The sequence below is a fragment of the Silurus meridionalis genome, chromosome 5 (genome assembly GCF_014805685.1).
Source record: "Silurus meridionalis isolate SWU-2019-XX chromosome 5, ASM1480568v1, whole genome shotgun sequence".
NCBI classification, from domain to species: domain Eukaryota; kingdom Metazoa; phylum Chordata; class Actinopteri; order Siluriformes; family Siluridae; genus Silurus; species Silurus meridionalis.
This window is the reverse complement of record NC_060888.1, coordinates 20,606,896-20,884,824: the sequence shown is the minus strand read 5'-3', so window position 1 is coordinate 20,884,824 and position 277,929 is coordinate 20,606,896. Positions and strand designations below refer to the sequence as shown.

Sequence of the window (277,929 nt, the reverse complement as noted above, 5' to 3'; positions counted from 1 at the left end):
CAGTATAAAATGTAACTAAAAATGAATAATCTTTATTAATAATAATAATAATAATAATAATAAATTAGCTATTAACTGGGTTCAGAGGAATAAATCTCTTAGCCAATAACTCACATCTAAAGGAAAAGAAATGCCTTGGTGTTGTAACATCATAGAATAGATTTACCATTCAAATGACCTTAAAATCTGCATGCTGCCAGGAAAACGTTTTACACACTGAACACATCTCAGCCTGGACCAGTGTGTGAGATTTTCTCTTGGTTCTATTCATTTTGCTCTGGTCGCAGTGCTTCTGTTTACAGTAAATGCAATTATAATCAAATGCTAAAGCACTTGCTAGTGTGGCACAGACTGTTGTGTTAATTCAGATCTTTCTCAGCACTGTATAGAGTTTGAGGGGTATATTATTGCTTTTGACTCACTAATTAAGGCCAAGTCATTGCTAACTGTAATATAAAGTCTGTGAGCTGACTTTTGTCATTCCAAAATCGGTTCAGTACATGAACGTCAGGTAGAGACACTGTGAACGAGGAAAACGTGCAAAAAAAAATCTCAAGTCTCTAGTTCAGTCTGCATCGAAAGCCACTAGGTGGCATTGGATTAAGAGAGCAAAACCGTGGGCAATACCTACTGGGACACAGGCTGGACGTCTGATGCTGAAAGACCCGGAAATGCCCAATGACCCCAGGATACATCACTGATGATGTGTCCCAGTGCATCTGCATGATTAATCTTTCACTTTCACTGTCCTGCCAAAATCGGTTCATGAACACGTCAGGTAGAAAAATCTCATAAATATGTGTCTGTAGTTCAGTCTGTCCTGCAAGGCATCTCTCATGCTCACACCTGCACTAGTACAAAGTTTACAGTTCATTATTCTACAGTTAGTAAAACAAGTGTTTTGTGTAACACTGAAGTGCAGGAGCTGAATTACTGCACTGTATCAAAAAATACAGGTGAAGCGTCAGCGGGTAGCAGCGGAAGACTAACCACACACACACACACACTGGCTAGGCCTCTTTTAGTGACATGCACTCTGCTCCCTTTCTCTGTTACTGCGTTTCAGGTCCCTGTACACACCTTATTTCTATGATGATCGCAAATGTTGTGCTATTTTATGAGTTGCTCAGTAGCTTCTAGTTTTATTACCACAAATGACTGTAAAAGACTGTAGAAAGAACATTACTAATAATCTTACATTATAGTGCTCATGTTAGTTCTCTCTCTCCAGTGTTCTGTATTGTTTAAAGATTTATAATCACACTCTTGATATCACCCAAATGAGGATGGGTTCCCCTTTTGAGTCTGGTTCCTCTCAAGGTTTCTTCCCCATGACATCTAAGTGGAGTTTTTCCTTGCACAGTTGCCATGGCTGTTCATCAGGGATAAATGCACACCATTCACCTTAACTCTTAAAATCTGTAAAGCTGCTTTGAGACGATGTCTGTTGTGAAAAGCGCTATAGAAATAAAATTGACTTGACTTATTTATTCGGTTCAGGTTGATTTTTCTATGGAACTCACAGAATTTCTTCCAGGCACATAAAAAAGAAGAAAAAGCAAGTATCTCCTTTTTTAGGCATGATGTCTCACAAGCCATTTATTGGAAATGCACACACTGGATGCAGACGTCGTCCTCTCGTTCCACAAAGACCTCAATGCCTCGTTATTGCTTCTTTTTCATGGCACAAAAATAGAAATACAAACAGTTGCCATGCAAACTTTCTACTGACACGTGTGAGTGTGTATATATATATATATATATATATATATATATATATATATATATATATATATATATATATATATATATATATATATATATATTCTTTTTACAAAACAAGCAGACGTTTAGTTAATACAGAGTTCTACACGGTAAAGATGGATCGATGAAAGTGAAGGTTAAAAAATGAGTACAAAATAATGCAAAAAAAAAAAAGAGAGAATCAGCATGTAAATCACTGCAAAGAGACAGAGGGGTTTAACATGCATTAAAAAAGGAACAACCTTCAGATACAATTAGTGCTTCAATATATAAGCAAGTTTGTACAAGCAAGTTTGAACAAACAGTGGGCTGCATTCTCAGAATGCTGTGCAAATAACATTCACCAGCTCCTACACCCTTCAGAAAAAAACCTTTTTGTTTTTTTATTAACCTACTTTCACCAACGAGGAGCAACTCAAAACAAAGCCGAGTGCATCCACCGAGCTGTTTCGCATTTAGAGCTTCTCTGAAGCAAGTTCACTTCCTACGACTGCACGCACACACGCACACACACACACATTCACAGGCTCGACGTTCCAAGTGCTCACTGTTCCTGCACTTAATGCCCACAGTTGAATCCAACAACAGTTCCTTTTTTTTTCTTTTTTTACTTTTCGTGCTGCTTGATCAAGCATGAGAAGAAAATACAAGTTAGACGTTTATAAATGTGTGATCTATGATAATTGTCATGGTTTCAGTGCAGCAGTGGTTACTGCACTGAGCTACAGTGTTCTCCAGGAGGAACATCTCTTTTCAACGAGTCCACGATAACGCAGGAAATTACACACGTGTCCATGACGACACGCTACAGTCTTTTTTCCGTAGCATGTACAGCTTGACATATTCTGCAAGACAGAATGATGCCAGTGTTGAGCTGGTGATCGGTTCCAACTGTACTCGACCAATCAGGATTTCAGTAACGCTGCACTGCTCCAAAGGACACACACCACTGCTTCGTGGCGTGACCTTCCGCCGGCCAGGCTCATTAACTAACCTCGGGTTGAACGATAACGTCCCGAGTGTGAGACGCGAGTGAGCACGGAACGACCCTATGAGTGAGGAACTAATCTTTTTAACGTCGGCTTTAGATATTTTTGCCTCGTCGAGTCTGTGATCCATTATTTGTACGTGAATCCAAGAGGAAGAGTGAAGAAACGTTAGAAATAAATATACATCTAGTTCCATAGTACACAAACACGGAGCCAAAAAAAACCCGAGAAGGAACAACTACACAGTATCAATCTTCAGTTCATTGTTAAATTCTCTGATCAGTCTGATCTGCTCCGTCACTGAGAAGAAGTCATGTTTGTTAAAACAAACAAACAAAAAAAAAAAAAAAAAAAAGAGCACCAAGTTCCGTTTCTCTTGTTAGAGATTAGCTACGAAAAAAACACAGTAACATTTAGAGTATATCAGTAACTTCGCTTAGATGAAACCTACTGTAACACACACATCTTGTGGATACACAGAGTATGATTCTTGCACAGAATTCTGTCCGGAAAAAACAATATTAGTGTATCACGTCCCCGGGATTTCGGAGATGTTGCGTGAATAAATGGCGCAAGTCTGAGAAAGACGCTGACTGTGGATGTGGTTGGAAGTTCTGTTCTTGTTGTCCACACACACTTCTGATGAATCAGTTCCAACGCAGAGTGCGTCCCTCTTCATGCTGAGGGCTCCTGACTATGATCAAACAAAACCACGCAGGCAAAACGAAACAAAACCAAAAACGTTCGGGACAGAGAGAACATCCTTCTGTTGATTCTTTGAGAGCGTTCACTTGCTAGGTGATGGAATATAGACATGGATGTTGATGCTGCATGCTGGACTTTAGATGGACTTGGAAGAGTCCTGCTTGCTGATGAGGACCTCGAGCAGGCGCAGTTTGGCTTTGATGCGTTTGTACTCCTTGTACTCGTCCAGCATGGGCACGCGGTCCTCCTTCTGTACGTTCCTAGTGAAAGAGCAGCGACTTGGTCAGTGAAGCGGCCACATGCTCGTTTCCTAGCTGTTAAATGTAAAAAGTGTGCAGCAAAACATTTTCTCAAAGCAACATTAAGATCAGATCCCTCAGTCTCTTAATAATCTACTCCTGATGTCGGCCTGCACTGGAGCTCAGACCTCACAGCAGATTGTATTTTCCGTGTTTCTCTACAAATCTGTAAGTGTGAGAAACTAGAGCCGTAATTTAGTTCGGTACATGACAGAAGAGCATCTTACCTTCCATTCTGCTTGTAGAACTCCTCCTCAAAGTCACGAATGGTCCTCCTCAGCTTCTTCTTCTCTGCTCTGGCTTTCCACAGCTGCTCCAGGAGCTCAGGCCTGTGGGATGCAGGAGTGCTCGGTTTAGCTCTAATTTGATTAGACTAGCAGCTGTTTGTAAGAGGACCCAAAATGTTTTAACACAAACAATTCATCATGGAACCAGAGGTGCGTGAGGTGTTTTGAGTGGCACTGCAAAAGCGGAAGAACATCACTGGAAGACATCACTGGAAGACGATGAAACATCAGGAAGACCTTCAACAAGTGCAATCGTCGAAAACGTAGAAACCTCTGGTACAAATCGCAGAACACGACTTCCAGGACATATTCCAGAAGTGGATATTGCTGTGCAAGGGGACTATTTTGCAGGTGACTGTTTGTAAGCGTACATAAATAAAGTACTTTCTTGTAAACAGTGCCAGTCTCCAAACATTTCCATACCACTTCATATTTAGTATAACAGCACAGGTACATTTCACTGTTTTCACTCTGATTGTCTGTGTTCCTGACTTCCAGTTTGTTAATTCAAAATCTTGTTTTTACATAAATATCTACATACACGCCCTTAACATGAGAAGAAATCTCCACAAGCGAATCATCTTTCCAAAAAGATTGGAGGTTATTTTAACAACAGACCAAATGTGGAACAGTATATTCAGAATGCACATTACAGTCAGGTGTCCGGGATCTTTATGTCTGTCGGGAGTCTTGTGTATGTAGTACTTTTAATAGTAAATAAGAAGCACTGAATGTGGTGTGTGTGCTTTTTTTTTTTTCTTTCTTTCTTTTTTTTTTTTTAAACACCGAAAGCATGGGCAGAAGAGCTCAACATGCTGCTCATTCTTCTCTAAAAAGATTGCTGCCTTATATAGTTTGAGGTTTTGAGGTCAGTGACTCTAAAGACGCTGTAAATAGGTTCTCATGATGTGTGTGAGAGGCGTAAGAATGACAGCTTGAGCTACATGCATACAGAAGTGACTGTGCTGTTGTTGAACAGAGTGCAGGTGATTACACTTACATGGAGGAGGCGTTAGAGCTGGACAGACGCAGGTCAAGGTTCAACTTGCCCGAGCTTTCTCCCATCTTAGGCCTCAGAATGTTGTCAGGCACAGGCTGCAGGTTGGTGGGCTGGGCTGCAGGGTCCAATGCGATAATGACCGCTGACTCCTCACTCTCCATCTCTCCACTTTCCTGCTCATCCTCTTCCACCTCTTCCTCCTCTTCCTCTTTGATCTCATCACAGAAATGTGCAGTCTCGCCCTCGATGATGGGCTGCAGGGTCTGATTGCGTCTCTTGCTTGAGGGCGAGGCCTAAAGGAAAGAAAAAAAAGAAAAGGCAGATGTGATTGGGAAAAATATATGGAAGGATAGGGAACGAATGAAGGGTAGATAATAGCGTTCATATAATAATTAGATGTCGTATAAGTGTTAAATCACATAAATTGACTATATTGACTGGTACAGACCAGAATTTCATCACTTTTACCTCCTCACTCATTCAAACAACTCTAATGTACATACACACATGTCAAACAATACATGTGTTTTAGGATTAGAAATAAAGAAGTAAACCTTACAATAATGGGAGTGATGCTGGCACGGGTTAGCATCTGTTTCACCAGCCGGTATCGGTCATACAGTGGTTTTACAATCAATCGTTCTTCACGCGTGACCTAGGGGGAAAAAATATAAATAAATATAAATACATATATATACACACACATACACACATACTGTATACACACACACACATCAGCAGTAGTCTGGAGAGCACCTACTGCTTAAATACTAACGGAAATGTACATATGCAAATATCTTGAATAGCAATAAAAATGTCTTAATTAAATATTACAAATATTTATATCAAAATGTGCTCACATTTAAGTCACCGAAAGCGTTCTGTTGCTGAACGACAAACATTATTCTATTGATTATACAAAGCACTATATAATGGAAGTCCTAAGAGGCCATGCACTATGATACATTTTTTTGGATAATTTCTTTCTCGATCTTACGACTTCATTTTCTCTCCATAACAAAAGTTGTTTGCTCGATGTCACAAATTAATTTTCTCGTGATCTTGTCAACACGCCCACTGCCACAAATGGTCATTTCTTGTGATGCTGTGAGGATGCTGCCACTACAACATGCTCTTATGCCAAATACACAGGAAAATTAAGTCGTGATCGTGAGAAAACAAGACAGACAAAAAAATCATATAAACCATTGCCTCTTAAAACGTCCGTACTATACAGGCTCTAGTACCCCTCTATGTTATACACACATGTACTAAACATTTATGGAGAAGACATTCGAGATTTCCTGTTCAGGGAATTGCACATAACCCTGTATATAAGAGAATAAGTGTGATAGAGCTGAGACTTACAGGACGACCATGCAGTCCCTCGTAATACAATAAGTTCTTTTGCAGCACTGTCTTCTCACAGGCGAGCTGCTCCTTGGTCATTTTCTGTTTAAAGCAACAAATTTGTTTTAGCTTTCTACCCTGCATGCGTCGATAGAGATGCCAGATTTCTTAATGTTTTATATCTGTTTTGTACAAAATATTTTCTAAACAATATCAAGTGTTAGTCACTGCAGTATAAGAAATACAAGAGAGAAAAAGGCTGCTGCTGTCTGTATCTAGCAGAGGAACATTAGCAGTTGTAAAATATATGCTAAACTAACCTTTTAGAATTTATGAGCTCTTAACCTTACTGGTAAAAATGCAGTTAAAAGTGTTAGAGGACTGAGGGAAACAAAACATATAAGCAGAATCCCAAGAGCTGTACTGACTCTGATGTCCTCGGGCCAGCCGTCCTCCTCTCGCTTGGTTCGTAGATGTTGCTCAATGAGCTGCAGCGTCTCTTCATGGGTGGGCCGGCATCCCCGTCCCTCACCATCTCTCTCAGCAAGGCCTCTAGAACTTGAGTGTTCTAATGTAGAGCCAAAGCTCTTAGGCAGTGTGTTGCTGCGTGGGCGCGTCTGTGGGGTCAGTTCACTCTCTGCCTTGTGTTTGGCATCTGGGCAAACACACACACACAAAAAAGATATAGAAAGAGCTGAAATAGAAAGTCCACTTAAGATCAGCTCAGACTTTTTGATGTTAAACGTTTGCTTCTTTTGCTTGCATTGAATTTAATAGGCGAAAAGGCTGAAACTTTACTGGGAATATTTATTTACAAATATACATTTATAACCGCATCCTGTATGAATATTTGTCCAGGATTCACACATGTATTAAAGGAGATTTTGAGTAAAGATAGATTTTACACACTTTAATAAACTACATTATAGCTCCAACACAACAAAAAAAGAAGCAAAGCCAAATACTAAAACATGTCTTGGATGATAAACTACCTGGGGAGAAAGAAACTATCTGTGTAAAAAGGAAAGACTGTGTTTTTTTTTTTTTTTGCTATTTAACCTTTTAGAATGTCCACATAATGAGGTAAAATTTTATCCACCATAAACTAGAGGATCAGCACAGAGAAACAAGCTGCTTATAGAATATCACTGAGGTGAAGAGACAATAACCCCCATTAAAAAATAACAACAAAAACACACTGGACTAAAAACCTGACATATGGCTGAGAGTCCACCCTTGGGGAAAAGGCCGCAGTCAGACAAAAAACCAAGGAAAGAGGACAGGAGAGAGGACCACAAATAGCTCTTTTGTCTACTTACTGCTGTTTGAAAGTACTTACAGAAGTGGGGTGTCTGTCTAGAGACAGTGAGGGGGCGTGACTGTGTAAAATAAGGTGTGTTCAGAGCGGACGAGTGGCGTCTGTGAAAGTGAAGCACTGCCTGGTGCCTCAAGGAAGCTTTGGGTAAGAGGTGCTGTCGTCCTGCTGATCAGGCCATCCAGGGAAGTTTAATTAAAGAGAGAGAAAAACTTATTCGGCAATGCACCTCTGAGGGGGCGTCACATGGTAATGGAGAATGAAAAGGGTGGCGGCCAATCAGAATCGACCAACATGTGAGAGTGGGTGAGGGTACCGTGTGACATGGAGCAGTGATGGGGAGACCCCTCTGTATTGAGAGTCACACTGTCCATTACTAAACTACTGTTAATCACAGAGGACCAACTCAAGACCCAGGCACCCCCGCTGCTCACTCAATTAGGACTTACCTTTAAGCTGTTTACGGATCCTGGTGAGGTCGGTCATCCACTTCAGGACTTTGGGATTAGCTGCCTTGTCAGCATGAGATGGCTGAAAATGAAAGACAAAAGTTTTTAGTGATCCCTGAGCTTACAAAGAAATATGTACTCCATCTGTAGTTTATTTTTTTACCTTCCCATGATACAAAAAAATAAGGAGAAAAAAAAAGCTCACTGCTGAGGTAGTTAACATTTGTGTGAAAGACATTTTTAATTGCACTGTAAATTGTTTATCTAGAACTATATCAATCAACCTGCCTTTAAAAAAAAAAAAAAAAAAGAGGTTTAAAGGTTTATTAGTTAAAAGTATGGCTGCTTTATCAAAAGTGTCTCAGTGCCTTCTGACCAAATACACACAAGTAATCCAAATATCAACCTGCGTATTACGATTGCATTTTTAAAGTCGGACAGAGTTTTACATCTTAGTTTTCCACTGTAGGTTTCAAATGAACATACTGTATTTTTCGGACTATAAGCCGCTACTTTTTTCCGACGTTTTGAACCCCGTGGCTTAAACAAAGAAGCGGCTTATTTATGAATTTTTCCTGGGTTTTTCCCGGTTTCACAAACTTCAAGCCAAAAAACTGAACCCCATAACATTAGACCAATGAAATTTCCGAACGGAAAAGAAAAAAAAAAAAGCACTTCACCTATGTTCTGAGCTGCACGGCATTGGGAGAAAAAACGTTTTTTTTTTTTTTTTTTAAACGCACGACGATGCCAAAAGAAAAACTCCCGAGAGATATAGTTGTGAAAGGAAGGAGGAAGACAGTGAACAATGATTTTCTTGGTAGGCTACTGTTTAGATACAAGCCGGTGTAACGCGTTGAGTCTGAGTCATGGGACAGCTCGCTAACTCCAGTTGCAACAGAAATCATATAAGCACAGACAGCTTTCCAAAACTCGTGCTTCTTTATTTTTTTTGGCAACAGCGTTACGGGTTAGTCAAAGAAACTTAGAAATGAGCATCAGAAAATAATAAGGACATATTCCTCGCTCTTGCACACACGCAGTAATACCCAGAAAATGCTGTGCCGGTCTTTTCCCAAAATACCGCTATGCTCCTAAAGGAAGCGCAACATATTTCACCTGTTACACCGTGTGTAACGTGTCTTTCGTTAAAGCCTGTATAAAGTACATTAGTTTCAGTGTAGACAGGCTTATAGACAGGTGCGGCTTATTTATGTTCAAAATAAAAATATTTGTAAAATTCAGTGGGTGCGGCTTATATATGGGTGTGCTTAATAGTCCGGAAATTACGGCATGTTTCATTCTTTTACTAGTAAATTCTTTCTTTTACTGGGTCACAATTATCCAACCATGGTAATCGCAAACACGTACGCTTATATAGTTAAATAAACCATTAAGATTATATAGAATTTAAGATAGCAGTGCCAACCGTGTAGTTCTTGTCTTTTTCAAACTGTTCTTCAAACTGCTTAATTTTTTTCTTGATGTTCTGGAGTTTCTTGGTGAGCTGCTGACAGACACTGTCCCCCTTTGTACTTTCCTTGGAGCTGAAGGAGGCCCGGCGGGACCTAGAAAGAACGGACAAAGAGACAGATAAGCCACATTTGCAACAAATCTACACTTGTGTAAAAACAATGATTGTCATCCAAAGTTATTTTACCTTCCACAGGACAGTGCTTTATTTGAAGACGTGGCATCGGAATCCTGCTGCAGGAAGCGCTGACTGTGACCGAAATCCAGGAAGTGACGTGCCAGTAAGGGCTGTGCATCTTCCCCTAGAGGCAGTGGCAACATGCGTCCTGCCAGTGGAGACAACTGTGCTTCTCCAGATTCACTCTCCTCCTGCCATGACATGAACACTGGAATGGGATCTAAAACACACACACACACACACACACACATACACACACGGTCACCTAAAATGAAACAGCACGCTTAAAAACAATACAGAGGATATAGTATAGCATTTAAAATTAACACCCCCCAAACCCTGGGTCACGTGAGGGTTTGGGGATGTGCAGCAGGGCCATAATGAAGCATTTAGTAAAGCATAGGGACAGTGCAGCACGCTAAGGACCAGGGGGAATCAGCTGGAAAACTGATGACTCACTGATTGCACTGTGCACTGGATACCCAAAGACATTGAAAGACACAGTTTGGGGCAGGAGGGGCTTATAATACAAATTTTCACACTTTGAAAGACATTTGTTTGAATTGTGTATTTGCTGCATCCTGAGGTGCATGAAACCTTTGCAACAATAGAGAGGGGTACTACACTGTCACCTATTGCAACATACTTATTATTGTTATTATTGTCCGTTTATTTTTGCTCATTAGTTTAGCTTTTGTAAAGTTTTTGGTAAAGCTAAGTCTGTTAGTTTATTTACAAAAGTAACTGATTTTTATGAATAAACTTGGGTGGGTACATTCTCCATATATGCAGATGCAGCATTTTCAGTTGAAAGAAAACGCAATAAATCTATTACATCTTCTGTCACTTTGTTGGATTTAAAAGCACGAAAGTATGGCAACAAACTGAAATAACATGACTCATCGAGTTATTCAATACTTGCCCTCCACGGTGGATTACCTTCACACAGTGCACAATACACACAAGTTAATTACCCAAGTTTTAAGTGTTGGTTGAACAATGCCCAAGTACAAAAATAACTTTCACACTTGGATCTCGAACAAAATAAAAAATGAACAAATATGAAAATGCCTTTAAAAAGCACAAAAACTGAAGTCAGCCGAAGGACAATTTTGAGGCAGCTCAGTGCAACTTAACCAGTTGCAGTACGGGGCTTCACTACTGCTGGGTAGCACATAGGATGCAGCGAAGCATGTTAACACGGTCAAATTGGCCTGCAGGGTCTTGAGTGAGATTCCATCTCCTTGAGCCAATAAGGCCCCTAGCATTTATGAATAAAGAGAATGTACTGAAGCACGGCCCACTGCTATGGAAAATTAGCCAGTCCACACAACATTTTCCAAGTTTGAGTCAAATGATTCATTAGTTTGAACCTTGTGTTTGCGAAGGCTAGAACAGGACCAGCGGGAGATAGCATACTAATTGGGTGTGGGGACAGCAGAGGAGAGCGGGGTCACGTTCTCAAAAGGGGAGTTAGAAGAGATGCTGTTATAAAGTGACACACAAAAACCATCAAGCTGATACTTACCATGCCCTTCAGTCTGCAAGTGCATACATGTGAAGTCTATGCAGGGGAAATTGTAGGGGCATGAGGCTGAACATAGGCAGAGGCATGGGTGAAAGGCAGAGTAGAGAGAGAGAGAGAGAGAGAGAGAGAGAGAGAGAGAGTGAGAAAGAAAGAAACAGATAGCAAAGAAGATGGTAGTGAGCATTACGTCTTGCCATCCATCACCACTGGATCATACAATGAAATGGAACAATGGCTGAGGTAAAATAATCAGATTATGGCTTTGAAAATTTTCAGTAGAAGTACTCTATCCCTGAGCCCGACTAATACAGTAAAAAAAAGGGCTACTTTTGAAGGGTAGTTAATAATAAGGTGTCTAAAGGCAAACTGTTTTATGTGGCAGAAATGGGCTTCCATATGAATTTTCCCCTTGCTCCCCCCACCCCTCGCTGTGTCCTCCCCCTTCCTCCATTTTTTCCTTCTGCAGCATCTTCAGTGTTTACCTGTCAAGAGCGCTCCAGAGTTTAGCGGGTGGTGCGTCAGTAATAATAGACCGTATGTGGTTAAATGGACTAAACGAAGCAACAAAAATAAACTTACCTTCTTGTTCTCGGTCATGGAGGACAGAGTAGGCTTGAACTTGATGAGAATTCAGGTTGGGCTGCTCTCTGCTTTCTGTGTTGGCATTCAGATCACACACATCTGCAGCAGAATCCTAAAAAAAAAAAAAAAAAAAATTCAAATGTGTTAATGTGTTGCATCAGGTTAGCTTCTGGGCCAAGCATCAGCACTATTGGTAGTTTAAGCTCTCTCACTTTACTTACAGAGGTGGCAACATCAGTCTCTTCCATGAGCTCGCATTCAAGGTACATTTGTATCCTGTGGGAGGAAAGAAAACATGGTTGGAAACATATATTTTGTAGGCATTTATTAATAATATGCCAGCATTAAATATTTTCTAGTAAAAGTAAAAAGCCCGAGCATAATATATTTAACACTTTGAAACTAACCTTGGAGTTGTGTTAATATTGTTCTCGGCATCTACGAGAGCCTCGTTGTCAAGGTCCATTTTGAGATTCTGCTCTGGCACAAGGCCACTAAGTGGGGAACCTTGAAATGCCTGGAGGGAAAAGGAAATGTGATTCTGTTTTATGTATGAACATGAAAAAAAAAAAACATTAATGTGAAGACTTTAGTAGCTAAAGCAGGAACAGGATTGAAACTTTTGCTTGACTTTATGTGGGTGTACACAAACAGAAGTTGAAGCAAAGTGTTTAAGTACTTTAAACACAAAACTAGAGTGCAAAACTGAGCAAAAGAAAGGAAACCTCATAAAGACAACTAGTGATAAGAAAAAAAGCTTAATGGCATTTCTGTGTGTGTGTGTGTGTGTGTGTGTGTGTGTGTGTGTGTGTGTGTAGCTAGAGGAAGGCCAGTGTTTTGATGTGAATAAAGGAAGAAGAAACACAGAAAGAAGCTGTAGTGCTGACTGGGCCCTGGTGGGAACAGTACACACTTTGTTTATTCGACAAAATGGCTCATGTTCTCCGTACTGGAGGTCAGCATGTGAATCAACAACTTTGTTGTGTACAGAAAGAAATCAAACTTCTTAAAAACTAGGAGGACATTTTGTACTGGTGAGATCGAGGCCACAGTACTGAGTACACAGAGTAATATCTAGAGCTGTTATAACACAGACCCAGGTTCTCAACTATTGTGTTGCTGTAAGAAAGGCCTTTGGCTTGACAAAAGAGCAAAGAAAAGACACAAAATCTCACACACGCACAAAATAATGCTGACAAACCTCTTCATCTTCTGCATGTTGGTCGGGATCTGCACCAGAGGTCGATCCAGCATCAGCCCTCTCTTCTCTTCCACGAGACTCTGCACCTACAGTCTTCTCACTTGTATGGTCCCTGTGGGGGCCAAACACACATCAGAACCCAGATACACTCAAGAAAAAAACGTGTTTGCTAGAGTGTGTTATAATTGCACATGATGTATGCATTTACCCCAGGCCAGCTTGGCAGGATGACTCTTGGCTTTCATAGCTGCTGAGATCTTGGTCTATGGAGCTTTGTAGGTCCAGAAATTGCTGGATGGATCTCCGGAGGATACTACAGAGACACAAAAAAACATTTTATTCATGTAAAACATTTATTATTAAAATTTATATCACAGCATTATTTAATGCAAGAATCTGGTTGGTCAGAAGGTGTTGATTATATTCTATAAGACTTTAACAACTTGAAAAAAATAAAAATAAAAACTTCTGTTTAGCCAAAAGCCCACAACAACAAAATCTGAATATGAATTGAGGTTTCATTCTTTAATGAATTAAAAATCTAAGGTACATTTTTCAACTAGTAAACAAAGAAAACTCTAGCACCCTTTATTCTGAAAAAAGTTATGAAACTATTTTTACTCTTTATTGTGAAAAAGAGTAATGACAGCACACAATCTACTTGATTATATTTTGGATATAACACAGTGTTTCACTCATATCGTACCACAATAAATTCCCAAGGACGTATATCATATTTGTATAGTCTAAAGCACAGATATAAATCAGAAACCACAATAAGTAATAGCATGCACATATTTAACCCTCCTGACCTTTTGTGAAAACAGAAAATGTGTCTTTTAATAGACTAGCAGAATATGATGACAATTAAAACACAGTTCGTCTAGTGACACAGAGACTAGAAATTTACCATAACCCTAAGAAGCATAGCTTTAAATGTAGGCATGTACATTCAGTTTCTGAGCAGTCTGATCTCATGTGACTCATATTTAAGTTTCGGGATGATTCTCTCCGTGTAAGTCCTGAAAAATAACCGACCATCTTAAGCACCTCAACCCACTGAGGTCTATATTGAGGGTATTTTGGGCTCGGTACACTTTGGGTACAAAAGCTTTTTGGTTAAGTATCTGAAAGCCATGTTGCCATGTAGGGCTTTAGCTGGCACAGCTGTGGCACTAAGTTTGGAACGGGATGTTGAATGCTTATGATTCCCGTCTGTACAACTGGTCCACGTGCAGCTGCTGGGTCCCTCTTCCAAACACCACACACAATCAATCCTTACTCACTGTACACACTTAGTGCTTAGCAAGCACTAAGACCTGGGCTCTGGCTAATGCATCCTGAAATATGCGTTAAGGATGATATGCATCAAATTTAATAAGAGTATATAATAAGGCTATATCACCGAGCAATAGCCAATAAATTAACAGCACAGTTTAGTGCAATCCAGGGACATTTCCTGTTAATGCCAGATCTTTAAACTATTCTCTGTTGCAAGTCACACACACTACTAAGTTAGCTTACAAAAAAAAAACATCTCGACCGACAAAAAAAAATAAAAAAGCATCTGCGAGGTTGTACTCCTTAACTATTTTTCACCTCGCAGACCTAATACTACTGAAATGGACACATTGTTCTGACTTGCTGTGTTCTGACTTGAACCTGTTAATGGTAAGCAAGACTACTGTGAGACAATAAAACACCAGGCATAATCACTAAACAATGGTCATAATTTGGAAGTGTGGGGCTCCTGTTTTCCATCACTGATCTGACAGATTCTCTGTTCTCTTTCAAATTTTTTGAAGTCTGTTTGTAATCCTGAGCCTATAATCAGATTTGTTCAGCTTCATCTTGCTTCCCATCTACTTTGCAGGAATGATTATGACATCACTATGACAGTACAGTCAGGTTTACGCTATTACGTAAATAAAACCTGTGGTTAAAAAAGTGCAACGCTTATCGAATGCTTTTTGCTTCATGTTAATATGGAATTATATGAACAAGCAGATTCGCATGAGTAGCGGAAGTGGAAGTATGAGCACTTACCCTGCAGTTCTTGGAAGAATGCTGATAGAAGTGATATGCAAGCTGGAACAGAAAAATGGAAAGGTAACATTAGGACCTCTGACCTAATTGTAACACATTACAACTTTTGTCACAATTTTTGTCACCAGTCTCTTTGTTTAATCAACTCAATTTATGTGAAAAGACTCTAATGTTACTCTCAGCACACTGATCTATTAACAGAATTATATTTAGTCAAACACTGATATCTATTGAAATTATCATGAGCACAAAAACCTTCTTTTCAACTACTTCAAATGTTCTGCTTGCTGTTGAACTGATGCTAAACTGTATGTTGGTGCTACAGTGAGTAAATATCATCGAGCGGCAAACAAAACAAAGCGCACTCTTCCCTGTTTGGTGGCTGGCTGAGAGCTTGACCAGTTCCGTTTTTATCCACTCAAACATAAAAAAAGAATGACTGATTTTGTAAAATGTAGTTAAGTAAAAATATATTTGACTTTGAATTGTAGTGAATTATGATTAAGCAAAGTCTAATAATCAATTAAGGTAGATGTGTATCTATTGCTCCATTAGGTCCATCGGTGGTCACTCCATCAATAAAAAACAAAAACTTTCTTTCGGCTTCTCCCATTAGGGGTCGCCACAGCGGATCATCCGCATGTTTGATTTGGCACATGTTTTTACGCTGGATGCCCTTCCTAACGCAACCCTCTTCAATTATTAGGGCTTGGGACCGGCACAAAGAGTGGCTGGGGTTGGTTCCCTGACCGGGGATCGAACCCGGGCCGCAGCGGTGAGAGCGCCGCATCCTAACCACTAGACCACCAGGGGACTAGGTCACTCCATCAATAGTCAGGTTTTAATAAAAGTTTGCATTCATGCAAAATATTTCACAGTAACCATTGCAAATAAATATTGCAAATAAATATTCAATAAATACTTTAAACATTTGTAAAAAATGCCTTGGGTCTGGGTCTTGTGTTATAGCCTACCCATACACTATATCAATAAACACACTAAATACATGTATTTGCTATGATTTTTATTGATCACAATCTTACAATATTCGTCAACCATAACCCTGACACGCTGCACCAGACGCATCGACAACGGCCTGAACACCCTGTCCTTCCAATGCCACCAGGGGCAGGGTATGCAGTAAATTTTGTCCTTGCTTGGAAGTGACGGGTTTACACTGAACAGATCAAGAAGACAGTGTCTGACAGGAAGTGTGGGGGTGGGGGTTATTCAGCAGTCTGCTCAGTCCTATAAACAATCTTTGGCATGGAGGGAATGCTGCTTACATGACATACCGAGTGCCAGCTTTTGTTGAATGCCAGATTAATGACCTGAGCAGAGGAAAGCGTGACACTGACACAACAGGTGCTTGAAGAACCAGTCATGACATTGTGGTTCGGTGTAACGAGCAACGGAGACACAAATAAACATGTACACGCTCTGTATGTACAGAACGTAAATGTACATTCCATGTCGGTTAGCTATTCAGGGGCTATGGCGCAGTCTGAATCACTGGCAGCATCTACGCTGAACCCTGCTGCTGGGCAAACATTTTACAGAGCTGTGCTGTGCTCAGATTCCTAACCACAGACCAGAGAATGTGCCTTGAAAGTAAAAGTGCATGTTCTACTTCAGCGTATAGAAAGGGGAAAAATTCTAAATAAAAGAAACTAAACTAAAGATCATGTAACAAAATGTATAAAAAAAAAAAATAAATGAAGTATCTGGAATACTGTGACCCTGACTTCCTAAAACACGAGTATTGACAAATATAATTCAAACACTCAACTACTCAACAGCTCGAGAATTATTGTTATTCTGTACATGTGACAGATGAGACAAAGAGTAAGCACTCAGTGTGCTTCCTCTTCTGTTTTCACCCTGGATAAAGCAAATAACAAATGTATTCAAACAAATCAAACAAGAAGTTTACAAGAAATGACTTAAGAGTAAAAGCAAAGCTCATAAGGATTGGCCTAAACAAAATCTCTGATGAGCATACATCTGTTTGGAATCCTCAAGGATAAAATGATCTGATGTTACTTACGGTAATCTATTTGCATGTTGTTTTAGCCATGTACGGAAGGAGAAATGTGCTGTATAATTAGAAGTAAAAGCGGATCAACAACACCATCACACTTCCTCTGACTTAGCATTATAGCCTGCCAACAGCTCTCACACACATACTGTGTGTAAAGCAGAAAGCTGTCAAACACAGGAGCTGGTCATGATTCAGCAACTTTACAGTTTTGACAGAATTCGCTATAATATTTCAACTAAAAAATAAATAAATAAAAAAAGACCATGAACTCCCGAGATACACACAAAAAACAACACTGTCAAAAATAGGGTCTAGAATGGCATTTGCTGTGAAGCTAGACTACTTGGTAACTAGCATTTAATATGATCCAAATGTCATATGAAACCCTGTCCAGAGAAAAAACATCAGTAAGACCTGGCCTAGAGATCCAAAGGGATAAAAGTACTAAAAATCGTACTACAATGAACAGAGCTCTGAATTAGCAGCACACCTTCAATTTCCACAACCTTTCCAAAGTAATTCAGCCCCATTATAAAAGAAAGTATGTCCCTAGAGAGCCCCCCTCTCTCTCTCTTTCTCTCTCCATCACCTGTGCAGGAGGACTTCACAAGCCATTTTCGGCAGCCGGGGTTGCGTGAGTGAGCCGTTTTCCCTGCGTTTCCAGTTACTGTCACGTTGTTATCCGGACTGGGCGCTTTGAGGAGCTAAAGTCTGTATGAGCAGGTCAAAGAGCAAGCACAGGCTGCCGACGTTCATCATGCGGCCTATGGTCTGCGCTGTGTGTGTGAGTGTGTGTGCACGGCCTCGCCACTCTGCTGGAAAGTGCTGCAGTAAACAAGCTGGCCCCTCGCTCAAATACAGGGCTGTGTGATGCACTGTAAACAGCAGCCCTCTGAACCAATTAAAAACCTGCAGAGGAGGGACTTATCCCAACACTGTCCTATCAGCTCGGTGTATAAAGTCAGACACACAACCACCCCAACACTGCAGATCTCAGACAGACACACAGACAGTCCGGCACCTGTCATAATCCTTTTTCTATAACTTGCTCATTGGCTACGGTTCTCCTTGGCATCCTGGTTCACTCATCTTTACTCTCTTACTGGATTGTGCTTGTGTAGAGAGAATGATTCAACACCTGATCCTCTGAGGCAAACTCATGCAGATGTACCCACACACTGACAAGACAGTTCATTCCTTTCCCACCAGACATTTACTTCCTTATTCAGATTTTTCTAAACCTAAGCTTGTTCTGAGAATAGGATTTTGTATAATTGTAAAAACAAAAAAAAAAAACAAAAAAATACAAAACAAACAATTACAACATGTAGAAAGATAAAATAAACAGATATGGATGTAGTTTTTAAATAAAATCATTCACTCTCTAAAAGCATAAGCTGTTATGTCAAAATGATGATTTTTAGTGGTCTGGGAAAACCTTTTTAGATTTCCACAACGTCTGCGGAAGAATTCTGTCACTCGCACAAACCAAGACGTCGCTGTGCACGCAGAAGGTTGTTGAAGTGACTCGAACTTTTCTCTTAAAAAGACGAAAAGGATAAAAGACCAGGTTTTGATTAATAAAACACACGGTTTTGTGTTATTGCAGTATATTTGACCTATTTCAATTAATGTTTTTCACTGAAATTACATGTAAATCTTAAAGACCATGTTGGGTTAAGATCTAGCTTAACAAAAGCTTTGAGATGTCAGCAAGCTGCAAAGCCACATCAGATGTCACACTTTTAAGCGGAGGGACAGTTACATGGATGTAGCACAAATGATATAAAGCCAGATCAATTTAATTTGTATTCAGACACCACTGTCAAAATGTCATGTCTCTTGTAGCCACAGTGGGGGAAAAAACATTGTTTTACTTCTGGGCCTGTAGCTTTCACAACTATATTATGTAATGCAGAACATTTCCCCACGTGAAGGGAATTCACAGACCACCACACAAATACTATATTTTTGTACATTTAACATCCACACCCATATGTGCTGAACAGCGTGGGTGATCAGGTGACCACAGACTTTTCTTATATAGTGCTTATGATTTGATTGTGTCATGAAGCCTGACCATCCAAATTACACACCAATGAGCAGAAATGTAAGTACTTATCTTCTTAATGCTTATGCCAAGGTCAGAGACATAAATGATGAGTCATTTGCATTTGATTCATTAAGACATGATCATGTGGTTACACGGCGATGCACCAGGGCTGTGAAGAGGGGAGTAGGAAGGAAGTCAGGTGAAACTTTTTTGTGTTTTTATTTTATTAATTTTTTAAATGCCATGCCAGCTTCTATGTCTAGGTTCATGGCAAAAGCTAGGTTCAGTCAGGTTAGACTGACATGCTAGTTGATGAGATGTATTTATAATAGGTCTTTCTGTCCTCCAGTGTAGAGACGAATCTCTACACATAAAAGCTGAAAGAACAGCGCCAATGAATCCTTTCTGTTATCTCGAATTCTCCTCTGTAAAGATCAAGGTCGAAAACTAGAGGAGCTGTAGTGTTGTTAGAGGGTGAGGTGAGGATGACTTCTCCACCTCCCCCTGACTACAAGCTGTTCACACACTCAGTGCCTGAACACTGGCAACAAAGCTCAAGAACACCAGAGTATATCGCTCTGTTTATTTCAGGGGCAAATGAAAAATACTTTCCACAGCTGGCGAAAGGGATATATGTCGGGGTTTAAATTTAGCTTTTTGAAGTGTGTCGGCCTGTCAGAGTTAAAATGGAAGATCTGCTGGACTACAACACAAACAACTCGGGACTGCCCTGCTATTTATTTCCCAAAGCATGACGGTAACAAAGTTGTATTGGCTGCTTCATGAGTTTTTCTAAAGACCTTTAGTAATGCAAGTAACAAATCAGAGGACTTGTTTTTTTTATGCAAGCCAAATGAGCTCTGACTAATCATCTTCAGAATAACTAAACGAATTGACAAATATGAACTATACACAATACACATGCCTGCAATATGACGTGACCTGTTGGCTAGAGATGATAATGTAAACCATGGTGCTGGCACTAAAATGTTTAATTAGTAATGATTTTCTGTGAAAATGGGTTGTAATGAAAGTCCATGGGGTAAATAATGGACAAAATCAGTTATCTTAAAAATCCAAGCCATCCTAATTATAAATTAATATTTAAGCAAAGATTAAAATATAAAGACATTTTGATAAAACTTTTCTCCTCTCACTTGTGTATGTTAACAAATGCCAATCCCTTAAATTTTTGTGGACTTTCAAAGGGGGGGTGGATTTAATCAGTCATACAAGTATATTTGTTCAGATTGAGCTTTAATGCACTTAAAAATGTTCAGTTATTAAAAGTATTTGGAAATTTTGTTTACAACCGCGTGTCAATCAATATTTTCTAAACTTATAACAGTGTCCTGCACAGTTTTGTTTGTTGCTGTGTTTATATATTTTTTAATGTCTGGTAGAATGATTTTTTTTCTCTATGCATTTTTACTGCAGACAACTAAAGTGTGCACCATGTTGCCATCCAGTAAGTGAATATTCATTTCAAAGAGAGTTTTGTTCACACAGCGTAGCCACACTTATATCAAATATGACACCTGCTTACACTGTTTCATTTCAAAATTATTATTTTATCTTTAGGAGAAACTCTGCACTGTATTAGATATAACACAGCAACTGGTTGTATGTATCTGTACCGATGTTATGTGCTAAGCCACTTGTGATGCTAAGAATGCCATCTATTGATTGGAAATTCAGAAAAGAAGCTTATAAGCCAGTGAGCAAATGATAAGTTTTTCAGACCTGATTTGCTTTCTGATTTTAGTGGCAAAATTGTGGCTAAAATTGCATTTTTGTACTAAAATAGAGAGAGGGGAAAAAAGAATAAAAAAAATAATAAATGTCTGTAACAGAGACTACTCAGCTTTTTATCCAATAATATCCAATTTCCCTACTCCTGCCCACCCAACACTTTCTCTCACCTCAACCTGTGATTTGATATATTACATTATTGTGCAAGATGCTTTTGTTCATAGCAGCAGAAAAAATTCAGTCAGCCTTGGTTTTTTTATTTATTTTTATTTATTTCTTTTTTTTAAAGCACTAAATATGACAACAGCCTTGCACCTTGCTGTTTATCTGGATTAGCTACATTCATGCTGTCTGGTCTAGATTGAGATTTAGGACAGAGTGATATGAATAGAATGAGACATTCATTCCAATCATTTCTCCCATTTCACCAAGGATGCGTTCGGGTTATGTTACGATGATTGCTTCATCAAGTCAGGTTCATGAACATTTTCGAGTAATCATTAAGAAATAAAAAAGTACATTTTTTAAAGCCATGCTCAAATAGATAGAAAAAAACCCCCAAAATGTAGGTTTTTTAAAAGGCTAATAATGAGATGCTCCTACCTAGAAGAAGGGGTGACGTTTGAATGTTTGGCGGAAAGGGAAGAAGGACCGTCCTCGCCATCCTGCAGGAGCTCCTCACACGCTTCTATCTTCTCGTCCTCCAGGAGCTCAGTGATCTAAAGTTTGAAGTGAAACATTTCAGACATTTCATGTGCTATAGAGGACATCTCATAGCAATGTCAGTTTTTTTTGTTCTTCTGCGTTGATCATGTGAGACAAAGTCTCTAAATTTTTCGACCTTCGTTGTAGAACATGTTTATCATGCGTCTTTTTGCTTGCAGTACATTTTGATCTCCTTCATTCAACTGATAAACTATCTGAGATTAGAGTTACTCTCAAGGTAACACTAGGCCTTTGTTTGGACATGATATACAGAGTTACACAACATTTAAAAGCACAGTATTACTGATAAAGCCTTCAAGCTGAAAACAATGAGAAACTAATACAAAAAGCAGCCATGATAGTAATGTAAAAAGCCTTTTTGTACATTTAACCTAAAGCCTTGTGGCCTACACAATCGCCTGCAGCACTGCTTTGAATCCCGAACGTCCTCTACATCTGCTGCAGTGTTACTGCCATATTGCCATGGCAACCACACCGGCAGTGTCCGATTGGCTGCTTGCGGTTGCTACTCATCGTGTATGCAGATATGAGTCATATGCGGCGGGAGTAACGGCTGTGTTGCGAGCTCCGGATCTTCACACATCTCTATAGGCTTAGAGCCATTATTCCATCAGTGTAGTGGTGATAACGTTTAGCACTTGCAGTGTCTATTGTCTATGTGAAGACTCCATGTCCTAGAGATTCCTCACGTCACTCTCGTTTCGATTTAGCTCAACATGAAAATTGGTGCATTCTTGTCTGCCCATGGTGCACCGTCGTTTAGCAAATGTAAATGCTCCTGCAGTGTCACAATTAGATCATTTACACCCTCTAACACACGTCAACATGGTTATGGCGTAAATGCAAATGCACAGGCTACAAATGCAAATAGATGTTACAAGGGCTGCCACTGTGCTGTTCACAGGCTTTTATTAAATACCATGTATGGTAAGAAAGAAGCAGGCCTGTGCAAACTGTCTGACTTACTCCTTTTCATCGTAAATGATTATCAGTCTTCCCTATAGCGAACTTAGATGTATGTGGTGCAAGACTGGAAGACGCTGGATCTAAATAGTAAGTCAGGGCAAAATAGGCAGTCAGTGACTCTCAAAAGTACAGACAAATATCAACACAATACATTTTGCATATAGACGGACTATTTAAGACAATGCAGATTCAATAAGACCACAATATACAGAGTATAGAACAGATCAGTAAGGTACGTGAAGTGTAAGTGTGGCATGGAAGAAACTAGAGAAAGTGTTACTGAGAACCTTGACCTTATACCAGCCATGCTATCATTGACTAACACTTCTTGATTCTTTAACTGGCTTTCTTAGCTGATTACAATAATCTCCTATCCACCTTTACTAGACTTGAAGTCAGTGGTGTATCATCATGTGGATTGTTTCTCCCTGGAGGAACATCAGGATCAGGATCATGGGTCAACTGGCTTCATGGAAAGACTCTTTATTGGAGTCCCACAATCCCCAACACTTTTCCCTCTTGATTTGTACAGTCATATCCTTATATATCACTATTATACTAATAACACACATCTTATCTCCCTCCCATGATATGTGGACACTGGACAACCAGCTACCATTGTATCTATCCTATACAGCTCTATACGCTATACAGCTAACATCCATGCCATTCAGAATCCCCCAGCAACAAAACAGGATAACTTTGAAACAGTTCCAGGAAACAATTCCTGAGAATTTCCATGAGAATTAACAGGAATATATGGGAATAAACTGGGAAAAAAATTGCAGGCTATCCTATCACAGAGAACATAAATGAGGTTTCAAAATAAAATCTTGCAGGATAATCATTTCTTAAGTCCTGCACACAAATTATTGTGTACAAAATATTCACAGAATGTTAAATTAGATTTAAGTGTAAAACTTACTTGCGCTGTGTGAAAGATACTGTGCAACAAAATTATACTAACAATTAATATGATACTGTTTATATAAATGTCTAATTAATTACCATAAATTCCAGGTAATTTTCCAACTTGGAATATTTCTTAAATTCCCAAAATGAAGTTCCTATTTAAAGTTTCGGGGAAATTTACTCATATTGTCACAGACTTATGAGCTCAGCTTTCAGAAATGGGGTGAAATTAAGCCCCCCCCCAAAAACATCATTTAGCATAAAAAACAATCGTCTGTTTGTTCTTTATCAGAATAAAAATTAAAGACCCACTAAGACAATACCAAATGTCACTTCCATGGAAGTTTTAGCCAAGATAAACACTCTGCGGTGATATTTAGAAAAGTGTCAGTGCCTGTATGGTCCAGCAGCCCTGAGGGAAGAACGATGCTTCTGCCAAAATGCTGAAGAAAAGCATTCGGGAACATTTTGTTAAAGAAAACCACAGTACTACAACAGTCAGACAATACAAGTCTTCTAATACTGTTATAACCATGTGGCAACCATCAAAAACTATTATAGCACATAAATGAAACACCTTTAGACCTTCTATTTTCAGGCAACTAAAAGGCTGGTTTAATTAAAGGTGAAAAAATATCAAAGAAGGACACAAGGTAAAACAACCGTAGTAAGAAAAGAGCTTGAGAACAAAGCCTTAATCAACACAAATAGCATTACACACGTCTAATCACAGCCGCTTGAGTAACTTCAGCCAAATCACTTTTGTTAATCATTAGATAAGTTTCATTCTCATTGCTGCAGATCTCATAGGGTCAACATTCTCTATGCTTTGTGCCTTGCTGCCTGGCAACAGTAAGCACACTGCAGTCTTTGCTATCAGAATGGGGGTAGTGGATGATAAGGCATTAAAGGTTTTGATTGTTGTAGTTCAAAAAGCACATACAATTATTATATATATAATTTATTAAAATCACTGAAATGCAATCAGCGACTGCGGCTATACAAATTATGCCCCAAACTTAAAAGTATTTAATAATGAGAATTTATGTTCAAGTGGTCATTTTAATTACATATAATGACCGAGTCACTAATGTGTGTGATCTCTAAACCAAAGGCAAAAATAATAAATAAGTTTAGGATTGGTTTATCCATCCCTGTAACCGGGTGAGGTTCACGTGCAAGCAGCTGAAGTATGCAGAGATCACATTTTTGCTTTACCCCAGTAGGCGGTGTTGATATGCAGACCGTTCCGATTTTGCAACAGATGCATTAAAAAGTGCAGAGAATCTAATTACTGGTTGTGATGATTAATTAGAGGCTATTAAGTGTGCACGTGCAAAAAGACACACAAGAAACGTGTGCGTGCTCACACTAAGGAATAGATAAGCACACTCTGCTGTCTGTGCACATAGGTGGAAAGTTTTAGCTGCGCTGACAAATGAGCGCTCTGTGTGCTGGCACAGTTGGTTTGCCCACACTAGACAAGTGGGAAGTATTAGGAATGGGGGGGAACAAAAGGACTTGGCCTTTGGCAGTTCTTTCAGCTTGAAAGAGCACTTGGATGAGAAAAACACTGAGTAGGAATACTGGATACTTATCCTTAGAAACACTCAATACATCCATCCAAGTCCAGACATGAGATTAGAGCCTCAAAGAAGACAAGACACAACAAAGATATTCCTCCATTATTATAAGAAGAACCTTCTGAAGTTTTTTTTTTGTTTGTTTTTTTTTAAATAGAGTGACTATTCAGTCCTTTTAAAACATCAAAAACATGCAAGGCAACATCCAAAACAGCAATAGAGCCAATCACCTGCTCACAGTCTTATTTGCACAACAATCTTAACTCAGACCAACCCTAAAGCCCCAAAATACATTTATTTTACACAAGTATTCAACTGTTTTGTTATCTCAATAAAGGAGCTAGGGGCTAAACTGGTGAGACAGTTTTCTCCACTATCACACCTCTTTTCAAAACCACAGGAAGTGCAGGAATCAATTCTATTCTTTCAAACGAAGGCCATTTAAGCATGCATGCAGTAATGGCAAGGACTTGAATCGTGCTGCTCTTAAAAGCTTTTGTGAACCGAATTTTCATAATAAATGTAGTATCCAGGCAATTGGTTTCCCCAAACAGGAAGCGACAGAGCCGGCAGATTCATATCTATTTTAGTTTTCATTTGAAAACTGACGCAGCTCTGGCATCAAGCCACAAAGCTCAACCCACACTGTCTACATGTCTTCTCTATTTCCATGTGACATTTTCACAGGGTTAGGTCAAGTTCTGATAGAATGGTGTTCATGGCCTTGCTGAGGAGGAATCCCAGTTCACTGACTCACTCAGGCATTTGTGCTCTTCACACGCAGAGCAGTAAGCCTGTAAACTGATTTCCTTTTTGCCTCGACCAGGTTCCCAGAACGTCACAAGCAGTTTGCATGGGCATGGCATAAGTCAAGTCACTCAAATCAAGGTTCTTTATGAAAACAAGCCATGTTTGCATGTTTAGGTCTCAATGTATGAGAAGGTAATTGGCAGACTAAAAAAAGTTCCATTGGACATGTGAAAGAATGTGATGACTGCAGGATTTAGATATTTCAGACATCTATGGTTTACTTCATAAATAAGAAATAAGTGAAGTTTACATTCTAACATTGTGCTATTGTACCCAAGTGTGGACTGAACAAAAACTTTCATAAACCATTTAAACAAACACCAGCAATCAGCCCATAACTGCTTTTCAGCCTCAGCGATTCTCTTGAATCTAATAAACTCTTAAGCCCTATTTGGTTGGCATTATTGTTTTTGAATAAAGTCATCACTTTTACATGTCTACTCTGTTATAAATCTCTTGTATCTCTTGGTCTGCGATTAAAATAATGCAAGAAGAGCGAGTCTCTGGAGTTATTACTCCTTAAAGCCTGGATACAGCAGGGCATATATAGTTTTACATACATTTGAATATATGAAAAAAAAAAAAATTCCCAATTAAAGTTTTGTATACCTGCAGTCTTTAAAATTATATTATTATTCTCACAGTGATGTAGCTGCTCATTCTTTTATTTCTAGGAAATTAACATTACATGATATTGTGGTATATGTGTATGAATGTCTAAACTGGATTTATACCTGTAGCTATATTAGTAATCATATATTAGTAATCAGTCAAACAGTAAGAATATTGTAACGATCATTTAATAACATTGTCACTACAAAAAATTGGTGTGAATACCGATATGAAGATTAAACTGTCATTTAAAGTTAATTTGTTGATACAGTAGCTATGCATTTGTACCTGTTCGTTAATGGAGCTGTAGTCATTACTAGTGGAAAGATCATCCTCGGTGTCAAAAAAGTCCTCCCAGTTCTCAAGCAGCTCAGCCAGAATGCGGCTGACTGACTCCTGCTCCCTCAGCTCCTCCACATCTGTATCTAAGCTGCAGAGCAGAGAGAAGAAGCATTCGGGAAAACAGTAAACACGGAAATTAGAACAAGCAAAATACAAAGACTCAAAAACAACCCAGACTAATTATTGAAGGTAAGAACTCATTTTTATTGGACTATTAGGACCCATGCAGTGTCTTACTGAAAGATGTCGGGACCAAAGACGGCAGCGAGGGCGCCGATGCTCCAGCTCTCCACCTGAAGAGAAGCCACGTTAGCGAGGAAGCGGCAGAGAAAGCGCAGCAAGCTGTAGTTCACCTGGGGGAGCTGCTGCAAGACATATTTCATGTTTCCCACCAACTCGTTTTCGCCGCTGTCTTCTAAAAAAAAATAAGGGAAAACACAGTTTGTTCACTCAGGGTGAAAATATGCCAAATCAAACAGATATGAGATGTCAAAGGTGAATGAGATAAACAAGACTGCAGACGTGAGCGTATGAAGGAAAAGGGTGTTGCTTCTGCATGCAAGACTGGCACCACAAAAAGATATGGCAAACAAACACATATACAGATAGAAGGCGAGAATGTTCATAGATAAAGTTGACTTTTTACATTTGGAATGAAGGCCACATGATTGTGTAGAAGGTTAAGGTTTGGGAGGTCCCAGCCATGTTTAGACTAAAAATCTCATGACATCACTTGATTAATTTACCCTCCTTTTTTGCTAGTGTTTTTATTTTAAAGCTATAATCAAATATAAAGTTGGTCAACCGTATAAAGGCCACATAATTTTCAGTTAAAAACCAGACTTTTATATTGCCCCTTTATGTGCTGTGTAATAAATAAAATCTCATTATGACCATATATAATGCCATTATTTAAACAATACAACCCACACTAAACATATAAACACCACCCGATTGATTCATCAATGTAAAAAATTCAGCTATTCTGTAAAGAAGGTCTATTCCCAACAGGAAATTTTTTAAAAGTTAATTCATAAACTTAAAAATAAGTTTTTAAAAATAGTTTCCCACCCACTTCCTGTTATCAATAGTCACACAGTCATCCCTTCAGTCCATGTTAATATGCCTCGGCCGCCAAACAATTTTCAGATGCTTGCCACAAAACCGATCTGTTTTGAATTATCCGTTGAGAGAAACAATTGAGCAGAAGTGGAATATGCAATGCTTGTTCACTGAACATTCTAGCCCAAAATCACACCGGCAAACATCATGCTTTCTTAGTCCTAGGCAGCAGAAGTGGAAAGTAACCAAGTACATATATTTTGTTACAGTACTTAAGTAGATTTGTCTGGTATCAGTACTTTACTTCACTATTTATGTTTCAGACAACTTTTTACTTTCACTCATTACTTTTTGACACAAATATCTGTACTTTCTACTTCTTACATTTTCAAACCAGACTTCGGTTTTAATCTATATGGTGAAATGTCAATATTTTTTCTTCTCATTGAGCGCCGTTTTCAGCACATCAACCTGTTTCCTGCCATTGCGCGACTTTTCAATCTACCACTGGTGTATCATTTCCTGGCTCTCATACACCACAGACGTAGAATAATTTACGAAGATAATGAGCAGGGCAGAAGGCAACAAGAAGTATGGGGCTTACGTGGATGAGACAGAGGGAGTCAGTGATGTAAACAGAGACATTCCTGATCACATGATCATCATCATCATATTTTCTCTGTATGTGATCTATATAGTGGATTGATATTCAGCCTGGATACATTTATTGGATAACAACATTTGAAATTCATTTTTTGTATTATATATTAATTAGGGCTGTCAAAAATATCACGCTAATGCAAATGCACTAATTTTATCAATGCGCGATTAATGCAGTGCGCATTTCTGTTTGACCTTTTTTTTTTATTAAAACTATAAATAAATATAAAAGAGGCAAAATTAAAACCTTCAGTGCAGATAAGAGCAATTCACCATTCGAATCCATAAAAGGTCTAATTTTATTTGTATACACTCATAACAACAAAACGCTGTGCTTTTTTAAAATAAAGAAACCAAACATATATTAATATGATGTGACGTCCAGTTACCAGTGTGAAGCTAAAAGAGGTAGTAGTAATGGCAATTATTTATTTTATTTTATTATTTTTTTTTTTTTAACTTAAGAACATGTCAGAGCCCAAACTTCTTTACTTTAACTTGAGTAAAAAAGTATAGTCAGTACTTCAACTTTTACTGGAGTCTTTTGAAACATGAGAATCTTTACTTCTACTTAAGTGAAGGATGTGTGTGCTTTTGTCATGTCTGCTCGGCATTTCCACTACAATGTGCGGTGTTTAACAGAAACAAGGGAGCAAGTGTAAGGGGGCTGACACGATTATGCAGCAGGTATGATTATGGGTGTAATTATGCGTAATACACACCTGTCTCAATGGCAAAAGTATCATTTATCTGATTGTACAGAATAATCCAAGAATTGGAGTAATGAAAAGGGTTAGAAGACAATGTTAGCAAAAAGTTAATGTAAAAATGAATGAGAACAAGCATTCACCTTGATAAAGGTGCAGTATGTGTGTTTGTAGGTCTGCAGGAATGATGGGCTCTGGAAGCTCCTGCAGGAAGAGGCGCAGTAGGCTGACGGCTGAGGCCAGATCTGCCTCCTTTGCCAAATTCACCTCCTCACCACTGTCATAGCGCTGCCGCAGCCATTCAACATGCTCTGCATTTCCGTTCACCAGGAACAGACCTTCAAGTCCCAAGCCCCCTGTGAACACACGCACGTGAAAACACACTTTTATTTTGGTAGGGCTGTTTACAGCTTCTCTGCGATGTTGTAATGCTTGGAATTTTTAAACATGCAATCTAAAGCATGAAGAGTCTCAACTCATCATGTGACAAATAACATCATTCTCTTTAATGGAAATTCTCCACAGGCAAGCGCATACAATCCACACATAGAATACTGTTTTACTGTTTCTCTACATTTTGTGAATAATTGCAACTAATCTGCTTAATGTCATAATTTAAAATTAATTAACATTATTTTAAGAAATACAGTTTCACAACAGCCATGACTATGTCCTGATATTAGCAAAAATCTCAAGGCATAAAGTGATAAGTTTTTTTAGTTGGTTTATAAAAAACAAAAACAAACAAAAAGGCACAGGAAGTGCTCATGCCCCAGTTCATATTCCACTCCAGAGATTCTAAAATAAACTGTGGTTCATGACTGACAGCTCACAGCACATGATTGTTGCACTAAATACTGAACAGCTGAACAGTACATGTTTAAAAACAAAACCTGTCATACTTGTGCTGAAAATCAATATCAAATCAGCCCCTATTTTCAGACTTAGCTTTTGGCTTACACACTTGGCTGTCAAAAGTCTACAACTATTTGGATGTTGAACTAATTTGCAATTCTAGCTCGATAAATGTTGCTGGAAAATAACAAAAGCAGCTTTCACTGCTGAGTCCTTGGGGGTCTGGGCTGTGCTGGTTTATACATCACCAGAACTATAATTAGCATGCAGAAAGAGCTTTGCCAGGGCAAAAGCTGCTTCTATAAATCCAAGATGTCACTAGAAGATAAACACTTACTTGACGGGTGGTCTCACTAACTGCCTTATAAACATATAACTGAGCTGCTGCTGCCTGTTGCATTTAATTATGCTTCCTCCTACACTGTGTTCTAATGAACTGAAGGGAGATGCCAATGGGCTGAAATTACAGGGGTAGACTGCTAAGTGGGGAAAAAAATACACAGGTCACAACCAAACCCGCAATCCACCTTAACCGAAATTATTATTAGACTATTAAAAAAAGGCAACCGGAAAACACTGACCTGAAGTATAATTTGAGTAGAAAAGCCAGGATGTTACTGTCAAGTTTAAATTAGAATACTTCATAAGTATTATAATGATATATAAACACAATGTTTAATGTTCGCTCTATAAATGTTATGACCAAATTCAAGAGCTACAAGACCCTCACATATTTAGGTATTTGTAATGAGTATATAGTTGTGTACTCAAACTGTACTCATAAAGGAAGCCCAAAGAGCTGATGACTGTTGTTGCAGCAAGCTACGCCTTAACAGGAAGCCCAGTGAACAAGGGGCAATAACGCACACTGTCTTTTTTTAAGGATGCCTTGTGCTGTACTATTACACTTCAAAAAGTGACAAAGACATGACTTTAAGAAGAACATCAATGTAAAGAAAGCAAACAACCCTATTCACATAAATCCAATGAGTGTCAGGTTACCAATCACATGAAATATTTACAAATAAAGTAGGAAAACATTACACTAACTGCTACAACTGCAAAATGTACACTATATTCTGCAAAGGTTTGTGGACACCTGGTCATAGGTGTGGTATGTGCTTTTTTTAATCTGCTCTTATAATTCCCTTCACTCTTCTGGGAAGATGTTTAACTAGATGTTTGGAGTGTGCTTGTGGATATTTGTGTTCATCAGCCACAAAGGTGTTAGGTAAAGTCAGGTGGTGATGTAGGTGAGGAGGTATGGGGTGCAGTTAGTGTTCTGATTCATCCCAAAAGTGTTCAGTAGGGTTGAGATGAGAGCTCTATAGCAGGCCACTCAAGATTGTCTACTCCAAACCATATCGTCATGAAGCGCACTTTGTATACCACATCTAAGGATTTTCTATACAGTTGTGTGCCTCAAGCTTTGTGGTAACAGTTTGGAAAAGAACCACATATGGCAGGAAAGATCACGTGTCCCAATACTTTTGGCCATAGTGTACATCATTATTGATACACCTCCCAACATTGCGGTTTCTTTATTTAAGTCTATAGACTCAATGCAAGCAGCAGCAGCTTCAATTCAAACTTCTTGAGTTTGAGTCGATCCTGGTCCAATTTGCAAATGAAGACTGGTGGAAGGAACAAGGCAAATTGGGCTGGAGGTGCTTGTTTTTTGCATTTTCAGTGAACCTGGTATTATCTGCAGGCTTTTTGCAGGACCACATTTTTTTTCTGTGGAATTAAAACGAGATGCCGGCTTCCACTCACCATGCTCTTCAATGTATTCCACGATGGTCCTAACTAACAGGGGAACCTCCTGACCCGGCTGCCCGCTCTGCTGCACCTCCTCCAGAGGAATACCGAACACCCTGGCTGTGTTTAGGGACTCACTCAGGGTACGAGAGAGGCTCTTCCTCATCGCTTCCACAGCCGCACCACTTCAGTTGCTCTGCATGACCAAAGAACACAGAGCAGAGTCAATGGAAATGCTACAAATATAACAACAAAAACAAAACAGGCTGAGCAGAAAGGGGCCACTCCCAAACCAGAAGCTACGCTTATCTCGCTCAGACTTCTGAGCTGAGGAGCCGGGTTATGTAAGGGACATGACAAGGTCGTGTAAAACGATCTGACAAACTGCAAATGTGGTATGCAGACCACACTGATGGAAGCAGGTGGCTAAGCTGTAAGATCACATCATATAATTATCAATACACAGACACAGGCTAATTTTTATTTTTATTCCAAAATTGCTATGATTTCCAAGTATTTTAATTTATTTGTATTGAAAGCATTGTTTTTTATATTTAAAAAAATATATACAAAATATTGTTTATAGATAGACAGAAATATAGAAAGATAGAAAGATAGACAGACAGACAGACAGACAGACAGATAAGAATAATAAGCTGTATGGATATTACTCACCAGGTTTTAATTTTAAAATCCAGATGTTTATTGTATCCTCTGCTCTACTCACTAGCAGTAAATTGATAGACCATCTATGGCTGCTTCAGGTTATGGCAAAAGATGAGCCTGTAGTTCCTCATTGACGGACCGCAAATCCTGTTCAGGACGTCAGTAGTTAAACTAAAAAAAAGAGAGAGAACAGCAAAGATGCAATGAGAAAAACTAGTCCTCTATTAACTTGGGGAATAATGTATTAAAACACTGTGTGACACACGGTTATGTTATGAAGTTGTGTTAACTACAGCTGTGTTCCATCTCCATAAAACTGTTTTTGAGTTCAAAGCATTCGAATACAAAATTGATATTAAATGAATGTAATCTGTTTGCATGCATGACATAAGAAAGGTTGTTAATACATGCACCTGGAGAGAATATAACATTTAAAAACATTAAAAAAAATAAGAATACTTTCAAATAAAACAATGATTTTTCTGTACAGAAACTGTATGCAGAGCTGCGCATAAAAACCGAAACAAAAATGATCAAAAGAAAAATATCAAACTTATACTATATATGAACAAAAGTATTGGGACACATGACTGCAGCAAAAAGTAGCTCTTTACCAAATGATGGTGGAGGCACACAATTGTCTAAGATGTCTTTGGATGTGGGAGTTTCACTTCACTTGAGCTAGGAGACCCAAACCTGTTCCAGTATGACAATACCCCTGTGCACAAAGCCAACTCAATGAAGAAATCATTCACATGGGTTGAAGCGGAAGATCTTAAGCAGCCTTTATTTATAAAGATTGCCCTCTGGAATATTCCTCTTAATCTCCTTGTGAAACATGGCATCACTCTTTCAGTTACTGAACTACCTCAATCATCGCTCACACAAAGCTCTTTCGAGATGGGTGAAGCAGCCCACTTCAGATCATCTACCTAGCTGTGTAATTACACACCCTTGTGCACTTAGTGAATGATCTTTTATATGTTTATATATTTAGTATATAATAAGCGCTATCTTGTATCACCTGCATGAAATGGGGTCAAACTGCTAATCAAACTGAGTGCGAGGTGACACGCATGTACAAACATCTTGGCTTTTGCGCATCAGAGAAGAGTTCAGCTATTAATCCCACACATTCGAAAGCGATGACCTTTCAGCACACAAAGTCTGCCATTGTTGGAGAAGCTCATGAAACCGGCAGAGTGCCAGCAGTCCGGTGCATTCAATTTTTCTTTTTTGTCTGACGTACCACATGTTCCTCATTGTTTACCTTTCGATTGTTCTGTAACTGGTCCCATTTGAGTAGTAGTGCTAGAGTCAGAAACAACTTAAATCATCTAAGCCCACTAACTTGTGTACATGCTGGCTTCAGGGGCGAGCGCTCGCATGCAATTAATTAGTAATGATGGATCTATTTAGGAGGCAGCCGAACGACAGCCATGTTGATGACATGGGAGCGGGTCATACCGAGAGCAGCACTATGGCTACAGCAAAACAACCATTCTGTTGTAAATGCGGCGATCTCAGTGTATCTACCGGACGAAAAGAAAGCTTTCTTTGTGGCAAATGGAAATTTCCACTCTGACGCACACACGGTACGAAACACTTAGACTACTCTGCAAAGTGGCAACACAGAATTACGCGCTAATGATTAGCACCCATGGAAGAGAATCCAGCAAAATGTTCATGCCGTTCACAAAGGGACCACAAGGAGTAAAGAGACAGGACAACACCAAATCGCACATGCTCTTTGGGGAATTTTACTGCTCCATTTCTCTGAAGTGTACAGTGAACAACTTCTTAGGAAACATGAGCTCAATCAAAATTCCCCAAATACTCCGCAAAAAACAGTAGACTAATAAATAGAACAACAATAGACTAATAAATCAAGTACTGCAGATTGTTTCCTACAAATCACAGGGTTTTTTTGGCAAGTCAACAACCATCTGTTTATGTTACGTTGCATGTTCTTAGTCCCCCTCCACACACACACACACACACACACACACACTGATGGATGCTGAAAGGAACATGCTATAATTTTATAAAATAATATTTTCAAAAAATAAAAACAGATAGTCAATTGTGGAACATTAGTTTTATGTTTCTATAGATAAAAATATATTTAATAATAATAAAAAGGTAAAAGATTCAACTCACAAATAAATTGTACAATAGTAATAATACATTTACACAACTATTTATATTTTAGAATCTAAAAAAAAAAAAAAAAAAAAAAGGATCCTTCTCTTAGAAAAATTGTAAATATATTTTTACTCTGAAGTCAAATATTTGCATATATTAATATCAATGTGATAATTTTGGCTTTTGTCTGATTGCTTTCGGTTTATTCAGATCTGTTCTCTTGACCGGGCCTCTATGTTATGCCCTGAGATGACAAACCACACTCTCCTCGAGCATAACAGGAAGTATGATCGCATTTTAGTTTCATTACTGGGGAAAAAAAAGATTTCTACTAAATCTCATGTGACAGTTAACACCCTAAGCAATAAAAAAAAAAAAACATGGTTTATTGTTTTTGGCACTAACTGACCAAGAATACTATCACCGTCTAAATAGCATTATCCCAGATAACTGCTACTGCTTATCTAGTGCACACACATACACATACACGCATATGGTACTCCAACTGTTTTCCCGACTCGCTGCGGGATGAGTCTGAAAAGAAGCTGTCGCTTGGCACAGAGGCCTTCATCTGGGCCAAGTAAGAGAGGGAGAGAAATCTCCTGGAGGACAGCTGGCTTTAGCTGTAATCTGTATGACACACATTCAGCATGTTTTAAAGTGCAAGCCACCTTTGCGCAGCAATACAGCAAACAGATCCTGCAAGAAGTTTATCTAGCATCCGCTTTTCTGTTTTGGGAAGCGAGTCGGTTTCACGCTGGTGTGAACTTGTGGGTTTGTCTCGTTTTTCAGACATTCTGTCCTTGCCTCATCAGGGAACCTTGATTTTGTTTGGCCACAGAGTGTTAGAAAATAAATGACAAGCAGTGTGTGTGAGAATATGGATAAAGGGGAAAAAAAAGCACAAAATGTTGCAATGGTGTTTAACTATCACTTAATACCCTTGACTCATGTGTCAAAAGACGATAAAGGTGATAATTACTCAAAGACGGAAAAACTATCAACGAACAAATAATTAACTGCCACACGTCACTTCCTATTGTCCAGTGATATGTGAATGAGGTGGATGACAAGCTCCACAAATATCCTGTTACAATACCTAAAGGCATTTAGGTATGTTGGTCTACAACATAGAGCCTTTTGACTTATATAGAACCACCAGTTTATAAACATTTTTAAAAAAGCTTGTTTTTATGTAATACGATGTTTAAGAGGTGTTCAACATGGTCACTGCATAAACTGATCATATATTCGACATCTTATTAAAGCAAATAGTGATTTAGGGCTGTATGATACGGCAATACATATCGCAGGACAATAGAAAAAAATTTATTAGCAATATCGCCAATATGGCCAATCGTTGACTATACTGCCAACGCGTCCAGAAAGTGTGCTGTAAGACAAACAGGCATGGACAAGTTTGAGACGTAGTGAAACTCCCCACGACACTCCGACACAAAACAGACATTGACCTGACTAAAACATGCACCTAAAAAAGGAAGAAAATTCTGTTGTTTTGAAGTGTGGTTTGAAAGTCAGACACTGACCAGAAAATGGTCATTTGCAAAATATCCCGCAGATCAGTCCCAGCCTCAGAATCGAACGCGACAAACCTCTTCTATCTTGGAGATTCCTGCAACTGGAAGTTGAATAGAGTGTTTAAATTCATATCGTTCTCGCTAGTGTTTTTTACATTTTTTTCTTCTTATTATTCTCATCTGTTGTTTGTTAAAATAAAAAGGAAAAATGTCTTTTACTGCCGTTTCATTCACAAAATTATCATTATTATTATAATTGCATGCAATCATTTAAAATATATATATATAGTGATCAATCATAGTCATCACCATTGTGGTTGATTATCTCAGATCACCCAGGCGTGCAAGTTGATAAAGGGTGTGGGGCAACATGTATGCATAACTGATAAGATCTGAGTTGATTAGACCAGAAGTTTTCAATTGGTATTTAAATGAAAGTAGTTTTTTAGCACAGTAAAGATTTCTGAAATTATTAATGTTCGTAACTGAGGGAATGTTAAATAAACAACAAGCACCAAAACTATTTTGCTCTGGCATGCCAATTTGACTGGGATTTCGTTATCAAACATAAAAAATGATGTTTTTTGCTGTATTTATCACCTAGATCCGAATCCACAACAGTACTGAATGTACTTGGATGGAGTTTTTCTGCTTCACTGCGTCTCAGTCATTTGGAAAAGGCACACTGCTGATTTAGATGGAAGCTGCAAAATATGCAAAGAACAAGAGCTCTATCTCTTTGCTTTATTTGCCTTGGCTGAAACTTAAACACAAACTTTTATACCTCATGTACAATACAGTTACATAAGTGCAGTTTAGGCTTGTGGATGTCCAGAGAAACTGAGATAGAGTCAGCCATTTTGATGCTGGAAATCCTGATTATTAAAATAATCACGTTTAGGATGGTAATAATAATTACAATTTTATAATAGTCCATTCAGGGGGTCAGTGCAATTTAATTGAGTTAAAAATTATCTCAAAGGGGGTAATTACTTTTTTCTTTGTTTATTTATTTAATTATTTATTTTTAGACATAAGACTTGAGAATTTATAATGTGTGAAAAGCAGAAAATCCTTTTGACTAAAACCAAAACGAATCTGGCAGAAAGCAGGAGATTATATATCCACATCATTGCCAAATCAGACAAACGCATTCCTCAGTAAAAAAAAAAAAAAGATGGCAAATTCTAAAAGATAATCATTTGTGCAATAAATATTACTGGGCAAATGAAAAATAAACCAAATAGTTAAATTATACTTAGAAAATAGATGTCAATTCATGGAGTTTGTACAATTAAGTCAGATAAAAAGGAGCTCTAGGGCTCATTTTATTATTATTTTTGAGATTTTTTGTTTACACATGAGCCTTGAGAAGTTGTGTGAGAAAAGCAGAAAATCCCTTTGACCAAACTCGAAACTTAATGAAAATGGAAAACAAATAAAGTAAAAAAAGGCAGGAGATCATATATAAACATCATGGCCAAATCAGAAAAACTCATACTTCAGTGAGAAAGGTGGAACGTTCTAGATGCTAGTAATTGATGCAATAAATAATACCGAGCAAATGAGAAATAAAACAAATAGCCAGATTACACTTATACAATAGTATCAGTTTAAAAAGGAGCTTTTTGTTCGGTTTTTATTTCAGATTTTAAAGACTTTAGCTTTGACGTGAATCTTGAGGAGGTATAATGTGTGAAAAGCAGAAAATCATTTTGACCATTCATGAAAAAGGAAAATAATCAGGCAGAAGGCAGGAGATTATATATATCCACATCATGGCCAAATCAGACTGTAAATAATACTGAATAAATGAAAAACTCATTGGATTATACTAAACTAGATGTCCATTGAGAGGGTCAGTACAATTTCATTATGTCTGTTTCAAGACAAAATTTGTTTTTTTGTTTAGACAAAAAAAGAAAGTATTCTGTGTGAAAGAAAGGGAAAATCCCTTCGACTAAAACGAAACTTCATTTCATAAATAGAAAATGAGGCAGAAGGCAATAGATTATAAATCCATATTATGGCCAAATCAAAGCTCATTCATCAGCCAAACTGAACTCCAACTAGACATCATTAACAGCTCATGGTCGGGAGAAAACAGCTGAATTTGACAGGTCAGAATGAGTTAGCATAAATTTAATCTTCCTTCAGCAGATACACTAGTTGCACAGACGAATAGCAAAAGGAATATCGAATTGTGTAAATATTTGCGTGAATAGCAATAAGAAACCTAGCTGAAATAATAGTAATAATAGGCGTAAAGTAAATAAAAATGAATGAAAAAAGCAAAGCTAATATAAATGATAACGGTATTCTCAAAGAGCCACTACGTGCTCTGATGAGCGCAGGAATGTCAGTCTTATTGGTGCAGATGCCAGAGACAAAGATATTTTTAACACAAATATATTATTTACAATACGACCTTTGTTTCAAACGTTACATTAAGGGAGGGAGGGGGGTAACGTATTCAACAGAACAATGCCAAAATGATATAAGTATTCAGGTCGCAAGCTAGCAAGCTAATACAGCTAGCAAAAGCTCGAAGCTAAGTCTCTTTAGCGACATAGAGGAAGCCGAGCCCCGTCTCACTCCCTCCCTCTCTCTCTATCTCTCTATCTCTCTCTCTCTCTCTCTCTCTCTCTATCTCTTTCTCTTTCTCTCTCACTCACCAGGTCAAATCCGACGACAGCCGAAAGCAACAAACTGCTTCTTTTTGCAATATATGGTCCGCAGGGCTCCTGTAGACAACGCAGACGAGCACAAAACTAGCTAAACTATGTAACTAGGCATGCTCGAGTCTTCTAGCTCATTTCTTTTTTCGCTTAAAATGGAGTAAAACAAGCCTTTGGAACCGCCGCTGCTGCCGCGGTAGAGCTGGAGGAGTCGTTTACAGTACACTGACCAGAGCTACACACCCACAACGCACTAAGACTGACATGCCAAAAGTCTGGCCCCGCCCCTCACATTTGCGCATGCGCACCCCACTTCACACCCTCTAAGTTCACAGCGGCGGCGATGCTTCTAGAATTTTCTGTCTCTCGTGCTTAACGTTTCAGTGTTCATGGTGAGACGAGGAAAAAGAAAACAAACCAATTACTTTTGTTTTCTCTTCACCCGAGTGCTCTTTGATCATTTACATCTATGGAATTTTTAGACAGATAGATAGATAGATAGATAGATAGATAGATAGATAGATAGATAGATAGATAGATAGATAGATAGACAGACAGACAGACAGACAGACAGACAGACAGACAGACAGACAGACCAGAAACACTATATGGACAAACGTATTGGGACACCTGGTCTTTCTTGCCATATGTGATCACAAATGTCCACAAGCACACTCCAAAATCTAGTGGAACCTCTTCCCAAAAGAGTGGAGAAATTTATAAGAGCAAACAGAGACAACAGTATTTGTAAGAGGTGATGCTAAAAAAAGCACATACCACACTTATGACTAGGTGTCTTACAGTGTGTGAACACCATATTGAGGACCTGTGTGGCATCCACAAGCGGAAGTTGGAGAAGCGCCATGTGTCTAACATCCAACAGCTCTGATGTCATTATGGTGGTGTGGAGGCAGAACCCAGCAACAACCTGTGCAGCTTTGTTTAATTCTGCACACAAAAAATTATTGACAATTTGGACACAGTTTTGACATGTTCACTTGACCTTTGTTGCCAGCTATTTAGACATGAATAGCTGTATGTTGAGTTATTTTCAGAGGAAAAACAAAACAAAAACAAAACAAAAAAACAAAATATATATCTATACACACATATGCATCTCCATAACTAAGATACAGTAAAGACACATGTGAGGCAGCTACTGTAGCAATGCGATACAGTTGACCCCTATTACATTGTAGTGCGATCCAATTTCGATTTGTTTCAACTGAGAAAATATGATGCTATGCAATGAAATATGGTTCAGATAGTTAACTTTAAAATCTTTGGTTCACACAGAAGGCAAATCAGAAATTTACTGACTTCTAAGTAGTTTCGAGATATGTCATATTTACGTAGCAACAGTGGTGCTGGAGAAACTGTTTAGCAAGTAGAAATCAATCTACATATCAAATATTGGTCACAATTTATTGGTCACTCTGTAAATAATAAAAGTATAGGACATCTCTTAATAATTATATATGAGTAAACTGTTTTTTACCGATGCGAATATTGTATCGCAATAATTCAAATGCCAACTTGTATCCGATGCACACTTTTTAAATGGATGCATCAAGTTGTTAACTTTTATGCCGATGCACCAAAACGGTCAATCTTACCATCTAATGTATGTATGTATATATATATATATATATATATATATATATATATATATATATATATATATATATATATATATATATACATACATACATACATATATAACCCTAAACACTATCAGAAGCACTGACCTACATTACAACTTAAATTCTAATATTTGTTCCATGAAATTGTATGAATTTATTCCCAATAGTTTATTCTCTTCATCTCGTAGCGTTTCTCTTGGCTGCACTGCTTCCAGTACGTGTATGTGGATGTTAGATTTTTTTGTCCAATCAGATTTCAGCCTCTATGTGCTGCATGTCAATCTAATCTGCCCAGGGCCTTCAGAATCAGTAGTGCTGGTCGATGTACCTTAGACTATATTATCAACGGGTCTGTTTCTTTAACCAATCAGATTTCATTTTCGCCTCACAGAATATCGTCGGCATTTTCCATCCTCTGATTGGTTGGTCAGAGCGAAACTGTTACAGCCAAGTTCAACTGGCAAAACACGTCTATAGCGCTCATACACATTAATACATTAAAATTACACTTTTTTATACCTAAGGAGGAAAATAAATTGTTTTGGACATAATTTAAAAAATTCATTGTCCAGAAAAGCTAGACTTTTGAGCTAGACTTTTGAGCCAACCAAAAAGCTAGCTAGCGTGTCTCAGCCTGGGAAGGGGTTTGTTCACCACTTACAGACCAGTGAATACGAGGGGTACCACTGGATTACAGCCTCTGAGGAGCGGTGCAAATTATGAGTCTGCATCTCTGGCGAGTAGGTTGGATTTTATTTAGATTTTTAATGTTTTTGTCATATTATTAGACAAATATTGATTCTGAACTGCTCCAGATGATGTAGGAGACTAACAGGTCTTGAGGGTCAGAATTCTAGCTGATAGACAGGTGTTCAAATACTTATTTGCAGCTGTATCATACAAATAAATAGTTTAAAAATCATACATTGTGATTTCTGGATTTTTTTTTTTTTAGATTATGTCTCTCACAGTGGACATGCACCTACGATGACAATTTTAGACCCCTCCATGATTTCTAAGTGGGAGAACTTGCAAAATAGCAGGGTGTTCAAATACTTATCTTCGAAGATCTTATCTTATCTTTGTACATGTGACATAGAAATAAGTAAATCTATCTATTGCTTATACCCTAAATAGCTGTATTGACCTCTGTTGTTCTATAAACGAGATTGTTTATGCTTCCATTGTAATAAAAAATGCATCAGTTAAGCAGATTATGGAGTGTTGTTTTCTATATATATATTTTTTTAATATTGTAAAATCATAAATAAGGGTAATTATGGTGACTTTTATTGTACTTAACTACAGTTTAGTAGAATGCAACATTTACTTTCAGCCCACAGTCTTCAATCAAGTTAAAGGAAATGTTTCTTCACCTCTGGATTATTCAGAGCAACTTACAATAATCATATTTACTGAACAACTTTCATAATAATCTTTAAATACTGTATGTGATATGTCCAATATGTGTTTTGTTTTTTTGAAACTTGACTCCGTCCACATCTCCACACAGCAATGTCATGCGGCTACTTGCTGATGGTGTAGTCGGATGTAATATTAAACTCTTGCTGTAACTGATGCAGCAGTGTTTCAGTATTTTAGTTAGTTTTACGTTTATGTTCATGCTAATATCACTGTCACTATTGTGATGATTGTCAATACTTTGTCAGTTTCTTCAATTTGGAGAAATTTAAATAACATTATTGTATTATAAGAACTTGTTTAAATCATTGTAATGTTAGCCTCTGAAATGAATTTTCAGAGTGTTGAATATTTAATAGCCAAATTGTTTTGCTCATGCTACACAAGGATGTTGAGTTTATTTATTGCTGGTTTCATGGCAATGCATGCTATCCATATAACAAAAGAAAGCTGAGAAAAGGAACATTTTTTAAATCATCAGTGCTGTGCACCTGAACTTCCCCAAATTCAACAAGGAGATCCAAAGAGGACTCTTGAAGATTATATCACAAAACAAATATTTACCAGGTTACAAATTTATTTTTCATTACAACATTATACAGAAAACTCTATTAGTAGCATAAGGTTTCACAAGTTTAACCCAGATCATCAGCTGACCGCCCGAGAGAACTTTATAGGTCGTATTTGCATTACAATTTGGATCTGAAGAAGGATGACACAAATCTCTAAAGGGATGGTAGTTTGACACTGCTGATAAAGTTAAACCTTACACCTTTGTTGACCTTATTTTCAAGATCTCTACATATATAATCTTACGTATGTTTTTTTTCTTTATTTTTAATTTTTTACCATCCTTAATGACAATCATGGCCTACGCTAAACAAGAGCACCACCCAATGTTAAATGACCATCAGTGCACATAAACTGGATTTCCATTCTTCTCTTTTTCCTCATCTTGAAATACCTAGTTTAGTTAGATATTTGAGAAACATGTTGCCATTTGGAGTCCGAAGGTGACAAATCAAACTGTGCATGAGCTTTTTTTCCCCAAGCAAAATCTGGGAAAGAGCAGTTATTCATAACATGAATTAATATAATGCATCATTCACATACTGCACTACTGCCACCTGCTGTTTATATGCAGGTATAACACCATGACGCTGTGGTCAGGATTCATTGGATCAGGAGTCTATCCCAGGAAAACTGGGCACAAGGTGGAAATAAATCTTGGAAAAATTGCCATTCAGGCACATACACACAAACATTAATTTTGAGATGCCAATTAATTGATCACTGTGTTTTTGGGAGATGGAAGGAAATCCAGACCATTTAATTTGACTGTCATGTATGATCATGCCATCCTGATATACCTATTATAATAATCCAATATGAGCAGGTTTAGAATTAGAGTCAGAATCCGAGTCGTTTAAATAATTTTATTGCTGTGCTTGTACAGTACACTCCTTGGAATGCGACTGGATCAGTGTTTGGTCGATAAACCCAAACACGAAGGCTGAAATATTTCTGATTCTGTATATTTAAATAGTGAAACAGCTTTATAATACAGCATATATAATTCTACCATGAAATCTGAAACAAATCTACTAGGCCAAAGGTTCAATATTTACAAGATACACACTTCTCATACATATGATTTACATAATGTTCCATTTGGTGAAAAAAAAAACCTACCAGATTCGTCATACAGAATAAGCCTGAGTAATAAAACAACCTTATACAAGTGGCCCATGTAGACATTTTAATGGTGTTGGGAAGCTACGCTATGATTGAATACAAAGGTTAGGGTAAACAAAATGACTTACTGTAGGCCTCGAATTTTACATGCTTATATTTAAGACGTGTATGGAGAGGTAAAACCTTAATAGGGCTTGGAGTAAGAAATTGAGTGGCAGATATTGTAGGTAAAATATATAAAGTTTCTCTTTAGTAAATAATTGCGCATGTATGAAAGTAAATGAAAGGTTTAGCAAAGAACAGCACTCTTTCGGCAGTCCTAATTGAAAATATTCTCTTTGCTTACAACATACTAATTTTACCTGCTGTACGGTGGTTTGGCACACAGTATACAATTACAAGATATTTATTCACAGACTTTCTTTTTAAATATGGTTGTACTCTAAATCAACACATATGAAACTAGCTTTACTGAGATATCAAAATATAAAGGTCTGGATTCACGTATGGACAAATCACTGGGAAATCGTAACCCTCTGTTTAGATCTTTATGTTGTTTAAACCCTCTGGACAGCACACTACTGTACACTATTGTATGGCTTCTCTCAGGTAGTTAAGTAACATTTGTAGCAGAACCATTTTACATTCCACAAAACAATGAATCGGACCGAAAATAAACGAGAAGCCCGCATCAGGGGAGCAAAAATATTCCACCTGAAAGGGTAGTGATCGCTTGCATCTAAATCGCACTCACACAGACTTTCTTACACAGATTTTTTTTTTCTTCTAACACTTGGAATAAATACTTAGAGCTTGTTTTGGATCACAATTACATTTGAAATGTGAGTAAGATTTTATATATATATTTTTTACTGTTTTTTTTATTTTATTTATTTATTTTTTTTTTACAAGTGTTTTCTTAAACATAGTTCCTGAAGAAAGATCTTGTGCTTGGTAAGCTTGTCGGAGCAAATGCCTCACGTTTCTTGGAAAAAAGGTCCTTCACCGGTCCACAGATGCACTGGTTGTTTTGTACATTCCATAGAAATTTCAGCCTCTGTAGCATTTTAAACTACGGCATTTTAAGCTTCGTACACCCTGTAAAATAAAAGGAATTTTTGTAAAAAAAAAAATGTGAGCAAAACATCAGAGACATCAGAGAAAACTAATGTAAAAATTATTTTTGAATTCTTCTGTGTAGTGGCTTTAAGATCGGTGTTAGTTCATGTTTGTCAATTATGCACAATTGCAAATACAAATACTAATAAGAAGCATGAGGGATAAGACATGCTTCACATATCGTCAGAGAGCCACATTACAATTGTACAATTATGTATTGTATATGTATTTCTATTACATGTATATTTATCATTGAGCATCCTTGTTTTTTCATGTTTTTAGCATATTATATGTTTCCTATAACTATATTACATTTTCTTGATAAAAGTTTTGAGTCACTATAACTGTACTAGTACTTAATTTCTTTTTACAAAGAAATTGACTCATTAAGTAGTTTCTATCACACACTGATTTAGCCAAAATCTATTACTGTCAAAGAAAGTATTTTTCAATACTGTGTAGTTGCACAATACAAAAATTGTGTAACAGAAAGTATTTCGCTGTCTAGTGCAAGGCAAGTGTGGTGTGTATTTGATATTGTTATGTTGTTGTTTGCAATTTACTTGTGCTTGTCCTTCATGATCTTAAACCATTTGACCAGGTTCTTGGTGCTCTGAAGTCTGGGGTGCAGGCAGTATTCCTGACCTTTGAAACGGGACACATTCTCCATGGTGACACTAAGAAACAAAGAGAGCAAAAAGAAAAAAAGAGAGAGAGAGAGAGAGAGAGAGAGAGAGAGAGAGAGAGAGAGAGAAAACAGACATGCATTGAGTCATAATCTGCAAACAGAAGACTATTTATACATTGTTTTGTTATTAGGTTCTCATATGGCCAGTGGCCAGTCCTGTTCTGTCACTCTGAAGTGTGAGATTATTATGATATGCAGTAATAACACTGTAATAACTTTGTTAAGGCGCCAAAAAAGGACAGAATGTAGTTAATTCTACCTTTGTCCTCTAAGTAGGGCAAACTACTTTGTCCTCAGTGATATCCTTTTAACATTTCCTAGCCAGCATCAAGAAATCCAATTAGCAAAGACCACAATCATACAGTATCAAACTGACCATAATAATAATCTTGCTAACCAATTACATAGCTTCAGAAACTGCTGAAATATGCTGACTAAGACTTCGTTAAGTTCGTTTGCTACTTAATCATTCAGCACTTTAGCCAATAGAGCCTTCTCTTGACACCTAACTCTTGACTACATTTGGAGAACAGAGAGTGAGAACTAATATGGGGCTTTAGAGGCTTCCTGAATGTTAAACTGTGAGAGTGAGCCTGATGCCAGACTCCAGGAATGAGAGAGAAAGAGAGCGCGAGAGAGAGAGTGAGAGTGAGTCTTTCTGTGCTCAGCAAGATTGTTTTGCACATAAACTTGGACGTACAATTTGATACAAATAGACCTTTTAGTGTAGGAGTACACTGAGCTTTTCTGGCACTGGAACAGATAGAGTATGAATATAGAGATTATAAAAATCTAAAAATTTTATAAATAGATGTGCATAACATGCTATTATTTAATCATGAAAAATACCTCAAATTCTATAATATATTACCATGTTCACAATATGCTTTTCTAAATTTCATTAATGCCTTGTATTAAAACTGGTGAAACATAAAGACCTGAAAATCCCCTCTCTGTATGAAACGATTAAAATGTTGTGAAATGTTTCTGTTTAAGATTCTAGTTTTCTCACAAACGAACCTTTAATTAATTCCCAAATGTTTATCCACTTACTAAATAAACTACAGAAAGAAATTCTAGGTTTTTCCTTTTCTCTTGAATATTATAATGTTTTTCACGCCTTGTACAGCAGGTGGCAGCAGTGTATACTCTTTTTTTTTTTTTTTTTTTAAAGCCGTGCTTTCCAGCTGATATCCTTCTATGTATATCCAGGCTTTTAACTTGAATACAGAATAAACAGGCAGAACAGCATACTGGTTTGTATTAACAAGGTGAATATCGCCATTTGTTATTTCACAGAGCTGCACTAAATCAGACCCCTAAATATACTATAATTTTTTTTGTTTGTTTTTCACAGTTTATAGTTGATGCAAAATTTACTGCAATGTTTAAATATTTATATTGTCTACTAGAAGAAAATAAAGGCACAACACAATTTTTTCACTTCAGTGTGAAACATAAGATAACAGTTGCACTGATAACTGGAAATACATAAGAGATGAGATGCCATTTGGAGTCTCTTTGATTCTAATGTAACACAACTTCAATAATAAATGAGCAGTAAGCAGCTCCGCCGCAGAGCTTCCAGCTGTCGTTGATGGACATGGCCATCAGGTTACCATCAGCAAACACACATTTTTTTCTCTACCCAGCTGTTGTTTCCTAAATTTTATTACTTTCCCATACTCATAGATTTTCCTGTATGCTGAAAAAAGCCGGATGCAGCACCAGAAAAAGGAAGACAGATGATTTAAAACTTACAATATCATCTTCTCCTGGCAGAAAGGATGCCTTGGTTTAATTTCAAGTTTTTGCACGTCCTTGTATCGTATCTTGGGGCCTTTCCTTGTGCATCTGCATTTGTACGCTGAAAGAAAAAATACAAGCTGTTTGAATACAGATTTTTTACAGAAAGACATAAAAAAAATTATATATGAAGAGAAAACCTACTCAATATAATTAATACCGAGCGCAGCAGTAGAACATTAAGTGACTGTACAATTCTCAAAAATAAAGATATTTTTCCTTCTCGCTAGATGAATAACATCAAGGAGAAATGCTTCATACCTAAAGTACCATTACCTGGGTACCTTGCAGAATTGAAGATATATTTTTTAAAAGAATGGAAGTTAAATTATAAAGGTGCAAAATGTTATCCAAAATAAGTATTTTTCATAACTGAGCTCATAATCCTAGCCGTAACTGTAACCATGTGTAAATCCTTAAATTTGCTTACAATAATGAAACCTGTTATCTGTTAGTCAAACCGTGAAACTGTCATCTGGGTTGTTTCCAGAACTTTCCACCACACCATAGACCAGTAGAAGGTGTATGCGTGTTTAGATTTCTAGCTTTAAAAGGACGTGTGACCTACATCTTCTGCTCCATCAATCTTCTCCTGTTCCACTCAGCATCCTCCCGGGCCAGGGGCCAAAACTAAATCATCCAACACAAAGAGCCGCTATACACCACTGCTGTGCCAAGTTTGCTCGAAGAATTGTTTTTACTCGGAGCAAGAAAAAAAAAATTCAAGACTGACAGTTTTGCTGCGTTAAGCCAGGACAGTTTAACATTATATTAAGCAATAGCCTGGAATACGTTCCTGTGCCACAATCAAGAACATGCAGGAATTCAAACAGTAGGCAAGTATGAAAGTGACTTTCATGCATGATATCTAAAAATAACTAGTATGCCTGCTGTGATGCACTGTCAGTCCTCCAAGGTCTTTCTATTTTTTTTGGACCTTCATTTGTTGGTTTACTCTCGAGGAGCAGGAAGTTGACCTTTCTAGCAAACACAAAACATTCCCCTAATGCTTGCATTTGGTTCTCTTTTGATTTTTTTTTTCCGGTGCAAATCCCATAACTCCCATAACTTTCTAGGAATTTTGGTTAATATGGTCACTGCTGTTCCTGAACAATTTGAGAACTCCTCCAAACCATCAGTTCGCACAAGTTTCCAGAGAAGTTAGTTATTTGAAGGTTGCCAAAATGTTGTGGGAATGTTCTCCACAAGATTCCCACAAGGATCCAAAATGGTTCAAATTATTGAAGTGTGATCAGAACATTAAGGAGGAACATTGCTGCTTACCACCAGGCTTGGGAGCGTTTGATAACCTCGAAATCATTTGAACATCTGGTAAAACGTTTGGTAATATGTGATGGAACTGAGAACATTACCTTAATGCTTGGGGAACTTTACAGCACAACACAAGGTTCTTCTGGGGTGCAGATTATGCAATGTTGGGGGAATGTTCTCAGAACCATCACGAAGGTATTTTTTTTTTTATTTTTTTTTTTTAAGTGATGGAAATTATCTGTAAATTCTAACGCACAAAATAATTATTAATTTGTATGTATCGCTAATAAAAATTGTCCAGAAACTAAAAAAAAGCTTGTTTCCATTACATTGTGGGAATGTTACACAAACGTTTCCAGAACGTTCTGCCAACCAGTCATCATCTTTACTCCAAAACCAAATTAAACTGTATTCTGGGAAAAAAAATCCTTAAGGTTTTTTTCTCCAATAATTAACCTGTAATGTTTTAAAATGACAAAATAGCATTAGTATGTAACAAAGCACAAGACCTTTACCTCAGTGACAGAAAAATACAGTTTATGTTTTTGTTTGTTTTTAATGTGGCACATTTGAGCTGGCAAAACGTGTAATATATTTTACTTTATCTTATTTTCTCTCTTGTATTACAACCCCCCACAAATAAAAATAACGCAAACTACCTTCTGTGTTGAGGGAATAAACTGCGATGACCAACAGAAGGAACGCGGCTGTGCAGCGGTTCATCCCAGCGGCAGGTTGAGGAGATCCGGCCGCCTCTTTACCAAAAGTCACACGCTCGGAAATGCTAATATCCTGGCTCTCCGAAGTCAAGATCTTCTTTCACGAACGTGTACCAAACGGTCTTCTTGGTCCTCCCGTGTGTGTGTGTGTGTATATATGTCAAGAGGTTACAGCAGTAAGCTGGTTGAAGTGACTCCAGCACACACCGTCCACAGATCTGACTGAGCGCTCGAGCGGCAGCTTTTAAAAAGCACGCTCGCGCCTCATTAATATGCACAGCTGAGGAGCGCGAGGGTTTTTATTTTTTTCCTTTTCTCTTTTTTTACCAAAAAAATGAATAAAAATAAGGAAAGGAAAAAGGCCAAATCTAATTCGAAAGTTTTTGTTGAAAAAGTTCATCCCTCGTTTGTTAGGGGTGACAATGAAATAAGGATTTTACGCCTTTTTTGATCTTGGACTCATTCATTCAATCGTTATTCAAACATGATTATGCATGATTTATTAGCACTATATACTAGCCTATACTTTATTCAGACTAATGCTGAAAATAGATTTTGGGGGGAAAATCTGATGATGATGATGATGATGATGATGATGAAGTCGTACATTTTACATGGCTTTAATGATTTCTAATACAAACTTAGTGCTAGCTGATTGGATGAAGGCCGGTTTTTATTGTCTTCGCCTTGCTTTGTTCAAGTTTAATATACAAAAGTGTCAAACACGAGGTGGAAAGTTGGCATGTTTGGTTGCTCACATTTTGTTAAATCATTTAACTACATTTGCTTCCACTTTCTTATTATACATTTTTATCTGTATTTTCTGTGAGCATTTTCTTTTCATTTTTTCATCCATCCATTCTGCCATCCATCAATTCATTCATCCATTTATTGAACTGGTTTTATGTGGTCAGGTTTGTAGATGACCTCAATTTCAATGTATAAATGTAATTATTGAAATTTGTCTGAGCATATGCACTTTGGAACATTTTTTAACCATCCATCCATCCATCCATCCATCCATCCATCCATCCAACCAACCAACTGCTTTTTTGTGGTCAGGTTTGTAGATGATCTCAATTGAACTTCTTATAGTTTGTCAGGGCACAAGAAATTTTGAATCCATCCATGCATCCATCCATGCATCCATCCATCCATCCATCCATCCATCCATCCATCCATCCATCCATCCATCCATCCATCCATCCATCCATTTATCCATCTTTGGTAATCAGTTTAGTTAAGTCAGGGTTGTAGGTGATCTCAATTTAACTAAATCTTTAGTTAACTAAATTAACTTTAACTAACCACATTTTTAAACAAAATTTATATTATTGCTTTATGACAGGGCACATGTACTGTAGGCATGTTTAAATACATTTCCACCAATTCATTCATTCATTCATTTATTCATTCATTCATTTATCAAACTTTAGTAAATGATTTATTCTGATTGGATTCTGGCATGTTTTTGGGAGCTGGGGGGAACCAGACAACCCAGAGCAAATCCACACTGACATCAAGTCAAACAGAAGATGTAGATGTTTTAATAATTAGTGATAATTGCTCGCCATTTCTGTTAGCTTTTTGTCTCAGATTAAACACATGAATGCCTACTATGGTGACATTTGTACATAGCTTGAATTTTTCATTTTGGGTCTCACCCTGTCACATTTCCCCTCATTATTACACCCATGGTGATGCAGTCCTCACATGAATGACATACATTAACTGTAATTTTTCTTTATTATTTACGTAATAGACAAAAGTGCTTTTTGCAACAATTTTAGCAGTACATTCAAAGCGTGACTTTTGAGTCCGCTGATTTGTCTGTACATAACAAACAGAGCATTTAAATTACGCAAATGCAGAGCTGTCAGCCTACATGTTCGCCCTGTGATGACTATTGTGCAGGGTCGAGACTAATCTCTCCAGCATTTCTTCTGAGTCATCACTGACATTTCTTATAAAGTATGTTTGAATGGCCCTCATGATTAAGTGACAGTAAGAGGAATTAGTACATAGTTTTGTTGATAGCCTTGTAAATGTGGTATGTGTCACCTATTTGTTAATAGCTTAATGCTATAGTACAAGCTTACCTAAAAAGCATATTTCATTGTAACTATTAGAGCCTTATTTGATTTTATTTAAATATGGATTTTCCATTTCATAAGATAAAAAAATCAATTAAAATGGGAATATATGATGTGAAATTTGTTTATGTGAGTGGACTGATTGTAAATAAATAAATTATAGGATTCATTTAAAAAGTACCAATTAAAAAAAAAAATGGTTTCCAACTCTGAGAAAGCTAATACATGCTTAGATGTCAGATCCTTTTCTTTGCTTCAATGCCTAAGCACTGCAGGTTTACAGTGATCCAATCCCTTACATCACCTCTATTCTTTTCCTGTCTATTTTGTGAACAGTATACGTATTTGTTTGTGAACTTTTGTAATTCATGGGAGTGCATGCACATATTGTGTTCCTCAGCAGCACCATGCAGGGATTAAATCTTTCTGTAAAAGATAACCCTGAGAAGAAATGTGCCCATGACTCAATAGTGGGACGAACAAGAATGAATGTTTAAAAACCGTGCCCGGTTTGGAGCCAAAGCACTCAATCCCTGCTCTCCACAGCCATGCCATGGTCCATCAAATGCCCATCTGCAGTCCATCATCTGCTTGGGGGAAAAATCAAAAGCATGACAATTAAATGTGAAGTCGTCTGCCACTCATCATCATGACAGGTGCCTTTTTGGGCAGGAATATTACTGATGATGTAATGGCATCAGACAGTAAGAGTGATGAAGCCAAATTCAAATCAGCCATAACTGTCAGCTTTAATCAGTTTTTATCTGTTTCTTTTTTTCAAAGCAGATAGAAGATTCACAAAGGTGGGAGAGATTACAAAAAAACAAGCTATTGCACATCAAAAGTAAAAAAAAAAAAAAAAAAAAGATATTTTGGATTTACAACATACAGAGACACATATGGTACTTAAGTTTGGAAAAAATGTTCTGACTACCCACATTGCTGCTAGCTGTCCCTGCTCTCTGATACTCTTTCCTCATGTCATAAGACCCGTGTATGACCCCCTCGCTTTGCCAAACAACGGCCCAGGAAATGCCACAAACTCCCACTCTGTCCAATGACATGCAAATAAACTCAACTCAGCCTGTAAGTATGACACTACCTGCAAGTCATAAGGAATCAAAGCAAGATATTATTAAAAAGGCCTTGATTGAGCATCACTTTGGCATGCATTCACAGTAAACCAGTACTCCAAGGTATTGTCCTAATCAGTTTGTGGGCTTCACTGGTGTTGATATTGGCAGGAAAGTAAAGCAATTTCCAAAGGCTTTATAATTGAGCTGAGCAAAGGGGCCATAGATCATTCTGAGCCGTAATTAGAGAGTTGAATTTCCAGTATGGAACAGTGGTGTTTCTCATCAACCATGTTGGGATGGTGGATTTAACACCAAATCTGACGTGCTGATGGTGTCACAACCCAATAAACAGTATTAACCATCTGGACAGCCAAGGACATTCTGATCAGCCATTTCAGCCAGCCTGGACAAAGCTTCTCAGCTCCAGTTCTCCACAATGCCATGCATGTTCTGTAGCAACTTCTAAATGCCTTTATTTTTTTCTACTGTCAGGACATTGTAGTGTATTTTTTTCTGCAGTTATATGAGTGAATAATCATTTTTTTAAATTTTTATAAGTACCAGCAATGCAGTACATTTTCAACCACCATGTCCTAGTCCATTTTACAGGCTATTTTCTGGTTAAAAATGGGATTAAAATAAAGAATTTAAAGATGCATTCATACAGGTCAGGTAACGTGTAAAAAACAGGAACTAACAACAATTTATAATTACCTTTTTGCTACTAGCTCTCCAGTAATTACTGACACACATCTGGGTCATTCAAGAATGCTCATTCATTTTAACCCTAAAATAAATATAAAATAATGGAATCGTTGCAAAATTAGATTTTGTCTTTTAGGATTGTATATAATGATTTAAGTCTAAAACCAGTTTTGTTACCATTTTGTTAGCATATATTGTTTACATAAAGTACACTGAAGTAATATGTTATGTGAGATTAGTTTAATGTTTTTTTTTGTTTTGTTTTTTAACGCAGCCTAGAGACCAGATTAGAGGAGGACACACTGCTTTAAACCTGTATTAAGCCTGTCTGTACAAAGCTCTAAGACAGGCATGTGTTAAATCTGGGTTAAATGCACATAATTGTTTTAGCTTTGCTAAGGAAATGGCCTGCAGCATATGATATTCTTTGTGCTTACTCATATGTGCTTTGTAACATCTGCCAGAAAGGAATTTCAGTGACAGCGTTTCATTATCACCTGAAAGTGCAAGAGATTAATCTCGGCACTCTCTTCCTCGTGCAGAATGCAAACAAACGCATAATTCGTCGCAAACTCGACGTACCAGCAGGAGACTGGTATTGGATATATCAAAGACCTTAAATGGCACCACGTTTATCACAGTATGTCTTCAGTATATACAGGAAGTCTTCATAACGACTTTTTCTATACTTCATGATTTAGGTTTTAATCTTAATCGAATTTTTCCTACAAACCTTCTGAGACGTAAACAGGTTGAGCATTAGCGCATACCTGAAAGCCAAAGATCTAATATTTGCTGCACCCTATTTTTCCAGAGCACAACAAAACCAGACCAAAGTTTTCATGTGCCTTTTTCTTTTTACTTTTTATGAAGAAACTTGCAGTATCATGTATCTGTTATACTAATCATATTTCAGTGTGTGGATAAGATTTTTTTCCATGTTTTACCCTTCGGCTAATGTTACAGAAAGCACATTAGAAATGGATGCAATGAGTATGTGTTTTTTATATAATCAATTATTATTATTATTATTATTATTATTATTATTATTATTATTATTATTATTTTATTATTATTATTATTATTATTATTATTTGAGACAAGAGTTAAATAAGGAATTGGATGCATGAATATTGTTTGCAGGTTTGTATCTTTGTAAAGCACCCAACGAATATGGACACAAAAGCAACACAAAGTCACCGACGTCTTTGAAGTCCTGTTAATTATGCAACAGATACATAAAGGCAACAATGGAAGCTTTCATGCTGGTCCTGCATTGGAGAATTCCACTCGTGACAACTCAGCCTTCAAGTTTCCACTAGTTAGATCATATTTCTGTCATTCTCTCGGCAGTTACTTATCTACAATAAGTTTCAGGAGGCTGTTGGGCTGCTGGACGTCAGACATTTTACTTGTGCCACATTAATAGAATAAACAAAGTGTGTCATTGTTCATACTTTGAAGTCTTCAGTGGGGAATTTTTTTTTTAAAGCATTTTAGAAGGAGTCATCATTGTCAGCAGTTATCAGTCATTGGGGAATCTATAACTTAAAGATCAAAAGTATATAAAATAAGTTAAAGGAGTCTCCAGTATCAGCAGGTAAAACTGTACAGAGGACAGGGGGCTCTATGGTTTCTCAGCAACATGTCTTTTTATGTTCAAAAGAGGAAAAAAAAGGGGTTGTTGCAGGTGGTAAAAATGATAACAGGTGCTAATTTCAAAGCTCTAGAAAAATAAATGCAACTGTAAATGGATAATAGTGCAATGCCTTGTCCATTGACTAATAGAAAGGTTTTGTGTTGGGCTGCTTCACATTACGCCACTGTTGTAGCATGCATGGTTGTGTTTTATTCCCCATTTAAGGTGTCTATACTAAAGGGAGACTTTATGTGCTATAGGAAAAAATTTAAATTTGGATTTAAAACGCATGTAGTCACGTAGGCAGCTGTAATAACTTGCAGGAGACTACTTAGGTCTGGGTTCTATGATTGGCCTCAGCTGAAGCTGTGGAAACATGTTCCAGGATGTGCATGCCATAACACACTACTAATGTATGCAAAACCTTGCGCAGATGGTTTTATAAGCTATGAGCAGAACAGAAATAATAAAAAAAAGCTTTTTTATAAATCTAGTTTGCCACAACAACAAAACGTACATGAGAACCTGGCTGATATTTCTTGAAATAAATTAATTGCATTTGAGCACTTGCTTAATTCATTGGCATGCTCTGATAAACCAAGCTGTTTTAAAAACCTGCCATCAATACGTCGTGATGTCCAAAACTCCAAAGTAAAATAATAGCGCACTTGTGTCTTGGCCAGTGACAGGCCCAGAGGCAGAGTGCCCCATGCGGACTTGCGCTTTATTGGAAAGGGGCCCACAACAATCCAGCTTGCATGCGTCATGAGCATAGTGAGACTCATGGGAAAAATAGAAAGCCCTGCAGGTTTTAGCTGTCAGGATGGCAAGCCAAGCCTTCATCTCAGTAAAGCATAAATAAATTGCAGTTAAATAACCTGATTAATCCTACTGGACCCAGTGCCCCGTCCTCTCAAAATGAGAAGATCTGGTTTTAATTTGGTGAGTGCTTAATTTGTGACAGAATGTTCACCGAGTCACATCAACATCAAACACCTTTCTTCAATCATTTACAAAGTCTCTTAATGGCCCTGAATTTCGTGCATTATTTCACCATTCGACACCAGCTGCATCAACAATCTTCTCAGAGAACTAAAGGTTTTAAATCTAATGTTACATCAAGTCACAATTCAGATTGCGTTACGAACATTAATGTTTGAATGGGATATGAATCAGTATGACATGTTCGTTTAAGAGTGACAAGACGACACAAAGTTTTAAATACTTAACGTGACGTGTAAAAGGATACCTTTAAAAAGTTTGGAACTGTACTGGGATTGTCTACGTACGATATACAATCAGAAGAGAATGTGCTACCATCCAAATAAACTGCTCTTGGCTGTGCATTCAGCTTGTTCAGCTCATTGGCTATTCATGAGAACTGTGAATTTTTTAAGTCTTTTTGCTTTGGCCAGTCTCCCTCGCCAGGAGCTATTTTTGAAAACAGTGCTTTCTGAAAGACAGCTCCTTTATGATCTCTTGTTACTTGACTCGGCTATAGCGTTACCAGCTTGGTGTGATGCAACACATTCTTTCAGTGTCTGTCCACATGCTTCTCAGATTCCCATTCAAGCCATGTTGTTATCAGGTAATTATACACGTCTTCTACGCTAGCATGTCATGAGTGCAGGTAGAATTTGCAGCAAAAGTGTGGGTTTCTGCTGTGGTATAAAAAGCATGCACCTCTCTCTGAGCTCCGAGCGTGACCTTGGCTGAGCCGCAGCACCGCTAATGGGCAGTGCGGGCAGCATCTTAGCAACTGCCATTGACCTGCTGCGGAAACTATTTGTGAATGAGACACAAGTCCAAAGGCAATTTTGCGCCCAGGGCGGATCGCCATTTCTTCATTGGCCATAATGGCGGCTTTGTACACTTATTATTTAGATGCTTGCTGATGCCTACTTGGAATGGGTGGCACGGAGAGAAAGCAGATGCCCGTTGGGGTAATCGCACCAACAACACTGTGCCACTCTTCCAACTATTGTATAAGGTAAGTATAGGAATTTTTTCCCTTCTTTGAGCTGCTTAATTTTATGCCACTCAAAGCAAAAAAAAATTAAGCAAAAAACTTACAAATAAAATTAATATCCTGGAAATATGACTCTTCTCGTCGCTTATTGCACAATCTGATTATGACTCATGAGGCGTTAATCCAGATGTTCAGAGACGCATCCCCTCCAACATGTAATCACTGCAATGTTATGACACAGAAATGATTGGAAACCAATAAGACAAAAGCCACTTTGATTGTTTTTTGAGGGGGAGAGTTTGACGTCCATCACAGAAATTTTTTATTATTATGCAGTGCTACATGGCACGACATATTTAGATTACAAATTCCAAATGAATAGGACAATACGCTGCATGATGACTGACACAAAAAAGTACTTGTATATGGGCACTCTCACTTGCACCATGTTATGTAGTTATGTCTGGCTGCATGTTTGGTTTAACAGTCAATCATTCTGGTAAATTTGGTTTTGAAAATGACTTTTTCTTGAATTAGTACTATGTGATATAGTTGTAGGAGTTTAGCCTGAAATTACTATTACCAGCTATAATTCTCTTGTTAATCACACAGTTAATTTACACAGCCTTGATAACACCCAAATGAGGATGGGTTCTGCTTTTGCATCTGGTTCCTCTTAAGATTTCTTCCTCATAACATCTAAAGGAGTTTTTCCTTGACACAGTTGCCATGGCTGCTCATAAGGGATAAATACACATCGTTCACTTTAACTCTTAAATTCTGTAAAGCTGCTTTGAGACAATGTTTGTTGTGAAAAGTGCTATAGAAATAAACTTGACTTGACTTGTTGAATAAATCAGAATTAATTTCCTGGAGATTACTAAAGGCACTTTCAACTGAATTGTTGATTTCGCATGCTTTGGATCAAGAAGGCAATGAGGGAAAGAAACCAGCGCCCTGGTGCAATTAGATAACTCTGAGGTAGACATCTGAAGCTCCTCGTAGCCGGGGGAAAAAGGAACAATGCAAAGACAATGGAGATTTATTCTGGTCTGAAAAGCTGCATATAATCTGTTGTTTTTTCCCTACTTCTTCTTAAAGAACAATACAGTGCTGAGAAGCTGCATGCCATGAGTCACTGCGAACGGCTTTGTTTCAGTGACCGAGTGCGTCACGGCTTGTCTAATGCACTACCAAAGATAAACTTCAAAGCTGAGTGAATGTCGAGTCAATGGGAGAGCTAAATTACCTCACGTGCTCGGGATCACAGCAGGGAAAACATATTCCTCTTATATATAACAGAAGAATACTTGATCTCAGATAAGTGTCATGAATGATTGGGATAGAAGTATGGGCATGTATTTGCTTAGTCATCTCATGCGTTTAATTGTAATTTAGATGAGGTCAGCGTTCATTTTCAATATAAAAGGTGCAGCTTGTATTAACAAAATAAAAAAATGTCTTGTGAAAACAGGGGGTGTGATGTAATATAACCCCACCCTTTGCACAGGTGATCGGAATGGTGAACTCTTTTTCTCACAGCCAGAATACTGCATACTCCAGCATAACGTCAAGGCACACATCATCAAGATCTTGTTATAGCAGCTAGTAAAGGATATTTTTCCAGCACTGCTGGGAGAGAGTGAGAATCACATGGAGAATCATAGGTGGAAGTGTGACAGGCGAAGGTGTGAACAGTTTAATTCACAGAGTGGATTTTTCTCAGCAACAACCAGACAGGAGAGAAACATCATCACATTTCAGTTGACTTAAAAAAAAAAAATTATTTAAAGCTCCCATGCTATTTAATTTCGCAACATCAAAAGTTAGCTCAGTGAGGGATCGCCCATGCTGCTGTGAAACATCATCCTTTACTTCTGGATCTAAATGGTTCTTCCAAAATGACTAGGAACAAAAACCGGATGGCAATTACACTAACCTTTCACCTTCAATGCACAAGCTTGAGTTTTGATTGTGAATTGTCAGCAGTAAAAGACAATACAGATAATTTAGAGTAATCAGAGACTCCATTTCCTGCTATAAATGTTCTTACAGAAAAAGAGACAATGCGATGTGGGCCAGCCAGCAGGGGACTGATGCAGTGGAACCGCAGTCCCGTCTCAGTGTGGATAGCAAGATGTTCATACATTCCTCACAAGCAGCAGGGGACGTTCCCTTAAAGCCACCATCCTCAGCAGGAAGCTAATTACTCTTTCGGTGCATGGAATTATGGGGTGTGTGAGAACACCTGACACTGCTCTAGAGGCACTAAGGAAAGTAGAGCAACAGCCAAAGATCTGTGTAGATACCTAACCGCATATTGTCCATTCCAATCCATTAAAGTTCAGATTATTAAGAGAAATTAATGATGAAACTCTCTATATTTAAATTTTTAATTTTTTGGTTTGACTAAAAATAGGACAGTTGTGTTATATAACCTTAATGGTCAAATGTTTTTGGACATGTGTGCTTTTTGGTTCTCTTTTTGCTGTTATGATAACCCCAATATTCTGGGAAGGCTGTCCACTAGATCATTTTGTACCTGTGTGTAACATTAAGGTTTTGGCAGCGAAAAGGGGACCAACAAAATATGAGGCAGGTAGTAATAATCTTCTCCCTGATAAGTGTATTTCAGCTGTTTATAGTTAAACTGGCATATACTTGACTTTGTACAAGGAAACCTTCCTCAAATTTCTTTCTTTGCTTACAATAATTTAACAAATCTTCTGCTGTTGTAGCCCACCTCCTCAAGATTTTATATACTTTGCATTTTAAGATCACTGCTCACGGCTGTTCTAAAGAGCGCTTATTTACATTTCTGGAGCCTTCCTGACAAAATGAATCAGTTTGGCCAAAAGTATTTTGATACCAATTGCAAACTACTTGTAATTAAATAATGGTATTTTGTGTCTGAAATATAAATGTTCCAAGCAGTTGAAGGTCTTTGCTAATAAAATTTGAACTCAATGAGGCTGGGATAGTTTGGAGGGAGACTTTGGAGAGTTGTTAAGAGGCAAGAGAGAAAGAGAGCTTACGTAACATACCGTGCGAGTGAAGTGTCGAGAAAAACAAATCATTAGGAAAGTAGTGTTTGAGTGCCAGGCGTGAAATTGCTGATGGTTTGGGAGTGGACAGGTTAATTCAGAGTTAAAAGAAAGATTAAGACTAGCATGTTAGAGAGCTTTTTATAAGGCCGATGGCAGTGCTCCCATTCCTGGAGCAAAGAGGAATATGCAACTAGTTTCCAGAGAGTATAAGAGTTCAGATTGCTTAGTACATTGTGAAACATAGACAAAAATATTTAATTTTTTTTTCTTTTTTCAAAAGTCTGAAGTCTTCTTAGTTAGCTTGAAGAGAATTTCCTTTGGAAATAAATTTTAAGCATGGTGTTTAAACCATGAGAATGTGAGCTTAAATTAGAGAGTGTGCATGCCATGGATAGTCTATAGACAATAGACATTTGGATAGTATGAATCTTGTGTTTTTCTTATTACTTTTTCACATTTCTTCTGATCACTAACTTTATTTAAAAGAATTTACTTAACCTCAGGAGTTTGAGCATTTGTTTTGCCAAATGAGAACATTTTTCATTCATTTAGAAAGTATTCAGCACATTCCAAGTTAGTAAAACTCAGTGATAGACAATAATAAAGTACAGTACTATTTTGTTACTGTACTTAATTACATTTTTCTAATATGTGCACTTTATAATTTTGCTTATACTGCAATACATTTCAGAAAAACATGCCGTTCTTCGCTACATTGAACACATAAACTGTGTTAAATAAGAATCTGTCACCAGGCCACAACCGTGAGAGTTTGTGTAAAGTACAGGTTCACTTACTGAATACCTGTAACAATGAAAAGCTCTCTTTTTATGTATGGAATGGAATGGTGAATAGAATAAATTGTTCAAATATGTTAGATCTGTACATCTGCTAGATTAAGTTTAGATAATTAGATTGAATCATTTGAATAATAGTCTGATAGATTAAATACATTTAAAAGCATGTACTTTTGTACTTTTATTTAAGTAGAAATGTAAAAAAAAAAAGTACTTTTCTATTACTAGAGTAATATTGAAGTGGGGGATTTGTACTTTTACTCATACAGGAATGTGTACTTTATACACTACTGGTTAAGATAGAACTAAATGCTCTGCAATGTTCTAAAATCATTCTACTATAAGTATTTGTTTAAAAATGTTTATCTCAGACCAAATATTGTTATTGTCATAATTTACTTTCCCTATGACTGGGGTTGAGGTGACAAATTTCAGCATTTACTATATATTCTCACATAGGCCAAGAAACTTGACAGTTTGAATATTCTTTAAGCCAAAGCAGCTAAAACTGAGACATTTAAAAGCTAAAATAATTAGCTGGGTTGGTAATTGTGTCTCCAAAGTTCATTAACTGCCCTGTGCTGTCCAGCTGGAGCAAAGAAGAAAAAGGTCAGAATTTCTAGACCCCCTCCCGAAATAAAACCACTTCCAGCTCATTAAATGCTGTACCAAGCCTTTATAAGGTAATACTGACATTTGCCACAATACCCTGGTCTTCACACTATCACATTCCAACCAAATTTACTCTGCACATACTGTAGGAAACTTTAGATTTTCTGATCGAGGAACATTTAAATGTATTAGGTAAAATATATATATGATTTGAAGAAAAAACAAAACAGAGCTACACAAAAGACAACTTGCTTGTCACAAACACCCATATCCATCAATAACTCGATACATAATAATAATCTGACAAAGCAATTTGACTCATTTCTTAGGCCTTTTCAAAGACAAACATGAGTCAGCCAAAATAACTCATTTTGGAGCAGAGACATGAAATGTGGACGTTCATGTCTTTCAACAGAGCCCCCATTATAACCCAGGAACAGGATTTTCTTTCTTTTTTTTCATCAGAAAGCATGAAAGATCTGAGGGTGAGTAAAAGCCTTATGTAATAATAAAGTGAAGAAAAAGAGGCAACCTAGTTCTTTCACACAGACACACACACACATGCACGCACGTATGCACAGACATGCATGCATGCACACAACAGTTCCATTTCTTCATCCTTGTATACAAACCTTTGCCTTCGTTACACAGCCAGAGTAGACACTCATACACATTCAGATTACATAATGCATGACATCTGATTAAAAGAACGTTGTTTATTTTTTTACTTGATCCCCGATTAGATAATTGATTATTCATAACACTGCATAGTAAAATACCTGCAAGAGTGGTGAGTGGGACGTGACATTGTGGTCTGAGAGCCGGGGAGGTGAAAAAAACTGTAATGCGTTTACACTCTGATAAATATCCTCCAGATACGTGCCATCTGGTAAGAGAGAAACAGAGAAAAAAATGGGACAAAAGGAAGAAAAGGAGCTCGGCATTGGCTACAAGCAGGTCCTCATCTGCTTCTTTAGATCAACCACTTAGATCAACGAATGACGAGGCAGATGGTATAGATGGGAAAAAACAACCAGAGACAAAATTATATGGGTGAAAGATGAAAGAAAAGGAATATAATTTCATATGTGTGTCCTTCTTCTTTGCTGATTTTTTTCCAACATCCAATGAGCTACTTTTGTGGAAAAACATCCAATGCTGCTTCTTTACCATTCGTCTTTTCTCATTTGGAGTTCTTTTCATGCTGATTGTTTTCTGTTTCAGTGTTTATCAAGTGCTTTGTACATTGAGCATCTGATGAGAAATGCGTTGAACTGGGGTTCTGGACCAGATGGCTAAGTCTGCAGGGTTATGTGGTTCTGGGCATCTCTCATTCCAGATTGTTTTTGAAACAAACAGCAACAACCATGCACACACACACACACAAACACACACACATAATATAATACATAACCTCAATGGCCTAGGAGAAGCGAGGTGGTCATGAGTTTGTATGATTGAAATAATTGTCTCTCTGGATAAGGGCATCTCCCAAATGCCATAAAAATGGCATGAAAATATAATAATAATAAAAAAAGATATACACAAAAAACCATGGGGTTATTTCCAGTAACATAATTAATAATATAGCTAATTAATACAGTATCTAAACCTAACTCTTAACCTTATTAAACAAGGAAAACATTTGTCTATTAGATTTATTTTTCAATAAAAGATAAAGGTGAAAACTTACTTGACATTCCTATCCTTGTAGGCACATCAAAAAGAAAATGCCCCTAAACATGCACATCAGACGACAGATCAGTTGCTCTCCCTTCAGCACCTGTGAAAGGCCTTGGTGTCTGATTTCAAACATTAACAAACATTACATAAATGTGACTGGGATTCCGTGATGACGTGCTTGTATAAATGGCAATGTATTGAACCTGTCTGGAAATGTTTAAAGCCCGTGGCTAATCAGTAGGTCTTTGTGTGAGACAAAACGTTTCTAAATTCCTTCTGACCAAACAGACCAAGTGCACCTGATGGGAAAGAGAATAAAGTACAATAGACAAACAACTTAATGAGCTGACAGTATGAGTAAACATGAAACGCTAAAACGTTTTGAACATGATTGAACACAAACAGCACCATGTGAACCAGAGCCAGTGAACTGCCAGTCATTGTTAGCATATTAGAAAGCCTGAAGCTTAACAGAATGCCCCATAAATCAGGTATATTAGCAACAGGTAGTGAAAGTTGGCATAAGCTTTGTCATGCAATCCAGCAGGTGCAGAATGTCAGACACATGGCACAGCAGACATCCAACTCTTCTCACTATAACTAATAAAACACAAACGTAACTTCGAAGCAACACACTAAACAAAAGCCACATCAGAGATGATACATCATTTGGGGATGGAATGTTCCAGTCATCCACCCTTTATTTTTTGGAATTTAATGACTATGTGATCTAAGGCTAGGCTTCATAGGAATAAACTGTTAAAAACAAAACAAAAAACAAGTCTTGTGTTGCCAATGACGAGTACACACATTTTTTAACATTACAGATTTATCATGGACAATTACAGCTCCACCTCATGTCCATCTATTCTTAAATCCTGAGTTTGTTTACACAACACTGTGTAAAAATAACCCAGGGCCAAATTATATGTGAAAAACAGATGGTACATTTTTAGATTTTATTTGCTGTACCTAAATAAATGACAACCCACAAACAGATTGTGGAAGTCGTAAAAAAAAAAAAAAAAAAAAGAAAAGAAAAAGAAAAAAACAACCAATATGGGCTAAAGCAATAGACAAGTTAAATCTTGCCACGTCAATTTTCTTGTAGTCTTCAGTCTATAATCACTGCGGTTGTGAATGTTTGCCTGTGACTGTTTAGAGAAGCAGGACTGGGATATCTTAGGGCAAGTGTTCGCTTTAGGGCAGGTGGTAGCTCTGTTTACTAATGGAGGGCTTTGCCAGGTCAGTGGATTTAGTCTGCTTTACAAGTGCTCCTACAAACAAAGGTAAATGAGATAAGCAGGACTTGAATATTTGCAATATAAGAAAAGTTTAGAACCTGTTGCATATCTTACACTCAGTGTTTGAAAACTTTTTTTGTGGTTTACACTTTACAGCATAAGCAAAGACAGGATACTGACATCTATGATATAAACAGGTTATACACAAACATCTCAAAGTAAACACGGGAACTCTTTCACACACAGACACACGCACACACACACTCAAAGAAAAAGTCAACAACATCTGCAAGATGCAAGATCCAAAAAAATTTCTGTAAAATTTAGTGAAATTCATCTCACATTTTGGCTGCCGTCAACTAAATATCTACTATCTCTTCTGTTATGTACTCGCGTGTAAGAACAGCTCGTTGTCAGAGTGTGCATGTGGTCAGATTAGCACCAGTTGCATGGCTCCTGATGTACATAGGATGGTGTCTTTTGGCACACGGACTTATGAAGGTTGTTGCTCCCTCTGACTGTGTGTGCAGCTTTGTGCTGCTGCTATCTGTTGGTGTGTTATAAAACTAGTCTCGAAACCTTTTGATACCACCTTGTACATCTCATACTTATGTAAATCATTTAGAGTTATAGATAAAGTGTAATAACTTGTAACAATGATTGGACTGACAGGTGTCCAGTCCACAAAAGTTGAGAATTGTGCTCATCTCCTCAACCTAGCAAAAACCCCAATGAAACTCATGTGCCATCTCATAGGGATGAGCCAGCCTCTCCTATTTTGCAGTGGTAGTTATAATGGCTTTGGCTTTCAACACTGTTTGCTTTATACCTATCAACTTGCACGTAGGCTTTTGTTTCCACTTGGCTGGTAGCCTTTTTTTCTCCACAATGAGTTGGTTTTGTCCTTGAGGTAGGTAATCCACATACTGTACTCTAACTGGTGTTGGTGTAGCTCTGTACTTCTAAACTAAACAATTCAAGGGAACCGGCACTATCTAGCTAGTCACGGCAATGTGGCTTGTCTACCTGTCTCTCTATAACATCGCTAGTCAAATCAGCCATTCTTTCCTATTCAACGTTAATTGGAAATAACCTAAAGGAATCTGCTTGAATTGTGAGTTACAAAACAGATATCATGAGCCATCTTTACTGATTATGCCTTTAAATAGTAAAGAAGCTGGACAACCCACAGATAAGAGTCATCTCCAGCTGCTATCCTCTGGGAGATTCCTATTTGTCTCTGTTATGACATTTGTTCTATAAATTCCTTTAAAGATATTCTTTACTCGTAAGGATCTACTGTAGCCATACACCTTGGTTTTACTGCACATGAGTATTTTATTGTAAAGTCAAAATCTATCATTGCTGACTTCTCAATGGAAAATCTAATTCCTAATTTTGAGATGATTGGCAGTAAACATATTTTCTCAAGCTTGGGATATAAACTGTAGAGATCGTCAGACTTGATTAGACTGGTTTCTTTCTCTTCCTTATTGCCACTGTTAAGAACAACACCATGCCTTTAGGTGTTCAAATGACTCCAATTATTGAAGCTTGGAAATGATGAAAGAAAATAGTCACAGTAGCTCTGATGTTGACTGACAGCGTGTAAAACGATTATAGATCCACAGTTATGCTCTACGTTTTTAGTTTTCACACTGTATTTTTCACTAGCTGCTGAAATGAGGTGGTTTAAAAGAAGTGTCCTTGTTGCAGCAAATAACTCTTTATAGTAAAATGGTATAGGTAATTTATGAATATACAGTTAGAGGTTCATTTCTTTGCTAGGGAAAAAAAAACTTGACATGAAGAAACAGGATCTATTCCACTGTTCTACTTAGAAATGTATTAAATCTAGAAACACTTTCGAAACATTAAAAAATGCACCCCTGTATGTCACTTCTATTTCAGAATTCATATTTTCTGTACATGACCCTGCAGGGCCAGTTCTTAAGATGTAAGAGGATGCTGTGAGAAGTTATGAGCTTGTCATTGTATTCCATGAAGCTCTCCTTCATGTGCCTGTTCCTTCAATAACCACTTTGACTGACTGCCTGTCTCTTAGATCTATTAACAACTGGCAAGAAGGCCAGAGGGAGATTGAGGGATAAATCAATGACAGACAGAGAGAACTGATGATCTACCAAGGACCATGTTAAGGGGGCACTTGTTTACAGACAGCACCATGTCCTTCAATGAGGGTTAAATTGTTGTACTTGATATATCAGGTTCACATTGCACAGTGAGAGAGCGAGATAATATGTTTCATGTCTCAGTGTGTTTGAAACAAACACCGTGCACAGATATTGGATGCAATGTTCATAACAGGACCCAAACCTTGTACCCTGTGCAATTAATTACTGTTCCAAGGTTGCTAAGTAGGCCAAGCTTCGTAAAAATGGGGCCAGACTCAGGAAGTTAAGCCACATACAGTCATAATGAAATGTAAAATATGTCATAAATTAGGTTATGTATTCAAATACAAATTAGTATCAAGGCTTTTTGTACAAGAGAACATACATTACATTTCATTTCATTAACAAACATTTCAGTTAAACAGAAAACAATACCTGAAGCTAATAGCTGCTATACTCAGCTTTAACTTTCTACTTATTAAGATACAACTTAAAAGCAGTTAGTGATAAAAGTTAGTTTTATATAATTAGTCAACAAAATCAATGCTCCTTTATGACATAAAAAGAATTTTTGTTCGAAAACAAAAACCAAACTATCTAGCTTAATTTTAGCATCGTAGCTAAAAAATATATGCCTCTTTTAGGTGTGTTATAGCTACCGTACTTCTTTTGGCAGGAGGATTATGACCAAATCAAGTTTATACAGCCAACAAAAGACCTTTAATTTAAAAATTGTTTCAAAAAATAGACTCATATCAAATGTAAGTTTGGAAACATTTTATTGTGGTGCAAATATACAAAAAAGAAAAAAAAATTAAAGAACATGAAGCTTTAATATAAAAAAACTTAATCTGAACATAATGCATAACAAAGGGAATGAAGAGCAATCCTAGATAGACAAATAAAAGACAAAGACTGAATGGTGGGGTATATATATATACACAAGTGCTAATTATCAAAAAATTAGGATCAGAATTAAATGCAAAAAACAACAAGTGACTTGGTGCATTGGCAAATGGGAAGTGAAGCCTACAGGCCATATAATTGACGTATCATTTACCAAACCAAACCAAACCAAACCAAACCAAACCAAACCAAACCACTAATACACTTTTCTGATATTCGCGAGTGGTTTACTTTGAACACAGAGTATGATTTCCAACCAATTGCGCCTCAGTAATTTCAATTCCTCCATTTTATTAAGCTGTACACTATTATTAGGTAATAAAATTGGGCAGAACTGCTATGGCAAGCCACACAGATAATTCTTATTTCTAACCCAATTAACTAAATTTGTTTAATGTACAAAATAAATAATAGATGTGTATTGAATGGTATTGCACTATGGTTAGTGATTTGACGGATGATTAGACAGCTGAAAAACAAAGAGATGCCAAGTTATTAACAATTATATCAAAACATGTACATATTAAATAAAGATGACAGGTATCGGAAGGACAGGTGTTTTGTCTGTTGTTGGAAAAAGAATGATGGAATGAGAGGAATGAGAAAGAGCAATCAAGCAACTCTTAATCACTGAAAAAGTCATTAAATAAACAATGACAGCCAGCTGATGTCCTTACTGAGAGAGCTGTTCCAGTTTTTTCCCCATGAACTGCAGTTAATTAAATGACAGAGAAAACAATAAATCATCACACCTGGACCTTTACAGCATGGCTTGAATCATGAAGGATTTGAAAGGATGTAGCATCTATTGCTGAAGATTATTAGTCCTACTGCACCTCTACCATTCATAATCGAGTTCCCTCATGACAGGTTGCATTGAAAGCTGTACAGTAATGTCTTTCATCCCACTCTTTTAGGATGTAAAACAAATACAAGCAGGCATTGTGAGAAGTGCAGTGACGTGCCTAACTACCGGATGCCTGGCCGCTGTGGTGATGGATTGATGATGTTAAATAGCCTGCTCAAAAACTGACCATTTCTTAATGCTCCCACAGGGCTCCTCCCAGTAATGTGGGTGTCTTAAGGTCTTGAGCTTTAATTTATTGTAATTTATTAGATGTTTCTTGACACTATTAACATGTAGCATTTTAGCCTTCAAAACAGATTAATGTGTGTTTTATTTTAATGGAGATCCTCTTAACCAGAATGAAATCGTAATCTAAAACACCAAAACAAAATAAGGCAAAATATATAGCAGGGGACACAATTAGAAAAGGCGATATCTCAAAATGAAGATGTTATAAAGAATTATATGGGTGTAGAGGCAAAACTAAAAGAGGGATTGTGTAAGTGTAATGTATAAGAACAATGGCAACATGGGTTGTTAGTTTCTGATTTATGATAGGCAACTGAGTCATAAAACAACTCTAAAATGTATGTCTCGAGGTTTTCTGATGTCCTGAATGTTTGTCCGAAAAAAAAACTGTAGCATGCCTGGTGAAATCTGGAAGCCCTTAGAAAACACATAATAAGATTACATGAAAGAGCTGCAAAAGGAAATTAAATTTTTGCTTGGAATTTGTGTTTAAGCTTGTTTGAGGAGCTGGAAATCAGAGATGGCTCTGTTGAAATGCCAAGGTTCTGACACGACAGGAAAAAATCTTATAAAGGGTTTTCGATGTAGGGTGTCATTATTTCCCATTAAGGCAATTGTTAAATGATTAAATTGGATGAGTCTGCTTCTTCTTCTTCTTCTTTCTGCTGCTCCCAATAGGGGTCACCACAGCGGATCATCCGTCTTCATACTACTCTGCCCTCTACATCTGCCTCTTTCAAATCAACTACCTGCATATCTCCCCTCAGCACATCCATAAACCATTGGATTAGTCTGGTTATTTACACCATTTAAAGAGCTCTTACTTTTAAAGGTTGACTTCAGAGTCAAATGCTGTTCTGGTGCTAAAAGTTATTCATCGCATGGTTCACTATTGATTCCTGAGGTAATTGGGGAGGACCTTCTTTGCATATATGTTTAGATTCATGGGAGCAAAAAAAAAGAGAACTGAAAGGTAGTTAGCTGGAGTTTTTTTTTTGTTTTCTTTTCTTGTCTTTTCGTGTACCTGAAACACATCTGAAATGTATTTGGGGGCATTATAACATTATATATAAGAGAAAACATAAGTGCTCAAAGTGCACTGCAGGAGGAAATTTCATCTGAGGAAGAAGGAAATGAAAAGAATGAGCACAAAATATCTATTTCAACTGAATTACATGGTTACATTTATTTTGGCAATCCAATATCATTCACAGAATACACACTTTTCCATTCTCTGTGATAATGAACGAATTTCTGTAAACGTGTAAACAAAACGTATTGAGATTGTTGTAAAAAAAATCCGAAACCTGAAACCAGCCAGCTGTTCTATAAAAGCATTTGTAAGTGCTGTATCATTTGTGTGGATGGAGAACTTTTTCATGCTGTAGATCATTTCAGGTTGAAAGCGGAATTGGTTTCCTACAATGACATCAAAAGGCTCCTTGTGGGCCTTCGGTGTTCATATTGTCTATTATGTCACTGTAGGATTTCCTTCCGAAACAAAGCGCTTGCCTATGACCTCGTTCTGTCTTTGAACATCGACTTATGAACGAGAGCTGTGAATGAATGATAAATTGCCGCTGAAACAGTGTTGCCTCGCCCAAACACTATTCCAAGGCGCTCCAAAAGTACTTCCTTCCGCCATGTTTTCTTTTCCTGTTGCCAAGGACGTTGCTTTTTTCAGGCCAGGGTCTTCGGGATTAATGAGGCATTCAGTGGCAGAAATGCTGCAGCGTTTGTGTGTTAGACCGTGAGATTGGCTGGCTGTGTGCGGATGAGAAGTGGGATTCGAACAGATGGTGGCTCTCAGAGGTGTGATTAGCTACCATCACGCTGGACCACGTACAAGCAGGTGAGAGCGACCCTTGCTGAGGCACCATCGCATATGTTCAGCTTTTGCAGTATGAAACTTTTAGCTTCAAGACATTTCCGTTAGAGGTGTTTGCTGATTTCTACTAAAGGTTCCATATGCTTTCAAATCTCAAAGGTTTTTAGTTATTTAAAATTTGAGTTGGCCCTATACTTAACTGTAACAGAAGCATCATATTTTGTTCTATCCTTCAATTGAAAGGACTATCAATTCAGTAGAAATGAAAAAAATACAAATAATAATAAGTCCTAAGCCAGAAAAAAAAAAAAATATATAAACCCACATTCCACTCGAAAAACTAGAATTTAAATAAACAAACAAACAGATGTAGAAGTTTTAGCATTGTCAGCAGAATCTGTGAATTCCCACCCTGACAGTTTCTCTAAAGTTCCTAACTGGTTTCAGCCCGAGAGACAGGAATTGTTGATTTAATCCAGTTGATATAATCCACTGCCTCTCTCCAATCAGTGCAAACACACATTAACTTCTTATCCTGATACAATACTCTACACACCGCACACTGAATACGTGCACATTTTGTATATTTGTAATTTAACCCTTGTGTTGCTTTTTCCTTGTCCTTATAATTTTTCATAGGCATAACATTATGACCACCTGGCTAGTATTGTGTTGGTCCCCCTTTTGCTGCCAAAACAGTCCTGAACTATCGAACATTAACAGCAGTAACTTCTTCAGCAATTTGTGCTACAGGAGCTTGTCTCTTGGATCGGACCACACGGACCAGCCTTCACTCCCCACGTGCATCAATAAGTCTTGGCTTGTCTAGGCTTGTCTATGACCCTGTCACCGGTTCATCTAGCCATCACAATTTATAGTCCACCCATTAACAGCTGCCATGATGAAGAGATAATCAGTGTTATTCACTTCACCAGTCATATTGTGTTGCCTGGATGGTGTATACAAGCTATATAGAGAATTGAGAATCAATACTCTTTTGCATTGACTTGACTAGATTTATTGCAAATAATATGTTCAGATTTAGTGAGATCATAACAAGACAGAATTCTTAATCTAGTGGTGGTAGTTCAGTGGTTAAGGCATTGGGCTCTGGCTCTTGAAAGGTCATGAATTTAAATTCCAGCACCGTCAAACTGCCACTGCTGGGCCCTTGAGCAAGGCCCTTAACCCTGCTCTGTGATTTGTCAAACTGGCACATGTGCTCTCTGTGCAGCTATGTTTTAGGTCTATGTATGTTTCAGTTATTACTGTGTTGCCTTGTGCAAATCTATGTTGTCTTATATAGCACCTTGGTACTGTGTATTGTTCCATTGTTGACTTGTGATCTACCTCATTGAAACGGATGTGGTAGCTCAGTGGTTAATACACTGAACATTTGTTTTTTTATCTAAAAGTTGTGAGATCGAATCCCAACACCATTAATGTTAAGCCATTGAGAATGGCCCTTAACCTGCTCAGTTGTATAAGTGACATAATAATAAGTCACTCTGGATAAGAGTGTCTGCCAAGTAATGTAAAATAAAGTCTTTGTTTGAGAGCTAACATCACGTTTTCCAAGTGTGAGGATCAAGGCTCTATACTGATGTCAGCACCTAAAACAGAGTGTTCAGGTTCAGCAGTGATGTGGCAAACCTGTGGAGAGCAGATGAACAAACCTCCTGTTCATGAAACGAATGACTGCCCAACTGGAAAGTGCACAACTGTCAACAAGATAAAAAAACAACAGTGATACCGACCCTGCTGCTCCAAATGTTTGATTTTTTTTCCAAAATGCCTGTTACACATCACTGACATATTTCAAGTGCCAAATACCTGCACAGAGGTTTCCTGCGTGCTACACAAACCCACGCATCCTCATTGATGCAGCTCCTTAATGTAGCCATGAGTTATATCTCCTCATTCTGCCCTTATTTACTGTGCTTTTTTTTGTCATTTGGCATCAGGAACTCACGCTGGAGTACTTTGTTATCTTGTTTCCTTCTAAATCTTGTGTTGTTGCTCAAGAACACAGGGCTCAAAAAGTAGCTACGGGAAAACAGCTTGAGACAATTTAGGATGGTAAACTCACAGAACAAAATAAAGTGCATAATCCTTACTTTGTAAACCGGCAAAACACACGCACTCGCTTGTTCTTGCAAAAGAACATTGGAGAAGCTAGGCGAAGATTGGAAAAAAGCAGTGTTTAAAAAACAAATCTCAAGCAGAAACTTTATAATGGCTGTGTTTTTGAAACACAGATATTAAATAAACTGAATATTCTTTTAATGATAAAAAAATTAGATTCAATTCAGGAAATACAATAAAATGTGGGTTTTATTACACAGTATATTCAGTATGAAGCGTCCATTTCAGATTTGAGAAATCGGCAACACACTCAGTTGGACTTGAATGCAATGTGCTTGGCATATTGCGGTTGTTCTGCGCGGGTGACCGCTATGGCAGTTGAGTGCCATCTGCCATCCGCTTTTCTCTGTCTGTCTGCAACCAGCTGTGTGGTGGGAATTTGATTTCACACACAGTCATGCTGTTTGTCTTGGCCATAATTTACCATCCAATCTTGACTAGTTGCCCTCTGCCCCAGGCTCTCATTGATGGCTCCTCTGAGAAATTATACACACAATCACACACACACAAACATAGTGTTGTTTACATGTCGTTTATGAGGACCTCCTATTGACATTATTATTATTGTTAGTATTACTTTTATAGCTAATTAATGCCTACATCAAAAGATAATCTGACATTTACCTCTAGTAACCCAAAGGAAAATGAAAATCCATGTAAAAGCTGTAAAACATCATTATTAATTTTTATTATTTAGGAATTTTTTGTAGGAACATTTTTTAAGTATTTTATCATGTCATTAATTGCTAAAAAATCTTACTTCACCTGCCAATATACTATACAAGCTGAGCTGGTCAATCTGGCAACCTTTCTACCAGCTGGCAACGAGGGTCTATCAGTATGACCAGCTTACACTGTATTTTGGAAGTTGCATAACAAAATAAAATATTAATAAATACTAATTTCATTAATGTTAGGATTAGGTTTAGATACAGGCATAGCTTTTAAATCTTTTCGAACCTGAAAGACATTGTGGTGCCTGGGTTGTTATGCTGCCTGACAGCTTCAGGGTCCTTGGTTTGATGTGTTTTCCCCCTCTTTATGTACACCTGCCACATTTCACCTTTCACATGTCCTCAAAGGACTGGTGTTGCTTCCAGGGTGCAATCTGGCCTTGCACTCAGTGTTCCTAGAAAAGGCTCTGAATCAACTATGATGTCTTATCACCTGCAAACTTTTTTTCTTTCTGCTGCTGAGGATGGCTCCAAATGGAGAATCCAAAGATCCATGAGAATTCTGTGAATAGTCCCTCTTAAATCCACTAACATGAGATTGGACTGCAATTGCCATGAGCTGATTTGCACTAAAGTCTCCGGTAAGCAGCTGACAGCATCGACAAAATACACTTACTGTTAAAACCACAGTGTATTTCCTGAATACACACTTGCACTGTCATGTGAACAGTTATAAATTATTTATTATAATGCTATCCAGTATTACCCAGAAAAGGATAAGCTCCCTTTCTTCAACGTTTCTTCCTTGTGTCATCTCGGGAAGTTTTTCCTCAATTTTCTTGTTAATTAAGAATAAATTTATTCAAGTAAATTGTATTCCCTGAATTAATGTTTTTAATCCTCACAAAAGGTCTAAATCTAAGTACAGACACACTCATGTGTGTCTTGCTCTCCTTGTAAGGACATAATCTTTAAAAGCAATCGATTAATCAACATGTCAGCTAGAAAGACTATTTTGAGAGTTTTGTAAAAAAAAAAAAAAAAAAAAAAAAAACAGAAAGGTTTTTGAGGACCATCCAAATGTCCCCACAATCAAAACTGCCACATATACCCTTTCTACGGTGGCCGAGAAGTGCAAAACACATTAACAAATCTGAAAACAAAACAACAAATGCAAAACCAAAATACCAAATCCAAAAACAAATTAACAAATTCAAAAACAAAACAACAAATCCAAAAACAAATGAACAAATCCGAAAACACAACGACAAAATTCAGACAAACCGGAAAAGGTAGGAATAGTTGGTAAATGGAAACTTACCGATCATTGGACGAGACACCTGTCATTCACCTGTATATCTTGAATGACAGGTGTCTCGTCTAATGATCTGTAAGTTTCTATTCACAAACAATACCTACTTTTTTTCGGTTTGTCTGAATCGTTGCACGAAACACATTAACAAATGCAAAAACACAACGACAATTCAAACGACAACCGGAAAAGGTAGGTATAGTGTGTGAATGGAAACTTACAGACCATTGGACGAGACACCTGTCATTCAAGATATACAGGTGAATGACAGGTGTCTCGTCCAATGATTGGTAAGTTTCCATTTACCAACTACCTACCTTTTCCGGATTGTCTAAATTTTGTCGTTGTGTTTTCGGATTTGTTCATGTGTTTTCTGATTTGGTAATTTGTTTTCGGATTTGTTGTTTTGTTTATGAATTTGTTTTCAAATTTGTTGTTTTGTTTTTGCATTTGTTATTTTGTTTTTAGATTTGTTAATGTGTTTTGCACTTCTCGGCCACCGTACCTTCCTTATGAGGACAGTTGGACACAAACACACCCCTACATCTTTTAAATCTATGTAAACACATCTCTCAGCTTTTCTCAAGTGTTTCTGTTGCACCCTTCTAAACTGCTTGCTTTTTTTTCGTGCAACATTCAAGAGTACACTGAAGTACCATGAATGACTGTAATGAAAAATGACCGCTGAAGAATTAGCAGCAATGTTTCTTTAATAACCTGTTGTGCCCTGACAATGCTGGGCTTTATTTCCTCCCTGCAGGGTGAAACGATGTATCGGAGGGAATGCCAGGGTTCACAGGCAAGCCACTAAACATAATGAGAGACAACTTGAAAGGATTTGAGAGGCATGAATAGGAGCTAGATCTTTTCCCCCGTAGTAAACACGCATTTCTCTGTGGGACCGGCCTCGTGCAAAAAATCTGCCCTCTAACTGAACAAATGCAGGCTTCACTGCTGAAATCCTCTGTTATACTCATATTATTTAATATAAATGGAATTAATATTCCCAAGGATTAGGTAAAAAAATAGCCGAGTTGGTGAAATCACAGTGACCTTTGTGTAAGCTGGTATTGATGTTTTTGTTCTGTTTGTAATGCTACATACTGTAAGCTGTTCCTGTTTTGAGTTCATGAAAGCTAAAATTAATTACTTATGCATCATTGTTTAGCATCCAGCAACTGAACAACCTCACTGTAATGTAATGATGCATTACAGCAAGTGGAGTTCTCCCTCTAGTGGATGGAAGGCAGCATGACAGTAGATTTTGCAGGAGATTCTATATCGAATGGTGTCTCTGAGATGACATAGTAAAATATATTCTTATAAACAATGTTAAGGAAATTAAGTTACTAACCACAGTATGATCATAACAGTAATAAAGCAGTTACTAAAGTAACCACGTTTGGTTTTAAAATACTACATTCGCTGTCTGCCACTTAATATGTTGCAGAAACCACGCTCTGTATTAACAACAAATTACATTTATTGCATGTGGCCTGATAGGGATGGGCAGATCGATCCTAAAGTATCGATATTTTCTATACTGCCATTGTATCAAAAGGATTGCTTCTCGAAGAGAAGTTTAGATCCTATTTGGGGTTTTTAAACAAGTGAGTTTGGAATATTTTAATAATAGTAATATGCCATATAGTATATAAATATTTATAATACTGTGCACCTTGATACTTGCAGGGGTTACATTCTATGAACCCTTGCGAGTAACAAAAAATCGTGAGGTTTTGACTCTACTTATGATGGTTCCTTTTACAAGGGGAATTTTACATGTACTGTACTGTAAACTCAACATAAATTGTGAATTACTTGTCGTAAATGTTTTATTTACTACTTTAAATGAATAATTCAATAATGAAATAGTTTTTCAAACATTTTTATGAAATGTATTAGTACAAACTTTGTTTTGAAATGTAACTCCGAACTATTGAGCCACTTGCGGCTTCTCGCAAACTATCCGATTTTTCGCGAGTTACTCTTAGTCCGGTTCCCAATGAAAAGTCGCGATCGAGGTCGCGAGTGTCAAGGTCACGAGTGTGGAGGTTCCACTGTACTTAAATAGGAATGTCAATAGGAACTATATCTTTTTTCACTGTACCGCTGCTTTTCATGAGAGCGTTCGCTTTGGGTTGCTGTCTGAGAGATACCAAACTATATTGTGTTGTTTTGTGTACATTGACAGTATTGATAAATTTGCAAGTATGTATTCATACATCAAATAAATGCCTGCCAGCATAACCTTTTTTACACACTTTTAAGATGGTGTTATCTTATATATAGCATAAATCCCTTGTAATGTTCTTCATTACTACTTTTCCTTAAATTAAATTAAATTAAATTAAATTTTTAATTTAATTTAATTTAATTTAAGGAAAAGTAGTAATGAAGAACATTACATTTAAATTAAATTAAATTAAATTAAATTAAATTAAATTAAATTAAATTAAATTAAATTAAATTAAATTAAATTAAATTAAATTAAATTAAATTAAATGCATTATTTCTACCATTACCTGCTTGCTGTTATTAATTGCTTACTATGACTGTTTTTCTCTTTTTGCTTTTTAATTGTTGGGTGTAATTCACTTCACCTCTCTGTGAATATTTGTATTTTTTTTATTAGTTACATAGTTAATAGTATTTTTGATCATGTCTCTAACCAATCAAATCAGAATATGGTAGAAGTGTAATGTACACGTATTCATACGAAAAAAACCCCAGACATAGTTCCCTCAGGAATGTATCTAAGTTCCCTCGGGCATGTATTATGTGGCAGACCGCAAGTTTATTTAATCTCTGCTTTTCACTTTGAGGGCAATTTTTTTATTTAGTATTATTAGACTTGAAAAAACGAAATTAGAGTTCACTCTGGCTACTTGCTTCGTTCCAGTAATAAGACTTGTTCTTCAAATTCTTCAAATTCTTGAAGTCCAGCTTCAAGAATTTTTCTTAAAAGGAGAAAATCATGACAAGTTCGCATATCAAGGGAGTGAATGAATTAAGACAATTGGTAAAGTATGCTGAAATAACTAGAACAGTTATGTAGAACATATCTTCAGAAAATTCAATATTAATGCAAAACACAAACACACATACACACACACACACACACACACTTACAAACATTGTTTTACCCAAATGGTGTCTAATATCCATAATTGATACGTATATCAGACCCCAATCGGGGTCTCCACAGCGGATCATCCGTCTCCATACCCCCCCCGTCCTCTACATCTGCCTCTTTCAAACCAACTACCTGCATGTCTTCCCTCACCACATCCATAAACCTCCTCCTTGGCCTTCCTCTTTTCCTCCTACCTGGTGGCTCCATCCTCAGCAGTCTCCTACCAATGTACCCCATGTCCCTCCTCTGCATGTGTCCAAACCATCTTAATTGTGCCTTGCTCACCTTGTCTATAAAAAAAAAAATTGCTGTCCCTTTAATAAACTTGTTTCTAATCCTTTCCATCCTCGTCACTCCCAACGAAAACCTCAAAATCTTCAGTTCTGCTACCTCCAGCTCCACCTCCTGTCTTTTACTCAATGCCACTGTCTCTAAACCATACAACATCGCAGGTCTCACAACAGTCCTATAAACTTTCCCTTTCAATCTTGCAGATACTCTTCTATCACAAATCACTCCTGCCATTCTTCTCCACCCACTCCACCCTGCCTGCACTCTTTTCTTCACTTCTCAACACTTTCCATTACTTTGCACTGTTGACCCCAGGTACCTGAACTCCTCCACCTTTAACTCCCCACACTTCTCCCTGCAACTACACCACTCCACTGTCCTCTCTCTAATTCACACACATGTACTCTGTCTTACTCCTACTGACTTTCATTCCCCTTCTCTCTAGGACGCAATTTGCTTTTTTACTTTTTCTTTTTTCAAAGACCTGTTTGGCCTACATACTCTACATTTTACTCGTCATACTGGAATTGATGATTTAAACTTGTTATGGAGTAAGTTTTGCTGTAAGGTATCAATACTTGTCACACAAGTAGGATTGTCAGGAAGTATTTGCACCAAAGGTTGTGGTGAAGTTGGTTCCACTTAGCCACAGTCCAGACAGAATTATATGGTGTTAAAGTATGGCAAAGAAGCCATGCTGGTGGGTAAGGTGTCGTTTTACTAAACAGCAGGTACCCACACAGTTGTGAGTTCAAGCCCTGGCATCGCCAAGGTAATATTTTTATTTCTCTTTTGAAATCTAATAGTTTGTCTACTTTGTGACATTAAACTGTAAATCTATTTGTTAATTCAAGAGAACTGTTTGAAAGATTGCTTTATTTCTTTGTATTTTTTGAAAGACTTGTTTAGCCTACATTTAATATGAGTTACATGGTGTTGAAGTTTTGAAAAGAAGCCATGTTGGTTCATTAGGCTTATTGACTGCTTGTACATCTCAGAAGTGATAGCTCAGTGGCTAAGGTGTTAGTTTACTGATCAGCAGGTCCCCACAAGGTTGAGTGTTCAAGCCCCGACATTGCCAATGTAAAGTTTTTATTTCTATTTTGAAATCTAATAGTTTGTCTACTTTCTGACATTAAACTGTAAATCTATTTGCTAATTAAAGAGACATGTTTAAAAGATTGCTTTCTTTCTTTCTCTTTTTTGAAAGACTTGTTTGGCCTACTTTTAATACGAGTTACATGGTGTTGAAGTATGGAAAAGAAGCCATATTGTTTCATAAGGCTAATTAACTGCTTGCACAAGGGGGAACTGTTAGCTCAGTGGGTAAGGTGTTGGTTTACCGAACAGGATTTACCCACAAGGTTGTGTATCACCAACGTAAAAAAGAAATTCTCTTTTGAAATCTAATTGTTTGTCTACTTTGTGACATTTAACTGTACATTTATGTTTAATTAAAGAAACATTTTTAAATGATTGCTTTATTTCTTTGTCTTTTTTTTAAAATACTTGTCTGGCCTACGTTTAATATGAGTTAAATACTTAAGTACTGTTCAAATCAAATACTCTACATTTTACTCAAGTCATAATGGAAATGGTAACCTAATGTGTAATGGAGTTAGTTTTGCAGTAAGGTTTTAATAGTTTTACACAAGTAGGATTGTCAGGAAGTCTTTACAGCGCAGGTTGTGGTGAAGTTGGTTCCAATTAGCCACAGTCCAGACAGAATTACATGGTGTTGTAGTATGGAAAAGAAGCCATGTTGGTTCATTAGGTCCATTGACTGTTTGCAAAAGCCGAGTGTGTTAGCTCAGTGTTTAAGGTGTTGGTTTGCCGATCAGCAAGTCCCCACAAGGTTGGGGGTTCAAGCCCCACCATCACCAAGATAGAATTTTTTTTTTTTTCAAATCTAATATTTTGTCTACTTTGTGAAATTAAACTGTAAATCTATTTGTTATTATAGAGACCTGTTTAAAAGCTTGCTTTATTTTTTTTCTAGTTATCAAAGATTTGTTTGGCCTACATTAAATATGAGTTAAATACTCAACTACTGTTCAAATCACATACTCTACATTTTACTCAAGTCATACTGCAATTAGTGACTTATAACCTGTAATAGAGTAAGTTTTGCGATAAGGTTTTAATAGTTTTGAACAAGTAGGACTGTCAGGAAGTCTTCACAGCACAGGTTTTGGTGAAGGTGGTTCAAATTATTTGCAGTCCAGACAGAATTACGTGGTGTTAAAGTATGGAAAAGAAGCCATGTTGGTTCATTAGGTCCATTGACTGCTTGCACAGGGGTGGTTTGGTAGCCGATCCTTGATGCAGTCCAACCTCCATCTTAAACCAGTCTGTCGTTCCTATTGCACACTTCACTGCTGTCACACTGTCCTTATACATGTCCTGCATCACCCTCACATACTTCTCTGCCACATCTGACTTCCTCATACAATACCATAACTCCTGTCTCGGCACCCTGTCATACGTTTTCCCTAAATTCAACAATCAACTATTGTAACATTATGTAAACTATTGAATTAAAATTTTCAATTTATAACATTTCTATTTAATCCATTTAATTAGTGCCAATTTGATTGATTAGCCAATTTAATAATAAATTCAATTCAATTAAATATATAAAAACATGTTTTGGTTTAATTTTATTTATTATATAAAATTTTTATAAAATATCATAAAATATTATTTTATATAATTAACCATGCAGGCACTTCATTTAAAATTGTTTAAAAAATTTTAACTGATGATGTCCACAAATGTTCATAATAATAAATCAGTTATAATATAAAACAACAAGCACTTTTATGTTTTGCATTACTTTCCCCTAACCGTACCGGCATTAAACCGAACTGTGACAATCAAGGTCACAGTTCGTACCGAGGTACGTACCGAAGTGCATTTTGTGCAATGTTATACCCCTAATATATCCACAACACTATGACTACATGACTATAACCATTAGCTGTAGTATATCTAAAGTCACAGTAATTACAGGTTTATACATGTTATTTGGAATACAGTTAAATAATGAATGTAATTGATTTTATAAGTTTGTAATTAGTAGTATGGTTTTTACACTGGAACACAGTCAGGCTTTTTTTCGGTGCATGTGCACAGGGTAAATACTGCTCAAGGTCAGGATAGTAACCATGTCTGAACATGTCAGTTTTAATGAAAAGATAATTATGGCCAATGAAAGAACTGTTTGCATAAAAAATAGAAACGTGGGTGTTGAGTGAGAGATAGAAAGGGGTAAATCTTGCACAGCGTCTGAGCATTTCCATGAAATTACATGGCTTTTTAAAAATATTAATTTTTTTATTTATTATATATTTTTGTATAAAAGTCCCACAACTCTGGACTTTGAACTTATTTAACCACTTTGCTCTACTTTATGGGTAATCAGCCATGGCAGTATTTTGTAACAGTACAATACTGTCTTATGGCAAATCCTGACCTTCTTACAAAAGTTAGTTGGCAAATTACATCCGCTTTAGAAGCAAAAGGTCTGCTTGTCGGTGCTCAGACCATACACTGCTGTCATCCCAGAAGGAAGCCTTGTCTGTAACTGGCTCACAAGAAAACCTGCATACAGTTTGCTGAGGACCACCTGTCCAAAAGCATGAATTACCTGAACCTGTGTCCTGTAGTCTAAAATAGACTTGAGACTAAAATAAACTTGTTGGTCTCAGATGGTGTCCAGCATATTGGGTGATGCCCTGGTGAGGAGTACCAAGAAAATGGTCAAGCATGGTGGTGGTAGCATCATGGTCTGGGGCTGCATGAGTGATGCTTGTACTGGGGAGCTGTGGTTAATTGGGGAAAACACAGATTTCAACATATACTGTGACATTCTGTAAAACGTGATGTCCATCCTTAGGAAACTGGGCCGAACGGCAGTTTTCCAACATAATAACAACCCCAAACAGATCACCAAGATGAAAACTGCCTAGCTGAGGAAGCTGAAAGTTAAGTTAATGAAGTGGCCAAGTATGACCTGAACCCTATTGAGCAACCTGTGGTGCATCCACAAGCTGAAGGTGGAGAAGCGTCATGTGTCTAACAATCAGCAGCTCTTTGATGTCATGTCATTATTGAGGAGTGAAAGAGGATCCCAGTAACAACCTGTGCAGCTCTGGTGAATTCAATGTCCAGGTAGGCAGTGCAAGATAACAATAGTGCTCACACAAAATGTTAAAACTTAGGAAACAGATCTGACATGTTCACCTTTTTTGCCAGCTATATAGACAATATTGTCTGTATGCTGAGTTATTTTTAGAAGACAGTAAATCTGTACTGCTATACAAGCTGCACTACTCTAAAATATGTCCAAGTTTAATTTTTAAATTATTGTTTTTTGAGAACATAATAAAATGGTTGCTGAAATGTGTGTGGTGTACTCACTTTTGCGAGAAACTGTATATAAATAAATACAAGCTTCTTAATGAAACCCTTATATCTCATCCCAAAAACCACACTATTTCCTTTGTGTAACCATTATAAAATAAATAACCCAGAAAAACCCTGTTCAAGGTTTCATTAGAAGTTTTAATTCAACATTCATAGTACATTGTCACTCTCTAGTTCATATTTAACCAGAAATGATCTATTAGTTACACCATCTTTACAGTCGTTAATATAATTCATCATACATCACCTTATTTAAGTTTTACAATAGAAAATGTACTTATAATAACCTAAGGCTTGATTCTTGAGGATACACCTACTGACTAGTAAGTGTGTTTGGGTTGAACACTGATTGGTTTACATTTTTTGGGGGTGAAAAAATATGGCTATATGATACAAAATACAGTAGTAATGGGCGTAACATATTGGTGTTTATATATTAGTAAGGTTATGACAGAATACTGCGTCGACATGGAGAGCTTTCCAACAGAGTTGGGACATGGTCATGTTTTTGTGAATATGTAGTACAGAAAAAAAAAAAAAAATTTCAGAGCAAGACACCAGGCAACTGCTGGACCTCTGCATGAGTTCACATTCAGTCCGATATGCTTCCTTGTGTGTGTTGTGCAAATCCGGGGAGATCATTTAACTTTGTGATCCGTCCTGCTTGAAATTCTGTCCTTCTCTCAGACTTATGATAAACAACAATAACCAAACAAAACAAAAAGAAAACCCAATCCGAAATATCTGCATGTATCATGACTATTTCAGAGCTCTAGAGATAAACAGTTCCAATCCTTCAGCTCTGAGATTTAAGTAATGAGTCTTTTAGTTTATCACAATGCAGGCTGGGTACAAGGGACAGTTCCTGTTTCACCAGCTGAGCGGTCCTCTTTACATCGGGGAGAGTTCAACGTTCCTCATGCGCTTCTTCACTGCAATTACGGGGTCCTTTTAATTCTTTTTTAACATTACACCTTCTCAGTGTCCTAAAAATACCTTTCCCACTCACTCAGACATGCAATACACATGGTATTAATGAAACCTCAGGTTAGGTTGTACATTTATATAGATTCATATGGGCCAAACACACTCATATATATTTTAATTTATATAAAATTCATATACTTTCAGGAATGTTAATCTGCTGTGTATCTGTGTGTCTGTGTGTGTTTTTTTTTTTTCACGGATACAAAACTTTTATATCACACATATAAGAAACATCATAAAACCAGTCTCTTTGAAAAAAATTCCCTTAATAAAAATAAGTTCTATTTGTTTTTTCTTTAAATGTACAATATATTTTTTTCTTTCCCTCAGGCTCCATGTGAGGTGAAGAGAAACAGGGAAGGCGATTATTATGAATGGCATTTCGAGCAGCCACACTCCAAGGTCGTCTCTATCTCTTCGGCGAAGGAGGAGCCGTCCGAGCACTTGAAGTTAACTTTCCGTCTGCGGCTCTTGGTGGGGGCACAGCAGAGTCCCGGGCGACACGAGCGCGGACACTCCACCCGGGGGACCTTACTGATAGACGTGCATGTCTTCTGGCCTATGTGACGCCTGAGCAGCTCACGCACCATCTCGCCCTGACATGCCAGTTCTGAAAGAAGGAGGAGGAAGAGGAGTAGAGGAGACACGTTAGAACTCAGTGTTAACCTGCACTGTTGGTCCCTCAAGCAAAGAGTTTAACCCTGATCAGAGTTTCAGAGTCATCACCTGCCTCTGCTCTAAACGCTGGTGCCTAGTTGGGACATGTACAGACATGCCCTTTGAGAGAGTAATTGAAATAGTGATTCAAATAAGGACCTTTTTTCTGTTTAAGTGGAAAATTACTCTCCCAATTACTTTCACAAAAATGTTCAACAATACTAAAATGATTTGTACGACACTTTTATTACAAAAAATAAATTCAGCATAATTTTGAACTAAGGTTAATGTACCTTTTATAACCTTCTGTTGAGAATCAATTCTTAAAATCTGATCGTCTAATGCTGTTTATTCCACAGTGCTGCTGCATTTTCTTAATCCTGACTGATTACAGGGGAATTAAAATATTAATGAATTCATTTTAACATGCTGTAATTACAATAAAAGTCTGTTCACGAGGATATTTACCTTACGTTTATGGCATTTGACATACGCTTTTATTCAGAAGGATATACAATTCCTCATTTATACACTGAGCAGTTGAGGGTTAAGGGTTTTGCTCAAGGAAACAGCATTTGCAGAATGGTAGGGCTGGGATTTAAACTCATGCCCTTCTGATCCAACAATCCAGCAACACTAAGCACCATTTCCACTTCACCCCTTCTCACATAATCATGACAAAAGTAAAAAAAAAACCTATAGTATTTGTTATAATTATTTAACAAACTAAATAATTGTTGATAGAGTGATTTTTTTCTATAAGTATGTCTATTTTTAAGGCTCTGTATGAAGAGGCCAAGCACAAGCTGCATGTTTTGAAGAAAATAGACACTGGTTGAGAAATAAATGTAAGTGATAGCAGTACTGACAAATTCATTATGATTTCATTTATTTAAAAAAACGTCCGTAGGTACTACAATATTTCTGGTTGGAAATGACCCAGTTATTGTTTATTTAACACCATTATTTGTACGTCTGGTGCTGCAGACTAATGTACAAAAAAAAGGAGCTTGATTTAGATACATGTTTATTTGTAAAAGTGAAAGATCAGGATAGAATCTGGTATGAAAGCACTGTGTGTCTGGATGTGTCATACCAGTGTCACAGGTGCTGCCTGTGTATCCAGGCTGGCAGTGGCATGCAGGATCTCCACTCTCATCCACTCTGCATTCCCCGTGTACACAGTAATGCCCCCTGCAGGCGGCTGGCTCCTCTCTCCTCTCACAGTACTGCCCCACGTAACCCTGCGCGCACTTACAGCTGTACGAAGAACCCTGAGGCACACACAGGCCATGCACACACCTGCACCCAGTTGAGAGAGCGAAGACAGAGACAGGAATCAAACATTTTATTCTGTTCTAAATGTACCTTAAATTCATATTTTTCAAGTTTTTAATACTCTTATTAACACGGGCATGGACAAATCTGGGTGCTTTATGCAAATGTATGTTTATTATTTGTGAAACCATATTACTAAATTACTAAAACTAGTGCCGTTGAAATAAATTTGCATTAACGCGTTACTTGTGACTAATATATATAAACATACAGTACCTGCTGGACTGACAGGGGTTGGCGTAGCTCTGTTGCTCACACAGCGGGCCACTGCTGCTGGCAGGACAATCACAGGTCACACCTGCCTCACCCCTTTGCTTGCATGGCCCCTGTGCACACACAGTGCACGAGTGGCATCCAGGCAGAATGCCCTCTGTGCCCGTTAGCCCGGTGTTTAGCTCCTGCAGCTCCCCGTTGATGCGGACATTATGGACACAGCCATTGAATGACTGGGATGTTCGCTCAGCTCCTGTACGCAGACCAGTGGAGCTGATCGCTGAGGGCACGCCTAAGAGACAAATCATCACCTGGTCATTTTACATTTCTAGTCAAGTTGCTTATGTTTGACGGCATTTTAGTGCCACGATCCCAAAAAAATCCCCCAAAATCTAAGATTACGAGATGAAGGTTGTAGTAATACAAGAATGAATCTTTGAGAAAAAAATGTGCATGCCAGTGTTCAACTCCTTCCGTCGATTTTTCCGATGATCCTCTTTGTAGTCTCTTGAGAAACAACATATCCTCTTGGAATAACATGCAGATATAACTATTGATATCCTTGAAGTTTCACCATTTCAGACTGCACAAAAGAGGCAATTTCCTCAATTTCTTCTGAATAAATAAAGTTTCCTACATAAACGATGCAGTGTCCATTTTCAATTATATCTGCACCAAAAGGCAAAGAATTTATCTGTATATCGCATTCCCATAAAAAAAAATAAAAAAAGAATTGTCTGTCTGATGCACTTTAAAATCGCATTTAAGGAATGATATAGGATAGAAAAGAGTGAGTGGTTCACCTCCGATGTAAAGATGGGTGCTGGGCTCCACTGAAGGTGGCCGTGTCAGTTTGCCCAGACTCTTATGGGCTCCTTTATCCACCACCAGGCTCAAAGTTTGATTCTGGATCAGTAATTCCACAGTGTGGAAGAGTCCATCATTCACCGATTCCACACTAATATATAGACAGATAGACAGTTTGGTTAATGCTTTTATATGCCATTTCTTCCTGGAATAGGGGTCACAATTCTTAGTAACTTTTAAATCAAACTTAAAAATGCTTTACTGGATGAAAATGACACGAGTAAGTATATTCAAGTATCGAAATGAGTACAAAGTGACGTAAACTTGTACAAAACTGCCAGGAAATACTGCATGCTGTAAAAGCTAAATGGACTGAAAGGATTTATGTATTTTGGCACAGATGAGGACGAAGACTGTAACACTGTACTTTCAAAAAGAACCAAGGGATAGGATATTGCTGTTCTACCACTCAATCACTCAGCTAAGAGCACTTTTCCTGACCAAATCATTTAATTCTTAAATGGCATTCAGTGTCAACCTGCCGTAAGCAGACACCGTAATGCATAGTGATCGCAGCACGAGCAAACCCTAATGCACAGGATGAAATATGCGTCCATGCTTCAGCCAAGCAAACGTGATGGCTGTGCCAGGTGTGTTCTTTGCTTTGGCACTGATGAGGCTAAAAGCACTGCTGGCTGAGAACTCTTTCGAACACAATAAGCTGATCCGACACTTTCTTTTTTTCTTTACACTCATCCACAAAACACACTGAATCGGTGTGAGGCCGAGCGAGTGTGATGTGAAGTGAGGGCTTGGTGGGTTGAAGCTTTTCTTTTTTTTCATCTTGTTAAACATTTAGAGAGAGCTGAGAGCTTCTCAAAACCTTGGAGAGCAAAAGCACGAAGCGTGAGAACATACTCTCGCTCAGCTGGATGATTCTGGCAAAGACTTCTTGCTGTGCGCACGCACCCACAAACACACACACGAACGTGGTATTTTAGTGGACTGGGTTATGACCCCAGTAACCCCCTGCAAACTGACATCAGAGCTTGAGAAAGCAGGTTAATTTTGGCTACGCAAACTCATCTTAGAGCAGTTATTCCTGGAAAGAACATAGGCCGCTTCAGACAGCTAGAGACAGTGGTTTGGCAAAGAGTAAGACAGCGAAAGTGAGAGAGAAATGGAGCAGGAGTCAAATTGTGGCTACAGAAGTGTGGCTTGTTCTCCTTCAGTACCCAATACACGCTCTTCCTCTCTTCGCACCGTGTTTCTCTTGTCAGAAAAAAAAACACGCATACAAAAACAGCGCATTGGAGAAACGTGTCGAAACCATCTCTCTCTCCATGGCGAGAATCCGACACTTTCTCCAGCTGCACCACAGGTCAGGTTGCATTTCACAACCTACGAATTAGCAGCTTAGAATAATGGGGTGTAAGATATGGAAAAAGGATCTACGCCTTAACCATAGGTGGTCCTGCTCTGCCTCCTTGTTACCCGTGATTGGTGACAGCTGCCTCTTTCAAGGAAAAGAAAGGCAGAGCGAAATCAATTAACTAATTCAAACAAACAATTAAATTCGGTTTACTTTGCCTTGCAGTGCTTGGATTTGAGCTTGGAGAACATTTTTTTTTTTTTTCCTCGCTGAAAAAGTACACGATGTATATGTACATGATTTGATTTCGAATCTAGGGGCATGATGCATCATTTTCCCCTCGTTATTAGAGCTGTAGTTGAATCCCTAAATCTGTTTGGTTTTTAATTTAGTTTATATGAGCTCTGACTGTAAATCAAAATCACAGGTTTCTACCAATGCACTCATCCTAAAATGTTATGGCAGAAACACAATACAATCTAACAATAATAATTAACAAATATGTGCAAACAGATAAAATGAAGCATCATGCTTTAATAAACAAAAATGCCAATCATGTTAAATTTGCTGTGTGTGTGCTGGAAATGATTCAAATTTGGGGTGGTAAGAGTTTTGGGCCATATTTACAGTTACAGCATTTGGCAGACAACCTTATTCAGAGCGATTTATATTAATCTCAATCATACATCTGAGCAGCTATGGGGTTAAGGGCCTTGCTCAGGGACTCAGGAGGTGCAGCTTGATGTGGCTGGAATTTGAACTCATGAGCTTCAGATCCAAAGTCCAATGTCTTATACACTAACACTAAACACCACCCTTCCACATCACATATCACATCATTAATCGTAGTCCTATAACCAGCCCACCTTGAAAGGTTTTATTCCCAAAATATTATCATGTCCATGCATAATAATGTACTTTCAAAACACTTGAGATTTAGTTCGAAATATTTGGATCTGTTGACATTCTTTTGATAATAAAAATAATTTCCTCGTCCCCACAGAGATCAGCATACCTCAGGAACTCAGTTTAACTCCTGGCTTGCTTTACTATGCCTCGGCTTAACCACAGACACCTGTGTGGTTTATATTACACCCTCATAATTCAATTCCTTGTTTGCAAACCTTCTCATTGTGAATAACACACGAGTCCATTTGCAAGACCCCCCCAAAATCTTTCCTTACGGTTTACAGACAGCACCTTTGACAACAGTCTGTAATTAACGGTAGCCCCAGGAAAAGGTGGATTTTTGTATCAGGAAATAAAGCTGAGATTAAATACACATAAACAGACATAATCCATTAATTTCAGCCTGGAAGCTGTATCCGACATAAAGCAGTGACATCATACCATTGTAGCTTTAAATCAAGTGCCTTACCACTAGATGGCACCAGACACTAAACCAGGATCATGACACACTTGGCACAAAATTGGCCACTTTGACCAATACTGGGCAGCTTTATTACTTTCCCAAAGGTCATAATATTTGTAAAAGGGGATCGCTCTGGCTTTGATGTGTGCCCAGCATGCGTTTAAGCTTCAAGTGCCCCATTATTTGGCTCTATAAAAACAAACAGAACGCCGTTAGAGATTTAACCGGCCTTGTGTCCTTCTCTCAAGCAGCGAGAAGTCAATTTCCTGTCAGCTGAACCCCCGCCGGCAAAACCGCATTATAAACAACGCACAAAGTTAGACTCAATTACCGGCGCCTTCATCTGGGAAAGTTATCGAAATCAGTGAACCTTCGGACGTATTTACGTTCTTCAAATTCAATTACCCGGTACTATCATTTGCTTACAGTAGAGTCACACCAGACTGGCTAAAGTCAATGCTACACAGGCAGCCAATGCAGTTATAGATTGCAGCTGTAACCTGAAATAGGCCTCTTTTGGAGCTAAGCTAGAGGCTTATTTAGTGAACAGAAACTCAAGGGTGGGGAGACCCTTTTTTCAACAACCTTCTTCTGTGTGAACGCCTATCTGCACAAGTAGGAGACTTATACCAGGAACAGGAAGTCTAATGTTAACATTGGGTCGTGGGGGCGATGTTCTCTTGTGTGTTTGAGTGGCACAGTGGTATTTTCCAATGACCTCTCAATAGCACTGTAGTCAGTCAGGCCCAGAGGAGCTCAGTGCTCTGAGTTCGTGGCCTAACCTTATTTGATCCAAATGAAAACAATCACACTCCAGATCCAAAACTGGTCTCTTAGTCCCAGTCCAAGATACACTGTGTGTTCCAGCAGGCCAGCCCTGCTTACCTCCATCCCTGCTTGGCTTCTCTTTTAAAAAGGCTCCTGTTTTCCTAGCACTTCAGTCACATAGGAACCAAGCGCTACTTCCAGATGGAGGAAAGAAAACAGCCAATAAAAACACACTCTGACCCCCTGTCACCCCACTGCGTTAAGCTTAAGATCCAGTTGACGCAGAATACATTAGCCTCATTCTGTGAAGCTGGGTTAGGCGTGGTGCACGCCGGCCTGAAGCCATAGCGCCTGGGACAAGGTAGAAAGAGCTGCAATTCTAGCCTTCTCCTCCAATTTCTTATGATGGATCCATGAAGACTGGTGCTCCCTGTTGAACAAGTGCCTACACTGATTCTTAAACTAATGGAGAAAAATGCTGTGAGTTTTCTGATAAAAAGAGAGCATTAGCAAACAGTGCATTTGGGAATTCATCTAAACCTAATGATGCTTTAGTGCTAGTTAAGATCCACTTTTCTGTGCAACTCGATACACATATCAACTTTCTTCTACTAAATCCCAGGTATGCCAAAATAAGATCACTACAGAATAAGCGTCCTTCACCCTCCACCAGCATTCGAAATACATAATTCTCTCCAGAGTCTATTGTCTTCCCTCAGTTCCTCTTCACAGAACTTTCTCACTTCTTTACTCTTCATTATTGTCTCCTTTGGCTCACTTCAAACATGGATAAGGTAAAAAAGCTTTGGCCTCTCCTCTGATTCTCGCCTCACAGATACTTCGTGACTCTGTGAGACATTCACTGAGACATTGAAAAGTCAATCAACCTCAGAGAAGTCCTTGAATCAGAGTTCCATGATGCTCGATCTTAGCCAAGGAAGCTTTACCTCAGCGTTACCTCATGGCCTGGAGTTCTGGGTTGGAACAGAGTTACAAATGTGAGCAGCTGCTGCATGTATCTCCCTAGCTTAACCATGACATGGAAAGCTCAGAAACATGCTGGACTGACTAGTGAACTTATTGGTTGTGGCTCATATCAGGCTAATCAAGGTAGACAGGGGCAATTCTGGCTGAAAACAGCCTCTCCATTTCATGTTACACAGCTCAGCACTATCACCCCACAAGCCGGGAGACAATGGCCTTCAGGCACGCCAAAACCACAGAGCGTCACGTCATCAGGGGAAAAACAGCCTAATGAGAGGGTAAGCATGTAAAATAAGGCCATGACGCATCTCAAACTAGAGCCGCAGAAATCAGCATCCAGAACACAGCTGCACTAAGGAGAAGTGCACTGAGTTCAACAATTCTTACTACAAATCCACTGAGATTCTATTTATACTAAACCGGTCAATAATCTGTAAAGTGCACATTTGAGTATATAATAATTGAATAATTGCACAGCTTTGTGCTTTTTGAGTAATAACAGATTTTATATGGCACACAGGTAAGACTTTTGAAGAGTTGAAGATGAAGAGTTATTTTTACATGCTGTAACACTCCTGACAGCGCTATCGATTGAGCCCTAGGCTGTGGCACAAGTTAAGAGAGGCCTGTTTTTTTTTTTCCAGAGCTAGTGAGAGATACGGTCTGGATCGATAATATGCTATATGGTGTGCTGAGACAGGGAGGGCTGGCTCAGATCAAAACCAGTCACAACTCCCACCTCTCAGTATGCACTGATCCGCTGTGTGAAAGGAAAAGGGTTTTAAGGCATTCTCGCCATGCGAACGGACCAGCTTTAAATTCCCTCTCGGCATCAAGAAGAAAAGTTGAAGAGATACGGTCAAACAATTTGAACATGGCACCTTGTATATTTATGAAGAAAGCACTTTTGCTTGCCTTTAGGTGTCAGCTTGACTGCATTTTGAGACAACAGAAAGACAGTGAACAATAAGCAAGAGAAAGAAATACTGGTAAAAATTAACACAGAGCTTAGCACTAAAATTAAAAAAAAAGTACATACAAGACCCAAACCTATACCAGCATAAGCAGCAAAGTCCATGTGCACGATGAATAGATTTTTTAAATGGGCTTGAGTGGAAGATCTCGAGTGGCCTGGTCTAGAGCTCTGACCCCAATCCTATTGAACACCTTTGGGATGAAGTGGAACACTGACTGCACTCCAGGCCTCCTCACCTCACCTACATTAGTACCTGACTTTACCTGAACACAAATTTCCACAAGCACACTCTAAAAAGTGAAGATTGAGGGTTATTATAACCACAAATGGGGACTAAATGTGGTATTTGATGTTCAGGAAGCAAATATGAATTGTATAGTCAGCTGCACACAAACCTTTGTCCATATATTACAATAAGTACCAGAACTAGCGAAGCAAAGAAAGATATGTGAGACGCTTATAAACGAACTGAGTAAAGCGGTTGATGAACTGCTTGAAAACAGACTAAATGTCATTAGATTTTTTTTGTTCAAGCTAAATAAGGTTTCTAAATTACAACCAACAATTCCAGCAGTTAAACACAAGCCCATGGGGAGCCATTAGGGCCAAATAATCCGAGCTTATTTGTGAGGCTCCAGTGAACAGAGCAGTCACAGTGGAATGTAAGACACACAAATCCAAACTGGATTCTCATGTTTAGACAGAAACTGTGTGTGTGTACTGTATATACACAGTATATATGTCTGTGTGTCTGTGTCTCTGACCCTCAATCAAACGTGTTTTGCCGAGAGCCATTGTCTCGGACATTAGGCCTCTGTGTATGCTGTGTCTGTTTCATATCAGTCAACATCTTCAGGGTAGACAAATAAGTCCTAAGTCAAATAGGTTAAGATGTAGCGTGTGTGTTTAGGTTTAGTATACTATTGTATTACCTTACAGTGGCCTGGAAATGTAAAACAAATTGACAAAATCTACAACGGCAAATCAGGAGACAAAACAATTTTAAGAAAATGCAACTGGAATGCGGCAACAAATAATTGAAATAATTGAGAAAATTGAAAACAACACGCACACAAAAAAACCCATGAAAGTGCAATAGCACATTTGGAAACACGTCAACAATGACTCAAAGCGGACGGGTCCTTATTCAACGCAAACTTGTCTACTGATGTTTTTACCTGTGCTTACTGTTTTATGATGTACATGAACGCTGAAAACCTTTTTCCTGTTTTTCTTTGGGTTTGCTGTCATGTTGCTAATTCACTTTTGGGTTTTGCTGCTTTTGTTGTTGTGTTTTTGTACATTATGTTTTTTTTCTTTTGTTGTCTTTTGAATTTATGTATTTAGTTTGTAGTTATATTTTTGGATTTGCTGCTGTGTTTTGGATTTTTGTTTTGGATTGCTGCTGTGTTTTGGATTTGTGCTTCTGGATTTGCTATTGTGTTTTGGATTTTCTGTTTTAATTTTAGATTTACTTTTAAGTTTTCTGATTTGTGTTTAGGTTCTAATGATGCATATGTGTTTATTCAGGGTCTAGTGTATGCTTACCTGTACACAGTTGTAGGAGGGTACTTGGCAATGTCGTACATCAGTCGAATGTGGCCTTGATACAGCTCTACAGCCAAAGGGTCGTGATCATCCTTATAAAACAGCATGCCATTGTCCTTATCAGTAGCCACCTATATATAGACAGAAACAAGACAAACATACAGTACTTTGACACCCAACTAGAACTGAGAGCATCAATGGAACAGCTGGACTTGGCACTTGGAGTTTGATTGGTCACATCAACCAGAACACTTGAAAAAAAATCCTTAAACAGGTAGCAGGCAGTGCTCAAATCACATACGAGGCTGGAGCGATTTATGGTCCATGAAGTGTAACAGCCTGACTCTGTATGAAATAAACCCCAGTGGAGCTTTCACACTCTTGCCCAATAGCCTGGAGCCATGCAAGTCAAGCAGCATGACTACATGATGAGTGCTAGTGCTGAATCTCAACTAAAAGACGTTTCACAAAAAAACAATTTTCAAATGAAGAATGCAGATGGAGCCACCAGGACGGAGGAAAAAATAAATATATTAAATAAATAAATAAAAATAAATAAATATTTTTCATTTGCATGTTTGTCATGCAATATTTCAGATCATTAAACTAATTTAAATATTAGTAAAAGATAACACAAGTGAACAACATGCAGTTTTTAAATAAAGGTTTTTTTTTATTGAGGTTAAAGAAAATCCAAAACTACATGGCCTTGTGTGAAAAAGTGTTTGCCCCTAAACCTAATAACTAGGCCACCCTTAGCAGCAACAACTGCAATCAAGCTTTTGCGATAACATGCAGTCTGTTACAGCGCTGTGGAGGAGTTTTGATCCACTTGTCTATGTAAAATTGTTGTAATTAACCCACATTAGAGATTTTTTGAGCATGAACCGCCTTTTTAAGGTCATGCCACAGCATCTCAATAGGATTCAGGTCAGGACTAGGCCACTCCAAAGTCTTCATTTCGTTTTTCTTCAGCCATTCAGAGGTGGACTTGCTGGTGTGTTTTGGATCATTGTCCTGCTGCAGAACCCAAGTTTGCTTTAGCTTGAAGTCACGAACAGACGGCCGGACATCCTCCTTCAGGATTTTTTGGTAAACAGCAGAAAACATGGTTCCATTTATCAAAGCAAGTCATCCAGGTCCTGAAGCAGCAAAACAGCCCCAGACCATCACACTACCACCACCATATTTTACTCTTGGTATGATGTTCTTTTTCTGAAATGCGGTGCTACTTTTACGCCAGACGTAATGGGACACAAACCTTCCAAAAAGTTTGACTTTTGTCTTGTCAATCCAAGAGTATTTTTCCAAAAGTCTTGGGGACCAACAAGATGTTTTCTGGCAAAACTGAGATGAGCCTTCATGTTCTTTTTGCTCAGCAGCGGTTTTCGTCTAGGAACTTGAAGACCATTTTTGCCCAGTGTCTTTCTTATGGTGGAGTCATGAACATTTAAAAACTGCATATTGTGTTTACTTGTGTTATCTTTTACTAATATTAAAATTTGTTTTGATGATCTGAAACATTAAAGTGATCTAGTTGTATTCTTAAGCAGAAACCACATTTTTACTGCTGCAGATGTTGCAATCTCAAAGTCACCGGCTCACCTCTGCAGGCAGATGAAGAATACGGCAGCTATTTTTATCTTCTCTCGCTTTAATTAACATTAGGCTGCCCTGTCGGCAGCGAGGCGAAAGGCTCATTTGTAGCGCAGATGCGATCCAGCCATGACGAGGGGGCTCATGATTGCTGCCGATAACAGAGCCGGCTCAACTTCCATTACCATAATATATGTCCTCCAGGGAGGTATTATTCATGCTAGTGGACAAAAGGTGACATTCTAATAATGTCAACGGGGCTGAACCAAGAGCTGCGACCGATAAAAGCCTCAGAACAGATGTAAAGAGGGTAGATCGCTTTATATGGCTATAGGTTTGGGCAGCTTAGCAAGGCCTACTAAGGAGCAGACTGATAGTTATGGCTGCCCAGGGCAGGGTGATGATAAGTTCTGAGGGGAATATGGGACGGATGTTGTGTGTAGACCTCAATGTTGAATGTTTGACTTTTTGTCTGTCCACAAGAGACTTGGGACTGACCTTTTGTGGTGATGTATTATGTCTACAGCAATGTAGCCTACTCCTAATACTGAACACCTCAAACACCTAATTCAATTCAATTTCCAAAACACTGGAGACTTGAATCAGGGTACAAAAATAAGACTTTATAACTAAAATATGCAGCTTGAAGGGAACATTTTCTTTACAGTTTTTATCAGTTGCTTTGGAGCATTTCTTGAATCATTCTTTATATTTGCAAACCAATAAGTATATTTCTCAAAACAATTTATACAAACAGCACCACACATTTATGCAAAAGCCTGTACTTTTCTCAAAATCCTTAGTTCATCTCTTCAAAGTAAGCACTTGTGTCAATAAACATATTCCTGTCATCAGAGTAACAAGTCCTTTGGTCACTGTTAACAAACAAGATTGTCAAAATGTTTAGTCATGTCAGTATGTGCACGGTTTCAGTATTTCCTCATATAAACTGCGGTTTGGATTACAGTGATTCAAAATGCACACTGCTAAATTTCTTCTAAATGGCATATATACATTTTAACAGCACACATTTATTTATTTGAATTTATGTTTGACTTATATTGTTTGCAGGAGACCAGACAGGATTCATACATTCACTGTACTGTAATAGTGTCTGCTAGTTTCTTCATCCACTTGAAGTAATTGTGATTCTATGTTTTGCTTTGTTTTTAATTGAAGATTCACAAGATTCACCTTTTTGACCAATTTTAGAGAACTAGCTGATTACTAGTTGATCTTGATGCTGTATGCTCCCATTCATTAGTGAAATTCAGGACTCGTCTGCACAATTTAACAATTTAAGTCACAAAATAATTTAGAAATTTAAGCTTTACAGATTTTGACAACTGGTTTAACCATTTTATATTAAATGTGCTATCAACTGATGCCTAGATGTTTTGGGGGTTAAAACTATTCAGGCTTAACTATAATGTAAAGTATAATATATTTTGATGAACATGGCATAAATAACTGATGTAGGAAACAGCAGACAACTGTACACAATCAATAAAATGAATGTACTAAAGTGTTCGCAATTTGATTAAAGCAATGAGACATTGCTTTTGTGATGTGCACAAGTGACTACATGATGTGGAGGTTGAACAAGTAGTTTTGAGAATTTCATTGCTCAGAAACGCTCCAAAGCAACTGAGAAAAACTATAATATAATGTTAATTTAAATAAGAATGACATCCAAGGCATCCCACAATAATATTAGATTATCAACTAGTAAAAAAAATTCTATCCACGAACCAAGGTAGATTAGTAAATGTCAGAGAAAATTGTCACTGGGATATGATCTATCAACTACTTGCTATGATGAGCATTAAGAGAAAGGCCGCTTTATGACAGCAAGTCATTTATTGCTGTGTTTTTGTGCTGAAATATTAGTTCTTTCCGCTCGATGCAGTCACCGAGAACAGTCTTCAAAATGAGCGATGTCAGTAGAAACCGTTGAAATCACACATTATGACAAAACATAATCAGTCAGTTATGAAGAGCGATGTCTTGTATACATGAACTAAAAGTGCTAAGCCTGCTTGATTTTTAAAGATACATTCAACAACAATATAATTTTTTCTTCATCACAGACACATCAGATTATTTGTCATAAGGCTTATTTTGTATTTTTGTGGTAACAATCACAGCACTGATAGCTGTAAGAAAATATATAAAGAATACAGTATTATGAAGAAGCAATTGATTTTATTTCTTTGCAAATGTGCAGCTGCCTTTCAGTCTTTAAATGAGAGTGTGTCATACTCTGCCTCACATCATTCTTATCATGCCATCAATGAGACCTAATTTAAAGCATTGCTCAAGCCTAATATTTTCATTGCTTAGTTAGTGGTAGCTGTTACATCCGCATAAAAAAAAAAAACAAGAATTGTGCTTTTTCACTGGCCACCATACCAAGTGCAAGTTGCTTAAAATGGATTTTTAGGGCATTACTAGTTTTGCTTTGGCAAATTGTTTCATTGATGGATTGAAATAACACCACAATCAGTACTAGTCTACACTATTAACACCAAATGGGCCAGGGCAAAAAAATAAAAAAATTAAGCTTTAAAGATCTGGACAACCAATCATTTGGCATTTTTTGGCTTGGCCCATTTTTTTTTGCAGAGGAGAGTTCATTTATTATTTTTATTATTAATACTGATGACAAAAACCCTCTAACATCAAGTCTTATGCACATGATATGGTTGTGGATCATGTGTACAGTGGTAGCACAGTGGTTGCACAGTAGTGTTGGAAAACTGATTAGAAGACTGCAATGCTCCAAAGCTGTCACTGCTGGGCCCTTGAACAAGGCCCTTAACCTTCAGCTGCTCAGTTGGGTAAATACAAATGTAAGTTGCTCTGGAAAAGGGTGTCTACCAAATGTTTTCAAAGAAAAAAAAGAGCAGAAACTCTCACAGATGAATTTTTTTTCTTTTGATTGAATGCACAGAAAAAGACCGTAAACTATTACAGACTATATACTGGAAGAGGAAGTTCTGGGAAAACAGCTGCCGGTAGCTGCTTTGGAATATTTACTGCCCTGCATGTCTAATCCAACACACCTGCTTTAAATGAAGATTAGATTAGATATAGAAGATACCGGAGCAAGTTTAGTGTACAGCAACGAAATACAAACAAGCTGCTCTGATATACACTATATGGACAAAAGTATTGGGACACCTGATCTTTCTTGCCAAATGTGGTTCTTCTCAAAACTGTTGTCCCCAAGCACAAAGCTGGAGGCACACAAGTGTTTTGGATGTCTTTGGATGCAGTAAAATAGAATTTTGTGTTCACTTGAACTTGGAAATCCAAACCTGTTCCAGCACGACAATGCCCCTGTGCACAAAGCAAGCTTCATGAAGGTATAGTTCACATGGTTTGGAGAGGACGATCTTAAGTGGCAGGCTATATAGCTCTCATCTCACCCCTACCGAACACCTCTGGGATGAATGTTAACACTGACTGCACCCCATACCTCCTCACCCGACCTACATCAGTACCTGACTTTACTAACTTCCTTGTGGCTGATGAGCAACATCTTCCCAGAAGAGTGGAGGGAATTATAAGAGCAAATAAATGTGGAATGCAATGCTCATAAAAGCAAATACTGTACATTACTTATGTCTAGTAGAGGTGTAACATTTCACAAAATTCACAGTTCAGTACGTACCTGGGTTTTTAAGTCACGGTTTAATTAATGCAGTTTATCATTATTTACATTTGTGATCTTCACCATTTACGGTTTTACATTTTTAAAACAATTTTGAATAAAATGCCTGCTCTGATAAATAATATCTAAAATAATATTGTATATTGTTTATGAAAAATAAAATAGATATATCAAATTAATGCAATAAATAGCCACAGTGACAATTTTTTCTGTTTTTATACCCTTGGCATATTTTTGTATGTTTTAAAGTTTAAATATTTTCTCAGTTGCTTTGGAGCGTTTCTCAGATCAGAAATAAAATTCTCAAAATTATTTGATTAACCTCCATGTCATTTAGCCACTTGTGCACATCATAAAAACAATCCTGGTTGCTTTGATCAAATTGCGAATGCTTTAGTACATTCATTTAATCAATTGTGTACAATTTGCTGTTTCCTACATTATCAGTTGTTTATGTCTGTTTAAACTTGTTTTTAGAATCTGTCAAGCTTAAATTTCTATTAAAATGTTTTTTGTAAATGTGACTTGATTTGATGAATTGTGCAGATAAATCTTGAATTTTACTACTGAAGGTGAGTGAATGGCATCAGATCAACATATTAATCAACTAGTTTTCTAAAACAGGTCAAAGGTGAATCTCATGAACCTTCAATTGGTGAGTATATGCAGACAGAGTTAAACACAGAATTACAATTTCTGAAAATGGATGAACAACCAAAAAATAAACGAACATTATTGCAGTATAGTAAAAGTGTGAATCGTGTTCGGTCTCTTGCAATCAATATAAATCAAACATCCAATCAAATAAATACATTTGTGCTGTTGATATTCATATACTTCAACTTTGTGCGTTTTTAATCACCGTAATTCAAATAATGATTGAAAATGGTAGTTTATATCAAGAAATACTGAAACTGTGCGCCGTCATAATGACATCAGGATCGAACATTTTCACTAAACTGGTTTGTGAACAATGACTAAAGGATTTTTTATTCTGATGGCAGTGAGATGTTCATGAACACAAACACTTACTTTTCAGAGATAAACTAAAGATTTTGATCAAACATTTACAGGCTTTTGCAAGAAATCCAATTGGTTGTGATGATTGTACAAATTGTTTAGAGAATGCACTTACTGAAATGCAAATATGAAGAACGATGCGAGAAATGCTCCAAAGCATTAAAACTGTAATAATAATAATAATTAAAGAATTTGCTGAAAGTGCGAGGCGGAGACCAACCAAATTTGCAGTCCGTCACTTAGTACATTCCTGAGGGATTTTAACTATGTTCCGCACGTAAAAAGGATTGCAATCTGAACTGAAAAGCCCTGTACATAAAAATAACTAAATGAATACATGTACCTTTACACCCCTAATGTCAAGATAAAGAGTTTTCGAGATGTGGGTCGTACCTGCAGTGATATATGAGTGGAAGGACGGATAGTAGACCCGGGTAACTCTATATATGCGTCCTTCCCGAGGAACTGTACAGTAAGCGTCTTCTCGCACTTGTTGCCGAAGAAGCTGGGCAGACAGCGGCACACAGGTTCACCTTCAATCAGCAGACACTGGGCACCGTTCTGACAGTCTGACTGATCGCATGGGCTCGTCTTCTGGAGCAGGATCATTGGAGGAGGGTTTTCACAGAACAGCCCGCTTAACACAGAGAAAAATACAGAATGCAAAATAAGATTTCGTGTTTTATTCTAATTTAACAAAATGACAAGGCGTCTAATCTCTTTCATAGAAAAACCAGACATTTTTTTTTGTTACTAGGATGAAAATCAGGTGATAATATTGATAGAGTGCCAGGGTGGGTGGTAAGCCGAATTAATGCAGCGCTCAAGCTGCTAACACTTAATTACCAGCCGCTGCAGAAAAAGAGCTATTGTTCATCTGGCTGCCGCAGTAACAACTCTACGCTCCCTGAGACACAGAGACTTTCTGACACTGTTGAGATATGCCATCCTGCTCCTTGCTGCTAATCACAGCTGCAACACGAACATGTTTAGCACATACGAACGTAAAAAAACCACACATACACTCAGATCTACAAAGCAGTCCCACACTTAGAGCACTATAATTAGCCACATGTAGATCTGCCTTGTGCCACATAATAAAGCACCATCTGTAGCTTAGGAGCCTGGGGTGTGTTTGTGTGTGCAAATGCATATGTACTTAAGCATATATCCGTGTATTCTGGCGTGTGTGTTAGGGCTGTCAGAACTTTTTCTAACTTTCATAATATTTAGTTATTGCAAAAAAAGGTATTTATTTATCATTTTTGTTACCCAGTTTAAGATTTGGTGTTCTCCTTTTAGCCGCCTAAACATGTCTAAATCTGTTTGGTCCTTGTGGCTAGAGAAATTTGTAAATAAATCTTCAGTAACCACTTTATCCTTGTAATATTGCAGAGTTTCTGCCAGGAACGCTGGACAGGAGGCAGGAATACACCTGGAATAGAATGCCAGTGCACATGCACACACACTTACCTTTACAGTTACACCTTAGGCCTATTTATCCACCAACATGCATATTTTGGAAAGTACACATAGAAAACAATAAAAAAAAAGAAAAAGAAACTAATTGCTGATTGAATTTATAATACTGGTGCCGAATTGCCACTCTTAGGCCCTAGATTTACCCAAACGCAAGGGCTACTGTCTGTGTTCTGTAGTTCTGCATATTCCCTTTGTGTATGTGTGTGTTACAGGAATACGGTCTGGTTTAGCTAATAACCCGATCGTGTGTCAAGTGGTTATTGGAAATGAATGAAGTAATGCATTTTATACAAAATTCTTGACACCCTAGTGCATATGGTTATTCTCATTAATTTATATACATGTAGTCTCTGACTCATGATAGAGATGCATTAAGATGACCCCATCGTAACTTAAAAATATTGCAAGTCGAGACATGGCCTAGCCAGGAGGCTCCCCAGGATTCTTAAAGAAAGGAGATCAGTATGGAGTAGTGTTTCTTCAATTATTACCAAATTTGCAAAACAGAGCAATTGACAGTAGTGTGCTGCATAAACTATACAGTATGTATCTAGTAGCGAGCTCTGGTTTGTGAGTGTAGGGCAGAGCATACATGTTTGCCTCTATTGCCATAGTAAGATCCAAAATTCAATATACACACACACACACACACACACACACACACACACACACACACACACACACATATATATATATGTTACATTAAGAATTGATACTCTGTCTTACCTGAAGCCGTCCTTACAGACACATGTGTAGCCATTAATGGCGTCCACACACTCTGCCCCATGCTGACACTTGTTCTCCAGACAGTCATTGTAGTCCTGCTCACAGTGCTGCCCCACATAACCTGGCAAACACTCACACCTGCAACACATACACACCACATGTACAAGTTTCTGTACACTCCATGTACTGCACATCATCTGGTGTCAGAGCTACTCTCCTCTCTTTAACCCTCTGATCTGAAGTCATGTTGATGGTGCTCTTACCTGTAGCCCTTACTGAGAGGCAAACACTTGGAATCGTGCTCGCAGGGGTCAAACCCAGGCATGCAGGGGTCCACCACTTCTTCACACAGATCTCCTAATGCACATACAGAGAGAGATATAACCTTTATAACACCTGCCTACGCAGCTGTCATAGCTGTATCCCATGCTGAACCGCTCAAACTGCTGTAGTAAAGATTTAGCTAAAGCAGTTGCGTGGAGAATGGTTTCATCCTAGTGTTTGATGACTCCCTGGAGGTCTATTGATTTTTTTTTATACTCATTGGAGCACTTTGAATATGTGTGTGTGTGTGTGTGTGTGTGTGTGTGAGCTGGCAAATTACAATGATCCTTCTGAGAGCACTAAATCATTCCTTCTAGAGGCTTTAGTCCACCTGCTGCTGGACATCCTCTCTCTCTCTCTCTCTCTTTCTCTCTCTCTCTCACTTTCCCCTTTGTCTCTCTCACACACACACACACACACACACACACACACACACACACACACACACACACACACACACACACACACACTAAACCTTTGTTTTACCTCTATCTACTTGAGATTCTCACTGTTTCAGTGTGTAGAACTACAAATCGAACAGATGATGCCTCCTGGCCTCTGGATGAGCTTGCCAGGCCTGCTTCCTCAACTCTTCCCCTGATCTGACTCTGGGGCTTTGACTAGATGTTGAATTGGAGATGCAGTTAAGCATGTGCAGCTCTTTGTGGCCCACTGTTTCCTCAACCGAACTCAGCATCTGCGCCCGCAGCCTGGCGAACGGCTGTGGCTTTTTAATCAAATCGACATGGTAAAACTGAACTTAAGATCCAATAGGATGTGGAAAAATCACTATAGTGCTAAACTAAACAGAAGCAACACAGAAACAGAGAGTGGCAGAAAGGGTTGAATGACATCACAATACTGTATTGTTATTTTAGCACACATTAAAACCCTACATTTGGATAACTTTTGCCTAAAACTATTAGCATTTGTTAAATTGCATTGCAATTATTATACGTTTATGTGGAGGGTTTTCTTTGCAATTTGCAGCCCTCTGCAATATTTATAGTAGTAGTTTTAATTAAAAGAGAACTATATAAGAACAGTATGTATGACATCAGCTCATGTCTGTCCTATACCCAAAGCCTTCACTGTTGGACTGTAACTTCATTCGAGTATAACTATAATGAATATTTGAAAATCTTTTTGAATAGAATCCAATGTTCTTAGATCATAAAATTGAGTTTAGTGTAGACAGGATTTCAGTTATTTTTTCCTCAGCAAAAGAAAACACATTGAAATTTAATCAAGATGTGCTTATTGATTATACACTACTGAGAGAGATTATTATCTTCTTTTTTAGTGTCCTGTACCTTATCTTTATTACCTTGATTGTCTCTGTGGAATAGAAAAACTACGGATGTTTCTTCACTCTGTTGTCCCGGATTTCCTGAGCTCTTTTTTTTTTATTTTTTTTTATTGAATGTGTTACTTTAATTTCACTTTAATTCACTTCATGTCTAGTAGCATAGCAGCAATGTTTACAGTGCTTACACAAAACATGATACAGCACTGCCACATTATATTCTCACTGTATCTTTATATACTTATAAACGTCTCTATATACTGTATATCTATATATTTATTCTCTTGTCATCTTTCATCTATAATGGAAATTACATATATTATACTTTCTATTGTCTGTGCTACTATAATGCATGAATTTCCATCTGGGAGGTATAAAGTGACCTACCTACCTACCTACCTACCTACCTACCTACCTACCTACGATTCATCTATCTATCTATCATCTATCTATCTATCTATCTATCTATCTATCTATCTATCTATCTATCTATCTATCTATCTATCTATCTATCTATCTATCTATCTATCTATCTATCGAACTAGGCACACTAGATGCTTTTACATTGATTTGGTTTATGTCGAGTTTTATATTATGTTGGTTTGGTGTCACAATGATTACAAACCAATATATATATATATATATATTAGATTAGATTAGATTCCGCTTTATTGTTATTGGCAGAGTACAATTACCGGGCCAATAAAATGCAGTTAGCATTAACCAAAAGAGCAAATAGCATTAAATATAAACAAATCTAATATAAATATACAAATATATGATAAATGTATGATGGGAGTGCAAAAGTACAATATATATTACAATAAAACTGTATAAGGTGCAAATGTGAAGATAAATACAGAAGGGTATTATTTGAAAGTGACCATAACAGTTCAAAAAGACATTATGAGGTACAATGTTGTAATTTGTGTGACAGTAAGTAAATAAGAAACACCAATCAGGCATTACATCATGACCACCTGCCAAATATTAGGTTGGTCCACCATTTGCTGCCAAAACAGTTCTGATCTGTTGAGCATTAACAGCAGTAACTTCTTCAGCAGTTTAAGCTACAGTAGCTTGTCTGTTGGATTGGACCACACCCACATGCATTAATGAGCCTTGGCCGCCCATGACACTGTCGCTGGTTCACCACTGTTCCTTTCTTGGACCACTTTTGATAGATACTTACCACTGCAGACCGGGAACATCCCACAAGAGCTGCAGTTTTCGAGATGCTCTTTAAAGTGGACAAAAGTTTTACTTGCTGCTTCCACTCACTGACAAGTGAAATGAAGAACACTGATTATCTCTTCATCATGGCACCTGTTAGTGAGTGGGATATATTAGGCAGCAAGTGAACATTTTGTCCTAAATGTTGATGTGTTATCAGCAGAAAAAATGGGCAAGAGTAAGGATTTGAGTGAGTTTGACAAGGGCCAAATTGTGATGTCTAGACGAGAGGGTCAGAGCATCTCCAAAACTGCAGCTCTACAACTCGAACTACATAATATCATTCTCTGTAATGCATCCAGTGTTTTCTCTTTGTTTCTTTATCTGAACAAAACATTTCTAGTTCAACAACATCAGCCAACTCAAACTACAAAGCATGTTTTGTTTACTTACTGCAGGTGGTGTTGATTCGGGGTTATAATTATTTCCTTACATTCAAGTTTATTCAGACACTCAGATACTCCTGTTTTAAATGTCATAGAATAAACCACACCAAGGGTTTGACTCAAATGGACCAAAAGCTTTATATGGCAAAGCAGATGAAAGTATAGCAAAAAAAAAAGAAAAAGCTAAAGAGTGTGTGATTAGAAGGAAAGAGCACACTACTCTACAGAAAAAAGGAAGAAGAAAGCTGTTTAACTGGAATTCTAATTGTGGATCTGAATTGGGGCTTCCCTTCTCGTTAACCGCTCGCAGCAGCTGAGTGTAGGGCAAGCCTATGGTTTTAGCTTCCAGTCCAAAGCTGGTACTACAGTAGGCATGCACTCCCACACACACACACACACACACACACACACACACACACACACACACTGTCTACCCGCTCCCAGAGGAGGATACTATTAGACTTCCTGTGAGTAATAACAGGGCTTGCTAAACACAGCTGCCTCTTTCCTTTCAGTCATGCAGTACGCAAGCAACAGCTTTTACTGTAACAACGTCAGGGCATCCGTCACACTCTCAATTTTTTTGTTCCGAACACATTACCCTCGTACAGTTTTTATATAACAGTCACTATATAAGGTGCCGGAGAATAAACAAGGACCTGGTTATAGCCTTGTTGCAGTGTAACTGAAAAATGGATAACAAAGCAATAACGTTGGAAGGAAATGTACTCTTACAATGTAATAGGATTTGAACTTAGTGTAGCTCCTGGTCTCTTATAGCTAAACCCTGTGTCTGTGTGTACAGTATGTGTGTGTGTGTGTGTGTGCTGACTCTAATAACTGTAATCCCTCACACTGTTGCTGCACTAAAGCAGCTTTCAGACAGTACCTCTGTAGTTAGAAGGGCAGACGCAGGTGTAGTTGTTGATGCCGTCTACGCAGGTGGAGTTATTCTCGCAGTCGTTGTCTTCGCAATCATCGGGGTTCACCTCACACCGTTCGCCCTCGAAACCAGGCAGACACGCGCAGCTGGAGTGGGACAGAAGCAAAGACAGACGTCAGTTATCGTCGGTTGTATTGTGTTTGAGAAACTCATAAACACAATCTTTAATACTGTCCTCAACCTAAAGGAAAAGGAGCCTGCAGATGATCCTAAAGCACAGAGCTATATGTTGATCAATTGATTAACACATATTTACTTATTATTATTATTATTATTTTATAATTACTAATTCTGAGTAAATTCAACTGCAATATTTTACATCTAAAATGGTCCTTTGATAATTGTTCATTACTTGAACTAGTTTAAACCAATCTGTCATGCTTGGATATGTTGTTCATGAGAATGGTGTTGAGGTCAAATCTTTTTAAACAGAACAGACATTGTGTTTGATCTTTTAGATGATGGAGGACCATAATTCTATTGTATAATACTACAGATTACTTTTAATAGTTTCAAATTACACATTCAGGAGCACTTCAAGGTTTCCCTTTTGAGCCGTACTCTGTGTTGTGGGTTGGCACCGCTGGTGACTGAGGCGTCAGAGTAATCGCAGTGTATGATAAAACCCTGTCTCCATGGAAACTTGGCAGAAAAGCCCAGCGACACTTATCTCACCCAGTAACCAGCTTGTACGCTCGCCGGTGCCACCCTGGCACCTCCGCCCAGACCCTCTTCACCGCACGCCACTCAGACATCCAGATTTCAGAGACGGCTCAAGCTCAAAGGGCAGCGGGTAGGCTGGAGCCGATATATCATACTCACTCCCCCGCCATTGACATCGCCCCACGCCACAAACACGCACCCCGACCCCGCGCCATCCAAACGCCTCGCCGCAGCAGCTTCATTGCTCTTTTTGTAATGTCAACTGGAACCTGACGCTCGCCTTATTTGTTGCTTGTCTAGAAGCGGAGGCCGAGGCTGCTCGGTAATTGAATGCAAAGGGCAGAGCTGTGTGCATTTAAAATGTTACAAGGTGATCGAAGAAGCAGAGAAAGAGCACAAAGGCTGGACGTTTACTGGGACATAAACTTGGTTTTGAAAGTGCACCTAGAAAACTGAGTTCAATCATAATGTGTTTATGAGCAATGCTGTCACTGTGGAGTTTATATACACAAAGATTTCCAGAACAGACATGATGTCCTAGCCACAATAAAACAACACTGAGCATTGAGTGTGCAGTGTGTACCTATAGTGACCATCCTGACCGGCCGAGAGATGACATGTGCCCCCGTTGACACAGGGTTGGCTCAGGCAGGCATTCATGGGGATCTCACAGTTGCGTCCCTGCGATAGAACAGAAAAACACAAACACAATTTTATAGTGGCAATACAGCTCAAATTAATTTATGTCTAGAAAGCAGCATCGGCTTCAATGTAAAGTAAATGCTTGGACCTGATAAAAAAACTAATGTTAAACAACTGAAGATTTCAACCAGTTTTCAACCAGATTTCAACCAGTTTAGAGTGTAGTTGTGAAGATACCACCACAAGCATGTTAGTAAAGTCAAGTACTGATGTCAGGTGGGGGGGCAATTCATCACAAAGGAGTTTAGTAGGGTTGAGGTCATATCTCTATAGAAGGCAGCACAAGACCTTCTATTCCAATTGTAATGCTGGAACAGGTTTGTGTCTCATAAATCAAGTGAAGGGAAAATATAATACATGCATTCAAATACAATTGTGTCCCTCCAACTTTGGGGAAAAACCACATACAGGTGAAAAAGTTAAATGTATGAGGCTTCCCAATACTTTTGTTATAGTGTAGATACGGCCATCTCTCCAATCCTCATTTGACAAGTAAAGAAGTAACTCTCTATCTTATAATGAATGCTATATGGTTTTGATGCATCAGCCACATTTTCCGTAAAGAAGAATCGCCAATCAAGCAATGACCTGATTGTGTCAGAAATCAATCTGGCTAACCAGCGACTCATTTGTCAAGAGGGTGAGCTATTAGGGAAATAAAAATCTTATGAATACGACATCTAAGCGTACACGAAGTCCCAATCAGAAACTTCAGTGCACACTTAACTCAGCTCTGTGACTGCAATGAGCAGTATAAGCGATGATGTGGTGTCTGGATTGTGGCAGAATTACAAGTAAATGTCAGTGGTTCAGATTCTGCACAAGCTCGTCCGTTCAGACCCAGAGGTCAGAAAGAGACAGTAAGACTAACCTGCCAGCGGACGCAAAACATTTCACATTTCTCTGGAGGAATTATTAGCAGCTGGAACATTGCTTTATTGCATTAGACACTTCTGAAATGGGTGTAACAGGAGCTCTTATACTGTCAGTACAAATGTCTGGTTTGGGTTTCTCCTTCCCACATCCTGGCCCAAACAGAAGAAAAAAACCCAGAATAATGTGTTCAGATCCGTTTAGCACTCCATGGCTGTCGCCTATTTCCAATTTCAGACCAGAAAATGTCTGCTTTGTTTATTTTCCTCTCTAGCCACTCAGAGCTACTGTGTTTGGCCGTTTTTGTTTTTGCTACCTTTATACTGCTTCTGTTTGATTCCATCCTGCATTTTAATCGATCTCGGCTCAACAGAGAGAAAGAAAAGAAGGTTGGGAAGGCTGTCAAAGTAGTGGAATGGGAGCCCGCAAAAGGGAACACACACACACACACACACACACACACACACACACACACACACACACACACACACACACACACACCTGTTTTAACCTTGGGTGCAGGGATTTTAATTAAAGAAGGCATTGTTTTTTGTTATAGAGGGCAAGAAGTGAAACTCTTATCTGTTCAACTGCAGACAGACACTGACAGGAATCCCATAACCAATCAAAAGACGCCATGTAGACACACTCACACACTCACACAAACACACACACACACACACACACACACACACACAGCGCCAAACTAATTGTCTTTTCATTGTGATCACGATTCTTGGCTTTCTCATTCACAGGGTCCCTAGTGGCTCTCTAGCAATATACTGGAAATTTTCCGTTGTCTAGGGAATACTAGGGATATAACATGAAACAGGAATACACCAGAGATAGTACACCAGTTCATCACTGGGCAACATTGTACACACTTTTGCACTTAAGGGTACTTTAGTGTATCCAATGAATCAATACATTTTTGGAAGATGGGAGGAGACCAGTGAACCCTAAGGAAACTTATACAAACAAAGCATGAACATGGAAAATTCATGCATAGACAGTAAACCGAGCTCCAAATCAAACCAGAGACTCCAGAAGTGTGAGATGCTGATCATATCTTCAAATCAGGAGCATTCTATTTTGTTTTAGCAGCTATAGCTATGTGTAGGCATTTATACTAGGTATATTATATGGAAAATTGTTTTTACTTGTTCTATATATATTCAGTATGCCATAACTGATCACAAACACAAAAGTTATCAGGCGCAATAGTTCGATTTTTTAACCTATCGCAGGTTTTGTCTTTATCCTGCAACTGATCTCATACTTCATCATTTTAATGACGTCTGAACGATATTCATAATCACACCGAGCAGCCTGATGTGTAATCTAGATCTATGCACATCCTGACTTGGCCTCTAAATCTGCATTCTTGGACGTCCTAGCGCTTCTCCATCCATTGATCACTCGCTGAGCATTGTGCATGCATGAGCAGAGGAGATTCCAATATATTGAGCAAGCTCAGGAAGATTGATGATATAAGCTTCTTTCGTGCCCCCCCTGTAATGATATGCATAATTCAAACCGGCTAGGTACAATATAGTAGGAAAGGCGCATATTGCCTGAGTAGGATCAAAGCTACTGCTCAGGTATTTGCGCTGTGTTAAGGCAAAAAATTGAAATTGAAATATATTTTTCACCTTGTAGCCAAAGGGGCAGGTGCAGTGGTAGGAGCCTGTGACATCACTAACGCAAGTGCCGTTGTTCTGGCACGGGTTTGCCAGACAGGGGGCGCACTTGGACATCATATTCAGATCAACAGGACCTGTTAAGAGGTAGATGAAAAAATGATTAGTGGAGGAATGAAACACTTGGCATCGAGAGCAAAGATACATGAACGGACTGCTAGTGAAATAAATTCTGGCGCCCCGTATTGCCGGTATTTCGATCCAACCCCAGCGAAGTCGACACACTAATGCCATTATCAGAGGTGGAAAGAGTTATAAAATATTCTACTCAAGTGAAAAGTACTATTATTTAAATTAAATTTAACTAAAAAAAAAAGCTCCTTCAAAATTTACATAATGTAAAATTTACCGAGCTACTTTTTTAACAGCGGAGGTGGGGTGCGGGACTCTAGTCCGGTTAAAAGAGGGGGTGGAAGGGGCTAAACAAGGGGATATAAATCTTAAAGTAGTTGTTTTTAATTGAAAGAGCACCAACGCATTATTTTTATTTATACATTTTTTACTCAGTAACAGATATGATTTGAAATGTAGTTAAATACAACACTTCAAACAAAACATACTCAAGTAAAAATAAAATGACATTTTAAAACAATACTTAAAAAAAAAAGTAGGAAGCAGAAAAAACTTTACATCCCACCTCTGACCTTTATAATGCAAGTCATTTTTCCACCTCTTAGCACAGGTTTGAGACTGTCAGCTTTACACTATATGATATAATTCTAGTATTCTTGTCTGAAATTACCTCAGATAAATAAAAAGCATAAATATTAGAAAAACTGTAAAAAATAAAAATGGAGAAACATTCTGTTCCTTAAGCAATAAGCATAATTGTTCTGTTTCTTTGTTCACTTTATGTTTCACCATTATTGCTACGATATCTGTCTCATGAGTTGTGTGCAGTCCTGCACCAAATGTGTTTTTTTTTGTTTGTTTTTTGTATTCAAGCAACACTGCCTGAACTTTGGTCTTTGGTTGCAGTGGCACAAAATCACATTATGCATTAAATCACCACTGATCTCAACAATGCCCTATGAATTCTCTTGAGGTGTGTAATTTCTCTGTGCCTGACAGCCAAATCAGTTTGAAAATCACACACAGTGAGCCCAGCTTTAGTGTGTTTCTGTCCAAAAAAATAAAAAATACACCACAGGCACAATGATGACGCATGAGACACTGAATCAGAGATGGTGAGATTAAAGATTTGGACACAAAGAGCATATCACAGAGGGACGTCGCTAAATCCTGCACTATCCAAATATATATATAAAAAAAAACTTTAATCTCTTGCTTAATCGCAAATCGGTTTGCTTGATCCCTCTAACACTTCTACCTGTTTTTTAAGGGCTTAGGGTCTAAAACATAGGATGTCTTTGTGTGATTAGAGATGGCATGGAAGGAAAACAAAGAAAAAAAGGCAAACCATAAACAAAAGAATATGTCACCATTGCACTGGAAGCGATTGAGGGGTGTAGTCAGAAGCAGACGGTCAGCCATGTCAGGTGGTCCAGTACAACGAGCGATGCCAGGCTCCTTAAAACCAGCTTTAACCCACTGAGAGAGCCAGCGAAGCTCACAATCACAATATAGTGGATTTGCTCCCAGAGCCCTGTAATACACACACACACGCAAATTAATATATATAATATAATATATACATGATATATTAGTCAGCAATTTAAACATGTTGCCCTCAAAGTTGATGTGTTAGAAGCAGGAAAAAAAGCTAAGCGTTAGGAGTTTAACGAGGACCATATTGTGAAGTCTAGACAACTGGGGCAGAACATCTCCAAAACTGCAGCTCTTGTGGGATGTTTTCTGTCTGCAGTGGTCAGTATCTATCAAAAGTGGTCTAAGGAGGGAACAATGGTAAACCGGCGACAGGGTCATGGGCGAACAAGGCTCAGTGATACACGTGGAAAGAGAAGGCTGGTCCGTGTGGTCTGAACCAACAGACGATCTACTGCAGCTCAAACTGCTGAAGAAGTTACTGCTGTTAATGCTCGACGGCTATGGACTATTTTAGCAGCAAAAGGAGACCAACACAAAGTAGGCAGGTGCTCATAAAGTTATAAAGTAATGCCTGATCACTGTATGCATTCAAAATCCTGAACATGTGAAAGCTCGAAAAAAATGTGTCTTAAACAGTCACTTTTTTTTATTAAACTTCAATCTGTTAAACAGGTGCCACTGACAACAAGAAAACAGGATCAGCCATGCAGAGCAAAAAAAAGGAGCTTATCAAAAAGCATGCATGAAACTTTTGTCTTATGCGCACACACAGAGACACTCACACACACACACACACACACACACACACACAGACACACGCACACTTGAACATCCTGCTCAAGTACACAAAGGCAGTCTCTTCTTGCACTAAAGCACCACTTCCTTCCATTCTGTCTTTAATGAATCAGAGGACCCTTCTTCTAAAAGAGGAACCTTTTGTGACAGTTCTTTTCACAGCAGCACTAAAGCAAGCTCAATTTTCAAGCGGCAGCAGGAACTGCAGCCTGAGAAGGAAAAAGATGAAGAGGGAGAAGAAGAAGAAGAAAAAGAAGAAGAAGAAGAAAAAGAAGAATACGAAGGAGAATGGGAAAAAGGAGCATGAAAACTCATTCATGGATGCCTTTAATTTTTTTTTTTTTTTAAGATTTTCTAGAAGGCCCAGGCACTACTACAGAGTACCCCAACCCCCCCCTTCGCTTTCGCACCTGGTAATAAAGTCAATCCTCTATAGATCATAAATAGGTGCGTGATTGTGAGTGATGCCTGGAGTCTGTCATTAATAGCAAGGGACAGAGAGGGATGAGAGAAATAGTTAGAGAGAGAGAGAGAGAGAGAGAGAGAGAGAGAGAGAGAGAGCTCTAACACAGGATCACATGCACTCACAGATGAGACAGAGACGTCAAGTGGTTGAAGGCTCCCTCTGGAATAGTTGAAAGGTCGTTTCCGTGGAGAGTCCTGAAAGAGAAGAAAGGAGAAATTGAAGACAAATGCATGAGGGTCTCGTTGTTTAAGCAGAGAGGAAGGAGAACAAGGAGGATGTTGCAGCAGCAATTAGTTCAAACTGAGGCCATTCTGTCTGTATTAACAAAGTAAGTACTGACAATTCATGGCATTTATAGTATTCTGGGTCAATTCTCAGAACACACACACACACACACACACACACACACACACACACACACACACACACACACACAAACAAAACCACACGCAGGGGTCTGGTGTCAGTCTAACAGCAATCAGACCAAGTGACTGGACAGCACTGCACCAGTGAGTGCAGTGGTTCCCCTTAGGGGCATTGTGGAAAATTAACAAGTGAGAGTGACGGCTGGCTGGCAGACCAAGCTGACCCGATTTTGAGTACAAGGCCGGTTTTATGTCAGCCCAGTATAACAGAGGACAAGGGTTTGAAAGAATCGGGCGTTGTGTTTCAGTCAAATGCTACACTATATAGACAAAGTTTGTGGACATCTGACTATAGTATTTGTATGAACATCCTAATCCATATTTAATCCTCATTTGCTGTTATAATAACCTTCACTAGTTTGGAAAGATGTTTCACTAGATTTCTGAGTGTGGTTGTGGTGATTTGTGCTCATTTAGCCACAAGGTCGTGATTAAAGTCAGGGTGAAAAGTCCTAGGGTGCAGCCAGTTCCATTTTTCACTTTAAGGTGTAAATTAGGGTTAAGTTCTAATTCAAGCCACTTCAGATCTTTCATTTCAGCCCATGTAAACCGTATCTTCATGGAGCTTTCTTTGTGCATGTCATGATGGAACAGGTTTGAGTCTTTGAGTTCAAGCGAAGGGAAAATTTTATGCTACTGCATCCAAAGACACCCTGTACAATTGTGTGCTTTAAACTAACATTTTGGGGGAAGAACCACATATGACTGAGAAAGTCAGGTGTCCCAATAACTTTGTATTTAATGTATCTCTAGTTTTCTAAAAACAATGGCAAAAAATGGATGCAATAAGATTTTCTTTTCTGAAAAGTGTGCTTTAGTAAGCAAACACACTTTCAGTACAGGAAATAAAACCCCTTATTCAGGTTCATCACCGAAATACTACAGACATGGTGAGAGATCAAGTGTAATTTCATTAACACTTGACTATTTCTTTAATGATCGCTGATAACCTCTAAAGTGCAGCGGTTGAGAGGTGAGCATGAAAAAGAAGAAAAAGGCAACTGCTCTCTTCTTCCACATACAAAGCAGAGAACCTGCTGAGGCCAGAAACTCAATTTACTTCTAAAACCTGCTCTGTTTCGCAGCCACCTCCTAAAGTGGAGTTAATAAAGCCTGCTGTGGTGCAGGGACTGGTCTTGAGTGTGTGTGTGTGTGTGTGTGTGTGTGTGTGTGTGTGTGTGTGTGTGTGTGCTAGTGTATGTTTTTGACAGTACCGCTGTAGTACTAAAAAAAGCATAGCATTAATTTACTACAGAAATATTTATGTCAATGGAAGGTCTGAACAAGGACATACTGTACAGGCATGTATTTGTGTGTGTGTATTTGTGTGTGTCTGCCTCAGGTACCACCAGATGAGAGACTTACAGAAGACGTAAGGCACGCAGTCCATCGAACGCCTGCACCGGTACACAGCGGATCTGGTTGTAACTCAGGATGCTGCAGAGATTTTGCAAGAGAGTAACGTGTTACACAAAGTCATTCACGGGCTCACACACTCACACTGACTCACGCACAAACTGGCGTGCTTGTTGTTAGCGGCGTGTGGCAGATGGCACACTCACAGTGTGGAGAGCTGAGTCATATTGGTGAAGATGAAAGGAGTCAGAGAGCTGATGCTGTTGTTACTCAGGTCTCTGTTGGCGCACACACACACACACACACACACACACACACACACACACACACACACACACACACACACACACACACAATTGAAATAACAATACCCATTTCTGCTATGTTAAAAAGTCAGAAAATGATATTGAGTTCATATGAAAGAAAACAGGAATACATACACAAGCAGAAGTTGTTTCAGGTTGCTCAGCTCCTTAGGCACTGAGGTGAGCAGGTTTCCTTCCAGATACCTGAAATATACAAAACAAGCATGATTTTTATACTATGCTAATGTCTATGCTATGCTATGTCTACACCTTTTGTTCTATGACATTAGAAAGTCTTGGTTTTCCTGTTCAAGATTATAATGAACCTAATATAAGATGACTAAACCTAGTTTAAGTCATTTTGTCCTGAGTCATGCTCTTGTTCTCTTCTTTCTATCAATCTATTTTGCTCTTTGACTCTTTATGAGAAGAGGGATGGAAAATGCCTCATGGCTTCTAAAGCAGCACATTGTCATTGTCTCTACAAGGGCCAAGAGCTTGGCAGGGCAAGACTGGACATCGTTTGTATCTGATTGTGATTGGTAAAGCTTCATGGGAAAAAAGGAAAATTGCAGTGGTTGAGGCATGTCAGTGTAGCGAATGCGGCCTATAAGGCATCCTGAGACTCAGAATTTTAAAGGAGTATATATCAAAAGGCAATAAAAAAAATTACCAAATGACAGGCGTAAAAAAAACAATCAGGGGAATAGAGAGACCGAGACTCACAGCTCTGTGGTGTCCTTAGGGATGCCCTTGGGTAGAGAGCGCAGTCCGCGGTTGCTGCAGCGCACCACTGTGTCTGAGCATGTGCAAGGATCTGGACAGCGAGGGACCGATGGCAAACAGATGTTCTCCTCTATACCTGGACAGAAAACCGATAGAAAGAGTTGAAACAGGAAAACAGAACAGAACGCTGACACACTGGCTTTGGCTTGCTTAGAAATCAGCTGCAGTTGCTTACATTTCCATCTTGCATATTACAGGTGAGTGTATGTAGGGCAACTACCCCGGTAATAATACCCCACCCTCCTGAATTGATTACCTTGAGTTCTGCTAAACTTTAAATAATAATTTCTTGATCTTAATGTGGGGTGGTGGTAGCTTAGTGATTAAGGCATTGGATTTTGGATCCGAAGGTGATGAGTTTAAATCCCAGCCACATCATACTGCCACTCCTGGGCCTGTGAGCAAGGCCCTTAACCCCATAGCTGTTCAGTTGTTTGAATAAGATACATTAAAATTACTCCAGATAAGGGTGTCTGACAAATGCCATAAATGTCTAAAAAAAAGCCAAGATCTATTGCTTCAATTTCTGTTCCTGTATTGTACACACTGATTCATGGACTATAAAAGTGCATTGCACACATATACATGTAAAAGTCTTGCCTCTATATCCAGTATGGAATTTTGATCCTTGATCCTATTTGTTGCCTGAGTTAACTCCATGATATCTGTCTGGTTTTGCTTTTTGATGACCATGCGGACTATGTTTCAAAGATCGGATATTGCAAATGAGATCTTAATGCTTCTCCTGGATCCAATATCGTTCTGCAGAGAAGCCGAAAGTTCCTGCACATGCGGAATTACAGTAATTACAAACCTTCAACTTGTAAAAAAATAAAAATAAAAATAAAAAAACATTCATGTCTTTGCCGGACTCATAATTACCAGTTGGGAACTTTTGAATGTTCAGAATGCTCCAACTAGCCATATGTGACTTCATGATCTAAACACACACCGCTGGGGGAAAAAAAAATTACAGCGGTGTCTGCAGTTCAAGTAGCTACAGTAGGAGTGTTATACCAGAATTGAAGACTAACCCATTGATCAAATGTTTCTCAGTGGTCCATACATAATAAATTCTAGAGTTGAGCGTTCCCATAGAAATGAAAAAGAGGAGACCAACAGCGCCAAGCAGAACCGCAGAGCTGCCATTTTATAATTACATTAATACATTTTGTCATTAAAAAAAACACAATTTTAGCTGGTTATGCAAGTAGCCAACATGGAAATTCACGCTCTACATGATGAATTTAATATTTAACATAAATGTCCAATCGTAACTGTGACTACACAGTACCGTGGAGCCAGTTTAGTTAAACAGCAACGAAAAGCAAGCAGAGTTTCCTTTTTTTAATACAGGAAACAGACCACCACTTTGTAACTTAGTTATTCACTTCCCCTGACCTGCTTTTAAGTTTTAATCCTAGTGGCAAATTTCCAACACTAAAAAGAGCAAATGACAGGGGAACAAATAATAAAAACCCTACAAAATCCGACTCAACCCAGTCATATGTCCGTCAAGTGTCCATTTCCTTGAACAATTGTGACTTGATAGGATAAAACTTTGATTTCATGTGTTTTCTTGGCAGTCGTATGACAGAAAATCTTTCCTCCTAGCATCACGTATGCCAACAAAATTGTGAGCTGCCTGTCTGAACATATCCGCAGAGACGCTTTAATTTTTAATGCTTCTTTTACCAAGATATCTCACTTGCACGAGAAAAAATGAGCCAGCATTGCTAGGTTTAATATAGACATTCATAAATACTTTACAAAGGAGAGAAAGGGGCACTAAAAGAGGACAGAGACAAAGAACAGAATAGCAGCGAAACCACAGGTATGACGGTGTGTAAGTGTATGTGCGCATGTGTGTTTGTCATGTAAACGTGCCCAAAACTGATTTTAAATGGTGCTCTGGCCAAGACAGACCACTCCTACAGATATCTGACAATCAGCACGAGAAACACTTAAAAGCGTGCATAAAAAGCGACACAGCGTACAGAAGTTAAAGATCATCCACTAAATATTGTTCTTGGCAACCATTTTATGCTTTTCCTCGCCTGGGCCTCACAGCTCCCCGATCCGCCTGATTTCATTCCCGGCCTGAGAGATGCTATCTGCAAAGGAACTGTGTGGCTCTCCCGATTAGAAAAGAAACGAGGAATTAAGACATTAATGAGAGGTAATGAAAACTCAGGCCTGCTCCAAAAATAACAGGCTGAGTGAGGACAGAAGAGAAGAGAAGAGAAGAGAAGAGAAGAGAAGAAATAGAGGGAGATAATTTTACTCTTCTGATTGGGCTTCCCTGAACTGCAAGTCTATTTAGCTTCTGTGCAGTTTTAGCCGTCTGGAAATAGTGTGATATTGTGGAATTGAATTTCTTTGCAAAAGCAGGAACAAAGCAAAAAACTCTATGACCCTCGTAATCACCTCTCTTTTGCTCAGCAAGAAAAAAAGAGCAGCAGTCTTTTTAGTAAATTTGGTTTTGGAGGGTAGAGTGGGGGTGATATGGCCGGAGATCAGCCAAACACTCGAAACCAGGCTGGAACACATGCGTTGTGCTAACTAATTACCCTCTTACTTTCTTCGTGAGCTCTCTTCCTTTGAACCCCTTCCTTTCAAAGTGTTCTGCTGCCTGCATCTGTGCTGTCTATTCCCTGAAGCTCTTAAGCAGCAAAAGAGCTGCTTTCCCCAGAACACTTGGGCTTTGGCGGCAAGGCTTGACTCTCGCTGCGATTCTGGCCAGACAGAAGCCAAACCACATTTCCTTTTTCTCTGTTAAAATTTACAGCGGCGCAGTGGGACAGCGGTTCTCCCTTAGCGTCTGTAGGAAAATGGCTGCCGATTGGCTCTAAAAGCTGGCTGAAGCCTGATAATGAGAGGGGTCTTGCGGTCTGATTTGCACTCCTCATGCCCTCTCTATGCTGGGAAGGGGTCGTGTGTGATTTATGCCCATCCTGAATAACATATAGGCCATTTTAGATTTGAAGAAACCACTCCGAGATGGGTTGTGGAGTAATCCACGGCCCCGGGGAGTGACCAGAAGCACGGCTTGTTCAGATCAAACTAGCATGACTCGATTGGAAGATGCATGTAATCATAAGCGAAGTGTAAATGACTCATAATAACTGAGCTCCGCTGAGCTGGAGAAAGTTCACCGAGCACCGGATTCTTTAACTGCTGCCATGTGGTTGGCGTTTCTGACATCCGAAGACCTGTGTGCTGGAGTCGCAATTGTGCGCATGAAGGAGTATTCTGATGTATGAGTACGCATATGGAATGAATGCTGATGAATGAGTAAACAGGCCTATGAATTAGGCATAACGAGTGAGTTAAGAAGCTGTACAGCTATGTGTACCATCACAGGTGAAGTCAGGCGTTGCCACGTCCTGAATGGGGATTTCCTTCAGGAAGGCTGGCTTCTGGCATCTGGGATTTCCACTCACCACCCTGGTTTTCTTCAGCCACTGGCCTAGCCATGCCAAGTGACAATCACACACATATGGGTTGGACAGCAGGTTGCTGTAGAAAAGAGGACAAAAAACAGACATTCATAGTATAAACCCTCCTTCAGATAGAAATTGTACAATGTGGTACCATGGCCACTTTTTTTCTAAATGCCAAACTCAAAATAAAGACAATGATTTTGTCCGAAATAAATGCCTAGGCTCCGACAACCTTGAGAATATGCAGGCAGCATGAATGACAGGCAATCAGAGACGCCCCCTTGCTCAGATTGGTTGAATATTGAGTGCCCACATCATCAGATATTTTTTCTTCTAATTTACAGTAGTTCAGAAATCAATAAAAAGGAATTGTATTTTATTGGCTGTTGTTGGAATATGAGATGGAACTGACCATCACTAAGATTTTTCTTCACTATTTTATCCTGTTCAACTGAATCCAGTTTATATTCCAGGAACGCTGGTTGTGAAGCAAAAAATATTCCCTTTGACAGAATTCCGATTGCAAGGCAATTTACTGCAATGTTTTTGAAGAAAACCAGAGGAAACCAACCCATGCAGAGATAAAGTGAACATGCAAACGTCCAGCAATAGCTCAATTGCAGAATCACACTGAACATTTTACCCGATTTCAATTTTTCACTGTTTAAACAAAACAATAAAAATGATACAAAAGCTATTATTTCAGTGACAATTGTAGCAACAAACAATTTCACTGCAGCGCTGCAAGACATTTCTCTTTCTCAAAAATACGGCCGAAACATAATTTAAAGACACATTTTTATCACATCTGAGCTGAGCCAGGCTCTAACCTCCATCTCCGAGTCTGTTAAATGGACCACAGGAGTGGAGCTTTCAGGACCAAGATACTGACCCATTTTTCAAAGGTCCTCTCAGAGCTCCAGAAGCTTGTCTATTGGAGCAAGACCCTAAATCATAAAAGTTTAGCCTCCAGCTGAAGGCATCACTGGCCATGAGTCAGCGCAGCTATAAGCGAGAGGCCTGTCTGACTGATGCGGTGTTTTAGCGTCCCCATCTTCAGCTGCAGCCGACTCACTAGTGCTGCTGTGGAGCCACTTTAATCGCAAGCAGCAAATGGTGCATCCGAGAGCTGTTGTTCTGCACCACCCTACAGCACGGATTAATTAAGTGAGCTGACCTTCCAATGCACTGCCAACATACGCGTGAGGGCTTGCAGGCAGCAGCGCACGTTAATACCCGAGCAGGCCTGCCATGTGCTTGCCTTTAATTATTCACATGGTGCTCTGTGAACAACAAAGCATCGAATGGGCTCATTATCTTCATAAAAAGCATGAATAAAAGACATATCAAACACAAGAAGAGCAGCTTTAGTTGTCGCTTTTTTTCTGCTAATTTTTGGTAACCAGTTCACAGTTCTTTTGGTTAACAAACGTTGTTTTGCTTGAGGAATATAAAAGCAACATACTATAATGGGTTAATGCAAGCACTACGAAATGGTTACCAGAACAATAGGGAAAGATTTTCGGAACCATAGCGGGTTACTGCAAGGCCATATAAAATTCATGCCAATGCTCTCTAAACCATAATATAACCAAAACCAAACATTTTAAAAATGTTCTGGGGGGGGGCAGTGATATTTCGTTGGCTAAACGCCTTCTGAATAAAGGTAAATCCACATTACTGCAGAGTGAAATTCTTCTTTTGCATATACCAGCAATGTTAGGAAGCTGGGGTCAGCCATGGTACTATGCCCCTGGAGCACAGAAGGTTAAGGGCCTTGCACAAGAGTGGCAGCTTGGCGATACTCTGGCTTGAAACACCAACCTTCTGATCAGTAACCAAGAAATCTTTTTGTTTGGAGGAACTGTAGAAACCCGCTCCTCTTTTTCTGAGCAAGAGATAAATATGACCCAACATAACTGAATACGCATAGAAATATTCTAGATTATTCTAATCTTTTCCATTCGATTCTAGCACAAGGTAAGTGTTTTCCCTATGCACTGTATCTTCCCCAAGCTCCTTTTCATCATTCCTTTAAATGTTAAAAAGCTATTTTCACCTGGAAATACCAAAATATCTTGACGCTTCTAACCAACAACCAACAAAAAGTATATCAGTCACATTTCAGTCAGTGTAATCATAGTAATTAATAATGCAGGCATGTTATAGTTTATTAATACTTTGATCTTATAATTTTATACACATAAACTGTAGGCCTGAAATATTTCGGACGCCATCGAAACACAACGTTTGAATGCGTTTTCTAGTAGAAAAAAAAAAAAAATTTGTCGTTCGTGTTGTTCGTCATGCCTGAAGGAAGCCAAACCCAAAGACTGACATCAGATGTTGGATTGAAAGTGGTGAGTGACCAAGAAAACAACCTCAGAATTCAGAAAGGCATCTGCAAACAATAATGTGAAAAGAAAAGCATGCGTTCTCTGATTGCACCATATGCAATGCGATTATAATAGCAGTGTGATTGGGGTTGCGTTTTTTTGTGTTTTTTTAACTTCCTGTCTAAGAACAGTCCAGGTCTTAACTCTGAGCTACACGACACCAACCGCAATTTTTGATTTCCAGATCGAATGAACACAGATTGACTGATACATGTGTCAATGAATCATAACAGCAGTAAAATCTGAAGAGCATGTTCTATTACATATCTTAACCAGTAATTGGGTAATAAATTACCTTATACGATCTTATGATTCCAACTAAATTCAAATTGTTATAGGTTCATATGACTTCTGGCTTTGTATCACTACATTTTTGTGTTTTTGTGTACCAATGAGAACTCACATGGTTGACAGGGAGTGCAGGGTGAAGAAGGCTCCTGGGACGATAGTGGAGATGCGATTGTCGTAGAGAGACAGAAGACGTACTGAGCTGAGGCCTGTAAAAGTGGTGTTGTCCACACAGGTGATCTGATTGCTCCTCAGCATCCTACAGGAATACACATACACGCAAACACACACACATGAGGGTTAGACAATGGTTAAAGTCACCTAATGCTTGTTAAAAAAAATCATAAAATTCGTTAAACTTTTGATGCGCTCTTTCCCTGGCAAGGGCATTATCCCCGACCTTCATCTGCATACAGGAACATGACTGGCACTTATATTTTATGATGTAATAGCTCATCTTGAACATGTTGCGTACTGGCTTTACATTGCTCATGAGATTTTCACCTCTGCTGTGTTGGCAGTAAAAAGTGCTGCAGTTGCCATATTCACACTCTGAGCAGACTACTTAAGTAATTTCTCAATGAAAGCTCACTTTGATTATTACATTACAAAGACATTAATGTTCTGTCACAAGGACATAGAGATTTTTATTACAGAATCTGAGGACCATTGCTGAAGTATCCAGCAAATGAAATGCAAGTGAAAACCTTAAAAGATTTGGTAGACATATAAGGAAATTTATAAAACATGTATATGTGTGTGTGTGTGTATGTGCATTGAAAAAGACACAGGCTGAAATAATCAGGGCCTCTAAAAGAAGCCCAGCTGCACAAATGGGATAAATGCAAACCAGAGGCTGTTGGGACGCAAATGTGAAAGCAGCAAATTCCGCATTAGATCCTGACAAACAGGGACCTGAGACAGGCAAACTCAATTTAGGCATCATGTTCCTGGGATTTAAAAGCCACGAAATTCAATACTGCTGAACCATGATTCCATTCATTTGCTTTTAAGCACTGCTCTCTCTCCAATTTGGCTAATTAGGTGAACAGCAGAGCATAGCAAGGCCATTCTGAACTCCCAGGCTCCACACGCTGCTTTACTGTAGCATCTTTGATGTCGCAGCATTCTGCTTGTGACAGGGAGTCCAGGATCTTCTCTGCGTAGTTAAAATCCTCCTCAGATCTGATGAGTGAAATTTGGTTTGCTGATCCTTGAACTATTCTAGGGAGAAAAATCGGCTAGATTCTATATTTTAGCAACAATTTTTCAAAATAATCTGTTTCCATAGCTTGGGAATTTGACACAATAGTGAACTTTAATGTGATTTTGTGGCTCCTTGTGTGTTTACACTGAAACTAAAGCCCCTGCCCGTGGTCGGGAAGGGATAATAGGACTTGACTCACAGGGTTTTAAGGCCACTCAGTCCTCTGAACATGCGCCCTTGGACGGCCGGTAGCTTGTTTCCAGTGAGTAGGAGCTCAAGGACGCCTCCAGCGCCATCAAACACACCCTCCCGAATCTCCCGCAGCTTATTGTTACTCAGGTTTCTGGAATGAAACAACAAACAGAGATCGTCATGCATCAAGCTTCTTCGTTGGAAAAAATCAACATAAACCTGTCAACCAGTTTTATCTGCTCTGGCTTCAAAATCTCCCACATTTCCATTTGGACTTGTAAAACACAGACTGCTTTGGGATTATACGACTACATGTTAAGTATATTATTTTTTAAACGTTCGAAAACGTTTAATACGTTCTTTATTCATAATCACCAGTTAGAATCGAATTTAATGGGTTCTTAAGCGCACATTTATGACATCTGGCAACATGCTATCTCAGCCGTGTTCTAGTGATTCACTGGCTGATTGCAATCTGTGCTTCGGTAAAACGAGAGGAGGGGAACTTTAAGGACGCCTCCTATTCGTAATGAGTTCGACAGCACCATAACGTAAGCAATTTCATGCCTGATAAATCACCGGCCTTCTTTCCAAAAGACCACCGCTTTTCCCATCTCCAGAGTGGGTGGCGAATATTGCCAGACAATAAATCCCACTGCGCTTTCGCCCATTTCGGCCCAATATTCTGCTGCCTTTTCTATCCACGCCGCCTACATGGCTCATCACGCATAAAGTTATTGACATTAAATGCACAGTCGGATGTCCCAAATGGCAGCCAACAAGCCCTCCTTCCTGCTTGAAAGTGAAAATGGATGAAAATGAACAGCAACGTACATCTTCCTAAGGTTTGGGAGCTTCTTAAAGGCCCCCATGGTGTCCAGAGATGAGATTTCATTGTCGTTTAGGCGCCTGGAGAAGACAAAAAAGAGACAGAGTGAGTGGTGGGGAGGTGGAGAGAGAGAGGTTAATGAGTCACCGGTGAGTCATAACATGGAGCAACATGGAGATAAAGTATATTAAATGTAGGAGATATAATCAAACATACATATATGTATGTATGTATGTATTTATGTATGTATGCATGTATGTATGTATGTATGTATGTATGTATGTTTCGTTACAGAGTAGTTCCTATACATTTAAATGATTCATATTATATTCTAAATTGACTTATTCAACAGAAAGTAATTCTGATATTGCAGAAATGCTGTGTCTGATTCTCAGTCCTTTGCATATAAAGTAATATTCCAGAAATATAAATAAATATATATTTAAATATGAATAAATATTTAAACAAATAAAAAAAAACTGTTATTTAGTCTACCTTATTTGTAACACAAAATATGCAAATAGGTATAGATAGAAACTAGGTTAATAAAAAGGTTATGAGTATTATTTCGAACAAAATTATATTGCTGTGATTCAGAAAGCAAACCTCACAGTGAGATGACATGGCAGAGCCGAGCTCAGAGTTACAAAACAACCGTTCACAGTGACAGAAACCAAAAGAAACTTTGTCAAAACACCTCCAAGAGTGAAAGTAATTGACGGAATGAATGAGAAGAGGACGGAATATGTGAGTCACAATCTGATCTCACATAAGCGGAAAGATGTGGATACCAAGAAGGACATTGAAAAAAAATAATAAAATACAGCTAACGTTCCTGTAAGCTAAATTTCACTTGCACTATGAAGAAACAGAGACAGAGTAGGAGACAGATAGAGCAGGTGTAGGAGGCCTAGGGTGTGATTGATGAGTGAAGTTGATGGTACTGGAGAGGGGAAAAAAACAGCCGTGTCCTCTACACATGAGCAGAAGGGCGAGAGGCATCGAGGGAACAGCTCGAGTACTGCATAAACCTAACAGTCCAGGAAAAGCCTGTGGCAGTCGTTCACCATCGACCGGCATGAGATATGAGATAGAGAATGCAAGAAGATAGGGAATGGACAAGCAGGACAGAGAGAGGTGCAGTGAAGTGCAGGAACAGCCACTACCTAGATGGACTCTACACCGTGTTCAGTCAGCAATGTGAGTTTGGGAAAGAGATTAATTGTGTGTATGTGCATGTGGAGCCACTCACTTTATAAAATTGTGGACAAAATGTATACCCTTTATGCTTCTGTAATATTACAGATTACTGCAGTTATGAAATGGCCAAAGCCAGAACATTTATATATCTCAATGGATGACAAAGCAAAATCAATGTAATACCTGTCAATCAGTTCTTTAATTGGACTGATAACCACATTAACCACATAATAAACACATTTTGTGTAAAGAATGTTTGTCATTTGTAGTATTGTAAAACACTTTAGTTTTTTAGGTGGAGCATAAAAGCAAAAGCAAAAAGCTAAATTATTTGTGTGTGTTGTGTGACTGCTTACAGATCAGTGGTGTGTTCAGGAAGGTGGGGAGGGATGCTGGTGAGTTTAAGGTTGGAACAATCCACCACGGTTCCCTCACAGCGACAGCGTTCAGGGCAAACCAGGTCCTGGAAACACTCGCCTGTTAGACGACTCCGGTAGTCCTCTGAACCTGACACACACAGGATAGAGAAAAAGAAGATAGATAGATTGATAGAGAGAGAGAGAGAGAGAGAGAGAGAGAGAGAGAGAGAGAGAGAGAGAGAGAGAGAGAATCAGAAAACAGCCATTAATTTACCCAAATACATGTTTGCACGAATAAACACTCATATCTGAGGAAACACATACCACAACCGTGCATCACAGTATCTTATTGCAGATCTTCTTTTACTCCATCACACTCAGACATCCCTACGCTCATGCACAAACATGAACTCCCCATACATGCCTTAGTTCTATACAAACATTCATCTTCTTGTGGGGAACGGCTGTGTGTGCTGATAAAGTGGGCCGAACAGCGCGAGGTCACTTGTTGGAGGTCCGCTCCTGAGATGTTTGACAGAACAAAAACTGTGGAGGTTTCTGGAGCGCAGGAGAAGCTGGCATTTTTGATTTTTGATTTTTTTTTCATTGTGCTACATCTTGGTCACATGACCCATGTCTTTCCACAAGTACTGTTTAGATTATTCCTCCTCTCCTCCTTCTTACTGTCTTTCACTGTCTTTTCCTGTCTTGTGCAAGGGACTTTTTGTACAACAAGGTTGTGCAAAATTTACCATTTGCAAACCTTATCATATGACATCACCACAATACAGTTTTATATATAAAAAAAAAAAATTATAATAATAATAATTATATATATATATATATATATATATATATATATATATATATATATATATATATATATATATAAAGTATGTTATTAAGCTTGCTAAAGTAAGATAATGTTTTTAACTGGACTTACACAACAAAATATTTCAGATGACCTAGCTTGCTAGCACCAGGACTAATGTTAGGGTAAAGGTTTATACAACATTAGCTACCTTGCTAGCAAACTGGGCTAATATTTTAGGTTACACAGTGAATTATATTACCTAAATCTTAGCTAGCTTTCCTGCAAATTATCTAGCTATTTGACATAAAATTAATGCTTCTAAACTATTAAATTGTGTATTAAATATATTTTTCGAGTTGAACATTATTTTTCGAGTTGAACATTAATTTGTAGCTATTTTGGCAAACCTACCTTTAACATTTAACTTAAGAGTAAAAGCTTGGTAGATTTTAATCCATTATATATTGCAATTCAAGCGAACGTATGATATCAAGTGAAATAAAATGAAAGAAATTTTGAATTTCAATAAACACTATTGTTTAACAGAAGTAATTGTAAAAGTTAAACCTGCATTAATTATGTCACAACACATGATTATATGTGAAACATATTTACAGTGGGCAAATAGATAGTTATAATAATAATAATAATAACTCTGGAAGGTGGAAACAGCAAACATGTAGAGTAATGGCAGACAAAAGGCTAGAAATGATGTCACATGATTGTGTTTACAATTGGCTGGTAAACTATAATTAAACTCTAATCTTGTTGACCCCTTTCCACTAATTAAATCAGAACACACATGTTTAATGCTTAAGCCCTTTTCAGGACATGCTTGCTATGGCCGAAGGTCCTTGACAGTAGCTGCTGAATTCGAGTCGACAAGCGCTGCCTTGTTCTTCTTCCTTGTGGTGGGCTAGAAGTGCCCTATCCCAGAATGCCATGCTGCGTGCGAGTGTGTCCAGCGGTCCCTGGTGCTTGACGGAACCATGTGAGGCGAGTGTAGGCGGCGGCACATGGTTAGATCAAGCACAAGAGACAGCTGCACCAGGGGCCTGGGGGCCCGGGGCCAGGAGTGGAGAGGAAGAGGAGGAGAGGAAGAGGAGGAGAGAGGTGGAGGAGCAGCCAGGAAGAGAGCAGGAAGCCGCTGAGAAAAGCATTCATCACTTTCCCTGCTGCTGTTACAGTGGGACCATAGCTCTGCCCATAACACAATAGCACAGACAGATAGACAGACAAACAGACAGAGACATGACTGGCACACACAGGACAAAAAGGAGTGCAGCGAAGCCCTCTGCTGCTGTGCACACCCACACACCCTCACACACACTCACACGGTTCGTGCACAAACCCTTGGCGCTGAGTGTGTGTTGGCTCTCCCACCGTGCTTGTTACTGTGCTGCTATAGGGACACAGGCAGAGCTGTAATTAGGGGAAATCCTGGGGTTAATATCAAAGCAAGCGGCGGTTGCGCACAGCATTGAGCACACACACACACTACGCTCGCTACAGTCGACAGAAGCGCTTCCCTTTCATAGCCATTTTCATGGCTGCAACGTCCCACAGATCTTGATGAACCTTCAAAAATGCATTCTGATGGTTTTCGGTTTCACCGCGTATCCTGGTGATGTCCCATGAGCATTCTGAAGCCTGGCAGTGTGTATGTAGAACTGCTCCAGGCCTGAGGATGCCACACAGCTCCCTCTCCAGGGAAAAGATACACATTCTCTCTCTCTCTCACACACACACACACACACACACACACACACACACACACACACACACACACACATACAATAACACATGCAAAATCCTAGTAGTCACCAAGACAGTGCTACCTGTGAGTCCCTTCGCTGGGATTTTTAAAGAAATTGAATAAATGTCGCAAATATTACAAAACCTACTGTCCATGCATCACCCATTTTAGGTTAGCTTTCCATCACTGCTGATATATACTGTAGATAGTAGCTAGGCTAGCTTATGAAAGCATCCTAATTCCGCTAGAAGAAAATGTTACAGAATAGTTAATTCACAACGATTTCACATTTAGTGAACTTACTATCAAATTTGGTACCCAGCTAATGTTACCCAGCATGCTTTCCACTGTTGATTGCATCATAAAATCACCTGATCATATCTAGCTTGATCGCTTGCTTTGCTATCAACAGCAGTGTTTTAGTCAAAATCCGAATTATCGCAAACAGAAGCTTCGGAAACAAAACTTGGCTGGCTACTAATCTTAAGCAAGCCAGCTAACAAAGCTAACTTTTATTAGATTCGATTGTAAAAATCAATATTAAGTAATGCTTGCTTAAAACTATACAAATTCAAGTCTCCTTCTAAGGAGAACATCTAATTTTGTTGCCAGTATTGCACTCTGTGTCTGGTTTTTAGATCTCTTATATGTATTTATATATCAGATATATTTAACCAGCATGTCTAAACATGTTCCATTCCTGCCTGGAAAGATTTTAAGTGGTACTGTTGGCTGGCATGTCCACAGTAATCTGCCAAACCTCTGATTTTGTCCTTGAACTCAACAAGTGTGAATCAGTGGACCCTATGAGGCCATGTGTGTGTGTGTGTGTGTGTGTGTGTGTGTGTGTGTGAGAGAGAGAGAGAGAGAGAGAGAAAGAGAGTGTGAGTGTGTTAAGTCTACCTGTGCAACGGAACTTCTTGCCCTTGATCTGACTGATGCGCTTGTTGGCGAGGCGGCGCGGGTGGCTGCAGCGTGCCCCACTCGTCTCGATGGGGTTGTCAAACAGGTAGTCAGCCAGCCACTTCAGGTGGCAGTCACACATGAAGGGATTCTGAGCGAGATGTCTGAAAAGGTAAAGGGTTGTGAAAAGGAGATAAATGTGTCACAATGGAAGAAAAAAAAAATCCTAAAAAATGTTTTGTAATAATGTTTAGACTTTTAAAAGCTTAAATTGTTTTCACTCCACTATCGACTAACTTTAGTGCTAAAAAACCAATGTTGATTAAGTGATTAGAGTGTGTGTGAAAAATGTGAAGGAAATCTGATCTGAAGTGGTTGCTTAAAGACTAGAGTGTGCTTCCTAAATGTGATTGCGTGCATATGTGTGTGTGTGTGTGTGTGTGTGTGTGTGTGTGTGTGTGTGTGTGTGAGACCTACAGGGTCTTGATGGAGCGCAGTGGGGTAAACAGGCCTTTGCTGATGGTCTGCAGCTTGTTGTCATAGAGAGAGAGCAGATTGAGACTCTGCAGGTCTTTGAACGTGTTCACCCTCAGGCAGTTGATCTTGTTGGCGTTAAGCAGCCTGTATTGACCAAAAAAGACGTTTCATCCTTTAGTCGGAGCGGCGGCGAGTTCGAGCACACACAAAACCTTAACATAATACGCGTCTATCATTGATCAAATTTACTATTCACCCTTTTAGATTAAACCGCAGCTTTGAGCCTTGTTAAGGTTTGAAGTAAATTCTCTTCACAGCCACGCTGTTTACTATGGATGTGTTGCATTGTGGGATTTAAAGTAAAAAGCGGCTCTGAGGTGCTAGTGAGGTCCAGATCTAGACATTAGACAGGGAGCTTGAATAAAGTGAGAATAAAGCGACCAGCTTAGCACCTCTAAGGTGCATTTTCCTGGCAATTCTACCAAAATCTTTCACAACTAAAAGGACACAAATTTTTTAAATGTATTTATTTTTTTTTCTCATGGCTAAGCACAAAGCATGCCTCGCTGAGCCGACCAGCAAAGTCAGAGATGCTGTAAATTCATGATGCCACTGCCCTGGCATGCCAAACCGTTCAAAGGAGTAAAGTATTACAAACAGCATGCAACGCTATTTCTGTAAACCTAGAATAGAAAAAAAAAATCACAGGCTACATTTTGCTTTAGCCAGATTTTTATAGTGTATCAGGAATACAATTTACTAAAACACATTCATGTACTTAATACATGTCACATTTCATGGTCACTTAGATAACTTTGAAAATCCAGCTTAATACACTCAGACCCTTACATTATTTACAATTAATTTTTTTTGTTAAACCAGAAGCACATTTGCAATTTTCTTTTTACATTTATGTCTAGATGCCCTGCTTTTCCACCTGCTTTTTTACACTATTCAACGTCTTTTTTACTTAGACCGATTGACAATCGACAGCACGGGGCCTGCGTTTAATTACTGAAAGCTGTTCTAATGAGGCTTTGTCTCACAGTAAATGCATGCTTCGTTAGCCTGCTCACTGGGGGAGCTAATTAGGTGTGGGGAATTAAAAAAAAGACAAAAACAAGGAAACCCGATTCGCAGCAAGCCGCCATTTTTTGGGGAATGGTGCAAGGTGTTCCTTTTCTATGGGCACTTAGTTCTAACCAAACTCATTAGAGTAGTGTTTCCCAAACAGCACATTTGAGAGGCCAAAACACACTGTTGTTTTGCTCTGTGCTCCAATAGCACTTTGGACATAAATACTGAGCACCTACAATCAAAAACCTCTTTAAAAATATGATAAAATGGCTGCTGTCAGCAATCTACATCTGAGACATATAAGTCAACTGTTTAAAAGAGTTTTTATATAATTTACAGTCTCCATTGCAGTGACTGTGAATGCAGACAACCCCTTTTCCTTGTGTTTTTTCCTCCATCGCAGTTAAAATGTAGTTAAGTATCAGAAATAAACTGAAAATATCAAAAGCTGTATTGCGAATCAGAAGTTCCTGCTGTATTAATGCATTTGTTCAAACATGCTATAATTTCTAAAATTTCTTGTATAACAGAAGCTCCATATAATCTAACGGAACTGTAAATGCTGTTTCTCAAAAACAAACAATAAATCATTTTACAAAAAAGGTAAATAATTGATAAGGTGCATCTTTTAGTTTGGAGGCATTTATCTATATCACCAGTATTCAGTGCTTTGTACTGTACATGTCTGTAAACTCTTTGCAGACAGGGGAACTTGGTGCTTTCCGGTTTCTCACTATCCTGACAAACATTTTAGAGAAGTTGGTGTGGGAATGCATAAAATGTGTATAAGTGCTGTATAATATAAGCAATAACAGGAATGAACTTATTTTCCACAACATTAACTGCCAATAAATAGATAAAAAGGAAGTGTTGCTTGTTTAAATAGTTAAAAAATAAACCATGGAATAATTACTGCGATTTGGGTCAAGACACACCATGGGATGCGATCACAGCATGCTATCAGCATTAGCTCTCTTTAATTTACGTTCATTGAGCATGAAGTATGTACAGCTAAAAGCAAACAAAGGTCACTGAAAAAAAACAATTACAGAACAAAATTGTAATGATTTACACAATAGTGGAGGCATACTGTCGCACGCTACCAACAGTTGTGACAGAACATGAAAGGAAGTCAAGTCTGGAGAGTCACTTCTGGGTGTTAAAGTTAGAATGCTGAAATTTAGTTTTCCTTATTTTCAGTATTCTCTTTTTATATAAACTATATGGACAAAATTATTGGTACACCCGACTTTTCCAGTCATATGTGGTTCTTCTGCAAACTTTTATTACAAAGTTGGAGACAAATAATTGATGACAAAAGATGTTTTTGGATGAAACAGAATTAAAGTTTCTCTTCATTTGAATTAGGACCCCCAAACCTGTTCCAGCCTGACAATGCCCCTGTGCACAAAGCGAGCTCCAGGAACATATAGTTTACATGGGTCAGAGCTGAAAATTTTGAGTGAGCTGCTACAGAGCTCTGACATCAATCCTTTTGAAACATTTGGGATAAACTGCAATGTTTAGGGCACCCCAGGTCTCCTTACCAATGTACTTGTGGCTGAAACAATCACAAAACTCCACAAGCACACGTCAAAATCTAGTGGAACATCTTAAGAAGGGTGGAGGTTAGTATAACAGCAGATTGGGACTAAATGTGGAATGGGATATAAGTGTCCACAAATGTTTGTCCATATAGTTTAGAGAGCCTAATGGTTCTTAAAGTCAGGGAACTAAATACAAAAGTGTATTGAATGTTGTTTGGGATGTACTTTCTAATTCTAGAATGCTATTACATATGTCTCTAGTGGCAGTAGTTTGAATGAAGAATTACATTGTTGCAAAATTGCCAATATGAATGGTTTTCCAAAATAAAAAATCTCAATTAAAAAAAACTTGTAGCACAATCAAGCATTTGTAGCTGCAACAATCTTAAATAAAACACTTTGTTAAAAAAGATTTTAATCATTCTTAATATAAGATTAGGCTGTCCCTTTAGATGTGTTTTCATTGACCTGTTTCATTGCTTTTCGAAACAATGTCAATACATTTTCTTCAAATTTGGCAACATTGCACTATAATAGAGCAAACCTGAAAGTGCTCTTAGATTATTTTCTGCTTAATCTTTAGTAAAAGCTAGAATAGAAAGATATTGTCAGGAACTTTTTTGCCACTATGTACAGAAAGATTTTTGGTGACAAAAGCTGTTGATGTATAGGCAAAAATGTGGAGTGTGCATGAGTCTCTGAGGAGCATTTCGGTGCATTAAGGGGCGAAAAAATGTAAAAAGCAAAAACAAGGGTAATTTGACTCATTAGGGCGGCTAACAAGGCGAAGAATAGAAAGTGTGGAGTAGCACTGCTGGAATCGACGTGTACTCAGCCGATGATAACTTGCTGATGTATCCATGCTCGTATCTCGGTCCATAAGTGCACGCGCAAAAAAAACCAAAAACACCCCACACCCCCTGGAAACCCCTCCCCTTTACCACAAATTGTGTGAGGCAGCTCAAACAAGGTCATTAAAACACACAGATTTCCTCAAATGAGACCTCTAAACGCAGGCATCATGTTTGAGCAATGTTTCTGTGTCTACATCAATAGGACGAGGTGTAAGAGATATGCTTTGTAATCAGGCCCAATTTAAATGCTAATGATGTTAGGTACACTCTTGAGGAGGAGGAGAAACACCCGAAGAAATATTCACACGTCTGCCTCTAACAAGTCGCTCCATCTGAGAGTTTAAAAAAAAGGTTTTTCGGCTTTAACATGCTCTTTTTGTTCTTTTTACTTGGACTCTTTTTATGAGCGGAGCTGGGGGAAATGAAATAGCTCTCCTTGCAGAGTCCGCATTGGATCAGTACACGCATACACACACACACACACACACACACACACACACTATCCTATCCTGTTGCTACTGGTTGCAGATGGGATAGAAACAGTACTTACAGCAGTTGCAGAGAGACAAGGCCATCAAACAAGCCTTTGGGGATCTCAGCAATTTTGTTTCCATACAGAACCCTGTACATGCACAAAAACAAAACAAAGAAAGCTCTGTAAAATCACCACAGCATGATCACTGGCTGTCTAATTCACATCCTACATGACATACTCCTTTCTCCACTCTCTCCACACTACATTCCTAATAGTGACTGTATCCCACATATTGCACGTTGGGTTTTCTTTCTATCTCTGTTTTTTTATTTGCAGCCTAATAATCCAATAACAAAAAAAACCCTATTTAAACTGGAATAGAATGAAACATGGTTATTGTGAATGAGATATCGATGCAATTGATGTAGGTCTTTATTTTAATTGTATACTGTTTTTTTTAGATCATAATTACCATAATCTATGGCCATACTTTTTACCACGGAAAAAAAATTATAGTCATATCTTTTTACATCAATCTCTAGAAGAAATTACTTCGAAAATGACGGCAACAGCAGATTGGCATTAGATTCTGTAAAAACCCAGGAACAGCTGCAGAAATACTTTACTGGTGATTAAGAGATGTGAAAAATAGCACAGAAAATTTCTCATATTAGTAATTAATATAAGGTTATCAGCACTAATGTCTGTTTCTACATACAGTGATTCAGCAATTCTAATAGATGAGCCCAGACTGTACTGAATCGTTTTAGAAAAAAGCTGTCATTTTATTTAGTTACAGGTCTAATTGCTGGAAGATGTGTCATGGATAGCGTACATTACTACTAGCAGGATTTTATTATATACACATGCATGAGATACCAGGCTGGGTATGTAAATTGGTCTATTTCATTTGGATAGTTAAATCTATCTGTCTGTTTGTCTGTCTGTCTTCCGTCTGTCTGCATATAAATTTATATATGTATCCCTGTTTTATATTCACCCTTGCTTTAGTGTATAACCTTTTTGCTGCTGTAGATTTGTACCCAGGAATTGCTGCTGTAATTATAAAGACTTCCCTTTGCCTCCATCATCTCAGGATCCAACCATTGTGGATCTTTTCAACAACTGTATCCCTATTAAACTGCATTATGACAGTTTTATATGATCTTTTTTATATGAAAAATCAAAAGAAAATTTAAGTCTGTGCCATTTGCCCTCTTTACCTACTTGCAGATACTATTTCTTAATAAATCCATTAATTTCTGGAAGCATAATTTACTTTTCACCGTTTTGCACACGTTGCAGGGTATATACTATAAACAGTTCATTCTAACCCCTACAATCTAATGAGTTCAGGGTTACAGAAATCCTTTAATGTAAATATAGCCTATGGAAGTGAGTCGATCTTTAATTGCAGGACAGGAAATAAGTGAGTGCTGAAAGACTGAGGCATGACAAGGCTCCAGCTGCCAGGGCTGAGCTCACTGAAAGGAATCTTGCAAAATTAATATGCACAGAATGAGGCGTGTGTCTTTTTTCCATCTTGTTCAGGTGATGCAAATGGAAGCTGTCTCTTGTTTTTACACGCACACACACACCCACCCACCCACCCACACACACACACACACACACACACACACACACACACACACACACACACACACTCAGGCTACTGTTGCTCTACACGCCGATTTATTTCTCTTATTTCGACAGCTGTCTCATCAGTGTCAGCGTTTACACAGACCCACCAACTGATGTGAAATATGCACAAAATGCAAAAAAAACCCCGAAACATGCCTGTGAGCATGTCAGAGCATTAGTTTATGCAGATAAGTGTGTGTGTGTGTTCGTGTGTGCGTGTGTGAATTTATGCCAAAATACTTACAGTGAGGTGAGGGAGCGAAGGCCGCTGAAGGCATCATCAGCGATGTCTGAAATCTGATTCTTGCTCAGATCTCTGAAAAGCAGACAGGCAACCAGGATGTTAAAACACATGCCTGCGGCTAAAGAAAAATCCAGAAAACATTGCACTTAAAGAAACAGAATGAAATTTAATTGTCACTCAAACAAACTCAAACATTCATTCGTTATGCTGCTAAAGCTTGCTTTAGTTAGCGATGATATGCATTATATACATGAATAATGATATAAACTATATATGAAATTCCACAATTAGTGCAAACTCATGAAAATGCAATATTAAAGAAGAAATTTCGTGCTAATTGATTGTATGTATGTTGAAATTCAGTTTATATCACGACACTCCTTAATTCTCAAATATGACTGGACACAAGGCCACTAACTATCTATCTATTAATGTAAGGAATAAATCATTGAGGTAATTTCCTATGCAGTTTTTTTATCAATGTGAGTCTCTCTTTTGCTATCTATCTATCTATCTATCTATCTATCTATCTATCTATCTATCTATCTATCTATCTATCTATCTATCTATCTATCTATCTATCTATGCATACATACATACATACATACATACATACATAAATACATACATACATACATACAATCCACGAGTACCAATGGTTTGACTTGTGATTTTTCGATCTTATGATGACATTAATGATACGACAAATTGTGCTTGTTCACACGCCCGCTTCCACATACATATATACTGTATAGTTTATACAATACAGTACTTTAAATTGCTCTCTTTTGATAAATGATGTACTTTAATTTGTTAAATTAATAACAAATTACAATATACCATACTTACACTATATGTACTGATCACCATTCTTTAAGTCATGGACTACCTTTCATATTTATATAGATATAATAAAACATATGAAACATATCAATGACATTTTGCAGTCCTATTGTCAGTTGCAGCAATGGTAAGTTTGCATTACATAGCATTACATAGAAGGCAAAAAAATTTAATCACAATCACAACAAAGTCATGACCTACTCAAGGTTATTGGAAATCGCGCAACCGTGCAATGGGTAAATAGTGCTGATGTGGCTGGCAAAAGGCATGACACATAAACAGTGTGTTTACAGCCCTTCTATGCATAGGTTGCTGTAAATGCCCCTCTTGGGGATCTGTCTCTCTGCAAAGGAGGCTAATACTCACATTCTTTTCAGCTTCTTATATGGAGAGAAAGCCCCAGGTGGAATGCTCTTAATCAGGTTTTGTTCCAGACGACTGCAAAAAGAAAAACAGGTTATGTATGACTATTACTTTACAGTCTAACACAATGAAATTGAAATGTATGGCATGGCATTGTTTCCACAGCAGAGTACAGTGTGTGTATCAGGATCTTCTTAGTCTAATCTAATGTCAGACATATGTGTGTTGTGGATATGGAGCTCTGCAAGACTATAATAAGATAAAGGCAGAGTCATTAGGCTGCATAAGGCATCTTTTCTCACAACAATCTAATCCATCCTTCCATCATACAGATGCCTGCATGCATACTTATGGCTTTCACAAAAATAAACCCACAAACATACTCTCCTGGCTCTTATTTGTAGAGATGAGCTCAGGCTGGCAGTTACAGCTCCTACAGGTGAATTACTGAGCGAGCCATCCAGCCATTTGATGCAGATCGAGAGACTGGTGCAGATTGAGAGGAAATGGGTTTGAGTTTTCAATCTCCTCTGGCACGCACCATGATTCAGTCCTGGCAGCTGCCACAGCAAACACGGCTCGGTCAAAACGAGCCCGAGGCCCAACAATGTTCGGCCTCTACATCATTCAATTAGCGCTATTTGTTTCTGGCCAGGGGCAGCGCTTGAGTAATGTATCTGGCCTCGTGCAACTCTTTGCTACACAAAGGTCATACACTATTGGCAGAAAGTGCCGGACGAGGAACGGGACATATCAGGGCAATTACATATCCGTCCTTTGGTGCAAACAAGAGCCTTGCGATCAATATGTATATCAAATACACAGACTGAGACACTGCAAAACCAGTGGGAATACAAACAACACACACACACACACACACACACACACACACACACACACATACATTTTTACACGTTTATACACTGCTCTCGCTACTGATTAATGTGTTTGCAACCATAAGGGCCAAAAAATACGATTCAAATACATGTTGAGTTTATCTAAACGTTTACATATTCAACAACAGAAAAAATAAATCTGCATTTGAATATATTTAAGGTCATATTTTAATTTTAGTCAGCTAATGCATAATTCCAAAACATTCTGGGGGGCCTTGAATAAATGGACTTCATTTATGAAGTACTTATACTTTTCTAATTGATTATAGGAAAAAATATTAATCTTAAAAGTTATTTTTATGTCTAAGAGCATTCAAAAGATTAAATATTCTGAAGGCTATAGAGCTTCATGTACGTGCATGAAGCAACACCATTAAGTTGTTGTGGACCGGAAGGCTTGATGTGCTTTCAAGGTGCTTAACCATATTAGTGACAATTCACTGAGGAACTATAATGTCTCTAAAACATACACTCATATATGGTAAAAATATAGTGGAGAGGTTTCCAAGCTATAGGCTATATATTTGTGTGTGTGTGTGTGTGTGTGTGTGTGTGTGTGTGTGTGTGTGTGTGAGTGATTGAGTTAATTCCACTGCAGGGTTGCTGATTAGAACAGGGTCCAGGAGCGATCTCATTTGCCTGACTCCAGCTCTTTGGCTGCGTGCATAATTGTCCTAAACTCCGGAGGAAAATGTGAAGGACCCTGAGTAGCTTGAGCCGGAGGAAGCCACAGCTCCTTCAGAGTTCCGACGCTCCTGCTAATGAGGTTGTGAAGTGCAGCGCTAATGGCCTTTGCTACACGACAGGAGGAGATGAGAACTGAACCCGGCTATTATCACAGTGACTTTATGTGTTTACTTCACTGGAGATAGAGAACGAGAAAAAAAAGTGAGAAAGAATGAGAGCAGAATAAGGAAGTGTGAGTGAGATAAGAAATGAAGGAGACAAATAAAGCCAGCGAGAGAGAGGAAGAGAGAAAAAAACAGAGCCTGAGCAGCGAAAGGTGTGTGTCTGATTTGATAGGAGGGAAGACTCACATTTCTACAATGCCCTCAGGCAAATTGGCTGGGATTTCTGTAAGGCCTTTTCTCCTACAGTCCACGATGTTGTTGTTGCAGGTGCAGCTGGCAGGACAGACAGACGCTTGGGGAGCGCAAGATCTCGGCTCTGACTGAGTAGGGCCTGGAAACCAAAAAGAGAAAGAAAGAAGGTTGAGAAAATCACAAGAAAGGCTGAATGTGGAGATAACGGAAATTTGTAAATAACAAAATCGAATACACAATAAAGTTGTATGGTATTACTGTTGCTTTATTGTCTTTTGTTACTGCTTAATTATTCCTGCTTTGGGGCTGGAGTGTATTCCTTAGATGATTAATGAGAAGGGGAGGCAGAGGGTCTTAATTAACAAGGCCTGGATGGGAATATTTTCTCCAATTAAACGGTGTGGTCTAACAGAAAGCATAGAACATTGTAGGAAAATAAAGAAATATTTGCTTACATTATAAAGGCTAATGATGGCACATTATGCATCATTTAATGTAGATTTCGTGATGGTGCAAGATAAGCAGTATTTTCAGAGACTGGAAAGATCATTGGCTAAACAACAGCTTTCATTTGTGACAAATGATGTGTGTATGTGTGTGTGTGTCTTGCACCTGTACAAATGAATTCCCGTTTCTGCACATCAGGGACATTGAGGCCTCTCATGTGGGTGGGGGACATGCACTGAGTGAAGGGGGCCAGACCTCGTCTTTGCCGCAGCCAATCGGAGAGCCATGACAGGTGGCAGTCACAGTGCAGGTTGTTGGAGTGCAGACGGCTAGCGATACATAGACAAAGAGAGCAGATAGAGACAGAAAGACCAAAGATTTACTTGTTTTCTTTTTCATCTTTGTTATTTTCTCTTTGATTTTATTCAGATTGACTTACATGATCCATTTGTGCATTTGAAGGTTAAGAACTGTTGAGACTTTGTGAAGCAAAACAAAGAGAAATGGATAAAGAAAGAAGAGACGAGAGGGCGCGAGAGACTATAAATAAGTATAAATGAAATAAAATAGGGACAAACATCATTGTGTAATGCCTCAGTGGAGGTTCTTATTTTGCTGGGCCGTCTGCCTGATAAATGAGCGATCACTGAGCAGTATGTAATGACTGGAATAGAGTTCAGTAATGCTGAACGGAGATACTGACGGTTGCATTTTAATTTGCGCTGGAATCCCTTCAGATCATTCTATTCACAAAGAAATGGATTCAGCCAAAGAAAATATGACATAGCACCATCAAACCCAATTTGAGGAGAAGTCACAAAATCAAAGCAAATAATTCACAGCGCTCCGCTGGGCTAACGGACTGGCGAGTGCTGGCAATCTCCTTTTCTATTCTACATATCGTAGATATATTTGCAGCGCTTGTGTATTCCAATGATTCCTTTGTGACTCGTTGCCATGACACAAGATCATAGATGAAACTGTTCCCTTTTGCCAACGGTGTCATTTCGTCAAGGTCTCCACCAATATGGCGGTGTCCCAATGCAACCAGCTTTCTTAATATATACCTCTATGGCCCATTACAAGTCACAGAGGGGGACCAGAGCTACAGAATGAGCGGTGTCAGCAAATCAAAAGAGCACTGCTGTACCCTTGACAAAAGCCTGCAAATTGAATAATAAGGTAAAATCCTTCTTTGGCAGGGTCACAAATTTGCCCAGTGAGGATAACCATAGGGACAAGAGCCGTTTCCATTAGAAATCTAGTTTACAGCTTCTTGATGTTGCAGATTAATTATGGATGAGAGGGATTACAGAGATGGAGGGCACGCAGATCATAAATCCCAGCTGGCCAAGGTGTGTATGGGGCATATCCTGTGAGTGAGCACAAAAGATCAGCTTGGTGCACCTAGCCTATTGACCGACCGCCCCCAGAAAATGACTACTCCTCTAGCCACAGGAGTCTTCTCGCTCTTTTTATTTGGCTGAGTTATTGAATGGCTAGCACCATGGGGCGATATCATTTGATCTAATTGAATGGTTGATGCACTAAGAGAGACAGTAGGAAACAGGGGAGGGGAGGACAAAATGGGTGGTAGTAGGGACAGCGAGGTAGAGTTGAGGTAAGCCAAACTATTTCATCAGAACCTTGGTGCCATCCCCCCAATCCTACCTAATGGGATTACAGGCTTCTCTAAACATTTGATTTAATAAGTTGTTTTTTTACGAGCAAACAAATTCAATACTGAGATTGTAGGGATATTAAAGGATGAAAATTCAATATGAGCGTACTGGGTAGCAGAGACGGCCTCACTGCTGATAATTTAATACAGCCGAGGGAGCAGAGCGTCAGCAAATTCGATCCCCCACACGAGGGGGCGAGCCTGTCAGACTGTCTTGACGGATGGGAGTGTGGCCAGACTGACTCAATGAATGCAGAGGAGGCTGTTTGAGGCAGGACCGTGTGGTGGCTTCGGAGACATAGACCCCTGCATAAATGCTCAGAGAGTTTCAAAGTGCTGCGGCAAGGTTCCAGTCGCCTACAGGCTCATACAGCGCCTTGGTCTTTGGGGTTCGAGGGCACTGTACTCCTCAAAACCATTGAGCACAAATAGCGTTCACCACTGACATCCTCTCTTATTTATGTCGCTCCTGAACCTTTATACTCCACCGCAATCAAATAATACAAAAAGTCACCCGACCCTATTCTAATACACAGACGTGGACACAGATGGGATCCATCCAGGGGTGGTTTGGTTGGCACAAAATTATTCGAATCGATTGTGGGTACAATCCGACAGCACAAAAGTGGTGTAGTGACATGGGTTTGTACTGGAGCCATCTCCCCAACACAGTGAACACAACGACGCCTGCATAAACAGACGTCTGAGAATTACCAGAGGTCCCAGAGCCGAGCTAAGGGGTTCCCCACTGTGAGCCAAACCTCAGAGCTCAGATAGAAGTCTCGGGGGTTTTAATTTAAGCTTGTTTAAATATGTGTTTGTGTGGGTTTTATTAGGTATACCACAAAGATCTGTATTATATCTGTGACGTGTTTTAGGAAGACACTAGTGGCAGAAATCGTACATGATAATCTCTGAGTGAATAAGGCCCAGACGCTCAGTGGTTAATGCTTTGTTGAGGTCTAGTCATCGAAAATGTTGGGAGTTCAAAGACTAGGGTTGTTTAAGAGTCTCGAAGGGGCCCTTAAGGAAGACCCTTAACCACTGAGTTTAAAAGTGTCTGAAAAATAGATTTAAATAAAATGGTTTAATAATCTTTATTATTATTATTATTATTATTATTATTATTTTATTTATTTTATTATTATTATTATTATTATCATCATCATCATCATCATCATCATGATCATCGTCATTACATTTTACCATCTTTTTCCTTCATAAAAATGTGAAATAAGCCCTATATGAACCTGAAATTATTTAGATGGTTGTTTTGACCTTTCTAATATTAGCCAACACTGCACAGATTCACCTGAAAATGCACCAACCAGCTGAGTGTTCCTGATCAGCACTGCCAGAAAGCTATTCCCAACTGATCAATTAATACTATGATAACACCCTTTCTTACTAATCTTAATTTGAATTAAAATTTTCTATTAGAAATGCTTGTTTTTTTGCTTGTTATTTCACTTCTGGAAGCTTCCATTAAATCAAATTTTTTTATAAAATGAGGGTAAAGGACATCGGAATATCATACAATCCTAGCAGCAAACAAACAAAAGCGAATGTGAATATACTATAATACTCACAGAGTCCGCAGCTTGGGCATGTGGTTGAAGCTGGACAGCGGAATAAGGGTGATGTTGTTGTTGTTGAGAGTGCTAGAAAGCAAAAGAGAGATCAAAGTTCAGACATTTGTATTGATCCAGTGGAGCCTGGATAATGTGCACATGAGTTTTAGTTGAAAAAAAAAAGAGATATCAAGACAGATTTGTGTTATGTCTATATAAGGATAATTCGATGTGGCTAAAATATGAAGACATGATAGAAAAAAAATCCTAACTAATTTGGAGTAATCCTTCGCTCCAGTGGTGTGTGATGTGAACACTGTGTGTGCTAGTTGTTTCCGGCACTGTCGAGGTGCACGTAATGTATGATAGGTGTGTGTCCACGGCAGCGTGTAATCGGCTTTAAAATGAGATCATCAGTGGCGTGTGTAGCTGTAAACATGGCCGGCAGGCTTCTGTGCTTCCTGCCAGAGCAGCAGCCCTCGTTATTAGCGTTAGTTAGTGGCCTTAATTTTGTACTTGAGCCATCCCACAGTCACCAGGCCCAAACCCACCCTGCGCAGAAAGACACGCCGGGGTTCTGGGTCTTCTCAGCTGTTCCTATAATGTCCCTGCTGAAAATGCTGAATGCTGCAGGATCTCAAGTCAGGGTTTGGGGGTTGGACTGATCTTTTGTAATCTAAGGGTCATTGGGGGGAAATGATGCCAGGGTTTTTACAATCCAGGCCTGTTAAGGGGAGCACTGTGGCACAGAGCTGCGCTGAGGTGACGCCAGCGATGCGTGCTAGTGGAGCCACTAAGCTTGCACTTTTTCACTCACAAGTAGCTAATTCAACCTAAACCTCTCCTTTAAAATGAGAGCAGTAGATGGATATGACCACAGGATAATATGTTTCTGTGTTTCTGACATTCGACTCGTAACTCCGACAGTGGAAAATCCCCACCCCCATCCCCAATAACAGCAGGGCTTTAAATAAGAAAAAGAAGAAAATAAAAATTGAGAACGCAAATCCCTCCAAAACAAAACATTCCTGTGGAGTTTTAATGCCAATCTTGACATTTATTTTGGCATGGCTTAGCAGGGGAACACTTTATTAAGACAGAGAAAAAGACAGAAAAAAGAATCTAAATGGCATGGAAAATTATTGTTATTCCACAAAAAAATAAAAAAATAATAAAAAATGGAGGAAGGAGGAATCACCCTTCTATGAGAAGCTGACCAAATTCTCTCTCCTCCCAAAAAGAGGAATGCAATCTTCTTTTCAAGGCCTCTAAATCTTGAAGCCAGTGCTCAGTGAAGAGAGGGATAAAAGAAAAGGTTGGCCTGGTCAAGACCCAGAGAGAGAGAAACGCCCTCCTTAAACCTGCCAACCAACATACCAAACTATAGCATAGGAAGTACCAGCACATGTGATCCCTAGCTTAAGGTGAGAAGAAAGTACAAAAAGTACAAAAAAAAAAAAAAAAAAAAAAAAATATATATATATATATATATATATATATATATATATATATATATATATATATATACAGTATATATATATATATATATATATATATATATATATATATATATATATATATATATATATATACACCTTATGGCTTTTGGCTGGGATACAGTTAAAGTGTGATGTATGTAGCAAGAAAGCAATGTGGGACAAAACACTCTCAACCCCTCAAAGTGTACCTAACAGAAGTAGTGGTGTCCAATGCATTTATATTTTAACTGGCGGTATTCCAGCCATAATAAGCCATCATAGAAATAATCTGTATAGATTTTTGGGCTTGTGGCCAGAGTTAGAGAAGATTACCTCTTGACCGCACATTTAAGGCATAATGAGAGTGATAACCTCTCGAGTCTAAGCAGGTATTACATATCTGTTAGCAGGCACAGCGGCTTTAAGGGATACCAAGGTTGTGAGCAAACTTTGCGTCGTGGTGACTTTGCGTCGACACACAGATCACATGACTTTTAAAAAAATATATATATAAATCTCTATTCTGTGTAATTTATATGACTGACAGAGTAATTTCTGTGTTTCCTTCCACCATTGTATCATGAATCTTTAGTATTTTTTTTTGTAGTGTAAACCCAATTTTGACCGGGAACAATCAATGAGTCCAGGATTTCTCCTGAGAATGTGCATTTGAGCTTACATGGAAATCAAATCAATAGTGGCTCCTGACTAATAACATGCGCCAAAGCTTAACAATGCAACTTTATGATTTGATTTAAAGCGCTATTGACATGCCGGTCAATAGGATTGAGTAGCTATTAGCCTCTCGATCCTGGAGGCTTCTGACAAGACTGGGATTTTCTCGATGGGACACCTTTTCTTTCTCGGTTCCTTTGCCCCCCACTCATTCTCAGCAATGTCAAGAAAGCTTTCCCACAGTCCCAGAAAGGCAGCCGCTGAGGTCTCAAGTGCTCTCAGTGTTTCTTCAGGCCCTCATTAGAGAAGCTTGGAGAGGACCCTGGGTACTGCCCTCTTGAAGGCAAGTGAAATAAGAGAGGGCTGTTGTGTGAAGGATGGCAGGTTAAATAGGGGCTTGTGGAAGACAGAGAAAGGAAAAAAGAAATAGAGAGAGAGAGAGAGAGAGAGAGAGAGAGAGAGAGAGAGAGAGAGAGCACAGGAGGCCGTCACAGAGAAACAGTCTGAGAAAATCTGAGGCTTGTCCCTAGCTCAACTTTTGTATCTGTGCATCTGAACCATGACTTACATTGGCTACCTGTTCCTTTTGTTTCAGTTGAAGATGACAGATATAGTTCCTCATGATCCCAGAACCAGCCTACTTCTTTCTTACAATACCTCATCACCTACCAGGGTAATTACCATACTCTTCACCTTCGAAGTTGAATCTGAGATATGAGACAGCATTTCAAGAATTGGTGCCCTCTAAAAAGAGCTGTAAAAGCCTTACTTTAACCCTATGTTCACACTAGTGAGCAACTGGCAAGCGTTCCATTTTATATTTGTTTCTCCAGCACCAGAGTTCAGGAGAAACACACACTGTGTACTGTGTCGGCTGTATATTGTTGAAATTACTATTAAAGCTTCTTGGCTTGACTTAAATGCATGGGACAAAGCTGTGTGACAGTCAACAGCATGACAAGAGGTGTCTTTTTTTTTGGGTTCCTCGATCACAAAATATTATTTTCTATTTTCTGATTGATGAGCAAAAAATTTAAAACAAAAAAAATAAATTAAACCAATTTTTTCATCTTATCATGTTGTGGGAATTTATATCAACATTCCATTAAGAAGCAATAAACCTCAGAAAGACATAACAGAGATGATTGTTGTCACTGGTGAGTGCACATATCTAGTATAGTTAGTTTGCTTTGCTTATCTGCAAACAAAGCTAATATGAATCCAAGCATTAACCCAAATACACAAAAAAAATTTGTTTTACTATTTAGTAAGCTATAGGAAATATATATCTATATATATAGCCAATTTTCTTTCAGAAATAAAGAAAAAAAACTTTGGAACATGCAAGAGAACTATAAAATGAGCAAACTTATCACACACAGAGTGATACACATCAATGACCAAAAACCTCCACAATGTTCTTCATGAGCCCCAGGCTCATATCATTTACTGAAGTCGAACTGAATCCATGCTGGAATGAAAATGTTTGCATTTCAACTACAGTGCAAGCCACAATCAGGTTGAACTAATTCAAACAAACCTTTGAGAAAAAACAGGGCGAAAAAAATATGATCCGATAGAAAATCCCATGCATGTGGTTTGTGTTTAAGTGTTGGATCATTAGGGAAAAAATAATTCTACAAGACTTTTGGAATTTCCCCTCAAAAAAACAACAAAAAAAAAGAACGCCCTGCTGCCTCATGCTATGAGCATGAATGTTCAATTCAGATGAGCAACAGGAACAGATCCCACAGTTCAGACACATGCCTCTCTGGTCCTTGATGAGGCCTTTAGATTCTTAAATAAGGACAGATTAAATCTAAACTCTTCCCTCTTTATTTCCCTCCTCCCGCTCTCACCAGGTGTCCAGGAGCAATTGATTAATTGTGCTTGCAGGTCCAACTATTGAGACACCACCGTTTCATGGCTCCCTTCCTGAACCAGGCTTGTGCGTAGACTGAACAGAGATAAAGCAAAAGGGCCGCGTGTGGTGGCAAGGCAATTTCCTGCACGGGAAAGGGCAGTTTGGAAGCTAATGACAGCTCCCCTCCTCCTCCCCTCTCCAAATCCGTTCCTTCATTTAGCCACAGCCCAGCTCTCGCCACTCGCCTGCCTGTTGTCTGTCACATAAAGCCTTTTATTGACTAAAAGGCAACCTTTCAATCAGACACGACAGAAGCAAGAACGTTTTTCTCTTATGGGACGCTGAACTAGAGCTGGAAATCAAGGATGCATGGAATATCTGATTGCCCCCTTTACCACCCACCCCCCTTCACCACAGTGGGGCCATCACTCTGTAACTACCAGCAGAGAGGGCATTAAGCAGAGCAGAACATGGGCTCTAAGAGTTGAAATGTTAATGATAAAAGGGCATGGGTTTAAAAAAAAAAAAGAGCAAGGTCCACTTCTCTGGGATGTTGCATTCAACAGAACACAGTAGGAAGTTTTATATTCTAAAGTAAAAAAAAAAACCTACTCTAAGGAGTATTTTATTTATTTTCCTGAGCGCTCTAAAGTCGTGTGATACATTTCTTGTGTCATACTTTTAGAATCCAATCAAAGGCTGACTCATTTCCCCCATGAACTGTAGAAAAGCTTAGTTTCCCAGGTTACCCGAAAACCTAATGTATCCCAAAATGGGGTCCCGAGGACACTCAAGTGTCTGTGAACGGCAGCCAGTGGGTTTGTGTTGAAAAAAAAATTATTATTTCCATAGTGGCAGGAAATCACAATTGAAGAACAATTTGAAATATTATTATTCAAGGTTTTCTTTCTAAATATGTATTAGTTTAGTCTCTTTGAAATGAATACAAACCTGAATAGCTCAAAACCCAATTAACCCATATTGGACATCATTTGTTACAGAGTAAAACAAAATAGTTAAAATAATAATGTACAGAAAATAAGTCTCTGCGAAATGATTCTGTAGAATTATTTTTAGACTTAAATAGGCCAATAGTTGCAAACAGTTTGAGAACCTCTGGCCTAAACAATCCAGAGCAAATACTTTGGAGACTTCAGGTTGGGATGAAGAATAGACTCCTACCCCCTGTATGCTGTAATATGGAACGCTAATGGACTGCGCGTGAAAGCGATCCTCAAAACTACAATGACATTACACCCGTGGCTCAGAGTGCTCCTGCTTAATCAAAATGAGAAAGACGTCTTACTTCAATGGGATACACTACATAACGAGGCTGCTTATTCCGTAGAGACACAGCCTGCCATGATAACCTCATCCTGGTTCCGGCAGGGGGATCTGTGCCAAGCTGTCAAGAAAATGCAATGCACACACATTGACAAATGACAACATTTGGCAGGACAGAGAGATTCGCTGTATCGTGAAACTTAGTTGCCTCTTGTCGATGCGTGGCATGGGGGTGGGGGTGGCAGGGGTAGGTCACCTTTGGCATATGGCACGGAAACGTCTCTGTTCTTTCCTCCTCATAAAATAATGACACGGCCCCGGCAAAAAAACTCACATGATTTGACATTTGATTCGGGTCCAGACTTGCTTTTTTGTTCTGTACAAAAGTGGCTATAAAATATGCAGATGTCCCAGCGCTCTGCAGAGTGCTGCGCATGTGTGTATATGTGTGTGCAGATGCATGTGTGGTGGTGTGAAAGCAAATCTGAAACCTGAGGGCACGTTCTCAAGTACCCACCCCATTAAAAAATGCATTCCTGCCATTTTTATTGCAGAATAAACCGAAAACTCGCTTTAACATCTTGAACGTGTTATAGAAACGCACACAGAGGTACAGTCTGACAATCTTAGTAAACGTCTGATTGACCAGATATAAATATTTTGAATGGACGTCTACGATTTCAGTGTTAAACGCTTGTTATTGTTTGAAAAGCAAACTCACTGGAAATATTGCCTCACTCTTGACCTATGCCTCGGCTCTGTATTTTTCACATTATTAAACCTTCTCGTTGGATTTTCAAAGGGCCATGTAAATTGGCTTTGACGAAAGAATAAAAAAAAGAAAAAAAAGATCATTTACTAAAATAAATTTAGCCCCACTTCAAAACGATGAGTGTTTTTCCAAGCTCATGACCTTGGTAATGTGATGTTTTTCACACTGTATGACTGCTTGTTGCAAGAGCTGCAGATGATTAAAAGTTTTCACACACAAAAAAAAGCACAATGATTTAGAACCACAGTGTGGGCATCGTGAATTTTTTTTGAACGTGTTGCCAATCCAAAAAGAAATACGTTCCAAAATTTGTTGCAATGGAAAATATATGAAGTGTAAGATGAAATGTCGCTGTCTTGTCACAGATGGAGCAAAAAAGACATTATAAGTCGAAAACCCGAAAGTCAGCACAATGTAAAATTCAGGGTGATCACGAGTCCGTTAAACAGGTTTGCGGCTCTCGCGAGGCACCCTCCCTTGCAGATGAACTATTTTACTCATTAGTGTGCTGGCCACAGCACTTTAGCCAGCTCATTGAGATGCAAGGCATGCCCTGTCAGGGGGGAGGGAGCCTCAGATAGCTTTGAAGTCATTAGTTCAATCATTAGCGCAGTTATGTTAAATAGAAATTACAATTCATCACCAGAAAGGGCCAATCATTTATTTTGCAAGCCTTGGCAGGCATTAAATCACACACAAGTCAGTACGAGAGGCCTGGGATTTGACACGTAGCGCTCCTACTAGATCAAGACTCTTTTCTAATCAGGAGTGCTTAGCATCCATAAATGGTGTTATATCTTTGGATGTGTATGTGTTTGGGGGAGTAGAAGAGTTGAGAAGAGTTGGTTGGACATTTTGAACCTGGAAGGAACTGCAGAGCTCTATCCACACAGATCCTAATGATGGTTTTGATGAGTTGAAAAGTTTGGCCTTTTAAATTTTTAGCTATCAAAGGAAACTCTTTGAACATCTGTCATGAACCTGTAGACAGAGGTTATTTCTTTGATGCACCCCCCCATCTTTTATCTTTCTACGTTTTCACCTGTGAAAACAAAGTCTCATTCCAGAAAGGTTTAAAGAATGAAACAAGTATACCATGGCTTAAGCTCTGCTGTATTCTCATTGTTGTAATTTGGAATGATTTATAATCTCACTAGCCAGTGTCAGACTAAAGAGTTTGGTTTCATCTCAATGTCTCTTCCTCGTGTCAAATCAGGAAGTGGTTTCTTGACATTATGGCTTTTGACTGCCTTGTGGAGATATGAATCTACATCAGCTGCTTCCTGATGTCCAATGTCTTAATTTAAAAAGCGAAATACCGATAAGTCTAAATTTTAATGTCAATTTTCCAACTTACCTTTGTTTAATACTTAAATGTTAGAACACATCCTCTCTGATATAATTTCAAACTGTTAAATATGTGTAGACTCCAAAAAAAAACCCTTAAAAGCAATTTTCATGAGCGACATTACAGCAAGACACGTCCCTAGTGTGCAGGCTATTTTGGTCGAGCTTGGCCTTTAATATCCCATCTAACACCATTCTATCTTTAGGGAGGTTTCGCTTTAGCCTCGTCACAGCAGTCATGGCATGGGGAAAAAAGCTCATTATGTTTCCTCTGAGACTCATTAATTTAGGAGAAAAAAACAGCAAATGTGGTTCATGGACACTTTGACAATTACTACACTCAGAAAAGTGTCCCTAACACTGCTAACACTTGTTTGCAATGGTTAGCTGCAAAGCTATTAAAGCTTTTTTTTTCCCCCCAGGCATAAAAGCAGAAAAAGACATATAGGGACGTGAATGAATGATTCCAGTGTACCAAGTTAGCACATCATGATTGGTTAGCTGATACATTACGTTATGCTGCTGACGACCACATAGATGGATGGTTCAATCAGCAGTGAGCAGTGCATATTCATATTTCCCTGTTCTCCATGGCTGGGTATTTGTTAATGGGCTTTGGCGGAATCTGAGGATATTCTGTATTATTAATGAAAATTGATTCCGGACTCGCTTGCACAGTTTCGCTTATGCCCCCCCCGTCCTCCTTTCCCTTTCTCCTCTCATTGGGTCGTCCTGTTTTATGTTTTGCGGGAAAAAATTATGTCTAATTTCTGACTTGCTCACCATTGTTCTCATTGTCTCCTGTCTCACCTCTGCCTCGTCACTCTATTCTCCTTTCCGCCTGTACTGCTTCAGTCTCTCTTGATTTTTTAGCTCTTCAATAATGTCTCAGAAACTTCGGCCTGCCTAACAGTGATGAAATGCCTGTGCTGGGGTCTGCGCTGGATAAATGGACGGTGAGCCCCCCCCCCTTCTTTCCCTCTGCTCGTTTGGAGGATGAGGCTGGCACTTAGCGCTCTGCCACTGGCCTGATGGATGGGGCTGCGGTGGTGCTCAGCGCCTCCTGCTCTCTCCTTTCCTTTCACATCCTGGGATTCTAACATGCTATCTTCAGTGTCGCCGCAGTTTCCGCCTCCTACGCTGAATTACGGTGCGGCACTATCTAGAAATTTTATTGAGCTTGTGTAGATTCGAAAGGCATAAATGATCTAATTTTTGGTGTTATATACAACTCAAGGAAGAATGGTGCAACAGGAAAAAAGCACCGATCTGCTTCTAAACTAAGCATGGGGATTTGAAGTATGATAGAAAGTGTGATGTGGTGTAGAAAGTAGAAATGTCAGGATGGAATCACAGATGTGCGGACAGATGACTACAAAATAAAATATGCTGCATGTTTGAGAACAACACGGAAAAGTCAATAGGGACACAACATCCTAAGTGAAGGCGACGGTGTGATACGTCAATGCAGCATGGGATGACAAACGAGCAACTTTCAATGTCGCACAGCCATTAGCCAACACATTCTCCTTTTCTCTTACTCACACACACACAAGCAGTAGCAACAGATTGGATGAGGTGACACTGCTGCTGCTTGCGCGCCGCAGGTGCACTGCACTTTTCACGCATAACACACTTTGTCCTTTGAGGACAGTGAACGCAAAGACACACCAATACAGCAACACATAGAGAGAAAGCAACAGGAAGGACTGATGAAGTGAGAGGATGTGGAAAAGAGAGAGGGGAAAAAAACGGGACTCACAGTATCTCCAGATCGCGCAGGGCTCGGAAGGCTCCATCTTCAATGCAGCTGATGTGGTTGCTGTCCAGTTGCCTGCAGATGAGAGACAGGAGTCAGCGGTGGGTCTGCAGACAAGTGGGTGGGGGCTGAGGGAGGGGCTCAGAGGAAGAGAAGGAGAGGAGGAGAGGAGGAGAGAGGAGGGTGGAGGAATAGGGGGAGGAGTGGAGGAAGTGTGGGGTGGGGGTAGGGGGGATGCAGGATGGAGCCAGACACTCCAGCATACACTAGACACATATAGCGCTCTCACCTCCACAGTCTTCCCTGCAGTCAGGGACAAGGACCAAATGACTAGAAGTGGCCTGGCTGGCTGCAGCCCATCATATCTTCTTCCCCCCCTCCCTCATTCCCCCCTCTCTCTTTCCCCCTCTCTCTCTTTACCTCACCATTCCACTCTGTTTACCCTGCTGTAGGACATAATTTAAAACAAGGGATAGGATATAAAAAGAGAGGAAGAAAAAAGTAGTAAAGAGACAGAGACAGCGAGAGAGAAAGAGATAGAGATACAGACAGAGAGAAAGGAGACGGTAAAACATAAGGAGAGGGAACAAGAGGCAGGCTATAGTGCACGGCCCACCCCGTCTGTCAACTCTGTAAATATTAATTGCATTTTCTCTCCCTCTTTCCCTCCTCCCTCCTTCTTGCCATCCATCTATCCTCTCCCCCTCTTCAATGTTTCTTTTTTCTTCTCCTTTTTTAAGTCAGAAAAAGGGAGTAATTTCATTACATTAGAGCACCCAATCCATTACACGCTTTTACCAGCTCTGCCACTGAAACAATTTCATTAAAGAAAGGGTTTGTTAAATCAGACTGGGTCACGACGTTCAAATCCCAGACGCACACACACACACACACACACACACACACACACACACCACCCATTCGTCTTCCTTCTCTTGTCTTTTACGTTAATTTCCTAGCCCCCATCCTTCCCCCGGTTCACCTCTGTTCAAAAAGGAGGAGATGGATGTAGGTCACTTCGAGAGAAAAAAATGCTGTTGTTCAGTCATTTGTTCAACTCAAAGGCAGCAGTGACATCTGACCTGCTACAGACCTGCTGCTTTTGCCTCTTTAGAGAGAAAGGGGCAATAAAACTGCCGCCCCCTTCCTGCCTTTATTCAACTCTCTCCGAAAAGATGCCCATCTGTCTCCGTAAGACAGGAGATGGAGCAAATTAAATGGCCTAAGATGAGCCCATTATCTATCACAGTGAAAATAAAATAAGCGGCAGAATTAAAAATGGCAGCCCGCTGCATTTTACTACAGACCAATGCTTTTAGCTAAAGTTTAGCTCCCCATGCCAAATGCGTGCCTGAAAATGCACTTGACTTAGAGCTTCCAAATTCAGCACTCGTTTTCCACATCTGAAGCTGATTCCGGGCTAGGAAGCATAAATACACCCTGTATACACTAGTCCATCAGACTGGTCTTTTTTCCCTATGATCACTTTTCTTTTCTTTTTTTTTAAGCAAGTGATAAAAATGGAGACTGACTGTTTCTTCCTTAGATGTCACCGATTATTTTTTTTTTTTTTCCTGGAAATGTGAACAGCAAAAAAAAAATAAAAAATCATACACACTTCTAATTGCATCCATGGTACTAAATTATGCAGACTATCTGATATGTATAATGGGTAAGACTGGAATTTTACACTAGTTTTATATCTAAGTCGACCTACATCATGGTTTCGCTTTGACGAGAATTCATTTCTGGCAGAATGAGCCAGTTTAAGCCACATTAAAAAAGCCGATGTAAATGAAACTTGAATAAATCATAATTGAACACTAGGATTTCGGGAAAGTCTTGATTTATTTCTTGAGCCTAAGTTTTCGCATTGCAAATTACAAAGCAACTAAATATGATGTTGGTTCAGACTGGAGCCTTGAAGTTTATTACATACTGTATATATTTCCTTTTTTCCCACTGAAAGACAAGAAAAGGAAAATTTCTGTTCTTTGAACAGTCAAAACACTTACTGTAAATGAATGAATGAATGAATGAATAAATAAATAAATAAATTAATTAATTAATTAATCAATCAATATAATTTTGTATAATCAAGACACTTGGATCAGACACTTGAATTTGGCTTTAAAAAAATAAAAAAATTAATTCCTTACTCCTAACATCTCTCTTCATAGTGTTTTATTGTCCCTATTGTTCTTATTTTGATGTTTGACATCAATAATTAACTAATGATGGAGAAAAGAACGCCTGATTTACATACATCATATATTTTTAAACCTATTGTGCATAGTTAAGTTGTATGCTTGAGCAAAAATTTCATGTTGAAATCAGATATGACAAAATAAATCAGTCTTAACTTCATATAACATAGTCAAAGTCGAACCATCTTTTCTTTACTTAATTATCATCCGACAAGTGGACAAGAGTAATTCCAGGCTGTTTCTATGTTTAACATAGACAGTGGCGATTGCTCATTCATGCATGTTCGGCTGCCTGGAGTGTGCATATGCGCATACATGTATGATGTCTGTGCATCTGTGCACAGCTGAGGTGGGACATAGTGGGGAATGGAAGTCCCAAATTTAATTTCCTCCAATCTAATTATATTGGCCTTTAATCATTGCAGGCATGGGCCGTATTGGCAGTTTGATGCTCCTTTGCTGCCAGTGGCCCATCTGGAGAGGGTCAGGAAAGGGAGAAAAGAAGAGGAAAAGAGGAAACACTCCCCCCACCATCAATCTGTCAGAAACAACCTGCTGCTAACAAGCAGCCCTGTAACTGGTAAGTGCAGTCTGATGGGGGAAAATAATCAGATCATCATCTGGATCTGTACGAGCAAAGACGTCCGGCCTGTCACTCTGAGAAAAGACAGGACTACATTTAAGAGCAAGTCACTGGGAGTTTTGTAACCAGTCTTTTGGTACACTAGTATTGGAAAAAGCATGCATGTGTGTCAGTGTGGTTAAAAACATCACAATATCATTTTGTCTAAATCTGGGCAAAGAGTGAAAAATTTTATGCTAGATTGCCCCTAGTAAGAATGGTGCCGTATCATAAACTGGTGTTCCATCTGGGGGTCAATTTTCAATTCTTGTACCTAGAACTACATTCATTCAATTTAAAACTGAAGACAATGAATAGATAAATAACCATAAATACAGTATATAGTATATAAATAAATAAAGTCTGTATATGTATCTATCCATAATCATCTTTCTAGTGTTATATCCACACACAGTATGGCTTCTCCCAGTTATTAAGTAAATCTGCTGGCAAGGCTGTGAAGTTGAAATCAAAGACATGCTGACCAGCGCAGGAACTGAAAAGTATCCTGTAAGCCGTTCACCTAATATATCAGACGGGTAGTTTCATTTCATCTTAATGTACACAATATCAATTTTAATCCATCTGAAGCAATATTTCTTGTCAGTTTATTGGAAGGAGGACAAATGACTCAAGGTTACTTGCACAAACCAACTTTCAGTGATGAGTGGATAAAAAACGCACTAAACCCCAAATATTGACTGCTGTTTAGGATTTTCTGAAACATATGAATAAGCACAACTGCATGTTAAGGGCTGCTGGACATTAGTTATTTTATTTGCTTGGTTACCTCTTTGATTAATGTAAGGAAGAAGAGGTAGCTTTAAAAAAAAACAAAAACCTTGTGATATCCATGTAGGATAAAAACTGCTGTCTGAGCTTTTTTCAGTCAGGGTTGCAACTTGCAACTGTACAATGTGTTTGAGGTGACAAAATGCCCCAAATGGTACACCAGTCTACTGAACAATACCAAAAAGTATTTATGCATTAAGTCCAATTCATGGCAATTATCTGGAATGATCAGCCCACATATATAGAAGGAAACCACAGAACCTTTAGAAAACCCACACAGACACAGAAAGAGTATACTGAACACTGTATAGACAGTAACCCAAAAAAGGAGCTATTTGGAGATCCTGGAGATGCTACATGCTGCAGTATTAATGCAGCTAAGCTAAAACATTTGCAAACTATGTTTTAGCTGACACCTTTATATAAATATTTTTTTCCCACACATTTATTATGTTTATTATTTTATATACGTTGAATATTTTTCTATATAAACGATGTAACAAGTTGTAACAGCTACACCTAAATATATCCCCTGAACTGAAAATGTCATTCTTTTGCTTTATTTATTTTATTTATTTTATTTTTTAACGTTTTGTAAGAGAAAATTTTCAAAATTGTCACCTATTACTATATTTATGGGTATGCGCACACAGACACACACTCACTCATCTCAACCACATGAAGTATTCATTCAAACTGGAATTAGAAAGGCCTGGCTATAGAATCAAATATGAAAAAGACACAACGCAACATTACCTCTAAGCATGTAGAAGTACGAGCCCCAAAAATAGAATAAAAAAAAAAGAAAGATAACTTTATCATGTCATTTTATGGGGTGTGTGTGTGTGTGTGTGTGTGTGTGTGTGTGTGTGTGTTAAATCAAGTGGAAAAGTGTGTGTAGGAGCGTATACTTTAGGTGAAGGACATGTGATTAAAAACAAATTCTATTATGATCATTTAAAACAGCTCTAGTATATATAAAATATCGTTCACTAAATAAAATTGTAACATTAGCCTAGAAAGAAACAAATATAAAAACAAATTAATTAGATGTTGATTTCATGTCTATAAATATGAGTTAGAGATTAAATACCCAGCACTGGTACTGTCTGATCCTAGAAAAAAAAGGTATCACAGAAAAGATCAGATTTCGAAGTAACTAATAGCAAATTTTGATTTAAAAAAGATTTAAAAAATGTTAAACTGGATAACTGGATTTGGTTTTAAATTAAGTTTTATTTTCTTATGACTGTCATGGTTTTCTTTTGTTAGGATTGATTTTTTATTATATATAATCTACACTATCTCAAAAAAGTGAGTACACAATTTCAGTATATGTTGTCAATGTGCAGCTTGTATAGCAGTATATATTTACTGTCCTCAGAAAATAACTCAACATACAGCCATATTGTCAAAATAGCTGGCTACAAAAGTGAGTACACCATCTGTGTGTGTAACCATGCAAATCCACATGTCCTGTTCATCATGTTCATGTTTTTGTCTGCTTGACAGAACAATACAAATTTAAGTATCTTTTATTAGAGCAGTTAAAATTTGGTGCTTTGACTTTATTTCTCTCATACTGACCACTGGATGTTCAACATGGTACCTCATAGCAAGGAACCCTTTTAAGGATTTGAGAATTAGAATTGTTGCTCTCCACAACGATGGCCGAGGCAATAAGAAGATCTTTAATACCCTGAAACTGAGTTACAGTACAGTGGCCAGGATCATACAGAGATTTTCCAAGATGGCTTCCACTCGGAACAGGCCTCACAAGGGTCGGTCAAAGAAGTTTAGCCTCAGGTGCAGAAGCTGGCGTCAATAAACAGACACGAGTGCTGCCAGCATTGCTTTAGAGGTTGCAGAAGCAGAAGGTCCGCTTGTCAGTGCTCAGACTATACAGCACACACTGCAACAAGTTGGTTTGCATGGCAGTCATTCCAGAAGGAAGAATCTTCTAAGGCTGGCTCACAAGAAAGCCCGCTAACAGTTTGCTCAAGACAACCTGTTCAAAAGCATAAAATTACTGGAACCATGTCCTGTGGTCTGATGAGACTAAGATAAATTTGTTTGGGTCAGATGGTGTCCAGCATATGTGGTAATGCCCTGGTGAGGAGTACCAGGAAAATTGTATTTTGCCTACAGTCAAGCATTATGGTGGTAGCATCATGGTCTGAGGCTGCATTCATTGAGGGAACACGGATTCCAACATATACTGTGACATTCTGAAGCAGAACATGATGCCCTTCCTTCAGAAACTGGGCCGCATGACAGTTTTCCAACATTATAATAACCCCAAACACACCGACAAGATGACAACTGCTTTGCTGAAGAAGCTGAAGGTGATGAAGTGGCCATGTATTTCTCCAGACCTGAACTTAAGTGAGCACCTGTGGCTCATCCTCAAGTGGAAGTTGGTGAAGCTCCATGTGTCTAACATCCAGCAGCATTTTGATGTCATTATGGAGGTGTGGAAGAGGATCCCAGCAACAACCTGTGCAGCTCTGGTGAATTCCATGCCCAGGAGGATTAAGACAGTGCTAGATTACAATGGTGCTCACACAGTATATTGACACTTTGGACACAGTATTGACATCTTCACATAGGGTGTACTCAATTTGTTGCATGTTATTAGACAATAATGGCTGTATGTTATTTTCAAAAGACAATAAATCTGTACTGCTATACAAGCTACACACTGACTACTCTAAAATACGTCCACATATTATTTCTATAATATTGACCCTTGAGTAGATATTTAAAAATGGTTGCTGAAATGTGAGGGGTGCACTCACTTTCATGACATAGTGTACATGCTTAATGAATGTATTACTACAATGGAAGAACAAGAATTTGTGCTTCAGTAAAAAAATTGAAAGCATTGTAGTTTTACTAAAAATTATTCAATATCTAAAGTAAATTATTTACTAATGACTAAGAGAAAAAAAATCAAGCTGTAAAAATGTCACCATTTAAATTTTTTATGTCTTGAAACACAACATGAACATCCAAAATTGTAAAACCTTAGGAAATTTTTTCGTTTCATAATGAATATTATCGGTATATTGCTCAGCCCTGGTTTCTATTGCAATTTAATAAAAAAACCCAGCATGAATTACTCCTTTGCGTTCTTTCTCCTAAAGGAAACCAGAGCAGGACGCTCTCTCAATCACACCTCAGCTGCAGGTGACGGCACGTCCTCACCTTGGCGCCGAGCAGGCAATTCATGCAGCTCTACGCTACATTTGCACTCTATGAATAACAATGTCACCAGGATGGATGTGCCAGGGCCTCATTCACTATTAATCGCCTCTTCATAGCCACAATAATGCGACGCTCTAGTGTTGTGCTGACACATGCATATAATACACGTGCGTATAAAGATCATCACACGGCCTTCAGTGTGTTATGAGCGGCGACGTGACATTCCACTCCGGGACGGTGGAAGACCTTAAAGCTCCCTGGTGGTATGATTGACTGAAATCATTGTGGCGTGTCGGTGAGACATACATCGTTGAAAAGCTATGACTGAAAATGCGGAAGGGTGAAACAGAGCGCAGTGCATGCAGGCTCGTTTGCTGCGAAAGACAAGCCGATGGCGATATTAACCATATGGCTGCTTGGCAAAGAGAGTAAGGATGCTGACTCGAGCAAAGTGTGCTAGGGAGATGTGGGGAAGGTTACGACATAGAAAGAGAGAAAGAGCGAGAGAGAGAGAGAGAGAGAGAGAGAGAGAGAGAGAAATGTGATTATTTATTATCCACTACAGCAGTGTACACCAGGCGGACATTAGGACACAGAAAGTATATGAAAAAAATCAATGCTTTTCTTGGACCAGTGCCTCTCTATTGTTTCCTGGTTAACACACACACACACACACACACACACACACACACACACACACACACACACACACACACACACACACACACAAGCTAAACAAAACAAAAGGCACTATTTAAGTTATTAAACCAAGAGTCACCTTGCTGTGCATTTTTACAGGCTTGCTAGGAGGAAGCGCAGGTTTAATTCCCTTCTTCCTCCTGCTTCCTGTAAGCTGCTATTGGAAAAACGACCTAGTCTGCTCTGTACTCACACCATGGCCATTCATGCGTGTCCGTGTACAAGACATCGAGTGAAAGATACGCTCGCCATGGCCTCACTCAAAAACGATCGGATGGGAAGCTGAACATAACTGTTGAGCATTGCAGGTGATGAGGGAATTTTGAAAAATTGACGTGAGTGGGAATGAACCAGTGACTGCACTGGGCTTGCTTCTAGTTTCTATAAGTGTGTGTGTGTGTGTGTGTGTGTGTGTGTGTGTGTGTGTGAGAAAGAGAGAGAGAGTGAGAGAGAGAGAGAGAGAGAGAGAGAGGGATTCATTGACCCACAGTGATTAGTAAAATGCGCATGCAGACAGGGAGCCGTTTAATGCAGGTCAGTGAGGTCAGCACAGGGAGTGACTCTCATTTAACTGTATCAGACCACACACCCACACACACACTGAGAGAGAGAGAGAGAGAGAGAGAGAGAGAGAGAGAGAGAGAGAGAGAGAGAGAGAGAGAGGGAGAGCGAGCGAGCGAAAGGAGAGAGAGAGAGAGAAATGCAATTACTGTGCACAACCTTGTCATTAGCTAATGAAAACAGTTGTCTTACCCAGACATAACAAAGTGACTTTTTCTGTTTTCAAATACAAAACCAGTCAGTTTTACTCCAACAAATTTGTCAGCACAAGCGTTCAGCCATATGGGATAGACAAACGAGTGCTCGTTCTTTCTCTCTAATTGTGAAGTCCGTTTAACAAAAAGGAAAAGGTGTAACAAGTAACCGCTTTGTACAAAATCATTTTAAACTAAATGATTCACTGGGCTCAAATCTGGTATTCAAAGAATATACTAAATATCTCATTCAAACTTGTGCTTGGTATTAAAACTCCTGACAATTATTCAGCCAGATAGAGTAATCCAAATTCATCATTTTATGTCAGCAGAAAAGCACAGAAGCTCTTCTTTCAACCTTGCTGCTCTTTTTCAATTTTCAATTTAAAATTACATTTACATTTAAGGCATTAGGCAGATGCTCTTATTCAAAGCGAAATACAATGATCTCATTTAAAAAACTGAGCAGTTGAAGGTTAAGGGCCTTGTTCAAGGGCCCAGCGGTAGAGGTTTGGTGGTGCTGGCATTTGAACTCACAACCTGATCAGAATCCAACATCGTAAACATTGAGCAAACATCTCCCTGCACATTTAATTTAGAGGTCGAACCAATAGTGGATTTTACTGACAGCTAGCTACTGATAGCTAGGTTGGATCGTACTTGCCGATAACAATTAATCAACTGATAGTTTTTAAAATGGATACTGGATTAAAAATCTAACAATCATAACACTCCATGTAAAATAGTATTAAAGTTTATTACAAAAATAAAAAACTGTACAGAATCATAAACATGTCCTAAAAAAGGTAAATAAATATAAAGATATTAGTAAATAAATGTAAGTATATAATTAAATAATTATAAATAATAAAAATAATTTAGCACGCTCTGTGCAGCATGCAGTCTAAGGGGTAAAAACAAACAGCACATGGTGTCAGTCATTTGCCTCTAGAGGCCGCTCTTTTAATGACAGCAGACCGGAAAAACTATCGTTATTGAATTTTGTCAATAGCCACCAGTTCCATCAATAAACTATCGGTGCCGATTAATTGGCAAAAATGATTCATCGGTTGACCTCTGATTTGAATCATATTTGCTAGGTAAAATTAACAAACATTAGCTAAGATTATCGAACCGTTATGTTTTATTTATTGAGGAAGCCAAAAATTCTGTTGTGTTTAAGTATATGCCGGTGCTGTGCAGCCAGTTGGAAGGCAGTGTTAATTTTACAACACTAAAGTTCAGGTTTGTCTTATAACAGGACATTCCAAAGTCTTTTATTCTTTTTTATTTTGCAGCAATTTACCTACACTGTAATGTTTTTATATGATTAGATAGTGGTGCAATATACAAGAAATCTGACTTTTCATCTTAATGAACAGCCTCTCTTATGTTTTGTCTCTGTTTTTTAAAATCCAATTATGTGCATCATCCATCATACAAATGCATGTGTACATTGTTACTATAGAAAGAACGAGTGCATTAATATTCCGATGAATATATTTGTATTTATATATTCACACAGTTATACTGTCAAAGCTGCTGTTACAGAAAATCCATCAACTCCTACTGAACAATCAGATTTGATATGTCAACAAAGCTGTGGATAAAAACATGATTCATGTGAAGCTAAAATATTTATTATGTTTGCGTTGGAAATTTAGGAATAAAGCCCTGAAATACAGTACTTTAATATCACACACAGTGGTAATAGCTGTTGCCCCCTAATGACTAAAAACTGGCTTCATTAGTGGGTCTGCTTTTTATTACCTTCATTAAAAAAAACCTAGTCCTCAAAATGTTTTTTTAATTATATCTTAACAGAAGTGTATCTGTTTCTAATAAAACCTCATTGTACACCAAACATTTGGGCCTGACATTGAATCCCGAGACCAGAGCGGTAGGGAGAGGTCAGTTTCAAGAACTCTACGCTCCAGCTCCCAGCATGTAGCAGAACTGTACTGACCCCTTAAACTAGGTGTGGAACACAACCACTATCAGATAAAGTAATAAATGCTTCCAAAACCAGCCTGCACCACACATCTGATGGCCACGGGCTGGAAAAATCGCACGGACGCCGAGGTCACATACCACAGTCGATCTTTAACTAGAAACAGAGAGAGAGGCTCATTACGCCTAACCTTAACAGTTACACTCACATACTTGTTGAAAAGGAGCTTATCGATACGCTGGATTCTCCAGCCCTAGCCTTGAGATGTGCAGTAGAGTTGGGGAATGCGACGTTTATTGTTGTAGGCTAAAGACGGAGGATGTTGGCTCGCATCGCTTCCACTCCTCTGTTGCGGTTCAGGAAACAAGCAAAAGCAAGAGTAGATCTCAGAAAGCTGAGAGTTCAAACATATAAATTCCTTGTAAACAACGCTGTGTCCATTTTCGGACGTGTTGCTTGTCGATCCTCATAATGAGCAGATAGGGGGAAAAAGTCTCTGCGCCTAAATCTGTTACTATAAGCATAAATTTGTCAAAGTCCATTAGTGTAATTGCAAGTGGTAAGGGAGCATTATTCATAGCAATATCCTGAACACATCTATCTTACTGAGACGTACTGATTAACTGATTCCTCATGATTGCTAAGCTTATCAAGTATTAAGACAAATGAGTCAAGGAACCTACGCTACAGGCCTCTTTTTATTGTTGAGATAAAGTAACACTGCAGAACTTGCACTTAATAGGAGAGAGCAGAGAAACTTTTTTTCATCTCGCATCGACTTAATGGAACGAGGCTTTAAATCTTTTTTTAGGGCGACAGCTGTTTAGAGAAGAACAGACTTACAGGTTCTTGACATTGGTGATTCCACGGAACCCCTTGCGAGGGACGGCCTGTATCTGATTCTCACTCAGGTCCCTGGAGAGAGAGAGAGAGAGAGAGAGAGAGAGAGAGAGAGAGAGAGAGAGAGGAAATATTATGAGGATGTCTGAAGTCACTTCACATTTTAGAGAAGCAGAGAAGAATCTCGAGCCAGATGGGTGTTGAAACAATCCGGCCTTCCTTGAATGAGAATCCTTTTTACTTTGAAGTCTAAAACAAAATTGTTAAACAGACCATAAATGTCACATCTCGCCTTTTTCTCTTTGAATCCTCCATCTCTGTGAATATGTGTGAGCATTTGTGTGTGCATGCGCACAGTTGTGCACGTGTGTGTGTCTGTGTGTGTCTGTGTGTATATGTGTGCATTTCTCCCACATGCATTTCATTATTCTGCATGAATATATTACATTCACTTTGAGTTATATGACATTAGAAACCAGAGTAAAAAAGGAAAAAAAAAAAGAAAAAAACAACAACACGCAGACCCAGACACACAAACACACACATTCACAAAATCAGTATTAATGGTCAACACATTTTTCTTAATGTTCAAGTTAGGAGCCAAATGATTTTTGGCATTTCGGAATGGTCTTGCTTAACTCTATTAGGCTTGTTTGTTTGTAGACCGATAACGGCAAATATAATTTGAAAAGCAGAATGCAATTACTAGCCAGAGAGGGAACAAATGAGATATGGAATATCGGGCTCAGGCTAATCGCAGTGTCTGCCTCTTAGTCATGGATGCAACACGTAACATGGAGAGAGTGAAGCTCGGGTTAACCCTGTCTGCCCTTGCTACAACCAATTTCACTGATAAACAATCAGGCACAGATCCAAACACTGTGCGGAATTCTGCCAGGCTCGCTGTGTGCTCCATATTGATGTATCAGCTATAGCCAGCAATTTCCTCTTAGGTGAATTATACAAACAGAACTTATTGGACCCACGTTGCTCTTTTTGCTGCGGCTGGAAAATCCGATACGCAGTTGTTTTTGGGGACCAATCATGTTATATTAGTGCAAAAAGAAAATAATAATAACTCCGTCATGCTTTGCAGTGAGAGAATATAGATTTGTGTCTGGCTGGCCTTGATTGCTTTTGACATGTTTGACAGCCTGGTGTCTTCCTTAACTCGGCCATCTCTGCTAGCGCACTGGAAACTCTATGGCGTATGATCTTACTTTCGCACGAGCAGGAAAGTCATAGTTTTGTGTGCAGGGGTCCGTGTCCTACACAGCTCTGCTGATGACTTTGCATGGCATCTTTGAGGGCATGAATGCAGAGCAGGCATTAGTAGCATGGGTCGAAGTAGAAGATGTGCTTTACAGCTTTACACTTTTAATTCTTTATGAGCCTGAGACTCCTCTCCGAGCTAAGAGAGAGGACTTCCACGGATAATAAATGTTTTATTGTTTTGTTTACTCAGCTGGATTTTTTCCTTTTCCATTTTTTTGGCTAAAACAGCAAATTGCCTGAGCTGAATAATAGCAGTTATGAGAAACTATCGCTCTCTCTTCTGCTGCGTTCAACTCGGTACTCACTCTTCGACCTGACACAGAGATTAACTCACAACCAAGAACTGAAGACATCATAGCACTAGGCGGCATTAGGTTGTGTTTAATAAATAACAACCTGAAACTTGAAGCCGGGGCTATAAAGTGATAATGAAGGTTTATTAGATGATCTTCTTGCCAGATAAAACAGCTATGCACACAGTACTGATTTTCTTCGTGATTCTGCAAGTGCAAAAGGTTTTTAAATACAGGTCAAGTTCGAGGCTTACAAACTGGATTTCCTGCTTGTACATCCAATCATTTAACTGGTTTGCCTACAGACATGCCTTAGGGAAAGAAAGATATTAAGTCACACACACACACACACACACACACACACACACACACAGACAAAATGTGTGTAGGGGCCGAGTGCATTCGTCTCCCGCCTCTGACAATCTGCTCGCAAATTTCATTAATTTTATTTTCCTTTCGCCCTCCTCCTCCTGACTCGCAGGATGGCTGCCATAAATCTCCTATTGATTCCATTAAAGCCTCCCATGTCCAGACAACCTGGCAGCACCAAAACATATTACTGATAAAAGCTCAACAACACACAAGGATAACAGAGCGTGAGTGCAAGGAGAATCCGTCCTCGAGCGTACGACACAAAAACACATACGCAGTAAAAAAAAAAAACATTTTGACTGTGCACGGGTCAATTCGATTTATCGCATTTTCCCTAACTGTCATCCTTCATCTTTCAAAAAAATACAAAATAAAAAAAAAAGAAATGAGGAAAGAAATTAAATAAAGTGGTTTTGGAACTGGCTGCATTTCTCACAGTGTTTCCCTCTGCAGGAAAAGGCGCAAAGGCAAAGTGTGATTGTCAAAGACAAGCAAGGATAAAGACCATATTACTGTAACATGAACACAGGAACGCGTAAATGCCGTGGTGCTTTCCCAGATCAAATCACAGCCTCGCTCGAAGCCAGTCCGTTAAAGCTGTAAAGTCAAAAGTGATGTGCTCTCTCTCTCTCTCTCTCTCCACTTTCCTAATCATGAGCTGAGGCGAGCAAGAATTTGTTGCTTATATACTTGGCTTGCATTCTATCTATAATGTGCTGCCTCCATAACTGTTGTCTCTCTCATGGCTACAGCTAAAAACCCACCACACACCCTATTACTCCCTATAAACTTTTAAACACACCCCTAGCCACACCTACACACACTCCTGATAATCTTAACACACCATTGTACCTCACCTTAAAACAATATTTAATACGCAAAAACAACCCTTTAAACATTCAAATCCACAGAGTCCTACATTTGAAGTCAGATCTGTCTTTATACTAATTTAAACAGCTCAGTGATCGAACACTGTTCAGATACGGATTATCTTGAATAGGATTGGCTTGCCCTGACATCTAATACACACCACACTGATACTATCTACACTCGGAATAACCAAGCACACCACCTGTACACCCTCAACCCCACCTTTACTTTCCCTTTAAAATATGTTCCATGCAAATCCACATCAAACACCCCTAAACACATCACACACCCCCAATAAGTATGCGCTTTACACATTATACACCCTGAACCCACATCTTCACACATTCCCATTATGGCACTGTACACTTTATACACCTTTACACTTACTGGCGCTCACTGTAACCCCTCACGACACCCATAAGTAAGAAGATTATTAAACCAGATAGCATATTAACCTCACTCCACTGGCTGTGCGTTTCATTCCGAATTGACTATAAAATGTATTATCAGTAAATCCTCTACTGTTTAATGTTCCAAATTGTGCCTTTAGATAATTTCGAGCTAACCTTGTCCAAATATAGCATGGAAACAACATGAATCAACATGGAGCAGATTTTCTTCTTTAGCTTTTATGCACCAAGGCTCTGGAGCGCATTACCAATAAACATTTGTAAGGCTCCATCTATCACTGATTTTTATTAGACATCTAAAAACACATTTTATCACTTTAGCTTTAACTTAGCATTTAGTATTACTTATTTTTGAACTGATTTTGACTGATTTTGAAATGTCACTGCTATATTTTAGAGACGTTTGACTTTTTTTTATTTTTGCCGCACTGCTTTATGCCAAAATCAGATTAGTCAAATTCACTTTTGGTAACAGCGAGTTTGATAATAGTGTTGGCTGTAGTGCAAATGACAGGTTTATACAATATGAGTGCATGTAAAAATGATGCTAGCAGGTCTATAGAACCTATACAGAAACGGTCACACTGACTTATATGGTATCCTTCACACAATCTCAAACGAATAATACAATAAATGCACTATATATGTACACATTATAAGTGATATATTAAGGAAATATTTTAACAATTTTAGATGCATATAAAATGGATAAAAAATACATAGCAACCAACTATATTTTCAGTTTTCTATTGCTACAACTCTGTCTATCTATCTAGTATCTATCACACCCACAAACACACACACACACACACACACACACACACACACACACACACACACACACACACACACACATAGGTGAAAGGTGACCAGTAGCCTTTGGCCATTCCTGTCAAAAACCTTGCATTATTCATTTAATCTCAGGAACTCATAACTGTGACCAATCACACTGCCTTTATATTCCATCTAACCAGCGACCAGTGTTTCCAGCTTCAGGGAAGGACATCTCGCTAAAGCAAGAACTCTGCATGTGTGATTTGACACGTGTGTGTGTGTGTGTGTGTGTGTGTGTGTGTGTGTGTGTGTGTGTGTTTAGAGGCCAGAATTAAAAGTGTGAAGGTTCAGAATATCTGTGAAGCAAACAGAGCACCGTGGGGTTCAGGCTGCACTGTCACACACTTATTTGTTTTTCATCAGGCTGCAGCGGGGAATCGGGTGCTGGCAATGCCTATCAGAGGTGTCATGGTTTAGACAGTGACCACACTGGGTCAGGCACTACTCCCTCTGAGTACACACTCACACGAACACATATGCACACACATGCACACACAGTTGGTCCACTTGGGTTATAAGATGCACATTTTTGATTTCTTTCATTAAAAAGAAGCCAGAACTACAGGGGGAGAAGAGAACCAGCCTCCCTCCCGAGGGATCCATAAGCATTTTGTTTTATGAAACCAAAGACGTCTTCAATGGACGACTCTCCCTGGTGCAATCTCTGCACATTCGCATTCCAGCTGCTGTTGCCTCTCTGCATGCTGAGTGCTTTCTCTCTCTTTCACTCTCTCATTCCTTTCTATCTCTCTTTTTTTCTCTGTCAATATTCATCTGTTTTTCCTGTGATAAGGGTAGGGCGCTCCCACCACTCGTAGAGCTGCAATTCATTTAACACTTATTCTATAAAGATACAAAGAACAGCGCATAATAATAAATACAATTCACGACTCATATTTCAGCTTTTTATGGCTGTGGTTATGGCTATGATGGGCGGTGAGCACTACGCTAGGATTCCTTCTGTTCAGTTAGCAGTAGTCTCCATTTTGGTTTATGGCCAGTTAGGAAAAAAAAAAGGGAAAGAAAAATGGACACAAATTAAAACACTATGGATTCCGGGCTCTGAAAGACTCTCAACTGTAATTGGCTTTCAGGATGACAGTAGCTCTTAATTAAACCAGAGAATAGAAGCACGTTTTCAATAGACAGTATAATAAATAGCAGGGAAGGCAGAGACCAAATGATGTTTTTGGTGTGCGGAACCATGGCTGACCTCTGCCTCTTGTTCTCCATAAGAATAGGCCGGCGTAATCAGCCTGCAATACCGGAAACTTCTGTACCGTTTCATTTGAATTACGACTGTGGTTTTTCTGTTGAAACTTATTTCTAAAACAAAAATACAAATATTGAGATTTGGCCAGTGTCAGCCAAACCTCACACTGGCTTTAGATGTGAACCTGCGCATTCTTCACGAGGATACAGGCACAGCATGACATCACGTTTCATCCATTTAAAAGTGGTTCCTTCTGCTGCGCTTCTGGTTTGTTCAATTTAAATAATACAGTGGTACGAAAGAGTGTAGGGTAACACTTGTTGGCTGTGTAGAAGGCCAAAGGCAAATGGGGACTTAAATGAAGTCACAGGGGAAATGTAAGGAGAGTAACTACACAAGCCGTCTTAAACCTTCCAGAGAAAGAAACGGCTTTGAGATCAGAGCAATGCTGAGGCATATACCAGGCCAAGGAACCTAATAGAATGAAAAGAGAAAAAAAGCACAACAAATACATGCACATTAGATTCTCCAATCAAAGCTTGGCAGCATTTGGCCTTGTATTCTACTCCAGCATTTCACTTTCTGCCCTTGCTTTGAGTCTTCCATCCAGCTCAAAGACTTCTTGATTTAATTAACCCAGAGCTTTATGAATAAAAATATTCCTGTATTGATCATGCTCAGCTCGCTGACGCAGGCTAAACTGTGACAGTCATTCGCTTCATTACGCCACTGCACTTTTTTCCTTGCTGGTGGTAGAGGGCATAAAAAAAAAAGAACGAGAGAAGCTTGTAAATCATTGTAAATGGGCTCAAATGCTCCCTTGGGTGCCCAAAGCCGGCTGCTTGAGCTTCAAAATTCCTGTGCCTCTCCCAAGATAGCCCCATGCATGGAGATTATAAATGGAAATATCCCCGCCCCACCTCTCCCCAACCCCAAAACCCATGTAAGTATCTATTATGTTTTGTCAATACTTTAATTAAATTAGACACTTTAATGTGATTTATCCTGATCCATACCCTTTATAGTTATAAAAGCCTTTTTGGCTCATGGCCCAAAAAATGTCGAATAAATTGAGATGAGTTGAATGCAGAAAAAAAAAAAAAACGGAGGAAGAATAGTTAAAGAGGTTGGGCAAAGAGGGCAATTTGTTATTCACTAATTCACTTTTATTCCTCTTCTGCCATTTGGTTTAATTCTTTTTTCCTTCCACTGCATCTTCCCCCTGGACAGGGCCTGAGCGACAGAGCAGGCTTTTAGAGACATTTAGAGATGTAATAAAATGTCAGTTATAAGAGATGACAGGACCGCATCCAGACTGGCCTGTTGCCCTGCCTGATATGCCAGAGTAAATTTCATATTGGAGCGCTTAAGAAAACGACCTATACCAGTCTTGTTCAAAGCAAACTCAGTTTGTACATAAAAAAGACGAGGAAAAGACGCAAAAGGAATAAACCTGCTAATCACACAATAGGATTGAGGAGCTTTTAAGGGGAGCGTACTGCTGACCCGAAACAGCTGACTCTCTTCAGTCTCCATCTCTCTCTGCTTACATCTGGGCCCCTCAGAGGCGCAGCCATAAATAATACTGAAGAGATTAAGAGATTGGCTGGGGGTGGAGGTAGGGGTGGGGAGGTAGCGTTTTTGTAATGGGAAGTGCTGTGCGTATCTGCACAGTTTCAATTCATCTCGTGGCAGGTTGCAGTTGCCACGGAGACCAGGAGCCATCCTGTCCAATTAACTGGGAGCTGGTTATACAGGTGCAGGTGCTCGTGTAGTGGTCAGAATGTGTGTTATTTTGTATGTCTGTGTTTTTTTGTTTACAATTTATTTGTGTGTGTGTGTGTGTGTGTGTGTGTGTGTGCGCGTGTGTGTGTGTTTTGCATCAGACAGAGAAACAGACAGACTGAGACACTGCCTTTTCAATTAAACGGAAAATGCAGAATGCACAGCGCAAGGCGTGAAGATAAATTGTTTTCAAATTGTTGTCCTGTCAAAAATGGAACACTGTCTGGCAGCTGAAATTTCCTGTTAAATTAGCAGGATCTGCCACACATATAAATGCACTGAATGATGCTTGAGTGCATTAAATACCATTAATTTGATAATACATTTCTATCATGTCTAGAGCATGTCTTATAAACACTATTTCTAAAATAAGTTTCAAATTAAAATTATATGTAAAACCAGCACTTCAACGAACTAAAAATAAGAATAACAGACTTAATAAAAGTCATGATCATGTTTAATAGAACTTCACTATAATGGTGGAATATTGGCAGTTGCTGAATTATATCAATAGATGTTTCAATTTTCAACATTGAGCAATACAGTAAAAAGCAATATGGGCTATATCAGTTTTGCCTCATGTTTTGTGGTTTTCATAGTTCATCACAGATACTTCATAAAAACATAAAAACCAAAATAAGCATTTCATATACACGATATGGACAAAGGGTTTGTGGACACCTGACCACACAAGTAACATGTTTTTCTCATCTGCTTTTAGAATAAACTCCACCCTTTTTTGAAGGAAGATTTTGGTGTGAGCTTGATAATTGAAATCATTCAGCTGCAAGGGTATTAGTAAAGTGAAGTCAGAGATCCAATTCATCCCAAAGTAGTTCAGTAGGGTTGAGATCATAACTCTATAGCAGGGCACACAAGAATTTACACTCCGTTGTCATGCTGGAACAGGTTTGGCTCTCCTGGCTAAAGTGAGGTGAAACTTTAATGCTACCGAATCCAAAGACATCATATACATTTGTGTGCCTCACAATTATGTTGATTATCTGCAACTTGTATGCAAATAGACTGACAGTGTGGAGAAAGCAGGGTTGTACATGGAGAAATACATATATGTTCTTTACATATGTTCATATATGTTATTTAAATAACCGAAGTGTTTCAATGGAGTTCAGTGTCTTAAAAGAAGTTTAGAGGTAGGAGATAGGTGAACAGACAGATCATACACCACTGTCCTCTTTGTCCTCTTCAGTGCTGTATATCGTCTTCAGTTTAAGTGTATCCAAGAGAATTGCTGTTTGTACATTTTAAATGATCATGGCCTGGTAAACATTACCTCTGTGCTCTCCAACCTCCTGCTGTCCCAACACCTCGCTTGGTGTGCTAGGGCAGGGAATAGCATAAGATGTATTATCTTTGAAGTGAGGGGAAAATAGAAGCCTGGCATTCTCTGATCGAGGCAGATCACGACAGAGAGAGGGAGAGTGGGAAAGAGAGGGAGAGAGAGAGAGAAAGAGAGATAAAAGGCTAACCGCAACCAAAGCTTCCCCCAATAACACATATCACGGGCCATTTCCAACAGCTCTATCTAATAGGATGAAGCATCTGCAGAAAGCACAGTCTGTAAACACATTCCCAGAATGTGGCGTGTTGGAAACTGAAAAGACAGAGGGTGCTTTGGTTTGCTGCTTGGTTGGCAAATAAGCCTAATCTCTTTATAATGAGAGTAATCCAGTTACGCTCAGTAAATGGCTAGCGTCAGGCTAATTGAATAAGAGCCAAAGCAGGCTTTGTGTTGAGGACGAGCAGCCCTGCCTAAAGCAGCATCCTGCATCCTGTCAGTGCAAACCAGCAGTGAATACAATCAGTATACAATTCGATTTCTGCACCTTACCATTGCATTTAGAACTAATCATCCACCTGCGATCTAACTACATGCTCATGACATCTGCTGGGTATCCAGTTAAAAACTTGATCTGGATCTGACTCTTTGTAGTTTCCAGTCAGTTGGATGCACAATTATTGCAATCTCCGATCTATTGTTAGTTGGTCAAATTCCCAAACTCCAAATTTGTATTAAAATACATAGCTGAAGTAAAAGCGGCATTTTCATCACTATCAGAGTTATATTTTAATGGAGTGTCAGACATAGAATTGCATTAAACAATTCTATTCTATTTCTATAAATATGCTGTGGTTCAGTGGGTTGCACCAATTCCAACCCCTGGTTGAAACTGTCCTCAGGATACTTTTCAGGATGTTTCACTTTTTATCTCCTCCCATCTTCCGACAACAGCATTTAGATGGATTCGCTACTATGGTTAATTAAGTGAGTAAATGTATGAATGGTGCCCTGTGATGGGCTTGTGTCTTACAAGGATGGAATTATCTCTGGATAAACTGTGACCCCTAATTAAAATAAAGTCATCACTGAAGATGAATGAATGTATGGATGATCACATAGTGTTTGAAATATTTAGAAGGAGAAGTAAAAAGAACCATCCATGCGCTAAGAGGCCCCAAATCGCCAGAAAAAGACTAGGGTTTTTCTACGCTTTTCTACTGTAATTACAGATGAATGTTTGACGTAAACACAGAAAGGAAATTAGCATGTAACCTTACCCGAGAAAACAGTAACTGCATCCAGAGAAGGAAAATGAGTACAAAAAAAGTCAGAACAAGAGCTCAGGGCTAAGACCCTTGGGGCCCCAATCAGTCTGCAGTCCTTTTATCACACGTTAGAAAAATTCCCCAATCTCTTTTCCAACAATGGCCACCCAAATGTGGACCTCATAACAGAGAAAGACAAACACAAGGGTTTCCATTTAGAAATAATTACCTCAGTCTACTAATGTAGAGGAAAAGACGTGTCGTTACTGTAAGCTTTTCCAGGCTACTTACTTCATGTACAGATTCGATGTTGGATCATTTAGGCCATTTCAAACTAGCAAGGTCACCCCTCATTACCTTTAAAAGTCTAGCATGAGAAAACAACGTATATTTCCTGTTTTGTGCAGCAGGTTTCGAATTTTATATCTGTTTTTTAACAAAAGCATTGATTCAAAAGAGAGAGAGAGAGAGAGAGAGAGAGAGAGAGAGAGAGAGAGAGAGAGAGAGAGAGAGATGTGAGAGATGTGAAAAGATTGCAGGTGCTTCCTTAACCACAAGATGGAGCCCCCTGGCTTCTCTCAACCCTTCAGTCAACCAATCAATAAGTTCAGCTAGTCACTGGTTGGCACAGTTAATCACGAGTCCAGGAGTAGGCTGAGCGCCCCTGGAGCTGTAATATTTCCCCCCATGTAATATATACATAATAACATGTAAGTATGAACACATTAACACTCATTGACAAAAGAGTGACAACTGGTATCTGTTATACACACGCACAAAAGGTTAGTTGGACATTTAAATCTGATCCCTATTGCTGCAGGTAGTACAAAACATCTTGCGAAGAAAATGGAAACTTTCAGAAAAGATGCAAATGTGTTTCGAAAGAGAGAATACGAAAATAAAAACTGGGTCAATTAAAGAGTTAATAATTATATCCGTGTTGTATCCAAGAAGCCAAGTCATATTTCAGTAAACAGAGAAAAAAAAAGTAATTACTGGGCGTAGATGTTAAAACAACGCAGAAATAAAAATTTCAATGACATGATTTGTATTTCTATCTATCTATCTATCTATCTATCTATCTATCTATCTATCTATCTATCTATCTATCTATCTATCTATCTATCTATCTATCTATCTATCTATCTATCTATCTATCTATCTATCTATCTATCTATCATCTAAACTTATTTGTTTATTTATTTATTTCAGGTTGTCTCTTGACTTTTGTGACCACTTCAACACAGACCAAAACCATCATCATAAAGGTAAGTCAGGGCATTGCTGTATTAGGTGTGAGCATTTCTTTTTTCAATTTTTTATAATTATATTTTTACATTTTCATTTATTGTTTGATCCCAATTAAAGATTATTCTGGTGCACTATAGTTAAGGCACCCTGTTTGATTTATTTTATCCAATTATTTCTCATTTTTATATATCAGAAATATGATTACATCTATTATCCTTGTTATAATATCTATTATGTTTTTAAGGCCATATCAATCATCTTAAAATCACGTTTTATTTTATATCACCTACTTTTCTGAACCTATAGCCATTAAAACATAAACAACTCTTAATTTCAAACATATATAAATGACAGAAGTGGTGTAAACATTATATATGAAAAACGTTTTCTTATTAGTCATTATTAATAATTTCTGATGTATTTATGTGCAATCTAAACCTGCTAATCCTAAATAAATATCTAAATGAATACTCATCAGGGGAACTCCAACGTCACTTGGGAATTTGATAATTCTGTCTTAATAGTTCATAAAATATGAATATGATAATTCTGTCTTAATAGTTCACAAACATGAATATGTTTGGACAGCAACCCATAGTCAACCCATGTGGCAATGCTATCAAGGTTTAGAAACCATATGGTTCTGGGTCTTTCTCTTTTTGGGTCAGTTCTGGGCTCCTCAAGTGATTGTGGTCTGTGCTTAGCCTCTGCTGGATAGATATAATAGAATAGCATGGCTGTGATGTAGGAGGTGGGGGCTCTTCTCATTTCCTTACCAATTTACCCACAGACAAAGATGCTTCTGTCTATCTGCTATCAAGCTGCTGAAAATAAGATATCAGTGGGGTAGAACGACTCGCTACTTACCTCCATAAAAAGACTAGAATTAATATCCTAAATATCATCAGGGCAGATAGCCATGTAGGACACAATGTTCTAGCAAGAAAAGAACATTAACGTGCAGGAGAGTAGGACATTCCTATAATGTATATATGATATGATATGATATGATATGATATGATATGATATGATATGATATGATATGATATGATATGATATGATATGATATGATATGATATGATATGATATGATATAATATATGATATGATATGATATGATATGATATGATATGATATAATATGATATGATATGATATGATGTTGAATCTATGCCATGCATAGTTTACTCACACACAAGTTAATTAACTTCTAGTAGGGGTCATGGTGGCAGCATGCCGAGAAGGTCAGTGCAGATTTCTCTTTTATCAGAAACTGATTTCGGCTCTTCCTAGGAGATTCCAAGATATAATCTCTGCAGAGTCCTGGCTCTGCTTCCATCTACTGCACCAAGAACTGACTAATGGGCATCCTTGTAAGGCGCCCAATCACCTAGCTATAATTTTAAATTGAGACTACTCTACTTTAAGGATTTCCAGGATTTTTGAGCTCCTCATCCTATAATGCAGACTTAAAGCCCATCAGCCTTGTGAGGAAAACTGATTTGCAATACCTGTTCTGATTACCTTTCTGTCACTACCTACATTTCATAACTGTAAAAAAATTTTTTTATTTTTTTATCTGCAACCACGGACTGGTACAAATCTCTCGTTTTGCATCTCTTATGAACATGATCTTAAAATGCTCAGCTTGTTTTCCAGGAACAAGGTCTTACCTAAAGTCTCTTACACTTTCACTAAAAGATGACCATAAATATGGCCAAAGAAAATTTCCACATTCTGTGTTGTTGCTATTATGGGTGCTACTGAGTGTGGCCTCAGTTGCCTGGCTGTGGTGTGTTAACTGCTTCCTGAGATTAGTGTCAAAACCCAATTTACCCAAGCAACCCCCACCTAGCAAATCAAATCAGCAGCTGTGCTGCATGCTGCCGTTTCCTGGTAAAGACCACAGAGAGCCACACAAAGGCCGTGTGCGTCAGTGCTGTGGCAGAAAACTGTGCAATCCCTCCCAAAACCCCTCAGACCTCAGAGGTGAAGAAATTCAGTCAGCCTCCACACATCACTACGGGGTATCATTTGGCTTACATCACATCTGTATCACTCACTGTCGTGTTACCACTATTCTGCTACCTTTTACTCCTGTTCTACTGCACATAAACAGAACACTTCCTGCACCACTGCCTTGGCTTTTCTTTTCTGGCGGCCTTTCGCTCCCGTCTGTCTTTGCTCCGTCCTGAGATATGCAATCATCCTGTCCTTTTTTTCTCTCTCCTGTCCTATCTGCTTTCTTGCTTGTTTTCAAAATGTCACTCACAGGGCCAACGGTATCTCTTTCCAACTCAACGCATTCCAACAATAACTTCCTAGTCCATGTCCCTGAGTGAGGAATGTAGATAAGTAAAGGAAGGGTAGGTGCTCCAAACCAAGCCCCTCCAGCTGCTAAACACATAAACCAAAAGTCCTTACATGGCTGAACCCCAGCCCTTTAAACAATGATGAAATCTCCCCTGGGTGATCTGTATTTCCCTTGTGCTCTGGCGTGAGCACCATTTACGAACGCAATGGTGGTGGCAGACAAATAATTTATATTCCTAGCAGTGTTAACAAGAATCTGATCACTAAGTCTATGAAGATTAAAAGACTGGCCTACACTGAAATAATGTTTATAATATAATAAGATACATGCTAGTAAATAATTATAAGCTATTACTTAGCTATTAATGTATATTTCTGAACATAAAGTACTTGCAACAAGTCGATGTAATAAGCTGCTTGGTTTGTAATTCATTTAAATCGAGGCCATATTTGTATCAGATCAAAACATTTCTTCTAAAGTTACAGTCAGCATCAACATTTCATTTCAGTGGTTATTTTTACATTTTCTTTTCTTAGTTAAAAATTGCTATTCTGCTTGAAAATATATATTTTTTGCTAAAAACCTTTCACTGAAACTTTAGAACTTATCGCCTTAGTTTGCAAACATGCTGTCTGTACTCTGATTTACAACTCTATTTTCATAAAGGCAATTGAGTTTTTTCCATATTTTAAATAACTCAGTAACATGTACTCAATTTCACCCAAACCCTGCATTTTTAGGCTCTGGTTTCATCCGTTGTGGTTTTGTGTGTGCGTATCTGTGTATATAGTGGTTATCATTAGTCAAACTTAGGCTGATACCCTTCGTTTCAAAGTGGAACATACTGTGGATGGTGTTCTTCACCTCTACGGGGGATATGATCTCATTGATTACGCAATCATTAAAGCCTGGCTGATTAATTGGGGTGTAGGGATGAGGTCCCATATTTAAATAAACATCAACATATTTTCCAGAGCTAAGGAAATGGCCCCCTGGAGAGCTTACAAGCAGCCTGTTTGATGGCAGGTGGTGGTGGTGTTGGGGGATTGGGTCGTTGGTAAAGCACTGCTGATTTACTCCAGTGAATAATTGCAATGAAAGTCAATGAATTTAACACTGCTTTAAAAAAAACACTCTACGGCTTATCTGGGTGTAACTATGGTGTGTTTTCAGCGCATGAAATCACTGGAATCATGTATGTAGATCAGGTTAAAAACAACAGCTGCCGGTGGTGTGGAAAATCTGCTAAATGGCTTGTCTTCCCTCGTTAGCACCAAGACCGGGACCAAAATCGGCTTCAGCTGTGGCGTGGCACTGCTGAGCATTTCTTACGTGCCGGATCATAAATCAGGGTCGTTCATGCTGGTTGCAGGTCCTAAGGCTACATTTCAGCCTTCCTGAAACCCAATTAGCTCTCACATATTGCAGTTTTCAGGGGACTCGGGACTCAGAATGTCCCTATGTTCAGCAGCCACACCCACTAGCATGAGTTAAAGCAGTGTGTTCTAAACAAAAAGACTCCAACTACCTGAAGGACATCTGGTCTGGTTGTAGGTGCAGTTGTAGCTGGGGGTTGTGCTGCACACTGACCTGGGCATGAAAAAGGTTTGATATATGTTTTCTCACGGTGAGCAAATATAGGAATTAAGTTAATCATAGCCTCAGGGTCACGCTTTTTACAGAGACGGAGCGTGCTAGTGATTACATCGCTCAGGGAACCGCTCATAGAATAGACTCCAGAGAAAAGCTGTAGCATTTGAATAATGAGCCCATGGTGGGAGGGTAATTTGCGTGTATAAATAATGAGAAAAACGCAAGGAGTGTTTGTATACATACGTAATTAATGAAAGGGCACAGAGAGTGTGTGTTTGACTACGTAGAGGGCGTATGGCACGTCTGAGCATTTGCACATGATAACAGTCTACCGGACAAGGCCAACTTTAGAAGATCATGAACACTTTGTTTCTACCCATAAAGAATAAGTATAAATATATAAACGTCCATGATTTATACCACGCCTGGTAAGCCAATCGGCACTGCAGTAGATGGAGCTCACGACTGTTAGGTATCAGGCTAGTTGACATTCAAGGTTATTTGTACTCAGAATAGCTGGAATATTTTTTTCTGGTCTGTAGCAGTGATTCAAAAGGTGTTGAATGATCTGATAACAGACTCAGGGAAGTTTTTATAATCACATATTCGAGTAATGGAGAAAAATGCATTTATATGAAGCCAATGAAGTTTGAAGCTTGTTTTTGTTGTTGGTTTTTGGTCGATTTTTTTTTTTTTCATTGCATAACACTCAGCTACAACACACTAACAGAAATGACAATTACAAGGATTTTGCTAATTACAGAAATCTTTCTACCACTTGCCGAGCATCGCGGATCCTAATACCTAATACCGTTTTGAATAGACTATAAATTGAAAATTTTACCTTTCAAACATTTCTTCTTTCTGCTATGCCAAGTTTAGCCTTAGTTATTTCCTTTCACACACAGTCCCTACATTCAAAACCAACATCCCTTCAAGAGTTTTCCTAAATTTATATATAGAGCCAAAGAAACGTTTTTCTCTCTCATTTCTCTAACGTTCCTTGAGGCTCATTGACTCGTTTCCTCTGTAGTGCCTCCAGGGATCTCTATCCCATGCCAGATGGCTTTGGAGAAATCATTTTTTAAACAAAGTTGTTAAATTGTCTCGTTTAATTTCTGTTTTGCTCAAGGCAGATCTGATCCCCTTCTCCATCTCTTCACACATGCTTCAGGGGCATCGTACACACATGACCAACACGTGCACAGCCACTGCAATTAACCTCACAGAGAGAATGTCGTCTGTAAACATCATAACTGCCACAGTCCTCTGAGGTAACGTGGGGCTCATGGTACAAACAGAAAAGTAAGGTCTAATATTTTACTGCTTTTTAATAAACCACGATTCTACTAGCCAACAGGATCTCACCACACTGTTTACAAGTCTAGATTACACCCTCCACAGAGCTACTGTTCTCCATTAGAGAGAAGTACCTCATATACTGTATAACAGCACTATATCAGGGACCAGCTGCAAAACAGCTGGTCCCTGATATAGATATAGACAATATAGATATAGTTATAGATTTTAATGCCACACTTATATAATGCTAATATCTTGGACAATTTATGTGCAATAATTTCAGTGTAATAATTGTCACATGTGCATTAACTTGTTTAACGGTATTAATGTAGTCTGACTTTTTCTGCCACCTGTTTTACTGCTTCTAAACATTTTATACAATATATTTTAATAAGATTGGAAATGCAACATCTATACTTTATATATAACTTAATCAGTAGATTTTATTTAGAATTCCTTATAATTTATTTTACTTTCTTCTGCGTTAATTGTACTGTGAGCAACGGCAACCTAACAATTTCCCTCTGGGATCAATAAAATATTCTGATTCTAAAAAAAACACTGTAATATACTACATAGACAAAGGTATTGGGACACCTACATTTTCAGACATATGTAGTTCTTTCCCAAATCAGAAAGATAAAGGCACACAATTGTATAGGATGTCTTTGGATGCAGTAGCATGAAATTGAACTAGGAAACACAAACCTGTTCCAGCATGACAATGCAACTGTACACAAAGTGAGCTCCATAAGAAAATGCTTTTCATGGGTTGGAGTGGAAGATCTCCTACTACAGAGCTCTGACCTCAACCCTATTGAACACCTTGATGAAGACGTGATAAATTGATAACACGTGATAAATTGAAACACTGACTGCACCCCAGGCCTCCTCACCTCACCTACATCACTACCTGACTTTACCAACACCCTTGTGTCTGAATAAGCAAAAAACTCTGCAAGCACACGCCAATAATCACTCAAATAGAGGAAGATCTTCCTAGAAAAGTGGAGAGAATTTTAAGGGCAAATTGGGACAAAATGTTAAATACAATGCTTAAAACCACATACCACACTTAATACCAGGTGTCCACAAAATTCTTTTGGATCAAGTCATATATTTTTGGTAGAGTAAAAATTTGAAGTAGTAGGCTATTCAGCTCAACGCTCCGTAACTGATTTAGTTTTAATGAAGGTAAGATTTTATTAGCAATTTTTATTTCACTGTTATGTTCGTAGAACAAGTCCATCTGTTGGGGCGCACCAGCCATGGCCTTTTAATTAGCGGTATTTAAGTTGCCAAGATATGATCTTGCATATGCATTAGGAAGAATGTATTTATTTGTTCAAAACCCTGGATATTTGTTTTAGAATGAGTGTTATGACTTGGCCACCTCCTGAGAAGAAAATGCCTCCTTAGCAAAGTTAATCTTCTGCTTTGCTAGTTTTTGCACATCTTGCACTCACTGGATAGAATTTACGAGAGGACTAAAACCATCTGAATAGCATTCTTTTCATAACCGTAATGCATGAACAATGACAGCTTCAGCCCACGCAGCAGTGCTGGGTAAACATCAGTGACAAAACATAATTAAAACCATAAAAGAATGTGGACTTGTAAATCAAACACTTTCATGAAGGATGTATTGGAACTAGGTTTCATCACATCCCAGCACTGCGTAGTGCTAGGCCTCGCAGACTGTAAAGAGTTGTAAATTACCGGCGTGCTGTCGCTAGGATTTCATCTCCAGAACTTTTGGATTGAGCACACAATCAAAGATCAAATCAGGAAGCTTATATGAGACAGGCATTACCTGGCTGGCTAATTCTCTCCTTTGTAGTTTATTCACACCATTGAATTCATTAAAAATCCTTTCCAGTAAGTTAAGTGTGGCAGATCTGAAACAGACCCTGCAACCTTGAGATCTCTCTGTCTCTCTCTCTTTCTCTCCCTGTGTTTGCTTTCTTGCCTAAAGCATCACAAGACTACTACGTAAGCCAGTCTGTTTCAAATTTGAAGAGGCTCATGCGCTTGGCCGTTCAATTTAGGACATGCAAAGCAGCTGATTGTTATAAATAAAAGAACCACCGTTTATAGATATTTTCACATTCTTTTAAGTCTATTTCTTACCTCATATTTAATAAAATGAGTTTTATAATGAATTATTTTGCAAACCCAGTGTACATAGGGCTCTGATACAAAGCTAGTCATTACATTTTTACAATAAACGTGAGAATGGAAGCCAATATTGAAAAAAAAAAAAAAAAACGTGGGGTTTACCTGAGGTATGTGGGGCCTTCCACTAATTCAAGCTCTGCTGGATAGCGGGAATAAAAGTGTAATTTCGAAACCCCCTTTTTGGAATGATGATCAAACACACAGGAATTGTGCATTGCTTAATGCACAAAAGTCCACTGATGTGGTAAAGGGAGATCATTTTCCTTCTGCAGGAGGTGACAGTAATAACCCGGGTTGCACAAACAGAGATGGTTACAATTAAGAGTTACAAGTATCATAACATTCCAATGAGCAATAACACCCAAATGATGGTTGTTTTCCCTTGTTCGACTGGACACATTTATAGACAATTACAGACGAGCATTCTAATAAATCTATGAGGTAAGCATAGGAAATGACACGTTTCTTCGCCTTGCCTAGGACTGCCGCAGCTTGAGTAATGAAGTCTCTGCATGATGCTCGATTAATACAGGCCTTCGTCCATGTGCTACTAATCGCCTTTGTGCAAAAAACAATCCCTGGCAGGAACAATAGGTGCCATTCAAGTAGCATTATTTTGAGCAACCTGTGCCAGCACTTTCATCTTAGGGGTGATGAACAAGGATGTACATGGTGACTGAAGTAGCAGCTCATTTCAAGATGTGCTCATGGGCTGTTCCGCTTTCAGGGTGAGCTCTTGTTGGCTCAATGTTTCTGACACTAGTAATATGTTATAGAGCACAGAATCGCATCGGTAATGGACACAGGACTGGCACTGTGCCTCAAACACTCTGTGATAGTCTCTATCACAGTCCTACAGGCTTCTCTGATCCTGACATTCTGCTCCTACGGCTCTTTCAAACGATGAAGGTAGGGGTTGTGCTGAGGGCATTTTAATCGTTTCCACAAGCCCTCTTCCCAAACAACATGCCTTAACATGAAGCCCTGATCAACCTATTCATTATTCTATCAACTTTCCTCATGAGGCTTCCATTATCAGGGGCCGGCCCTGCAACACAGACATGACCCACAGCCCCACAGAGAGCTGTGAATCACAACCATCACATCATCTAGAAGACTTGCTTTCCACCGCCCTTCTTATCACATGTTTATGGTTTAAAGTTGGACAGAACTGCTGGCATTTTCTTCCTCTGCTTCATGGAGTTAGCAAGGTGCACCTTTCTTAAAGAATAGCTCAAACCATTATAAACAAGTTAAAATGCTTGTTTTTTCTATTATTTATTTGACATCTCAAACTTTGACACACTTTTAACCAAATTCAGATCAAGATTTCAACAAGAGTGACCCATGTGAAGTGTGTTTAGTTAAAAGCACATGGCGGAATAGAACCAGTAACTGAATCAATGTGTAACTAAAGCTATAAAAAAATATATATATATTAAAAACTATTACAGTAATCCAAAATGACATTGTGCTCATGTCTTCCCAATTCCCAAGCAAGCCACATAAAAATGTTGATGAGACATCATTTGCTCACATTTGTTAATGTGTGTGATTTCTGGGTTTGGAATGGACACAGGGACAGAGTTTATGTAGACAGCCTACTGCAATCTGATTACACGAGTCTCGGTGCCGAACAAGGCAACGAGGATTGACTGGAAGATGTGTTCCAAGATGTGTATGACACCAAGTGTGAAATCCAATCACTGTAGATTGATTGTATGGCAAATATTAAAAGGAAGATGACTACAGATTTTTGGAAATAAATAAATAAATCCTTAACAATCTCACAAGAGCAAATCAAGTTTGATTAAACTGGAATACAGCTATAATTGAGGTAGGAATTTATTTTTAAAGTACACCCAGAGGGGGAAATGTTCTCCTTACAAGTGTCTACCAGGGATGTTAAAGGTGATAAGCTTCATTAAGACTTTCATAATTCAGTCTGGGCATAGTATTGACATTTTTTTTTATAGAAAATCTCTTAAATGTCCCAGTGTGGGTGTGTGAGACTGAGAAGGGAATAGTGTGGATGCAGCCTGCCTGGTAGATCGTCTTCCCTGAAATAAATGTGTGGTCAGTCTGCATAGCACATGTGAGAAAGCAAACTCTGCCAAATGAGACACTCTCACCCATCTGCACAATGATGAGGGAGAGACACACTGACAAACTAATTAGACCCTTTACTGTTACTTTTTACACTAAGGATAAAACTTACAACAACAACATTAGCATAAACAACATCTAGCCCACTGCCTTATAGCTGGTGAACTGAATATATTGTTCAGTACTGTTTTCCAACTACATCTCTCTCTGTGTCTGTGTACGTCATTCCTAAATCTATACCTACATTGACAGCCAGAAACAACAGTAAATCAGGTAACTATGGTAAATCTACAAACATCTATAATATGCAATCTGTTTTGGTCTGAGCATGCTTCCAAAAAAATTGTGTCGGATGCTTTCCTCGTGGTGCCATTCTGATTAAGCCAAACCAGAGGATTAATTCTCCTAATCCCTCGCTGAAAAGGCAGTCTCCTCCAAAAGACCTTCTGTCTTGGCTGCAGAACATTTTCACTGATGTATCACCACTGCAGCCAATCCAGGTTTGGTTTGGAGGCTGCTCAATTGTACAGTGGAAATGGAGTTCAATTCTGCTGTTCAACAACTACATAATGTTCCCAGTTGTCTAGTTGTTCTTTGTATAGAAGATAAACCTGAAAATACTAACACATCACTCCTGTAAAAAGCATGAATATGACCTTTAATGTACATAATTTCTGTGAAAAGGTTTTAAAAGTTTGAAAAGTGTTTCTACAATGTTCTTGCAATAGAGGCTTATTATTTTTATGCACTACTTTTCATTATAGCCAACCAAAAAAACATTAAAATAATACGTTTTTCTGTAATAAAGGCAACCTAGCTGACCAACATTTCATCATGTGTTTTCACATTTCTAGGCACTAAAATATGTGGGCTTATTTTAAAGTACTGGAATCGCCTGCCAATACTTTCATAATCGGTTTAACATGATTGTGAATAAAGTTTTTCGAATATTAAATTTTTTGTTTTAAAGCTTAATGTCAGTCATATTATCAGTTCTAATGAAAGATTTCTATGTCATAGGTGGAAAGTTACACTACAATTAAGGCAGTTTCTGAATATGACAGGTTGGCATAAACACCCTTATTATGACTTCCTTGTGTTTACCACTCGGCCAATTATGAACCTGTTTGTGTTATTTTTTGCAGGGAGAACATAATATTCACAGTGAAATGAAGCTTGACAAGATTTGATTAAAATGGCTGCATGCTAACAGGCTGCCATGCTGTCCCTGCAAGGCTGTGTGGCTCTTTCATGATTTTACTCATTTTTTCTCTCTCTCTTTTTCTCCTCCCAGGCAAAGTATAATGAAAGACTGTGCCAAAGGAACACTAGGTTCATTTTCAGAGGCTTACCAGGCCAATGGAAATTGAGCCATTCGGCCATGTCTCATTAGGAGCAAGATTAGAGTCAGTGGGTCTCCAATGAGTAAAATGATTTGTGCTTTGTGGTGCCTTGTGTCTGTGTACAAACATGTATGTTTGAGTCTACGGCCCATATGGCATTCAACATGTGTGGGAATGTGTGTAATCATTTGTGAATACAACAGAAAGTCCACTATGTTTATGCCACAGGTCGCATTTCACTGGGGACCACAGACAAGCCAGAACACCTTAACTGATTTAACCCAGCACTCATATCCACCTTAGCTGATTGGCTAGGAGTTCACCTTTGCCCTCAAGCTACACATTAACAAAATCACAGGCAATGACACTAGGTTGATTATTTTACGGGGCAGAAAAAGCGAAAAAAAAAAACATTCAAGAGGGAAAGTAGTCGGGCCTGACAGCAGTCATCTGCAGCAATCTGAACATGGAGCCATTACAGTGCAGCCAATGAATCCTTTCAACAGCTTCATAGTGTGGTTCAAGCCTGTCTTCTTACTGCTGCCTTATTGTCCAGACCTCCTCACTCCATCAATCACCTTGTCAACCTGTCCCAGTGCTGCAATGCTGCTGAAGTTAAAATAACCCCTCTTTCCAAATGATGAGTAATCCTGCCTGGACACAGACCTGAGAGTTCAAGGTCAAATAGCACTGCGAGCCTTTTAAACTGGAAATCGTAATAAATAAGCAAAAGCTCTCTTGATATCAGTAGTCAGTGGAATTGACAAAAGGCACATTAATATCTTTCCGTTAATGCTTGGTTTTAAGATGTGTTTGTTGAGAATTGTAAGTGTAAGTGCAAGTGTAAATATGCTTCTCCAGTGGCATCATTTTCCACTAATCAGAGAGAAGGGCTACTAATGCTAATGAACTTCAGTCTGTGTGTATCTTAAGTACTAAGACAACTGTAAAGAAAAAGAAAAAGATTAATTGAATGCAACCTTATCTATTGAGACACCTCCACTGATCAGGTGATATCTGTTGGCTAGATCTCTGCAAAGCCACTTGACCCAGAGTCCCCAGTGCTGCCATTTAGCTTAGTCTTGAGACTGCGCATTCCCACAGTAATGCATAGAGCAATAAACTAAAAGCTGCCATGCGCAGTGATGAATGTTACCATCCAGGAAATGTACAGCCTTCTGTGCAGCAGCATCCCCAGTGGATGTGACTTTGGTAAATGATGGCAATCGTACATAAAGCCCTGCCTATTCGTTTTCTTCTTGACACATTAAAAGGGCAGAAGGGAGCCTGGTGGGAATGAAAGGGCATACCCTCAGCCATTTTCTGAAAATTAATTTTGGGGAGCTTTCAGAAGACAGAGAAAGTGAGACGAAGAGAGAAGTACCAAAGGCATCTGAGCTGGAGAATTTCTTAAAGATACTATCAGTGCCAGTGCCAAAAACAAAACATCGAACATGACAAAATTATAAAAGACATAAAGAACACAAAGGCATGCTTCAACATCTAAGTTCCAGCCCACATTTTGCTCCTCCACTGAAAACGTCAAGGTATTTACATTCCATGCAGGAAGAAGTCTGTGCTGCGGTTGGTTGTGTGAAAAATGGTGGCGCCTTGCTCCCTGCCTATAGGGTACATAGTCTGGACCCAGAATCATCTCCTGCCTGCTATTTATTCTCCACAGCTACTCTGTTGTCTTAATGGATAGTGAAAGCTGGATTGATTTAGTGAAAATGAAATAATTCAGGGAGGTTAGTGTGGCATGAAGACATCTGTGATCTTAACCTGCAAGAACTGCGGGCATCCGGAAATCAAAAATAAAGATAAGTGCTATGAATCAGGGTGCGAAACCAAGGAATGAAGGCAGACCTTGCCATGAATATGTGTCAATCCAGATCCTGAAGTTTAGACTAGAGAAAGTACATTAGCATAATGAGTTTTGCTAATGGCATTGAAACATGCTTTGGAGTGAGCAGGAATTCCTGGATTAATCTATATCTTAAGAAGAGGAAACCCATGAGGAATGGCATGCTACCCTTAGGCTTTATTAACACACATTAGCTAATAAGAGGTCTGACCTCATGGTTGCACACAAAGTGAGATTTGCTCAATAAGACTGTTTTCTCTTTGTCTTGAGTCATCTAGGAAGAGACACCGGCATAGATCTCTAATGAGAAACAGGGATATGGATTTATCTGTAAAGCTCTGCCTCAAAAAAACCTAATTAAATCCAATCATCAACTGGTTGCTGCTCTGAACAAATGAGTCGGACTCACGAATCTGTCTGAATGCAGACACTTCTTCATGTGCTAAAGCTCGGCCAGTTATCCCTGATCCTTGCAGTCCATGCCAGTAGTCAAGGCAACTGCACAGCTGCTCAATAGAACAGTCATAAACACATCCTCTGACCTGTTTCCCTTGTTATTTGATGTTTGCAGGATAACACCCAGCTGGTATGCTTAAGTTGCATCAAAAACTGCTCTCTGCTACACTTAATTAAAGTCAAAGTGAAAGAGGGTGTGGAGTTTAAGCACTTAAAAGATGATTGGGAAAAGTTGCTCATTTTATAGGCAAACCAGTTCACCTGTGTGTAAGTAAACTCCTATACAGTACTGTAACTACCGAGTCTAATTTCAACATAGTAATCTTTCAATTAAATTAAATTCATTTATATTTGAATAGTGCTTTTAACAATGGACACTGTCTCAAAACAGCTTTACACTGATAAAGCGGCAATAAAATAATGTATACGTTTGTTCTTTATAATTATAAGTTTGTCTCTAATGAGCGAGCCAGTGGTGACTGTGGCAGGAAAAACTCTGAGATGGCATGAGGAAGAAACTTTGAGAGGAATCAGGCTCATGAGGGAACCCATCCTCATCTGAGTGGCACTGAATGTCCATTAATTACAGTTCATCGTTGTTGAGGTGTACAGTGATAGGTGATAACATTTCTTGTTGCAATTCTTTAAGATAGTTAAGACCATGATACATTTATTTTATAATAACAATACCTGGATCAAACATTGTACCATATTACAAAGTCCCCAAAGTAAACTGGTCAGGGTCATGATGGATTCAAAGCTTATCCTAGGAATACTCAGTACCAGCAGGAATACAATCCAGATGAGGCTCTCTCTCACACACACACACACACACACACACACACACACACACACACACACACACACTCATTTCCACCTTGGGGATATTAAGAAGCTATGGGGTGATGAAGCATCAATAATATCTGCAAAATTGTGCCATCAATAATGTTAATTGCTGTTAACTGCAAAGCAGAGCAGAGGTGAACATTTAATGCTGACTGATTTCCTGTGTTCTGAGTTTAGCAGAATTATGGAATCCAATGAAATCCCAACAACCTGCATTTGAACAGAGTTGGCTGCAAGGCATTTTCATTTAGACTGGCCATTCCAAACACCTGGGGGCAGCACTGCCCATCTCTTCACATCATCTCCTGAAGGGCCTTGCACATGTGGTTTAAAAAAAAAACTTAATTGGAAAAGATTGTGACAGTTGTTTTTGTGTATTTCCTGTTAAACTACACAGTGTGTATCCCGCTCATTATAAGGGATGAGACGCTTACTGCTTTAATAATAAGACAATAACTACCTGAGCAAAGCTACTGATCCTCTGGACATCTAGTTCAATTTATCATTTGCTAAATGGAGATGGGCACAAGGCTATTAGAGAGCCTCTAATGCAGCATTACCAGAATACAAGATTAAAAAAAAAGTGCATGACTTTTTCAGACCGGGTCCTATAGGGCTGCCATTCTACACTTAGCTTGCAAGATCTTGACTATTTGCAATTGAGAATCTGTGTGTATTTATTCATGCTACAAACTTTTGCTGTGGCTTTCCAGCTAACTCAAGCTGACACCTACAAGAATTAAGATGCACACGTTTCATCTTTGATTAAAACCAGTTGTCTGAGCTGGACTTGGACAAAACGGGTCTGCTGGGTTGACTGATTTGTCAGTTACCTTTGAAGGTCAGAGACTGTTATGGACATAGTGGATTAGGTGAGGTTCTGTCTAGTTTAATAATAGTTCTCCATCTGCCTCCAGTCAATTTCCCCTTAACTTAATCAGTATGATTAATTTCCAGTACCTAAAAGGGATACACGGCATTCTACTAAGAGCAGAGTGGAAAACTTCATTATGCACAGAGCCCAAGATCTGATAATGAGATACAGCAGGGTAGTGGAGAAAGATTTAAGATTTTACCAAGCTGTAAAATAAAAACAGAAAAAAGTATTAGAAGTGAATGCAGATGTCATGCATTTGCACAATGCACATTATTACTATTATAATTTTTGCATTGTCACAATGTATTGTTGCTTCGCTTATAATTATCAACCCAAATAAAATTCTTGTAAATTTGCTTTGTAAAGATCTTCGGTTGGAAACTGGGTCTGTAATGCATTAAGGATGTAGATTTAAGAAAGCTTTGGCGGCTCAACACGACACATTTGTTTAATTAAGCACCATGCTGTTAGATTTCAGCGCTATTTTCCATCTTTAAAACCACTCTCAGTGCTTTGCTTTAAACTAACCGAGGGAGTCCTCTCATTCTTTGGCAACGAAGAAACAAACAAAAACAATGCGGGATTCAGTGCATGAAAACACAGCATTGCTGCAAGATCTAGGTTTAATATAAAGTTTAGCAAATAAGCTAAATAAAAGGAATTTGGCTACATATGCTATATATATACATACTAATTTTACCAGAACATACTTAATGAATGTAAATTTCCCCTATTTTAACTGAGACACCCAGCTCTGCTCTGCTCAGTTCAGCTCTGCTCTCTTTGCCAGATGTGCTCCTCTCGCCCCATGTCTCAGTGCCCTGGTGGCCTTGACAGGCAGGATAAAAATGTTTGAAGCCGCCTGTTTCTCATCAGTTCTGCTGCCTCAGAGGAGCCTCTCATTTCGACCTGTCCGACACCTTTCCCCTAGACCATGTCGCACACACCAATGGAGCCAGAGGGAGTTTTGAAGAGGAAGCTGATAATGTCATTATCCAACATAGACCAGCTCTCAGATATTTTTAAACATATTGAGAATTAATTAATTAATTAATTTACAAGGTTATACTATACTGATCAACTGGAGGGCACTGGACATCTCTGGGAGGTGCAAAAGACTATTTTAGCTTTGACTGAGGTTTTTATTCCTCTCAAAGACTAGAATCACAGCTTAATCTATTCACATGATCACTACTCTTAGTCTCTCCAAGGTTGCAATCTGATTGACTCTCCAGTCTTTCATGTATTCCACGTGTTGTTTCCAGCCGGATAAAAAAAAAAAAAGCACATTAAATATTTTAAAACAAGATATAAACACTAGACTGAAAAAAAGTGTTTTTTAAAGCAAGATATGCCTGTAGGCCTGTTTATAAGCTGTAAAAAAATGGTTTAGAAATGTGTTTTTCATCTGTTTATCAGTAAAATTGCTTTGTTCTTATTATTGGGTCATGTTTTGTGACTAAATTTACCAGACTCTCTAGCTAATGCTAGAATTCTGAATTTTAGCAATATACTAATGTAGTTATAAGCTGAAACAGTTCTGGCCACTTATGTTTGCTTTCTTGTACCCCATAAGATCATTTAGATAATCTAACTGGTCTAACATTTTCAAAAGCACAGATGCCTGAATATTTGTAAATTTTCCAAATAAAACTGCAGCCTGTAACTTGAATGCTATGGTATTCAGTGTTAGGTTAGTGCGGTCACTGACCATTGCTGCCAAAGAAACTTTTCATTATAAATTTTTGGGCAAAAAGCGGAATGAAAGAACAATCTGTGTAAGTGGAAAATCTGCAAATTTGATATGAGATGAGGCTGTGTAATAATAGCCTTGGCTTGCTTCTACAACTAGAGCGACAGATGGGCCTTACAGTAAGTAAAGACATGCAGAAAAGTACTCCAGGTAGTGCACTTTGACATCCTAAAAGCAGCGATTCTCTGATGTCTGGACCAGACAAGTGCAATTAGTTATGCTCCTGAGAGCAACTGGGTCAAAGTTTAGGTTCAGAACAATTACGAGTGCCCTGTGAAGCTACGGTCCAAAACCAGTGGCCTTCACTAACTGGGCCTCAGAGGAGATCCTGCTTGAGTCTGTTCTTCCATGAATGTTATAAACTGCTCTGGTCAAGAGGGACCCCTTTTACAGAATAGAACACATCATAGTAAAATCATCAGTATGGCTTCAGGCTGATGGAAAACCCATGTGAAATAGCAACAACTGTTTTATAACTGTCTCTTTTTTTTGCATATGGCAGCTTTAAACCACAAGCAATATAAAGCTAAATAAATCATTAGACTGGATATTATTCTTTGTAATTTGGCACTGTGGCACATTAAACAGTCCCATGCTGGGCTTAGCTGCAATACTGTAGAATAATTTGGTCCAAGCTCGTCAAACTGTCCCTTTTCGATTTAAGTTCACAATTGCAGGAGAATGCAAGAAAGCCTTTCTGGTTTTGCTCAGGCCCAGATTCGAGGCTACACTTAGGTCCAGTTTGTTTCAGTTACATTCTCAGTATGGATGAGAATGTCCTAGCTCTACTAACACCTCTTATAAGTGCTTTTGAAGTATCAGTGGCAAAAAATGTTTTTTTTTTTTCTTTTCACTTGCTCACCAAATTTTGCTCACAGAATTGTGCCTGGAGAATTATTTCTTTTAAGAGCATAAAAAAAAAAAAAGTCTAATGTCTCATATCAGCTCCAGAGAATTCTGCAGCTCGTCAGTAGGAGTCTTATAGTCATAAAGTATAACTTTGCATAATTTATGCTGCTTTCCATATGTTTATCCTCTGGTAAAAGAAAAAAACAGGACAGTCTTTGGTGTCAGGGCAGTTCCAAGTACAACATCTGTGAATCATTATATCTGTTCAATCCAGCAGGCAGGTTATGGTAATTAAAATCCCGACAGGTAATCAAGTTGCCGGAAGGCAATTAAGGGAGCCTGTGCTGGGGTGCTTCTCTGCTCAACCCAGGTGAGTTACCCAGGGTAAATATCATCATCTTTATCATTCTTAGACCACCTGGTGCATGGAATACATCACCCTCTTTTAGAACTGCTAGGAGAACAGTGATATCATGGAATACATTTGTATTGAGCAAAGAGAGGCACAGACTAGGCCTCCACACACATCTGCGAGCCATCCCCTGTGGCTTCAGGACATACAAATAAATATATTTAACTCTGTGCAGGAAATTCAGGCACACATATGTACCTAGACAAATAGTTTGAATGTACCAAAACCTGTGGTAGGCAGCAAATATATATAATAGCGAGAGCAAGAAAGAGAGGCAAAGAGAGAGAGAGAAAGAGAAAGAGAGAGAGAGAGAGAGAGAGAGAGAGAGAGAGAGAGAGATAGACCAAGAGAGGTTGTAGGTCAGTGACAAATCTAGTAGGTACACATCATTTTGACATTAGAAGTTTAGTAAAAGCCAAGGGTTATACTATTACTTTGTTACTGTACTTAAGTAGATTTTTCTGGTATCAGTACTTCACTATTTATTTTTTAGACAAGCTTTTACTTTCACTTATTACTTTTTTTACACAAATATCTGTACTTTCTACTTCTTACATTTCGCTACAGGCTTGCTACTTTAGTTTTAATCTATATGGTGACATGATCAACATTTTTTCTTATCATTGAATGTTTGAGCATTGAGCGTTTTCAGCCATTTAACCTATTTCTTGTCATAATTTCCTGGCTATTACACACCACAGACAAAGGCTATCCTACGAAGCTAAGAAGCCTACGAACAATGAGAAGGCAGAAAGCAACAAGAAGTATGATTGATTTGTATGAGACAGAGGTAACAGTGATGTAAACATGGCTGAGAACAGAGAAATTCCTGATCACATTGATCATCTTCTTTTCTCTGCTTGTGTTCTATATGGTGGTTGTTCAGCCTGGATACATTTATTAGATTATTTTGTATTAATATATTAATATGATGTGAGGTCCAGTTGACAGACAGCATGACACTAAAACAGGTAGTAGTACTTTTTACTTAAATACAAGTCAGACTCAATACTTCTTTACTTTAACTTGAGTGAAGGATGTGTGTACTTTTGCCATCTCTTTTTTTGAGCAATTTAAAAGAGTTCTGAGCCAACTTAGCCCTCTATTCCATAGTTAAATAAAAAACTTTGAGGGCATCAATATTTCTAGTCTGCTTCATTTGTACAGCAATGACTGAGTCCAACCACATTTCAATTAACAGCCATACATGAGGTACAATTTTGATTTCCAGCTTCAAAGCTTTCGACAACACCAAATGGAAATCAGCTCAACCAATTTTGCTAAATAATAAATTTGCCTAATTCATTATTGAAGGACATACCAATTCCTCAAATACACTTACTGGTGGCTCAGCTGAAGCTGACATCACACAGCATGGCTTGCATTATACCATAATAATGGATTAACAATCTGAATTCTAAAGCATCTGAGAGTTTTTCCACCATGTTTTCCAGCTACAAAAAACAAGCGAGGATAAGGTATTTGAGTTGACACTCACTGCTAATCTGACTCTAATCTATCTGGGTGCGATTGGATACAATGATGTACAACCTGTGGCTCTAAATGCATTCACTGTCTTTCACAGAGCATTGGTTGTAATAGACCTGGCTATGCCATAGTGCAAGGATTTTTATTTAAACTTTAGAGAAAAAAAAAAAAGATTGGGTGAGAATGGGATTAGAAAACATCTCCCTAATTCATGAAAAAAAGATGATATCAAAAAGACCAAAACAAATAAATAATGAAAGTTTTGTTCCAGCAAAACCTTATGAAGTTAACTAAATGCAGTTCATCTAGCGTGAATTGTTTTTGTTCACTAACAAAAAGCTTTTTTCTTGTTTTCTTTACCATCTGCCTGCATCTTCTTACTGTCTGCCTCACTGTTTTTTTTTCCCACGTCCCAGACAAGTCATAACAGACAACAGTTTATATAGCAGCCAATAGTTTAGTGCAGTATTAGCTATATTGACTAGCCATGGCAACTTTGACCAAAACAAAACCAACAAGTGGGCCAAATGTAATTTTTTGTTTACTCTATTATGCTAGACGAAACACAGTCTTTAAATAAATTTTTTTTCTACTAACAAATACCTGCACGCGTGCTAAGGAAATCAAGCATATAAATATGGAAACCAGAGCGTCATTGATAAATACTCCTTGGCTTTAAATTGGAAGTTAGCTTGAGCTGTGCATTCTTAGGCATTCGGTAACCCTAACATCTATATGAGTCACGAGATGGCCCTAGTCTTGCTTGCGCTAAGTAATACATATAAAGAATTCTATGTTACTTATTTATCAGGAAGTATCAGGTGAAATCATGCCCCTCTCCCTGTGTACTACTGGGATGACTAGTACTAAAGCCAAACTCCAGGAGGCTGAACACCACTGGGAAGTAAAACAAGCAGAACAAGTCATGGTTCATTAAAGAAATACCATCACTCTTTTAAAAAATAAGCAGAATGACTAATCCGGTTGATCTGCTGATGTCAGCTCATAAAATAAGCATAGATTAACCCAAAGATGAATGGCTTTCTCGTTCATATTCTCCTTAGAGACCTGATCCTTAGGTCGAGTCGCTCAATCCGTTCGTGGTATTCTGTGACCATTGTGTTTTAAGTACTGTATCAATTGTGTATTTCCACTACTACAGCCATTATTTCTGATCAGTCACTCTCTGCATAATGACCCCTTAGCCTATTGGTTCCAAACCCATACAAGAGGTTTTTTGTTCATCCTAAACACTTTATGTACCTATAGTATGAAGGTTATAAAAGTAGGCGCTGGCAGGAAGGTCATGTCCAGCTGTGAGTGGTCTAGCAGAGAGAAAAGCGTGCACAGTTTTATGGCCATTACCTTTATAGCACGCGAGAGCCTTTAGCAGGGTATCGAATCATCATTAGAGTCTGTGGCCTTAGATTCTTTTAGATATTCGGCCCTTATTAGAGCTGCATTTAATAAACTGCTTGATATAGTAAAATGGTAAAATAATCATTCTGTTGCTGCCGTTAGGGCTTTGATGAGAAAAAGGTGTGTAATGTGTATTGAGAAATAATTTGCAAACTCTATCCCAAACAATTGAAATGGCAAACTTTTACCAAGATGTTTCACATCATAGAACTGAATTAGGAGCACAAGCTGATCCACATTGCCAAGAATTAATGACCTGTAAATTATTCAAACAGAGGGAGCAACAAATAAAGGGCCTCATTAAAACAGTAAATTATCCCTATTATAAATTTCCACTCATTATTTTCAAGCTTTATTTGTCTTTGTGTAGGTTTTAGGAAATCTGGAATTCTGGATATCTATCAAAAGCATTCCTCCAATGAAGCAACTTCATTGTTGTAGATACGAGGCTGAGACTGATACACATGCAAAACAATCTGCAATGGTATAGCGCTGTTTATCCTTCCAGAATGTTGTCTAGTCCTGGCATGGATCCGTGGTGCTGTCATGCTAGAGAGTCTAAATGAGCTCCCTTCACGAGCATGTGGCAGAGTTCCCTAGCTGCCATGCTGTTTGAATTACAGCTGACGTCAGAACATCTCTGGGACATTCTCCTACTCATTAGGCCAACTTGATAGGTAAATACATCTATTAACAGGCAAAGGAGGCTTCAATTCATCAACCCGGACCCAAATATATGCCCGCACAACTCCAGCTCTCCTTAAGCAATCAAACAAAAACGAGATTTTTCAGGCCATACTCTATCTCAATAATAACAAGAATGATACTTAAAGAGTGATGCTTTTAAAATCACCGTTCAATCTGATTTATTACTAGCTCTAGTTGGCTAAAAATGTCCTCAATAGAATAAAACAAAAATCATTTTAGTAGTGCAGCTGGAAAAGTCTAATTTAGATTGTAATCATGGTTTAAAATAGAACTACATATTCTGGAAAAACTAACAAACAGACTGAGAAAACCACCTTGGGATCCATAAATAGAAGCAGATCATTGATGACTAATTGTACAATTGTCTTACAAAGCGGAACTTGTGGTTTCCTCCCCTGGCTTTCATTCTAGAGGCTGGCATAGGCTAGGAAAAACTCTTCTGACAGCTTAGGATATGTCTGGAATGCTGATGGCAGGCAGAGAGTACCAAAGACTATATGTGACGCATGTTCTCCTGGGTTTGTCGTTTTAGGCTGGGCACTGTTCTAGGGAATATGACAGAGACAAATCTTTGAGACTTTTTTTTTGCTCCAGAATATAAGCAAGATGCTATAAAAGCAAAGAGTTAAAACTATATATTTATAAAGATGCTGCTGTTTGAAGTGAAGCACATTTAATGGTTTAACTGAGTGCCAATCTTTATAAAAGAAGATAAGCCTTGATTTCACATACAAAATGGTGGTTAATATATTGGACTTCTGAACATAAAGTCATGAGTTCAAATCCCAGCACCACCAAGTTGCCCCTGCTGCACCCTTGATTCACTCCCTAAACCCGCAACTGCTTAGTTGTATGAAGGAGATAATTGTCTCCTGGTTAAAGTAATGTAAAAAAAATGTAGTCGCTCTGGTTAAAGGTGTTAAGTGTAGATCAAAAAGGACATAGATGAATTAAGAACGTTAGGATATGGAATGTATATTGAATAGTCCAACACAAGATAGTGAGCCCTGGAGCTAGACATCTTCACAGCTTGTGCTGTAAAAACACAAGGGTCTCAAAGTGATAAATCAGTGTCAAAGCCTTGTGGTAACGACTGTGGCCCTGCAATGGTCGCATACCAACACCTGCTCCTAATCACTGTCAGAGGAAAACTTTTGGACTGGAGAAGTGTTAAAATTTTAATCAGAGGGCTCTCGTTACTAGCCGAACCTATTCACCTTCAAATGCACTAATCCTGGGCTGCAGAGGGGGTGACGACGGAAATAAGACGATTATGTATCAGTGGAGATTTGCTTGATTTTCCATTAACAAGGAAAGCCAATGTTATTGTGGGGTTCTTTCAAAACTTCATCTTTTGATCCTGCTTACAGTGGATCTGACAGACTAATCAGAGGCCTCTCTGGCAGTTTGTGAATAAAGGGGCCAGCACAGTGATTTGCTTCAACCCACAACACTGGAGTAATTGAAATGGGGTGAATAGTGAGGTTTGCTGCAAAACCATCAAAAGAATTTCAAGGAGGGACAAATTAAAGCATTTGGTGCTACAAATGCAAATGTACAAATAGCAGGACCGATCTGGTTTTTTGGAACTACTCTCCATGGGTGTTCGAAAAGTGGGAAGAAGAACTGTATGCACTGCATGAGTAATCCTTGTTGGACACACAAAGAAATCAATAAGTAACCATTGAATGGCTTTATACATGTATAGAACAGAAAAAGGACACTGAAAGAAGGTTTTCTTAATATGATGAGCTGTATCCACTCAGTGATGCTACATGCCAAATATTGCAAATATCCCACTCTAACATTTAACAGACATACAAAAGATAAAAATAAATGTGAGAAGAGATTTAAGTGGTTGTTATGATGGTAAATTACAGAGGAAAGTGATACAAGACTAAATGTGTATAAGTGTGTGTATATGTGTGTGTGTGTGCGTGCGTGCGTGCGTGCGTGCGTGCGTGCGTGTGTGTGTGTATGTGGTGCATCCACAGATGTTCTCTATTGTACATGAAATGAGAACCTTCTGCACAATCATAATGGATGAATGTTTTGCTTTCTCAATACCTCTGAACCTTTGAAATATTTGGATTACTGCTTTTTTTCTCGGAAATAAAGCACCAGGAGAATACACATCACTCCTCAGATCCCACCCTCTCCAGTGGATTACCGATCATCACGGTTCGCCTTAGTTCCTGTCATTTTAACAATGATCAGCATGCCTTACCAATACCAGATTAACTGTGATTAGCATTACAGGATTAGGACATGAAAATAGAGATTGAGATGTACAGATTTATAAACGTTTTACTTCACCTCTTTTTTCGCTCTTCGACACAAAGTTGGACTTCATCAAACAGACTTGCACTTGTTTTTATTCAGGGTGCAATAATGAAGATGAACACTAAATAAGAGGTCCAGGTCTGTCTCTGTCACAGGCTTGATCAAAAGAAAATTAACTGATAGATTTTGTCAAGTGCCTTCAGCATGATAAACATCTGGATGCCAGTTGTTACTGAGCTGAAGATCATTTATGGGTCCAATCCAAAAAGCCCCCTATACCCAAGAAAAAAACCTAAAGTTAAAAAGCAAGAAAGGAATGACAGTAACAAAAGAGATGAATAGATCATGAAGACTGAGAGCTGGGCTCATGTCCAGCTTGAGATATCAGAAGTGACAGGGCAAAAAGAAAAAAAACCTTCCAAGCCCGCACGGTTATATATGAGTTGCGGTTCAAAGTGCTCTGAGTTTTCACTTGGGCACTACATCAGAGAGAGAAGCATGCAAGGTAGATGGTTAAACAAGTTGAGTGGGTGTACAACAAAATTCACACAATCTGTCGAATCAAAAGGGAAAGCGGTACAGACAATACATAGTAATGCACTGTGTCTTCCACTGATGCTTAAACGTATTACAGCAGATGAAAACAGTTAGATTCTGCGGTATACAGAGGGCCCAGGTTTCCTGGTTCACCTCTACCACTCTCCCAGGGGCATCACATAGTTTAGGGAAGTGTTGTTTTTGGCAATGCTCCTGAACACATGTTCCTCACTATGTGGGTGATGTGTCTCAAGGTTTTCTTTCAGGGGCAGAGTTTCCCTCTTTACTGAAGTGTCTAAGGTTATCTGCACTCAGATTGTTAAATTCATATGCAATTGACCCTCTGAGAGCTTGGAGTGAGGCGATAGCAAGTAATTGACACATTAGTGGTAATAAATGGCCTAGTTACAGTACTCTAGAGAGAGAGTGTGTCGTCTACCAGTACAAACATTCTAACAGTAAATCATTTCAAATATACCTCGGTGTGAATTTTACTTCTAGGAAGTACACACATTTCCATCATTTACTATTACTATTCTTGAAACCAGCCATCTTAAAAGCTTAGTAAAGAAGTTCTTTTAGGGCAATTCTGAAACTGTAAAATTAGATTTGTTTAAGGAAGCCTCCCCAGACACATTTTATAAATACCACCATATGTATCAGGCTACAACTATTGTTGTAAACATGGCTCGCATTTTTCACATTTTGGAGCCTTCTTTGATAAAGCATCGTTGTAAACACAGACTTGGTGGCAACATTTAAATGGAAACTCATAAAAGGCGGAGCAGTGTGTGCCAGCAATGCAGCCCTCCTGGTTTCCGAAAAACTTCGAAGAGCCTTTTCCTGCTGTTGGTCTGGTACTTCAAAAGCGTGCAAAGAATTCTGACAAGATCCAGCACACCCAATCTTTGACACCTTTGACTAGGATCAAAAGCAGAAAGTGAGCAGCTGTGATTTTCCATAAACCCACATGCTCAGGCCTGACCCATCCATACTGACGAGTGGCTCCATGTTCCGACCTCTGGTGAGAGAGCAACGCCAAAGGGCTTCCCTGTCCAGGTCAGGTGTCAATGGCACTAAGAGTTGGAAGCAATCAAAAGTGGCCTACACACGCAGGAACCCTACTCGGGCAAGTCCAACCAATGTCCATGTTTGTTATGACCTCTGAATGGAATTAGGTGGCACCAGATACCATGACACCAAAAAAACAAGTTCATTTTGAAAAAAAAAAGGGGTGGTTAGGACATGCCTGGATCCACTCAACAAGGTCAGGAGACTACCACAGGAGGGTGGACTCCTCCAGGTTCTACTTATCTATATAGCCAGCACAAGAGCCTTCACACCGGCAGGGTTTTTACCCATGGGTGGTCCGTTAGCTCACCTTTTTAAATTCCAATGCTGTTGCCTCAGGTGGTATGGTGAGTTATTTTAGTACGAAATGTCAGATATTAGCACCCAGCTCACATTATTTTGTAAATTATTACCCCATAAACTTAGGTACCAAGTGACAGCTTAAAGTGAACACTTGTTTGCCAGTATGTTTTAAGACCCATATGGTTCTCATTCCTTGATACACACTCAATGTAAAAAAGAAAAAATCCAGGACAAATATTTCATCATGATTCTGGCATGTTTTGCAACAGACCTGAATAAAGTGACTAATGTCGGCATACAGCAAGAATCCTTGCAAATCTAATGAAACCCAAAAGACAGACAAAAAATAACGAAACTACCAGATGCTAAGGAGCATTCAACAACAATCTATGATGCTACTCCTGGACAACCGGTAGAGCTGAGGATTACACAACGGAAATAAGCCGTCACTGATTCTAGTCTCACACGTAACAAATCAGCCGACCCGCCTCGCTACGTTTGGAGCAGCGTTCGGTCGTGGCGTCGTCTGCTGGATCCGAGAAGGTCAGTTTCCTAACCACAGTGTTGTGAACAAGTAGCAGCTGGTGAGATGTGACAGGAGCAGTGCGTGTGCACCCAGACAGGGTGTTTAGGAATAAGAGTAGTCTGCACCCACTCAAAACTTGCTTTGCTTGCTCAAAACTGATGGTTAAACAGGAGTTTTCAGGATGCAGTTTAAACAGGACATTGTTTCCATTAGATAAACATTAGGGATCTAATGCAATGACAGTATATGTATCAGTATGAAATATTTATCTCCTTTGCTTTCTTTCTCTCTCCCTTCCTTCCTTATCATTTTTTTTTCTGAAAATAAAAACAAAAAAAATACATTAGTTCTATTTTATTTAAATATAAACAAAATATTAGACTAATTTATACATGAAAGTAAAATATTCTCTCATGTGACTATCGGGACAGGATTCCTGAAGGAAATAGCTCTAGTCTGTTTTGTCAAAAGTTTGTGGACACCTGACCATCGCATTCATATGTGCTTAGTGAACATTTTGTTCCAGATTTAGTCCATATTGTCCTATTGTAATAATAATGTTATAAGTTCACAAAATGGCGCTGATAGGATTTGGCCCATCAGAGGTGTTCATTATGTTAGATTTCAGGGCTCGGTGCTGGTATTTTGTGTTCTTCTACTCCAATCTGTTCAACAGAGAAACTGTCATGGTGGAATATATTAGAGCTTGACTTCTTAGCTCCAGTGAAGTGGAGTTTAGCATACAATTACATACATACCTTCTATACAATCTGGTGCTTTCAGCTTTGTGCCAAAAAAAAGACCCACATTGATGTGATGCTGAAGTGTCCACAAAATTCGCCCATATAATGCATACCATAAAACCTATAGGAACTGTAAAGGACAATGAAGAAAAACATTTTTATATGTGGGGAAATACTAAACCCACTGAACCCCTAAATGCCAAAGAACTGATGTGTTTACAAGAAAGAAAATAAACACCACATAACTGAGCAACCATAGTTTATATATTGAAATAGGTCACAGCTTTTGTTCGTTTCCACTGTGAAAGAAAAACAAATGTAATATAGATATAGAATCTGGAGGATTGATTTTTTTTTACTGAATTTAGCATTATTATGGAATAATACGAAACAAATATTGTTCCTAAGATTTCGGTATGATTCTCTGATATCTTTTTAATATTAAATTATGCATAGGGTGCATCTTATTAACATGAAATAATATAAAGAGTGCACGAGGGCTCACATTTGAACTTGCAATGAGATTGAAAAGTGCAAGTGTCAAGGTGAAGTCATTATCGCAATAAGTTGCTTAATACATCGTGGAATGAAAGGAGATTAATCAATTTCCAAGTGTTATCCCCTTATTAAGAGATAAAAAGATGCAGAAAGAAAAAGCAATGTAGAGACTGTGCCACAGTGATTATGCCGGATTTAGCAAGAGCTCCATGCTTCCAAGAAAAACTGATAAAGCTAATTAAAATTCTTAATTAAGCAGATGTATTCTGTATTCTACCTGATTTATAGGGGAACAGCAAAATGGTGAGGTCTAGGTCGGTTCAAGAGCTTGGTAAGGACCATGCAGTGACCTGAACCTGATTATGCATGCTTCCTGTCCCTGAAAGTTCAAGGTAAATTATGTAAACTTACTTGTCAGTAGTGGGTATTTCAGAATCCTTCCCTAGAGCAATTTGTAATAGAAATGACTGTATACTACAGTGCAAAAACATCTTGGATGTGGACATCTGGGAAAGCAAGAAGCTAAACAAAAAGCCCCCAAACATACAAAACTGCTAAATAAACAAACCAAAAAAGCAAAATCTATGTTGTCAGTCATTCCAGCAGCAAGGCACCCAACACCCCAAAATCCTTGTGCTACATGTGTCACCTTAATGTTTAACATTTCTCTTATGATCTCCAGCCAGCTGAGGCATCTGTGCATGATGGAGTGTTCAGAGGTGAAGATGCCACAACCAGCTTCATCCATCAGCCTGCACCCACACAGCTACTACTAATGACAGCCACTTGCTAGCATCAGGCTGCTCCAGAGGCCAAAGCAAAAAAGAACAAAACATGCTGATCTTAAAACTGACTTGCACATCACAGCTCACATTATTAATCTTTAATTATATAATAATTGAGATAGATTACTGTAGCAGTCATTTAACCAGCACACAGTAAACATTGCATTTCTACAAGTATGATAAAAAAAGCATCCACACATTATTCCACAGAAATACAGACAAAAAAAAAAACCTTGTTAGATTTAGTCTGCATTTGCACTTATATATTTCTGTTTGAAAATGATATGCCCTGTTGCTTAGTCTATTAACAGATAATTATGAAATGCACTTACACTAAAGTTTTCTAAATAGTGAACATTCAACAAGGACGTTGTGACTTTTGTTTTTACTCCTAGTTGAAGAAAGGATTAATAAACCCCAAGCCTGTCACTCAAATTTCATTTTAATTCGTGTCTATTGACTACCAGCTGTGGTACCATACACGGTAACAAATGTACTTCAGCCAGCACTGAACCACTTAATCACAGATTAGTTCTAAAATCTAATCTAACATTAGTCAAGACACTTAAGTATAATCCATTGGCTCTGAGGGTCGAATCTGTTTGCTCTCATGCATTCATATATCACAGGGTGTCTCTGGCAACAGGTCTCCCAGTGACGCTGAGCTATGCTAGAGTCAGGCCCAGGAGGTTAAAGGTCGTCTCCACAGTGCAAAAGAACTCATCAGGCAGCCGTCACTGCAGCTTCAAAGGCACTCCCGCTCTATTACCTCCTCCTGCATCAGTCAAGAATCACTTTGAACCATTCTCATTAAAACAAACAGCTAATTTATCCTCCTGCAGCTCACAATAAGACTGGGCTAAGAATTATACTTAACAGAAATGGCAACTGTGACCCCTGGTTTTTGAGGATATTTAATGAAAGGAATTTAACAGAGAGTTAAGGACGTGTCTTCTGTCTTCAAGTAGTAACTTACATGTCCAACTTGCAAATGCAATCAGCGTTTCAGCGTTTCATACAGGAAGGTGATGATGGAAGAGAATCTATTGCGCATGTTCCAGCATCTAAGTGCACATCAATCCTAGAAGACTTGTACTCATGTCCTCACATTTGTTCACACGTTGGCTCGGAGTCGACACGGCACTTCATGCTGCAGAAAAGTGTTAAGCAAAATTTACAATTTCCTGAACGTTTTAAGGCATTTATTGTCTGGAAAGGTTGTCATCAAACTAAGAACCTTTTCAACTCCTATTTTGTGTCGGAATAAATCAATAAGTTACTTGAGAACAATGCATCCTGGATTAGGACCCAAGCTTGTCTCCAGCCAACTTTTCCACCCAGAGCTTTCACCATATTCCTACGTGAGCTGTAGATCTAATTTGGTAAGACACTGCTAAGCTCTAAGTGCTGTATTTATGTTTTGTGAGGAACATCTGCACCACATCATAAAGTTCAAAACTCTGATATAACTCAGTGAGGAGACTCCCTATTCGTGTTTTATATCCTTAATAAAGCCCAAAGCTAATTCCATGAGCTAAAGATTAACAACTAATGTCGGTTACCGATTGGAATGTAACGTCCTTTCCGTGAATTTAAGACCAAAAAAAAAGATTAACATTTTTATTAAATATTTTATATTTTTATAGTCCTCTCAAAGTTAAGCATTTAGTTGTTCTAGTGATAACGTTTAAAGGCAATCCAGGACAAATTAAGCATTTTGTGCCCCGATTTGTAAGTTGACCCTGGCTAGCTCTATTCAATCACTTTTCACTCTGTAACACTCTTTAGTATGAACCAGGTGCTATGGAAATAAGCCAAGCTAAGGAAACTGAATTACAAAAGGATTTCCAAAAAAACAAGACTAGTTTGTGTGCAGAGGGAATGTAAGATAGTGTTAAAAAAAAATCTTTTTCATTGTGAATAGATAACAGCATTATGGAAGAGGTTCATGCTGGTATTTTGATTTGACTCACACAGGTTGGACAATGGCTCTCTCAAGATTGGTGTTTAAATGACTGTAAAAACCACCTTGTAAAGCTTTTTTGTGTTGCCCAGCATGCTTGCGTGATAGATTTAGACCGTGTCACTGTCTCTGTTAAACCCAAAAGGGTAAAGAAACAGTCTCACCAGAGGCAAAGGGGACAGAATTCTTTTTTTATAAATGTGCTATATGACACTTTAGATCTGTTTCTAATGACTAATGTGCTGGCTGAGCTTCTGTGGCACCTGTGAAGCTGGCAGTGATGTTGGTAGAGGGTGAGAAATCGACTTAGTCATGTGCGGGAACAGAGATGTCTTCGAGGACCCACATTGAACAATAGTTTATTTTGATAAAATGGACCATTAGCCAGACAATGAAAACACATATGATGAAAAAGAAAGGACTAAAATAATAGGGAGTGACTATTCTGGCACACCTGGCATTTAATAGATCAAATTCTGCCACTATATTATTTCACCGGTATAGATATTACACCTCTAAGCATGAAACCATTAGCTCACCTCTGCGGGTGCACTTTGTCTATTAGCATTCAATACAGGAGCTCCAGCGGTGTGATTCACTGCTGCTCTCTCTCCGGTCAAGCTGCACTCATTCTCCTTTTCCCATCCCTGAAGTAATGAAAAACTCTCATGGTTTTTTTTTTGTTCCGGCCGCCGGCTCTGTTGCCAACGATCTTCACCCAGGGCTGCTCACCGTAGCAACACCACCCCGTGTTTATTTTCTCACAGGAAAATAAACCATCCGCCAAAATATTTGTGCCGTCGCAAAGCCGGCCATCTCTGCAGTCAACAGGGGGCCTGTGTTTTCTGACGCCGCATTTGTTTTTGCACAAAGCTAATATTTATACAAAGCCCTAAGAGAAATAACAGGAGATCAGTTCAGAGCGTCTCCTACATATTGCGCACAAATCCATAAAAAAAAATAAAAAAAAGATTTTTTTTAATTTTTGTCCTAAAAATAGGAAATCTGGCAGGCTACAGTCCGGATCATGCTGTCAGCCTGTCTGGATCAAGGAGACTTGTTTTGTGTTTTTACAACTGTGTATCAGAGATGGCTGCACAAGCTGTGCCGCATCTGCTTCGATAAGAGAGGTCTATGCATTATTTACACTTCTCGACACAATCACATATGTGTCGTATTAATGCATTATGGTTTATTCATTTGTGTAATTATTGAAAAATCTTGCTGTTGTAGTTTCTGTGTTTTTTTTTTTGTTTTTTTCTTGCAAGTACAAATGGCTGTAAACTTTGCATAACTCACATTACTCGCATTCCTTTTAACTCATTAGCTGTTTTTGAGAAAAAGGTGTTTGGGGGATACAATGTTTAGAGCCAAAGTGAACAAAAGTCTAAAGCGCTTGAAAAAGAAACTCCAGCAATTTGGCTTCACTGAAAAATAGCAGAGGCTCACAGCTCAAACGGAGATATGTCGTTTAGACTGCTTAGAAGACATGGCTTCCAGCGAAGTCCAATGCAATCTCCATAAGCGGAACTGTGAAATCCCACTTGGTAGCATGCTGACCTTTGGGAGAATACTGATGATTTGCCAGAAAAAGGAGTGAAACATGGTTTCTGAGATCCTTTGGTTTTAATTTAAACCGGTGTACCACAGCGGGACTTTTTTTTTTCCCTTATGAAGACAAAAAACGTTTTACAGAAGGAGAGCTTCAAAATGAACAGAATGACCACACTCTTGGCAGGAAGAGGACAGCCTCTAATTTTAACAGGAGACCAGGGGCCACTTGAGCTGAACTTAAAAAGCTGCTCGACTCATCTTTTTGGCCCGAGTGTACCGTAATTCGGCCTCGCGCTGTGCTGTTGCTCTGAACGGAAAACGCCCAGTATGATAATCTCATTAGCGAACACATAAATAACCCTGACACACAAATACATAAATTATAGAGCTTTGCCTTTTAGCTCTGTAGCCATTTAACTATTGTAGCCACATCTTTTTTGTAAATGGTGTGTGCATGTTCTCTATATTCCTAAATATTAATCATATGTCAGGAAGCTGTTAGCTTGGATGGAACATCAGGACGGTCAGTGCTAACAAAGAGATCATAGATCGTTGCTGTGTTTTGGACACCACACTGTGAGAAAAGATGCCTGCTTCCACTTTGACTGTTGTGGAAACAGAGGTCAGGGCCCCCCCGCTTTTTTTTCCGACACAAGCCAATAATCTACAGTCAGTCAAGGTGGATGTGGGAGCTTCAGCAAAGACCGTCCCACTTCGGCTCCATACACAACTGCCCTTTGTCCATGTCCCTGCATGTGGAATGCCCAAGCTGATGGGAATCTCTTAGCGTGGGGCCACATTCCAGTCAACCCGCCCAGCACACCTGCAGGGCACCTGGGGTCAGCAGCCTATACCACGCATCACTGGGTACAGCCATAAGGATGACACACACACACAGACACAGACACACACAGACACACACACACACACACACACACACACACACACACACACACACACACACACATTCTAACACTGAGAGCTAGAATTCAAAACAATTTAAATCTCCAAATTACAAATTTCTGTGTAGTTCCTGATCAAATCGTAGAACAATCTTCAATGTGTTACTAGAATTTTGACCTGTCTTTCTGTTCCATGTGGCTTTGAAAATAGTAAAAAAAAAAAAAAAAAAAGAACAGAAATATTCAATCCCAAACATTTCCGGACATTAATTCTTGTTTGGAATAAAACTGTAAATTGTAAACGGATTTGTGATACTGAATATGTATCACTGTAACTTTTTAGATTTAGATTTTTCTTCAGACATTTCAATTCGACAAAATTTTCAATTATTTTTTATTTGTATAGCGCTGTTAACAATGGACATCCTCTTAAAGCAGCTTTACACAGATAATGCGGTAATAAAGGATGAATAAGAATGTTCTTTATAATTGTAAGTTTGTCTCTAATGAGCGACCCGGTGTCAACTGTGGCATACAAAAACTCGCTGAGTTGGCATAAGGAAGAAACCTTTAGAGGAACCAGACTCAAGAAGGAACCTGTCCTGTGTGTAGGTGGCACTGAATGTCCATTTGTTAATTATTACTTTCTCACAGCATACATTCCCACATGGACCATGAGTTTATACTATTTTGTAGCGTCTATGTAAGTTCGAGTGCACACTGTAATTAAATGACATAAGTGTTTAAACGTTGTGTTCATGTTGCACTCTTTAATTATTATTAAATAAAAAATTCACTTCACCAAATAAATACCTTTCTTCATTAAAGGATTCATTTTCATGATTAAAAAACCTGCACTGTTGGCCTTTTTTTGAAGTAGTGATGGAAGTGCTATTTTACTATCTCCTAAAAATGCAGCTAATAACTTCACCTCATAAAAAAATCACCTTACACAAGGCCCGCACATAATCGCCTTTACGTTGTACCACTCTAAAAAATATATGATTTGAAAATCCACTGCTTTCCGAAACACTCTTTGCCCTTGTGACTTTGCCTTATTACATGTTTGTAATAGCAACGAATGGTCCTCCATATGTAGGGAAAGACTGTTTGTACAGACGCTCACAGTAAGAGAAAAGCGAAAAAGAAAAAGAAAAAAATGAGCGAGAGAAAGGAAGAGATACAAGCACACCATTCTTTAAAACATTATGAGAGATAGTGGAAGTTCATTGTATTCACCTTTTCAAGGACCTCATTCCTTTGAGCCTATTAAAGCCTGATGAGTAATGAGACACCAGAAAGAGTACCCTTATTTTCCTTCACACTCCAGGCTTGTGAAAGGGTAGGGTGTGTGTATGTGAGAGTGTGTGTGTGTGTGTGCGATTGTGTGGTATATTAGAGGGAAATGGATCATACATCAGACGAGCATGCTACTGTATGTCACCCTCCTTGATGCTGATGTGGCAATTTGTGTGACCTAAACCGCAAGTGTTTTGTTGAGGCAAATCGATACCAGAGCGAAACAACAAGCCGTTGCCTCACAGGCTTACTGCCACAATAAACACACCTGGGCCACACTGGTTCAGCACAATCAGTATTTACGATTCGTAGCCAGTTGCTCGTTCAGACGTGCCCATTTCTATTAGGCTTGCAAGTGTAGTGGACCAGCAAACCCAGCCTTGATTTTTCCTCTCCTTTCCCATTCTCTCTAACCCTCTAACTCAATTTGAGTTTCCTGCTTGTTCATCTACATCTCTTACCACCTTCCTGGAAAAAAAAAAATCATTTTCAGAGGAATGTTTGCACACGGATTAAAAGCCTGGCTATTGAGAGCTTGACACGTTTGGGGGGCAACGAAAGAATGCGCATTTTTGCAAGGGTTGAGTGGCAAGGTGACTCATTCTCTTAACTCCCCCTCACCCTTTCCTTACACATTAGAGCTGGGAAAAGAAACAAACAGACCTGCCAGGCTTTCTATAAAACCAAAGCCAAAAAACAAACATGAGGCGTAAAAGAAAAAGACACCACGACCAAGGAGCCACTTAGCTTTCCTACTGGCCTTCAACTGAATCGGTGTTTTCTCTTTTTCAGTACACTGCTCCTTTTCAATTACCCCGGCATGGACACAGCTGCAGATGGGCGCAAGGCCGCAAAGACGCCTGTCCTCTAAAGAGCAGATTTGTCCTCTAGCTGTGTAACTAGCACCCTGCTGACATGGGAGGGGGATTGGAAACCCTTGAACAAAAGAGTGTTAAGAATAAAGGTCAATCGAACAGCTTCATAATGATCCAATAACTCTCCCTCACAGCATGCTAGCCTTCCTTTTTTTTTTTTCCATTATGTGCCATTATTGTTCGAACTCACATAGTCTGTGCTAGCGGATTTAGAGAATTTAAAAAAGCATTAAGCTACCGGGAACCAGGTATAAACTCTGCACCACTATTAACATTTCTGCCACGTTAGGAGAATGCATCCCCAGTGGGTTTTTATAACCTTTTCGTCTCTTCTCATTTCACCAGTGACTATATTATCACCGTTCCATTGCAAAAAAAAAATCTGGAGAAGAGATGACCCAGTTTTGTCATGTGATGTGGTGAGGGGTTTCAGAGCTCAGGTTATACTTGCATATGGGGAAGACCTATAAATGTTCTTACAGGTAAATGTGTACCACATACCGATAATAATAATGATTTATAAAAGGCCACTTGGCAGCAGTTTAGAATTGGAGCTCCAGCGGATGCTGAAAAGACATTTTTAAGTTTCAGGTATTGGCTAGAGAAGAACACAGAAGAATTTTTTTCTGTCACTGTTTTGCTGTTTCATACAGCATATTAGATTTCTAAATTTGGACATGAAACATCTCAATCTTCCTTATTCGAGTCATCTGATAGATCATTGTAAAATCCAGAGTCTTGAGCTGTACTCAAGCATAACTGGAACTGGAACATGCCTTCTAAGAACAGCACTATGAGGCAGCACCCACTAAACCACAAGCACACTCTGAGCTAATCCTGGCCCACCACTTCTGTGTTTCCTGCTACAGATTTACTGCAGTTGCATTTGCTAAATTTTGCTTTTTGCCCTCTCTGAGTGGGTGTAAAAGAGAGCATTGCAATTCTCTCGGGGATTCTACAGTCTGCCGATGGTCCCTGTGCCAATCCTCCTGATAGGTAGCTAAAACTGAGCCAGCCAACCAGGGGCTTTTTGAGTATGCGGTGCACCAGAAAGGAAGCAGTGGGTGAATGTGTGTGTACTTAGCTATATGTGTGTCCTGCCTTTATTTTTTTTTTGCAATGTGGTGTTCTGATTGTATTTCTTAATATATTACATTTTAAATATTTAATACAGTACACAGTGCTTATGTGTCAATTTATTTTGCATTACTATACACATTTTACATAGTGAATACCAGTGTATGTTTGAACAAATGAGCTATGTCTCAGTAGGTATCCTTATTTGGAAGTGTGTAGGTTTCCTTTATGTACATGTACAGGTATGTGTGTACGTGACTAGTGATGCCTATGTTTGTGTTCAGAAGTACATGAGGCTTGCAGAGGTAAGTGAGCATTACTGGGTATGACACTGAGTCCAGCATGGGACCGCAGCTTAGCCTACCCCTCCATTTCAATCTACGCAGAGCTGTGATTATGGGAGTCAGACAGATGGAGGGGGAGAGGATATGCAGTTTAGAGACGGCAAAGGCAAGGCTGCCGGACTGCTGAGCTAACAAATGTGACTGACGTCTGCCTGTAAAGCGGCCCGCCAACATACACATATACAAATTAATATTTGACTGTATATCAATGCTGACCCAATGCTGACTCTGTCAGTCTTTCTCTGTAAAAGGAACTGCCTGAAAAATGTCAAAGTAATGAAATGACTGTAGAAAAAGATTTCAAAATGCACCCACAAGAAATAGAAATAGATACATAAAAAAAGCAATGGGATAAAATTGACCATGTATTAATGCACATTACATCATACAGATTTACACACAGCTTGTAAAATTCACAGCTTTCTTTGCTTGCTAGCCAATTGACAGCTGACTACTGAGAGCAACTAGCATTGTCCTAGACTAGGATTGACAAATGAGTTAGAAAATTGCACTAGTATGACACGCACTTAATTTTTTTTTTTTGTATTTTAACACTTTAAGCGTAAAAAATATCCTAAGGAGGGAATATTAGCATTTTGTCTGAACTCACATAAGTATATTGTAAAACTGAATGAAGTCAATTAAGGATGGTTGGTGCGGTCAAACAAATGTCTAGAACTATTAGTCGTACCAAAGCCAATTTGCTCTACATTTAACAGGATGGAGGTGAACATGACCACAAGCCATCTTCTATTCCAAAAGCTACACATCAAGAGCTCCTTGCTGACCACTTATTTCTGCATTTCATTTCATCCTGCTTTGGATTACATCCACCTCACACTTACTGTGAGGCAAACATGTCTTACATTCTAAAATACTAATGCAAAATGAACACAGCATCATATACACAAGAGGCTACAATCAAACACGTCAGGAAATCCCTGTAAATTAGTTATGGGTCCAAATGAAAACAGGCCCATTTCAACTTCACAGGGGCTCAGTGGAACATCAGATTAATCCTTTCTGACAGTTATATCCCTGGAAGAAATTAATTGAAGGGGTTGGGTTACATTTGGTCAAATTTATAGTTGCCCTAATATGTTAGCCTGGCCACAAGTGACCCAGCCACAGACATGCTTGTCTGACAGTAATACTGATAAAAATTACCAGAATAATTAAATCCATGCTTCTCAGACAGGCACTTTTTAAACATTAGTAGTGAATCTGTTACACTGGTGCCAGGCTGCTTGCTCCTAAAAACACCCACGATCTTTCACGAGCCCAAGAGTCGGAAATTGCTCTTCAAGTCTGAAACCTGAATAAGCCGCTGCTTCCGAAAGACTTTTGGGTTACTTTGTCTGATGTTTGGAAAGCATAATTGGAAGACAATAATGTCATGGGATAAAGGGAGAGCAACACAAAGAACAGGAAAGAGTAGTGCCCTTCAAGAGCAATATGGCAGGCTTAGAGCTGAGTAAATTGGTTAGCAGGAGCTGATGTCAGGTAAGGCTCAGCATTAAGCCAGAACCTGTGAGGAGTAGAGAATGTATCAAAAGGTTAACTCCATTATTGCAGGTTTCTGAACTGGAAAAAAGGGGAATTGAAGTTTTGATTGGAAACAAATGTCAGGGGAGATGGGCTTGGCTGGGAAGAGGTTGAGATTTCTTAGCAGCAAAGCTGTAATGAAGACAGCGTGTCTTCACTGAGTGCATGTGTGGCTATTTGTTTGTCTTTGTCAGACATCATAGGAGGTTAAGCATGGAATGGAAGTTTATGTCTGTGATAGCCAATAATTGTGCATATGAACAATGGAAGTATTTACCTCTGTAATGCACAAAAGATCCCATAAAACTTATTAACAAGTATTTTCTAACTTGACAACCAGTAGCTTTGACCACTGCCAGAAGTACTAAACCCTCTAAGAAAAGCTCTGATTCTGATTTTGCCTGTTTGTCCACTGGCCAGGGGTACCAAAACAGGACAGCTCAATACACAAAACACACCCTCACACTGTGTCTCTGTGGGTCATGGCTAGGCAAGGACTCCACAGGGGTGCCTTTTTTTTACTTGCTGTCAATTCCCAAATGCCTGTGCTTGACCTCACTCCAAAAACAGCACTCCTGCCTTTCCACATGGCTGACCTGCAACCCCTTCCGAAGAAACTCTCCTCCTGAGACTTTTCAACAGCTTTTCCTCCTATACTTAGCCCTCCCCCTCTTTCTCTTCGTTCCTCACTGGAACAAAGCAAAGGATGCTCGAGCTCCAGCACCTGGAGCTCCATTTCCAGGGCCCCATCAGCTTTCAGCACTGCAAGCTTGTCGGACGTTTCTGGCGGAACGGTCACGCTTCCTCAAAGAGCAGGAGATGGGTTAAGATTTCATTTGTCATCCAATATTTCTGTTATATAGCAGAACAGATTGGGACTCTATAGGCTTATCAACTAAAAAAAGGGGGAGTGGTTGCTCAGTGGTTAAGGTGCTGGGTTACTGGTCGGAAGGTTGGGGGTTCAAGACCCGGTATTGCCAAACTGCCACTCTTGGGCCCTTGAGCAAGGCCCTTACCCATCTTTGCTGCAGGGGTGCCGTATTATGTCTGACCCCAGCTTCCAAACAAGCTGGGATATGTGAAAAATTAATTGCACTGTGCTCTAATTTATATGTGACAAATTAAGGGTATTCTTCTTCTAAAATCATAAGAATGGGTAAGGTGCCAATAATCTGTTTAATAAAACTAATCAAAATCTACACATATGCTTCCTGTTTTGTTGGTTCCATCCAGTTTTTTCATAGAGTATAAAACCTTTTTAGTAGCTAAAAACTGAGGTAACGTGTTTCCACACAGCTATGGACTAGAAAAGAGCTTGGTGCCTGGCACCATGACTGAATTTCTAATTACTTTACACACTTAGCTGTAATTGTCTGAATCTAGTAGCCAAAAGTGTCAATAACAGTAATCTCCTCATCACAAAAATTAAAAATACTCCCCAAACCCCACCAACAAAGACCACACCTACTTTTATAAGCGTGTGCGTGCATACTTGGCAAGCAGTGACCTTTGCAAGGAGAAATAGCCCCGGCGTGTGCATGATTTGTGCATGCTGTTGAGAGAAAGCCAGGGGAAATTTTCAGAAACATCTCCTGATATTTCACATCTCTCCTTAAATTAATAAAACATGTCCTGCATGACTGCATGCCTCTTGTCTGTAGAGTGTAGGAACCGTTACTACAAAACAAACTGCAAGTCATCATTTGGATAATTAAGATTTCCAGTGTAATTGCCCTGTAATTCCGAGTACAGGTTACATTTACACTCAAATATTTTTACACCCTCTTGCTGCTAGGGTTGCAGGTGATTGCAGTTTCTGCGCAGCATGCTTCCACCAAGACGTTATGTACTTCCAGAGTCAGCTGGAAAAATAGTGGAAAAACCTCACTTTCCTGGCCTGTTTGGAAAAGCAGATTTGAGCATAATCGACCAGGATGTGGCGATAAAAAGGATGTGAATAGAGTTCATATATCAGTTCAAGCCAGTTTCCCAACTTAACAATGCAGCCAGCACTCCTTTTACTGGCATGCTTGAGTGAGGGGTGTAAGGTTACCTTTTGATGAGTTGGTGTCTGTCCCTGGTCATGTGTATATGTGTGTGTGTAATAGTAGTGAGGATGGGCGGAAGTGTTGCTCCGGCTGCAGCTCTGTGACCTTGGGCCAAGTGTCAGTATGAGCAGGTAAAGGGGCTGCTGGGCCCCGGCTGGGCAGCTCGGCTTTCACTCGGCAAATTTCATTAATACAGGCTCCCCAAAGAGCCTTTCATCTCTACAGCCAAAAGCTCTTCCGGCCATAGTGGACTCATTTGCTGAAAAACAGCTTTGTGCTTCTTAAGGTCGTTGTTTGGCGATTCCTGCGACCAGGTTTCAGGCTTTTTTGTTCCTCAACATGATTAATGTTTTTGCATGTATGTGTATGTGTGAAGGACAAAGTACCAGCAACGGGCTAAATCATTCATGCGCATAAGTTGCCTGTTAATGGCCCTGTTAGGGAGAAATGGGTTTAAGTGCTATAGGCTCTACCCTGTTATGTCTCATATCTGTGTACAGAAGGCCATTCTTTTTACTTATTAGCATTAAGCGCCAATGAGACAGAAAGATTTCAATCACAAAAATGAACAATTCTATGAGAACAAAATTGAAAACAGTAACAAGCCCTCCAAGATGTCAATCCAAGATAAGCAAATTACTTTAGTCTGTGGTCACATTTGTTTCTTATCATACAAAAATTCCTCTGCTCATTCACAAAGCTCTTCTTGAGAAAATATGCTTTACGAAAATGGAGGACAAAATAATTTATAAGCCATTCTTCCAGGCAAATATTCAGCCAATGGTGCACATTTCTAAGAGTTCCCTAGACTACAATGTTTGGGGATCCTGAAGCCTTGGAGTCTTCAGACACATAAAAGCTATAAAGGTTCTTAATTAAAACCGGTAAAGTTTGCTCATTATATTTACTTTGCCACATTAAATCAGTGATTTGCTAGCAAAACCTTAGATTTACATGTATAATAAAGAAGAAAGCACAGGTTCTCTAACAATGTGCCTGGGATAAGAAATTCGTATAAAATGGTCTATTTGTAGAAATCCAGCTGGAAAAAAATGCTCATAGACTATTGGAAGAAATTCTGTGTACATTTACATACAGTATATACGGAGACTGACTAATGTGAACCTTGTTTTACAGGAGGTAGGATGAGTAATTGCCTCATTGTAATTGTATTGAGTGTGTAGACTTTTTTTTTACAATTTCTTGTTCAGTTTGGTCTACGAAATTTTACACACTCAAGACAATTTTCTAAAAGATTAATGATGCTTCTAGTTTCAGCAAGCGTACTCGGTTTCAATTATAAATTACAACTGCTAAAACCCCCATGAAAATGATTCCCAAATCATTATAGATGTCTAGTGTTGCTTAATTGACTCATAAATATTCCTGTTGACCTCAAGCAGCCTGTTGACCTCAAATCAAAACTACTTATGTGCTATGAAAAAACTGTCCCTGACCCACCATTCATATTCAGTCTCGCTTCAGCACTTGTGTCCACTGCTATTAGTGTCTGCCGTTTTCTATTACCAATCTCTAAATTCAGATAAAATGGCCCACCAAACACCGGAGCAAGATTTGTCAGAGAAGCTCTGGTTTCCAGTGGCAGTTCTGTAGCGAAGCCTCCATTCATTTGGGAATCCAAGCAGAAAATAGGCAGCTTTTAATAATCTAGTATTACAGCGTCTGTCTGTGCTGTGGAGAGAGGAAAAATCACGCTCCCAAACCACAGATGTGTGTCGACTGCTCCATCGACACATTGTCAGAGAAAGAAAAGCTTCTACTGCTTTTCAGTTCAGCAATCAGCCCTGGCGATGGTTGAAACTCTCAGCACTCACTTCGATGGGAGATGGCTTCAGTGCTGGAAATGAACCGGAGACCTGCATTTCTTTAAGCAACATGTCAGGAGACTTATTTAGTTCAAGCATGGACTCAATTAGCAAGTCAAGATTCTGAAGGGTTAATGATAGAGGCCACAGGAAGCACATAACACCGGAGTGACCATGTGACCAAGCATGGCCAGACTAGTTTCCCCCGAGCGCAAATATACAAGTCTAAATAGCTCACGGCTGGTGCTAATCGGCAGCAATTATTAATACTTACACAATTCAAAGCAGAACCAAAAATACAGGGTTGAACAGGCCATGTTTGCTTCTCTAAAGGCGGATAAGGTCAGGTGAACTGCACGGATAGAAAACACTTTGCGGATCAGGGTCAGCCGTGATTATTGAGCTTGCCGTCTTCCACGCACCATTAAAGCCACATGGAGTGTGTTCCCCAAAGTCTTCAAAGGTGTTTGCAAGCATGTGCAAACACACACAACATCTGATGTGTATTTCAATCCTTATAAGAAGTCTAGGTTTGCCAAATACAGTCCACCAGCTACACACACCTCCATCACACATGCATATACACACACATACACATACACACACACACACACACACACACACACACACACACACACCTACACACAAACACCCCACAGGCATTGAAAAAAGACATGTGCATTCACTGCATTACTTTTTTTTCCAGCGTTCAGAAAAATCATCTTAAATGAAAGTGCTCAGGCAACTTTCCTGAAATAGTACAACCACATGAGGCAGACAGGTCTGGAAAGTGTTTGGTGGCCCAGATGACGCTACAAAGGAAGCATAATCGATCTCACGTGCGCTGTCATGAGGCTTGAAGTTGAGGTATCACTGTTGAAAAGAGGCTGATTCAAAAGATGATGATGGTGGAAAGCAATAAATGGGCCAATAACTGTTTCAGGCTTTCTCCAGCTTTCAAGGGCAAGGAAGTGTGAGGGCAGTTTAGCTTCACATTTAGCTCAAGTTGTAAATATTTGGGTGGAGATGTTGAGTGACATGACGAAGGCATGTCTCTTTAGCAGAGAGACGAGGGGGCAGGACTGTGTCTCCTCATGCTGCAGTTACTCAACACTGAACTTCACCTCATAAAAGTCTCACACACATCCTTCTAACAGTTAGGAAGTCTTAAAAGGGAGATAATGTGACAGCAGGCCCATACTTTTTTTCTGCACTGAATAAAATTAAATTTTCAAAACCTCTTTAAAAAATGGTCATTTACTAAGCTTACACCTTCCCCACCCAATACATCTTAACATAACACATTCTTTTCTCCATGTTCTCACAGGACATCTCTGAAAAGAGTAAGAAAGATTGGCTTTTCTGAGAAGCCTCGGCCACGTTACAGCATTTATTTCCCCAGCTTTTCCTAATTACATTGTCCTCAGTGGTGAGACCTGCAAAAAGAGCTCAGAACAGCTTAAAGCGGGATGAAATGATGCCTAAAACCTGTTTTCTTTGGCTTGTAAGGTTACAACACTGTCATCGGTGGGAACAGGGAAATTAGCGTGCTCTATTTCCCCCTTTGCGTTACTTTTCCTCCTACATGATTAATAGGTGCGAGTAAATCCAATTTTCAAAAATCATTTGGGTGAGGGAAAAAACGCACAGCAAGAAAAATAATGTGGTGATGTCAATGTGCCCAAGTAAAATAAAAGGCAAGCTAATCTGAAATGTTAGATTTCCCTGGCAGGCGTTTCTCCATGGCAGCTTATACCCCCCCTGCTCTGTGTCTCTGGACAGCAAAGGATTCAGATGAGCTCTTTCCACGATTAAGTGGTGTGTTTTTCCCATTACACCCTTCCTGCAATACAGTACTGACATTTACATATAAGATGTATACCAGATTGACCGTGGTAACATAACCTTTCCCAAATTAGTCCACCCCTAACAATATTGTCCTTATTTGCCTATAGATTTACAAATCACACACACACACACACACACACACACACACACACACACACACACACACACACACACACACACACACACATGCTGATTTATAATTTTTATTTTCTGCACTAAACTGATGGCTTTCCTCTTCTTTTCTTTCACTTCAAGCAAGAGACATACTTGGGTGCGTGGAAGACATGCTTTTATCACTAAAATTGCTGTTTGAAACAGAAATAAAATACACACTGAGACAACTTTACTCCGTCAACTGCTAGCGACAGTGGGGCATCTCACAGGGCGAGAGATACACTCATCCCAGCTGCACGTCCAACATATCTTACATCGTACGCTGCTGCCTGTGCCTGTTGCATGAATTTTTTTTATATTTTTACAATTTTGTTTTATCGCTATTGTTATTGTAAGATCGAAAACTCGTAAGTTGAACCACTGTAACTTGGGGACCAGCTGTGTATATATATATATATATATATATATATATATATATATATATATATATATATATATATATATATATATTCTGATTTTAGTGCACAATAGCCAGGATGATATCTGACTAATAAACATCTAACGAATCAAATTTCATGCTGTCTATTAAACCACAAATTGTTTTGATCTGTAAGTAATATAATCTTTTGTGATCGGTCGGTATAGATAGACCAGATGGGATCCTAATGCTCTTCTATGTCTCTCAGACGGGCGCAATATTGCAAATAAACCATGTCTTCCATAACTAACTTTTATTGCAATGTTTTTGAAGAATCGCGCAGAAAGAAACTGGCTGACATGCTAGCATTAAATTGTAAAAGATATTTTTTGTTCATGTAAAAAAATTTTAAGGCCGAACTTCATTCGAAATTCGCTACAGTTGCAGACAGTTTTTGAAGTAAAACAAAATGTGGAGATATTAATTTCAAATGAAAAACTTTCAGTCATTATGTATTTGTAGGAGGAAAACAGAGAAACCTGTAAAGCAAGCAACAGTACTGGCTGCATAAGCTGAAACAATACATTTTATCAATTATTATGGAAGCAGAATTTTTGGGGAAAAATTGTAGAATTCTTTTTTGCATGCTAGTTTTTTTTTCTAGTTAGCAATGGTTTAACCTGTCTGTTATTTAATATAGACCTCTCAGACATGTTTTTTTTTGTTGTTTTTTTTACATAAAAACAGAAAGGGAGTGACGGCCATCTGAGTGTGAGAATGTCTTCCATCCCAGCTGAGACGGGGATTAGCCACCTCTGTGTAGATTCCATTCATAGGCCCTCGTTCTCACTGTTTTTTGTTCATGCTGTTTGTATATTACTTTAAGCCGTTGTTGATATAAATTCCTGCAGATAATACGTGCCCGTGTTATTCTGTTTCTGTTATACCTTCTGTGCATAGCTGTGTGGAGTCTGCTGCTTTAGCAGCCCATGCTATAATAAACTACCCAGGACCAATGGCCTTAGCTCTGCGTTCTCATTTCCAGGACGTGTGGCTGTCACCACATGATGATTTTTATCTCATTGTCTGGCTGCAAACTCATATTCTCTTAATATTTCTTTCCGATGAACAAGAAAAGAATGATTCATCTTTCTGTGTGAAAGAAAAACAAGTAAACGATGATCGTAAGGACAACTAGACACACCGCTGTTTTGCATTGTTTTATTAAGAAAAGCTCTTGATATTTGTGTGAAGTATATAATGCAGACCCTCTTATGAGCATGACAACATTGATCTAGTACGATAGAATTAATCATTTCAGGACAGCAGGTCCATGTGGTCTTCCAACCCAGCTCTTTTGTCTGTTTCTTCAACTCAACTAGTCCCAAACTATCCATAAGTAAACACAAAGTACACATCACATCTACCTCAATTCACACAGAAAACAGAACAGAAAAACATACCACACACAGACAATTGGACATGCATACATTATCATCTGAGTGTATAAAGTTCTCATGAGAGCTGATTTGCAGTGCTGTGCCAAGCAAAATGCGCATAATGTAACAATTTATCTGCACACTTCTCAGCCTATTCGTTTTGCGAGGCCACTCTGACGTTCCCATGTATGTCGTAGTGGCAGCAATGAGCCGTGCGTATTCGAGCAGCCGCCTGGGAGCCCCAAGCCAGGCATTAAGGCTGCATAACATCCAACCACCCAGCTCCAGGGTTCAGCCAAGTAACTCCTCACCGCTCAGTGGCCGGAATGACTAATAGATGCTTGAATATGTGAACTGGCTTTGTGGAGACGCACAGGGAGATAAAAGCGGAAAAACAACAACGGGGGAAACCGAGGCGAGTCGTCTGTTTCCACTTAGTTCATTCTGAGTTCCATAACATTCCACATTGTTGCCTGAAGGGGCCTGTAGGCTGTGGGCAAAGTCTTCATATCTTAAAAAGAAGCAGTAATTAGCTAAGTGACAACTATATGCGGACTCAAAAGCAAAGGAAGCCTGCTAGTGAATCCTGTCAGTCAGCTTTCTCTTTCCTCCTCTCTCTCTGGCTGGAGTGTCTCGAGGCATGTGCCGTCTGGATTGTAAACCCTGTCCGCTCGCTTGGCACGAAGACCAGACGGCCTTTTCTGGGTGACTGGATTGTTAAAGAGACGTCCGCATATTTGTCTGCTTGCCCAGTCGCTGGTTTTGTACCAGGTCACTTTGTTGTAGCCCAAAAATGACGCAAAAAGACCTTGTCACACTTTCACGATGGGCCGTTCTGTCTGAGAGACGCACCACGCCAGCCAAGCGTCCAGCGCCCGCCAATTCACACGTCCATGCGAACAGAACAGCACACAACAAATGTGCTGGCCTGTCAGAAATCCTCCTCACCCTTGTGTGAAAGGCAACAACACTGCTAGCAGGAGGGAGAAATCCAGTCAGGGGAGAAGGCTGTGGGTTTAACAGTGCTTGTGTTTGTTTTTCTTGCCTTGTTCCTAGATGCGCAATTTCATGCGCAAAAAAAAGAGCACATTCCAGGAGATCACTTTTGTGTTTAAGCTTACACTTGCAAAAACAAATAGCGTGACCAAAGAGTTCCAGTAAGGTTGCTGGTGAGCAGGAGGCTTAAGCGGTTTAACAACCCTGAGGAAATCTTAAACCTAAACAATATTGCAATTCTTAACATACGCAAGTCTAACATACACAATCATCTTTCACTCCTAATACCTCGAAATGTGGTTTCATGCACAGCCTCTGTGTAATTTCACATGATACACTAAGAAGTGCCATGCAGCACATCAAGTATGAATATACAAGAAATAAACCCAGATTGGAGCACAGCATTCCAGAGAAAGAGCCTGAAGGCAGTTAATCAGAAGTATCATGAACATATTACTGATCTCAGCAAAACAGACTAAATGACCAACCAAAAGAACGACTGAGTGAAAATAAGACAGTTACAGACAGAAGAAATGTCATGGTATAAATTAGATACTAAAATTAAGGATCTACAGTAGCACCTGTTCTTTGATTTGTCTCTGGAACTCTTCAAACGTTTAGGTTTCCATTTGGAAACCAAGCAGAAAGTAGACAAAGTAGAACCTCTTTGAATTCAGCTTTATATGCATATTACGTTTAGAGTACTTTTAGTGTTTTGTCACAAAGCAGATTTTCAGAATTCTGGATATAGATCTAGGTAGATCCATAATAAGCAAGTCAGAGGTGACAGCAGAAAATAAATTCTGATTTATAAACCAAATGTTGTCTTATACAAGAAAAATTATACATTCACTTAATATCAGTTATCTATTAGTCGATTGCCAAAATGGCAACAAGGATGGTAAGAATCATAGATTTGCATCAGATACAAGTTGGCATTTGTATCATGATGCATCTTTCTTAACATATTTGCATCTGTAGAAACAGATTGAATTGTATATAATTATTAGTAAATGCGCTATACCTTCATTATTTAGAAAGTGACTAATGATTTGTGACCAATATTTTATATGTAGATTGATTTCTCTTTGCTAAACTGTTTCTCAAGTGCATTCTTTTAGCAACGCTGCTGCTATATTAATATGACATATCACAACACTATGAAGACCGGGGCGTGTCTTGAGATTCACATATAGATTAATCATTAAGTCACATATAGAATATAGATTAACATGACAGAGGTAGAGCTGCATGTTCCTGGAGACAGAACATAAAAAGAAAATCTGGTTTTATTGAATCTTTTTCTTTTTTGCACTACAAAGGCCTGTTTATGAAAGAGCCATGCATTCAAAGTCAAAAAGCACTTAAGTAAATTTATGATTTGCTGTCTGTCTGAACCAAATAAATCATTTTTGTACCATACTGAATTGCACAGCATCATATTTTTCCATTGCATCATATTGCATTGAATTGTGCTGCATTGTGTTAAATCAAATTGATATCAGATCACTATGCACCATAATAGGGTGAATTGCATCACATTGGTAGCTGCTTCATATGTATCTTAAATGTATCACATCGTTGGCTATGCATCGAGGTGCGAATCGCAACAGCCTCAGTTATGGAGATGCACATCCCTAATGCCAACTATGCCATTTTAGTGCTTTCATAAGCACGCTCTTTTTTTTTGCATAATTGGATAGCTAGCTTGATCAGTTGCAATTCACATTCGTAATTCTTCTTCAAATTAAATTTCCACAAACACAGGAGCTCTTTTTTACAACACAAACTAACTGCCTTTTTTTTTACAAATACCAAATCCAAATTGATAAATGAGGCTATTGTCTTAAGTACAATAGTAAACCCAGGACATTTGGTTCCCATAAAAAATACAGTCAGATTCAAAGGACAGCTGAAACTCCTCCACTGTTACTATTGCAAAAATTTGCCATTAAATCTAGCACTGCATGTCCCTGACCCACAACCTCCTAAAAGGTCTTACCTTCACGGGCTACCATTACATGAAGCAAGCCAGACACATGTGCACAACCAGTGTATGGACAGTTCGGGATTTGGATAGAGTGGTAAGTGCCGAGGACAGCATGACACAGAGAGGAAACCTGAGTGTGCGTGTTCATTACAGTGCATTCCTCATGGCCCTTTGAAACATGTGCAAGCAGTTCTGCCCATTTAAATCCAATTACGATCTGGGCCGGTTGTCATGGGAACTACCTGTGATAAACACCCTGGTGTGTAATGGCTCCAAACTATTTCCCAAATTATAGGAGCCCTCAATCAACATGCCGCATTAGTCCTTGTCTCCCGTTGCTGCCAGTGATGGGGGTAGGGGACATAGGCTTGACTGGCTTAAACATCGTCATTGAAAAAAGCTTTCACAACAATCCTGGGCAGCACCTGCTGCAAACACCTCTATAAATTTGTCCTCAATAAAAATGGTGTTCGTCTTTTTTTAGTATTCAGTGTTCGTTATTATTTAGTCTGCAGACAACAACAGGTTTGATGCTGAAAGTTTTCCAGAGTTTTGCTCTATATGCAATGGGCTCTTTCCAGTGTTTCACTGTAAAATACTAAGCTTGTACATAATCCATTAATAGAGCATTAGGGACATTAGTGTGCTTTTAATTTACTCTCTGGGATGCAGTTTGAGTTTCATTACATCTCTCTCTCTCTCCCTCTCTCTCTCTCAAAATTGCCTCTCAACCTCTTCCATCGTAGACATTTTCAAGACCCTGCTAATCCACTGCAAAAATCCAAGATCCAAGAGTCCATTCAGGATGTCTACACAAGGGATTTAGAAGAACAATGATGGAAGTCTAGTCTTGAGTATGCTTACCTGATGGTCTGGAAGCAGCACCGGGTGCAATGCTCAAATATTTAGATATCTTTTTGAACCACAGACATGTCACTCAACTTACCTGTATTTCTAAACACACCCGACCTGATACTCTGAAGCTCAACCACTTCTTGTAAGGAAATCCCCAGGCCAATTTAAGTAATTAACATTGTACAACATTTACCAAACAGCTTATGCGGAATTCCTCTGGAAAGACGTAGGAGGTCTTTGTGTGACTAGAGCTGAGAGCTTTGTAAGAGAGGTTTATAGGAAAAGAAATGTAGGTTTAAGTGTGTTTTGTTTAATTAAAGCATAGACAAGGCTTTGAGCAAAACGTTGCTCTTCAAAGGTATTCAATTTCTGACAAAAAAAGATTTATTGAAATAGGATTAATATTGTAGCAAACAGATAATCTGATACTGAGTATTAAGATTAGTCTAATGCCAGAAATAAAAAGTGGAATTCATATGAGAATGAAAGAAAACATGTATCATAACAAATACAGCTTAAACTTTTAGAGAATTGCTTGAAACACAGCAAGATACGACAGGATAAAGTGTGTCATGTGATAACGAATAACATGACCTGATTTAATTTTAGCTGTGTGGAAATCCTTTGTGCTAAACGAACTCTTTTTTTAGAAACATTTTTACATAAGTTTTACATGTTTTACATAAGTTTACAAGTTTACATATAGGGGGACTTGCATAAATTTTTGTTAAATAATTTTTTCCTATTTACACCATATTTTTTTTCATTTATATTGATGAAAATCAATATCAACTGCTACTTGAGGCTTCAGTATCTGTACTGGAAAGTGGTATTATGCGTTCTGTAGCAGGTTATAATAAGTGTGTAAAAAAAGCCGATAAGTGATGCAATTTCTTGTTCGAACTGTAGGAAAAAATACAGGATAAACAGACTGCTTAAACGTAAAAACATTTGCCACACAAACACAAACTCATTCAAGAGTGACTGGAAACTTTCTTTCTTCTTTTTTTAGCACAGACCCAATTTCTGCTTTGCACAGTCCTGCTATTGTCTCTAACTGTAGAAACACTGAGAGGAAATTTAGGTTTGAGCATCTGGTTAACTAATTGCCAAAGCAATAAAGCATGTTCGGGTCATTTGTAATAATCTGCCTTTGTTTAACCAAATCTAATCAGTAGTTTAGCCTGCACAGTTTTTCTTCCTTTTTTCTCACACTTTTCTTTTATTTCTGTCATTCTCTTGCTCTGTTTAGTAGCCCTGCAGGGAAGAGGAGACCTCACGTGAGCACTGAGAGCCGTGGACCATCAGCTCTTTACCAGTTGTAAGCATACAAACTAAGGTCCAGCTGTGTGAGCAGTGCAGCCTGTAGAACACTGGGTGGCTCTGTGGGGCCCCACACCATGCCTCCAATTCACACAAAGCACACACGCTTGCATAAATATGCTATTCGGGCATGCAGGAATATCAAAGAGTGCGGTCCCCACGGCCAAAACTCGTGTGTATGTCCAGATAAATAAGAACTACAGATGCTGAGATGTCCAAACAGTTCAGAGAGAGAAGATAAGATTTAAACTTATTTTAGGAACCTAAAACAAAATCTGGCCCAGGAACAAAACTTTAACAATGAAAAAATACATCTATTTTTTCTTTTTCCCTTGAACTTCATAAAAGCAGATCTCTTGGTGCCTGAGACCTTAAATGCAGAAATTATGCTGGATGAGGATTTTCAACACCTGAGAGGTTAAACTCACACAAAACTATTTTAACTTTGACAGACTGGTCCAAGGCCAAGCTCATCCTCCTCCTAGCCAGCTGAATTATAACAAGGAAGAGACGTTAATGATATTCAGATCCACTACATAACAATTCCTTTATCAATGTGCTTTGCCTTTATTTGGAAACCTAAATGGCTTCAATGTGTGCGCTTCTATTTTAGTGCACATTATGTACATATAAACGTTCAATAAACTATATGGCAGCATTCTTGTGCAGCTTGATTTTACTACAGGGAGGTGTTACAGAGTAAGACAGAGTAAGAACTCTTGGCTTCGGAGTCGCCCTACATATCTGCATGCACCTCTATAGCAAACAGGAACTTTCAAAAGTTCTGACTAAGTGGAAAAAAAACATAATTGTTTCTGACATTTGTCCAACTTTGCTAAGGGTAAACTGCTTTGTTTATTTCCACCATCTGTCAGCAGAAACGGAAACCTTCTCTCAGAATGAGAGGTAAGTATACTTCAAGGCTCTTCCCTGTTCTGGGGAATGAACTTCCCCTAGATGTCCGAGGAGACCCTGGCTATCTTCAAGAGATGGTTAAAGACTTTAGCACTTTCCAAGATTGCTTTGTAAACTGCAAGAGTTGTAGTCTGATTTATCTTAAGTTTGTAATCTAGCATACCAGTGTAGAATTATTCATTGCTAGAGACTTCAAGCACTTTTGCACGTCGCTCTGGACCACAAATGTAAATGCAAATGTAAAAGCTAACGTGAGCTGCAGCTTAGGAACACTCTTATTTCAGTCTATGTATTGGCCTAGTTTCCGAAAATCTGACAGGGTTAAGTAGCTGCCAATGGCAATGTAAAAGTCATTGGTGAACAGGGACTAACGAACTGACAGCTCTCCCACTGGAGCATAATTGAAAATATTAGCTTTCCTTGTCTGACAGCAGAGAAACATTTTCCACTGTCATCTCAGTCTCGCACATGTCTTATCTTCTCCCCTGATGCTTTCAAACATGCTGGATGATTACTGAGAAAACCATCTCCATTAAACACAACAAACAAACAAAATAAAAATGAATTCAGCTTTTTTTTCTTGAGCTCCTTGGATACAGCCGGCTTTTCCTCAGTGCTCTTTCAAAGTCTTCGGAGCTTATATTTATCTAAATATGACTTTAGAGTAAATCACTAAGCTGTCTGGCCTTTAAAAACCGAGCCCTATTTTGGACGATGTTTGGCTGGATTCTGGGAGGCTTAGTTTCTCTGAAAACAATCCGTGGGCCGCTGAGCCACAGCTCCATTGGTTTATACGCTCGAGACGCGCTGCACTATTAGCGAGCTATTGCGGCTACCAAAACACACTACTTTACACGGCAATGTAGAATTACTGTAATTATCATGTAAATGCTGGTCCTGCCGCTGAATCTAGTTCTTGCTCCAAAGATACATTAGTGTGTAAAAAGTAATTACAATGGGGATTTTATAAAACATCAATTATAATGATGAATTTTGAAATTGCTGATGAGAGATTCATTGTGCTACCTAGGTGCTGAAGTTGATGTATATATTGCAGGCCGGAATGCTTTGGGTTTTTGCAGTACTCAAAAAGCAAGGCCCTGCTTCCCATCTGGAGTTCAAAGCTCCGAGCCAGGAGTGGCGCAAACCAGCCGAGAGATACTCCGCCCTGCACGTGGGAGGCTGATTTGCTTCTAATAAATAAGTGCTGCAAAAAGAAAACAAACTCCAAAGGTGGGGGTTGATACAAGGGGATAAGAATTGCTTGATACAAAAACAATGTTCAGCCAAACATTCTTAGAAGCAACGGCACACGCGAGCCAGAAGGAAGCTGGCCTGAGCCCAGATCTTTATAGTTGTTCAGGCGTCAGGCAAACTTCAGGCCTGATCAATCAAAAAACAGCCATGAGAGATGATCATTAAGCTTTGACAGGATAACTACTTGCGTCCGCCAGAATAATTGAGTCCAGCAAATTAAAGAGAAAGCGAGAACTCTGAATTGGCCGAAGGAGGATTCACTTTGCACTACGCACCCATTTTCTTCCTAAATCACAACAATCACACGCAACCTGAGCCCAGTGTAATGGCAGGGGTGGGGTTCTGTGGCTCTTCCTTACTAAAATCCTCAGTGCTTGTACCTAAGCAGCACATGGGGCCAGACTCCACACAGGAAAAGAAGTTAATATGAAGGCTTGCTCTGCTCCACCATTAATAAATAGAAGCAGGCATGCTCATGGCTGAGCTCTCATTCTTCATTTGCTTCCTATTAGCCATCGGTATGGGGGTATGAAAGAGAGCAAGGGGTGGGAGGAGGAATCGTTGAACTGCATGTGTGTGCATGTCGGAGTTTGTGAGTATGTGTGTAAAAAGCACAGATCTTGGCCTGCGCTGTGCAGTCTATAACTGCAACCACACGCTTTCCTTCGGGGCAGAGTGGAGAGCAGTTCTACACACACACTGACCGCAAATAGACCATGCCAGCTGTCATGACCCTATGACGGCCACTGTTTCGCTTTCTTTGCTGCCTCCCACTGTCCGAGGCTGTCTCGCAACACCAAGCCTGCTGCAGTTGTGTCTCTCACCCACCCAGACCACCAATGTTCCACTTCCTCTCACCTCAGGCCTATCTTTCAGGCAGAACACGCCCGTTACCGCTCCCTGACCCCTGCTAGTCAGAGTTGTTTGGTTTTCTAACCCTGTCCTAAGTTGAACATGTTAATTCATGTTGCTAAATCCAGCTGCCAATACCTGAGGGTTTTTGATGGAAAGGTTAGAGGTAACCCCATATATTACACAGTACCACTGAGCATAACCAAATGTGACAAGACAAAGTTGTAAATCTCGCACAAAGCCACCCCACACCCTATATAGCCCTGGTTACCAAAAGTCTACTGTAGGTTGCCAAAGAAACCATGGTAAAGGGGATTTAGGATATATGTCTGTTGTTCCTTCATCATTTCCACTTCTTTGAAACAGCCTGAGAGAACACTTATTAAGTGATAAATAAGAACATCACTCACAATAATGCTTAATGAAACTGCTGGCAACAGAGAGGAAATGAAAACATAATTCCTGCTGATTGTTTCTGTAAAGGCTCAACAATCCACCAAAGACATATTAAAGGCTGGCCAGTGAGCCGTGGCTGACATAAAGGGGAACTTTATGTCTGTAAACTTAGTCCCTATTGTTGTAATCATCTGTGTATCAAACATCACTGCATACCATGTGTGCCAGAGTGCTAACACGTTGACGGGATCTTAGCAGTAGCCGGCAAAACGGACAACATGACCTCTGGAAAAAAGCACTTATCAGAGCAGTTTCTGGAGAGCCTTGAAAAGCCCAAGAGTGCCTCACATGTCACATATACCTCAATTAATACAGAGCACCCCAAAGTCAACACTTACAAAACATAACCCCTGCTCTGACTTAAGGCTAACCTGAGATGCTTCTCTTCAGTGAGGATCGTAAATTTGTAAATAAAGACTTCCTTGGCAGCTACGCCAAGAAACTTGGTGTTGCCTGGCCCCCTTGCACCAAGCCGGAGTTAGGAAATTAAATTCTGCAACAGGAATCCAGTCGGTCCAAGGAAAACATTCCCTGTAACACACCTTCACCACACTGTGAGTAACATAGAGTGGAGCCGGGTCGCGTTACGCCTACCCGGGCCCTTGGCCTGTATAAAAAGCCACATCTGGAGTAGGAAAACCACAGCAAATAACAAAACCCTGTTCTGATGACGTCCTCTTTAAACAGCATTGTGGAGAAAGGCAAATATTTGACTGAGCTCCCTCCCAGGACAATGATCCAAATTAAGACAGCAGGGAAGAAGTTTGACCGCTGTTTTGATTTGTCTTTTTTTAGCTAGAATATCAAAGAAACATAGACTTACAGGCGACCCAGCTTGGGTGTGGACTGGAATAGCAGCTCCGGCAGAACCTGCAGCCGGTTCCGGTTCAGCCGCCTGCGAGGGGAAAGAACAAGAGAAAGAGTGAGGCAGAGGGCAAGAAAAGGAAGAGAGTCAGCATGGTCAAAACAAACGAGAAATGTAATGCAAGATGAACATTAAAGGCCCAGAGCAACAGTGTGGGAATGACCTTTGAGAAAACATAGATCTGTGTGTGTGAGGGGGGTGGTTTTTGGTTTTGTGGAATGACTGATGGAACATGAGCGTGCTTAAGATGGAAAAGAAGCATGAGAGGCACAGACAGCGCTCAGGACTGTTTGACGTTGTGCACTGACAGAGAGCGGATACACACAAACATCTGCCCTAGTACAGAAAACAGAGATCAATGGGAAGACAGGGCAAATATAAACGACTCTCAGACAGCCCAATCAATCTTCATGATTAGAGCAATCATCCAGGTCAACCCTGCCGATGAGCCCAGGACCACGGAAACTGGCCCACGGCAGCATCATGGGGTCAGGGATCACAGCTGCGCTTAGGCCACTGGGAAATGGGATGTGTTCCAAAGAAGATGGCCCAGGTTATCTCCTGCAGCAAGCCATAAAAAGCCATTATCCATCACATGAGCCTTCCCAGATTCAGGGCTTTCATTAGACGACCGTTACAGAGGGTTTGAATCAGAGGATGAGGGGATAATAGTGACCCCAGAGGTCATAGGACCAGGATAAAGGCATGCGTTGGAGGAATGGTTCTGGCATCTGTACAATATTTTACTCGGTCCAGTGTCGTGACATCAGCACACGCTAAGTAAAAGGGATTCTCTAAATCGTATCAGCTTTCGACACAGTCCCTTAAATCTTAACCCCCCACGTACCAGATTTAGGCCTGAGTAAGTGAGACAGTGTTGTGATCGCAGAGCCTTTTAGGGTTAGAGAGACAAATTTAAAGCAGTCTTTGATGCCAAAAAAGGTTTGCCCAATGTCAATGTTAGATTCTTGCCAAACTGCAATTCTGGCCCATAAATTGAAAACCTGCATAAAATATGCAATCAAAAACCGCACAACCTTAAAAAAATGACGTCGCTCAGTTTAGGCTGTCCAAGAAATTTTCTTCTGAGGATACAAATGAACACTGATGTTCCAGCACTTTACCAGCATCGTATTAGTTTTTCATATGAATAAAGGCTACTTCAAATACAATCACAGGGCCTCATTTTTCAAACCGAATGCAAACTTTTTTTTATTATTCATAAATCATTTGCAGGAGCATTTGCACAAAAAAGGTGGTTTTCATAAAGATTTTTTTTAAAAAAATTCCAATGAGAGCTCCTGAGTTCACGCAAATGTATATATAAGGAGATCCAATAATGTGAACCACAACTGATAGGCTTAAAATTGCATAACTGGCAATTTACTCAAATTTTATATCCAGACTATGCTGTCAAGTTTAATGCATTAGTTATTTCAACAGACAAATTAAAAACACAACACACAAATTGAGGGAAATTTATATGTATAAATTTAATGCATGTACAATGCCTTTTTATGTCTAATTTGGCCCACATACACATTCAAACATAAAAGAGTTAATAAATGAAGCTGGCAGACATGAATGGCTTTGATGGTTATGGACATAAGTCACCAGCGAATTGTTCAGTGAGGAAGCGCAATGCTGTAACAAGAAAACTGTGAAATTCCTAACGTGTGTGACAGGCGGAGGAATGTGCGGCGTAAAACCAAGGCAAACACATGAGCTAGGAAGCAGATGAGCACTAAGTGTTTTCAGGGGTGGTCAACAAACTCACACGTCGAGAGCAAATAGTGTTCTGACTTACTTTTTCTAACCACACTGATGATGAGTAACGGTTTTGCTCGAATTCCGACGGAGCCTTACGCAATTTCACAGGCAAGAGAAAAGCCCAAACAATTCACAAGCAAACTCAGAAAATCGCTGACAAGCCAGTCCTCGGACAGCTGTGTAGCTTTCCCTGACCTTGTCCATCTGTAGAAATGGCCTGGCTGTTTGGTTTGACCTGGTGGTCATTTTCTCTCTGAGGTGTTAGGATTCTCACCAGGAGAGAGCAAATGGAAGTCTGCCTCATGGCAGGGAGCAAATGAGGATGATGTCTTTTTTTTTTTTGCACTTGAAAATGGAAGTTATTAAAGTCACCTCAAAAGTTCAAAGCTTTAGAAATATCTGGGTGTATTTTTAGATTTTCCACACAGGACAAGGTCCTTCAGGAATCTGTCATTTCTTTTTTTTTTTACTAAAAATAAACTCTTGCTTAGTTAAATTTGTGTTGCTTATAAATGATGTGTGTATTAAGAGTATCACACTTATACTTACAGCCTCTCAAGCTGTTTGAGGTCCTGGAAAGCTCCTCTTTCAATCACACTGATCTGATTGTTCTCCAAATGCCTGTAGAGGAAGAACAGCTTCATTATCCAATCCATTCCACAGCAACAACACAATAATTACCTGAGTTAAAAAAAAAGACAATTGGGGGGAAAAATGGCCCTGCATGACTTTGTTTTGTCACAACATCCAGTGATAAGCTTATCTCCATTCCATCAGGATCTTGAATTCAATCTCTGATTGTAACGGATAGATTGTCGGACGTGACAGGAACGTGCTCATGATGTCAAACTTTGACTGTGAGGTCTTGGCATGTAGGTTGGGTTTGCCCCTCTACTCCGAACACCATGTCATGTTTCAGGGCCCCTAAAGATTTCCAGATGCATTACAAAGGCACTACATCTCTATAGCCAATTCTTGTTTAGATTTGCGTCCGTCTGAATTAGAGCCAACATGCCGTGACGTGCATGGGAAACCCCAGCAGTCTGCCACTGACTGATACTCTAGCACAGCTATATGGGAAATCGGGCAACGCTGGACTAAAATATCCCGAGCCTCTAATTTAAAGCTTTGCTTTGGCCTTATAAAGGAAATGTTTATACACAAGCCAGAACAAGATGACACGGTAGGTAGAGACAATATGAGCTAGATTTTTAGGGCTAGTCTTATGTAAGAAAAAAAATTATTTATGCACCAGATAGGAAGAAAATGACAATTAATTAACTTCAGTCACCTGCAACAACTGCATTCTGTTCTGATAAGAAATGCATATTATATCTTAAGAACTAAAAAATATTTCAGCTTTTTTTTTCAATACAAATGGGGGATAAGTTGCCTGCTGCTTTTATGTATTGGCATTAAAAGTCATTTTATTCAATTCGCTCCAGATGGGCTTTGGTGAGCAGTGAGAAATACTACATGTTTCTTTTGCATCAATTCTCAGCCACTCGCCCTCAACGGTTTTGAAGTATTCTCTAGAAACATATGGGACACAGGCAAACACCTAAGCTTCACAGGGATGAAAAAAAAAGTGGAAAGGGGGAGACGAGGACTTTCACCATCAGAGCCTGAGCTAACACACATGGTATTTAAAGAGTACGTTGTGTTGTTCTTGCCTTTAGCGCTAACTAGGCACAAGTCTTATGGGAGACGCTGGGTCTGCACACCAGGCTTTACCCTTTAAGTTTTCAGCAGTGAAACCTGCATGCTCTTATCAGATGTGTTCCGTACTGGTTGGTTTCTTGGGGTTCAGTACAGAGCTGTCTTTAAAGATACACCATGGCAGCTGCCACTTGTCGTCATTCATTCATTTCTCTTTTTTTCATGTTTATTTTTTACCTAAATGCTACACTACATGCCTTTGCTCAGTTGTTAAACAACACAAAGAACAGTGATTTGATTTTTCTTTGAGCACCGTGCTGCCTACTACACTAGTTCGAGCATGACGCGTGGCACGGCACGACCAGCTGTAAGCTGTTTATTTTAGTTCAGTTTAGCCGATGTGTAAAATGCTCACTTCCGTGTCTCTCAGACTTGGTTTGAAGCCTGACTGAACACGATACAGCGACTTCCCGCTCGGTGAAGGTCGTGTTGAATGTGTCGGATTGACTCAGATTAAATGTCACTATGTTTTATTATGATGTGTGCTATATTAATCCTTTCCTGTGCCACAAGTGAAACACGTGCAAGGTTTTGACAAATTCACGCTTCGGAACTGAATAGATTTTTAAGCCTAGGAAAAAAAACTTACAGAACACGGAGGTTTTTGAGTCCAGAGAAGTCCACCTTGGTGATCCTTGTAATGTTATTCCTGTCCAGGTCTCTGTTAAAAAAAAGAGTGGGGGACAGATTAGATCATCACATCATTAGAGCATCACAATTATCACAAGAATACTTTAATCTCAGTTCACTGAGTCATATGCTCTTAGACTCTTTAAACATCCAGATGTCTCAAGACTTTTGTATTTGGATGCTGTGAGTCTTTCAGGAGACATCAAGGCTGTCGAGGTCAAGTTCTGAAAGAGCTGCCCAAGACTGAGCGCTCATTTTCGGCCATCATAAGCACCCTGTTAAAGGAAGATCCACTAAGCCACTTTGCTTCTCATTAAACACTGCTAATATAATTTCCTTATTTCATTTCCTCTAAGTAATATTGGTAATAAATACTGGTGAATCTTTTGATTTTTTAAAACTAAGGCTGTCTAAACAAATTAAATCAAACAATTTCTATGTAACGAAATACAAATACCCCGTAGGAATAAATGTGTGTGTGTGTGTGTGTGTGTGTGTGTGTGTGTGTGTGTGTGTGTGCATCTGCGTGCTTGTGTGCTGTCCTGCAATGAACAGCCAGTCATCGCTTTGTAGGCTTTGTCATCCCAGCCCGTTATGCAACATACAATAAATAATACAGTGCCAGGTTTACAGAACAGCATTAAGATAAATACGTGATATTGTCAGACAAGTAACAATCTGTACAATAACTAAACAGAACAATAAATACTCAGGATAGTGTATGCTAACTATACAGGAGAAAATAACAAAATTTGGATGGATTATATGGCATAGCTGAGAAAGATCAGAGCCGAGCTGTGCAGTTGTTTATTCTGAACAACTTATAAACAAAAACAGTGTAACCATGCATCTCTTCAAACTGTCCACTTTCCAGCTACATAACTATGGCACTGTAATAGTAACTGGTTTCCATGCCTGAAGAAAACAAAAAAAAAAAAAAAAAAAAGAAAATATATATATATATATATATATATATATATATATATATATATATATATATATATATATATATATATATATATATTTATATATACTGTATTTATATATATATATATATATATATATATATATATATATATATATATATATATATATATATATATAAAGATATATAAAATGTGCTTTTTCTTCTTGATTCCATTAAAAAATGTCAGGACCAATACAGATCAATATTCAGGATTGATGCACCCATCTGCAGTTCCAGTGCAAAGCCACACTGAGTCACGCACACTAACACGCTGTACGAAAAACACAAAAACAGAACGATCTGTTCCACCCGTCATCCACCAGTGATCTGCAGCATTCAAACAGACCTACATGGCATCAATCATATTGCTCTTGTTTTTAATTACAGGCCGCAAAAACAAGCCAGATGATTTGTCAGTCAATTCTGTGTTTAGCCATTGCAGAAGGATGTAAGCTGAAATGCAAAGAAAGCTCAGAGTATTAGGGAAAAAAGAGACTATATAAATATATCGCTCTTGATACATCTAAGAAATCGGCCTCGGGAGGCCAGTAGTTATCTTATTTCCAGGCTATTACCTTATCTATATTTGTACTGTATCTACTAATGTATATACTGAAGATAAAGTCATGCTCAGCCCTCCAAAAAATATGTAGCACTGAAGTTCCTGTAGACCACACTGTAGGGGTTTGAGGCTGAAGCACACACACACACACACACACACACACACACACACACACACATACAGTATATGCACAGACAAATACATATACGCACACAGGCCAATCTCCACTTGGCCCAGTGTGGTTCACTTAATATAAATAAACATTTATAAATCTGATTTAAGGGCATATTGAATTTCAAAAGACTTCCCCTTCTCCACAAAATGCACATCAGGGGCACTAATATGAGCCATATTGTAGATATATTATAGTGTACAGGCACTGTAGAGACACGGCATGCACTAACCAAATCTCCCTTCTCTCTCTCTCTCACTCTCTCTCTCTCTCTTTCATTCTCACAGCACATTCCTCTGCAATTTCTCTTCCCTTATACATCTATATTCTACATGAGCCATGCCAAAAATGGATCTGCCTTTCTCAAATGCACCAGAACGACATCTTGCAATGTAGGTTTAACAAAACACATGAGCTGCTCAGGAAAGGGCTCATGAATGGAAACGCTGGACGTGGGCCTATCCGTCATTTTTTGTTCATGAGAAAAGTGTGCATTTTGGATAATTGGTATTCTAACGTTTTAGCCATAAGGGGTGTTTTGAAGAATACATTTAAGCTAACGTGTTACACAAATGACTGATTTAGGGCCTGATCTAAAACAATTTCTCACTTTAAATCCACGTTTATTTCTGGCATCATTCCTGTTAATCTTAACGCCTGTAATTCCCAGTGCGTGATTCAGTTATAAGTCAAAACATAGACGAATATTGTTCACTATTATGAATAATGTGTTGGAACTCAAACTAACAGAAAAAGAAATGCATTTCTGCAAGTGGTAATGTGTTAAGCCAATGATTTAAACAGAAAAGCTCTGAGTTAAGTCCTATTATTTGCCATTCCTGTCCTGTCCATTCATTTCTTACCAGCTCAGAGTGATGAATCTAAACACGTTATCTTTTCTGCCTCTGTTTTTAAACTGCCCTCTCTGCTAATCCAACCATCCTTCTCTCTGTCACTAGGCTACCCTATATGTTCAACAGCCTAGGGAGTTAAGTAAGAAGTGCCACAACTGAATCCTAAAGTCACTTTGACAAGCTGGGGGGTCAGAGATAAAGCTGGCCCCCCCACTGTCTTTTGTTCTCCCTCGTATTGTTGTAAAAGGGATAAAGTGACATTTTGAATGGCAGGTGCTCTGAACTAACAGTGTGTTTCCCCCTGAGGCTCACCACCCACTCGAGGTTATTAAACCAACAGGCAAACTGTAAGCCACCGTAAGCCTGCATGCAGCATGACTGCACAGAATTTGCTTCAGATCTCACACAGCAGTTACAGTATATAAAAAGGCAAGCAATGTGGAAATGTGAGTTGCTTCGTGAATCAAGCTGCGGTAAGAAGGTGATTCATCCTCAAGATTCCTTAAACCCTTAAAGTCACGGCAGAAGAATGTTTATGAAAACACAGAAGCAGCTTCGTGTCCCTCTACACAATCCCTCACTTCACAAAGCACTTCCCGCCGCAATCTCCTGTTATTTTCTCTTAAGCCAACGTGTCTGGGTCCACGAGAAGCAGATAGGTATGCTCCATTTCCTCCGCAAAGCTTCAAAACGCTGGTTGAAATCCTAATTGAGTTGCTCTTCTTGAGTTTGGACTGCCCCGGCCCGGGTGGTTTTCATCTGTGGAATATTCAGTCTCTGGCAGCATGCGAGACGACCGCATTCTAAACCATGTACAGTTGGGTTCACTCAAATGATTTTAGTAATTTAATTACCCCTAGTCGTTTCGGCTTCGTGTACTTATTTGATTTAAAAGACAAAAAAATAGAAGGTCAGATGTACAGTCATTTCTGCTTATTGTACCTTCCTACTCCTTTTTTAAAACAATTGAGTCGACCCAACTAAAAATGCAAATGGGACATAGAAAAACACATGTAAAAGTAACCGATAAGAATTTAGATCAACAATTTTTCAGTGTGATGTCTACTGAGTATATAACCAAATACAAATATAATATTCGGAAAAAGTGATGACAGCTTCTAAATGAATAATCTAAATAAACATTACACTCATGTGTATCTTCATATTGAGACTTACTTTGACCATATTGAGACTCACAGTGAGTTATGTGCATGGGGACTGGGATCCCACTGGAAAATAAAAAAGGTTTCTACTTCCATGCAGATTGTGGAAGTCAGAGTGTGAACCTCACAGCCAGGGGTTGCCAAGTTTAAACAAAAAAAAAAAAACCCACTCCAACAAACATCTCTAGAACACAGAAATACAAAAAGACTTGAAACTAGCTCAAACGGTCTTGGCACTGGACAAAGAAGTCAAAGCAGATTTTTCTTCTTTTTGAATACAAAACAAGTTAACAGTAGTGCACACATATTTCTTTACAGATCAGTCTCTCTATATAGCCAGGACTGACTATGTGCTGTCTACAAAGCATACATTATCTCTGCTGAAGTTAAATTCAATACATTTTAAGTATATTACCTTATACTTCCACTGTGATGGTTATTATTTTTGAAATGAAAATTCTCTGTCGTTATTGAAAGAGGATCTTCCTAGAAAATCATACAGGCATTGTAATGAAAAGTCACTTAAAGGAGGCCATATTAACTAGCGACACCACTGCACCACAGCTTCTTGAAAGATTCTAAAAGTGTGTTCCTGTTGTATAACCATCAGGTCGAAACTACTTCCGCTCTAAATAATGATTACATACATGAATATTAGAACAATTAAACATTAGACACAGATACTCTCTACCTTTAATGAATCAGTTACATTTCATTTCATTTCTGCAACCTCTCCATGATGCATTACAGCAACAGTTTATATTAGATATAAAAGAGTTAATGTAAACTTGTGCTGCTAATGCAATCCTTATCGTATTATCTCATTGTTGCAGAGTTGAACACCTAATGCAAAGCTCTCCTTCATTCACAACACCCTGTTTGTCTTGTTTGTTCGCACTTATGCAAGATCAAATAGTAGTTTATGACCCCCACCATAGACGGAATAAAAGATCAGCCTTCAAGTCTTTCATCTGCCAGCAGCAGACTGTCATGTGGTCACCACACGTCTCCACCGGGCATAAGTTCTTAAGGACACTACAATAACTATGACAGCTCTGCACAGCCTCACTGTTGTCTACACCATCAGTGGCAAAATTTGGTTTGAGTTTCAAATTTAGCAGATCTTCACTTCAAATCCAAGACCATCTCCCGCAAACTTTTTGCTTTGGCCTTCATCGTGGTAAATAAATGGTAAAACAGGCTGAGAAGTCTAGTAATTAGTGTTCAAATAAAATCTAACTGAATTAGCTCCTGTTGTAGGATCAGATGTCAGACAGAGTTGCTGACATGTTCATTACAAACCAGATCTGATGACTACAGAGAGCATTTCTGAGAAAAGTCACCATGCTGGAACCCCTTTTAATTCATTGCCGTTAGAGATCACATCACAGACCAAAGGGAAAAGTATCTACATCATCAGAACTTTTGGCAGATACTGCACAAGAGGGAATGTGTCAGTAAAAGGTTATACTTCTCATTGTATCTGGGTGAGGTCTGTCTCAGGGAGACTTTTGTTTAGTAAATATTATCATTCCCATATCATGTAACTGCATTCCTGGCAAAAGGTCGCTCTCAGTACATTAAGCAGACCAGAAAAAAATGAATTGTTTCATATTTTCTTTGTGTCTGTTTACTCTCAAGTTCGTTTATTTCCACAAACACTGGCAAATGATAGCTCAGACGTCCAAACGTTTGTTTGTCTACAAATTCTTAAATTCAGCAGAAACAAATGGTTGAGGAGTGACAAGGCATTTTCAAGGCTTCTTTGCAAAAGACATAAATGACAGCAAAGCCTCACAGGACCCATCCATATCCCAGCACCATGGGAGCAGCCAAAAACAAACCAAGAACAAAGCAAGAAATACCAATAGGAACAAATAAAGTGAGTGTAGCATTCGTCTATGGACGTCATCGCATGGGGGGAACAGCCGAAACAAAATAAACCCTGAGCATCCTGACCATATTTAAGAATGGCAGCCCTGCCAGATCTCCACAGCTTCTGTTTATTCAGCAGGAGACTTGTTTAAAACCAGGCCAGCTCCTGGTTCAACGGATGGCTCATGTAAATCTCATCAAAGCTGAAAGGGTCAGCTCCTGGATCTGATGAGGACAATTCGGAGGCTGCTCCGAATTCAAACCACTCGGGCGTGGCTGCATCCTGATGGATTACAAAGAAATTCCGGCTTGATCCTTTTGTTTAATAGGTTGCTAGATGCAAACCACTGTGTTGGGGGCCCTAATTTAGCTTCTGTTACTGTGAGAATGGTAGAACATGCCAAGATGTATCATGTGTGTGTAGTCTGGATAAATGTATCGCATCCGGCTAGGCTAAAAAAGGCAAAGTCTGGGTTTTGACATGTTGCTTTGGTGACAAAGCTCCCATAACAAAAGCAGGCCCTCGTTAACCTGAGACTGCCGCGATGCATGCACACGATCAAACCCAGTCTTGGACTAAAGCATGACACACACTTGGAGGCCTGTACAGACCTCAATATCCCTCCTTTTTTACTCAGACCCTATCAAGGGCATCAGTGAATTTGACTTGTTGCTCTCCAGCCAAATCTTTCGTGAAAAGCATACAATCCTTACTGCCAGTCCTGGCAAAGACGTTTGGTTCCTGATGTTTCCCAGAAGTCCATGCCCGCCAGCAGAGTCAGCAGCTGCCTGGCAGGCATCACTACAGACGTTCACCCATGCGCAGAATTCACACATGCTGCTCTTATGTTGTGCTTGGTTTAGGAGGACCCTGAAGACCACAAACCCAGTCTCCAGACCAAGCGGCTGTTAGTTTAAACCTCAGCACTACAAATACACACACACACACGTGCTTCTCATGCCTCTGAGCTGCACCTACTCCTGACCAAAATAGAAGAATGCAATTTATTTTTATTTAACTCAAGATGTGTTGTGACAACACGATTTTTGAAAGATTAAAACTTATTTGGATATATCTATCCATTATGTAAAAAATGTAACACATTTGAGTGTCCACTTATTTATGTTTTGTCCAGCTCGGTGATCTGTAAAAAAAACATTAAAATCTTTGGAGAAACAGATACAGATGCCCATTTTTGGCTGTGTGAACATCTGAGCCCATTCGAGAACCTGCTTATAGTTTCAGAAAGAGAGGATGCCATTCCCACTCCTTCTTCTTCGTGAAATACACTGAGGCATGCAGGGGGTGTAAAGGGACCGGGAATGGCATTTGGCTCATTCTTTCGATCTCTCTCATTTTAGTGTGGACTTCTGATGAAAGCCAGCAGCGTGCTGCGCCAGCCACAATGTGCCACATTGTGCTTCTGAAGTGCGAAGAGCGAAAGCGACTGGCCACTGTGTAAACTGTCAGTCAGCCTGTGTGTGTGTGTGTGTGTGTGTGTGTGTGTGTGTGTGTGTGTGTGTGTGTGTGTGTGTGTGTGTGTTTGTGTGCAACTGCATGCACACATGTGCAAGTGAGAGTGCGCACACATGTGTGTGTGAGAAAGAATAACAGAATATGTGTGTGGGTGTGTTTGATGGACAGACCCCCAATCACTGAGTGAGAAATCATATATGCTCTCAACAAAAGGTAACATTTTAGAGTAAACATCCATCAGCTATCCACTAAACGTGTTCATGAGACAGCCTCATTACACTTCTGTCAACACTGCAGGGTGTTACAGGACCAGCGGCCATGTGTAAATCACCCCCAAAAGAGATGTAGCCCACACCTGGACTTTAAAAGCTCATGAAACCATACTTTATAGATTGGCTTCAACTCAAGGCCTCTTTCACTTTTCACTTCACAAACTAGTTTCTTAATCTTACAACATACAAGACATCATTAACACAGCCTTACGGACAAATTCGGGAATATTCAGTCAAGTTTTAAGGTGTTTCACCAAGACCCAAACCTGATCAAGTAAACAATTAAACACCCTACTGTGAAAATAAATTCAACTACATGTATATCGCTTCACGTGGACTTTACACAGGTTACACAGGTCAAAAAACCCTGCGGTTAAAATTGTGATGTATTTCATGATGCATTCACAGAAAATAGCCTTTTAATTTGATGGATAAAATTGAAATGTATAAAAAATAAAATAAATGTTTACAAAATCAGGGATAAAAAAATTGCAATATCATTTTAAAGTTTTTTGAAAACTTGATTAAGGATATTTGATGATAGAATCTTTAAACATTACAGAATTTTAAAGCAAAATTATTTGTATATTCAAAAAAAAAAAGATATGAATGCTAGCAAAATTATGTATCATGGCACGTACATCTCCTACTCATTATGCTGTTTGCATGTATGTCAGTAAATATAATTACTTTTGTTTATATATTATATATAATAAACCTGTAGTATAAACTTGCTAGTGACATGAGAGAAACAGAACTAGATGTGTAGACAAAATATCCCTCAGACTTATAACACTACAGCATTCAAGTTACAGTTGAGAGCGCTGTAAACGCATGCATATATCACAACGGCTTCAGCTAATGCCAAAGCAAACTGTTTAACGCTCTACATCTGACCACTAAGAAAAAAAAAGTCCTGAAAGGCCACATCGTGTTTGAAACGCTTGAATAACTGCAATAGATTTCACAAGTTACAGCACATCAGCATGAAGCTGTTAGTTCCTGGGCTGTATTTTGAGGGAAAAATATGAACAGAACCGCAATTGTAAATAATATTCATTTATTAATCACATTTTAATGAAAATTTTCTCTTAAAAAAATGTTATCGTCTCTCGGCCAAACCCACACTGTTAGTATAACTCTGAATGAAATCAGCGTTCGCACAGTGTTCATGTGTATCCAGCTGGACTCTTGGGGCTGCACAATATGTCATTATTTTGTACTCATTGCCGTTTTGGCTTTTGTTGTACTAACATTGCCAAGGCTATGATAGGCTATATAAATGGCAAATCACACACCCACATGCACACAAACACATTTTGAGTTCTCATAAATCTATCCATCTCCTCCACTGTGTTTATAGACTTCACAAGCTCTGACTTTTCTGTTCAATCTTCTTTTTTTTTTTTTTAAAGAAGGTTGTCATGCTGGTCTATATTTCTTTACCCTGCATTCAGTAGTGTAACAGGTTATCCAGTCTTCACATCTCCTCTAATAGATCCCTATAGAGAACCCAACTACTACACTACACACTCAACTCAAAGCCTGTAGTGTTTGTATGTCACTTTACATAAAATCACATGACATGTTATATACATGTCTACCAGCATTCATAAAATCATGTTCCCATGTACTAGTTAATTATATTTTCTCACTTACTAACAGTAATCTATTTCATCACATAGACAAATAATAGCAGTTCGTCTTCATTTTGCTCCTAAATCATTGCTGATTTTATTAGTGAGATGATTGCACATCTTGTTGCGTTTAATCACATCAGCTTTGCCTGGTGATTTAGAAAGAGCAGTTTATTTCTGTCTTTTGGCCGATTTACTGTAACCTCTGTTTTACTGTTTGTTAGCACTAAATTAACTGACTCTGAATGAATCAACATGCATGACCTGAGTGCAAGATTTATTCTGATGCATTTAAATAATTATAATAATTGATAAGATGGATAAATGGATCTATTTATCTAATGCAACAAGGATAATCAATGCAGGATGCGACAGTGACTATACCTGGGATAGGTGTGATATTGCATGTAGGATTCTGTGCATCGTTCAGTACACAGTATTGCAATATTATAGTGAATTGTGTTGCGCATGTAGTGTATTGAGACACACACACTAAGCATACTAAGGACTTTTGCTTAGTTGCAATGTGGGATGTTTGATCAACTATTTGAATGCACATGAGCATGAACATGAGAATGAAAATAAAAAAGAAGAAGAAGAAAAAGCATGCGCAGGCTGCTCCAGGAACGCGCGTGCGATACGGACGGGCGTGCAAAGCAGTGCTGTGCATCCATGGCGCTACTCACAGACGCTCGGTGTTTCTCGGAATGCCCCTCGGTACACTCTTGAAGCCCTGCGCCTGGCAGTCTACGTGCGAGCCCGAGCAGCTGCACTTGTGCGGACACGCGCGCGTCGCGACCAGGCACAGCAAGCCGCACAGCAGAGCCAATAAGAAGCCGCGCTGGAGACCCGGGCGCATGTCGCGCGCACCCGGTGCCATCGTACCCACAGCTGGGGTTCGCAAGGGGCAAGAAAAAGATGGGGGAAAAATCGTTTGTTTTTTTTTTTTTTTAGAAAATATCCGGTGTCTGTTCCAAAATCGGTTCCGTCCCGTAAAAAAAAGAATAATGAATAAAAAAAATAAAAAATTACAAATCGAATTCAATTTAAAACGAATTCTCCGCAAGTTATCCAAAAACTCCTCCAAGACGCGTGGACTTCACTCAACAAAAGTTTAAATCTCCATTCATCCGCATCTCATACCGCTGACCCGGGCATAGGTGCGCAGTCGAAATCCGGCAACATCAAACTCTAACGGGTATAATATTCCTCTTTTTTTGCGCGTGCGTTCGTATGTACGTGCGAGTGAACAAATTCAAAAAGACGCGTCTTAATTAGTCTCCTTAGCACATAGAAAAAACTTTTCCATTGAGTTGATCCGAGCAGCAAATCCTCCGTTGGAGAAGTTCAGAAAGACACACAGACGCACGAGGAGAAACTTCTGGAGGTGCGCGGGTAAAGTTTGCGCGTACACTCTGAGAAGTTGCGCGCGCGCGCGCCGCACGCCCGCACACACACACACACACACACACACACACACACACACACACACACAAATTAGACACGCGCACGCACACACACACACACACACACACACAACCCAGCCCCCAAAAAAGCTGCGCTCCACACTCCTACTGGCTCTCCGGAGGATGTTTGGTATCTCAAAAAGTTTCCAGTTCTTATTTATTTATTTATTTATTTATTTATTTATTTAAATGTTTATGTTTATTTGTTTGTTTGTTGATTTATTAATACGGGGGATTATATACGGGTGTAATACAAAATTAAAGGTTAATATATAGAGATATAATATATATATATATAAACGACAGTGAAAACGACAGTGAATGTTCTACTTTTTAATACCACATATTGATTCTTTATTTTTCTTTTTGGCCCTCCAGTAGTATGCTATGTTTAGCAGCACATCTGTACATATGCACTAATGAAACCTGCTTGGAAAGAAAAAAAAGAGAAAAAAAAGTGGCTTGCGGGATTTCTTAGAAAAACTCGACCGTACTTGCTGAGTCAAACTATTTTTGTGCCATCCTCGAGAAAAAAAAAACACCGAAGTTTCCTCTTTTTGAGATTAGACAAGTCCATGAACTGATTTCCCCCCCTCAAAGCTCAACATTTTGCAGCCGCAGTGCCCTCCTCTGGTCAGAAAGTAAAACACCCGGGACAACCGTGTTATAAATTGCTTCCATACCCTCTCAGAACCAACCAAATCCAGGGTTTTGCTAAACTGTACCATCCCTTCTCACTGGGGTGGTTCCCTCAAGGGGACATCTTTTGTACTTCAATGACTGGAAAGGTAAAGAATGGTCATGAAAAAGACAACTAACTCACCCTGCAACAGATTAAATAGGCTACAGCATGTTTATATTAATACCATTTGGGATGTGATTATAGGAAGGTAGACCCTAAGATGCTCTCCTGTGGTTTATTGATGCCGTTCCTGTGTGAAGTTAGCGGTTGTGTGCCGCTGTCACAGGGCAACACTGTTTAAATACAACCGTCTGAGACCACCAGTAAGAATGCTTCAAATCAAGTTATACAACTAACGTGATAGAAGAAAAAGAAATATTGCAGATCCGTACAATCTACTTCAGATAAAATCCATCTGTGTGTTGTCTGAACGTATGCGATTAGGCATGAGGAAAAACACTGACCTTTTGTACAAAGCAGTTATCATGGTCAACATCACACATTTGCATAGTCATAGTTTAGAATCTAATCTGTTACTGTGATACTGTGTTTGTTTTTGAAATATTTCAGTATTCAAAAACCTTTTTGTGTACTATAGTACAGTGGTGTAAGGATCAATAAGCAGGGTTCATTGTTAACGCCTAAAACAAAAACACAAAAATGTATTTTTTGCCCACAGACAATTTCCTGTTATGTTCCACACCATGATAATGTGATATCTAGCATAGAAGCACTGGAGTATATAGTATACAGAATGCAGTGCTGAGTTATGGCTGAGATTAACGGCTAGATTGTGATGTACGAGACGGCTAGCACAATGCCTGCCGCATTAGCAAAAACTTCAAAAATTTGGATCCTTTCTTTCGCCAGTGTGCACAGAGGAAAACATACAAGCTAATAAGGACTATAGGGACAAAGTGTTCCTTTAATGGTCTTTTAGAAAGTTATGAAACAAGAGCTAATTGCATGTGGTGTCACTGGTACCAGTGGTAATTGCAACCGGCAATGAAAATGAAACGTTTGCCACGTTTTGATGAAAGAATTTTAGGGAAACATTACAAAAATAAATCACTGAATCGCACAGATGTTTATAAAGATTCTCATCTGTGTTGTTCAGGGTCTATTTATTTTTTTAAGGTGCATTACATTCATGTTCCCATCCAAAATATATACAAACTGTATCACATAAGGAGCTTATGCTTAATGTCCCTCAACAAAGTGAGGATACAGGCTATGTGTATATATATATATACAGTATGTATTTCATGTTACATACATTTCAATGGCAGCTGTTTTGTTTTCTTCAACCAGGCCTCAGTATTCCCCAGAAGAGTGTGTACCTTAACATGATACGGGAAATCGGATTAAAAACTATGTTAGGGAAATGGAGAACAGAGTGGATTGAGTGGAAGTGGATAGCTTCATTAAATCCTGGTTGTCTGAGCTCTGGGCTTCAATATAGACATCCAGAGGAGACTTGTTTAACAGACTGAGCAGATTGAATCAGCAGCCATCTGCCAGACTAATTCACTTACATTATTTCTTTTAAGAGCAAATAGAAACACACATTTTGACCTTATGGACTTTTCATTTCTCTCCTTTCCTTTGCTTTTTCTCTCTTTTCCACTCTCTCCCTCTATCCATCTGTTGTTTCTTTGAAGAATCCAATGCTCAATTCCCTGCAGTAACTTGGTTTCTTAAACACTGCCAGTAGAAAGGTGAGGCTAAGCCGTGAACCATGTGCTTTACACTTCCCCTAACCCACACACACGGCTACAGCCGTATAAATCCGGTGTGTCAATAAGTTCTGATGTGCTTGCTTAACCGAGCGCTTTATTCTTTTCACTTGTTCGCATCAGGAGTGAGGAATGTTCCACCTGTGCTGTAGTGTGGAGAATGAGCATGCGAGGCGGAAGCATTACATGTGTTTAATTCAGAGATCCATAACCCAGGTCTGACCTCATAATCACAATGCCACAATCCCAGCATGATGTATTGCCAATGTATCCCTGACCTCAGCAAAAATGCATCTTAATTTTGTCTGAGGGTTTTGGTTGTTGAGAATAGAACGCTCAAACTTAACAACATGACTGCCAAAAGTCTTTCTCTCAAACCTGGGAACATGTTTCTTGGTGAACACATTGGGAAACCTTCAACAGAGCATGCTGAGCTGTCTTCGGGAAATCACAATCATAAGCCTAATCAACAGAAATAGCAAAACCAGACAGTGTTTTGCCTCTAGAGTTGATTTTTAACCCACCTCTGCCAATGAATGGCTTAATGAATGAATAGCTTTACAATGTTTTGTCCTTTCAGGAGGTCAGTGTTACACCGAGAGTATTATCAGGTATGCTTGACACTACAGTAGGTGAGCGGGCAGTGTGCAGGGTAACTTGGCATGGTCAGGGTGGATCGGAACCCAGGGCAGTGGAAGCAGCACCATGGCCAAAGACCTGTCTGAGAAAACGGGCCATTAGCATACCATTTAGACATGAGAGGCCCTTTTAATGGAGCACTTAAACATAAAGAGAAGTTCAAACTTTCCAGCAATTACGTCAGTCTTTCGCCCTATCTCTTTGCCGCAACAGTGAGTGGGAGCGCTGTCTCATATGGATTTTCTCTCAGCCCATATATTCGTTCTCTTTGTCATTTTCTGTGTGTCGAGGATTGTCGTTCTGCAGCTTGGTAACTGAGAACAGAAACAGATTTCTCATTTCCCTGGGTGGAAAATGATTTTCTCCCTTTGTGCTCAGGCACAAGTGGGAAAATAAGCCCTCAAGCATAAAATGCGACTGCGACATTTGTTTTACGGCCCACAGATTTCAAACTGATTTCCTCCTTCAACCCGAAGTGAACAGTTGGCAGTGCGCACTACAGATTCAAGCTTGTTGCTATGGGGTCCCTACAAGTGTTAATCAAATGGAACATAAATGGGGGAAAAAATTCGAATATTTTTTTTGAGTCAACTTATATTTTTTGGCACATCTATATTTCTAAATGAGACCAGAACTCAAGGCCAAGCTGCTTCGAGTTCTTCAGTCTAAGCTGCAGGTTGAACACAGGAGCCTAGGCTTCGAGACCTATCAAAGAAGATGCGTGCATGAAACATTGTGACCCCAGTCACCACTGTGTTAGAAAACTGTTAATTACGAGCACATTGTCTAGCTCATAAAAGGAGGAACAGGCGGGGGGTTGGAGGAGAGAAGATGTGGGGAGATGGAGAGCTGTGGTTAAGGGGAAATTCTGGCAAAAACAGCCCCTAGCCTCCTAGACACACATCCTCAAATACGCCTGGGAGAGTTTTAGCTAGCTAGAAACACTCAACTCAGCACAGCCAGTGCTTCTCATTTCAAGAGCAGCCTAAAAATAAGTGATAGATCTTTTAGTGTGTAAAAAGCAGACGTATATATTTGTGACATATGTTGCTCACATTGGTAATGGCAAACAATTAGACATCAAGACCAGATGTGCCACAGGCTTTAGTATGATTTGTTTGTGGTTCTATAAGTTCACATTCCCTTGGCCAGAGCTTTACTGGGCCATAGTCATCCTGAGGCAGCTTCTTTAACAGGCTTGACCTCTGATCTAGTGCTGATGTTGACGCTTGCTTTGTTTGATGTCCAGGCTTCTGCTGAATCTCTTACTTTCTTGCTTACTGGCAGGCATAATGATGTTGAGAGCCATGTTTACCATGACCTGAGCTGTGTAGTCTCTTGCTTTTACACTTGGCATCCAAGACCCTTTCACTTTGGCAAGAGCGTGCATTATGTGGACCCATAACTGTAGAAACGAGCGAGTAAGCACAACCATTATAGCCACAAAAATAACTCTCTAGGTCTATGTGGAAGACAATTAGCTGGGCACATTGAAATGGTGGGGTAGTTTATATGATGATAGAGTGGTGAATATGATTGTGTATTCCTGTCAGGGTGGGGGTTATCTGGTGCCCTTCCATTCCCCATGTTTCTATCAAAATTAGCCTATAAACAGTTACATATGTGGAGCTAACCCTGACATTACAATGTAGGACTTTTTTTTTGCTCTCGCTACGGCCGGATGATTGATGATCCAATTTACTTGGGAGTTATCATGCACCTAAATACAAACGGCTGCACAGAAGGGTGGGTTGCTTACTCCTCTAGTATTATTTTCCAAAACGTAGAATTTAATCTACAGTTTAAGAATCAGCGGTGTGTTAGAATGGTCAGGCCCTAGACTCTCAACACAGGGTGATAAACTTTTCTTTACTTTTTTTGTGATGACTTCTGTATGTTTTCTATCAATGCACCTCCATTTGGACAAAAAATTCTACAAAACTAGAGTTTTCACAGCCAACAGGCAAGGGAACACAGCTATAAAACTGATCCAAAGTCTAAGACTAGTCTACCCTGGTGCACTAATGTTTCAATAATAATTTGTAATTAACACTAACCTCTAAGATCAGGCAGTTGATTGGGGCCAGCACATGCAGACCATCTGCACTGCCCTCCACCTATAGCTTATGGCTCTGAGCTATTTACATTCGGATGTCCTACTAGCATTCATCATGGCCCTCTGTGGGGATGACTGTCAGAAATTTGCAATCCAGTTTGCTTTGATAAAGCAGACTAGCCAGAAGCAGCTATTAGCAATTGGCCATTTGAGAGCCATTCATAGCTATCAGCCAGGCCCATAGACATTGCAGGCTACAGTTGACAGGTTTGACCTCGTTCTGGCCAACATCCATCTCTGCACTGAGGTGTGATTGCCTCTATGGTTTTTTTCACCTCTCAAAGTCTGGCTGACCAGAATATTTTTTAAATTAATTTTCAAATCTGTGCTAAGTCTGTCACTTCTGCGCTTGGCTGGATTTACCATTCCTCCCTCTGCTGGCTCTTTTGTCAGCAAAGCAAAGGAAAGCCAACTGCAACACAAGTGGACCCTCGAAGGGTTTAACAGATTTAAATCAAAGAAACTTTCTGGGGAGGGGGATGCTCGGCTACAGATTGAAAACAGCAAAGTTCAAAATCTCCAGCAAGGCATTTTAATTAACCCGACCTGACAGAGTGATTTTTGTCTGCGGGAGAATGGCAGCCGGGCAAAAAGGGTAGGGGGTCTTTTTGGACGTCGAAAGAGACCGGTGGAAAAAGCCTCGCAGCTCAGAGAGGGTGAAATCACATGGCGACTCAACAAGGCTGAACAATGACCTCCTATTCTCATGTGGACTTTTGTCAACATGAGAAAATTAGAAATGCTGGGTATTATGAAGAGGACCCTAGAAGGTGAAGGTCGAATGCCAAAAGCTCGCACATTGATGAGAGAGTTTAGCAGCTGTGGAGCTGTTTACTTTGAATAAGCTGGAAATGCCCTAAATGGGTCTGGCCCAAGGAAAACAATGTACTGTGCTGACTGGCAGTGGGAACTCTATCCTTCTGCATGCAAGCCAGTCGTGGTCTGACATGGGCATCGAGGCCCTTGCTAAATCAGACCTTATTATGTTTACAGCGGCTTCACTGTACAAAGAGGAGGGAAATGGAGGACAGGAAAGGGCTGAGCTGAGCAAACGCTACGCTGTGTGGTGAATCAAATGAATAGGGAAGCACTCCAGTCCATAAAACCACAATTGTGCTTCGCTAGAGCAATAGTCTTGAGGCTGATTGGATTGGATTGGCTGGCCTACTTTGAGGCACTGCGTAGAGATCTCAGCACTTTTGCAACTTTCTTTTGGAAACTTTAATAGTGATTACCACAGAACGTTGCTCTTTAACAATGGTGCTAGTGTTATAGGATAAAATGTGGAATAGGAATTTGACAGGATTCCATGAGATGTTAAATGTGCCAATTCTCTGTGGGTGCTTAAAATGTAGCCTATAAACTGAGCACCACAAGCCTAGATTGGGCTATATGCTTTTGATTACTCTTAGTGAGATCCACAGGTCTGATTTCATTAATTTATACCACCTGCACTAATATAGCTGTTATAAGATACAAGAAGTTCTGATACTGCAACAGTTGGATTAGCAACAGTGCCTTTAGCTCCCCCTGTCTATATCTTTCTTGACATCTTCCATCCGTCATCTCTTGGTCTTTGTTTGCGTAAGAATGCAGTGCTTAAATGAGATGGGTAAATTACTGTATGCTCCCTTGGTAGACATTTGGGTTTTTGGAAAAAATTACAGATTTACAATTTAAAATTCATGAACAAACACTTACGGCAGAAAATAGCTTTACTGCTAGTTCCTTCCAATTCTGCCAAGCTCCAGAATACATGAACAACAACCACCTTTAGTCAGCTTAAATGATAAGCTGTACACTTACTGGCTATTGTAATGGAAGCGCCTGTTTATTCATGCAATAATTCTGCCAGCCAGGCACATTTGACAGCAGTGCAATACATATGAATCATATATATTCTGGACAAGATGTTCAGTTGATTTTTTAAACATCGCTTTAAGCAAAACTAGAAAAAAAATGATCTTGGTACTGATTTCTAGTTTGAATATATCAGATTTTATCACACATCAATGTCTAGAAAACTACAAAAAGAAACCCCTAAACAAAACAACCACACAAAAAAAAACCATCCAATAATTGTTGGTGTGAGTGAAAATTCCTCGTTTCTGAGAAAGGACAAAGGAGAGTGGTCAAATAAACATCTTTTACAACAGTAATGAGGAAAAGAAGAAACATCCCAGAACATATTACAATTAAAGGCAGATAAGCTACAGCAGTAGAAAACCAATAGAAGAAAAAATGAGGTTGCATTCCTGTTAGCCGTAACTGGACAGACAGGGGGTAATAAAACAATTTACAATAAAATAACTAATCAGAGTTGAAATTATTCTGGCTATTTTTACTGACTCTTCATAATAAGGCATTTATTATGTGAACAGGTGTTCCTATTAGTGTATTATAACTTACTTACATTATTTTTCTCTTTCCCGCTTCCCATTCTTTTCTACCATCATCCTTTTCTTCCTTTCTTCCACCATTCCTTCCTTCCTTCCTTCCTTCCTTCCTTCCTTTCCCAAACCACACAAAGGAACTGCATTCATATAAAGTGGGCAGAATTGAGTAGAAACAAAGTAAATTTTTCATTGGCACTCATCACTTTGTCCATTTCCTTTCCTTCACACTTTGTCCATCCATCAACTAAGTGAAAGAGTGACAGTGAGATCAAGTGTGCAGGACATAGAGGTTTTAATGCTGTGCTTCCACGTGTCACGTGTCACTTTGCCGAGGCTGAAAGAGAGGTCAGTGCAGAGTGCTCTTTCCATGTTAGAACTGTCAGTTCCGCTCAGGCCTCAGTCAGTCTGATAGTTGGGTGACTGAAGGACATGGATCCTCCTGAGAGCCGAGAACCTGCTTTAGTCCCATGCTGTCAGTCTCAAGGACCAGAAATAACAGTACCATGTGCGGCTCTACTTAGACCATTTGTTTTCCAAAGCTTTTCCCACAGACTTGTAGCGTTGATGGAGACTACTCAGAGAATGTGAACTCATCTGGATGCCAATAATGGAGTAAGAGTAAATGAAATATTAGCTAAGACTAGAAGCATGTTGGGCCAGTTCCATCTTTCACCACTGAAATTAAGATATTTCTGAGGAGTGCTTTTTGCATTGCACAGTGTACTGGTTTATAGATTTCAAACTCAAGTCATCAGCTCACTATCAGGTCCTCACAAATGATTGTTAAAGCATAAAATTGGCTCTTGGGAATGAATATAAGTAACTATGACTAAGCAATTTATTTTGATCTCAACCATTTTACATGGCCACAGATTACTAGACATGAGACATTTCAAAAGCACGTTTAACACTGTAGCGATATCTTTAATATCAGTATAGGAGCCAGACAGGTTTTGAAATGCCTTTAAGAGATTCTGATGGATGCATCTGTTGACCAGCTCTCTGTTTTTAATGTTTAACTAGGCAGAAAGTTTATATATGTTGTAGGCAGTGATTGAGTATGTGGCCAGTACTTTGTGTATTTACTCAGTGCACACTTCCACCTCCAGTGCAGTGACCGGCTACAGCAATTAGCCTTTCATGCTTATCAGGGAGGTCTCCGAATCACAGGGAAACGGTAGCACCAGGCCTGAGACAAACCTACTGAGCTGACCCTTCTCTTGTGCAGCATGGAATAAGGGTTCAGGCCAATGTTTGGTTATAGATCAACCCTCTTATCTAAGCTATCTCTCCTGGTGGGAGCGGACTAGAAAAAAAAAGGATTAATATTACTGATGGTGTTTATGCATAAAAAGCTCTGTTTTAAAGTAAATGCCGCCTGATAAATATTGTAAAAATTTGATTATGAAATGAATTCTCTGGGTGGTCTCAAAAGAAGTTTTTCACTTAGATAAACATTGAGGACATTCATATTTTGGCTTGTTTGGCATGCACTGCAAACAATTCTCCCCTTTGCTTAAATGTCTGCAGAGATTGCAATAACACAATATCATACTCTAGAGAACAGGTTTTACATTTGTAACCTGTAAATGTTTCCTTCTTAAGCTATCCTAGACATTTTTCTAGACACTACTGACTGTATTGCTCATTAGAGTTCATCCACCAGGAAGCTTTAGATTTACAATCAAGTCTGGTCACTGTCATATTTACAACTTGGCCATCTTCCACATATATGGCCCAAGAACAGGTCACTACTCTCAGTAAGCAGTAAGAAGTGATGGTTTTAATGAACCATTGCTACAGATTTTGGAGAGGTTACATAAGTGACACAGTAGGTCAGTGCCACTGATATATTCTTTCGACCAGATAAAAGCATGGTGTTTGGAAGGAAGTGGGGGGGAAACAGAGTATTAGATATTTGATACACAAACATGCAGTTTGTCACATTTATTTGTTTGCTTCTCAAAAAGTCAGGGTCAGTTAAAACTTAAAACACTTATTGCTTGGCTTGCCCAAATGTGGGCTCACTGAAATATATTTTCATGGACAAACAATACAAAATACTGTTGTGTGAATGATATATAAAACTGGCCATAATTCAGCAATTCCAGTGTTTTAAACATAAACAATTTGTTGTTTATGTTTATACATATAGTAAGTACCATACCTTTCTTTGGGGCTAATGCATTATTCTAAAATAATTACCTGAAAGTAGGTCATAGAGAAAGGAAGGAGTTTTCACAGACTTTAATCAATTCCCCTCTGTGGTTTGATCAATGAATTTGTAAAATGACGGATGACAAATAACTGACAACCAAACCAGTGTTTTAAACTCAATAAACTTCTAGTATATGTTTGCATAATACAGTAATCCCCCGCTTTACCCCAGTTTATATCTTGTGCCCCAGGTTTATCGCAGAATTGCATTTGCCACATAACTAATTTGTTTAAATTGATTTTCCCGGTCTCTCACGGATAGCACGATAGACTAAAAAACTTGATGAGCTAAATTGCTTTAGGGAGAACACTGAACCAATTGATTGCATCTAAATTAATAGCAGTGGCAGCTGGGTATTAGGTCAGTCAAAATTTTATATCTAGCAATAACACGATACAGAATGACACTGAACTATCGCTCAATGGATGTGTAAGAAATCAGCTTCAGGATCAGTAGATTTATTTTTTTATGCCTGTTTTAATTTTTAAAAAGATGTTGCTTTTAAACCTTAGTAAGGTTAGAAAAAATATTTAAACTTCAAAATTACGGAGCGTACCTTTAATCATGCCAGAACTTCCGTAGTTAGTTTAGAAAAGCAAATACTTTTTCTGTCTATTACTTTGTTCCGTTTGGTGAAATTATCCAGTAAATGTGATATCATATCAGTAACGAACTTTAGGAAAGTGGAAGTATGGGTTAATGCTTAGATTACACTGGCTGGTCATGGGAGCTGATAATTACAGTGTTTACCCAGATCAAAGTGAACGAGTACAACTGCTTACAGTAATGCCTTTATAATTGTCATGGTTTTTCTCAACTCCACCCCGCATACACACACACACACACACACACACACTCTCTCTCTCTCTCTCTCTCTCTCTCTCTCTCTCTCTCTCTCTCTTTCTCTCTCTCTCCCTCTCTCTCTCTCAAACACAAAGAAACACACAGATAATCCTAGAAGCAGTTAAAACACACTTTCAGAATCATTCTTAATTTCCTCAGACTAACGTGATCTGATCGTAAAATCTTAGCGTCATATGATAAATATTATTTCAGTAAATATTCTGAAATATTCCAACAAGAGTCATGTTTTGCGGATAAGCTCTGTCTGAGGGAATTGACAGGGTGAGCTGTGTTTTGATTACAGCATTAGATCAGAGTACAGGAGGAGAGTTAGAGAGAGTGAGAGATTAGCTTCACATAGCTCATGGCCCTCATGGACTGAATACAGGATCAGAGAGTTCAGTAGGAATCAGGGCCATGCTGAGCTCATGCACACCGCCTCAGTGCTGAGCCTGCACTGAGCCCACACTCTTTCTAGCCCCGGCATCACCTAAAGAGCTGGCTTCTCTGTGCTTGCCTTCGTTTATCCCCATCTCCCGCTATCACTAAAGACTTCCTCAGGCTCAGCAAGGGCAGGTGCTTTTCATTACTGAACTTTGAAGTAGGAGAGGTCGAGATGGGAGATGGCGGATCACCGATAAGCCTGCTTTCTCCTACCGCGGAGGCTTTTTTAAGTGATCTGCATTACCAGCGTGGAGCGGAGGGTGCGGGAAACACAATATCTATCCTAAACTCCTTCTAGCCGTTAAAAGAGAGATCTATCCTAAACTCCAAGCTGTGAATGAGTGGTTTAGCATTGAATGGTCAATCTGGAGCAACTCAACAAAACAGTCAAACATTATTACAGCATTTTTCTAAATAGCTAGCATTGAATTAGTCTAATAATCCTGGGTGACAAAACTGAAATAAGAACTGGGTGGCAAAAAGAAATTAATCGCAGGTGGGGAAAATAATAGGGCGTCATCCTGGTTATGTGCCTGTACTATACCTGAGATTTTTCACTTTAAAAGAAAAAAGAACTCTTTTATAATACGACAAAGATCTGACTTTTTTTGCTTTGGTCAGCCTCATCAGGTTGATCTAAACTCAAAACTGCTCTAAGCTCTAACAGATGTTTCAGCAAGATTGAGACCTAATACACATCACTATAATCTATCTGCTGATACACACTTGTTATATTTGCCAAAGTCGTCTAGCAGTTTGTGTATTGTTTCAGCTTGCTATTGGGATGTGGCTAGTTTTTATTGTTAGAATTATAAACAAACATTTAAACGATTAGGAATAAAGCGGTTGTTTGTTACTCTTGGCTAATATTCCCCAACATTTCTTGGATCTTTTCAATTCAATTCATTTTTATTTGTAAAGTGCTTTTAAAAATAGACATAATCTCAAAGCAGTTTTTATAAAGTTGTTATAAAGTTGCATAAAATAATGTAGAATCTTACTGCCTTTAACTTTGTTCCATATAATTGTATGTTTATCTTTTCCTTTGCGCTCTAAGTTTAAAGTACTTTTAAGAATGTATACTTCTTATACCTATTTGTAGCTGCACTGTAGCATAATCACACCCCTGTGCAAAAGTTGTTTGAAAGTAGAAAACAGAAAAAAACTGCAACTGTTGCCAATATAAAGTAAAAATTCAAGAAAATTTAAATACATAAAGAATTTTGATTGTCGTATTTCTTTCGTGTCACTGGTGATGCACTGACCATAGAAGAATAAAGTTGCATCAATTTCCACAGATACATGACTAAATTTCTACATCCATGACTTAAAAAAATACAAAACTACGATGCTCTGTTCATGGTCTAATTAGTTGTTCTTCATTTCCTGATTGTTGTTTTAGGTTCAGAGCTGACCGCAATGAGCACATGCTGACACAACACCATGTTCTGAAAACACATAATTCAGTGTCTGTGCTGACTGATTAAATGCTAAAGAAACCCATAACTAATCAATTCCCAAACACTTGTAACATCAATTTAAAAAAATTAAAAACTGCTATTGATTAATTTGGATGTTTGTCACTAAAATGAGAAATGTGGGATGAGTTTGTGCAATTTCGGAGGCAAATAGTATAAGTGCCAAATATTAAGAAAGAGCTGGCAGTAGATTGTAGAATGGACTGTGTAGAGATGTTGAAGCAGGTCACAGGATTCAGGACCAAAAGAGCAAAAAGCCATGCCTCCAGTGAAGCTGAAATGGCCAATCCAAGGGTATTATATGCATTTAGAGTTGGCAAGGAAAGTATTTGTTTGAAGCGCTGGCGTTGTGCTTAGCCACGCTTTATATCCGGTGCAATTTATCGCTGTTTTGATTACCCTTCTGTTATCAGGCCAGCAGTGTTTTCACTGGCTGTGAAGAATGTGCACAGGAATGTGTTGATGTTACTGTAAAGCCTAACACGCATCTCATGCTCAGCACCTCCATCTCAGGCCGATAAGAGCCTCTATCAGATGGGAAAGAATGTAGCCGACAGGGGCTGCCAGACGCCTTACACCAGTTCGTTGCCACTCCTATTAAGCTGCTAAAGCAAGGCTCACTTAACAATTACACACACACATGTACACAGCCACAACCAGAGACTGACATGCACATGACATTCTAGCTTGTATGCGCCACGCACACTCGCATGTCAAATGCAAACGAATGAGAACTTCCGCTGGTTTTCTGGAGCACAGCACATGATTTAACAAATGTGAGTGTTTCAGCTGACTGTAATGCATTCTGTCAGGAGCGGAATGTTCTAGGACTTCAACTCGAACAAACGGCTGATCTGATTGATCATAAACATGTGTGAATTTGAGCAATGTGCACCTGCGGTATTTTGGCTTCTCTTGTAGATTTAGGGGATATATTTTGTGTGGGTGTGATTAAATATTAGATAAAGCTTTTAATCAAACACGTGTCTTGCATGTATATATACATTTATGTGACCACACAAGTAGACTGATACACCCTTGCACACTTGTAGCATTTAAAAGGATGACGACGTACCACTTTTATCACACCTGCAACACATAATTGTGTTCATAAACCAAGCTGACAGCATGCTGGACAACCAACACTATCCAACTTTTTGCTAGGATCTCCATGGGATAAACAAAATGAAAGACCTCTTAATCTTATTCTTATCGTATACTAAGGGAATGAATTTTTTTTTAATTTTCTCTTGTATTACAAATAAATCACATCAATTGTATTAGTATTTCATAGATAACAATTAGGTTTTTTGACACTGTCTTTTCTAATAGTGTTTATATTATGCAATTATTTTGTATCCTAAATGTTTTTATACAAAACCCAGCCATAAGGGTTGCACAAGCCAGTGCACTTTTAGTTGCATTAGGAAGGGCACAACAAAAGATGTTTAAAATCAAATATGTGAATCACGAATAAGAATTTCATACCGGATCAGTCGAGACCCGGGTTTGAACTGTTCTATCATGGTATGGCTGGAAAGAGAAATGGTGTAGGAGTGATTCTGACAGAAGAGTACAGTAAGAGTGTAGTGGAGGTGAAGAGAGTTTTTGATAGGGTTATAACTGGGTTGTGAGATAAAGGAGAAGGAAAGATTCTGAAGTTAGATTAAGTTGTAGAAGGTGTACCTAGGAATGAAAGACTGGTGATTGGGGCAGATTTCAATTGCCATGTTGTTGAAGTCAACAGAGGTAATGACGAGGTGATGGGTAGGTATGGCCTTAAGGAGAGTAATGTGGAAGAGCAGACATGTATGAGGACAGTGTGACAGCAGTGAAGTGTGCAGTAGGAACGACAGACTGGTTTAAGGTGGAGTTTGGACTACATCAAGGATCCGCTCTAAGCCCTTTCCTGTTTGCAGCGGTGATGGACAGGCTGATGGACGAGGTCAGACAGGAGTCTCCATGGACTATGATGTTTGTGGATGATATTGTGATTTATGGTGAGAGCAGGGAGCAGGTTGAGAAGAGCCTGGAGAGCTAGAGGTACGTGCTGGAGAGAAGGGGAATGAAAGTCAGTAGGAGTAAGACAGAGTACATGTGTGTGAATGAAAGTGAGGGCAATGAAGTGGTGCAGTTGCAGGGAGAAGAGGTGGAGAAGGTGGAGGAGTTCAGGTATTAACAATTAATGGAGAGTGTTAGAGAAGTGAAGAAAGGTTGCAGGCAGGGTGGAGTGGGTGAAGAAGAGTGATAGCAGGAGTGATTTGTGATAGAAGAGTATCTGCAAGCGTGAAAGGGAAAGTTCATAGGACTGTGGTGAGACCCGCTATGTTGTATGGTTTAGAGACAGTGGCATTGACGAAAAAACAGGAGGTGGAGCTGGAGCTGAAGATGCTAAGATTTTCATTGGGAGTGACAAGGATGAACAGGATTAGGAATGAGTTTATTAGAGGGACAGCGCATGTAGGATGTTTTGGAGACAAAGTGAGGCAGGCTTGATTGAGATGGTTTGATCATGTGCATAGGAGGGACTTGGGGTATATTGGTAGAAGAATGCTGAGGAGGGAGCCACCAGGAAGAAGGAAAATAGGAAGGCCAAGGAGGATGGATGTGGTGAAGGAAGACATGCAGGTAGTTGTTTTAAAAAGAGGCAGACGTGAAGGACAGGGGGTATGGATAAAAATGATCCTCTGTGGCGACCCCTAATGGGAGCAGCCAAAAGAAGAAGAAGAAGAAGAAGAAGAAGAAGAAGAAGAAGAAGAAGAAGAAGAAGAAGAAGAAGAAGAAGAAGAAATGTTTTCATACAACATAATTGAGTTTAAATCATAAAAATGTACAATGAATGTAAACAATAATGTTCCCCTGAATGTTTATATGTTATAAATACATCCTTGTTTTCAGTGTAATTATCATTGTTTATATTTGCGACTGAAGTAGCAGTCAAAAACTGGTAACAGGTGGGGATTATCAGTTAGTTCTTTAATTTCAGTTTACAGTGGTGTAACAGTGTAGTAAATGTAAATGCACTTCATTACTGTACTAAAGTCATTTTTTTGGCTACTTTCTAGTTTTACTGAGTGTCAAAGTTATGAGCAACTTTTACTCTCTACATTTATCTTTACAACATTTATGATTCAATATATGTACTTTTTACTCCACTATACTTTAATTGACAATGACCATTATGAATTTGCACTTCATTTGACGATGTCATTAATGTTCAACACTCCCCTACCCACATCTGCTGCCTGTGAGCTTTTTATCACTGCTGACCTAATTTTCAGTCCACAAAGTGCTTGAACACATTCCAAAAACTTTGAGAACCAGTTTTTGTTGAAGTTAAATAAAATATTGCCCATCTCTGAGACTTAAAGGAGCATCAAATGACGGTCAGCTCTGAATATTTGGTTTTACTTATCTAAAATAGGAAATAAAACCTTGCATTTGTCTTGGTGTTGAGCACTAGTGCATCTTTGAGCCTACATTCAATATGAGTAAAATACTCAAGTATTGCTAAATTAAGACTTTTTCTAATGTCATATTGCAATTGGTGACGTTTAAATTGTAATTTAGTAAGTTTTGGAGTAAGGCATTTATACTTTTACTTAAATATGATTTTTTTTTGGTACTCTTTACACCTCTGTCAGTTTAATAAATGTATAAGTATGCTCTCAAATATACATTTTCAACATAACTTTTTCCAGTCTTGCTACTATTAAATTTCAGTGATGTTTTGGAACTATTTATGTGTCTGTTCAATTATGCATTGTAAAATAATGTGCCCTTGGAGTTGGACCCAGCAAATAGGACTAATAGGTTTGAAAGCAGCCACGTCTTACTCACTTCACTCACATGTTGGAAAGTGCTTCATTTGGAAACAGGAGCAAGACCTTCTTATTTCTCTGCACGCCATTTGTCATGCTGCCACCTCTGCGTGTTGCCCTTATAACTCAGGACTTGCCTTCGGAGGATCTTCATTCAGGTCCCTTTTAATCTCCTTTTATCCAATTAAACTGCCACACACACACGGTCCCAGTGCAAATCTGCTGGCTCTCACCACCTGCTTCAGGTTACAGGCACAGTCAGAGTGCAGCGTCTCACAGCAAAACCCCGCAGGAGAAAGAAAGCCGGCATGGAGTAACTCAGGCATTTGTGTGACCATGTTCTTTTTGCCATCTCACTTTCCCCTTCAGTTTTGAGTTTTTTGTTTCAAGGTCATGGTACAATCAATTGTCTGCAAATGAGCCTGTAAACCCAATGATGTAAAGCATTAATCCTGAGTGTTGTTCTTTTTTCCCTAGTACCAGGGCTATCATAAACCATCAGCAGTAAATCATAGGTCCAGTAATCCATCAATAGAACACGCACGTGTTTGCAGCTATAGGCTTGTCTGTTGAAGTGGCAAAACCGACGTGCACACACACATACATATACATACATATATATATATATATATATATATATATATATATATATATATATATATATATATATATATATATATATATATATATATAAAAGCAAATACACAGACACAAAGAGAAAGCTAACGGTAAAATAATGCTATGCTTGGGCTTATTAGATTTCACGAAAAGTGCAAAAAAATAAAGGAAGTTTTGTGGTAAGATTATATGTTCATAAGTATAGTGAAATATGCTTGGCTTAATGGAAGAAAAAGCATTTATCTTAACTTTACAGAGGAAAGTAGTCGTTTTTGAACATAAGTCTTTAAAATTACTCATTTGCCTGGACGTAATGTAAATTAAATTGCTAGTTGTAACACAATAACATGCACTGGTAACAGAGGCATGAACAACACTGGAGTTTTCTGTCTCTCTTTCCAATATTTCCTGTGCCATCCGTTCTGGTTTTTAATTATGTTTATGTGAACAATAATTCCTGAATGACTTGTTGATCAAAGTCCTGAACCAACTTATAGCTTTATCACATGGCGATATTAAAAAGCCATTGGAGCTTTAAAAATGTTTTCCTGGCAGTTATAGGATTCTTTTTTTCCTAGGATCTATCAGTGAGGAAGTGAGACATACTTGTTAAAAAGAGAAAGAGAGAGAAGGGCAAAGAGAATAAGAGATGCAGGATCACCAGGAACAGACGTGTGATTAATCCTGCTTTGACGAACTCCTCCGGGAATTCCATCAAAAGGCCAGGGATTGTTTAATTGCCATTCCCACTTCTTCCCAAAGCTTACCTCCCTCCACTTCCCGGTGAGGGGGTCTTGTTGGAATCTGGCAGCCCCCACACACAGACGGGGAATTGCTTTCAGATGTGTGTGTGTGTGTCGGGCTTACGAACAGGGGATGCTAGCTTACCTAGCGAGAGCCAAGCGAGAGTTTGTTAGAATGGGTGGGTTATGAGTGCATGCCAGCGGGCACAAAGAGCACCATAATTGTCCTATAGGAAATGTGGGAACAGGTCAGATTGGCGAATTTGATTTTAGATTGCTCAATGACGGGTATTATCATGAGCAAATAGCTCTCGAATCAATCAGGCCGAACCAATGTTTTTCTTTATGCCTTCATCTGGTCTGAGTTAAGGATGTTTTTTCAAAATCCCTTTTATCATTTTCCTGTACTTTTTATTACCACAGTAATTTTGAAATGGAGGGAAAGATTGACATCTTGCACATTGATATTTGTAAGCAAGTCAAAATGAAACTACAGAAATCATATTATTTCATCTCACCTTGTGCCTCATATCGCTTGACCATAATATCAACCCAATATTAACTGGAAACAAAGAGAGTGACGTCTGTTTAAGGGCTTTAAACATATCTGGGTCTATAGATAAGTCTATCCCAATGCTGGTTCCATTTTCTCTTTGTTTTATCTTTCGTTGTCAGAACTAATAGAACTCATACTTTTGTGCCAGACATTGCTGTTCAGAAAAGATCTAATGACATACACATACATACGCATGGCCACAAACATATGACCATCACATCCATATGTGCACCTGGCCAAACCAAAATGGTGCACAAGTATGGTCCATATAGACATCATTTGCCAAGGTTAGCATTGGAGAACTCATGAGACAAAGCCCTTACCTCAACCGCACTGAACACCTCTGGAAGGAACTGGAATTGCCCCAGGCCTCCTTACTCAACATCAATGCTTGACCTCACTAATGCACTTGTGGCTAAAATGTCAACATCCATACTCTAAAATAATCCTTCCCAGAAGTGTGAACTAAACTTACAATGGGGTGCTGAACAAGCACATATGGGTGTAATTGGTTAAGTGTCCACAAACTTTTAGAAGAATGGTGAAAATTTGTCTATATAGTGTACATCTCCCAATAACATCTAAAGGTAATGCATATTTAGAGAGATGATATGCATTCATGCCTACATATATTTAAAGAGATGTTTACTAGCTAATTTTTGATTTGATGGTTTAAGTACATAGAGGGATGGTATTTCTATACATACTATGTAAGTACATTTAGTGAAAATATTTCCTATTCCAACTAGTATTTTAGATTATACATACAAGTAGAAAAAGTAGTCTGATAAACTCATGTTTCTGCAAAATGATTGCAGTTTTATTGCAAGCAAATCAAGAAACTTTAGATTAATGTGTAAAGAGTTTTTACAACAATTTATAACTCTGTTTGAAATACAGATCTTATTTTCAGTTAATACAAACATTGCTGTTTTTTTTTTTTAAACAAAATTCAGGTAACCCATGGCTCTTTAAACTAGCCATTAAACAATTGAAAATGCTAAAGAACAACTTTCCAGGTGCTGAAACCTAAAACATTTACCTTGCAATTTAGGAGATTTGTGTGATCAAATCCCGCTGATGCCAAGTCTGGCTTCTGTTTCTCTCCTTTAATCTTAGAAAAATCTACGTCTCTTTTTGGTCTCATTTCTATGTCTCTGTAGAAAAACATTTCTGACAAAGTTGATAGCTAAATGAAACCCAAGTGAGAATCCCCATTAAATCCCCTGAAGGTATCAAAGAGAACGCTTTAAGCGAAGAAAATTTCCTCTGGGGCTACAGTTATTTCCAGATTTCTGGAAAGTCTGGAATGCTAAGAATAAGATGAAAGCCTGCCATATTCAGTATGGTGTAACTGCCTTATCTGATGTTAGACAACATTGAGAGACTGACTGCTTGGAAAAAGGGGGTTAAATGCAGTATGAGAAAGAAATGCAGCTTTGATCTCTTTTTTGATCAACTTCAAACAGCGCTTAATGTTCTCCTAGTTGCACTCGGAAAAGGGATAAATATGACATTTCCAGTAGTTTGTGAACCATGATGAAGCACTGCTGAGGTAAATGTGTCGAAATAAATAAATAAATAAATAAATAAATAAATAAATAAATAAATAAATAAATAAATAAAGATGACTTCATGCAGGCCAACCAGTAACTCCAACTCAAAACGCTAAGAGTGCTTAAGGGACAGACGAAGCCATGGCACTGCCTAGTATGATTCTTGTTAGTGCAAACGGGTGTCAGATCATAATCAGAGCCACACCTGCTGAGCTTTCCCAGAAGCCTCTCGGTATGGGGTCGACTTTAAAGAGCTCTAATGGTCGCCTCGTGAGAAAGACACTGTGACACTCCTGCACCTGATAAATACTCGGCGCCCGACTACTTACACAAAGACAGAGGCTGATCCGCGTCGTCTGTCTGCTTTAGTTGAACACATCAATAATGGATTGTATTATTACAAAGACTGTGTCTGTGTGTGCGTTTCCTGTGGTAATGTAACTATTCGCTGATTCCACTTTCCTCTAGCGTTTTGTTGCTTCTACAATATTTTCCTGCCTATTTAACTACCCAGTGGTGTTATAAGGCTATAAGATGCCAAAACACATTCGACGGTGAAAAACATACATACCCTAAAATGACAATAAAATGTTTTTAAGATGCTCCTGAGGACCATTTTTAGAACTCTCTTCCTGTAGTCTACATGAGGTCCAGCTCTTTTGGTTTGTTCAGAGGGCCGTAACCAGCTTTAAAATGCTTTTTGGCAAGAAGCATGGCCTGGTTTGAGTTAGGAGGGAAGTAGCATGAAAATCAAACATATGCAGCTTCCATTTGCTGTTTAAATGGCATAGGATGCCACAGCTCATTCAGTTCTAGGGAGAAAAAAAAATCCAAGCTTCATTTTGTAATAAAATGATTATTGATTCCACTGTGTGCATTTAGAATCTAAAACGGATGTGTGTTCCTCTGATAGTCACTGATACATATATAGTGTTTAAAACAGAACGCTTTAAATTTTTATTTTAGCAATAATATATCAGAGTATGTTGTTTAAGTTAAAGGTACTGTGATCCTTTAGAATGCCTGTCAAAAACTGTTTGCTAAGTAAAAAAAGAATTCAAAATTAGGGTTCATTCAATCCATGAATACCAAGGCTGACTAAAATCTGGCCATTTTGTCTCCAAGCTGTCCCCTAGAAGGACACAAAATGCTAAAGAAAGTTTCAGTTGTTTCCCCTCACTAATGGTGCCACTATGTGACAATTATTAAGCTGTACTGGCATATGTGGAAGATGCCTCCATGAATCATGAACCATAAAGATGTTTCATGTAATCCCACAAAACACTCAAATTTCAACAGCTAGAATAGGACTAACAGTTTTTCCGTTATTACCACTCCAGTGTCAATATTTCCTACAAGTAATTTCAGCCTCAACTAAAGTTGGGTATTCAATTTATTACAACACTGAAATTTGTAATAATAATGTTTCTTAACCAAAAAGCTGAAACTATCACAAGTCAAGTCATTTATCACATTTATATGAATTGTAGCTCTCAATAAAGTGTATCACCATCTTGTGTGTATGTGTGTGTTATAAAATATTTATCACTTTGGGTTGTATGTATGTACAATTGAAATTTGTTAGTAATGCTGACATAAGCACAAGGAAGTTTCCCTCTTACATGGTTACATGCTATTTTTTGTGGTAAGAAATGAACATATAAATGCTGATGCATTAAAAATTGTGCTAATGTTACAGTCGTTCATTAAAACAGTTTTAGCTATGTATAATTTTAAGAAATAATAATATATTTTTATCCTGGTAAGGGTAGCATTGAGTGTAAAACCTGTCAAAGGATCCCTGAGCAGGAGGCGTGAAGACACAGAGGATGTATTCTATGTAAACATGTCGTTGTCTCGTAACGTTGTAGTAACATTAAAACCACTGACAGTTGAAGTGAATAATATTGATTCGATTAGGCAATTGAGACTTACACGATATTCAATAGATAGATTTAATGCTGATTGATGGAACATATACAAACAAATAAACAAACAAACAAACAAATAATTCTAGACCCTCAAAATCATTGGCATCATAAAATAAAATAAAAAGCTACAAAAATATAGATATGAAAAGAAGGCACTGCTCTGTTTTTTTTAAGGTTTGCTAGAAATCTGGTCGACAATAGAGGTGTGCATTGGATGTTGTGCGAAGTAATAAAGAACTCACACAAACAGGAAGTTTTTACTTTTATGTGGCCAAGTAGATGGGAGTTTTTGGTATAAGTAAGCAGACAGAAATGGAGTTTGTGGGAATGAATGAGTGGACAGGTATGGAGTTTGTGGGTATGAGTAAAAGTACAGAAATGGGGTTTGTGGCTATGAGTGAGGGGGCAGATATTGAGTTTGTATAAGTGAGAGGGCAGATATGGAGTTTGTGGGTATAAGTGAGAGGGCAGATATGGAGTTTGTGGCTATAAGTGAGAGGGCAGATATGGAATTTGTGGATATAAGACAGACGGCACATATGGAGTTTGTGGCAGATATAAAGTTTGTGTTAATGAGTGAGATTGCAGATATGGAGTTTGTGGGTATAAGTGAGAGGGCACAAATGGAGTTTGTAGCAGATATGGAGTTTGTGGGTATAAGTGAGAGGGCAAATATGGAGTTTGTGGGTATAAGTGAGAGGGCATATATGGAGCTTGTGGGTATAAGTGAGAGGGCAGATATGGAGCTTGTGGGTATAAGTGAGAGGGCAGATATGGAGTTTGTGGTATAAGTGAGAGGCAGATATGGAGTTTGTGGGTATAAGTGAGAGGGCAGATATGGAGTTTGTGCCTGTGAGTGAGAGGGCAGATATGGAGTTTGTGGGTATAAGTGAGAGGGCAGATATGGAGCTTGTGGGTATAAGTGAGAGGGCAGATATGGAGTTTGTGGCTGTGAGTGAGAGGGCAGATATGGAGTTTGTGGGTATAAGTGAGAGGGCAGATATGGAGTTTGTGGCTATAAGTTTGTGGCAGATATGGAGTTTGTGGGTATAAGTGAGAGAGCAGAAATGGAGTTTGTGGGTATAAGTGAGAGGGCAGATATGGGGTTTGTGGATATAAGTCAGAGGGCAGATATGGAATGTTAAGCTTGTTAGACAATGAAAGACCATATTTCATAACTTTAAATTAAGCTACATATATATTTATATGTGTGGGAATAAAAGCAAGTGAATTGATTACAAACATTACAACCAAGTGCAAACAAAAATAACAAATGTGTGCAGAACTTTTAAAAAGTCCCACAAGCTTTTAATGTAGACCCCAATTATGTTCAGGAGGGAGGTTACTGAAGAGCCAGTATTCAAGACATTTGACAATTGACAAGACACTGAGATTTTCCCCGGGTTTTTCAGTTATTGGAGGTAACATAGCAGAGTTCATGTTTAATTCATTCAAAATGAATAACTAACAACGAAAACAAAAGTACACAAGTAAGCAGAACATTGTATCAACACAATTTGACCAAAAAACAGAGTTGATTCTGAATGAGTAAAGGAAACAATTTTCCTATGAGTCAACTCTGTATTTATTGTCTGGCTCTGAATCTTTAAATGGTGAACATGTAAAAGGCATTTATAACTATATGTTTTTCTCTATGTAGTGCACTACGTGAAGGGGCACACTAGTTCTCAGTTGTATGTAAGATAAAAAAAATGTATCTGCATTTAAACCACTCGATTGCTCGACTGAGGCACTCGTGCCAAACTAGAGATGTCTCTGAATTTTTTATCACTGATTTCTTTACACTTGCATTTTTTTGTTGTTGTTCTCGCAGTTAATGATTGCAGTTTAGGCTATTTATATGAATGCTTTTCAGCCTATGCAGCCTATGTTTTTTAAAACCCAGGTTGTCAATTTTCTTACAGCATTTTGGAGGAACTCTCCAAAAGGCTGAGAGAAAACTCTCAGCAGTCTGCGTTCAGATCTAAATGTGCTATCAATGTGGTATGCAAAAATACATTATTTTTTATTCAGGTGGCATATTAAATTGGATATTTAAAAAAAATGTATATATTAAACTGCATTCAATAGGGAGAGAGAAAGAGGTTCGAGAGGTCTTGACTTTGAATTAGTGATTAGTTTAGCCTCTTTGCCATTAGTTTGAAAGCTTCAAACATGAGCCTATTAAGGTGACGGGTAGAGCCAGCTGCTGGTGTCCAAGAACTAAACATAGTGATGAATCTCATGGCTGTAAACACATTGACCTTTGGGCCATGGAAAGAAGGAGAAGAAAAAAGTGGACTAAGGTGCTTCAGGGGGCATATGGGAACTTCATATCTTAGTTACTGCACCATTCCACAACATCAGCACCACATAACATATCTGTTAAGGGACACGCTTAAACTTGTATCTTATCTCGAAACAGTAAAATGTTAAAGTGAGTGTTAAGGAAACGGAGCACAAGCTCAACTGAGGTGCTGCTGAATTGTTGCAATTTTACCGCAGACACCGTCTGGTTTATTACATCCTTTTCCAAAGTGTCATGTCATACAGGTGATTAGTCTGCTTTCACTGTCAGCTTGGAGTCTCTCCAAATGAATGATCAACCAAGACCCTTTGACCTGGTTTGCTGAGAGCCGGCATTTATTGGGAGGAGGGAGAGTGAATCTCGCTCCAGCACCTTCACAGCGGCAGACAACATCTGGAGCTTATCAAGGAGAAGAGTTCACAGAAAAATGGGATAAGAGAGAGAGAGAGAGAGAGAGAGAGAGAGAGAGAGAGAGAAAGAGAAAGAGAAAGAGGGAGAAATGAAAAAGGAGATGAGAGTTACAGTGTTGACAGTACTGTTCTACTTGGTTTATATCGCAATATGTCACATGTGCTTATGTTCTAGGAATTGCTGTCTTAGTTATAAATGTTACAAGTAGAAGTACATATTTAATAGTGATCCCGGTTCATCCGTTTTTTTTTTTTAGCTAGCGATTTCTGTTTTCTAGACTTCATATTCAGGAAACCATTAAAAAAAGTCAAGCCGTGACTGATCTTAGGCGCTTGAGCTGGTCATATTTAAGATAAATAGACATAGAAAAGTGCTGGCTCATGCGGCAGTCTTTCGTCCAGACACAATGCTATTGTTTAAACTGTTTTCTTGGCCGGCGACCTCTCGTAGCGCCGGCCTGCATTAATGTGCAGGTCAAGGGGCGCAGCCTCTGAGAAAATCAAGCTTTGTTTAAACAGAATGCTTCCCTGGCGCAGCTGCCTGGAGGGCATAAACCAAGCCACGGACCACATAATGATACAGCAAGCCGTGCAATGCAAACCATAGCTATAAATTCACTTAAAGAGTAGCTGACATGATTTTGTCATTTTTGGATCACTCGGACGTCTTTTCAAAAATCACAATTCTATTTTGTAAACATTGTTTATTTGCCCTTGAATGAGATCTTCTGACCATGACTAATGACACATCGAGCTTCTCTGATTTCAGAAGTGCTTTCCAACATAAACTGTCACATAAAAAAAAAAAAACTAAAAAAACTAAAAAAACTTTTTTTGTACTTTAAATCCTTTTATTGTGTTACTTGAAGTTGACTAATGTGCCTTGGATCGGAGGCACATTAGTAAAGATGAAGATGATAAGCAGGAGTACATCTGGGAGCTAAAAGCCTAACAAATACAAAGACCGAAAGATCAGGCTTTTTGTAAACTGGGGGAGTTTTCTCCCAGTGAAACAGAGACTGCATGACCCTGTATCGACTAAGATTTGGTTCAAATCCAAAATCATGAGATGTAGCCGTCCGAACGGCTGGGACACAGGCGGAGGCTTAGCTCTGTTTGCTTCACTGTCTATGACCATGAGATTGTGAGGGGATCCATATGTGTGCATGTTTGTTTATGACGTAGCCCAAAGCCCAGTGAGAAGAGAGCGGTGCACTGATTACCTCAGGGACCTGCCTAGACTATATTGTGGATAATTAAACACTGATGAGGTTCTGTTGTTGTGCCTCGAGATACGAGTAACATATCGCTCTTCTTGAACTACTCCTACTGCCCTCTTGTGGTGATAATGAAGAAAGATAAAAAAATATATATCACTGCATTGAGCTTTTTACTGTTGATCAACCCCCGATGTGTTTGTTTTGGACACCAAAGACGTTAAAAAACCCTGTTAAGCCCAGAGGGTTTTTGTGCTTTGTGCTTTTGAAATTCACATGGGTTGTGTTGTGCTATTGCTTATCTGCCTCACTGTTGTTTTTAGTGCAGTTCAGCTCTAGTTGAGATTACCAAAAACCGCTTCCCCTACACCACAATGGGCAGAAGTGGTGAGGAGATTAACAGTTTGGAGAATCCGAAGCGACACACAAAGTCCAGGATGTCACCTCTTGAAAGTCCCTCGTTGCGCTAAACTCAAAATTCCGTGAAAGAAGTCAACCTGGTCAGCAGTTTTACAGGCCACGGAATCTGGCATTTGTGCGCTGCATGTTTCCTCAGACCTCATCCCAACAGCCCGGTAATCCGGGGTATGTCAAAGCCCCTCATCTCTTTCCCGAGGCAACCCCCCCCTCTTCTTCATTCCCATCTCCAGCGAAGTCATCAATCTCTCTCACCAGTCTGGAATGAAGCGTTTGGTTATATTGAGAAGCTCAAGTTGACAATGCTATTTTGGTTGTACGTTATGCCAACATTCCTACGTAAAATATGGCCTTGACTTACGTACATATGTTATTAACTTTCAGTTGTACATTATAAATCAGTCGGGAGGAATCCACACAATGCACACTCATCAGATATTCTCAGGGGAAGCATTTAATTCTTTTGGTAAATTTCTGGCTAAAGAATTTGTCAGGTTGTGTTCAGACTTATTCCAATAAAACACTTTAAATTTAAGTTACAAGCTTGATTTATCTTTCAAAGATAACTAACATCACTATAAGGGTTTTTTTTTTTGCTAGTCTTTAGAAAAGACTGTAGCTTCTTTCAACACATCAGTGACACGCATGTCAACTGATAGGGTGACCAGACTTTCTGCTTTGTGTTATAATCCAGAGCATTTTAGCCCTTTGTCCTGCATCCTAAAACTGAGATGATGAGATGAGATAATGCCTTGCTTTTTAATTAGAAAACTATTTTAGTTGACATTTTGTGTTTATCAGTGATAATATTGTGGTAAATTATAAAATGGTCCCCTAGGGGGCAGTGTCCAAAGCTGACTTTCATCCAACAGCTGTGAAGAAAGCATCTAAACTTGTCATGAAAAGATAGTGTTAGCTTTCCTTTAAACAGGCCACACGTGTGGTGAATCCTTTGCTAACAATGTAGCTAGTCAGATTTTGAGGAAAAAACATGAGCGCAAAAAAACAGAAAATATTGGGCTGCTCAGTATCAGAAATATGTCCCACACTGTCACACACAAACTTTCACTTTGTCCAACATTTCTGTTTGCATCTGCTCGTCCTATCAAGTGATAAGAATTGAGTTAACTTATGAACATGCCCCCAATTTTAGCTCTCTGTTGGGGCAGATTTTGATTACATATCATCAGCAGAGACTGAGAAAGAACAAATGAATGGCACTTGCAAGTGTACGAATATGAATATGTATGAATATGAAACAGATCAATTATTTTTACTCTGTCATTTTCAACAATAACATTTCTTTAAATGTGAAACTAAAAGTAGTCTAAAAGCATATTGCACAAATAGAAACCATGAAAATAGCATTTGCCATGATCAGTTTTGCACTCAAGCCTTCATCATTGAACAGCTGATAACTTCAGCAATGATGAAACTATAATGAATGGCTATGCAATGTCACCCACAGAAGCATGGGTTTAGTTTTGAATCTTGTTTCCTCTCAAGATTTTATTCTCATGTCATCTTAGGGAGTTAGGAATAAGATTTAGGTATAAACTTAGAGATTAGGGATAAACTTATGAGAATAAAAGAAATTCAAATGTATGACTGAGGTGATTATTCTTAATCTATTTATTTCTGTGAAGCTGCTTTGTGAAAATACAGAATCCATTGTTAAACGTGCTATAAAAATGTAGCTTAATATTCTCAAAGGAAGATACTAATTTCATAAAAAGGCAACAAACTGTAAGTTTTATTAACTTGAATTAAAGGGATACAACATGAACTGAATAGAACATGATTTTTAAAAAAGATGAATAGTTTATCTGAAAATTATATTTTCCATCAATTAGGCATTAAGACAATTGTGACTCATTTATTCAGAGAAACAATTATCTAATTTATACAACTGAGCAGTTGTGGATTGAGGGCATTCCTCAAGGGCCCAATAATGGCAGCTCGGCATTGATTTCATGACATATTGATTAGAAATCCAATGTTTTAACCACTAACCTACCACTTTCCATGTTAGACCCCGTGATACTGAGTCTTACTGAAACCTTATCATTTCATTGTCCTTCTATTAATAGATAATGGATTTTAAACTCTCCTCTCTAATAGTATGCTCTCTAGATTTCACCAATACCAGACACATAGCAGGATATGTTGAAAAATAAAAATAAAAATAAAAATGAACAAACAAACGATACAAATTGAATAAAGAATAATATAATAACATAATATAGCTGGAAGAAACCTAGTCTTGGCCCAAAGATGCATAGTCAAAGGATGTTAGCTTCATTTCCTAATACTTCAAGTCTGCTTTTGCTGTAATGTGTACAATAACTGTGAAAGGGTTTTTTTGTGTGGATTGTACTCCATCTAGCCTTTTCCTGAAAATCACCATTAAATATTTTTAAAGTTTACCCCATCTCAGCCTCTTCTCATATTTCTGAGAGATGACTGCAGCAGAGTATGACTGATTAACACCCCCAATTTAACCAGGGGAAAAAAATATTGTGGTATTTTGGGGGATGAATTCTAAAAAAAACATAAAATGTTTGCCATTGCATCAAATATGCAGCTTAAACAACCTGTTTAAATTACACAGGAAAAATATTGAATGTATTCCTAGCGGGCAAAGATAAAGTGTGATAAAGGAATTGTTATTTCCCGGACTAAACAACAAGTTGCGATTAAACAACGTATGAAAGCTGATGTCCTTGTATTGTCCCTCTCTAGCTTTTTGTATGAACAGGAAATTTGCCACATAAGAATATGATAAGTGAGCTTTTGTTTTTGTATAGCAACTATTACAATTAACTAGAGAAACTGGCTAGACAAATGATCATCGCTTCTTTCAGCAAAGCATTTAAATTTATTTCAGATACTGAAATACTAACTAATTAACAAACACTGTAAGTCTTTGCTTCATTTTTTTTTTGATTCCTGCTAAAGAAAGATAGATATCCCTCAGACAAAGTGATTTTCATGTAAATGTTAAGAAGACCACAAATTGTGGGGGAAAGTTTTAGCTCTACACTGCTTTTGGGCTTTGGGGTTTTGTATCACATTATTTTTTATTGCCAGTGGGTGTAATAGTGAATTACCTGATTCTAGAAGATTGTTGCTGGCAGGTTTAGATGAGGATTGGGCAGAGGGATTTAGCAGTAAGAATTATGAAGCTGGGTGGAAAGTATCTAACATGAGAGAGGGATGTATTTCATATTTTTCCCCTCCTCTCATAAATGGATGGATGGCAGGGTTATAAACGATAGGAAAGTAGTTAATAACAAATTCATGTGACAGAATATATATAAACATACATGTTCACTTAAACAAATGCCAACCTGATATGTGTGTGTGTCTAATAGGTTACATAAAATGATATAGCATTTCCGTTTTGTAATAGAAATGATGCTGCATTGATCGTTACCTGTATTTACATGTGCTGATAGAAGTCTTGTTTTGATTTTTTTAGACTTTTAAAGACAAAGATAAGACAAGACATAAGATAAGAATTCTGTAGCTGAAAATAAATCATGCTAAATGTTGAAAATAAATGTATAATTATTAGGAACTCTTCTCTGAATTATATCTGGTTGGTCATTTGGTTCTAAAAGAAAAGCGTGTTATTGGACTACATTAAATAATATAAAGTCTCCCATATAAGGTAAATAGTTGCTAATGTATGAGTAAAAACAGATCATACATATTACTATAAACCATGTCTTGCAGTCAGCACTACTTGTCAGATTTGCTCTTATAATATATTAATCAACACCCTGAGAACAATCAGAATTTTAAAGTTAGCAGGGCCCAATAATACTTTCTGCCATTGCAGACTCCCACCTTCAAAGTCTCTGGTTTAGTTCTCAACTCAGGTTTCTGTCTGTGCAGAGTTTCACGTTCTCCTTATCTCCATGTGGGTTTCCTTCAGGTTCTGCAGTTTCCTTTCACCGTCTAAAAACATGCTTTTAGGTTGAATAGGGACTCCGAATTAGTGTGAATGGGCATGTGTGCGTGTGTGCATGGTGCTTTGAGATGGTCTGTTGCCTTGCCGTGAGCGTATTCAAGCTCCAGCTCTGCCACATCCTTGACCAAGTGATTATTGAAGAATCAGTGTTTTAGTCCAATCTGAATAATATGGAAAAAGCAGAATAAAGACATGAGCATACAAAAACAGTCACTTGTGTACACTGTCCCTCTCTTTTTTTATTCTCACTCTGTTGCTTATTTTTGGTGTGCCTCTGAAAAATAACTTGCACAAACTGAGCAATAATACAGAACATTTGCATGTGGAAAATTTATTAGGTGTTTAATCAGCAGGCAGGGTTTCTCAACATGCTGGAAACATTCTGTTTCCCCACGAGACAAAATTAAGCAATTGAAAGGACAGTTTGCCCCGAGTATGAACCGGTTTATCAGCGACCAGAGTGCGGCTCTGTGTCACGTAACTGAAGCGAAAGAGAATGCAAGCACAGACTGTTTTATTCTTAGTGAAAACCAAAAACCAATACCGTAAATGTAAACCATGGATAACATGCAAAACAACACAAAGACTATTCACAAGGCTGAGATCCAAGCACAAAGCCCAGCAACAAAAGCTTGACAATCACCCACACAAATTCTCATACTTAAATATGTATGCTAAATAAGTAAAGATGTGAGGAATTAATAGGTCTTGTGTCAAGCATAGGCTGATGGTTTATGTAGTCCATGGACATAATCTTGACAATCTGGGGTTAGTGCTAGTTGTAAAAATGCTCTAAAGTGTCCATGCTATGTCAACACCCATAGCACAGTATGTTCTATAATTTAAGTTTTGTTAGAAATTAAACAACACTATTTTCCGGCTGTCAATCTATCAAAAAGTTATAGTATAAATACAAATATAGGCATTTGATGGGAGGTGAAAGCTCATTGGTTAAGGCATTGGACTTTGAAACAGAAGGGCATGAGTTCAAATTCCTTGCACCACAAAGCACTTTACCTTTAGTTGTTCAGTTGTAAGGTGCTCTGTATAAAGGTGTCTGCCAAATGCCATAAATTGAGTTTTTAAGCTCCTGTAAAAATCACATTTACTTACTTTTTAATAGAAACACATGCACACTTGTACATTCATGCAGTTATTTAGCCAATGCAGTGTCAGTACAATGTATAAAATCATGTGGACTCAGATAAAATCTTCATGTTCACATCAAACATCAAAATAGGATAATGTGTATTCTCTGTGCTTTTGTTACTGCTAAACATATAAGAAATGGTTGATTTCCTGGGAGACCCCTTACTCAGATTACAACATTTTTCTAAATAATGCTAAAGAACGTAATTACATTTGAGTGCACAAGGGCAGTTTCTTTACTGTACATGCATAACTTAACTCCTACCTGATTATTCACAGGGGAATTTTTACTCCTATGGAAGATCCCTTAATGGATCGGTGTTGATTGTCTTTCACAAAACAGTTAATGTCAGAGGCATTTAGAAAAAAATTGAACTATTACTAAAAAAAAGAACCTTTTTTTTTTTTTTTAGAACATTCATTGTAAACTTCAATGGAAGTATTTTTGCTGCCTTTGTTTTCTGATTATAATAAATAAAATCCACACCACATATAGTGCATTCTGGAGCTGTGTCTGGTTGCTGATGCCAGCCTTTGCAACCTTATAAAGTCTAAAACATATTCCGCTTCTCATTAGGGAGCTTTCTTAAAATGCAGGACCATGAGTAGTGACGAGAACAACACTGATAGCAAAAGCACCAGGGTAAACAGAAGTGTCTGGGAAGGGAGCAGATAAATGACTTTAGGGCAGACGATATAAATCCACGTCTTGGGATGTCAGGCGATGGCATCAGCAGCATAGAGAGCAAGTCTTCTAATCAGTGGGCAGGGGGTCCCCGAGCTCTTATCTCAAATCACTCCTCGGTGCTGTGAATCTTCTTTCCAGGCACCACATGTCTCCTGTCAGCTGCGCCCCAGAGGATGTTTACTCCGCCCATCACTTAGCAACTATCAAAAATCAAGGAAACAACTTTTTTTGTTGGAGGTGTCATGGAAAGCGGTGGCCTTTTCAACAAGCACCCTATCTACACACAGGATCTGACCACAACACAAGAGAGAGATAGTGAGTGTGAGCGTAGGTGTGTTACCCAGTGATGGGATCGCCTCATTCTACTGAAAAGCATGCGCCCTGTGAAGTCTGGCCAAGTGGAACTGAGCTGCCTTCCTGCTAAAGAGAGGAAAGTGCTGGAACACTGGTGGTGATGCTGATGATAGTGTTGACAGTCACCACCCCTCTAACGATCGCAGGTCCCGATAGAGGAAGCTCTAATCTGCCTGCGCAAGCTGCGTCAGCAGGGCTGAGGTGTCCAGGAGCCGCTCTTGTTGTATCTGTGTTGTCAGGATTGAGCATGGTGTTATAGATATGATAAACACACTCCCTGTAGTCTGGCCTGTGGTGAGTTTACTTACTGGTGTGCTGAATTGACTGTTAACCTTGAGGTCTTTTGCAGCCTGTAGAGGTTTATTAGCTTTTATTTCCAGCTAAAGGCTGGCAAAGAACATGCTGCAGGGCAAAGCATTTTACCTAAATAGCCCAATAAAATGTACAGATCTTAACGTAGGAAATTAATCTCACACGAGGGATCACAAAAGTATCTTTAAAATAATTGTGCTTTAAATCAACAGCTGAGAATGTACATTGTAAAAAGGATGCCTCAGGAATGCATCTAAAATGGCGGTAGCAGATAATGTAATAAGTCACATTTACGCTTACACATTATGACTGATTTACACATAAATTACAACATAACAGTGTGTGAAGTTCTTGCACTGGGGAAGAAATAAGAAACGTTTCAATTTCAGAATTCACTTTACATTAAGTACATGCAGTAATAAATAGCATTTCTAATTCTGATAATCCTGAACTGCCAATCTTTTCTTCTGGACAGTGGTTAGTCTGTCTTTCTTTAAAAAAAAATTCTATCATAAAAAGGTACTATGTATTTATCTGTTCTACCAACTACATGGGTGTGACTAGACAAGGGCATGGCTATAAATCGTCAACGAGGCCTTTCTTGCCTATGCTCCGACCACGGCGCAGAAAACATTGGCAAAGCAGTGCAAACTTGACCCGTAGGGATAAAAAAAGAAAATGTATTTATATGTCTATTTTTCCCCCTTTTCCATTTATACACATGCACTTAGGATGGGAACACTGGTGTGGCTGGCCACTGTGTGCTTATAATTAATGAACTGTAGACTCGAGTGGAGTGTTTTGGTAAACATAATCTTTATAAGTGTGAGAAGCTGGAGTGTTCCAGGATGTCCTGGCAGGCACAGCAGATCAGGCGATCAGGCATGCTCCGACTGTAACGGAAAGGCAAAAAAAGGAGTACAGAATGAAGTCACACTCTCTCTGATGTTGGTGTGAACGTGAATGCTTTAAAAACATACTTGCCAGTGTGAGTGACCTCAGTTCTCAAAAGCGGGGTGACCTCAAAGCTGGGTGGAAAAATTTCCCAGCATTTGATGTTCCAGGCTTGGCCAGTTCAATAAAAAAAAAAATTCATAAAAATTGTATTTATAGAGCAGTTTTAACAATAGACCTTGTCACAAAGTGAACCAGAGGTGCCAGCTGCAAAGGAAAACAACTCCCTGAGAAAAAACCTGGAGGTGGAAAAAGACTGAAAAGAGAATCCACTGTCTTCTGTATGACGCTAATTTACAGTAGTACGAGTGCACTATTTAGCTAGTTAAGAGTACTGACGAACAACACTTAGCATCTTGAAAGGACAATAACAGAAATAGTGATGCATGGATACTAATAAATAAAATAAAATTGAGTAGTGTTGCACTGCAACTCTACTCAATCAAAGGTAACTTAATGTAGCTAATGACACATTGGTGTTCCAGGGAAGGTTTTGGTGTCAGTATTAGTAGCAGGCTCTGAAAATAGTACAAAATAGTACAATCATTTTGCATTCCTAAAATGATTGAAGTACTCGAAAGAGGTAAAGTCTACAGCTCCTGATATGGACAGTGCAATTGGGAACATTTCTGGTTTATATATAAGCCCCTGTACTGTACAGCACCGAAAGGCGAATCACAAGGGTAGAAATCTTCAAGTAGAAGTAGACTATAACAAACAAGAATTATGAGAGAAGCCTCAGCACTAGAGGTGTGTCAGAACCAGTCAGTGACATCAAATATGGCCTAAAACAATATGCATTGTAGTCAAGTGTGTAACTTGTCACAGTCCTCTCTACACATTTCTCTGCAGGAGCTTTTGATGAGTCAGGACAAGTGGGAGCCCTGTTCCAGGCTTGCGTGTGGCTCTTCACACACTACTATATCATGTTTAACAAAGATTCAACACAGCAATGCTCCAAGTAATGCTTTTTATGAGACATATCCACCCTGCTTTATGCATGGACACTTAGTATGAAAAATTTTCAGAGAGAACCCAAGGGCTACACACGGCGTGGTGTTTGTGGAACGCACCCGGTTGTGATTACAGCACGCATGGTTTCTCATTGAAACGGTTAACTCTGCACGGTCGCACGCACTCTTCTCAGGGTCAGCCAAAGCACCCTCTGGCTAAAACATGTACTATTTAATACTTTTACAACCCAGCCCATTAGATTTTGATATAGGTTTATTTCCCCAGCCAATGCCAAACATCTCTGCTTTTCCTAACGAGCCCCCTCGGGTCTCTCTGGACTAAGCCTGTGAAGGTACCGGGAGTTTAGCAAGGCTCGACTCCAGGTGCGGTATAATAGAAGCAGTAGAGGATGACACAAAAAGGTCAGTGCTGTATGCATTCACACTCAGCAAGCTTCTAAGGTTAAATACTCACGGTGAGAAACGCCCAACTAAACAGTCCCAACATTGGCGGGACCTGAGAAAGTGCGCGGGCAGCCGTTTTTGATTATTCATGCCCTAAAAACCCTATAAAATACTAGCAGTGCTCAAACCACAGCAAAAATTACTAAATTCTTTCATAAACGGACGGCCTCGTTGGCACAAGCCTGAGGCGAGCCCTG

The 277,929-nt window shown here is 38.9% G+C and overlaps 3 protein-coding genes across 11 annotated transcripts; all 3 read right to left on the bottom strand.

The window, feature by feature from the left end:
• Positions 1-2,347: 2,347 nt before the first annotated feature.
• Positions 2,348-39,276, bottom strand: fam13b (family with sequence similarity 13 member B). 9 transcript variants are annotated; one of them, XM_046849043.1, is made up of 27 exons: positions 39,030-39,275; positions 36,955-37,058; positions 36,364-36,455; positions 32,681-32,842; positions 32,021-32,201; positions 29,536-29,748; positions 27,201-27,378; positions 26,910-27,051; positions 21,616-21,731; positions 18,646-18,747; positions 15,167-15,208; positions 13,329-13,433; positions 13,121-13,232; positions 12,327-12,436; positions 12,141-12,195; positions 11,917-12,031; positions 11,338-11,403; positions 9,819-10,029; positions 9,588-9,726; positions 8,159-8,240; positions 7,734-7,877; positions 6,823-7,049; positions 6,413-6,496; positions 5,604-5,699; positions 5,045-5,337; positions 3,985-4,086; positions 2,348-3,718 (listed from the first exon to the last, which is right to left on the bottom strand). In XM_046849043.1, the coding sequence occupies exons 5-27, from the start codon at positions 32,169-32,171 to the stop codon at positions 3,595-3,597; spliced, it is 3,009 nt and encodes a 1,002-aa protein (XP_046704999.1). In that variant the 5' UTR covers positions 32,172-32,201; positions 32,681-32,842; positions 36,364-36,455; positions 36,955-37,058; positions 39,030-39,275; the 3' UTR covers positions 2,348-3,594. The 9 variants fall into 9 exon arrangements, with proteins under 9 accessions (XP_046704999.1, XP_046705001.1, XP_046704997.1 ...); XM_046849045.1 differs by lacking the exon at positions 36,955-37,058 and having other exon boundaries at positions 27,201-27,375; positions 39,030-39,276; XM_046849041.1 differs by lacking the exon at positions 36,955-37,058.
• A 4,243-nt stretch (positions 39,277-43,519) lies between these two features.
• Positions 43,520-49,629, bottom strand: cxcl14 (chemokine (C-X-C motif) ligand 14). The gene is made up of 4 exons (XM_046850569.1): positions 49,337-49,629; positions 47,361-47,466; positions 45,475-45,588; positions 43,520-44,890 (listed from the first exon to the last, which is right to left on the bottom strand). The coding sequence occupies exons 1-4, from the start codon at positions 49,398-49,400 to the stop codon at positions 44,875-44,877; spliced, it is 300 nt and encodes a 99-aa protein (XP_046706525.1). The 5' UTR covers positions 49,401-49,629; the 3' UTR covers positions 43,520-44,874.
• A 32,700-nt stretch (positions 49,630-82,329) lies between these two features.
• On the bottom strand, positions 82,330-242,753 carry slit3 (slit homolog 3 (Drosophila)). Its single transcript, XM_046849526.1, has 36 exons — positions 241,973-242,753; positions 232,267-232,338; positions 230,508-230,579; positions 228,147-228,218; positions 162,308-162,379; positions 151,235-151,306; positions 142,071-142,142; positions 138,966-139,129; positions 138,348-138,492; positions 136,418-136,489; positions 135,209-135,280; positions 133,399-133,470; positions 129,371-129,514; positions 128,894-129,057; positions 125,418-125,568; positions 123,867-123,941; positions 123,040-123,183; positions 121,749-121,892; positions 118,862-119,025; positions 115,447-115,582; positions 114,856-114,924; positions 114,622-114,693; positions 114,425-114,496; positions 112,757-112,828; positions 111,307-111,470; positions 109,817-109,941; positions 107,173-107,270; positions 105,873-106,012; positions 101,998-102,091; positions 101,735-101,872; positions 99,920-100,163; positions 93,235-93,365; positions 86,211-86,365; positions 85,411-85,699; positions 84,953-85,158; positions 82,330-83,809 (listed from the first exon to the last, which is right to left on the bottom strand). The coding sequence occupies exons 1-36, from the start codon at positions 242,164-242,166 to the stop codon at positions 83,568-83,570; spliced, it is 4,584 nt and encodes a 1,527-aa protein (XP_046705482.1). The 5' UTR covers positions 242,167-242,753; the 3' UTR covers positions 82,330-83,567.
• Positions 242,754-277,929: the final 35,176 nt, after the last annotated feature.

Bases quoted from the DNA above. Each gene is read 5' to 3' on its own strand.
- fam13b (XM_046849043.1), bottom strand. From the start codon at position 32,171: ATGAGGAAGAGCCTCTCTCGTACCCTGAGTGAGTCCCTAAACACAGCC. The intron at 15,209-18,645 runs GTTTTCCCAGAC...TTTCTGTTCCAG, and splicing joins CGTTGTGGAAATCTAAAAAG to CTTGCATATCACTTCTATCA. The intron at 11,404-11,916 runs GTAAGTTTATTT...GCCTATGTTCAG, and splicing joins CCATGACCGAGAACAAGAAG to CCTCATGCCCCTACAATTTC.
- cxcl14 (XM_046850569.1), bottom strand. From the start codon at position 49,400: ATGAACCGCTGCACAGCCGCGTTCCTTCTGTTGGTCATCGCAGTTTAT. The intron at 47,467-49,336 runs GTAGTTTGCGTT...TTTTTCTTTCAG, and splicing joins TTATTCCCTCAACACAGAAG to CGTACAAATGCAGATGCACA. The intron at 45,589-47,360 runs GTAAGTTTTAAA...TTTGTTTCTTAG, and splicing joins TGCCAGGAGAAGATGATATT to TGTCACCATGGAGAATGTGT.
- slit3 (XM_046849526.1), bottom strand. From the start codon at position 242,166: ATGGCACCGGGTGCGCGCGACATGCGCCCGGGTCTCCAGCGCGGCTTC. The intron at 139,130-142,070 runs GTGAGTATTATA...ATGTATCGCTAG, and splicing joins ATGCCCAAGCTGCGGACTCT to CCGTCTGCACTCCAACAACC. The intron at 123,184-123,866 runs GTACGTTGCTGT...GTTTCATTCCAG, and splicing joins CTCCCAAACCTTAGGAAGAT to AAACCTGAGTAACAATAAGC.